The sequence below is a fragment of the Arvicanthis niloticus genome, chromosome 2, assembly GCF_011762505.2.
Source record: "Arvicanthis niloticus isolate mArvNil1 chromosome 2, mArvNil1.pat.X, whole genome shotgun sequence".
NCBI classification, from domain to species: domain Eukaryota; kingdom Metazoa; phylum Chordata; class Mammalia; order Rodentia; family Muridae; genus Arvicanthis; species Arvicanthis niloticus.
The window spans coordinates 144,529,068-144,817,425 of record NC_047659.1 but is presented as its reverse complement, the minus strand read 5'-3'; the positions used below and the strand labels follow the sequence as shown (position 1 = coordinate 144,817,425).

General features: G+C 44.7%; 4 protein-coding genes and 4 long non-coding RNA genes across 18 annotated transcripts; 2 read left to right on the top strand and 6 right to left on the bottom strand.

The window, feature by feature from the left end:
- Window positions 1-36,143: 36,143 nt before the first annotated feature.
- On the bottom strand, window positions 36,144-47,347 carry LOC143441537 (uncharacterized). The gene is made up of 4 exons (XR_013109081.1): window positions 46,107-47,347; window positions 44,250-44,330; window positions 37,275-38,471; window positions 36,144-36,362 (listed from the first exon to the last, which is right to left on the bottom strand). It is a non-coding gene; the product is annotated as an uncharacterized LOC143441537 (long non-coding RNA).
- Window positions 47,348-58,307: 10,960 nt separating this feature from the next.
- On the bottom strand, window positions 58,308-80,692 carry LOC143441536 (uncharacterized). Of its 4 annotated transcripts, none has more exons than XR_013109079.1 (5): window positions 80,418-80,691; window positions 79,495-79,622; window positions 78,250-78,350; window positions 77,090-77,236; window positions 58,308-59,599 (listed from the first exon to the last, which is right to left on the bottom strand). It is a non-coding gene; the product is annotated as an uncharacterized LOC143441536 (long non-coding RNA). The 4 variants fall into 4 exon arrangements; XR_013109078.1 differs by lacking the exon at window positions 58,308-59,599 and adding an exon at window positions 62,563-63,103 and having other exon boundaries at window positions 80,418-80,690; XR_013109080.1 differs by lacking the exon at window positions 58,308-59,599 and adding an exon at window positions 69,284-71,566 and having other exon boundaries at window positions 79,495-79,637; window positions 80,418-80,692.
- Window positions 80,693-111,456: 30,764 nt separating this feature from the next.
- On the bottom strand, window positions 111,457-120,987 carry LOC143441223 (uncharacterized). Its single transcript, XR_013108451.1, has 4 exons — window positions 120,654-120,987; window positions 119,036-119,322; window positions 112,650-112,684; window positions 111,457-112,544 (listed from the first exon to the last, which is right to left on the bottom strand). It is a non-coding gene; the product is annotated as an uncharacterized LOC143441223 (long non-coding RNA).
- A 6,931-nt stretch (window positions 120,988-127,918) lies between these two features.
- LOC143441535 (uncharacterized) lies at window positions 127,919-145,324 on the bottom strand. The gene is made up of 2 exons (XR_013109076.1): window positions 141,659-145,324; window positions 127,919-129,097 (listed from the first exon to the last, which is right to left on the bottom strand). It is a non-coding gene; the product is annotated as an uncharacterized LOC143441535 (long non-coding RNA).
- A 726-nt stretch (window positions 145,325-146,050) lies between these two features.
- On the bottom strand, window positions 146,051-198,272 carry Cdh26 (cadherin 26). 5 transcript variants are annotated; one of them, XR_013109073.1, is made up of 17 exons: window positions 197,995-198,272; window positions 187,135-187,239; window positions 185,330-185,557; window positions 178,427-178,574; window positions 176,493-176,659; window positions 175,429-175,557; window positions 172,854-173,039; window positions 169,815-170,083; window positions 167,481-167,623; window positions 165,067-165,312; window positions 163,667-163,882; window positions 163,021-163,151; window positions 160,768-160,845; window positions 160,109-160,220; window positions 154,979-155,032; window positions 151,316-151,390; window positions 146,607-146,671 (listed from the first exon to the last, which is right to left on the bottom strand). XR_013109073.1 is itself a non-coding variant. In XM_076930351.1 (16 exons), the coding sequence occupies exons 1-16, from the start codon at window positions 198,040-198,042 to the stop codon at window positions 146,468-146,470; spliced, it is 2,427 nt and encodes an 808-aa protein (XP_076786466.1). In that variant the 5' UTR covers window positions 198,043-198,271; the 3' UTR covers window positions 146,051-146,467. The 5 variants fall into 5 exon arrangements, 2 of the variants coding, with proteins under 2 accessions (XP_076786466.1, XP_076786467.1); XM_076930351.1 differs by lacking the exon at window positions 160,109-160,220 and having other exon boundaries at window positions 146,051-146,671; window positions 197,995-198,271; XM_076930352.1 differs by lacking the exon at window positions 160,109-160,220 and having other exon boundaries at window positions 146,051-146,671; window positions 185,396-185,557; window positions 197,995-198,269.
- Window positions 198,273-204,602: 6,330 nt separating this feature from the next.
- Fam217b (family with sequence similarity 217 member B) lies at window positions 204,603-214,313 on the bottom strand. 4 transcript variants are annotated; one of them, XM_034495952.2, is made up of 5 exons: window positions 214,168-214,231; window positions 212,215-212,326; window positions 211,337-211,422; window positions 207,401-208,564; window positions 204,603-206,000 (listed from the first exon to the last, which is right to left on the bottom strand). In XM_034495952.2, the coding sequence occupies exons 3-4, from the start codon at window positions 211,360-211,362 to the stop codon at window positions 207,409-207,411; spliced, it is 1,182 nt and encodes a 393-aa protein (XP_034351843.1). In that variant the 5' UTR covers window positions 211,363-211,422; window positions 212,215-212,326; window positions 214,168-214,231; the 3' UTR covers window positions 204,603-206,000; window positions 207,401-207,408. The 4 variants fall into 4 exon arrangements, with proteins under 4 accessions (XP_034351843.1, XP_034351841.1, XP_034351842.1 ...); XM_034495950.2 differs by having other exon boundaries at window positions 204,603-208,564; window positions 214,150-214,313; XM_034495951.2 differs by having other exon boundaries at window positions 204,603-208,564.
- Window positions 214,314-214,357: 44 nt separating this feature from the next.
- On the top strand, window positions 214,358-217,554 carry Ppp1r3d (protein phosphatase 1 regulatory subunit 3D). Its single transcript, XM_034495949.2, has one exon. It carries the CDS (start codon window positions 214,668-214,670, stop codon window positions 215,505-215,507), a length of 840 nt encoding a protein of 279 aa, XP_034351840.1. The 5' UTR covers window positions 214,358-214,667; the 3' UTR covers window positions 215,508-217,554.
- Window positions 217,555-224,097: 6,543 nt separating this feature from the next.
- On the top strand, window positions 224,098-281,332 carry Sycp2 (synaptonemal complex protein 2). Its single transcript, XM_034495361.2, has 43 exons — window positions 224,098-224,228; window positions 225,062-225,205; window positions 226,027-226,155; window positions 226,862-226,966; window positions 227,233-227,257; window positions 231,548-231,633; window positions 232,150-232,235; window positions 232,467-232,501; window positions 233,193-233,335; window positions 233,421-233,473; window positions 234,943-234,988; window positions 235,543-235,638; window positions 238,420-238,480; window positions 246,246-246,394; window positions 247,471-247,545; window positions 247,939-248,085; window positions 248,971-249,070; window positions 249,776-249,924; window positions 251,430-251,499; window positions 251,790-251,847; window positions 254,432-254,562; window positions 254,707-255,122; window positions 255,950-256,077; window positions 256,829-256,865; window positions 259,107-259,171; window positions 259,263-259,320; window positions 260,527-260,582; window positions 261,013-261,070; window positions 263,636-263,798; window positions 264,270-264,307; window positions 264,747-264,923; window positions 266,341-266,530; window positions 267,843-268,048; window positions 273,563-273,748; window positions 274,512-274,602; window positions 275,267-275,422; window positions 276,144-276,253; window positions 277,697-277,791; window positions 277,893-277,992; window positions 278,400-278,458; window positions 278,582-278,663; window positions 278,768-278,824; window positions 279,855-281,332. The coding sequence occupies exons 1-43, from the start codon at window positions 224,154-224,156 to the stop codon at window positions 279,960-279,962; spliced, it is 4,599 nt and encodes a 1,532-aa protein (XP_034351252.2). The 5' UTR covers window positions 224,098-224,153; the 3' UTR covers window positions 279,963-281,332.
- Window positions 281,333-288,358: the final 7,026 nt, after the last annotated feature.

Sequence of the window (288,358 nt, the reverse complement as noted above, 5' to 3'; positions counted from 1 at the left end):
ACAGCACTTCCACTCCTGTGTGGAGACAGATGTGCACAGCATTAAATATCTGAGAAAGCAGAGTGCGGTAAATACTACAGCAATGCACAGTGTGAGGGCGGGGCAGACGTTGCCTCCTGGTGCAGGATCCAAGAAGTATGTATCATCTCCTTCAGTCCTATGGATCTCCAAGCTCCCAGAGATATACCTCATCTGTGCCAAATAGAATACACACATGCTCAACTGGCCCCAGCAGAGAAAATCTGGCTGGCATCTATTGGCCAGGAAAATGAAGACCAGTAACCAATGGGAACTTGCTAAGGTCACTTGCCAAGGTCACTCCACATGGGGTATCCCTTTGAGCCCAGAGACTTCCCATGAGGAGCAGCTCTGCCTGTACACAGGCCTCCAGCAGGTGTCTGCAAAGTGGTAATATTGACACCTGCCTGGCAGAGAAATCAGGTCCGGATCAACTGGGCTAATGCACTGGAAACCTGGGTTGAAACAGCAGGCTCAGGGGGTATGCCAGCTAAGATGGCTGTCATCTCCCCTATGCTGCCCCTAAGCCAACCAGTGCTTGAATGCCTAGATCTAAGTGTCTCTGGCCCACTGTGGCTTCACCCAGCCCTCAAGCCAAGTCATGCCTTCCCACTCCCCAGCATCATGTGGCTTCAATATCCTGTCACACTGGAACCCTGAGGCAATGAGGAGACTGCACCAACCACCAAGTGCTTTCTCAAGAAAGCCCAGCACCTACCCAATCCTCCAAGCTCTGTGTGAATGAAAACCTCAGAGACTCCTGACAGGGGCTTTCTGTTCCTAGCTAAACCCTATTATATATGAACCTTAAAATGTATTGTTATTCTTTAGTAATAATAATGTGTACATCTCTGTGTATGTAAGTGTCTGCAGAGACCAGAAGAGGTATAAATCCCCTGGGGCTGGAGTTACAAGCAGCTGTATACCAGCTGCCACCCACGGTGCAGGCCCGAGACTGAAGTCCTGGCAGAAGAGCCCACTCAACCAGTGAGATGTCTCTCCAGCTCCAAGTTTTGTATTTTAATTTCTTTCCCTGTACTCTTTTATGAAAATTGAGCCAGATGAAAGAATCCATTTGTACGGTTAGAGGAATGCTACATTGGAATGTGCAGTCCTGTGCTGATTTTAAAGGGAGATAGCGGGGAGGGACAGTAACAAAATGAACATTCATTTGGATTGGCTGTGTGCCAGGCCCTGAGAACACGAAGTTTCTAAAGGCGTTTCTACTTTCAAGGATCCCTATAAACCACGGGGACAGAGGGGACTCGGGAGATGACAGTGACTTAAAGAGTGAGCAGAAAGGCGAGCGCTGTGTAGCCGAGTCAACTCGAGCCTCCAGGAGGTGAATTCTGCAGGACAGAATTTTGGAAGAGTCCAAGTGGGGGCAACACTTCACAACGTGAAAGTAATTTCCAAAACTTGGACTCCCAGATAGCACAGCTTGTGCCACTCGCGGCAGGCAGCCAGAGATAGATACAATTCACAGGCCTTTATTCGCTCACTCACTATACTTGTGTTCCTGGAAGGCATTAATAATCAATCCTTGCCTTCAGAGTCAGGGAGCTTAAACATGCGAACCTATTTGTTATGTCTGTACCCCTGGCAGGCATTACTAATCAAACTCAACCCCATGTGTCAAAGATTTCGACCTAACCCTGGGCTCTTCCAAGTGGGGCTCCAAGCATCTGCCATCCCACAGCCAGAATAGCTAAGAAGAATATCAGTTCGACTGTGGACACAGGGCAAGGGGCCTATCACAGCTGCTCTCCAGACAGAGGAGAGGTTGAGCAGCAAGCTAATCGGCAGCGTTGTCCCACCCTCAGCGTCTTGTTGCTCACCTTGGGAGCTCTGTTATCCCAATGCTCCTTGCTCTCTGCTCTGCCGGCCTCGTGCTGCCTCAGGACTCTGGCTGTAATTAAACCTGGATGGGCCCTGTGGTCCTTGGTCGTGACCTCCTGACTCAGATCTCCACTTTGCTTTTGGCCTCTGACTGTCTGGAACAGTGCCCAGGACTCCTTCCATGGCTTCTGCCCAGGGTCCTCCAGCAGGGCAAGCATTTAAAGCAACACCAGATCCCTGTGTCAGCTCTGCTGGACACACAGGAGATCCAGCCTTTGTTAACACCATTGGTGCTGAAGGAGCCTGTTTCAGGCCTCCCATCTCCTGTGGCTGCCCTGTTCAACACCTGTCAGCCACATCTGCTCTGCGAACACAGCCCCGCACCCTCTAAAATCCACCCAACTTTCTTGTGGCTTCCTTTGGGGACGCATGAAGACATCTATGTGTTTTTACGCTTCTCGGAGTTCACTCTGCTTCTCTGTGTGAACGCTGCTCAGCAGCCCCACTCCAGTGGAACTGAGACTCACACTAGAAAACTGTTAAGTTTCACTAATGTGGACAACCGGTGCTCTACCGCAGCGCCCAACAGCAGCCTTTAGGGCCTGGAGCTGGGAAGGTGAGCCAGGCCAGCGGGAAAGGTTGCTATCACGTGTTCAGAGAATTGAAAGCTGAGTAGCTCAGAGCATGCGCCACAGCTGAGTTCTGTTCTCAATTATTCACGATCTTGACTGGGACTCAAGGTCACTACCTCTCTGCATCGTTCATTCTGAGAGGACCACGTGATGCTGTCCACTTCCAAAAGGCTGCCACGAGTACAAAGCTCTACAGAGACAGGCCAACTGCAACAGGCAGGGTTTGCAGTATACATACATCCCTGACAGATGGAGCCCGGCTCAGCCAGGCTGGGCTATGGATCTTGAGCATAGCTGAAAGTTCCTTCCCAAAGAAGAGAGAAAGCCCCAGGCTGGGACAGCGTGACTTGCTTCCCCCCACCCCCCACTTGGACCCAAATCCCAGCCCCAGACAAATCTGAATCACTTCCATGGACACAATCCAGAAGGCCTGATGGTCAGCGGTGCCCATTCCTTCCTGCCCACAGTGTCTACCTTGGAAAGAGCTACCACCAACAGCGCTGGGCTCTGCAAATCTGTGAGACTCAGTTCTCTGGTGAAGGGATGGGGCATTTGCATGTGTTTTTGTTTAGAAGAGGAAGAAAATGAAGAACTTGCTAACTGAAGCCTAACAGGCTGGTCTCCCTTGAACCACTCTGGCTGGATGGACACCCTCGGAAGTTCTCAAAGCCTGATTTTCAAAGGACTTATTTCTGAAGATTTCAAAAAAGATGGTCAAATATAATCTTTTCTTTTTTCTTTCTGAAGAACGGCGCATCTCAAAGTTATCTGAGTTTTACAGCCAGGAAGTTGTGAAGAATAGATCCTGGCCTGCTAAGGCCCAAACAACAAAAGCAGGCAGCCCACCTGTGCGCAATGTAATCTTTTTGTTTTGTAATTACAGAGCCATCCCTGGGCCTGAGTAACGGAGAGCAAGGCAACAGCGCCATCTGTAGGAGGAGCGCGGCAGCCCAGACAAGACGCTGCCATCAGTGGATCCGGTGTGCACGCCTTCCAAGCACTTGCACTTAGAACACACATCCTACCATGCACACACACAAATGCACAAACACTGACACACACGCTCACAAAAGGACACCGCACCCACCACATACACATATCACAAATATACACATTTACATGTCAACATACACACCTGCAAACACATCCACACATCCACATGTATGCACAACACATACACAGCACACACATATACGCAAACACACTTCGCACGTATACATATGCATGCACACAGACTCACTACACACGCCATCACACATGCAACTACACACATGCACAATGATACTGTACACACACATATATATGCAAACACTGCACACCACATGTGCACACACACACCACATGCACACACCACACACCAAGCACATACCATACCACCTTTATACATACAAAACCACCACACACACATCAAGTACACACCTCCCACACGCCCCATACACCATACATAAGCACACACATACATGCCACACGTGTACACACACACACCACGTAGGGAAGAGCTGAGTGCAGAGTTCTGTTATCTGAAGAATAAGTAAGTGACCATGATTACATTGGAGGGCATTTGCTACATCTGTGAGGTTTCTAATTTTCCGTTCTCTTTTATCTATAATTATTCCTGTGTTAGGGCCTCCCCCTGTATAAATATTACTCATATGCAAATAGAAAAGACTAAGGGACACGCACCGCTGTAACCATTTAGTAGGGAAACATGTAAGCCGTCTTTGTGCTTATTAACGGAGACTGGTTAAATCGTTAGGGGCCTCTGAAGCAGGGAGGCTTGTGCAAACCTCACAGAAAGGAGGGTGCCAGGCAGGGGAGCAAGCAGGGGATTACCACTTAGAAGCTGAGGTTGCAAATGCAGCCTGGACAGTCTGCCGAGGATTACACAGCTTTTGTATGATGCGTGCTCATATAAACCGCAACACTTAATCCTGAGCTCGTGGCATATTTGATAGAATATTTAATATTTGATATTTTATATCACATTTGATAGAATGTGTTGCAATCTGTGACATTCCAGTGACTGACTCAACATGGGGGATAGAGAAATCCCTTTCTGGGAGGAGAAAATCAAGCCATCCTCCCAGGTCTCTGCAAGACAGACTTTCTAATCCTTAAGTGTCAAAAAAGTCTTTCATTTTTTTTCTGCTGATGAATCGGTGTTATTGTGGCTGAGTGCAAGATTTGTTATGCAAACAGCTTCCCTGGAACTGTGAAGCCATGTCTCCACTGTCTCCCAGCATCTACTGCTGTCAAGGAGAAGCCAAACACTGCCGGAATTCTGCCTCAAAGCCAGAAATCTCATTTTTCTTTCTGGAAGTTTTGGATAATCTGACCGTCTTTCTGTTCTTCTGGAATTTCCAACCTATGTGTCTAGGGTGGGTCGTTCCTCCTCTCAGAACCATGACTTAGTCTTAATTTCCTTTGTTCTCTGCATCCCTTCTCTCCTTCCGGGATTATTTAAGGAGTCGCTGTCCACATGGCTTTGATCTCCTTGTGTCTACATATCCCTGAAGGGTTCTGAAGTGTCCTGAAAGCTTTAGCGATGTCTTCTCTGCCCTCTGCCCACAGGTCAGCTTGAGATGTTGACACTCCCATTTCTAACTCCCTGGCTTCTGTGCCTGCCTGGTTTGGGGTGTGCCTAGCTCCCTTTGCTCTTTTTAGTCTGTTCACTGGGTTAGCCCTGCTCCGAGAGCGTCTGGCTCCTTCCATCTGTTGCACTTGGCATCGCACATGCCTGCTGTTGAGTCTCCTCAAGTGTCTGCTGCCCTGCCTCTCTCAGCTCTCAGCTCTCAGCCCTGAGCCCACTGCTTTTCTGCCAGGGAATGGGATCCATTCACCCTGGATGGATCGATCTTGTTTTCTGGGTGTGGAGACTACCCTCCCCCACCCCACTCTCCTAAGGTCACAACATTCCTGTCTTGTCACCCCAAAGCTTGCAGTAACTGCTTTGGCCTCAGGCAAAGCCATTGCAGTATGACACATGGAAAAATAAGACAGAGCTACTGAATATAATTTCAGCTCCTTCAGCTCAGTTCCCCAGAAGCCCTGCCCCTACCTCCTGTCCTGTCCTCTTGGGTGTCTGTCTTACTTTGGTCATTCTTTGCTCCCTGTATCCCTCAGTCAGCTGCAAGGCAAAACTGCTTCCCTTCTGGCTTCAAGGCTGTCTGGTCTCCTGTAGGGGACATGACTGGCTAGGATTTCAAGTTATATTTTTTAAATATAATGTGCAAGGGATTTGACATGTAGAAGGAAGGAATCCTACTCCTGTGACCATTTATCTTCCCCGATTTAAATACTCCAGGAAACAGGTGAGTTACTGTTGGCCTGTGCCATTGCAGGGTGTGGGTAACAGTCTCCCTGCCTCCCCAGGGGAGAATGAAGGTCACAGAAAACATGCTCTATGGTGTTACCCAACTCAATTGCACCTGCTTATTTCTGGTGACTCTGAATAAGCAAAAGTGTTAAATATTTGGTCTTGTAGCAGATTTGGCAACGATTCATTTGTTAAAACCTTTGTGTTCATTCTCTTTTCAGGGTTAGATACTTTCAGCAAGAACATCTGGTTGCTGTGTTTACAAAATCTTACAGAATACAAGTATTTAGAGCCCTTGTCTCTTCTGCTGACATAACCCAGATATCTTTCCTGTTACAGCAATGAACCACCCGCTAGTTATCACCCAAGTGTTTGGCTTGGAGAGCCCTTTGCACTTCTTACTTCTTTCTCCTTCTCATTCTCTCTATGGAGAGTGGACACTGGCTTCATCTTACAGGATGATGTCCTGGGTGTGACTGTGGTAAGAGCATCCTGACCCAGGCTTCCAGGAGAAGCATCTTTCAGTCTGATGAGATACAGGAAGGCTGGTGCTACTTGCTCTTTATCCGGTCATTATGCATAATCACCTTGGCAGGTTGACAAGTCCTGGGAAGCCTAGGTGACTGCTCTCCCAAGCCCTCCTGGTACAGACACTAAGAGGGTATTCCCATGAAGAAGCTGTGTGCTGCTGTCTCAGCCAAGAGAAAACAAAGAGTAGGAAGCTTGCCATATAGACTGGTCCAGCTTCCCTATTCCCACTAACCACTTCTGTTCACCAACTAGACCCACCACTCCTAGCCTTAAACTCCACAATACCTTTTTCCTATTATCCTTAAACTGAAATCCAAAGCCCTCAGAGTGTGCTGGGTTGCATGGCCTGCCTGCCTCCTCCCATCCCTCCCCATCTCTTCATCATATGGGCCTGCAGCTGCCCCAACCTTAGGCTACACTTGAGCATTCCCCAAAGATGCTCGCCCAGCAAAAGCTCTGCAGTCCTCTCTCCAGCTTCACAAGACAAGCCCTTCATGCTCCGTAGATGTCTTCTCTCCCACCCCCAGCTACCTCTGTCATGGCAGGAGCCCCGAGGTGGCTCCGTTTGCTCTCTTTCCAAGTCTTCTTTGCTCTATGACATCCCAAACATTTCCCTTTTTTCTGTCTCTACATTAGAACGAGGTCCACAAATGTGGAGGTTTTTTTTTTTTTTTTTTTTTTTTTTTTTTTTTTTTTTTACAAAGAACAGCGTCTCCCAAGCACACATGTGACTTCAGCTTCAAGATAATGGAATCTTCCTCTCTGGCAAACTAAATGTCAGAATGAATCATTTGACATTAAATATGGTAAAACATGCCTCAAAGAGTTCAATATAAAAAAAATCATACGATACAGTAATTTCACTGTTGTAGAAAATATTTAATCTCAATCTGGGGTTCCTATCCTGCCTTTGATTATTCAGTTCCCAGATAAAAGACACAGGATCTTTATATTTATAAGAAGCCCTAATCAGCCCTAGAGCTGGGCAGCTATCTACCCCATATGCTATTAAAATCCATTTCCTATTGATAACCCCTACTTACTATTTTTCATCTAGGCTGCTCTTAACTCCAATTGGCCAGCCCTCAAGGCCATGCTTTCTTGACTCCTAACCCATGGGATCTTTCTCTTCTCTCCACCTTCTCTCTCCCCTCTTGGTTCTCTTCTGACCTCCAAGCCTGGGAATCCAAGACCCTGCCCATCTCTCTTCTGCCCAGCTACAGACTGTAGACATCTTTATTCACCAATCAGGGATAACTTGTGAGACAAGGTTACATAGCATCACTTGGGTACAGCAGACTCTCTTATCCCTAGGAGCACCCAGGCCAAGGGGGCCAGGACTTATCATTACAGTACATCTCAGAAGATCAAACCTCAACATCTCGTTCTTCATTGTACAATCAAAGATTTGAAGCAATGGCCCCTAGAGGTGCTGGTGCTTGTAGCTGGACTGCTCAGAGTGGCCAGAGGCAAAACAACCCATGTGTTTGTCCATATGTAAAGGGTAGATGCATGAGATGAAACAGAACTCAGATAAACACTGCAGCATGGACAGGTCAACGAGGTATGTCAGAAATGAAACTGCTGACATGGCATGCACAATTGATGGTTGCTCTTAGATGTGGGGCTTGCAAGAGCAAATTCAGAGAGAGTAAATAGCATGGGAGCTGTCAGAGGCTGGGGAAGCAGGAAGGAGAGATGTTGTTGAATGATGGAAGACTTCTTTGAGCTTGATGGATTCATAGATTATAGATAAATAGATGGATACATTATAGATAGATAATAAATAAAGATAGATGATGAATAGATAGATTATAGATAAGATGATAATTAGTAATAGGTAGGCATGTAGGTAGATGATATGTACATGGTAGCTAGGTAGATGACACAGACAAATAGATATAGATGATGAAGATAGATAGATAGACAATGATAGGTAGATAGAAGGTTGATAGATACACAGATCAATAGATTGATTGATAGATGATAATGATAGGTATGTAGATGATAAGAAAATAGATAATAGATGATAGATGATAGAAGATGATAGATAGATAATAGTAGGTAGGTAGATATAAGGTGGATAGATACATACATGGATCAATAGATTGGTAGATGATAGATAATGATAGGTAAGGTATTTAGATGATAAGATATAGATGGTAGATGGATAGATAAATAAATAGATAGATAGATAGATAGATAGATAGATAGATAGATAGATGCATGCTAGAGGGATAACTAGATAGACAGACAGACAGACAGACAGACAGACAGACAGATAGATGAGAGACATGTTACAGCACCCACTCTACTTGTCTTGATTTTAAGAAATTGCATTAACTTACGCTGAGTTTTATTAGATGAATCAGCACCAGTAAGAATTTTTTTTCCATCTGTTTAGCTTAATGTTGTAGCAAAACTCCCAACTTAGCATTCTTTATTGGTTTTATTAAAATGAGCTCTGATAATTATGTATGCAAGCCAGCACTAGGCAAGGCAGAGGAGACACTTCCACCACTGAGTTCTTATTTATCCTGATGTCATCTCTGAACAGTACTCTGTGTTTTTACCCATATATTATTTCTGTTCCCTCAAGATTCCAAAAAAAAAAAAAAAAAAAAAAAAAAAAAAAAAAAAAAATCTCTTCTACAAATGTTTGTCAAAATTGGTAGCACTTTAACAAATAGCTCTCAAATACAGTACCTGCTAACATGTCATTAAATATTCTCTTTTGAATATAATTTAGACCTTTCAGTTACATTGGGAAATTCACTAATATATTTCCATAAATTACAATAAATAATATCCTGTTAAGCTAATGTGTGATGTAATTGGACTTTAGCTCTCTTTTCCTCCCTGGGTGTCCCTAGTTCTTCAAACCAGCTACACTCATTAGGGAACATGGCTGGTTCCACTGGGGACATTTCAGAGTACTCCAAACCGGTGTGATGTGGAGTCCCTGTGGGCAGAGATGAGGGGGGAGGTGCAGGCTTGAAAGCAGAGCGACTGCTACTCTGGGCCAGGTCACCTTTACTAAAAGTCCTCAAAGCAATTATAACAGCCTTGGGTGCTCAATAAAATCCACTTCAGTGCAAACCCTGAATCTGCACCGCCTGTCAAGCCAGCTAACGATGGGAGAAGGTTCTAGATGGTACAAGGACAAGAACTTGCTTCATTGTAAAGCGGCCTTTGAAATTCATTATGGCAGAAACATTGACTTTGCCCAAGGATAATAAGCGTGTGAACACAAAATGCCCTTTTAAGATAATATATTTAAAATTAAAAAGAAAAAAAATGTTTCTATTGAAGGAGACAGGCTTGCCCTGTGCCATGGGATTGGAACAACTTAGGATAGAACAAGAATGCTTACACGGGGTGACACTAACCTAGCAAGTGGCTCTGGTTGTCCAGCAGCACCCAGGTGCTCAGAGAGCAGAGAAATGAGTGAATCCTGGTGGTGTCTGGAGCCTCACAGAGCCTGGGTCAGTCATGGTCTTGGGCTGTGGGCTGTGAAGTCTTTACCTGAAAGTATAGAGCACCCTAAAGACAGAGAGGACACGTCCACATCTTTGACTCATCCTCTTGTCAGGAGCAGAAGAGTTTCAGAAAAAAGAAGAAATGTCACCCATGCAGCCTTAACATGGCAAAGCCACTGGGCTGGAGCAAAGGCTGCAGCTCACTACAGCTGGCTGCAGCCATTTGCACTTTGCTCTTCAAATAAACTGGCAGCCAGATATGCTCAGTGGCAGCCAGATGTGCTCAGTGGCAGCCAGATGTGCTCAGTGGCAGCCAGATGTGCTCAGTGGCAGCCAGATGTGCTCACTTAGCTCCCTGCCACCAATCACCCTCTCTCCCCTAGAGCCCCAAGCTCTCTCTTACCAACTCTGAAGAGCTCTCCTTAACTAACACCTGGTTGCCACATGCCCGCCTTCTCCAAGTCTCCCCGGTCCCACAATCTTTCTCTGAACCTCCAGGTTCTTCTTGGGTTGCCAACATACCCATGATGCTCTAGACCTGGGGAGAACCATATTCCACAAACAATGGAGACTGAGAGGTTCTAAACCTACGGCTCAGGAACTTTCCAGAACACAGAAGTTCCAAGCTCACTAGGAGATCAGGTGACACCTTTTATCTGCTTCTCTTGGGTCTCTGAGGAGCCACATACACTACACATTCCTGAGCTATGAGCTTGCGTTATATTGGTGTTCGCTGTATTTTGCTTTTCTGAGCACAGAGCTGTCTAGGGATGGAGCTGGCATCTGGAGGCAGAGCTAGCATCTGATGATGGAGCCATCTAGGGTGGAGCTATCTTGAGGTAGAGCTATAGGAGGAAGAAACAGTCTTAGGCTGCTGTCTGGAGATGGAACTTTGCGGGTGAGGTTTTCCGGGAATATCCTTAGGATGGAGATCTCTGGAGATAGTAATATCTAAGAAAGGTGATTTCAGGGGATGAGAATTGCTGAGGGAGGAGCGCTGTCTAGGAGTGAAGCTCTCTAAAGACAGCGCTTTCTACCCAGAACAGCATCTGAGTGTTGGCTGCCAGCATACACACACATCTTCCTTGCCAGGGCCATTCTGTGCTCAAGGAGGGAGCTCTCTCCAGTATGGAAGACCTTACTATGCCAGCAGAGATCTACACAGGACAGGTTGGGACTGGCTGGGGCAGGCTGGGAGAGGCTGGGGCAGGTTGGGGCAGACTTGGGCAGACTAGGGTCGTCTGGGACAAGCTGGGACAGGCTGGAGTAGGGTAGGGTAGGCTGACACAGGCTGGGACAGGGTGGGGGCAGGCTGTAGCAGGATGGGACAGGCTGGGACAGGCTGGGGCAGGCTGGAGTGGGCTGGGGTACCCTGGGGCAGGTTGGAGCAGGCTAGGATAGCCTGGAGCAGCCCGGGACAGCCTGGGGTTTTCAGTGTTAGATAACTACAGGTCTTGTTGGAACTTTATCTGATTCTGCTGAGATTCTGTAGCTTCTCTCTGTAAGGACCTCAAGTGTCACATCACTTGATTCTCAAACTAGTGATGTGGAGAACGGCCAGCACCTCTGTCTGTTTCCAGGAGTCTGCTATCTTGACATGTAAGCTGCTGTCTTAAATCATCCTTTCATTCGATGTATTTAATCTAGTTCTACTGAGCATCGACCTCAGGGAAACTCCAGCTGGGTAGGAATCCAATTACTTGGCCACCTCTGGAACTTCCTAGACCACCTTTTTCCCCTTATGGAATGGACATCTCTCTTCCCTGCCAGGCTACTTCTAGAAGTGCACACCCATCTCATTTGCATTCTCCACTCTCAGACTGCAGGGTTTGGTCAGAGCTAACCTACACATTACTCTAGAATGGGTTCCATGTCTTGTCTACAAGATGAGAACCAATTCATTAAAGTACACAGGGTAACCGCGTAACAGAAGCCTCCAGGTTGTTGGTAGGCAGGACTGTCTCTCTGGGAAGAAGCTTCACTGATACAGTGCAGGCAGTGTTGCTGGTGGCTGTCCCCGGCCACTGCTTGGTAAGGACCCTTGAAGCACGCCGCTAATACAGTAATCGAGAAGCCAGACAGAGACATGACTTCATACTACCAGAGCCCAGGGACCTGTTAGAAGTCCATTTGATTTCTTATCTCTTTTTAAATGCAATTTAAGCCAGATTTCATTTTAACACAGAGTCTCGGTAAGTGTGATGGCTGGTGGGGTTGTTGGAACCTGGGCAGGATGGGGCTGGGTGGCCTTGTCTGAACTGGGTTACATCACCTGCTTGAAGACAATACTCTCACTGGCTCCTTGTTTCTCAAAGGGACACCTGACACAGTGTGGTGTGTCTCTCAACAAAGTGGCAGCCTCAAGGGAGGCAGACTGCAAGATTCAGGTCTTTTCTTTTGATGGGATTCCCACATGGTAACTTAAACATACAGGAAATGAACATTTTCAAAGACGAGATTCCATGGATCAAACAGCACACGGTCCAATCAAAACAGTGTTTGCAAAACACTGGATCTTCTGAATTGATATTTTCTTTCTCTAGGAATCCTGAATTGCTGGCATATACAACTGTGAAGGGCTCCAGAAGGCACCCCTCCTGAGACCACGGGACCGTCTCTCCCTTAGAAAAGCAAGCAGGACTGATCCCCTCACCTGAATGGAAGCAGGGAGATCTGTTTGTACAATGTGTGCCCTCGAAGTCTTTCCCTCATGGCTCTAAGCTCATTGCCCCATCCTCTCTCCCATCAAGCCTATGGATATGCCAGGGTGTGGCAGGCAGGGCTTGCCCACCCATCTACTCTGGGGACTTCACATTAAGAACACTTAAAATGTTGTGTCCTGGTGAGGAAAAGCATTCTGTTTGGGGTGATTTCAAAGGTTTGCCCAAAGTCTAAGCAGCTATTCCTGACAAAATATCTAGGTCAAGGTCTCCAGCAGATCTAAATATGTGCACCACCATTACAGCCCTATGGCACTCACGAGTCTCACCTCTCCACTCAGGATGTCAGGGAACAGGCACCCCCAGCAGCTCCTCTACACAAATACTCTGTCCTTAGGACAAAAGACACCATTTGCAAACTTCTCATTTGAAGTCCTTCCTTTTGAAAATTCTTTGAATGTGTTTCATCTCCTTTCGCCTTTTCTTTTTGACCAGCTGGTACCTCCTCAAACTTTTGGAGACATCCCAGTTTGTAGTCTCAATTCTTGGGGAATTTCTAGGGCAGTTTCTGCATAAAGAGGTTTCCTCTTTTTTTTTTTTTTTTTTTTTTTTTTTTTTAAGGCAATTAAAATCTATTCATTCCCATTGGCTTTGTGGCAGATTTTTATGTTTCCTGAAAACAAAACAAAACAGTGGTGTGAACATTTTAAATAATGGGAGGAAAACGGATGGTTCCAGATCTTGTTTTTACTGTTATTTTGCCGTATTTTAAAGGCAGCCAAGTTTAAAGTAGGATGGATGTCTTACAGTTTTACTGCTGTGAACAGACACCATGACCAAGGCAACTCTTATAAAAGACAACATTGAACTGGGGCTGGCTTACAGGTTCTGAGGTTCAATCCATTATCATCAAGGTGGGAGCATGGCAGCATCCAGGCAGGCAAGATGCTGAAGGAGCTGAGAGTTCTACATCTTCATCTGAAGGCTGCTAGCAGAAGACTGGCTTCCAGGCAGCTAGGGTGAGAGTTTTAAAACCCACACCCACAGTGACACACCTACTCCAACAAGGCCACACCTACTCTAACAAGGCCACACCCACCCCAACAAGGCCACACCTACTCCAACAGGGCCACACCTTCTAATAGTGCTACTCCCTGGGCGGAACACATGCAAACCAATACAGTGGGTGGTGACTTTTAGTCTTAGCTGAAATGGAAGAGTCACAAGCTTAAATGTCAGGCAACTCAGCAAGATGCTGCCCCTAAATAAAATAAATTTAAAAAACAAACAAACAGCCGGGCGGTGGTGGCGCACGCCTTTAATCCCAGCACTTGGGAGGCAGAGACAGGCGGATTTCTGAGTTCGAAGCCAGCCTGGTCTACAAAGTGAGTTCCAGGACAGCCAGGACTACACAGAGAAACCCTGTCTTGGAAAAAAAACCCCAACAAACAAACAAACAAACAAAAACCCCCTGAACCAGTGGGCTGGTACCCAGGAGGACGTGGCTAGAGGAAGCTCCCTGGGCAAAACCATTCAGCTTTCTGTCTGCTACTGCAGCTTAATCACTAGGATGAATCCTGCCCACCATGCTCTCCCCACCAAGATCCTATGGCTAAAATAACCCTTCCTCCTCGATTTACTTCATATCAGACATTTGGCCCCACAGAGAAAATAAAAGTAACTGGTATTCTAGTGTAATGACCTTTCTTAAGAGTGGAAACCGAGGGACCTTCCTTGTTCAGAGATGTCTGACTGCACACCTGCCAGTGGATGCTGTGACTCAATTTCACGATCAGCATGAGTGCGTGTCCCCTATAAAGAGAGCCTGTTGTGCTGCTCTGGTCTGTAAGGTCTCCGTCCAAACTGCCCAACTTCCATAAGGTCATCAAATGTCAGCCTGAGTCCTAGAAACCCTTCAGCCCAAGGTGGTCACCAGTTTTACAGGTGGCATGTCCTCTCTCAGTGAAGGACCACCCAAGGTAAGTGTTCTAGGGTGGCAGGGAAAATGCAAGCACCTGGATTTCAATTTAGGTGACTCTGCTCTGTGGTTCTGTGTTTGGAACTTGGACTGTGATGTCTGACAGCCGTGAGTTCATGTCTCTGCTCTAGCACTTCCGAGCTGTGGATTAACATGAGTGGCAGACCTCCCTATGACGTCTCCAAGTCCTTGTCCTGGGTAATCCTTCCCACGGGACTGAGTGGGAATTGTACCAGGTTGCCCATGAGGAAGGCTTCAGGGATAGCCTGGCACAGAATAGGAGCTGGGTAACTGGTAGTATGCCTGTCACTGTATTGGTGACTGGAAGTCTTGCCCCTGTGCGGCTGAGCCCTACTGTTGTTGTGGGCAGCAGAAGCCAAATAATCTTCGAAGAATCATGGTGTTGGGTTTAGAGTGGGATGAACTCCCACTGAGGGAAGGATGCTGAGATCCCAAGTTATCTCCTGCAGACAGACTTCAGATAATCTCACGCAGCCCACAGAGCCAGGCAGGTCTGGAAGACTCAGGGGATTGTGGACTTAATGTCATGAGACATTGTCATCGGGCTGAGAGGCTGAGCCTGGTATGACAGGATTTGCCACTCTGGCCAGGATATGATAGTTAAAGCTCCCTCCACCCTTTGGATAAATTCCAGCATTTACCAGTTGGATCCTAGAACCAAGCTTCCCTGACAGGACAAACTCTGATTGACAGGCAGCGCATCAGAGGTAAGTTGTTAGGCCCAGTCAGGCCCTGTTCTAATTCCTCTGAGCACCTCACGTGCTCTCCGCTGGTCTCTCTCCATGAAAAAAAATCATCACTATCAGTTTGACCGGATGAGAAGTCAACTAGAAGACACATTCTAGGTGTACCCCAGAGGCTGTCTGCAGTAAGTTTTAACTGGGTCGGGAAGGAAGACCCACCCTAAATGTGGGTGGCTCCATTCTATGTGCTGGGGTCTCCGATCTGAATTTAAAGGAGACAGTGAGCTGAGCACCAGCGTCTCTGTGTCTCTCTCTCTCTCTCTTTCTATCTCTCTGTCTCTCTCCCCTCTTCCTTCTCCCCCTCTCCTGTCTCTCTTCACAAAACCGAGTCTTCCAGACCTGCCTGGCTCTGCCTACTCTGTGAGATTATCTCAAGTCTGCAGGACAGAGTTCCTGGTATCTCAGTATTTCTTGCTCAGTGGGAGTCCATCCTGTTCTCTCTGCTTCCGGACCACTAGTTCAAAGTGACCAGCAGCCTCAGGTTCCTGCTATGAACTTTCTTTAATTTGCTTTTGTCACAATGAAACAACTGTAACACTTTCCTTCAGGTGAGGTGGCAAAGGCGCAGGGTGAGTAGGAGCAACTGGATTCGGCTCCATGCTTCTTCCATAAATGCTTAAAACAGGCTATCAAAGCTCTGCGCATTCAGTGGCTGCACAATTAGACATCACCGTGAGAACTGTACCACACTCCAGCATCCCTTCCTGGATGTCCAGTGTGCTGGGCCCCATACTCCGAGCACAGTCACAGAGCATGTCCTGGATCTTGAGAATAAGCCCGCATGGGCAATTCCTCAGGAATAAATACATAGAATTTCTGCAGAGGAGAGAGCTGCAATGCCTGCAAATGTGTGCATTCCCAGTGCCACATTATGTAAAACAAGCCAACCTCAAGAACTCTTCCCTGCATGCTTCCATTTAGCAAGCAAGAGTCTATATGACGAATGCCCCTCAGACCAGGGTAAACGGAGCTTTTATGTTAATTGTGCTAGACATGGAGGAATCTGAAGAAAGCAGACTGGACATGGGGTGTCCTGAGAACAAAACACAGACCATTCAGCAAAGCCTGTTTGTAAGGAGTCCATCTGTCTGTAAGACAACCCTCCAACTCTGCTACCACGCTGATAGCTCTCACAGGCTGACAGATCCTTGAGGCTGGGGGGAGATATGAAACTGACACTTCTGGGGGCTGTAGTTTGTTATAAGGAAGAGATGGGAGGACAATTAAGATCAGGGGTCCCTTGTTTCTAGTGATCGTCCTCAACTCAGGAAATCTCATCATGCTAAGGTGCCTGCCTGCTGGAAGATGTTATGTTCTCAGGTCCACATGACATATATGAGCACACACATGCTGCGCACACACATACACACACACATGCACTTACACATATACATGCACATGTGTGCACACACGCACATGCACACGCACACATGTACATGCGCATGTCACACCAAACAGACAACACAAAATAGGGTACACATAGGCTATGATTTTTGTAGTAGGAAGTCAGGTGACCAAGATAACAGGGTGCATCTTGCTAGGGATACTAAGGACTGGCTTTCAAAATAAAATTACAAAAAAAAAAAAAAAAAAAAAAAAAACCTCTAAATGAAATCAGTTTTCCAGGACTAAAGAGGGAACCAGAAGGCAGTGAGCAACAGCCTGAGGAACGGATTGTCTAAGTGAAGCAGGCACTGAGCGTGGCTCTGGCCTGGAGGCCGTGAACACTGCAAACAGCCTTGGGGAGGGGAGAGCTGAGCAGAAAGGGAAGCAGAGGAGAGGAACAGGACTACAGCACCTGAGGGGAGATGAAGGGGGCGAAGGAGGTCATATTCAAGGACACCAAGACTACAGGGACTGTGGCAGGGAGACCCAGAGAGAAGGTAGTGGAGACAAGGAGTTCACAGTCTGCTCTAGGTTGATATCTTTGTTATCTTTGATATCTGCCAGTTTGTAAGTCAGGAATAGGCTGCGGTTGAGATGGCAAGCAGACACTCCAAGATGTCAGAGGAACTGTCCAGTCCTGTTGCTAGAGCCTTCAACCACCAACCACCAGGATGCATCTTGACCTACAGACCTCCTGTTCTGGTCAGACTGGAATGTATTGCTTGTATATATATAGCCTTCCCCTCTGACATCAGAATGTAGGACCCACTGGCCCGTTCAAAAAATATTTTTGCACATACGCATGCGTGCCATAATAAAAATGTCTCTGAAAAGAGATGGAGTTCTTCTATATTTAGTCATAAATTATGCAAATGTACTGCAAGTTCTCTGCTTCTCTTTATTAGATTTTTCCCACTCTCTTTTTTTCCCTGGAGTCTCTTTGTGTTGAAAGGGGTATGTGGGACTTGGAAGCGTTTCCCCTACCTAAGCTAAGCTGTAGGCAATCTGGGAGCAGCTGAACGCAGTCATGCCTGGAACATCAGACTTATGGATCTGGTTGCTAGAGGCAACTTCATCTCCATCGTTTTCAGAAATGATAGAAGGGCTTCTGGAAACCAGGCACCCATCTGAGGTTTAGCAGGGACTGTGAAAGGCCAGATGGCTCCAGGGAGTGCAGGTCCACACAAGGCTCATCTGTGTGGTGGCCTAAGCATCTGGTCCCTCAAAGGTGAGGAACACTGTGGGAAAGCGGCGTGTTAAACATGAGGGACGAGCTTCACTTCTGAGAGAATAGCTGTGGTGGATGAGAAGGCATAAACTCTCAGACTATCAGAAAGATAACATCCGGCAGCCAAGTAGGTACCAAATGAACGATGAGACATAAAAGTCCCTGATGTCCTTGAACACTGGGACTCCAACATGCTTGAGACTAAACTTGCCATGACAGTCACTGCCCCAGTCATGTTTGCTTGGGTCAGTCAACAGGTAAGTCTGACATTACCCCTACTTCTGTGAGTGTGGATCCAAGTCCCCTTCTATCAAAAGAACTGCAAAAGGAGGCTGTGCACATCCAGGCTGGGTCCGAAGGGAGCTCTGAGGGGGCAAGGACACTGTGTGTCTCACAAACAGGGCCGATGCCCAACCATTTAGATCCAGAAAAGCAGCCCCTCCATCAGACACAGACTAGTGTTTCCAAGCCCCGAGCATGGGATGCTCTCCCACTACCCAGTCACCTCCCTGACCTCCTCCAACAGACTTGTCTCCAAATACCCACCCAGGCTGCTCCAATGCCAACTGGACTCACTCAGGCCTAGACTGCTGTGCACGGATTCAGACACTTTCAACAGAATGAACAATGATTCCTTCTAAATGGCCCCTTGTAACACCACACACACACAGACACACACACACACACCCCACAGAGCATACACATACAAAACACACACAATACACACATATGCCACACACATACATATAGCACACAGTACACATACACAACACACATACAACATACATACATACATATAACACACATAATGTACACACACAACACATACATACAACACATAGCAAACCACATAACACATAACAGACAGCACACGCATATACAATGCTCACGTAACACAAACACATGCACACAACACACACGTGCGCGCACACACACGCCCATCTTGTTACAGAAAAAGGCCTCTGCATGCAGTCTCACCTCAGCAGCCAAGCCGGGGGCCCATGTGTTCCCACGCCCAGCTTATAATGGAAAGGCAGGCTTACCCAGGAAGACAAAATAGAACCAATTTCCACTCCCCCTTAATGAGATAAAATCAATAGATAAAACAGAGGAAGGGTAACCCACCCGGGCTGTTAATTAGAAAGTGTGAAGTAGACGATCTGCCCTAATTCCCTTGTAGTTGAAAACTCAAAATGTATATTCATTAAAATGAGGTTCTTAGCATGTGTCCCCCCCGCTGTGGGATGTCAGGGGTTTTATCTAGACGTCCTGATGTTTGGCTGTAATCATTCTAACCACAGGCTTTGCATATCTCTCTTAAAGCAGGCCTTCATGCTCCGCGGTTCAAATCATACCCAGTCTCCCTTAATTCCAGTGACAGCCACCCCCCTTGCTACAGATATGCACCACTAATCAAAGACCTCAGTGAGGAGCGAGAGATGAGGGAAACCTCAGAAGTGGCAGGGTCAGGGGCTGGCTATGGAGATTCAGTTCCAAACCGATGTAAGAGGGTCTTGTTAGCGGAGGCTGTGGGCTCAGATCCAGTTCCGAGGCTTACTCAGGAACAAAAGGCTAACATCATATGGAAGTGTCCCCTGTAAGTGACCACTAGAAATTATCCCCTGCCAAACTGCCCATGTATTTATCTTCTGCATCTGCCTGGAGGTTACACTATCATCTAGGGGACAGTTCCGGAGGCTGGGAACCTCTGAAGCACAACTGGTTTCAAAGGAAGCACAAAGTCCCAGAGAATAGAGCGGGTTGTGAGACCCAGTCCTGGGAAACAGGGTCTCTGAGGTGGCACTGGAAAGGCTTCTGCAGGTGGGGAAACAGACAGGGACGACTGAGGATGAAGATGTGATGCTCACATCAAAATCATCTGGACAAGGACATCTTGGCAGAGTGGGTGTGGCCACCTTTCATAAAGTTAATGATTTTCTAATTTCCTTTGAATATGCCACACCCATACTTTTACTTATTCTGTGTCTGGTGGGGGTGGGGTGCGGGTGCCACAGCACATGCGTAGAGATCAGAGGACTTCTGGCAGTCAAGTTTCTCCCTCCATGAAGTGGGTTCTGGGTATCAAATTCAAGTCACTGGGTGTCTTAGTTAGAGTTTTAATGTTGTGAACAGATACCACGACCAAGTCAAGTCTTATAATAGACAACATTTAACTGGAGCTGGCTTATAGGTTCAGAGGTTCAGTCCATTATCATCAAGGTGGGAATGTGGCAGCATCCAGGCAGGCATGGTACAGGAGGAGCTGAGAGTTCTACATCTTCATCTGAAGGCTGCTAGCAGAATACTGGCCCCCAGGCAAATAGGACAAAGGTATTAAAGCCCACGCCCGTAGAGACACGCCTACTCCAACAAGGCCACACCTACTCCAACAAGGCCACACCTACTCCAACAAGGCCACACCTACTCCAACAAGGCCACACCTACTCCAACAAGGCCACACCTCCCAACAGTGCCACTCCCTGGGCCAAGCATAGACAAACCATCACACTGAGCTTTGTGGAAAGGGCTTTTACTCACTGAGCCATCTTGCCAGCTCACAGTGACTTCATAATGAACAATTAAAATGGTATAAATGTCCATCAAGAGGAACAAGAATGGGCAGATGGTGCAGTGTGCATCGCACTGGACAGTACAGAGTAGCAGGAGGAGAGGTGAGGAAACGACTGAATGAACTTCAGGAACAGCAGCTGGATAGAAAGCTAGACACGAGAAAATGCAGGAGCCGGAGACACAATGTGGGGTGTCAGCAGGGCACCCAGGTCCTGGTAGAGAGAAGTTTGTGATTACCAGAAAACAGGTGGTAGAGTAGATGCTGAGATGTCCTGGCCCTGTCTCGGGGTCCGTGAAGCCCGCTGGGCTGAGTGCACTAGATTTATGCACATTCTGTCAGTTGGGCCCCCGTAAAGATCAGTTTGGGAACTGAACTTCCTTTAATCTTCTTTCCCCTTGTCCTCTCCCTCCCGGTCCTATGCAAGGGAAGCAGAATGTGAGTACCTTGCTAGGAAACCTGCTTAGGAATTACAAGAATCTTACAACACTGCTGGCCACAGCAGGGTGGGGCCCGTGGGTTTCACTCACATGAGAACCTACCTTGGTCCAATTCAGGGACAAGTGGCCTGAGGTAGCCAGGGCCAGGGAGGGTAATACTGCACTTAGTGGCACTGGCTGTGTTCTAGGGGGTATGGTTAGAATAGTAAATTTTATGTTAAATATATTTAAAATGATAAAATGGGAGAGAATGCTTGGTTTAACCATTTTCATGCTCAAATTAGTTCAATCTTGTGAAGAAATGTTAAACACGGGACAGTGAACCTCCCTCATAACCTGCACTTCATTATTCCAAAGTCCAGTTTCTATCTAGGATGTGTTTCCCTCTTGTTTCTAGACCATATTAGTTGTTTCTGTCACTGAATGACAAAATCAGTTGTGTGGTGTAAATCAATTCACTTAGGAGGCCTTTCTTTGGGCCCAGGTGGCTTTGAGTTACCCGTGCTTTAGTCACCTGCTGCCTTGAAGTTCAAGATGCCACCATGGTTTAATTTACTTACTTTTCTTTAAAATACATCCACAGATCACTGTGAGTTTGTGCTGATCTTCGAATTAATTCCCACACAGTTGTATGCACAGTTTAATGTGTGTGTGTGTGTGTGTGTGTGTGTGTGTGTGTGTGGTGTGTGTGTGTGTGTGTGTGTGTGTGTGTGTGTGTGTGTGTACAGGTCACCCTGAATCCGTGATGACCTTGGGATGAATTCCCACACAGCTGTATGCATGGTTTAATCTCCTTACATGTGTGTCACTGCTGAAGAAGCTGAAGTTTTGCAGTGTGTGCTTAAAAAAATCAGGCACTCTAACACACGGGGAGTTATAGAAGCCAGTGTCCTGGCCTTACACACTCGCAACTTTCAGCCTTGTGCCAGGTAGCACCAGGAGTCACGTGTGGGATCCGTGTGGCATAGAATGTCCACAGGCAGGTCATGCATGGCACCGAGGTGACACTAAGGATCTTGAAGTGTGCAGGAGCCTATGCAGTGGCCCCTTCCCAGCAGCCCAGTCTTGAGCAGTGTGTCCTGTCAGCTCATGCTCTTCAGTCGGATTTTCAAGTCTCAGAGCCACCACTGGAGCCCCACAGTGTGACACCCCAGTTCTTCTCCTGCATCGACATGTCTCTCCGTTATCCCAGAGCTAAGAGGTCAATGTTGGCGGAGCTGCTCAGAAGCTGCTTAGCGGCTGCCCTTCTGGCTAAGTGGCACCTACTTGTTAAATAGTTAGTCTGCTAAATCAGGAAGTGCAGAGGAAGTGTTGCAGGAAGATATAAGGAAGGGCCCACCCCCATGGAGGAGTTTGGGTGCCCACATTAAACCTGCACCCAGATCCAGTCTACACTGACAACCCAAGGTACTGAAGGACTCAGCTCATCCCAGTGGGTGTGAGGGGGGTCAATGTTGGCAAGTGTTTTAAACAATGAGCTTCTGTTTACTTCTCTTCAACTGTCCTGTGGGGAGTGGCTGATTCCAGGATGCAGGAAGAGAAATGTCTAAATATCAGGAAACCCCAGAAACAGTCACTGCCTCTGACAGTGCAGATGTGTTCATAAAGGCAGTGTCTGCTCCAGTAGGGGAAAGGAGGGAGGGAGAGAGAACAAGGGGAGGAAAGATACAGACAGACAGACAGACAGACAGACAGATAGACAGACCAGAAAGGAAAGAGAGAGAAGATGGGAGGAGAGGAGATCTCTGGTCACTTTCAGAAAATATTGGAAAGTAACATTGTGAAACCAGTAAGTAACGGGAAAGGTGAAGCTTGGAGTTGACTTTCTGTACAAATGAAGCCTGACTGACAGACAAGAGTGGGAGGAAAACAGACAGCCCCCAACCAAGGTTGGCCCCTAGGAGTTTGCCCATGCTCCCTCTAGTGAATATAAGGTGTTGCCTGTGCCTTCGGCCACCCTACTTGACCTTGGGCACTGGAGAAGAGGTGGCCAGGAATCAAAGGCACAGACTCCAGGGAACATATGAGAAACATCACAGCAAACCCCTTTAATACCCCCTGCCTATGCCCCATTGGTCCCAAGAAAGCATCTCCTGATTGGCTGGCATTGTCTGCATCAGCAATCCCTGGTCTTTCAGGCAGTCCCCAATTAGGTCCTCCTGCAGAAGATGCCCTTGAGGCTGCTTAACCCCCAGCATTTATGCAGAGGGTCCTCCCCATGCTGTGCCTCCTAGAGTATGGGAACACAAACTGGACTTGACAGCTGTGTTGTTCTTGTCCTAATTTCCTTTTTGAAGGAAAGAGCACAGGGTGGGAGGGTGAACCTGGGAGAAACGGGGGGTTGAGCACTCCAGAGTGCAGAGTAAGAAATGCCCAAATAATTAATAAAAAGATTGTGTTGCGGGAAAATAATAAATAAGAGAGAAAGGAAAACTTACACAAGCCATGGAAACTAGGGAAACAGTTGCTATGTTCTGTTTTCTCTTTGGAAGTTTTGTTATACTGCCGTGATCATCTTTAAAGAGGGGAATTTCAGTGCAGGTAAGGTAGCATACTTCCTCTTTAAACCCAGGGACTCAGCGGATCTCTGTGAGTCACGGGACAATCTGGTCTATGGCAACATCCAGGAAAGTCAGAGATACAAACAAACAAACAAATGAGCAAATAAATAAATACTTGGAAAGATAAAAATGTTTTGTAGAGAAACATGTAAAAGAATACTTGGGGGGAGGCAGGCAGAGGCTCTGATCACAGGAAGAGTGGGAAGTGTTGAAGCTGGGTGGTGGCTGTAGAGGACCAGCCATTTTAAAAGTGTGCCAAGGTTACTGAATGGTGGTTACTATATTGTGCTTGAAATATTACATCACCCACCCAATAAAACAGCATGTCTACATATTTACACGCTGATATTCTATGAGATGCTTAAGGTACGTACAGGAGCTTTCTTGTGCCTCTACACCCAGGAAGTACAGTTTTGTAGCATCTCTCTGGCATGATTCCCAGCACCAATTTGGTAGCATTTAGAAACAGGACTGAGGAATCACAGGTCAGGATCAAGGCTATTCACCCAGTCCTCCACTGTCTCATGTAGTGGTGAGCTCAAACCAATATCTACAAATATGCATCTCTTTGTATTTCCCAGTGCAATTGAAGTGAAGTGTTATGCAAATATTCAGTTTGTAAATTGTATTACTAAAATTAATTTGCCTCTTCGTTTCAGTAGGGCTGTGAGAAAAATTGAAAGTCTCATCTGGCTTCTCTTACCTTCCCGCTGTTCTGTGCCTTTCCAGGTGTACAACCAGATCGGCAAGCATTGGAGGTGATACATGTAATGTATTAGTTAAACGGGGCCACTTTGCAAGTGGCCTTTAAAGATCACACCAAACCAAAGGGAATCTGAGGGAAGGCTTTGGCTTTGGCTACTCTGAAGGCTGCTCACTTACACCGTTCGTTTAAAGAGTTCCCTGCTCCTGCTCCTGCTCCTGCTCCTGCTCCTGCTCCTGCTCCTGCTCCTGCTCCTGCTCCTGCTCCTGCTCCTGCTCCTGCTCCTGCTCCTGCTCCTGCTCCTGCTCCTGCTCCTGCTCCTGCTCCTGCTCCTGCTCCTGCTCCTGCTCCTGCTCCTGCTCCTGCTCCTGCTCCTGCTCCTGCTCCTGCTCCTGCTCCTGCTCCTGCTCCTGCTCCTGCTCCTGCTCCTGCTCCTGCTCCTGCTCCTGCTCCTGCTCCTGCTCCTGCTCCTGCTCCTGCTCCTGCTCCTGCTCCTGCTCCTGCTCCTGCTCCTGCTCCTGCTCCTGCTCCTGCTCCTGCTCCTGCTCCTGCTCCTGCTCCTGCTCCTGCTCCTGCTCCTGCTCCTGCTCCTGCTCCTGCTCCTGCTCCTGCTCCTGCTCCTGCTCCTGCTCCTGCTCCTGCTCCTGCTCCTGCTCCTGCTCCTGCTCCTGCTCCTGCTCCTGCTCCTGCTCCTGCTCCTGCTCCTGCTCCTGCTCCTGCTCCTGCTCCTGCTCCTGCTCCTGCTCCTGCTCCTGCTCCTGCTCCTGCTCCTGCTCCTGCTCCTGCTCCTGCTCCTGCTCCTGCTCCTGCTCCTGCTCCTGCTCCTGCTCCTGCTCCTGCTCCTGCTCCTGCTCCTGCTCCTGCTCCTGCTCCTGCTCCTGCTCCTGCTCCTGCTCCTGCTCCTGCTCCTGCTCCTGCTCCTGCTCCTGCTCCTGCTCCTGCTCCTGCTCCTGCTCCTGCTCCTGCTCCTGCTCCTGCTCCTGCTCCTGCTCCTGCTCCTGCTCCTGCTCCTGCATCCCGATCTGACACTCTGCAATTGGAGAATGAAGAAATCTTGAGTTTGAAGTTCTAGGAGAAATCAGAAAGAGGACCCCAGGAATATGGAGGGATCAGAGCTTCTCCCCAGTGAAGGAACCTGTGGCTGAGGTACTTCAGAGAACAGCTGGCTCCAGCTCCTCCTCCAAGAGACTCATCTCTAATTTGAAACAAACCAACAGCACACATGGTGTGTGGAGAGGACCATTGTATGGCTGATAAAGGAGCCACCCCTCCCCCTTCACCCATAAGGGGCAAAAGAGCCACAGACAAAACCTTACTCACTGAGATGCAAGGACTCCAGGATGAACCCCATCTCCTCCCCACTCAGCCCACAGAGGAAAGGCAAGTAGTAGGCACCTTGTGTTTTCCTTCCTCATATGTGACAGGGTCATAGTTGATCTGCGTGTGTCTGAGGACACAGGCTCAGCCAGCATCAGGAAAATGAGGACATCAGACATCAAGCCATAATGGCAATGCACGACTCTGGGAGTCAGCCTTTGTCCAGGACAGTAGCTGCTCCTTCAGAAAAGCTTGACCCTGACATGGATCTCGCTCTAGGGAGAGTCTCCCCATTGGGGCAGAGAAAGGCAAATGGCAATGTCCAAGAGAAGCCACGAGTGAAGTGCCACGCACTGTCATCTAAAGTCAGAATGCAGTATCTCACGGCTTGTTCATGAGTAACTGGGATCTCTACACACGTCATGCATGGCCCACTGTGGACCATGGGCTTTACCTCTGCATTACAAAATCACCAAGGCTGCTGGAAACCCGCAATTCCACCGCGAAGGACAACTCCCAAGGGCAGCACCTTCCTCTCACTGGCAAAACAGCTTTGGAAACAGGCCTGGTTTCTTACTAGGTTCCTCAGCCCTTTGTCTCTACGGTAGCCCGAGTGGTTTCCCATAGGGGCCCCATAAGAAGTGCTTTCTGAGGTTGGGAATGCGGCATAATTCTGAAAGTGCTCACCAACGCGCATAAAGCCCTAGGTTGGATTCCTGGCACCATACAAACCATGTGCGGTAGTGAACATTTGTGTTCCCACACTTGGGAGGTGAAGGCAGAAGAATCGAAGGTTCAGCGCCAGCCCATTCCACTTAATAGTGGCGAAGATGACGATGATGATAATAACGACAACAACAATAATAATACCCTAGCCTGACCCTTCAATTCATTCAAAAATCATTCCTGCCAGACAAGTTGCAGCTGCTCACACCTGAAGCATTCTCCTGGTGACCGGCATTACATCTCAGTGGTACCCACAGCTCCAGATGGTTTCCCACGGGGTCTTCAGGACACTGTGAAGTAGCTGCTTCCTGTTTTCTTCACCTTCATCTGAGGAAGGGGGCTTGGAGGAGGCAGGTGACCTCTTGCAGAGAGGAGGAGGTGGGACTACATCCACACCCCCTGATTCAAGACAGTCTGCTTATAACCCATACTTGTTCTGAGCTGTACCAACACGGATTAATTCCAGGGGTTCCCATTTAAAGTGCTCCTCATTCCCCTAGCCCATGTGAAGTGCTTCCCAGCAGGAGATGCTAAAGTCAGCTGTCCTCCGAACTGGAAAAAAAAAGTCCACCTTCTCACTGGAGAAATCACCGGTGGAAGGGAGGAATCAAACCTCCACTTATTTGTTTTCTATATGCGCGGGTAACTGCGTGGGTGGGTGGGCGAGTGGGTGCGTGTGCGCATGCGCGTGCGTGTTGTGGGTGTTGGTTGCGCATGCGAGGGCAACATTTAACTTCAGGTGTCGTCTCCTTTAGAGACAAGTCGCTCTCCAGCCTGCAGCTCACTGATTGAGCTACTGGAGCTGGAGAGGGAGCCCCGGGGACCCTCTTCTCCTCACCTCCCTATGCTGGGATCACAAGCCTGCACACACGGCATTTTCATGGGTTCTGGGAACAGATCACAAGGTGAGAACTACTGATCAGCTCTCTCCAGGCTGGTTTTCTGAATCTGACCTTTAAGAAGTTTTTCTGGCATCATGCTTTTGTGTCGTATTTGTTTATGTCCTCAGAGCTTGGAGGCGAGAGCAAAGATGGTTTTTTTTCATTGTTTTATTTATGGTCTGTTTCCTTTGAACTCTGGCCTCCTTGTGAGCAATTCTCCATTTGCATCTGTGTATACACTGTAAATACACAAATTCCCCCAGCAAATGGGAATGAGAACAAACAAGCTGGCCACTTGCCTGCAGTGAACCTCACTGGTCTCCATATGCCTGGCCAGCAAGGAGAACAGGCATAGTGATGATACCATCCAACACAGGCGCTATTTAAACCCTCACAGTATTTGATGTTTAATAAGATGAATGACTTTAGTTGTGTTGTTTTATCTCCAGAGCTGAGAGTCAAATCCAAAGCCTTTTGCATATACCCTTGCTTGGAATCAATACTTCTGGGTGAGAGTTTAAGGGCTGGGCTCCTAGCTCAGTGGGTAGAGCATTCTGCCTCAGTGTGGACAGCCTTCACCCTTTCGTCCCCTCACCTCCACCCCGACCCCTGCCTCCCTGCATGGGTCAGACCAGCAGGAGCCTGAGCCACACAAGTGCTTGCTCAATGCACTGAAGGTCACAACTAAACTCCCACATGTTGCTACTATGTTGGGTATTACTAGCTGCAGAACAGGCTCACCCAGGGTCAAACTTGGCTCTGTGCCCCGCATGGGAAGTTTGGGCTGGACCCTGTTAGGGTCAGGCTACTCTTTCTCGGTCTCTCCTGGGCTCAGGCTTTGGCAGTCTGCAGCGGGTGGTGGCGTGAGTCATGTGTCTAGGGTTAGCTGGGCTGTGAGCAGAGGCATGAAGTCAGCTGGGCTGTGTCCATCACCCAGCATGCCTCCCTCACACTCATTGTTCTGATGAGGGATTATGGTTCCTACCCTAGTTATCTGGGTGCTCCATAACAGACTCAGAACAGGGAGACATCCGAATCAGGAAGTTAGTTTCTGTCAGTATGGACTTTCAGGAGCCTGACACCAGCCATGCTGTCTCCTTACAACAACCTGTGTATACACATCTGCCTTCTCACTGTTTCCCATGTGGCCCCTCCTCTGTGAGCACGCAGGCATAAACCCCACGACCTGTTGCTTGGTTGGTCCAGGTTCAGCACACAGCCTAGTGCTCACCAGCCAGCGTTGGCACCAACTGGATCAGACCGTTGTGCAGAGCAGCAAGAGCCTAGGCCTGTGTCTCAGGAGATGCCAATGGCTATCCTCTCAGCTCCAGCTCTGCAAAGTAGAACGAGTCTACTTACTCTGCAGTCCCATGTGTGGCTTAGAGTAAGATAAGGTTTGACACTGGAGAACATCGCAGACTGTGCACATTGTGAAGCCAACGTAAAAAAAAAAAAAAAAAAAAAAAAAAATGAGAAAGCAGCAGCTTTGAGGATTGACCGCAAGTAGCTAGAATTACATTGTATCAACAGTCCATCCACTTAGCGAGTCAGTAAGAGGCTAGCAGAGACCGAAGGAGCTACATCTATAGTGCAAGCATCTGCCTGTGGCGGTCTTTCCAGTTCCCTGCAGTCAGGGTGCTGTGTGTGTCTGAGACACTTCAGGAAGGCACAGAAGGTGCAACAAGACCCTGGGGTGGAGTCACTTCAGCTACAGGGAGACAACACCACAAATTATACCGACTTAAAACTAAACAGTGACTGAACTGCAGAGTTTGCTTGTAGGGGCCTTGGGAGACTTTTCATCTGGCTCTTCAGGTGTGACAGAGGCAGGGACCCAGCCTTCTCTCCCCTGTGTCCTTGACTCCCTGAGTATTTGCCTCATGGTCTCGGGCATTCAGTGCCTGCTATCCACAGTCCCTGACATTTGGTCTGCTCATTGGCACATAGGAAACTCGTGCATTTATTCAACATTTGCAGGCTGGGTGCTGCTCCATCAGGAAATGCTTGTTTGATCTGCAGAGCCCATGTAAAAATGAGCTGCCATGGCTTACACGTGTGGTCTTGGGCCAGAGAAAGTGAAGGATCCCTGGATCTCACGGGACAGTCTGCCTAGTGGAACTGGCATGCTTCAGATCAATAAAGTTCTGTCTCAAAAATCAAGATGAACAACTCCTGAAGGATTCTTCCCACAGTTGCCTCCTGGCTTCTACATGCACACAAACATGCAAACACACACCCCCCAATATTTTTTTAAAGCACAAGCTCTATCTTCCTGTGTCACTGTGGGGTCTCTTCTTGAACAGAGACCCACTGTCACCCTGTCCTCACCATGACAACCTCAATAGAAATGAGACAATGTTGGAACTATGCCATCAAAGCTCCAGAGGCAAAGCCTTAATAATATCACTTGTCTTTATAACGGATCCGTCCTTGAATATTCTGCCACGTCAATAGAAAACAGACAAACACACCCACCCCGGTTCATTCTCCTGAGAATCTGTCTCCCAGCTTCTGTTACTGATGGATGGCTCCTGGTCAGAGTGACATCCAGGTTCTGGTTTTTTTTCTGTTTTATAAATTTTTATTATTTTTATTCACTTTATATCCCAATCACAGCCTTCCTCTCTCCTCTCTTCCCAGCCCCACCTTTACAAATCCCTCCTTCTGTCCCCTCCCCTTCTCCTCAGAGAAGGGGAACCCCCTTGGGTACTACCAGACTTGGGAAACTAGCCTCAGCAGGTCTAGGGACATCCTCTCCCACTAGCAGTCCAAGTAAGGGAAAGGGGATTCGTTGGCAGGAAACAGAGACAGCGCCCCATCCCCACTCCACTTGCCAGGGCACCTACTTGAAGACCAAGCTGCATATTTGCTCCAAATGTATCAGGGTCTAAGTTCAGCTCCCACATGCTCCCCAGCTGGTGACCCAGGCTCTGTGTATCCCCATGGTCCCAGGCTAGTTGACTCTGCAGGTCTTTTTGTGGATAATACCCAGGTTTAACCAAGAGACCCTCCCTCTGGCCTAGTGATGACTGCCAGCGTGCCAAAGAGCTAGAACTGAACTGGTGCAGCCTGTTCATCTCTCCAGAAAGAATGCTACCTGGTAAGATATGGTGGCTCATGGTCAGAAGCTGCTGGGCACAGTCCACACAAAGAGAGCTGGCACAGAGGACAGAACAGCAGAGGCTGAGGGGCAGATTTCTGAAGACACCACTTGTGCCCACCAGCCTATTCAGAATGTGAGCTCCATAGATTTCTCTGCTTTCCCAGGAGAGGAGATGGGGAATCTCTGCAGTGGTTAGACTCAGTTGCTAGCTGCCAGAAATGCATAGGCTGATGACAAACTCTTGTGTGCCTGTGGGAGTGTTTCCAGAAATGATTGGTCAGGTGATTGATGTGGGGTGGGGAAATGGCTTGCCTGGAATATTGATTGGCAGGTCCCTTTTCATTAAGCTAGTCGCCCGAAGAACAATAAGTCCAGAGGAAAGTTTCTATGTGTTCTTCCTAGCCCTTTCAATCCAAGTGATTGTGTCTATGGTGTTTTCCACCTGCTGACACCAGATTCTACCTGCTGACACCAGACTCCACCTGCTGACATCAAACAACAGCTGCTGACCTGAGACAGCAAGTACAAGCACAGACAATAAAATAGATGATTGGAATCTCACACTGAAATTACCATTCCTAACATGCCTGAGCTTGGACCAAAACTCCCTCTACCCTAGGCTAACCTTGAACTGAGACATCTACCTGCCTTTGTAAGTATAAACGAAAAGACTTGGCTGTATGGGACCTTGCCCTGAGATCACCACTCTCTAAAGCGCTTTGTCCCCTTCCTTAGTATCTTTCTGACAAGCTGGTTCACAGTGCAGCTGCCTCTGTTCCTTTAGGTCTGTGAAGCCCCTCATATAATTCATATTGCATCCTTATAGTTTGCATAGTTGAGAAATTACATATTTTGAACTCATGTCTTCAGTGTTCTTTCCCACAGCCTTAAGGGCTGTCCTGAAGTTCATAACATTTTATCATTTTGCTGAGACACAGACACCCTTGTCTCCTGGGCTCATGCTGTCTCTGACTATCATGCAGTCATTAACCTTGGTAGAGAGAACATTCCTTCAAGGAGGAGCATGAAAATATCTACACTGCTATACAAACAAGCCTTAAGCCCACAGCAACCATCAACACTCATGGAGGCCCACACCCTGCTGACTCTGTTCTAGGGGTGAGAACCATGTCATTCCATCCCCTACAAGGCCAAGCTGGACTTGGCACACCCGCTGACATTGGACTCCACCTGCTGACATCAGATAACAGCTGCTGAATCAGACCTCAGTTTCTTCAGTTTGCAAGTAGGATTCAAATACCAATGGTTTTCCAAGAATATTCTAGCCCTTCAGCACCATACTGGGACTGCTGAGGCTCCAGCCTTGTGGACTGAGCACTTACCAGGCTCTCAGCTTCTCTTACATGAGCTGGCCACCATTGGATGACTCAGCCACTTACCCACAGTAAGCCAGTCCAAGAACCCCCTTCATATCTGCTCCTATAGAGAATCCTGACTAAAGCCTCTATCTAAAGAAAAAAATTAACCCAAATTTGGAGCTTGACTTGGTAACTGGTAACCAGACTTTACAAAACCAAGGTCTGTGGAGGTGTCCAGAGAACATCTTTTTAAGGAAACATGAATTAAACACTTATGCTAACTCAAGTCAGGGTGGATTCAGGGCAATTCTTTTTAACAAACTAAGTTCGTGCTGATACTTTACAGCTCTCAGATACTGAGGACATTTCTTCACTGCACAGTGGCTCAGAACTACCCAGCCCTGAGCTCCACATAGACCTGACTCATACATTCCCATGCGCTTGGGGGGTTGTGTCAGACTAGTCCGAATTAGACTGAGTGTTCTGTTCATGTTTCCATGGTGGCTCATAAGCACCGAGACCTGTGTAGTTACTAGCTGACCAGGGAGGATAGATGCTTTCTCCTCTGCTTTCATGGAGCTGATTCAAATTCTCAAGTTACCAGCAATTCTGAGGCTCCCCACCCGCACTGCCTTTCTGCTGGGTGAGAGGAAATGTGGATCTCCCCCCTGTTCCACTTTCCTTAGGTCTCATAACCCTTCCATTATGCCTCCGTGTAGCCCACGCAACATATCCAGTCGCTGCTGTGGCCCCTGTTGAGTGTAGGTGGCTCTGGATCAATTTCATACCACTCAAAGTTATTTGATTACTCAAGAATGATGGAGTTGGTGGTGGGAGAAGAGAAACAAGCTATTCAGGCTGCTGGACATAGCCTAAGGGATTACCAATGAGAATGTTCTGCAGAGTGTTTTAGCAAAGCTCAGTAAGAGAACAGAAGGCATCTGAAATCTCGGATGGAAGAAGGCGCTCCAAGACACAGACACCAGCAACAGCCAGAAGAGCCCAGGGTTTCTGAGCTTCCTGGTGAGCTCTCTTCTGGAAATAATTATCACTTATCTTCAAAACATGAGTTTCTTTTCTTTTTTCTTTTTCTTTTCATGCCCACGTATTATTAAGGCTATGACCATTTATCTCCAGTGAATTTAAGAAACTGGTTTAAGGTTACACCTTGCAATTGTCAAGCCCAGTAGTTCTCAACCTTCCTAATGCTGTGAACCTTTAACACCGTTCCTCATGTCTCGGTGACTTCAAACCATAAAATTACTTTTGTTGCTTCTTCATAACTGTAATTTTGCTACTGTCATGAATCATAATGTAAATATTTTGGAGGCAGAAGTTTTCCAAGGGGGTCAAGACCCAGAGGTTGAGAACCACTGTGATAAACTGTCTTTTTATCTTAAAAATAAGATGTTTATTTTTACTGTTTTCAAATTGTGTGTGTGCACATGAGTATATTGATGCCTTAAGAGTCTGGATAGCGATATTAGTTCTGTGGACTAGAGTTACAGGCAGTTATGAGCCACTCAACACAGGTGCTGGAAGCAGATATTGAATCTGCTGTAAGATTTTACGCATCCTCTATAAGGTCTCAGCACATCCTCTCACTGGATGAACCATCTCTCTTGGCCCCATCTCTTCAGGCTCTTCCTGTGATGTTGCAGATTTAGGGGAGGCAGCGGTGCTACAGTGAGAGCCTGTCTTAGGGTTTTACTGCTGTGAACAGACACCATGACCAAGACAAGTCTTCTAAGGACAACATTTCACTGGGGCTGGCTTACAGGTTCAGAGGTTCAGTCCATTATCATCAAGGTGGGAGCGTGGCAGCATCCAGGCAGGTATGGTACAAGAGGAGCTGAGAGTTCTACATCTTCATCTGAAGCCTGCTAGCAAAATTCTGGCTTTCAGGCAGCTAGGATGAGGGTCTTAAAGCCCACACCCACAGTGACACACCTACTCCAACAAGGCCACACCTTCTAATAGTGCCACTCCCTGGGCTGAACATATAAACCATAACAGTGCCTCATGAAAGGATGTTAGGCTACTAGACACATGCCCTTGAAGGAGGTACTCAGACTGTCTACCTCTCTTTCTTTCTCTCTTTTTCCCTCCCTCTCTTCTTCTCTTTCCCTCCTCCTCTCTCCTACTCCCTCCCTCCTCGTCTCTCCTGTCTGTCTCCTGTTCTCTCCCTCTCTCCCCACTCCCTCCTCGTCTCTCCTCTCTCCCTCTCTGCTTTGATAACTGTGACCACAGGACCAAGGCAGGGCCCACATGAATGGGGACAGGACCTTCCAGGACACTCTTTGGTTTTACGTGGTTGTAGTGCTAAAGCTCAAACTCAAGGCCTCGGGCAAGCTGAGCTCCACCCTAACCTATATTCTGATCATTCTCTTTAATTTTATTTTCGGAACAAGGAATTTAACCAGAGAATTGCCCTTGCTAGACCTCAGAGAGTCTCTGAGAGTCAGGGCTGAGACCAACCTTTGCTCTTCTCAAGGTGATTGTGTCAGCGCCTCCATCGCAGTCACTGAAAGCTGACTAATGCATCATCTCCTCCCCCCTCTTCTTAATGACCCAGACATTTGCCAATGACAGCACAGGTTTCCTGGTTCTAAGATGTTCTGGTCACACCCCCAGCATCCCATAACACACTTCTCCATGTTCTGTCTTCAGGTTCAGTATTTTAGTAAGAACCCTGTGTGAATGATACTGGGCACTTTCATCCAGAGACAGAATGACTCCCTGCTCCTTCCAGTGATGCTTTTGATGCTAGAACAGGTGGACTCTGGTCTTCACATGCTCCCACCTTGCAAAGCTGAATTCCAGCGTAAAAAGAAGCCATCTGAGAAAAACAGCCACAGGAAGTGCAGGTGTGAGGCAAAGGCAGAAAGCCTATCCATGTCACATGCTGGTTCTGGAAGTGACTTCCCAGAAAGCAGGAGATCCTCTAGTGTTCTGCCTTTGGTGGTGCATCTCACTGCTGGCTTTCTCCTGTGGTAGCCACCTGTGTGGCTCTGCCTTGGCTTTAACATGGCTGCTGCCTTTCTACCCACTGCCTTCAGTTGCTGTTCTGTTTTCCTGGAGGATATGAACACATTCAACCTGTCTTCACATACTTGTTCTTGCTGGTGCCCCAAACCATGTGCCAAACAAACCTTTGTAAGGAAAGTGTTCAGTCTTGAGGCATTTTGTTACACTGACAACAAATAAGCTAACAATACCTGGGTATAGTGGTGCATATTTATAATCCCAGTGCTCAGGAGGCTGGAAGTTCAAGGCCAGCCTCAGCTATATAGTGAGTGCATGGCCAGGTGGGGAAACATGAGGTCATGAATGAAGGAAGGAAGAAAGGAAGGAAGGGAGGGAGGGAGGGAAAAAGGGAGGGAGGAAGGGAGGGAGGGAAAGAAGGAAGAAGGGAGGGAGAAAAGGAAGGATGGAAGGTAGGGAAGAAAGGAAGGAAGGAGAGAGAGAAGGAGGGAGGGAAAAAGGCAGGGGAGGGGGAGAGATTGAAGGAAGGAGGGAGAGGGGGAGAGGATAGAAGAGTCCACTAGCCCGAGTTTGCCTCATCCCATACACTGAAGTATTCCTAAATTGGCTTTGGCTCCTCCAGTGTTCTGCAATCCAGTTAAATCTCTCCCACAGCCCTTCCATGGCTGAATATTTGTTTGGCTTTCACAATTGTAGACAGCAGTGTAGTGTATAGCCTTAGGGTCAGGTATGTTTATACATTCCCAAATTTGCTATTTTAAGGAGAGCCCTCATAAATGTATTGGATGAACCAAAATAATAATTATTATAATAATCACTCAGATTTTCAACCCCTGCAGCTGAACTGTTCCCCTGTAGTGTTTGAGGTCTCCACATCCCTAACACCCACCTTCCAATTCTCTTTTAGTTTTGGAGGTTACTCTGGCCCAGGACAACTGACCTGACACTTACTGCTTTAATGGGTCACTCTAGGGGCCCCTCATCACTCACGCTCTCATTCAACAAAGCTGTGACTCAGCATCCACCATGTGTCACTCACTGCACCGTAACCTGCAGATACAACTCTGGTCATCAGAGGTACAGAGCTCCTGTTCTGGTGCAGAGGAGAATGGAGATCTTGGAGGAAGTAAGCTACAAGGGGGAAATCACCAAAGGTTCCTCAATGGGAAAGAAAGCTAGACTGGGCTGGAGAAGAATGACCCAGGGGAGGAAGCTCTAACCAGCCGGTGAGGCAAAGGGAGAAGACAGCATGTGCAAAGATCCTGAGGTTGGAGTCGCATATTTTCTTAGTACACAAATAGTGGTGTAGTGATGGAAGACCCAGAGCCATGGAGTCTCATCTCCTGCATGCCTGAACCATGCAGAGCCAGTCACGTGACCCACCTGCACCACTATAAAGGGTGACCATGTCAGAGTACAAACTCATCGCCTCTTGTCTTGAACGCCTTCCCCTGAGCAGGCTTCCATTACCCTTGCCCACAGGAACAAGACGTGTCTCTCCATCAAGCCCTAACATCCTCCCCTAAGAGTCACATGATCCTGGTGATTTACAGCTGCTATCCCCCCAGAGCGGGGTAGAAGAGGGATCTTCATAATTACACAGGCTTGCTGTTATTTAAATATTTACCAACATTAAACACCAAAGGGCTGCACAAATGATCCGGGGACTCATATTGTTCTGAGCTAATATTCTTTGTACAATATTATGCAAATTGCATAAACTTTATTTTGTTGTTGTTGCTGCGAGCGGCATATCCCAAGGCAGCCATTCACTAAGTTGAAGCAGATAAAGTTTTAATAATAAATAGTGATGATGAATAAGTCACAAAGTTTGCGCAATGCTAATCCACTCGCTCACCCGAGGGTGGTTCATTAGATAAACAAGGAACATTTCCTGCTTTGCTTTTGTTCAAGTGGCATCGTTTTCCTAGAAAAAAAAAATGTTTGCGCAATAAATTATTTCAACCCATTAGATGCTAACGAACAAATCATACTCACTAGCAATCTGTCGCGAATTGCTGAGAATTGAGATTTAAACACTGAAATCATACATTAATTTTACTTTCCAACAACAAAGCTGGTTAAGAGAAATTAAACTTGGCTGAAATGGGAACAAAACAGTATGTCTGGTGCTGAATATTTTAAGCTTGGAAAGGAGGCTGCAAATTGTTTCATTAATATTCAGACCACTTGGGCATTTGTGACAGCAAGAGAAGCAAATACAAACTCCATGTCCAGGGAATACCCATTAGCAGTAAGGTGTCTGTATGGCTCTTTGCCCACATGAGGCTGGGTTGGCTCTGGCTGGGTCAGGTCCCTGCACCCGGTCCCTCTCTGGCCCAAGCTGAGCAGCCTCTTGGCCTCCCAGGGCAAAAGGGATTCCCTGCTGAAAGGTGTCTGCTCATCATAGCCTTCTTCTATTTAAACAGGATGCTGGGAAATTCATCCATCAAACTGACAACATCCGGAAACACCCTAAGTGTGCATCTGAAGGCAGAGAACCTGGCCAAGACTGTCACCCAGGCAGCAAAGTCGCCAGAGCTACAGAGGAGGAAGAGGCAGTCCTGATGAACTCTGATTGATTTCCAAAATACTTCCCTAACAACATGAATAGATAGGTAGATAGATAGATAGATAGATAGATAGATAGATAGATAGATAGATAAATTCTATAGTCACAGGTCATACAAGGCGACGAGCGTTTACAGAGGATCCATTTAGGGCTCCAGCACCCAGGTCTGCTGGGAGGGTACTGCGCCCCTGGCTGACAACAGAACCCTTGCTTAGCTGATCATCCCCTGCACATCCAGCTCTCCCCTTGTCTGTGCAGCACACCCACCTGGGCCCTGTGGCTGTACTTGGTCCTTTGCATTAATAGACGGGGTCTGTTGGAGAAAACTCTCCAATGTGCTCAGTTGTCTTTCTACTGGCAGGTGTTTGGGTCCTTCAACTTTGGAGTAATCACCCATAGCTACTAAATATCGATGTTTTCTGGTGAACTGAATGATGCAACAAGTAACATAAATAGGGTTACACAGTGGCACACACACATAGAGTCACACAGTCCACGCTCCACAAGCAGAAACACACACACCATCACATCATGCATTCATTCGGTGTAGATGGAGAGACCACTTCAAAACTATATAGACTGTAGAGTATATAGACAGCCACCTTTGGGAAGAATGCATTGTCTTACTCTACACTGTTTGGCTTCTGTGCGTGTGCTATTCTAAATTTTCCAAGTATATACATCAAGATTTTAATATAAAATTTTACTCATGCAAGAAGGGTAAGGAGCATGAGTTGGCAAGTCATTTGGCTCTGCTTGGGCCTGCGGTCATTATTACAACATTAAATTTTATTCCCCTTCATCTGTGCCGTCCAGCTTGCCCAGTGCTTTGCCAAAGTGCATCTCAGTTATTTCTGACAAGCAAAGAGTGGGAAGCAGCCTTCCGCAGCCTTTCCAGGGTACAGATACGTGTCATGGTCGCCTTGCGACTTCCTGGCTGACTTGGGAAATGGCCAGTTAATAATTCAATAACCTCTTTTTGCTAACGAGATTTGTGGGGAACAGAGGGTTTGCCCAGCCCCTCAGCCCTGGACTGTTTCTAGTCACAATGACCACCACAGAGCCTGACAAAGCCGGTACTCCAATGATGAGAGGAAAGGAGGAGATAGAGACACAAGGCTCCGAGGGTTAATCCTGCAACAACCACCTCCTGAGATCTTTGCAACAAAGTGACCCCGCCCCCAACACCCGTGCTCAGGGTCTGTGAGAGGCCAGACAGGAAGTAGCTCTGATGCCACCAATCACAGTGCAGCCTCTCTACTCCCTCCCACTTTAGCCTCAAGGAGCTGTAGACAGGAAAGCTTGATCAGGCTCCACAGTGAAGTTTGAATTTCTGAAGACTTCCATATGTCACTCTTCTCCCTTTATTCTTTTTCTACAATCGTGTTGGGCATTCTTATTCTTCATCCAGGGGCTGAGCAGATGCAAACGGTAGCTGGATCTGGACGGTGGGTTGCACGCCAGCTTTCAATTGAAATAAGTACAAAAATAGGTTAAGTATGCAGCCACTAACCAGAAATGTCCCCATTCAAAGTTAAATACTTTCAGTTACAAAATGAACAACCCAAACCAGTTTAATCAGGACAAAGATTTATGAATGCCAAACGCAGAGCCACAAGGGTTTAAGGATCAGATGTGGAGATTAGGCATCTGGGTAACAGCAGGGCTCTTCCTGTCCAACCATTCACAGCCTCCTATGGCTACTCCTCCTGCTCTCCTATCTTTTCAAGGTTATATGCCTTCCACTATTCCTAAGTCTAGACACTCCCCTAGCTCCCCAGAAGCTGTGTCTTCTGACCCCTCCACCTGCCAGGCCTCCCAGGTCAGACAAGGTCCTCCTCGCTTCCTCCCTTTGGCTCTCACTCAATAGCAGCCAGCCTGTTGCTTAACATTCACGTGAAAATGCTCCCCTCAGCATCTGTTCTCTGCCGACACTGAAGCCTGTGTTGTTCTGCTGCTGGGCTTTTTCTATACAGACCTGCAGCTGGCCTCATTGAATTTGAAATCCAGAGCGACAAGATCTGCTCCCTAAAGAGGAGTGCACTATCAGAGGCCCACATGGCAAGCAGCTAGTATCCAAGGGCCCCTACATTGTGTGGTCACAATGGGAAAGGACTCAGTTCTCCACGCCCATGGGTGTCCACAGCCTCCACCATTCCCTGAAGCAGCACAAGCCGTTACTGTTCAGGCTGCAGGTGAGCTTCTGCAAGCATGTGAACAGCTGGTGTGATCATCACAATAACGGTAACAACGGAGATAATGGACATCTGTTATCACAAGGGTGTAGAAAGCTGTGAGAGGCTGTGACTGTGGATATGCAGTGTGGCCAGGAATGGCACATGCCCGAGGCAGAGGTGGAAACAAAGAAACCCAAGTGATCTGATCCCTCTGTCTGATGAATTTCCCCAAAGCTCAGACTTCTCTCTATTAAATTGTAAATTTAAATTATGTGTGTGTTTGTATGTACACATGTGGAGGCCGGAAGTCAGGGCAGGCTTCTCCTTCATTCACTTTACTTATTCATCATTTGTTTATTTTGTGTGTGGGTAGGTATGGGTGGGTGAGCAACTGCGTGCATGTGTATGAGTGTGTCTGGTATGTGTATGTGAGTGTGTGTATGAATAGATTGTGAGAGTGTGTGTATATGTGGGGGGGAGGTAGGTGAGTATGTGTATGTTTGTGGGGGTGTATAAATAGATGTGTGATTGTGTATGTGTGTGAGTGTATTGAGAGTGTATATGAATAGATTGTGAGAGTGTGTGTACATGTGTGAACATGTGGGGTGAGATAGGTGTATGAATGCTTTATGTGTGGGGGGCATGGGGGTGTGAATAGATGTGTGAGAATATGTGTGTGTGTGTGTGTGTGTGTGTGAGTATATATATGAATAAACTGTGAGGCTGTGTGTATATGTGTGAGTGTGGGGAAGGTAGATGTGAGTGAGTATGTGTATATGTGTGGGAATATGAGGGGTATGAATAGATGTGTGAGATTGTGTGTATGCGTGTGACTGTGTGTGAGTGTCTCTGGTATGTGTGTGTGAGTGTGTATATATGTGTGCAAATAGATTGTGAGAGTGTGTATGTGTGTGTGAATAGATGTGTATATGTGTAGGGGCAAGTGTGTTTGTAGTATGTGTGTGAATAGATGTATGAATGTGTGTGTATGTGTGTGAATGTATAGGGGGTAATTGTGTGTGTGTGTATAAGTGGGTGTGGGTGGGTGAGTGAGGGTGTGGAAGGTGTGAGAGCGGGTGTGAGTGGGTGGGTGAGTGATTGGGTGGGTGAGTGGATAGGTTTGTACCACAATACACTTAAGGAGTCAGAGGAAAACTCCCAAGAGTTGGTCCTTTTCTTCCACTGTGTGGGCACTGAGGACGCAAACAGTCATCAGGCAGCAAACACTTGTCTGCTGAGCCATCGAGCCACTTTATACTGTATTTTTTGAGACAAGGTGTCATGGGGAATGTGGATCTCACTGATTTCTTTACACTGACCAGCTGAAGAGGCCTCCGGGATCCTCTTGCTTCTGCCTACTCAGTAGGTGCTGGCCTCTTCACATTACATAATCAGTACTTCAGGAGGAAACTGTCTCTCTGTCCATCAGGCCCTCTTCTAGAGCAGAAGGACTGGCCCAGCCCCAACACATGCATCCTGAGCGATGCAGAGCAAGCAGCCTAGCCAGGGGCTGATATACTTAATCAATATCTGCAATTCTTTTACTTATCACACCTATAATGATATTAAAAATTATGAGACACACGGAGGAGGAAAAGATACCATTATGAAAGTAATGTTTCAGAGCAAATCCACAGAAAGCTAGATACTAAGCAATCGTGCAGCGGCTCTAACACAGCTTTGGTGGGTGTGTTAAGAATGAATAGGTAGAAACAATTCTAGAAAGCTGAAGCCTTTAAGTAATAACTGGATATGCAATAAACAAATAACATTGCATGAAAATTTAGTGTTTTATTCAGAAGGTTTGAGAATTATCTGTGCACTGAGAATGGTCTTTGTGTTCAGAAGGGCCCCATGAACTTGAAGAAGGGCTGTCAGAAATCCTTCTACTGAAACAGGGAGAGGTGAAACGTGAGCAGCACAGCTGGACACACCTAAGGGCCACGGGTGAGTAACAGACTTCTAACGTCAGTGTAACTGGATTCCCAGAAGGAGAGGAGTGTAAGGAATGGTCTGAAACAGTTGCAAAAGACTAAGTAGCTAATGAGAAGCATTGAATTACAAAGGGAGAAATCTCAACAAAGCCAGCAGAGACAAAATTACAACCAGGGACATTAACTCAACTCTTACCACTGAAATCATGCGTGTGTGTGTGTGTGTGTGTGTGTGTGTGTGTGTGTGTGTGTGTGTGTGTGTAGAGAGAGAGAGAGAGAGAGAGAGAGAGAGAGAAGGACCAACACAAAATCCCCAGATGTCAAGTGCTGCTCAGTGGGAGCCATGGAAGCTCCAACCGAGGGACAGTTTTACAAGCTCAGCCTGGGTCTCTACAGAGCTGAAACCATCAAGCTTTGTTAGACTGGAAGCTGAAAGAATTTAAGTTAAACTGCTTCCACCAAGATGCTAAGCAGCACTCCTCAGGTTTGTGAGGGTGGCAGGTCCTGAGCGTGTGCTCGAAGAACAAATAAAAAATTCTGTCATGTTGATCACACACACACACACACACACACACACACACACACACACGCGCGCGCGCGTAAGAAATGTGACACAGGAGGCACAAAAAATTGTAGGTAAATGACTAGAATTATAGGGGCTTAGAACATCTACATGTTCACTGAGAGGTAAAATTACCATTTGTGGCTGTCTCTGTCATTTAAGAATAAATATTGCAGTGGTGAAGTGGCCCCTTAAATAAAGATTAAAATAGATAGCTTAAAATGAGGTCATAAAATAGAATACTACAAAAATATTCCCTTAAACCAAAAGTAGATGGAGAATGCAGAAGAGAGAAATGAGGGGTAAATGAGGGGAAATGGTGGCTTAAATGAACTATGTTGGCAGCGACAGTGTGAAAAATGAAGGGATCGAACATCCCACATAAAAGCAGAGGCCGTCAGACTTCAGTGGGAAAACCTCAAGGCTCAGCTGTGTAATTTTCTAGAAACATTGCTTACATATGGACACTGAGATAGAAATTTAATGTATAGAAACAGACGTGACAGGCAAACATGGACATAAAATTCCAATGATAAGCAAGCACGGTTACAGACAGGTGGGAGTGGTGGAGTCCATGAAGGACATCGCAAGACATCTCTAGGAACCCAGTCCTGAGGAGAGTATAATCTGCAATACCGTGTGAAAGTAAAATTGAGAAAACAAACAAATATTGATATGAGACGAGAGTTCAGTTGTTAACACATCCAAATGAATGCCAGAACAACCAAAACATAAATCTACATGGAGATAAACATTTGTTCAGTGCTCTCTGTCAACATTCGGCGACACAGAGCAGCAGCTATGATAGGCCATAAATGCAAGCCTCTATCCATTCCAGGAACTGAAATATTCAGGGTGTGTGCTTGGATCAAAACGGTAAGAGCTGAGGAAACAGGATCCCTGCTGAAATGTCCTAAAGTAGCTAGAAATTAAGCAGAATATCTCCAAATGAATGCACACATCAAAGAATAAATCATAGGGGACAGAAAAAAAAAACTAAATCAGCGGAATATAATAAAAAGGACAAAATATCCAAGTTGCAGGACGCTGCAGAAGCAGCAGGGATAATTGTCCCTGTGTACAGCTGTTCACTTAATACGCTTTTAGAGGAGACTTTAAAGCCAAGGGCTACACTTCTGACTTAATTAGTCAGGAAGAGAACAATGTTAACTAATATATAAAATAAAGGGGAGAGATTTTAAGCATGTGATAGTCAAAAAGGAAATAACAAAATCAGGAGAAATTAGAGGAGAAATTATGAGTGTTTAGAAAGATTAATACAGACTGCTGAAATCCTGGCAATGCCAGAGAGAAATAAAATCCCAAGATGAACCCAAGGGAGAATTTAAAGATTTATTTATTTATTTATTTATTTATTTATTTATTTATGTGTGTGTGTGTGTGTCTATGTGAGTGTGTGTGTGTGTGAGTGTGTGCCTATGAAGGACAGAAGAGGATATTAGATACTCTGGACCTGGCATTACAAACAATTGTAACTCACCCCATATGGGTGCTGGAAACTGACCCTGGGTTCTTTGCAAAGACAGCATCTCTGACCACTGAGCCATCTCTCCAGCTTGAGAAGTCCGTTTCAACAGAGATCTTAGACACACTGAATTGTAAAAGATACAATTCAACTTCTCAGACAAATGGGAAGCTTTCTTTGACAACCAAGTGGCAAAGTATCCTGGCTAATTCCTGCTGTCAACCTGACACAGCCTAGAATCCATGCAGGAGTCTTGTTAGCTCTGATCAAACTGACCTGTGGCTGCCCGTGAAGAACTGTTTTGGGTGACCAGTATAGGTAGCCCCATCTGTAGAAAAGTGGGCCCAGCCTTTATTTTAAAAGGCAGCAAAGATCAGATGCCAGAGAGCGAGCCACTAAGCCATGTTCCCTCATGGTTTCTGCTCCAGGTTCCTGCATTCAGGCTCCTGACTTGACTTCCTGCCCCAACTTGCCTACATAGTGGAATGCGACCTGAAAGACTAAATCGACCCTTTCCTCCCCAAGTTGCTTTTGGTCACAACTTTAACACAATAAAAGAAAGCAAAGCAGGACACCTGGGAAATAGCCGGCCTGCATGCCCAGTGTCTGCTGGACTCAAACCCAGAGATAGTGTTCCTATAGTCACACACATGACAAAAGGCTGCAGCATGCACAGTGTTCAGTGTTCAAAGAGAGACATGGTTATGTTTATATTCTCTGACATGGAAAGGGGAGAAGGAACACGTGCCACTTGTTTGTGGAAGCCAGAATAAGGCCAGTGCTAAAACATGACAAATCAAACTAAACCATAGGTAGGCCAGAATCTGCCATAGCGTAACTGCAGACATATGTTTTTTAAAAAGTCAAGTATATCTGGGGATGGGCGAGCAAGAAACATGTTGAGTTACTGTCTCTCATTACCACAAGGCCATGGGTTCAAGCCCCAGCACCACATAAGTTATAGGAAGTGGCTTCAGTAATCAGCACTCAGTAATCAGACTCAGGGGGATCAGAAGTTCAAGGTAATCCCTCTGCCTCAGAAAAAGTCAAATATGAGAATATGTAAAGTACATTATGACTTACCAGAAATCCTGGTGGTTTCAGCATTCAAAATCAGGGTAACTTACCACCTTAACAAAATCATACACATAGCATATGATCATCCTAAGAATGCAAAATACGACAAAAACAAAGCCATAAATAATTTATAAAGACTTTTGGCAAAACGATTGTTCTACAAAAGAAACCTCGAAGTCTGCTGAAAGGCACTCATGAAAAACCCATCTCACACCTTACTCAAGGAAGTGTTTTCCTACCAGGAACATGGCTTTGTTTTCTTCAGTTCCACTTCACACTGTAGCAAAGGTCTGCACTATCACAAAACAATTAAGTCATAAAATTAAGGAGAGACAAATTGTACCTGTCTCAGCTGACAGGAACTATGATCCTGAAAATTAGAAACAGCCCATGGAATCTACTGGAGTAAATCGAGGTTACAAAATATAAACTGATACTTAAAAGCCACCTTCTGTGCCCATGTATAAGCAGTAGAAATAGGAAAATGAAATTTAAAGACAGTACGTTTCTAATTGCATTGATCATCAAATGCCTAGAAAATCGTAGTAAAAGATCTGGGAGCTTCTCTACTGGGAACTACACCTGGAACCCAAATTAATAATACACAGATTAGTTCCAGATGTCAAGTAATGTTCACGGGCTGACTAATCAATGGTGTCAAGATGTTTGCCTCTCTTGGGCTGAGACGTCCAATCGTTGGGTTAATAAAGTTCAGAGGAAGTGAAGAGCCAGTGTACTAGGGCTCCCTCTGTGGTGCAAACCTTCCTACCACAGAAGCCCTCTGTGTATGGCCTGGACCTCAGGGAAAGGTAGACCTCAGTGGAAGTAAAAACAAAGCAAGTGGGCCTCAGCCAGTGAAGCCACCTCCAAGATGAGATCTGTGCTCCCCCAGACTCCTCCTCTGCAGTGAGCTCATAAGCATAGACCCCCTGACCTGCACCTTGAGCTCTGGTCTGTCTCACTGGAGACCACTGGAATGCAACCACTGCACAACCTCCTCATCATGACTCTCTTTTACCAACGCCTTGTCACTCTCTGTTAATTGGGCATCCATAGTCCCAGTCTCCACTCCGGAGGGCGCAGTGGGAGCAGCAAGATCTGTCTGTCTGTCTGTCTGTCTGTCTGTCTGTCTGATTGTCTGTCAGTCTGTCCTTTTTCTCCTTCTCTCCTCTCCTCTCCTCTCCTCTCCTCTCCTCTCCTCTCCTCTCCTCTCCTCTCCTCTCCTTTCTCTCTCCCCTCCCCACCACTCTCCCAGACTGTTCTAGCACAGTAGACAGTGGTGTGAGCAGCTGAACTGAGCCCCATGGGCAAACGCTTCCTGGAGGAGGGCTACCCGGAGCCAGTCAAGCCCTTAAATCCATGCTTTCATGACCAGGTTCTGATAAATGTTAATATGACAGAATCAAACATATGGGTTAATTCCACTTAATTTAATTAACCAGACTTAATTTAACTCCGCATTCAGATGCACCAAAGGGTAGAATTTCATGCCCATCTATTCTGTGTGAAGAATTCTGGGGATTTCTTTGATCGTCCGCTAATTCAGCTGCTGTAGCAATTAGCTGCCGCTCGCCTGCCCCAGCTTTCAGGCACAACCTGATGTTGATTTTAATTAATTCATCTAAGACCAAGGCCAAGTGAAATATCCATTAAGCCCCACTCCGATCTTGCTCCTTTCCTGTGAACTTGCTGCTAGCTGTTCTGGCCATCCCTCTCCCAGTCGGCACTGCTCCCCGAGAGCTCCCTGAGACTCCCTCCTTTCTCTCACTCTTCCGGCATGCATGACCTTTCACAATTGCCTTTATCAATTAGCCCAGCAATAAAGTGTCCTGCAGTCCCATTGGGGACCCCTCCAGCTCATACCTGGGACCTCAGGTTTGGCTCAACTGAGCTGCACTCCCTTCACCAGAGCACCCGGGTCTGGAGCTTTTTGGTCTCTTGTCATGATCTTCTGGACTGGTTCCTGCTCTTCCTGTGCAGGTCTGCTGCTGTCCAGCACCTGCCTGCTTCTCTTTTTGGTCTTTGTGGGGATTCAGATGTGAGAAGCACTTGCTGGACTCTATCTTTCTTTCTGTTCCACTCACAGACGGAGGACTTCAGGGGATGCTCCTGAATGAAGGGAATACTAATCTTCCTGGTGGAATTATCCAGCCAGTTCTACCTTCTAATTCAAGTCCCGGTTTTAAAAGGGAACCACCGTTTAATAGATTGATGTTGTCTCTCAGGCCTTGCCAACACACTGGACAGGTTTATACTTTATCTCCCCATCTGTGATGGTTTGCATATGCTTGGTCCAGGGAGTGGCACTATTTTGAGGTGTGGCCTTGTTGGAGTAGGTGTGTCACTGTGGGTGTGAGCTTAATACCCTAGTCCTAGCTTCTTAGAACCCCGTGTTCTGCTAGCAGCCTTCAGATGAGGATGTAGAACTCTCAGCTCCTCCTGCACCATGTCTGCCTGGATGCTGCCATGCTCCTGCCTTGATGATAATGGACTGAACCTCTGAACCTGTAAGCCAGCCCCAATTAAATGTTGTCCTAATAAGAGTTGCCTTGGTCATGGTGTCTGCTCACAGCAGTAGAACCGTAATGAAGACACCATTGGTGGAATAAAGCACTCTCTGGCCCTTTCCAGGGCCAATAGTGAGAGGCAAGAAATAGGCAGTACAGAGGATTTTTAGAGGTGGGTAGTGTCAGTGTCCCAGTTTGGTTTCTATTGCTGTGATAAAAGACCATGACCAACACCCACTGGAAGAGAAAGGGGTTTATTTAGTATGTATGTCACAGACTTTCATCGAGGGAAGTCAAGGCAGTTACTGAAGGCAGGAACCTGGGGCAGGAGCTGATGCAGAGGCCCTGGATGAACACTGCTTACTGGCTTTACTCAGCTACCTTCTTATAGAACCCAGGACTGCCTGCCCTGGGCTGGCACCACCCCCACTGGCTGGGCCCCTCCCACACCAATCATCCATCAAGAATAACACTCCATAGACTTACCCACAGGCCAATCCAGTGGAGGCATTTTCTCAGTAGAGGAACTCTTGTTCTAGGTAACCTTGGCTTGTGTCAAGTTAATTAAGAAAACGAACAAACAAACAAACTACCCAGCATGGGCAGAGCCTGGAAAGACAACTAGATAAAGGGATCAAGGTTGCTTCATCCTTTAGTGAGAAAGGGAGGGAGGGAGGGAGGGAGGGAGGGAGAGAGAGAGAGAGAGAGAGAGAGAGAGAGAGAGAGAGAGAGAGAGAGAGGTGGACACAGATGTGGCCTCTCCCGTACCTCCTCCAGGTTTGGAAAACTGCAAGTCCATGCCGGGTCACTTTGATATCAACAGCTGGCGTGATCAGAATCTCTATAGAGCTCTCCTGCCAGCCCCTTGTGCTTCACCACTGTCTCTCCAGAAAGGCCAGTTAAGGAAACAATAGCATTAGACTAGTCACAGAATTCGGGCTGCGGGTAGACATGCAGCTGCTGTAGCCTTAACATCAGTGTGGCAACCATGAGAGTGGCCGCTGTCCCATCAGTTTAGCGAGTGTTTTCTGCTGATAGACAACATGTGGCTCTCGATCTGCATCTGGGCTTTGTTTCCATCCATACTGAGCGGGGCAAACTAATCCAGATGGCCACGACCCTCACACAGGACGCCTTTAGTAAAGAGCGTCTTCCCTGTGGAAACAAAAAGCCACTATCTCAGACAGGGCCAGAGGTCCCTTTGAGCCTGGCACTGGGCATGGATTCCACAAACCCTTCAGCACTTTCAACAGTCAAGCCCACAGTGAAGACAGAGCTGAGGTCACTGGCCTGGGCCTCACTGGCCCCACAGAGCTGACAATGAAGGTTGCCTCGCAGTCTGATGCCCCAGGTGTCCAACTGTAGGATAAACACACCCTGCTCCACCTGTAGTTGGGGCTGGACCTTCCCTCCCTATCACAGTGCCTCAGTCTCGCCCTGGGGTCCAGCTGCTCTGGTCTAACAATGCTATTGCTCATGCCCCTGCCTCATCCGCTCCACTTCCTCTGCTCTTTGTTTCCTTCCCACTTCGCAGCCTTGTCTTTGTCTCAGTTTGTCTTTTTGCCTATCGTTTATGGATCAGATCCTCAAAGTGCCCTCCCCACACAGGAAACCGAGGGTTAGGCTTCCCTCTGCTCCAGCTTCTGCTCTGAGACAAGTCAACTCTCCCAAGAGCCCTGCGGCTGCCTTCCTCTGCACTTTCTCAGAAGATCCAGGAAGGTCACATGCGGGGCTTTTGGTGTTGTACAAGTTCTTACAGACCCAGGAAGCTTTGATATTAAAACCATCTATACCGCTCAACATCTTCCAAGTGCTTTTTCTTATGTACTTGTGCTTGGGTGTTTGTGTGTGTGTGTCTGCATGAGTGTTCCTGTGTGTGTGTTCTTTGTATGTGTGTGTATCTACATGTGTGTTCCTCTGTGTGTCTGCATGTGTGTTCCTCTGTGTGTTCTTGTGTGTGTGTGTGTGTCTGCATGTGTTCCTCTGTGTGTTCTTGTGTGTGTATATATCTGCATATGTGTTTCTTTGTGTGTTCTTGTGTGTGTGTCTGCATGTGTGTTCCTCTGTGTGTTCTTGTGTGTGTATATATCTTCATGTGTGTTTCTTTGTGTGTTCTTGTGTGTGTATATATCTGCATGTGTGTTTCTTTGTGTGTTCTTGTGTGTGTGTCTGCATGTGTGTTCCTCTGTGTGTTCTTGTATGTGTGTCTATATGTGCATTCCTGTGTGTGTGTCTGCATGTGTGTTCCTGTGTGTGTGTCTGCATATGTGTTCCTCTGTGTGTTCCTGTGTGTGTGTGTTTGCATGTGTATTCCTGTGTGTGTGTGTTTGTGTGTGTGTGTCTGCATGTATATTCCTGTGTGTGTGTGTTTGTGTGTGTGTGTCTGCATGTATATTCCTGTGTGTGTATGTCTATATGTGAGTTCCTGGGTGTGCATGCATCTGCATGTACATTCCTGTATGTGTCCTGTGTGTGTGTCTATATGTGTGTTTCTGTGTGTGTGTCTACATGTGTGTTTCTGTGTGTGTGTCTGCATGTGTGTTTCTGTGTGTATTTGTGCACGTGTCTGTATATGGAAGCCAGACATTGATATCTAGTATCTTCTTCACTTGCTCTCTACCTCACATATAAGGCGGAGCCTTTCTCTTGAATTTAGAGTTTGCCAGTTTGGCTAGTCTTGTAAGCCAGCTTGCTCCAGGTATGCTGTCTCCATATCCTAAGTGCTAGGATTACAGGCAGGATACCATGACACTCAAGTGTTTCCATGGGTGCTGGGGATCTCATATGGGTGCTAGTCCCCCTGCTTGAACCACACGGCCTGAGCTATCGCTCCAGTGCCCTTAAAGTACTGTTGGTCAATAGTTATTGCTCAGCTACCTTGCCCTGTGATGCTGCTGGGGACAGGGAAAGGAGCACCAGAGAGGAAAGAGATATTTTTCTGTCGGTGCTGAGAGTCACAGATTCATAGGAGGACTTAGGGGCCATGATGAAGTACATGAGAAGCAAATAGACACCAGGCAGGCAAGGGGCTGGACAGGGACAGCCAGGACGACCTGCAGTGTGGTCTTGGTGGCTGTGACCATCTGTGGTTAACCATCTTTGAAGCCACAGTGATGTCGTTCTGTCTGTAATTATCGGAACATTTGTCCACCCGCATGTGCGGCAGCAGAGGGTCTGTGCCTTCCATGGCTCTGACATGGATCACTTAGAGTGTTCCTTTGACATCCTTCTTGTATGAGGATGATGGAAAGAAATACTCTGAAGAAGAAATTAGTTCATCAAGGCTTAGGGAGAGAAGAGTCTCTTGACGCCATGATTGTGCCGCCCACCTCAGAAATAGTCACAAAAATCTTCTTTCAAATTCCACTGGGCAGATCCTTTACATGGGCAGCCTGTTCCACTCCCTCTTTGGAGTATTGTCTTTGATAAATAAAAGCCAGTTCAAACTGTCTCCAAGGTGTTCAGCTCTTGACAAATGACACTCAAAGTTGCTTCTGCTCTTGACTGAATTCACTCCTTCAAGAAGACTAGAGTTGGAAGACATCCCCCCCCCCATAACAAAACCCTAGGGTGCTAACCAACTCACTCTGATATAACAAAATGCTTAAACCACCAACATTTAACTTCTCACACCTCTGTCTGCCCAGGTAACTTTACATATGGAAGCAGAGTGGTTGGGCTTGGAGAAGGCCCTTCTTCAGATTTGCAGATCGCTCCACCTTCCCAGTGTGTCTTCATGAGTCTTTCTTCTCTGTGAGCTTCTAGAAAGAGAGATTTCTGGGTCACAGTCCATCACTGAGTGGAGCTGGGGCACGAACTAAAGCAGGGGTGTGAGGCAGAAACCACGAAGGAAGGTTGCCTCTGGGTTTCATGGACTCATGCTTGGCTAGCTTTCTTGAACAACTAAGGACCACCTATCTAGGGATGTTGCTGCCCATCATGAGCTGGACCCTCCCCTGCAAATGAATAATTAAGACAGTCTCCCACAGACACAGCACAAGCCATTTTGATCTAGGGAATCCTCCAGCCAAGAATCTTCTGTCAGGTGTCTAAGGTTGACACTAGGGCACCTCCTCAAAGCCCTGTGTCCTAATCCAGTCCCACAGGGGTTAGGATAACGCTTCAGCAGATGAACTGCAGCATAGTGAGCCTGGGCAATTTCCTTGTGAGCTGAGGTCTAGAGCGGGAGGGGCTGTTACTAGAACTTAGAGGGAAATGTAGAACAAGAAAGGGTAATTGCAGGGCCTTGAGAGACAACATAGTTCATAAAGTGTTTGTCACGTGGGTATAACTTTAATTTTTTTCCAATCCTATTTTTAATAATAATGCTTCTTAAACACTTTAACCTCCCTTTTAATCCACCACCCATCAGAGGTAATGGAAAAGAAAGGAAACAGGGGAAGTGGGCCTGTTTTGAAAGGTTCTTTGGATCAACTCTTGTCTGTGTTGTCTAGAAATCAGAGTTCAGTTCACAGGTCAGCAGGCAGTGGCAGCTCAATCCACTCGCAAACACTTCATGGATACACCAGCAGTCCCAGTCCAGTTCAGTAGTGTGGGATAGCAGCAGTGGTGACAAGACCTAGCAGAGACAGCCAGGCCTCAGCCTAGGCTCGAGTCAGCAGGAAGGACCAACAGGAACACCAGGAGAAGTTCTCAGCTGTGCCTCTCTCAGAGAGCAAAGCTCAGCAAAGATGAGGGACCCACAAGCGTTGCAGAGCTAGCTGTACCAGCAAGTCAAGCTTTGTCTCCATCACTCTGTGGAGTCCTATTTATGCCCTCCAAACATCAGTGTCCTCCATGTGCCTTGCCTCAGCACGTGCATCCAATCAGCCCAAGTCTGTGGAAGTGGCAACGAGCTGCAGCACAGCACACCACTAGAAGTTTTTTGATGCATTTCTCTCTATGGCATCCCGACAAATGCAGCTCAACAACGCAATGTAAGGCGGACCAATACATGTGTGCTGTCAGCAAAGAATCTTTCTTCACATGTCTTTTCGAATACTTGCTTTAGCAGAACATCCTCTCTCCTGTGTCTGCTTCAGCGAAACATTCCTTCAGGAGTCGGCCTTAGCCTTTCACACCTGTGTCCACTTTAACCAAACGTTCCTTCACTTTGCTGGTGCCCCAGCAAAACACCATCCAACTGACTTTCCAAAGAACCCTTAAGTTCTCACTTTACGTGGGCATGAAGACTCGATTGATCCCTGGAACCCATGTAAATAACCTGTGTAGTGGCCTCTGCTTGGGATCTGAGGTTGGGGAGGCAGAGACATGAGGATCCCCCAGCTTGCAAACAAGCCAGCTCAGTCTAATAGGAAAGGGCTAGACCAATGAGAGACCCTGGATCAGGAAAACAAGGTGGATAGCTCAGGAAGAATGAGGAACAGGCACAGATACACAGGTGCACACACACACACACACACACACACACAGGTTAGCATTCTGTCTAAACTCCACCCCCCACAGTTACCTAGCAACAGCCAGGTATGCTCCTTCCCACAGTTACCTGACCCAGTATAAAAGGGGCTGCTTGCCCCCTTCTCTCTCTCTTGTTCTCTTGATCTCCTGCTCTCTTGCCTTCTTGGTCCCTCTCTATCCCCTCACCCCTTCCCTCCCCGCTCTCTCCAAGTGTTCATGGCCAGCCTCTACTCCTCTACTCTATCCTTCTCTCTGCCTTTCTCTGCCTCTACTACACTCTTAACTCCCCTCCCAATGCCCTGAATAAACTCTATTCTATACTATATCGTCTCGTTGTGTGGCTGGTCCCTCAAGGGGAAGGGATGCCTCGCAATGGGCCCACAGAGACATTCCCTTCCCCCATACCTCACCACACCCCCATAGAACATATTCTATATCTCTTTATCTTTTTATAAACATATCAGAGAGAGAGAGAGAGAGAGAGAGAGAGAGAGAGAGAGAGAGAGAGAGAGAGAAGCCAGTGCAGAGACAAACGAATCATGGAAAGCGCCACCCAAGGTTCTAGTTTAGACCTGTTGCATCTGAGACTCCCACGATGTTACAACGAGCAGATCAGCTCAGCGGTGCAACAAAAACCTTGAGAATGCAGTAATAATTCAAATCACTTGTTCTCTGCCAAAGTGCAGTCATTGGAGGCTTCAGAGATAAATTTCTGTGGCTTGCTCTGGCTGCCCCGTCTGGATCACTGCCTTGACGGCTTGGCTGGTGTAAGACAAGTTATGGTGGGGGATGAGGAATGGGCTGGCAAGCCGGAGCCAGGGAGCTTCCGGTGTTCCTGGGAGAACGACACAGGGGTGGCCAGCGGAAGATGCTTCCCAGGCTTGTCAGAGGGAGCTGGTGTATGGTTTCTATAGACAACGCCATTAGTCAAAACAAATTCTTCCAGCCTGAGAAGCTTGAAGCCCTGCAGGAACACAGCTCTCCTGGAGTGTCCCTGGTGGCCCATCATGCACTGCCAACTGCCACTGTTACCATCAGAGTTTCATTAAGTTCAAATATCTGAAATGGACTTCTATTTCTCTTCTGAAGCTCCTGGGTCCCTAACAGCCTGTGTTCCACGGCCTCAGACTTTCCTTTGCCTGAGGCCCTTGGAACTCATCAACTGAGCCTTCTTCCCGCCCTGCACATGACTGGGGAGAATGAAGCTCAGGGACCAGAGAAGGCTCTAGAAGGCTTGCTCCTCTTTCCCTGTGTCTCTTCTCTGTGCTGCAAGGCAGCACCAGGGATGTTATGCTGTCTCCCATATAAACAGAGCCCTTCTGATTTAATTGCTTTATTCCTCTCAACCAAACAAAACATGTATAAGTCTTAACGGGCTGAGAGAGGCCTCCGGGCACAGTTTTTAACAACCTGCCTGTGATTTGGAGCTTGCAAGCATTACAGAGGACACACAATCTGAAAAGACTGTTATAGATCCTGGGGGCAGGACTGCCTGGGGGGAAGAGCTGTGGGGGGAAAATCTTTAGGAATGTCTTGAAAAATGTATCTTAATCCCGATATATTGCAAAGACGCATCAATTTTTTTTAATGTATTTGTGTCGAAGTGTTTTAATAGAGCGTGTTGTCTGAGACCTTACTTGTACAGCTCTCAGAAGACAAAGCCTAAGGGCTAGAAGGAGATCATTTGCAGAATATGAAAATGTCAGGGGTTCCGTCAAGTAATGGATCCAATAAATAACTCAGCAGGAAGTGACTCTTCTGGCCTCCTGTGATCTTTGCCCCTTAGTGTTATTTCCCAGAAAGCTTTATTGTGAATTAATTCTGTCTCCTTTGCCAGCCCTGGCAAAGCACTGAGGTGCACATAGTAACTTCTGGAAGGAAATTGCCTCTCCTGTACAGTTGGAAAATACTTCAAATGAGGCCCAAAGCTATCCTCTGAAAGAGTGGCTAGGTGACGTGCTGGCAAACACGCAAAAGTGGGCTTTGCTCTTGACTTGTAAAGAGAGTTCAAATCCAATCTGTCAAGTGTAAGCGGCTTGGAGGTCTCCCACCAAAGCTCCAACAAGAAGGAAATGCTAAAACCCGACAGCCTTTCCTCAACCTATGGAAGATCTGGGCTCACTGCCCTTCTTTGTCTCTGTCCTTGTGCCACATGCAGGGGATTAACCACGCTGGGCACTGAGTCACCACAATGACACTAAAAGTGTGCAGTTTTCTACCCATAAAAACACAATAGTAGAGTCCGGTCGTTTAGAGACCCGTCTGTCCTCATCCTACAGTAATTTTGAAATGACCCACGTGTTCAGTCTCTGGTTTTTTTGGCCCTTTTCTCTCCCTGCTCGGATGGGGATAGCCATTGTCCATGGAGCTGTTGCAGCCTAAACTGCAACCACAAGCCAAGTCACCATTTACTCGAGTCTACTGCCATGGTGTCTTCTCTCCACAGGGTGGGTCAATGTCGTGGATTCCTGAGAGACAGTTGAATCTGGATTGTCACAGCCCAGCATTACTGATCTGTACCAAAGCACAGCAGCCAACATGCCATATACCCAAGACAAAGGAAAAAAAAAAAAACCCTTGAAAAAGATGGTAGGGGGAGGGGAACCCTACACACACTGACAGAGGAGCTAGGATGAGTCCCACATGGTGTTCTCATCAAAACCAAAAGTGGAGCATTGACAGGAAGTCCCTGTAGGTTAGCTGTGCCCCTCACACTGCCATAAAATGCCTGGATGAAGCTGCTTGAGATTCACTGTGCTTCACACTGGAGAGCTTCTGGTCTTTAGTTGACACTGGAGTTCTGAAGAAGTTGGTTCTTATGTCAGTGGAGGAAAGCTGCAGCAGGATAGATGGATTTGCTATCGAGAACAGAAGGCAAGCAGGCAAAGAGCAGTTTCCTTCTCCTGCCTCCCTGCCTCCCTGCCTCCCTGCCTCCCTGCCTCCCTGCCTCCCTGCCTCCCTGCCTCCCTGCCTCCCTGCCTCCCTGCCTCCCTGCCTCCCTGCCTCCCTGCCTCCCTGCCTCCCTGCCTCCCTGCCTTCCTTCCTCTTGGCTGCTGCCAGAGGTGCGGCTACATCAAGGGTGAATCTTCTTGCTTCAGATAATCCAATCAAGGAAATATCTCTCAGGCCTTCCCAGCAGTTTGCATTCTAGTTGGCTACAGATGCTCTCAGGTTGGCAACCAAGATTATAAACCGTCACTATGGTTTAAGCTTCCAATTTGACATAATCTAGAGTCTCCAGGAAAGAGAGTTTTAATGAGGAATTGTCCAGCTCAGGCTGTCTGTGGAGGACTGTATTGATGATCACTGATGTGGGAAGCACAGTTTCATGACTGGGTCCTGAACTGTGTAAGAGAACAGACTCGAGCAAGCAGACAGTACGGTAGCATTCCTTTCTCGCTCTTGACCAACCATGGCTGTGATCAGACTCAGTGTTACAGTTTCTGCCTTGACTTTCCACAGACATGGTCTGTAACCTCAGATCAAATCTTAAGCAGAATAAGCCTCTTCATCCCTATGGTTGCTCTTGGCCCAGATGTGTTTTTATCACAACACAAATATGAACTTAGGAAGGCAAAATGAGGCTTTTCTTTTCTATTTAGCTGATCTTTATAAGAGACCTGTTTGAGGTCTTCGCAGTGACCATGTGTGGGTGGCAGAGCTACACAGGGAGACACTAAGTGACATGGTAGTAATTCCCCACCAAGTGGGGCCAGATAACAGGCTTTCTCTCTGAGAGGCCTCGGTACCACCCAACAAAGTGGCAGGCATAAGTTGACAGTGGACTCATGGGCCTCAGGTTTCATTCACAGTGGGGACAAGGACCCCTAAGGAGTCAGAGTGATGTCTCTGAGAATGGGAAGACCTGAAGGGCAATATGGAAGTCTGAGGTCAGCCCCACAGACAGAGAGGTAGAGTCAGACACAGCACCTATCTTGCCCAAGCTGGCCAACCAGAACCTGTGTTGTAAGAGTTTGTCTCAGAAACAAAGGCTGCCAACTACATCTTGGGCGCCGGCTTGGTCAGAAAGCACATGTGCCAGTTCCCAGCAGCATACCAGACACAGGCAAGTGCCCAATACCTGGAAGCTATTGTCATTTTGACTCCCTGCAGTGGTTCTCAGTCTGTGATCCTAACAGTATCAGAAACACCTAGGAATGTGTCAAAACACACATCCCTGCCTTCACCAGAGCCACAGTGGCCTAGCAACCCACATCTCAGCAGCTCTTCTAGGCCCTGGGATTGTAAGGTGTGCTTGAGCAGTGCATGAGACACCCATTCTAATGGGACTGTGACTAGCCTGCCTCCTTATTCCCTATCACTATCTGGCATCCCTATCTGACCCCCTTTTTACCTTCATCCTTGGGGGAGCTCTGTGTCTGGCACCATCTAGGTTCTAAAACCGTACCTGCTAATGAATGATGACTCTGGCATTAAGAATGTTTTACCAGCACCCTGAAGGACCCAAGAGCTTCCCATTTCTTCCTACTGCTTAGAAAGACAGATGACATTAAAATACAAAGATTCCTGTTTTAGCAGCCATGTAGTGTCTCCCTTCTCTGAGTCCAGTGGTGTGCCAAGGGACAAATCCCATGACTGACTCCTCCCACAAGGCTTGGTAATCTGAAGCCACAGGATTGGCCACCCGGCTGTCCAGTTGTTGGGCTCGCTTCCTACTTGAACACTTGAAAAATGAGAGAGAGAGATGTGAGGTTTCCCACAGCTTTGTTCTTGGTTCCTCTGCTGGCTTTGAAACTGTTGAGGTCTCACTGTGGAGTTGCTTTAGATTAGGCCTCAAGTTTGCTAAGCCTCTGAAGCATACACAGCTTGCACCATACCAGGTAAGAGAGTGGGAGGGGCCGGCTACTGTCACCTGCTGAGCTTGCACTGGGGACAGGAAGAGGGCAGGCAGACTCCTTCGTGGAGTTTAAAGGATGAGAAGTCTGTTTTCCAATGGCAGAAAGAAGCAGAGTCACACCTGGCATTCCCCGGGGAGGACAGCTGTCGGGCATCTCCTGAGACATGATGTTCCTGCTGTTGGTGGAGATTGGGGGCACTTCACCTGATGGATGGAAGTGAAGCCAGGCAGCCGGTCCCCTTTGCCTATTAAAGTAGCATTAAAATGTGTTTAATGGAAATACCTAGTGCAGGCGGCACCCTAATGAAACTGTCGTCCTCAGATACTTCTGGAAGCATCTGGCAAGCTAGCAAGTGGGGATAACGTGCAATTGGAAGGCATCCGTCAACACACGAGACATTGTAAACATGTGTGCTGCTGGGCCCAGCAGTCAGAGCTACGGAAAGCTGTCCTCCACAGCGACACTTTCAGCAGAACCGGGTGCATTCTGGGTTGGGTTTGTTGCCAATGGAATCGATAAAGATGTCAGAGAGTGACTATGGAAATGGACTTGACTGCTCAGGGGTTAGAAGCCTTTATTGTGATTTTCCTGGCAAACACCAGCCACCTGAACACAAAAGAGTCTTAAGCTATGTTGGTTAAATAGCAGCACCTGGAATCTTACTCAGTACAACGGCAGCAAGAGTAACAAGGGAGACGCCAGAGGGGGATATGCTGGGAGGATGTGTGACAGTGTCATAAGACAGCGAGGCTCTCTGCATTTCATGTTCTGTGCCGAGTGGGAATGGTTGAGAGAAGATGACAGCAAGCGGGCTGTGCTGAGGGCGGACGACATGGTCGCAGGATCTCCTTCTCCCCTCGGTCTCTTTTAACAAGAAACTGAGCAGGGACCAGAGACAAGATGCCTCAGGTTTGATTGGCCAGAGACCAGGAAGCCGCTGAACCATGTGTAGAGTTAGGAGGTTGACACCATACTCCCCTGCCCTAGCCCTTAACGCCGAAGCTGCCTGGCAAGTTATAGTTCTTAAGAGTAGAGGGTGTCTGAATACAAGATCGGAGTCTGTGTTGGCGGAGAGCATTGCATAAAAGGTTCCTTAGAGGCAAGCGACGGCTGAGACATTTGGAATATGGGGCAGGCACCGGCAGAGAGGCTCAGTACAACCTGGGTAAACCAGCTTTAATGCTCAGAGAGCCCTGCCCCAGCCTGTGGGGAGGAACGCCCGTTTCTATGTCAAACAGAAAAGCTCTTTTTGTAGTCTGTATACAAGGTTCTTGCTTTGTCCTGCAGTTTTGGTCACATAAGCTAAGAGGTATTTGGAAATCTTTGCTTCATTTAATAACTAATCACAATATTATTTCTTGTGTACTTAACAGCTATCTTGTTATTTATTTTCATTAGTTTTAATAAGTATAATAATAAAGAATTACAGGTTTGTGTTAGATGAGGTTTTTTTTTCCTTTGTTAACTATCATCCTGTGATTAAAATCGACCAATCCCTTATCTGTCATTAGGGAAAGATCGTAAAATACAAGTTCCCATTGCTCTGTGAGCCTCTGAGCTCTGCCACTCCACAATGCCTGCGACTCTCAGACTCTCTTCACCCCAGGGAGGACGAAGTTGAACAAAACATACTTTTAAGAGTGCATGCTGCCACCTGGTGGTGGTGTATCCAAATTTAATTCCTAGAGCTCTGAAGGCAAAAGCAATTGTTAGAAAATTGGGGATAGTCCATTCATATTCTTTATTTAGTTCCCATTGTTCCTGACGGAGGGCACTCATGTTCTCCCTATATCTGCTTGCCTCTCTACTCCGGGCTTCCGGGTCCTGTTGCCCCATGGGGTAGAGGGCTCCTGCGGGCTCCTGCGGGCTCCTGCGGGCTCCTGCGGGCTCCTGCGGGCTCCTGCGGGCTCCTGCGGGCTCCTGTGGATCTTGGCCTCTCTTCCCAGCTAACCCACAGCACAGACCAACAAACCCTGGCCTCACCTGGCTTACAACGCAGCACCTCCCATCCACTCCCCCCATCCCTGTCACACAGTCCCATACCCACCCACGGCAAGCTGGTCTGCTAAGCTCAGTACCGGGAGGGATAGCATCAAAGAGGGAGACAGCTGTTTGCTCATGGAAAAGAGCAGTTTTCAATTATTTAAGATGAAGCAACAAGGGTAGTGTCTCAGCCCCTGACAGGCTGAGTAATTTGTAGACTCTCAGGCAACACCGGATCGCTGAAGCTACTACCATCCTCTGATTGGTAACACGACGTCATCTTAATTTGTTTGTGTAATTACATTTTTTTAAGGGCTACTATCAAATGTTAATGTTGTGTCAGGCAGAGGACATAAAAACGATTCGGATACACCAGACATGGTGTCACTGTGGGGGTGGGCGTGACTGTGGGACATTGTTGGAATGAGAACATCACACATATATGGCTTTCCTGAGGCCAGCTTGCTTCAGGTGGCTGGTATTGGGCTCAGATATCACATTCACTGTCGTTCCTGATTCACTGTCGTTCATCAGTATGCTCCAGATGATAGGATGGGTGTGTGCACGGAAGCCACACTAGGCCAATTTCCTGCCAAGTAGAAAGATCATCATCATCACTCCTGGAAGGACTCCCATTCCCTGGGAGGACTCCCATTCCCTGGGAGGATTCTCTATACCCTGGGAGGACTCTTTGTTTCCTGGAAGACTCTTTGTCCCTAGGAGGACTCTCTTTCCCTGGGAGGACTGTCTTTTCCTGAGAGGACTTTCTGTCCCTAGGAGGAGTTCTCTATCCCGTGGGAGGAGCTCTCTTGCTTCTAAGAGCACCAGGATTGTCCTGTGCCACAATCCTTCCTCTAGGCTAGCCACCATGGCCATTAACACCCCTCTAAATGCTCTGGCTTCTGGGCCAGTGGACTCCTGGAGTAGCTAAGTCTGACTCTCCAGGCTGGGAACCAGGTGTCAGATGTGTCAGCACAAGGCCCAAAGCAGTCACTCGGGCAGGGTTGTGTCCTGATCTAAGATCTCCTGATCCGGCAGAGAACCAGAATTCTCTGTCACACCTAGATATAAATGGATTCCCAGGAAGATGCTTGCTCCAAGAGGCTTCTATTGAATTGGTGCTTGAGGAAGGGGATACCCAAGAGGACTCTTATTTCATATTTAACATGCAGAGCAGATCCCCACCACACAGTCTCTTCCGTGAGGACCATGCTTTCCCATGTACTTGGGAGCCCGCTCTTCTCTAAGCCCTTTCCCTCAGAGAGACCTGTGCTCTGGGTAGGAAAGGCTAACCACCCATCACACATCCATCCGTTGAGAACTGCTGACTGATGCTCTCTGGGCAAAGCACATGGGTCAGGGAGTTCACACGTGCAGAAAAGCCAGTTCTTGATTCTTTACTGGTGGGGACATTACTCAGAATTTTCCAGAGAGACAGAATGTGGGGGGGGGGGTGCAGACAATATTACAGAGAAAGAAGGGAAGGGGTATTGTGAGAGGAAGAGGTAAACTTTGGGGAGGGTAAGCAGGGAAGGAGGAGTGGGGTGGGTATGGGAAGAGAGAAAGAGGGAGGGAGAGGGAGAGAGAAAGGCTGAGCTGTGCTGAAAAGCTGTGAAGGCAGAGAGATATGGAAGGAGGGAGAGAGAGATGCAGAGGAAGAGAGAATGAGCATAGGGGAGAGGTTGAGATGGGGAAGAAAGGAAGAGGGAAGCAGAGAAGGAAGAGAGGACAGAGGAGAAATGCTCTTGTGGTCTCGGAGGCTGAGTCCCACTGTCTGCAGCTGCAGCTGGAGACCAGGAAGGTTCCCACCAGGGTGAGGCCTGAGACCTACAGCAGCTGCTTTTTAGTAGGTGCTATTCTGAGCACCAAAGGTTAAGAGTTGATGTCCCAGCTCATGCAGGAGGGAAAGGGAATGGAGGCAGGCATGTGTCTCTCCCTTCACTTTGCATGGACAGAGCCACTCACCTGGAGATCAATCTCCTTTACTGAGTTCAAGGTAGTCTCAGGAGAAGCAGGGCCCTAGCCACACCCAGGACCCTCAAGAGGAACCTAACAAAACATCCTCACAGAGGGCCTAATGGTGAAGGAGCCTAGAGCTCAGGTTCACCTTTCCTGGCTGAGCTTCTGGATTAAGGAAGTGTGCAGCTGTAAGCCCAGTTTTCTGTTAAGGTCTTAGCAGGGGCAAGGGGCATTGGGTGAGTTCTCCATGACTGGGCCATTTCTAATTCAGATGATCCCATAGAAGGCTGACTCCTCGTGAACAAAGCCAGGCCCAAATCCGGTGGAAGGACAGAGCACAGTGGGCTATGCAGCTGGTGTCTGGTGGCTTTGATCTGGTGACTGAAGCAAAGACTCCTTCACCAATAGGGCTGGGAGCAGGGAGCATGGCCTTGGGGAGCTGTGTAAGTGAAACCCCTGCCAGAAGGAGCTGGAGAGGGCGGGAGTGGGGACTTGCTGGAGATAAGCAGCCTTCAAAGGAGGCCAGGGTTGCTGTGATCTCCTTACCAAACTGGAGCTCCCACAGTTAAATCCACATGGCCCATAAGGCAAAGGCACAGATATTGCATATTAAATATTAAGCAGGATTTCCTCTTGGGCAATCAGTTGTGGCTATTATCCTGCTGTGTCTTCTACCAGCTCACAGAAACCCTGACGCAAGCAAGAAGCATGAGACAGTTCCTCAAGTTCAGGTCAAGGACACAGACCAACTCACCAATGGCCAAAGCCAGCCACACCCACTCACTGCGCCCCCTGCAGCCTGCAACCTCCTGCTTGCTGTGTCGGTGGAACCAGGCCCAGAGAACACATTGAGCTTGGAGGCTAGAAATTGTCCCCTACCTCTACTCCAGGGGGACCCCCATGTCACCTCTGACAGAGCAAGAGCTAGCTTCTCACTATGACAAGCATCATGTTGTCTGGTGTTCAAACCCCATATGATCCCTGGTTCTGGCTCTTTGTTTTCTGCTTTTCTGCTTGTAGTTCCAGAAATGAGCGCTTACCTCTCAGGTCCCAGCTCTAACCAACATGTTTGCCATTTGTTGCCATGAGGCCCCACCATTAGGAACTCTAATCTTCTAAAGCCACGGACCCCAAACCCTTCCATAAGTTTCCTTGGCCATGGTCTTTTAACATAGCAATAGAAAAATAACCAACACCATAGACTGTAGTGTGTGTGTTTCCTGCCTGCCAAGGGCTCACATCAACATCTGGCTCTTGACCTAACTCAACAGGGCAATTCCCTCCTTCTGGCCTAACTCAATGCCTGTCTTCTGGCATGGACCCCAACCATCTCTTTAATGGGCATGACCTTCCCATATTCCCTGAGCTTCTGCCAGGAGCAGCCACAGGGTCAGCTGAATGCAAGGTGATCTCATCGTGCACTTGGAACTGGGTTTTCTATCTTCATAGTATCTCAGTGAATACCGCTACTTCCATTCGGGTTTCTCCGTGCCATAAACTTACAAAACTGAGAAATTTAGATGATAACGAAGTAAGATTTTCTCATAACAATAACTCGAGAGACTTTATTATCTTTATGTTCATAAGTAATCATTATGGAAAATAATTACAAAATACCCAAAGGGGTATATCTCTTAATGCATAATAAGCCGGCATACTCATATTTAAGCCAGTTAGAGTTTCTCTCCATCCTGCTGTAGGAATGCACACACAGCCTTGACATTTTACAAAGAAATACAACTCATTCAAGCACCAGAGCACAAGCACACGGTATGAGAACAGCCTCCCTCTAACAGAGCAGCCATCGCATTGTTAATGGACATATCTGTTAGAGTAGCCTTGGCATTGTTAATGGCCATATCTGTCTCAATTGTTTCCCCAACATGTTTAGCCAGTTTTCCATTTCAAATGCTTTGCTCTCTCCCCATTTTCCGCTAGTGCATGCAGTCCTCGTTAGCAAAACACACATGCATCTTTCCGTGCTTGTCCAATTATTTTCTTAGGATAAATTCCTAGAGGATGAATTGCTGGGCTAAGGGATTTTCCATCGTGGTTATTTTCAGATCCTTTTTTGATTCACGCTGTCAGGTTATTTCCCGTCTGAGTTCCATTTCTGTTGCTGTGATAAAACATCCTGACCAAAAGCAACACAGGGAGGAAAGGATTTGTTTGGCTTACAATTCCAGGTTTCAGTCCATAATTGCAGGGAGGCACTGAAGCGAGAACTAGACATCTGGCCAAACCACAGTTACAGTCAAAAGCAGGGAGAGATGACTGCACTGATGCTGCCTGCTTCCTCCCCTGCTAGCTTTCTCGTACTCTTACACAGTTCAGGGGTCAGCCTAGGGAATGGTGCTGCCCACAGTGGGCTAGGTCAGTTAATAACCAAGACAATACCTCACAGAGATGTCCTTGGGCCAGTCTGATCTAAACAGTCCCTCAAATGAAATTTTCTGAAGTGAGTCTAGATTACAAGTTAACAGATCAAAACCGACCATCAAGCTGGAGGTGCAAGCTGGCAGAGTAGCATATACGTTTAATCCCAGGAACTGGGAGACAGAGATAGGTAGGTGGATCTCTGTTAATTTAAGGGCATCCTGGTTTACACATCAAGTTCTAGGCCATCCAGAGTTACATAATAAGACTTTGATTAGATAGATAGATAGATAGATAGATAGATAGATAGATAGATAGATAGAGATAATAGACAGATGGATAAATGGACAGATGATAGATAAATGATAGATGATAAATAATAAATGGGTGGTCAATGGATAGATGGATAAATAGATAAATGATAGATGATAGATAAGAGATGGATGATAGATAGATAGATAGATAGATAGATAGATAGATAGATAGCATATCCCAGGAACACTCCATGACTGTGTGTCCTCCACTCATGTTATTGTTACATAAATCTTTTCATCATAAAAATATTAAGAAAGAAGTATCAGCAATAAGGTTTACATTAAGGAGGCGAGATATAAAATGTTTGAATAACAACATCGGTCCTTATATATACAAATTATTTCCCTTTTATCTTATGTAAATACTTTCTCTTACTCTATTAAAACTTAAGATTTTCAGTGGACAAGATCAAGGGTCCTGTAAAGGAGAGACTAAGGAGGCAGGCATGAGCACCCAAGACTACACTAATCAGACACAAATTACCAAAAACATACTCCTCCCTTAATCAGACATTTCTATTGAGAGACACCCTGGAGGTGGCTGCTCTCACCACAGGACTCAGCACCCCTTTAAAAGTGTTTCTAAATGTGGGACTGATTATAGAAATCACATAGAATAATCCCAGGTACCCTATCCTCATCTCTTCAGCAGTCTCAGCAAAATGGAGCCAATGACATGTCCAGAAAACTGACCTGGACCTATCTGCCTCTGTTCAGGGCTCACAGACCCAGACCGCTGTGGTCATTACTGTGTGATGTCCCAGTTCAACTCTCAGTGATTCAGTCACATGTGTACACTCATGTGTCTGCCAGCACAGTCACCATAGACAACAAGTCCCTAACAACTACGCCTCCCTCACACTGACCTTAGCACCTGCAGAGGAAGCTTACTGTTGGTCACTGCCTCCCATGTGCAAACCTGGATTGCCATGGCGCTGAGAAACAATCCAGTTTTCTGATGTTTATTGAGATTAAAAGGGACAAACATAAGTGACCTTGAATGAAATTCATGGGAATTATGAATGAAAAAGACAAATTCCTACAGCCCATTCACCTCCATATTCTGTTTTCATCAGCTTTTCAACTGTTAAAACTACAGGAGTCAATGGGGGTGACCTTAGCTGAGACTCACAATATTGGGGATATGGAACCTGAAGAGGCCACTTCCTATAACCAGTCAGGAACCCCAATTGAGCAATAGGAATACCAACCCATCCACAAAACTGTCCACCCAAAATTTATTCTGTCTACAAGAAATGCAAGGACAGGGGATGGACCATAGACTGATGGAATGGCCAACCAATAACTGGCCCAGTTTGAGACCCACCCCCTGGGCAAGCACTAATCCTTGATACTACTAATGACACTCTGTTATGCTTGCAGACAGGAATCTAGCATATCTGTCCTCTGAGAGGCTCCACCCAGCAGCTGACTCAGACAGATGCAGATACCCACAGTCAAACAGTGGATGGAGCTTGGGGACTCTTATGGAAGAGCTGGAATAATTGAGGGCCCCAGAGGGGATAGGGACTCCACAGAAAGACCAACAGAGTCAACTAACCTGGACCCTTGGAGGTTTCAGAGACTGAAGCACCAACCAAAAAGCATACATGGACTGTACCTAGGGCCCCTACACAGATGTAGCAGATGTGCAGCTTGGTCTTTTTATGGGTCCTGAACAACTGGAGCGAGGACTATCCCAAAAGCTGTTGCCTGTATGTGGAATCCGTTCCCCAACAGAACTGCTTTGTCTGGCCTCGGTAGGAGAGAATGCATCTAGCCCTGACAAGAATGTGCCAGGGTGGGCAGATACTATGGGGGTGTGAGTGGGGGGACTCCACTCTCTCAGAGAAGAAAGAAAAAAGGATGCAGGGAGGGACTGTGTGAGGGGGGATAAGGAAGACATGAAGCAATTGGGATGTAAAGTGAATAAATAAATAAAAATTACAGGAACAAAGAACACTGGGACAGATGGGTCAGTGGTTAAGGTCGTATACTGCTCTTGCAGAAGACCAAACGGCCTGTAACTCCAGATCCAGGAGGCCCAGCATCCTCTTCTGGCTTCCTTGGGCACCTGCATTCATGTGGCACACACACACACACACACATGTGCACATGCACACACATGCACACAAATGTACACGTGCACACACAAGGCTATGTAAATTTGTTACTTTGATTACTAGGTACTATTCCACATTAGGGTGTGTCACACAGTTTACTCAAGCACCCACCCACCAAAGGACACGTGCATTGTTCCCAGCTTGGCGTTATCATGAACCAAGCTGTGATAAACACTTGTGTACAGGATTCAGTGTGAATATAAGTTATCACTACTCTGAGAGACGTGCCCGAGAGCACAGTTGCTGCATCGCCTGCCACTTGCATATTCAGGTTCATGCGGAGCTGACAAACTCTTTAGAGTGTCTGCGATATTCGGTGCCCACAAGCAACTCTGAGTGTCCCAACACCCCACATCCTCAGCAGCCCTCACTGCTGATCCAGCTGAGGTCCCTTCCCTCAGCTAAAGTGACATGTATCAGAGGATGCTCCCGGCTTCACACACTTGTGCATTGCAACAGACAATGTCACATTTCTCGATAATTCTTTATTTTCCTTCTGTGTCTTCTGTGAAACACTCTGGTTTCATCTATTTTCCAGTTGGGTTGTTTGTTTACTTTCTCATTGGGTTTTGAGAATTTTTTAAATTTTCCAAGCACTAATCCTTGGCTGGCCTTCTGTCCTCTTCTTAGGGGCGTTTGCTGGGCGGGCATCACCGCACTTTGAGGTTAGGTCTAAGATTTTTGCAGAGAGCCGTAGGAAGTAATGGTTTGGGGGAATCTTTACTTTTTCAATTAAAAATTTAGTTAGTATGAGCCAATATGAAGTATTTAATATATATCATTGTATCTTGTTCACCTCCCACAGCCAGCCCCATCCTTCCTGCTTCATCTGCTTTGACCTTTTCTTCTATCAGATAGTGCTGTTCTATTTCCATCACGCACACACACACACGCGCACACACATGCATGTACACACATTATGTTTATGTGTGTGTTACATGTTTGTGTGTGTGTAATTAAATCTAGATTCTGCCTGAGAGAAAACATGTGATACTTTATCTTTTTATCTGTCCTATGATCTATTTTTTTTAACGGCTTTAAATTAATGGCCTAGTCCTATGACCTATGTTAAGCTATTTTTTTTTTTAAATAGGCCTAATTCATTTTCTTTCTCTCATATAGAAACCCAACTTGGAAGCTGTACCATAAACCCAGAGTCTCTTCAAGTGCCCCGTTATGGGCCATCCTAAAATGGTCAATGAAATCCCAATGAGGAGGTTGAACCTAACCTCTTCCTGTAAGTCAGTGCTCACACAGCTGTGGACCTCAGCAGTTATGTTGAAATGTCTTTGGAAAAGTTGCCTGCGTCACTGGGCTGCCTCTTGCTGGGGTGAGGTAGCCATTAGAACCAGCCAGCAGCAGCAGCCTCTTGGACATAGGATCCAAGGCAATATCTAATGCTAGGGGATGGGTGATGCCACCAGCACAATGGCCAGTCACCCAGCAAGTGTGGTGGAGACAAGATGGCAGCAGGAGCTTGAAACAGCTGCTCACATCGTACACGCCAGGAAGCAGACAAGGAAGCACGCTGATGCTCAGCTCACATTCCTGTCCACACAGGTCAGGACCCAGCCAGTGGGAAAGCACTGCCCACGCTCAGGTCATCTCTCCTCTCGTCAGTTACGCCATTCTGGAGACATCCTCGTAGACACAACCTGGAGTGTGCATCCATAGAATTATTAGTCTTATCAAGTTCACAATCAAGGAAGTCAGGGATCTATCTCCTGGTCGGACACAGAGATGAGACTCACATCTGGGACATGTCTTCATGCCCAGGCCACCTCGCTGTGGTGAGGCGCATTCACTGTCCTTGGTGATTCTTCTGAGTCTCTGCATCCCTGGCCTCAGAGGATTCCAAAGCCGCTGGCCACTAGTGACCTGACATGACCTCATGAGCACTAGGGCCAAATCACCCATTTTCCTGGAAACAAGCTGAGCTGGGATGTTTTTCATATAAGGATAGAAGCTAACATCAAGACTTTTTTTTTTTTTTGACTGTGAAATTGTTCTTACACTTTTCAATTGTTTTAACAGGAACCAGCCTAGCTCACGATAGATCAGCCCCTAGGCTATATACCCCCGGCCCTGATTGTGGTTATTTTTATTTTTATTTTATTTTATTTTATTTTATGACAGGATTTCACTAGGTTGTTCAATCCAAACTTGAATTAACTCCAAATCCCAAGCTGGCCTTGAACTTAACAATCCTCCTGCCTCAGCCTCCAGTGTAGCTAGAATTGCAAGCATGTTCCTCCAGAAATGTACGTCATTTCTTTTTAAATAGCCTTTACCTTTTAAAGCACTTTTTCTATCTGTGTCAAAATGCAACTGGGTAGAACTGGGAGTTCTCTGCTTCCTCCAATGACCATCAGGTCTCTCCGCCTTCACTGCCCTGGTGTCAGGTGAGAGCAACTCTGGCTGGACTCAGTCCTGGGCCAGTGTGAGAACGCACCTGGCCATGCTGAGGTCTGTGGCTGTGAGATGTGGCTCAGACTCTAACCAGCTGTGAGAGGAGCTGCTATTTCTTCCTCTTCAGTGCAGGCAGCTCCCGAGGAACTTCCTCTGTGTTACGCCCACGCCCGGTTCACAGGTTGATGAGCCCCACTCGGCGGCTTCAGTTCTATGGAGTAAAGACTCTGGATTTCCAGGAGAATAATGCCAGAAATCTGGACTGTGGCCAGCACCCTGACACTTCACACTCCTCCAAAGGAAAGGGCAGGCCTCCTGTGCTGGCCAGGGCCACAAGCATCTGCAGGAAGCTCGGCTAGCTGTCTGTGCTGAGAACTGAACTCCCGTCAGTCCTCATATTTTGAAGCAAGCATGCATAACTGCTGAGCCCTTTTTACAGTTTTCTTGCCCCCCCACCCCCAGTTGCCATGACAGAATCAGAGGTCTGGTCTCGGTGGCACAGACTTGTAATCCCACTTACTACTGAGGTGAAGGCAAGAGAAGGCTAAGTTCAGGACACCTTGGGCATCAGTGTGAGCTCAATGCCAAGCTGGAGAGCTTAATGCAACCTGATTTGAAATTAAAGTAAGCAGGTGTGTGTGTGTGTGTGTGTGTGTGTGTGTGTGTGTGTGTGTTACAGTAGTGATGGCTGCACAGCATGTGCAAGGCCCTGGGTTCAGTCTCCTAAAATACCCAAATCAACTACGGACAGCATGCTGTTGCTAGGGTGTATGCTTGTGTAACTAGAGGCAGCAGGCTGCTGGGTGTACACTTGCACACCTGAGGATTTCACAAGCCCGTCCCCTCTCACAGCCCTCCCATGCCTGCCAACAGTCTGTTGGTTTGGGAAGCCACAAAGCCAGCATCACTTGAGCCCCACTTCTTCTTCCCCCTTTTCCCAGTCCACATTCTCCCCCTTTTGATGGAGGTGGAACTAGGAAGCAGAAAAATACTAAAATTGCTGCCATGCCGTTCATGTTTTTAATTTGACAAGAAAACTTGTGCAATTACATGGAACATTTATCTTGTTTCTTCAAAAATTTGCCTTCCTCTATGAATAACAACAGCCTCTGAGAGGAGAGCCCCGCCCCCACCCTGCCTCTCTTCTGCCTGCCCTGCTCTGTCTGCAGCCAAAGGCCTCCTCTCTCTCACTTGAGGCCACTGTCCCCTGTGCTTCTGACTGACCTGACCAGCAGGTGCAAGTAAGTTCTAACAGAACACTGGTACCCAATTTCCTCCAGAGTTAGAGCCTAACAGGAAGCAGTGCCTCAGGACAATATCAACACACACTGATTCATAGAGGAAGGCAACTGCCCAACAAAAATTCAGACAATGTCCCCAGCCTGCAGACTTCTCCCTCACAGAGTCTCCCAGCCTGCAGACTTCTCCATCACAGAGTCTCCCAGCCTGCAGACTTCTCCCTCACAGAGTCTCCCAGCCTGCAGACTTCTCCCTCACAGAGTCTCCCAGCCTGCAGACTTCTCCCTCACAGAGTCTCCCAGCCTACAGACTTCTCCCTCACAGAGTCTCCCAGCCTACAGGCTTCTCCCTTACAGAGTCTCCCCAGCCTGCAGACTTCTCTCCTACAGAGTCTCCCCAGCCTGCAGGCTTCTCCTTTACAGAGTCTCCCAGCCTGCAGACTTCTCCCTTACAGAGTCTCCCCAGACTATATATTTCTCCCTCAGAGTCTCCCAGTCTGCAGGCTTCTCCCTCACAGAGTCTCCCCAGCCGGCAGACTTCTCTCCTTTTCTCCATCTCCCAGTGCACCATCTTCCCCACCCCACCCCCATTGCCTAAATGTCATCTGATCTTCAAGTGCTTCTGCAAACATCCACCTCCGCAGGTCGGTCCTCTCTATGTATTCACTCAGGCGGCTCCTTTACACAGAGCATTTTGTGACCCACATCTTGACTGAACTTGTCTGAACTCTGCAGCTTATTACCACAATGATGCCAATAATAATAACAATAGCAATTACACTCAGTCCCAGCTCAGGGCTGAGTATGATACAGATGAATCCCTTACATGTGATATAATTGGACACATCCCACCATGTGATGGAAGAAAGCAGAGGACCAGATGGTTGTATTGATTACTTTTCTCATTGTTAAGACCAAGTAAATACTCAAATAGGAGCAACTGAAGGGAGAAAGAACTCATATTGGCTTGCAGTTTAGGGACGTACAGTCCATAATAGTGGGTCAGGGGGAGTATGAAGATGCTAGTTCACATCCAGACACGTCAGAGATGAGGCAGGAAGCAGGATCAGGTTATAAGCCTCCAGGCCTGACCCCTGGAGATCCACTTTCTCTCCAACTAGGTCACAAAGGTTCCACTACTTCCCCAGACCACACCCTGACCCAGGGACCAAACACATGAGCTTGTTTGAAACATTTCACATTCAAACCACAGCAGTAAGAAGGCCTGTATGGTTGTCTTTGAGGAGCAGAAGCAGAACATCTACCTGTCACATCAGCGTGTGGACTGTGTGACATCAACTAGAGAATGTACATTATTGGGGGGTTTGGATGAGCAGTGTCCCCCCCCAAGCTGACATATGCCCATGCTCAGATCCCAGTTGGTGGTACCGTCTGAGAAGTTATAGGAGATGTGACCTTGCTGGAGAAAGTGTGTCACAGGGACGGGCTTTAGGAATTTAAAGGTTGGCACCACTTCCTCTTCACTCTCTGCTTCACACTTGCTTTTGAGGAGGTGAGTCCTCAGCTTCCTGCTCCTGCCTGCTGCTTACTGCCAAGCTTCCCTTCATCATGGGGTCTTATCTCTGTGGAACCCTATACCCGAGCAAGCTCGTCTTCCTCCAGATTCCTCTGGTCGCCATATTTCATCACAGCAACAGAAAGTAACTAACACAAAATACACACTGTGCGATAATATAAGGTACAGTCTTAATGAGAGCCATTCCATGCATCAACTTTCTGTAAAATTCAAAATAAATGAAATGCATTGTCCAAGTCAGCCAGGGAGATGAACGTTCTTGATTTTCTGGGAATTGCCTCCACTCTAGTAAAACGTGCAATTAAAGCCAAGCACTCTGTCGGATTCACATGGGTTGAGCAATGCCCAGAACCCATTTCTGTATTCACCTCTTCCCGACTTTGGAGATTCCAATTTAGACCTCCCTACACCATAAATATTAAACATGAGCTCCTGAGTTCCATTTGAAAGACTCCTCAAATTCTCGTCATTATTCTTCCAAATAACAAGCAATGAGCAGGAACACTCGGTGGACAGAGTTTCATTTGAGCTCACTGAGAGTGTGGCCCATCTGGCACCGGAGAAGTGTGTGACTGCCCATTTGCTCCTGTGGACGCTTGTCTAGGAAAGAATAAGAAAATGAAAACCTTCCCATGGTGTGAATTTTTCCTTCAGAGAAATGGATCTTATACTTTGTATACTGTGTACGCTCAAACAAAAATGAACAAACAGTAAGAGATGTAGGTGCCCACCAGCCTCAAAATCTCAGAGTCAAGTCAGTCTCAAGGGAGTCAGATGAGAAGAACGGTACTGGGAGTCTGCCACAACAACTGTGTGTGCGCTCTGTGTGTGTGTGTGTGTGTCTGTGCATATGCGTTATGCGTGTGCATGTGTGTGTATGTGTGTCATATGTACGTGAGAGTATGTGTATGTGTTTATGTGTATGTGAGTGTATGTGTGTACATGTGTGTGTTCATGTGTATGTGTGCATATGTATATGTGAGTGTATGTGTGCATGTATGTGTGTGTATATATGTATGTGAATGTATTGTATGTATGTGCGTATATGTGTATGTGAGTATATGTGTGTGTGCATGCATGTGACTGCATGTGTGTATGTGTATATATATGTGTGCATGTGTGCTTTTGTGTTTATATGTGTGTCTTTGTGTATATGTGTGTATATGTGTGAGTACATGTGTGAGTACATATGTATATCTTTACATATGTGTGCACATGTGTTTGCATGTGAGTATACATGTGTATATGTGTATGTGAGTGTGTGACTCCATTAGAGTGTGTGTGTGTGTGTGTGTGTGTGTGTGTGTGTGTGTGTAAGCCAGCTGACAATACTGGGTGTCTTCCTTAATCACTCCCCACCTTACTGTTTGAGGCAGGCTCTCTCACTGACCTGGGCTCACTGCTTGGCTGAGCAGACTGGCCAGTGAGCTCCAGGGATCTCCTGTCTCAGCTCTCCTAGGAATGCACCTCTGTGGTTCCTGGGGAATCCAAACTCATGTCCTCATACTTGCCCAGCAAGGCATTCTGCCAGCAGTGCCATCTCTAGAGCAAAGCTTAATTGTTGTTTAAACTGTTGCATGTGAAACTCAGAGCCATTTCTGGATTGTGTTACTACTCACAGGTTCGAAATGCAGAACATAACCCCTCAGACCTTAGCCACTTACCAGTGATTATAGCACACAGAAATGGCCCTCCTGCAAAGACAACTGGTCTTTGCACAGGGAGGTGACCTGAGGGGGCGCTGTCAGAGCATCTGGAATATACACACTGCCTCAGAAGTTACTGGTGAGCCTGGGAGTAGCGCTTTGCCATATCAATGGAGGAGACAGAAGAGACTCAGAGTGTCAGCCTCCAGCCCTGCCTTCAGTGCCTGTGGGTCAGCTGTAGACCTGGGACAACTTCAGCTCACATAGCCTTGTAAGAGGAGCTAAGGTGGGAGGAGTAAAGAGAGGAAGAGGAGGAGAAAAAAGAGGGAAAAAAGGAAGAGGAGAAGCTAAGGGAGAGACGGAGAACGAGAGAGGTGGACATGGAGGCGGATGTTCACGTGTCTCCACCAGTCAAAGGTAGTTGATATATCTAGGTTGGGTATTGGGTTACACTTCTGATTGTATGGGCATCTTGTTATTGATCATTACCAAATATATAAGCCTTTGGATAATCTAAGCATTAGAGTCTCATTTTACTGAGCCTGTGTGGATGGCGGGATGGTCTAGGCAATGCCCAGCCTTGCAGAGACAGTGTGGAAGACTGGCAGAGCCATCTCCCACATTGGTGTCTCAAGGGTGGCAGGGCTGGTGTTTCTGGCTGGCCGGTTCTAGCTCTGGCCACGTGGCTGAGCTAGGCAGGCCATAGCCTAGATAGGCAGCATGACCGGCGGCCATTTTCTTAAAATAATTACTACAACATAGCCTTGGTGCCTTTGAGTGTCAAGCATAGAGCAGTGGCCCCTCTTGGGCTAAGCTGCAGAGTATCTGTGCCCAGCACAGAGCTGATGCTGATACAGCACTGACAGATGGGCCTCAGTTTAGCCAGAAAACAGGGCATTGTGTAGACTATCTCAAGTAAATTTTCATAAGATCACTTCATTTCTAGAATTGCTTTTTTTATTGGGAAACTTACTACTCCCTATTAAATAGATAGATAGATAAATAAATAAATATTAAAAAGTGACATGGGGCTAGAGAGATGGCTTTCAGGTGAAGAGTACTTCTCTTTGAGAGGACCCAGGTTCAATTCCACATGGCAGATCCCAACTGTCTCTAATCTGACACCTTCACACAGACATAAATACAATACACATTAAATAAATAAATAAATAAATAAATAAATAAATAAATAAATAAATGAAAAAGAAATGTGATCCATTTCTACCTAGTAGGTGTTTGAATGTCTGTCATGCACCCAGCAGAAAGCTCCACAGGGCAAGACTGAAGATCAAGCAGGGTTGCCATTGGCTTTGCAGCTGGCACCCCAGATTCTAGTCCTAGCATCATGTTGCAGTGGTAGTGTTATCACGAACTAAATGGCCTCAATCTCTATCCTCTGAAGGAGCTGAGGAGCCTTCTTCAAGCAGCCAGGGCAAAGGAGAAGTTCCCAGGAGGACAGAGGAGGAAGAGTACAGAGCAGATGTCCCCGAGGACTTATTTTCTATCTGAAGCAAAGGTATAATGATGGTAACCATGTTAGGAAAGACCTCTGTTAGGGGACAGGTTCACAGGCCACCAGCTGCTTCACGAGGAACGGTAAGGCCGGGAGCCAGGAGATGTTCAGAGAGAAATTTATTAAAAATAGAGATCGTGGAGTGGAGGGTCAGAAGATGCTCAGGACCATGTGGATTCTAGAACAGGGCATGAAATGGGGCAGAGAATAAGAGCTGAGCTTGAAATGAGGTTGACCAGTTAGCCTCCTGTTGTGTGACAAGATGCAAGGATGTAAGGTTCATGGTAGATACTGATGCAAAGTTCCACACACACACACACTCACAGTTGAACATATAACACATGTATCATACACACAGTAAGGCTTGTATCCACATATACCCACAAAAATTTACATAATGTTATGTACACACACATTAAAGTACCTACTCATGCTCACACACTTGAGTAGATATGCAATCAAACATACATCACACACATATGCACACACATATACTTAAGCAGGCACAATGAAAGACACATTTATGTGGGTTCATATACACATTAACATGCTTAAATGTGCACACATATTCATGCACACACACAAGTGTGACTTCCCAGATGAACCTGCACAGACACAGAGGGGTGGTGCACATATTCACAGATGCAGGAGCAACACACACAGACACACACACACAGAGACACAGAGAGAGACAGAGACACACAGAGAAACAGAGACACAGAGAGAGAGAGAGAAACAGAGAGAGACAGAGAGAGAGCCTGTCCATTTGTTTTCTGAGACAACATGTTACCAGATGTTCATGCCCTGCATGTTAGAGGGGAGATAAGTAAAAATAGGAAACGCATCTGCTCTGAGATAAGCTTCACAGAGAGCCTGTCATCACAGGTCATCACAGACCCCACCATTTATTGCTGTCCTGCCTCCAGAGCCTCAACAGCTACTCCAGTATTGCAGGTGGCAAGGCCATACAAACACAGTCCTCTTCTTGAGGGACCCGTGCAGGCGTCACTGGAACATTGCTGGGGTTCCAAAGGGTCTATCTGGGCTGGTCACCAAGTTGGCTATGTCGGGGGCCAAGTTCTATTTTGGAAAGAAAGCTGCCCACCCTCCAGCTAGAGTCCCTCCTCCAGGGCAGCTCCAACAGTCTCTGTCTGCCAGCATTCAGAACACACCCACAAATTACCTATGCTCCTGGGGAGGGGGGTACTGCTTGACAGGGAATTTGGGAACCTTGCAGAAAGGTTGCAAGCAGTGGGACTCGTGGCTAATTACACCTCACAGTCAGTTAGCAATGCTGTCACATCTGCTGCGGGGAGCAGGGGTCTTCTCCTGTCTTTCTTGTGAAGAGAAGAAGGGAGCTAAACAAACAAACAAACAAACAAACCACTCATTGGCCACAGTCCAGAGCTGTGAGCTGGGGCAGTGTGCCCAAGGCCTCAGAGTAAAATACCTGTGAGAACAAAAGCTGAAGTTGCCGAGCTGGAGAATAAGACAGGAGGGCAGAGGCTTTCCTGGAAGATGAATTGGGCTCCCAGGCTTTGGGCAAGTCATGATAATCAATAAACTTCTTCATACTTGGAAGGTTCTCAGAGGTGGACCAGGACCTAAGCACACAGTATGGGAGGTGCCCACACACCGAGGGTATTTGACACAGCGGGATTTCTAACAGGTGGGAAATCCCATGTCTTCCATTATGCTTCCCACATATGACCCTGTCCAGCTCTGACCCCCTGAGTTTCAGTCACTACCCTGCACTCCCCAGTTATCTTAAGCTAGTATTGCTTCTCTCCATAACTCCTTGCCTGGGGTCTTCGGCTGCTGCACCAGGAGCTGCTGGGTGAGAACTGCCTGTGATTCTTTCAGCACAGAGCCAGCCAGATTCATGTCACCTGGTGCCTGGCACCAGCCCAGCAATAGCAACAGCGCTACAGACTCAGTGTACCCTACGTGGCTGCTGCCTTCAGCCGCAGGTGAGCAGATCCAAGAGAGCCCCTGAGAACTGTCTGCTATAACTTGCACACATCCAAAGAACACTGTAGGTATGCAAAACTGTGTGACTGCTGGGATCCAGGTTAGCCTCTGTCCGCCTATGGGCATTTGCCTTGGATGATGTTAGGTTAGGCTCAGACTGTATGCATCTCCCTTCCAGTTCGGTCACCTGTTCCAAGATTTTCTCTCAAAACCTGGCACAGATGTGTCCTTTCCCCCTGAACCAGGGAGGAGAAAGGTAGTTAGTTGCCTTTTTGATTTTTCCTTTTTTTTTTTTTTTTTTTTTTTTTTTTTTTTTTTTTTTTTTTTTTTCTCCAAGGATTTCAGCAGACAGGCTCCAGGAACGCTGTTCTAGAAATGACATTTGGATTGTAAGAAAGTATTTTAGAGATCTTATGAAAGGAAAGAGATGGGCTTACATTTTTCTACTGTGTGTGCCACAGGGGGAGTTTATAGAATATTCTCCCCCTAGAACAGCTCTCAAGGAAGGGGAGCTGTCCTGTGGCCCTCAACTTCGCACCACTAGGGATGAAAAGGAGAAGGAGGAAATGCCTGGGCGGAGCTAAGAGCTTTGCTAGTGCTTGGATTGTTGACCTTAGCCATGCCTAGACGCTGCTCCTGTAGACTGCAGTGTTCCTTCCACGAAGACAGGCTCATGAGGAACAGAGTGTGCTGAGAAGTGCAGGCTGCAGAAGATGCAGATTTCAAAGCATCATTTCATAGACCATAAATATTTACAACTCCTATTCATTGATTGAACAAAAAGTACAAAATTTCAAAAGGCCAGCTGTGTTAGCTTATGCACTATAATGTCTGGTTTAAGTCGGTGGAGTCTCTGCCCCAAAAGCTTGAGATGTTCCCGTCGGTCCCAGAAACAATGTTTTGTTGTTTGCTTGTTTGTTGTTTTTAAGACAGTGGCTTTGCAAGCTCATAGACTCATATCAGGGGAGCCAGAGACAGGGTGATCAAACCTACCTTATCAAAATTAGAGGCATATCCCTCTTCTTACACACATGTGCATCGCACACAAGTCTCCTCAGATCTGCAGCTCCTCTCTCCACAGAGCCTCTATGGCTTTCCTCATTTGCCGTGTGCCTGGTGAGTCCAGGACAGTGAGAGACCCTGTGTTAGATATAAGAGTGGATAGCTCTTGAGGAAACACACCTGAAATTGTCCTCAGGCCTACACACACACACACACACACACACACACACACACACACACACACACGTGCACACACGCACATACATGAATGCACACACACACAGACACACGCGTACACGGCTGGAAGGTGTATAGCTCAGCAGTACAGAGATTTTTCAACATGCATGAGACCCTGGGTTTGATCCTTAGCACCATAAATAAAAGAGTTAAGGTGAGGGAGGGAGAGAGAGAGAGAGAGGGAGGGAGGGAGGGAGGGAGGGGGAGAGAGAGAGAGAGAGAGAGAGAGAGAGAGAGAGAGAGAGAGAGAGAAATTCTCTTGAGGCCAACAGGCTATCTTCACCTAGATGAGAGCAGAGCTCAGGAAGGTGAGCCCTCAGGGTATGAGCCACCTGTTGCCACTGAACAGGACAATAGTTCAGAATTTTGGAACAGATCTGGCCTTCTCTAGGAGAGGCTTAAAATCTGAAGCTGTATGAATATAGACAAACACATCCCCAGGGGACCAGAACTCACTTGGCTCTGAAAGGATAGCATGTATGACATGCACAGAGCACCTCTAGAGAATGTATTTAAAAGCAGAAATGTTTCCCCTCTCCCAAAAACCTCATTTTTCCTCGCTGGAAGTGTCAAAGATAAAGCCATTTTCACAGGAGCACCCGATCAAGACAGAGAACAAATGAACAAGACTACTCATATTCCCAGGAGATGCCTTGTTTGAGTCTATTTCCATTTAAATGTCATTTTAAAGATCTTTATCAAAATTAGAGACATAGCCCCTCGTCTTACACATGTGCATTGTATACAAATCTCTTTGGAACAGCAGCCTCTGCTCTCTCCACAGAGCCGCCTACGGCTTTTCTCATTTGCCATCTGATCACAGCCTGGCTCCGTCCCTGTCACAGCTCTGCCCTGCTTGAAGAAACATCTAGAAAACTCCACACAGGAGCTCGTCTGCAGAGCCCCCGACCAACCTGCCTCCTTTGATCCATTCTTTGTCTCCTTGAAGAGTGTGTGGCTCTGCGGTTTGCCTCCAGCTCATCTGCAATGTTCACCTCGGGGCCCTTGGATGGATCTAGCAGGGATCAAAAGTAATTACTTTCTTAAATTCATTTCCAACTTTCAGTGTCTTCTTCACTACCGAATAAATATTTCACCAGTAAGAGAGAGGGGCTGTTTGTCTCTCTGCCCTTTGCAAATTTCTTTTCTTTTTTTAATTAGCTGATATACACGGACTGGCTGAGTACCTCCCTTCTTTCTTGTTTCCCCTTCTCTAGATTTCTTCATATCAGCTTACAGAGTGAAAGATACTTGAAACATATCTAAAGCATTTCCCACAGAATATTAAAGAAGCGGCGACATGAAGGATTGGGTGCTGGGTACCCCATGGCCACTCATCTATTCCGTTCCCATCTGAGATCCAAACATGGCGAGCCTGTCTGCCCACCGAAGGCGCTGTGAAGTAGTGTTTGTTCTTGGTGCTTCTGGGACCCTGGTTATTAGTTAAGTTGGAAACTTTTGAGATCTAAGGCCAAGTTTTTGGAGCGCATCATTAAAAATCCTCTCAGACTCCCTAAGCCTGTAGCACATGCCACTTGCCTGCCTGCCTGATGACAGGGACCCTTCGCAGTGGTAGCGACACGTCTGCAGAATCCTCACTTCAGATAAACAAGCCGGGGCACCTGACTTGGAACTGACAATAATTTTCTACCCAGCTGGCAGAGGATGGCGGTTTAAGAAAGGAAACCTGAAAGGGGGGTCAGTTGTGGGCCTGCAGGGCACAGGGAGCTGGGGACAGACGAGCCTGCTGTGCACACTTGCTGCTTAGGTGCCAGCTTTTCTTTCCTAACAGCCCAAAACCTGAGAGACACATCCTTGCTCCGCTGGGCGTCAGTACATTTTACCCCAAGTTCTCTGCTCCTCCACCCCACCCACAAGGGTCAGGTTTTGGCTCAAACAAACTAGAAAGAACAAACTGGGAGATGCCAGCTTGAGTCCAGTGGAGATGCTCAGCTCCTTGAAACTCCCCTCCTTCCACTCCCCAGCATTCCTGCTGGCTCCGTGGACTAGCTGCCCAGCAGATTTCAGACGAATGCCTTTTCTGCTTGAAGCAGACAACTTCACATAAGTGACAGGATTCTGGGCCCAGTAAGGTCTCCTGGGAGTAGAGAGAGACAGACAGACTACTACTGGCTAGCTAGCTGTCACCCATCACTCACCCACTTGGTTGTTCAGACAGGTCCATTGCCGAGGTTCCTCTGCAGCTTTTACCCTCAAAGAGATTTCAGGGCAGTCTGTTCCGCAGCCCTCGTGATGCCCATAGATGGTCTGAATGGGTCCTTATCTTCTGAAAGTTAAGAAACTGACAACCATTTTCTGTCAGGGGATTTTAACCAAGGGCTGCTCAACTACAAAGGCCTTTTCTTCTTGCTCTAAGAGCCTCCTCCACACTCCAGAGCAATCTTAACCTTTGAAGTGGGCTCAGAGCAGGGATTGGTGGTGCAAGGTTGGTAACCAGAGCAATGGGAGACCGAGGCAGAAGGATCGATCCTGAGTTCAAAGCCAGACCAGGATATACAGCATGACTCTGTCTCAAGTAGATAGATAGATAGATAGATAGATAGATAGATAGATAGATAGATAGATAGATAGATAGATGCATGCATGCATGCATACATACATACATACATACATACATACATAAGATCATTTAGGCCAGGGTTTGAATTAATGTCCCCCTTTAAATAATAAGTATTCTTTTCCCTCCACAAAAATCATATTTAGAATCTCAAATCACAAAACAGAATGGATGGGAGGGGACAGACCACAGCTGCAAAAGAACTTCCCCAAATTCCTCAGGCTAATTGCTCTGACACTGCAGAGCTCGGCCCTCGGAGCTTTTTCATTAATTCCAATTGTACTGTGTGCTCTGACCTCAGCCATCTTCTAATCGAGGGTCTGGCGGGGAGGTGGGGTGAGGTGGGATATGGCCCGGCAAGCTCTCCGAGACCACTCACTATATTTATCCTGGTGTCAACTAAGATATTCAGATACAAGCTCCTATCGGATCCATCTTCCTTAGCTGACAACTGTTTGTTCCCTTCATGCTAAGAAATTGCAGTGAAGGTTGGTTTAACCGTACCTTCTCCTAGGGTGCCTTTAGTCCTTCCTAGAAGAACACCCGGGGAAGAAGTCAGCTCAACTCCTTGGGCAGCTGGGAACTCAGAATCCCAAGGAGACTGAGATCGGGTCCGCAAGCTGTTCCAGGAAGGCTCTAAGGAGAAGTTTCCCGACCCAAGCCCTCAAGCGCAACCACAGTGCTTTTCCATTCCTGACATCCACACAGAGGGAGCACAAACATGGCCACACCCAGAGAGGCTGTGTTCTATGCACGTGCTAGTGTCAGAAGGAAGAGTCACGAAATATTCCACATTTCATCCACACTATGCCCGGAGGGACAATGAGAGCCCCCAGCTGTACACTCTGAGGTCGTAAATCTTCAGGATCCTGGAATGCCACTTCCCACAATGCACTGCGTTTCTCTTTGTCTCAGAGGACAGGCTTTCTGTTTAAAAGCAAAGCTTCTCGTTTGCATCTCTTTCAGTGGGAGGCTGAAGCAAGTCCTTGGGGCTCATTCTCCTCTTCCTAAAAATCTGGACTCAGATCCTGCATCTCTTATCTTCAAAACCCACACGGTGCTTTTCCTGAGCTGGCCTGCTGCCACGTGCCACCATCAGGCCAAGGTTGGAAGCTGGCAGGTCTCTCCTTTCTACTCCAGCCAGGGTTTGTGTATAGAACAGACCAGCCACTTTCAAAGACTCGGCAGGCCCACACTCCAGGATAAAAGCTAAGGACACGGGCCGCTGCTGTGTGCGTTCAGGCTTCTCGTCGTAAGACTGCAGGTCAACTGGATTCCAAAACACCGTGGACTTGACTGTTCTCTGCTGTGGGGCCACCTAACCATGGTTGTCATGGTAACAAAATCCACTTGATGACAGTAGCTTCCTCTCTGCAGGTGACAAACAGTGCATCTCCAGTCACCACCGGCTTGCCCCCCAAGGAAAATTCTGAGCTGAAGCTTAGTTAGTGCCCACATGACTGTCACATGACTGTCACAGGGGTCATCTGAGTTGGATGCATAATTTCCAAAGAAACAGAGGTCATTTCTATGTCTTTGGAGAGGTTGTTGGTCAGGGTCCTCATACCCGGCTCAAACACAAGCTGGCTGTCACCGTCTCCAAGCACCGCCAAGTTCTCAGCTTGGGAAAATGCTCTGAGTTCCTGAGTTCTAGAAGGGGAAACTGACACAAAATAAAATGGTCTTGGGGTGGTCTCCCCTTCTCTCCAGCCAGCCAGAAATAAAAGCTTTATGTGAGGCTGTGCCACGGACTCTTAAGGCGATAACATTTGGAGCCTTTTACTGGGACATAAACTGTAAGCTAAAATGTCACCAGATTTTATTAGACAATCTAAACTTAATTGCAAAGAAGTTGACGTACTCATAAAAGATGATGTAAGACCGCCATCTAAGCAGCGTCCAGGGACCAGCCAGGGGCACATAGCAGTGACTAAGTGACAGTTCGTCCTCTACGTCAGAAGCATTGAGGGATTTCTGCAGTACGGAGAGGGAAGAGTTATGTTAGCAGGAAGCAGCCTTATTACATAATAATAATAATGCAAGGAACTAAAGGTTAAAAGAGGTCACCATAAGCCATGTTCCACGGTCATTTGCTCTGGAATAAAATTTTCATAAAGAGATCTAAGTCTCTTTTTATGGCCTGGGAGAACATCACTGAGAAATTAATGACTGATCCGAATGATAAATCTGCCTTCACTGAGAAGGGCTAGTTTGCTGGAAATATGCTTGTGTGCTTCTATGGCTGGAAGCTTGTTCGTGTACCTCGTGGCTGCAATGAGAACAGACAAGGATACACCAAGGAGTGTTATTCCAGCCAGGCTACCTGCCCTATGGATACAACCAGAGGGTCTTTATTTCCTGTAGCCAGGACGCCTGCCTGCTGCCTGATTTCATTATATCTCTTTCAAGCAAAATATATTCTGTTTTGGTGTGCGCAAGGACTGCTCATTTTGTTGTTGTTGTTGTTGTTGTTTTAAGAGATTATTTATGATTAATATTGGGATGAGCCAATGCTGCTAGTTAGAATTTCATATTTTTACCACATGATTTCAGAAATGGACAAAATTGTGAAAAATGGACAAAATATTCACATTCCCCAAATTGGAGGAAAATCTTCTTAATTAGTAACTGGTCAGTTTTCAAAGTCATCGTATGTGTTTTCCCCAGACTCTATCACAGGGCTGGTGATGTGACTCGGTGGGATGATGCTCAGTGAGCATGCCCAGAGCACTGGGTTCCAGTTCCTACTACCACACAAAGCAGGCAAGGTGGTGTGCGTGCAAGCCCACGCCCAGCATAAGAGTGAGCAGTGGAGGCAGGAGGATCAGAAGCTCCAGGGCAGGCTTGATGTAGAGTGATTTTTAATCCAGACCTGGATGCATAAAAAACTAGAGGGCTGGAACAGGGGATAAGAAAGGGGGAGCAGGGAGAAAGGGAGGGAGGAAGGGAGGGAAGGAGGGAGGGAGGAAGGGAGAGAGAGAGAGAGAGGGTGGGAGGGAGAGAGAGAGAGAGAGAGAGAGAGAGAGAGAGAGAGAGAGAAGTTATCACAAATAACTATGCATTCTTCTGAGGTCCTGTGAAAAGGCTCAGTCTTCCTGCTTGGGTGTTTCCTGGCCATTCTCCTGGGTTCCTCAAATAGCAGATCATTACTCCCTGGTCACATGGTATTCTCTCTGTGTCAGACAGACTGACTCTTCAACACACAGGGTGATAGTGTGTACTATGAAAACATTAATAGGCATGTGTGCCTGCCGTGTATATGAAAAGACAAGCCACTGCCTCAGGGGCAGCCCTAGCCAAGCACAGCCTCTTCACTGACTCCTACAAAGGCTTTCTTTCCAAACGTGGCCACATTTAGAGGGAAACAAACTGACCTATTGGAGACATAGGAGATCAACATGCAGCATCACATGCCACTCCCAAGACACCAAGGGAGTCACCTACTCACCAGGCCTCCTCAGTCAGGTGTGTGAACTGCACCTCTGTAATGTCAAAGGAGGTCTCTCCTCAGTTTCTGCACTCAGGGTGACTGAGATTTGCAAGCACAGAGTCATCCTGGCCAAGCAACTCACTGCTCCTTGGGGCCAACCAACTCCCCCCAGGGGCCTGTATCTTGGGGCACATGGAAACTGTGCTTTAAGTCCAGGCACTTCTGGGTGTCACAGAGAGACCTGAGGTACCAAATCTCTCGATGGAAGGTGATACCACATGAGGACATGGTGGCCCAGGCCTGGCCAATGCTCTCTCTCTCTCTCTCTCTCTCTCTCTCTCTCTCTCTCTCTCTCTTTCTCTCTCCAATCACACTTTGAAGCCTCCACAACAACAATTTGACCTCAATGCTAGTAACCACCTTATCCTTCTAGAGAGCAGCCATGTGTCTCTCCTGACTCCCTTAGCCATGGAAAACAGTGATCTTGCTGGCCACCAAGCCTGGGTTTAGCCATCCCTGCATGTGGGCCTGCCTTCCTTCGCCCTGTTTTGCCTCCCCATGCTGTTTTTCCATCCCTGCATGTCACTGAAGATCAGGGATGGAAGGATTGTCCTTAGCCCTTTATTGCTATGAAGCCTCCTCATGCCATGCTGCCATGCACACAACACCAGGATATAGGTAGATCCAGGCTCCATCCTCTCTCCAGAGGCCCAGTCAAGAGTTCTTCAGCTTCACCATCAGAGAAGGCTCAGCTCCCAAGTCCCCAGCAATTTGTTCTGCAAGAAGTTCTTGCCTTGCTTGCAACTGTGAGGACCTAAGTTTGATCCAAAGAACTGAAGTAAGAGGCCAGGCCCTTGTAATCTCAACTCTAGGGGCAGATCCTCGGGTTTGCTGGCCAACTTCAACCTAGCTGAACTGGCAAGCTCCAGGCCACTGAGAGACCCTGTCTCAAAAAGACCAGGTAGACCCTAGAATACACACACACACACAGAGAGAGATAGAGAGAGAGAGAAAGAGAGAGAGAGAGAGAGAGAGAGAGAGAGAGAGAGAGAGAGAGAGAGAGACAGAGAGACAGGGAGAGAGAGACAGAGACAGAGAGAGACAGAGACAGAGAGAGACAGAGACAGAGACAGAGAGTGTGTGTTCCAGAAACAGATCTAGGAATACTCTCCTCCACCCAGGATTTGATGCAATAAATCGCTTTATAAAAAGTCTGTTTCCGGGCAGGTAGGGGTTCTCATCTCTGTGTCTTCATTGGCATAAATTAGTTGCTTCTGCGAACAGGGTTTATTTACTTAGCAAATAAATTGGGTTAGATCCCCAGTAAATCTCACCATTTGGCACGCATGATATTTATGCACTTAATAGCTTCATTAAGGCGGGTCTGGGAGTATATTACTGAACAGGCCTATAGATCACTTGGCAATAAATCTAGAGAACTCGCCTTAGCGTTCATCTAATTTGGCCATAGTTTTAATTAAGTGGTTCAACTAATGATTCCCATTTAGGTTTAATAAAATTCATTGTGTAAAAATAAGTTATCAAATCCCTATTTATGTGAGTTCTGCAGACTGATGTGGCCTCCCCCACAGCAGAACCCAGCATGAGTTAATGAGTGGCAATTTGGGTGTAGCTGTTTCCCTGTGATCAGAAAAATCCCTGGTCAGAGGCTTTTGAGAAGGTGGACTTTTCTCAGTGACTGCCTTAAAAAATTCTTCACTTTAAGGAGGCAAAAATATATTCAGAAATTCTCCATGCTTGCCCAGGAGCTGGGAGTACCAGTTGTTGCAAACAGGGGCTGGGCTGGTTTTAGAAACGGTTCCACATGGCAGAAGTGTCTCAAAGACACAGAATCTGTCTTGAACAGGTTGTCTGATCCTGGCTCACCCTCTTAATTTGTATGGCCATTACTATGACTACAACCAGAACTTAGATGAGGAGTTTTGTATTTTCCTCACGGTTTCTAGAAACTTCTTTCTCCACAGGTCCCACCCAAGCCAATCTCTCCTTGATCTTTGAATATGCAGCTTCCCGTGGGTCTGTGCTGTCCTGCCCACCTACCCAACCTCAGGATGTGGTTTTTCAGGCCTCAGCTTGCCTTCTCAAAGGAGAGCCACAGGCCAGCGTCCACTCCCCATTCTCTGGATTACCAAGTATAACTGAGGTCATGGTTATTCCCAAAATGGTCTACAGCTAATGAAGGCCTGGTTGAGGGATCAAACACCCAGTCCATGCACTGAGCTCAGAACTCGGAAGAGCCATGTCAGCTCCAGAGTACAAAGGAGATCCAGGGAAGTTTCTCCACATTTGGGCTTTTTAACCATCTATGGCATCCAGGTCCCCAGAGGTATAATCCTGCGAGCACTTATAAAGAACTACACTCCTTGCCAGTTACCCTAGAGTCCCCAGTGTCTCCCGGGACCCATACGAGAGGTCTATACTCTTAGAAGCATACACAAGGAGGACCACCACCACACTGTGCCACCAGCCCCCTCAGGACGCACCCATGTAGCGAACAATGTGTTTTATAGCACTGACTCTTCCACAGACAAAGGCTGGGTGGTTGAGAACATAAGTGACTGTGTGAATAACCAAGCTGTGGGATGGGGAGAAAAGAGAGCCAAGGGCCAATGACAGCTCAGTGGCTAAGTGTGTGGTGTACTGCTCTCCAAGAGGACCTGAGTTCCATTCCTAGCATGTAGGGCAGATGCTCACAACTGCCTGTAACTCCAGGGAATCCAATGTCATCTTCTGGTCTCTCTAGGTACCTGCACACATTCACACACATTCACACACAGGCACACGTGCACACTTATAGTTTTACAACAGAATACATCTTTAATTTAAAATATAGAGAGCCATGCCATTATACGAAAATAACCCAACTTTACAATTTTCTTCAGGTTTCTACCCATCTAACTGGATGCTTCTATATCTAAACAGAAAAACTCCACAAGGACACACAAGCAGGTAATGATCGGTCTATGAAGGGTCAGGGCTGAGAACTAGAGACAGGAAACAGCAGAGGGAAAGTCTTGACCAACAGACAACCCCTGGAAGGCTTCCATTCCCTTCACAAGAGCATGCATCCACATAGCAATAGCTAAATTCAGTATTACTCACTGTCTTTGAAACAAGGGACTTACATACAATTCCTGAAAGCCATGAACAAGGCTGTTCTGAAGGAGGGAAGGAAGAAGCATTTTAGAAATATCCAGACCCTGCAGGTCTGCCTTGGTCCTATCACTTGTAGTAGAAAGAAAATGGGTTATGGACAGATGTCAGGTCCCCTGTGCCAAGCTGTGTTTAGAGGCTTGCCCTAAACTTGGAATGTTCTCACTAGAACTGTCTGTGAAGCTGGTAGTTGCTCGATGACTAACCAAGCCAGGCCCATCAACCCAGTCTCCCCAGTTTTGTAGCTGAGTTCTGTCCTCTCTCTTTAATGCTGGCACAAACAAGGCAGTGTGTGTGCACAAACACTCCCATGTCTCATCTTGGTGTATGGCAAGGTGGCCATCGTGAATCAGAGAAAAGTTGGGTGAGCACACCCTTGGGACATCCTAGCCCAAATCTACATTTCACAAGACCAAGGGATGCAGACCCTGGCCCCAGTAACGGACACAAAGTGAGCAGACCATATGGTTGTGTCCATAGCAATGACTGGGAAGTGCTAAATTCCCTTGTGTTAGAAGCAGGGGGCGGAGGGTGAGGGGAACCCCTGAGAGCCCAGCCACCACTTCCTCCTGCTGTTTGATGTGGTCTTCTAGGATTCTAGCATACACAGGAAGTGGAAAGCTGCCGGAAGTGGGTGGTGGTGTGGGGGGGTGGGACTTCCGGGTAGCGTAGCTGCGTGTGAGATCCCTCTGCTCCTGTAAGCAACCTCAGTAACCTCACCGGGCCACCAGGCTAGACACGCATGGAGTCCTTTCTCTGCTCTCTCAGAGCCAGTTCTATCTGGAGTGAATACACACTTCTTGCAGCCCCAGGAAAAGCCACACAACACCATTTCCCGTAGCTCTCCGAGTTCCTGAGTCACAGCTGCATCGGGCTTTCAGTAAATGAGTGGGCAGATTTTATCTAAACTTGGCTGTCCTAGATTACATCAAGTGTCAGGCAACTATGTCCACCCCTCACTGAGCCCTGCCTCCAACTTCTAGGACTTAGAAGCCTCAGACATGGGTATGGATACTGTTGAGCCAGACCTGCACCCTGCATGCCTCGTGGCCTCCAGTCTGATTCTCCTCTTCTTGAAAACCTCATCTTCACCATCTTCAGCAGCCGCGGCTTATGAAGGGGGCTGGAGTATGGGCACCAAGAAGAAAGAGCAGGAAGGCTGGCCAACCTGCACTCTCGAGCTTCTCAACGAACCAACCTGCAGAAGTGTGGGAGAAGGAGGACACTGTGTATTCTCTGAGGAGTACCAGGGAAGGGTGAGGCTTAGTCGAGCCCAGCTGCAGATCTGTCTGCACCTGACTTTCCTGTCCAGGACAAGTGCTGTGTGTGCCTCTGTCTGCACACCCTAGGGCTGGACAGTGAGGAAAGGAGCTGAGTGTGTGTGTGTGTGTGTGTGTGTGTGTGTGTGTGTGTGTGTGTGTGTTTGTGTGCTCTGTCATGGCTTGAATATGCTTGGCCCAGGGAGTGGCACTATTTGGAGGAGTGGTCTTGTTGGAGTAGGTGTGTCACTGTGAGCGTGGGCTCTAAGACCCTCATCCTAGCTTCCTGGAACTCAATTCTGCTGGTAGCCTTTAGATGAAGATATAGAACTCTCAGTTCCTCCTACACCATGCCTGCCTGGATGCTGCCATACTCCCACCTTGATGATAATGGACTGAACCTCTGAACCTGTAAGCCAGCCCCAATTAAATGTTGTCCTTTACAAGACTTGCCATGGTTATGGTGTATGTTCACAGCAGTAGAACCCTAATTAAGACATATGTCTAAAGAGAAAAAACTTGGAGCTGTGGTGTTGAGGCATTAAAAAGTTCTGCTCTTGCCGAGACCTGGGTACAATTGCTAGTACACGATTCAAATAGCATAGACCCATCTGTCACTTCTATTGTAAGGGATTCAATGCCCTTAGCTGGTGTCCTTGGACACACACACACACACACACACACACACAATTAAAAATGAAATAAAAATTTAATAAGAGAACACTTTAGCGTCAGGGATCCGTTATCCTTGTTTCCTCCCCACACTGGAAGCTATCGCCACTGTACCCTCCCGTGCACCTCTCCATCAGCAGGCTCCCTGCATCATCTGGATCCCATGATTCCTTGCTGCTGCTGAGCATCATCACTGGATGTACTGTCCTACCTGGTTACTGCCCTCCCTGGTCTACATGCTGTGCCCTGCTGCTGTGTAGTGAGCTAGCCCAGCTCCCTTGAGACAGACCACACTATTTGTCTTTAGATATGGTCTCAGGGCTCCCCTTATTATCTGACTAAGTCCTCATTAGGAGCCACTGGAAGGTGAAGCTGCTCCCACCAGGGCTCCTGCTGTGCCTGCTCCTGAGCTGGGCCCTGGATACAAAGCTTCTCACCAGAACGAAGCCCAGTGCCCACTGAGTCTGAGGGATGCACAGAAAGAAATGAAGTGGATTGGCCAGGATCCACGTCTGGGCTCTGGTAGTAGGTATAGATGTTCTCAGTTCTGAGACTCACTCCTCTGCTCCTAGCGTGTGTAGAGACATACAGGTGTGCACACATGCCCCGCCTGCATGTTCTCCATCATAAACATGCTGATGACAGATTTGCCTAGCATACATGAGTCCCACATAACTGGAAAACTTTACCACAGCCGCCAGTGCCTCCAGTCAGCACTGGAGTGACCCCAGAAGGATTTAAACTTCCCTCTGAGAGGCCTGTTCTGGGTCACATAAAACACCTTTGTGACTGTTTTTAGTCTCGGTTGTCTTTGTCTTTGTCTTCATCTTCCTTCCCAAGCCATCAGCGCTCCACAAAGTCACGGATAATTCCCAGAGTTCGCTCTCAGAGAAATTTTATTTGGATTTACAAGAAGCCAATGGAAGTCCTTTGATCTTGACAAGGCACAAACCGCTTCATCCCACAGTTTAGAAAACAATGTCAGACTAATTATTTTCGACAACCTGTGAACAGTTGTAAACTTGTTCAGGAAGGAAAGCTGTGGTGCCGTCTCTTGCCAAGGGCATTTCTGAGAGCTGGGTTGCAGCACGGTGTCCCCTGGGAGAATTCAGAGCCCTCCGATCTTCCAAGGAGCTCCAGCTTCTGCTGAGATACAGAATTAACTGCAAGGTCCTCACAGCCCTTATGACTTAGATTTAACTAAGCAGGTGAAAACTCATGGTGGTGACATTGTTTCTGTGGATGGCTCCTTTGGACAGGTGCACACTCTTATGGCTTCGATTTAACTAAGCAGGTGAAAACTCATGGTGGTGACATTGTTTCTGTGAATGGCTTCTTTGGACAGGTGCACCTGATAGCTGGGGCCAGGTTTGCTTCCTCCCCATCTTCCAACCTTTTCTGTCCCTTCAGCCTGACTTGCCCATGACTGTGTAGCTAGCGACAAGGGCATAGTGGTTAAAATGAACCAGGTCTTTACTCAACTCCATCATTAGGGAAATTTACCTCAAATTCTAGCTGTTTATATAGCACCTGGACAAATTCCAGAGCCAGGAAGCCTCACAACCTGGAAACTGGAGACTCCAAACCTTAGATTTCAAAGGAGCCATGCAACACCTGGGCCACACAAAGATAGAGCCAGGGTTCCCCAGGGCCCAACTCACATTTTAATAACCTTCCAACTATTTGCCATTGTTAATTCAAGTGTATGCACAGAAAACAGGTAGGGATATTCTAAAGTCAACCAGCTCTTAATCCTTAGCTAAGCCCCGGTCAACGAACTATATCCTTTCTTTATTAAAAGAAAATCAGGAAAGGAAAATGGGCTTTGCATCTTTCGTGGAAAGCAAATTGGTGCCACGAGGCTCCCGGGGGACCCCGTGCCTTTACTCTGGCAGTCCAGCTGGATGAACTCAGCTCTCAAGATGCTGCTTCCCCAGTTTTCAATGCACCAGCTGAGCGTTCCATATTTCCACCAGAAATCTTTTTATGTGGCCTGCCTTTAAATCCAGCCTAGGAAAGCAGAGCAAGCTCCCTAGGCAGACAGCTATATCAGTAAGCTCTGGGTTTGATTGAGAGGTCCTGCTTCAGAGAATAAAGTTGAAGGCTGCAGTTACTCAGATAGGTGTGGCAACTGGGTAAGGAGGAGCCTATGGATCTGGTCTGTTTCTTTGGCTTACTTAATGATCTTAAGGCACCTCCCTTTCGAACTTCCTGGGGACTTCAAGAATGTTTCAACTCCAGGTAAAGTTGCAACACAATTGCCACCTGAGAGCATCAGCGGGGAGCCCAAGAATCCACAACTGCGAATGCAACTCAAACCTGCCTACTGTTTCCTCAAACACTTCTGACCTCGACTACAGATAAACTGAAGTCATGAGAAGTCAAAAGGACAAAAGAGCAGGTGACTTGGTGATCAAGGCCAGTCGAAGCCAGTTACTATGCTCTTCTAGCTCTGCCACACCTCAAAAAAGGCTAAGAGGGAGTCAGAAAAGGGGTCCAGGCAGACAGGGGTGGGCGTTGGAAGGAGAGACCAGAGAATGATCATGACTACAGAAGTTCCTCCATATGACGCTGGAGGCCACACATCACAGTACTTTTGGTCCAACCTCCAGAAATAGACCCTGACAGGGTTGTCTGCAAACTAGACTTCTAGCCATGGTGGTGACTTGACATAGGTCCATCCATGACAATAAACACACTGCTCTGGTGGAGACAGTGACACTGGGTGGGATGGGGAGGGCTGTGTGTGAGTGGGGCAAAGGTAACCAGAAAAATTCTGCAGTTTCCACCCCTGGGGCTGTTCTACAATTATTTTTAAAGTAGATGAAGCATGATGGACGGGGTCACTCATGCTGTTCCAGAGTGACACCAGGTGTCCAGAGTGTCTTAAAAGGTCCTCAGAGTTGGTGGGGGAGGGGTGATCAGAAAGGAGACTTCGCTTTCATTTGCATTTACCTGTGTACATGTGACCCATGCTAAAGAAACCGAAGCAGCCAACAACGGCTGGTGCCACAATACACTGTTGTAGGACATGGGCTTTGTGGCTGCTGGCCCTTAACAAATACTACAGCAGTCAGTCACAGCTCTTGAGCTGGGTAACAAGCATCATGGGATACACAGAGGTCTATTAGGGGTGTCACGGTCCACTCTTCCTCAGAACCTCTTCCAGGTAAGCAGATTGGGTGTCCACAACTTGGTTTTGATGGTGTCTCAGTGGTGACAGGCAATTTTCATCTCACGGTTTTAGCTGAGGTCAGCAGTCTGAGTGATCAGATGCGTCTGCCTGGTGTTCACTGACAGCTGCCCCTTGTTGTTGAGCCTCCGTCCTGGGGTGCTAAGAATAACAAAATTGCCAGACTTAACAAAGCAGAGGAACTCCAGAGCTCTCTGGAGCAGATTGTAGAGGACTATGGGCATCTTAGTGACTCAGAGATCCCTGCATGGGGTGCAGTGCAGGGATGCTCTCTGCCAAGTGGCTTCTGGCAGGTGACAGTGTAGGACACTTGATTGGTGGCTCTTGCTGGCTTCCTTTGTTATTTACCTCAGGTTGCTCTTGACAAGCCGCTTGGTGAACCTGAATCGGAGCTGCACATCTTCCTACAAATGGAATATTAAGCAGACGTTTTACAGCCAGGCTGCCAGGCTGTGGGGCAGCTGAGTGAGAAGAGTGCATGATGGAGGAATTCTTCCTCCAAGTTTCATCTGCTAAACTTATCCAACAGTGTATCGAAGGCAAGATGGGCTCAGAGCACTTTGATGGTTCCGTGTTCTGGCACTAGTGAATCTGTGGGTCTGTGACCTGTGTGCTGGCCTCTGTGTGCAAAAGGGTTTGTTGCAGGCTCAGGAGCCCACTGGAATAAGTCATTCTAGGGAGGTGTGATCAAAGACTATACCTTTGTTTCTCTGCTGCCACTCTAGATCTGGGACTCCCCCTCCCCAAGACAGAGTCAGTCAAGGGCATCTTGCCACCCGGGAACATCTCTGCAGCTGCCATTGAAACTTAGTTTCTACTTCAGCCGCCCTTGCCATTAGCTACAGTTTCTGTTGACACAGGACTTAGCCAGCATTTGGCTAAGTCCTTAGTGCAATTCTGTTGCCTTAGTACCATGCTAACTAGAGCGATGGCTGGCTCAGAGCCCTGAGGCTCACATGGAGCTGAGCCACAGGTTTAAGTCTAGGTGCCTGTTTCTCTGACTCCCCAGATGAGTCCCACAATCCCGAGCTCCGGAGATTTGTGTGTAGGTGATGCTGAGCTTAAGGGCTGGACTCACATGGGTTTCAGCAAAGAGAGAAACAGAGAGGGCTTCATGGGCTCGCACTGATGAAAGGTCCAGCTTGGGCTGGGACTAGGTATAGACCAGGACCCTGGGTTTTGATTGCCCTTCCCAGAGTCCTTTGGTTCCACAGTCCTTAGGTAGTATCCACCTCAGGAGAAGCCCAGCACCAGCTCTTGCGGGCTGACAAACTTGGTAAGTGGGAAGGCAGTGCCTGTATTTCCGATTTTTTTTTTCTTGGACTGTCTTGGGTGAGAAACCTAGCCTTGACCCAACCATGGAGTTAATAGAATTCTTAACCTGCCTCAGCCTGTTCATGTGCACACCAGTGGAAATATTTCTACAAGATAAAATGGAGGCTCATTTTCCAGAATGATAGAAATCAAATAGCAGTGGCCAGGCACTAAGGGTTTGGTCTGTCCAGGGAAACCCAACATCCTCTTCTTCCCAGAACATCACAGCCTATGGAATACTCCCTCCCTCCCTCCTGCCTTGGCCGGCTGTTTCCCTCTCCTGCTTTATCAGTGAGCCTAGACAGCAGGGGGTTAAGGCTTAGGCAATCCCCGACAGCACTGTTTCACTCCAGCTCGCAGTCCCTACCTTGCCCTAAAACCTGCTTTCAGCTCTGCTCTCTGCCTAATGGAAACCCCTGTGTTCCCATCATGCATTCTTTGACATCTCTCAGATGTACTGTCTGTCTGGGAGCCACATCCTGGCCACACACCATCTGTGCCACATCAAGTATCCTTATTTTTCTTCAACTTATTTCACTTCTCCGAGTTAGACTTAAAAATATAACTCACCACAAATAGCATTTTAAAAAAAATACCATGAAAATCAAAAGAAATTAGCAAATTCTTCCCAAATACTATGGCTTGCCCAAGACCCTGGGCTTCAGGTCTGTACTTCCGTTGAAGGGAACTCACTCAGACTAGACAGCTCTGGAAGAGCCATTGGCACCAGCAAAAGGCTCTGGATGTTCAAAGCCTGGGCAGGTCTAAGAGCAAGGCCCCACTCAGCCTCAGTGCAATGAATACTTAGAGTGATCCTCACTGGGGCCATGGGGAAGGCTCTGCTTCCTGGAGCGAGCAAGAATACCCCTAAGGGAGCCATTTCTCATTCAGCAGGAAAGCTGATGGGCCACCCTCTTGGAAACAGAAAGATCAATACCTGCCCCACTGTTTATGTAGCGCACAAATCTCGGAGTGCTTAATATGCGCCTTAATGAATCCCTCACCTCTGCCCAGGCAGACCCAGAATAGAAGCTCAATGAATTAGAACAGAAGGTGGCAGGTCCCCACTTGGGAGCTGCCGGGGACTTTAGTCTCCTGCAGTTCCATCAGCATTGGCTGCTGTTTAGGAAGGAGTGTGTGCTAAGGTGTGGAGGCTGCTAGCCTCCCCTGTCGCACAGAGGCACAGAGCTCCGGCTTGAAGCAGGGGGTAGCTCAGCCATGCAGCTGAGTCAAAAGGCAATGTGGAATGGAGTCTGCGACCAGGAGAGAGATCTATGGCAAAGGACAGGAGGGCCAGGCACTTGCAGCTCCGCCATGCTGAGTGACATCTAGGAACATCTAACCTGTGGCCCAAAAGTCACATGTGCCCAAGAAAGCTATGAATGGCCCCACACAAAATCGTAAACTTACTTAAAACATTAGATTTTTTTTTTGTAGCTTAATTGCATGATTGTCTTTAGTGATTTCTTTTAAAGTTTGTGTGTGTGTGTGTGTGTGTTGTACCTGAAGGTCAAAGGACAACTTCAGGAGTCTGTTTTCTCTTTCCACCAGGCAGGTTCTACGAATGGAAGTTGTGTGTGGTCAGTGCTGAGTCTCACCACGCCCCACTGGCCCAATTCTATTCTGTGAACTTTACCCACAACAACATCATCCACAGCATCAAATGGTTTTATTTGCAATCACACCCCACGACACCATTTGAGAGGATGATAGAACACGCGAGACACTGGCCATGTAAGACTACGTGTATACAACTGGAAAAGCCCCATGACCCAGTGACCCTGTAGCCATTGTACCCCTCCAATGTCTGTGGAGGTGCTAGGTTCGCCTACTGTGAAGCTGGTCATGTGACAGCCCTGTGAGTTACAGGAAATATAATACTGATACCAGTCATAAACCTGTTTTTTTTTATCTTATCATGCTGTATCTTATCATCACGTTAGAGGAATTTTTCTTGTACTTATATAAAAAGTTTACTGTAAAACAGCCAGCCATGTTATGTGGGTGGTTGCCTCATATAACTCGTGCTTATTGGGTTTCTTGATGGAATTACTTTTATTGAGCTTGATTCAGTATAATGGCTTTTTGTTCATGAGGCTTTAGGAACCACAGTGTTATATATATATATATATATATATATATATATATATATGTGTGTGTGTGTGTGTGTGTATCACATTATGCATATTACATGTTTAGTGTATACACATGCATTATACCATTAAAATATACATTCTAGAACACATAAAATGTAATATGGTAATTATTATTTGTCCTGGGTATTGACAATTGAACCAATGAGATTTAGGCCACCATGTTATGGGACTTTTCCCACAAGAATCTATACATTATGAATCTGTTTTCTCTCAATTGGATGAGAGCATCGTAGCAGACAGGCTGTGGTTACCCACTGGAGACCCTCATGAGACCTGGCCTGTTCATTTTCTTTTGTGGAGGGACGTGGAATGATCACGAGCCCCCTCTACTGGCCAAGGCTGAATAAGAAGTAGACAGTAGACTCAGGTGGGACCCCAGTAGCATAGAAACTGTTATGCCACCCAGGAGTCTCTTCAGTGTGGGGTGTTGCTGGTTCTCCGTACTACAGAACCCTTCCATAATATAGCTGATCCAGGGAAGCCTCCTGGGAGGTATGGCTGCCCTTGAGTCACCCACATGCCTGTAACTAACCCCAGTAAACTGAAGCTGGGCACGGAAGAAACCTTCCCTGATCTGTCAGTGCCCACTCTGCCTGGTATGGAGAGTCTTGCAGGAAAATGTCCCACAACAGCAGTGGGACAGTTCAAATGTCACTCACTATTCCCATGAGATAGAAATAAGACTCGGAGGCTGATGATCAGAGAGTCACCAGAGCTGTCACTCACAGAAACCAATGCCAATCTGGCATGGCTGTTGATTTTTATGACAAAGATTTGAAAATGTCCCTGAAAAGCTCGAGAGAGGAAAGTCTCTCCATAGTCCCAGAGAGTGAGCAGGGCCTAGATTTGTCATGTGCTTCCAACCATTTTTATTTGCTTGTTTGACTTACAAATTACATTTTATTTTTATAGATTATTGGTTAAAGACCAAGTTGACTCATTAGGCAGAACATATAGAGATAAAACAGAGAGAGAGAGAGAGAGAGAGAGAGAGAGAGAGAGAGAGAGAGAGAACCATAGTGCACATGTTGGTCATCCGTTATTGCTCGCCTAAGCCAATGTCACCAGAGAGCTGGTCTGACACTGATACTCACAGTCCTGGAAGCAAAGTGCTTCACTCACGGCAGGGCCTCTGCCTCTCCCCCCTTGGGACTGTTCTCCTCGCTGAGCTAGCAGAAGCAATAAAGGGTCTGATTTGTGCTCTGTCTTTGCTCTGGGGACCATAAACGCAGCTATAGTATATGATACTAAGGGCCAGACCGGTCCAGCCATCCAGGCAAGCTGCTACCCAAGGCTGTAATTTCACTTCATCCTTCAGCCATTAAAAGGCAATTGAAAGTGAATGGAGGAGAATGGGGGCTGTCTCAAAGTCTGCATCCCTTGAACAATGCTCACTGAAGGGCGACTCATAGGCCAAAGAGACAGAAGAGGACACCGGCAGAATGGCAAACTCTTAATAAAAGTAACAACAGTCAGAATAATAGAAACAATATCCATGCTGTTCACAGAGCATTTGAGGTTCCAGGCTCTGTTGATGGCTATCAGCCCATGGTTTTGTCGCTCCTATGAGACCAATGTGCAGTCTCAACTCATCAGCCAGGGAAGCAGGAAGTAAACCTGTCTCTGCTGGACTCCAAAGTTTGTCCTCAGAACTGCCACGCCCCTCTGTATTCAGACCCTAAGGCAAGTACCAGTGCTCACCTTACCAAGATAGCCCCTCCCACAGGCATGCCCCATCTCCAGTGCAATGACAGAGTTTACCAAGCTGATAATCGGCATTAACTTTTTAGGGTCTCAAGAACCACACCATGCACCTGGATCCCCTGCTTTTTCTCCATCTCATGCTGGATCTCTTACAGGAGAAAGCTTCTAAAGAGATGCACTTGTGTGCCACCCCTTCGGACTTTTTTTTTTTTTTACACTTTAAAATTAATATGCCTCATGCCTGTGCACATCCGTGAGTGTGTTTCTAGAGAGGTTTAACTGAGGAAGACCCACTCATGGTGCCAGACCCAGACTGCATATGAAGAGAAATGGGAGAAAGCAGGTGAAGCTCTGGTGTTCACCTCTCCTGCTTCCTGACGGCAGCCCCTGGACTCAGTGTGACCAGTTACCTCACACTGCCTCATGCTCCCACCATGTGGGCTGAATTCTCTCAAACCATGAGCCAAAATAAAGCCTTAAGGAAGTCCAATTGCTTAAGAGGACCTGAAGGTGAAGCTGACCTTCAAAGACAAAACACAAAGGCTGTGCTCCCTCTATGGAAGGAGTGGACTTAGAGACAAGAACTCTCCCAGGGGCCCAGAGGAAAACTTTGTATCCCATGAAGCCTAAGTCTTTTCTCTTCCAAAATGAGGTGTTGGAGTTCCCCATTTTCCTCAGTTGAAGCTTGAATAAAACTTTGTCTCTGTAACAGAGAAGCGAAGCAACCTGGAGCCAGGCCCCCTTCCCACAGTGAAAGTCTGGTTATCTGCCTCGAAGTTAGATGTTTGCATGCATTCTTGTTGTGGTCCTTACACCTGTAAGGTGGTGAGATGCAGCGGAGGAAGAAATGAGATTTCTTTCCCCCACCCACCTCTAGTGTGGTCTAACTAGAAATAAATGCATTTCACTTTACGAGTTACGTTTTCTAGTTTCCTCTAAAAGATAAGAAAATTAAGGCAATGAGATTCTGGGCCCCAGTGCCCAACAGTAACACCAGCCAAGATTCCAGAGCTTTAGCTCACACCCAGCAAAGGCAGCACAGAGAGGTCTACCCACAAAGTGATCCCCAAAAGGAGACCTCCTTGGCTTCCTAGGGACCCAGGAGCCGCCGGCTGCAGACACACTCCCCCGTCAGGGGAAACACATCCACGGCACTAGTTGTTGCTTTGCAATCTAGAGCAAAGCAGCCAGGTGAGAAGCAACGTTTTCTCTGTGAACTGAGGGTGAGATCAAGATCCTACACCTTGTGGGACGCCAAGAAGAGAGAAGGAAAAACATACAGAAGATGTTCCACACAGTGATTAGAAACCGGTGGTGACAGTACAGCAAACACTAGGAACACGTGTCCACGTTCCCACTCAGGAGGACATGTGATGGTGCTCTCATTAAGAAGGACACATTACTGTGCTCCCAGTAAGGAAAACACAGGTTCATGCAGTCACTAAGGAAGAAATGTGACCGTGCTCCCATTAAGGAAAGTGTAGGATCATGCTCCCACTAAGGAGGGCATGTGACCATGTTCTCTAAAGAGGACACGTGTCCACACTCTCACTAATAGTGAGAGACATGCTTTCACTATAGAGAACGTATGACCACACTCTCACTAAGGTGACACCCCACAGCCAGTGCCTCTCACCAGGTCCTGGGCACGTTGTCTTCTGTTCCTGCCTGGTTTTTGTTGTTAATTTTTTCCTGAGTTTGGCTATTGCTGAAGCTGGTGACCATTTCTGCAGGTTTTGCCTGTCCACAGATCCCAGGGCTGGAGTGCTAACCAGCCAGCAAGTTCCTTGGGAAGCTCACTCTGGCTTTCTGGTCCTTTGTGATCTGAGATATACAGAGAAGCACACACTGTCCAGACATGGCTTATGACAAAGCAAAGTAGAACATTCTCAAGTGGCTGGAGGTCGATGGTGGCCAGAGTGGCCTCTACTTCAACCTGCATTCTAGATGGACCTCCTAATCTTACTATTCATCGTCTCTAGAACAGTTTTCCTGAGGGGTGATTTCCTGTCCAGATGATTGACAGGTCCATTTGGACTGACTCTCTGGGAGGAGACAGTGCTCACTCCTTGTTCTTCCTTCACACGAGAAGCCAGGTAGTATCTTATGAGGTTTATATAGTTGCCTCTTGATGACCTTCTGTGAGCCTCAAAATGCCAAAGACATAACTAAGGCCCCATTTCTTATTAGATACCAGAGTCCTGAGGTTTGAAGCGCTCAGCTTTAAGAGCTGCTGGTAACAAGAAAGGGGTCCATCAGCAACAGTCTCCAAACCTATTAATATCTAACTAGGTACCTGGTGTACCTGGGTGTTTGATCCATAGGGACAATGAGGAGTTGCTACTCTCCTGGGTCAGGTGAGTCCTAAAGACAGGCTCATCTTCCGAACTTACAAACTCCGAGCTGATCCACTATCCCGCCGACCTGGTCCCCCCTTTGTACCCCCATCGCTTGTGCAGTACATGAGGAGGCGAGTGGCTAAGACCGTGCTCCTGGAGAATGATCCATGGATGGGGTGTGCCAGCTTCAACTGAGAAGAACTGGAGAGCCCACAGCACTATGGGAGCACGCACGCCTGGTGCAGAAGGCCTCCCTTTAGGTGAGGAGAAATAAAACATCCGGTTTCTGTCCTTTCTTCCTCTTCCTCCCACTGCCTCAGCCCTTTGGCCACAGCTAGTTGCAAGGCAGGCTGGGAAATGCAACTCTTAGAACAATGGTGCCAGCAGGAAGAGGGAAATGGTTCTGAGAGTGGGTCTACAAACACCAGGATGACAGAATAAGGTGTGGCTGGGTCCTGAGCCCCCGTGGAGCAGACACAACAGCAACCGCGCCCAGGCTTTCTTCTTCTCATGGAAACCAAGCATAGGTCAGAAGGTTCTAGAACACTTCCACAGCTCAGGCCAAAATTATCATTAAAGGAAAACTGAGCTACTAACCCTCTCCACAACCAGGACCAACGGGACTGGCACTGTTTCCCTAGAACTGAGGGGCTGCTGGGGAGGAAGAGGCTTAAACCCCATCCCAAAGCACACTGCCAGCCTTGTATCTACTCCTTCACAGTGGCTGTTCTTGTCCCTGTTTGGATTCTGCACCTCCCTCACTTGTCTCCTGAGGGGTGACAGAAGAACTGGTAGCAAAGAGGCATTCAAATTTGATCATATACCTTGTTGCTGACAGGGCCCAGCTTCTATAAAAAACCTTTGGCTGTCGGTACAGCCGTGTTGGCACCATGGGCTGTACCACTCATGGCCCATCTGCTACCATAGCCATGGTCCAGGACTCAGAGCCTCACACCAAGGAAGCCTGACAAGGTGGAGAAACTTCCAGTTGTGGTTGTAATGGTTTCTGTCTTGAGAAAGTGAAGTGACAGCCTTGGGCACACCACGGCCACGTCAGCAGGAATGTGTTTGTGAAGGGTTCTTAAACCCACGGGAGCCCTTCATATCTCTCGGACCATGTACTCAGGGCGGCAAAAAGCTTGGGAACCCATAGACCCAGCTGACTTTCTGAGATTCGGCAAGCTCCCTCCCGTCCACCGTGTTCCTCATCAGATGGCAGTTTAGGTTCCTGAAACCAAGGGCAGGAATTTGTTGCCTGAAAAGCTGTTGAGGTGGGGTGTAATATGTTGGCCCATGCCTTCTGAGAGCATTTCCTACTCGCCACCTGGCTACCTTGCAAGAACACCTAGAGAGCTAAAAATACTGAGGACACCTACTGGCCACAGCATCTGTCCCTTTAATGATCTGGACAGAATTTAAAAACAGGCAGACTGGCGACAGACACTGGTAAAAGAACTGAGAAAGAAAAAACTGTCTATCAAGGAACAGATTCATTCCTAAAATGTGGCATCTGTCCTGTTGCAATGTGACTCCTTAGGCATCGTGCCTTGGCGGGCGGTCAGTCCTGGCACCAAGCTGTTTCCTCCATGTCCTACCCCTAAGGCCAGGGCCTCTCTCTGGGTCCGGATGGCACAGATTGAAGGAGTATGGCTCAGAGAACAGACGGACAAAAGACAGAAATCGTCACATTCATTTCATCTGCAGACCCTGCCGGCAAGCCTCCTGTGTCTGTGTGTGCGGCCGTGGGTTCAGAGTTAGTTCTTACTTGACTCATCTCTGCCTGCGCCCATGGTCCATCATGGAAGTCCCTCTACCTGTACATCCTGTTCATTGCAGCAATACTCACAGGTACCGAGTCACCAAGTTACAGAATCAGCTGAACTGCTCAAGTACAGAACAGATAAAGCAAGTGCGTTAAACACACACAGTGGAGTATTATTCAGCCAGAGAGAGGAAAAAGAAAATCATGCCGTTTTCAGAAAACAGATGTGACTGGAAGGCGGCACAGTAAGCAAAAGAAGAGAGATGCAAAAAGACAAACATAGCATGTGTGCCCTCGTGTAAGAGGGCCAAGAGCTCCTGCTGTTCTGCTGAGAGTCGTGGCAGTGCAGAGGCAAGCACAAGCCTCCACCTAGCACCGCAGGAAGCCATGCTGGTCACCTGGGGGCCGGGACAGCCTCCATTGGCACCCACTGCCTAACCAGCACATCTGGATCCACTTTGGGCCATTCTAGATGAATGGTGTCCCAGGGATGCCCTCCAGTGGGTGACACGGGACTCTGACCTTAACATTTGTCCCCTCACTCTCCATCCTATGTCCATCCCAGCAGCATCTCCCCTGGGCTTTTCCCCTGCTGTCCCCTTCTTGTCCTCAGTGAGAGAATACCACCTCATCAGAAAGGTCTCCTTGGACCCCTAAAAGCCTCGGGGTTTGGTATCAGTGTTGCTAGGTGGCACCATTAAGAATTCTTTTTAGTCTTATAGGAAGAAGAGAGAGGATGTGGAGAGGAGAGGGCTTTGCCAACACGGGATGGCCACTCACTGGAAAAGCTGCTCTTTCAAGCCTGCTTCCCAACCCAGACCTGACTAGGTGAGGTCGGATGGCAGAAGCCTGATTCTCCCTGAGTTGTCCCCAGTGACCCTCCAGTGTGGTGCTAAGTTTACTGCACCAACCTCACCCTTATGTTTAACCAGACATGTTCCAACCCAGATCAGATTCCCAGGCTGCTCTCGGGTGGTCACAACTGGTCCCCACATGGGCCATCTGCTCTGCTGGAAAGACACAGAGGAGGGGGTGCAAATAGAGACAAACAGGATCTAACCCTGAGGCCAGGCCCTTGAAGCATAGAGAGATCAAAGCAAGGCAGCTTCTTCCACAACAGAAGTGTCCAGAAGACCCTCCAGTCACCCTACTGGCCCAGTCTCCCCTCCTGATTCATCTTGCTGTAGCCAAAGCATAAGTTAGCTGGGGACACACACCCCTCCCTCCATGGAGGCTGCTGTGTTCTCTATTGAGGTAAAAATGTGAGAGGGTGGAGGAGGGGCAAGGCCATTGAGTCGAGAGTAGGCTGTCTGTCATTCAGGACATCTAGATGCAGGTAAAGTGTGCAGAGATGGTGCATGCCGTGTTACATGTTGATAAACATACATTAGAGGCCAGAAGTATAAACATCCGCCTATCTTACAAGAGGTGAGTGAAAAATGTTAAAAATACAGATGTTACAGGTGATTCTTATTTTCATTACACAAAACATATTTTCTAAATTTTCCATAAACGCCACCTTTTTAGCATCAGAAGAATTATAAACACACAGTGGATTTGAAGGTGGGCTTTGGAACTCTATATAACTTCATTACCGGCAAAATTCTGTGCAATAACTATAAACCTATAAATAGAAGATAAAAGACTATAAAAGATAGCTAGTAAGAACCACCAGCCTCAGACAGATCTGCATGCTTCATCCTCCATTCCCTCCCTTAGATCACCAGGCACACTCCCTGTGCTGGCTCCACAGGGCACTACTGGCCATGTGTGCTTCTTCCTGAAACAAGTGACCCAAAAGCAATGTTTCCTTCCCAGCAATAGCAAGTTACAGGGACACTGACACCAGGGACAGATGTTACAGATGCTATGTCAAGGTATTATTCTACATATGGCACCAGGGAGATGCCACTGAGGAGAAGCGAGTACCCCGTGTCACTCTTCAAACCAGACCTTGAAGGCCAGAGGAAGATAGGCAGCAACCCCTACACCTCCCTGAGCTCCTTCAGTGATGTATTAGGAAGTGAGGGGACTTGACTAAGCTCTATCCTCCCCCGAGACCCCAAGGAAATAGAGACTCAGAACCACCATGTGGACATGAAAGGCAGCTTAGAGGGAAGAAGCAGCAGGTGCCAAGGGCCTGAGGCAAGACCCAGGGAGGATGCAATGAGGGGCCGTGGTGGGTGGGGGTGGGGGACTGAGAAATTAACACCTTGGAGTCAGGATTTTGGACTTCACTGTTTTAATGAGGGTCTGGAGAATAGGAGTCACGTGACTATAATCAGCCAAGAGATGACTGTCCTGGCTTGTGCCCACCCTGGGACTATCAGACTACTGAAGCAATGGATCTCAAAGAAATTAGAATTCTTCTAGGAGTCGCATCTGGGAGAAGGAAAAGGCTGAAGCCTGGTGCCAGCCAGAGAGGGACCTTGTCTCCTGGAAAGAGACTCCACACAGTTCTGACAGCTTGTCAGACCCATCTTACTGGAGATAGTAAAGCCCAGACAATGTCTGGTCAGTGATGGGTCAGTGATGGGGGGGACCTGAGACAGTGATGAGTCACTGATAGGTGGGACACACCTAGACCAGGATGCTTAATTGTGCATGCCTCTTATCCTTCAAACCTAAACATTCTGTGAAAACCTCAAAGATTGACTTGGGGGGGGGGGGGGGTCACCAGGCCTCAACTCTTCTTCCTAATGTGAACAGATTCAATAACACTCCTTTATCGGCTTCCACCATGACTGTGTTTAGTTGACCTATTAAAGGTAAGTCAGGCCTGGCATATTAGGAATCCCAGAACTCAGGTTCTGACCCTAACTACTCCAGCAACAAGCCAAGTTCCGACCCAACAGCTCATGACTTCCCAGATCCCTCTCCTTAGCACCTACTACCCACACAGAGACAAACACCCAAGTCCATGCTCCCAACTAGGCTTGCTCCAAACTCAGCAGATCACAAGCCAGGTGATGTCCCAGAGGAAACTGACACAGCAGTGCATCCAGCGGGCTCTGGGCCCCACGGACAAGCAGGGTCTAAGCCTCCCCTCCTTCAATTCCTAATGCAGCAAACACCAATATTTCACTTAAGAGCATTGGTCTTGGCATCCTAGGCTGTAAGGTGGAGAGGAAAACACTTGCTCGATATTTCTGACTTACATGATGTAATGACTTCCAGCCTGGCTTGACACCATGGCTGAGGGGTGGCCTCACCAGGGGAGAGCCATGTCCTAGAAGAAAAAGCAGCCTAGTGCTGACCACATATTCACAGTGATTCCAACTTTGGACGCACCAAGACTTACTAACTGCTTCCCAAGTATCTGCCAAGAAGCAACAAATCAGAGCCACTTGCTCGGCCTGACCTGCTAGCTAGGTTTTGTGCATCCTCATCCTGACAACAGAATTGCTGGTCCTTGTCACAGATATTTGTGACCAGTCTCTTTTATGGCTCAAAACAAACATTTTATTTTTTTTTATTTTATTTTATTTTATTTTATTTTATTTTATTTTATTTTTTAACCAGAGATAATGGGAAGTAGTTCGTTATTGCACACAGGCATCGGATCACATGGAGAAGCCTCCCTAATGTCCTCTCTGCCCGAAGCTATTAATTATTATTAGTTATTATTTATTGATGAGGTTCTCCTGGAAAGCTACTTCCTGATCCCTGGTTTCCTTTCTCCCCACCCCAACCTTACCACTGTCCTACAGGAAGGGAAGCAGACCTACTATGTGACTGTTACAGCTGTAGACAGAAACATGATCTTCCTGTGCCCTGTAAGTTGACAGCAGAGATGGAGAGATGACAGGCCCAACAATGTGAAGAGACAAAAGGGTGGTCCTGGGGGAGGCGTGTGCGGTAAAGGAGCAGGAGGATCTGGAAGGAGAGTAAGGTGCTATGCTGACTGGAAGCCTGATTGGCCATTCTCTGGGCTTTGCAAGAAGAAAAGTTTCTGTAAGAAGTCTCTAGTAACCATGTTCTAGTAGTGTGATATCCAAAGTGGGAAATGTATGGGGCTATCAGATATAGGAATTTTAAAATTCTTTTTTTTCAATGTCTGGAGAAACGGGTTAATGCTGACTTGTTTCTAGCACCCACGTTAGGCAGCTCTTAAAACCACCTGTAACTCTAAGGAACCCACCGCCCTCTTCTTGTCTCCACACACACCTGCACTCACGTGCATCAAACACACATACCACACTTCAAAAATTAAAATTATAAGATACTTTACATTGGTCTCTGTGTTTATTATTCAGAGTATGTGTGTTTGAATCAGTTTTCTCCTCCCACTGTGTGGGTCCCAAGAATTGAACTCGGCTCTTCAGGCTTGGTGGCAAGCTCCTTTTCCCACTGAGCCATTTTGATGGCTCCAGATAATGGATTTCAAACCTTGGGCACGGCTGGCACAATACACCAGCTGTGGAAGTCCTGAGAGCATTTTACTGGAATCAGCACCACAGGCAGCTGCTCTTCCTACCATGGCTCTTCCTACCATGCTGTGTGCTGGGCATGAGGGTTTCAGCTGCGAACGGGCATGGTTGCAGCCCCGGGAAGTCTTAGTTTCATTGACCCCATGGTCATTCACAATCTGCCTTTATGTTACAGAACACCCCTTCACTGTTAAAACCCAGACTCCAAGCCCTGTGAATTTGCTGAAGAACCCAGAGAGTCTCTCCCCAGTTCCTGATTGTAGCAGACAGATTGCATTAAAGTATCCATGACCCTGAAGTGCTGTCTGCCATTCCCCAATTTCCTACCTGTAAATGTGAATGGAGGACTCCTACCCAAAATCACACATGCTACCCGCCACACTCGGTCTCCCAAACTGCAGCTCCAGGCGGCTGCTGACAGCGACAGTGATACAGAAAAACCAACACTGCATAGTGCTGCAGTCCTCTACAGAGTCCTCTGTACACTTCCTTCATGGTAGGAGTGGTGGAATCTGACCATAGACTGTAGAGGAAAGGCTCTTGGGCTGGGGAATGCAGTCCCTTCCCACAGCCCCTGGATGTGCCTTGCCCGGACTAGCTTCTGTCAGACAAATCAGTTTCCATTCCCAACCAACCCCTCGTTAGAGAAGAGCACAGATGGGTCACCATGCACATGTCAGTTTTAATATTTACTTGTATGTGCACACGCACACACGCACGCATGCCATGGTGTTTGTTCCTGCGGAAGTCAGAGGATGACTTCTGTTCTCTCCTTCCACCATGTGGGTCCCAGAAAGCAAGCTGAGCTCATCTGGCTTGGTGGCAAGCACCTATCCCCACTGAGCCATCTCGCTGGCCTGATCCTTATTCTCCATTGTTTTCCAAGTGTGGAAAGTGGACCTTCAACTCAGAAGTTGAAGAGACCAAGCAGCCAGCCCACCTCAGTAAGAAAGAATCCAGCATCTGGCCCTGGGTTCCGAAGGCCAGCTTCCCCATTGCTGAGCAGCTGAGGCCCAGGGTGGTGTAGAGACTTTCCTGGGAATGGGTAGGTCTTCCCCTCTGTGAGCTCTAGGCGATGGACTCCAGTGCCATCTGCCCCTTCAGTGGTGGCTCCTGTGTGAAGCAGCCAAGTCCTGAGCACCGCCTCACCTCTGTGCTCTTCTCGGTGCTCTGCCGTATTAGTGAGGACCACAAACATGTCCTCTTAGGTCTTCTCAGCATCTCCTTCCACAGTAGCCTCGCACCTGTCCGTCAGGGCAGGACCTGCTTCTGCAAGTGAAAGGTGGGCAGTGCTACCACTACTGACACCAGGTAAAGAGAATCCAGGGCTACTCCCCAAGGGCAGCTACTCCCCAAGGGCAGCTACTTCCAAAAGCCGAGTTTACTTCATATCACCTAGGTCTTCGGGACTTTTCTTTGATAATAGAAGGAAATACAAGCGAATCTCAACATCCCCCGGCCTCGTGGTCCCGATACGTCGTTGTGAATGAGGCTGTGGGTGAGAATGGGATCTCTTTCCCCTGTACCCTGAGGAACCCCAGGCTGTCACTTTCTCCCCTATAAAGCAGCGAAGAACCTCAGTGGAAGTTAGGGTGAGCCTCTCGGTGGTGCGCAGGTGGGGATGAGGAAGGCGTGATGCCTGAGATAAAATGGGTGTCTCGTGGACCACGCTCCATTTACTTGCCCCTCCCACTCCGGATATCTTAGCTCGAATCCCAGAGCCCATGGGTCAGAGCTCAGTTCTGTTCTCCCCCTCCACCCATCGCTTGCTCCCACTGCCTTTGTATTCAATTCACTCTGAAGTGCCAATGTCTTTGTTTCTTTCTTCCTTTTTTTCCCCTCCAATCTAAAGGGAGACAATCAAACATCTTTAAGTCTGAGTGCCGCCTTAAAAGGTCACCCAGCGTGCACCCTTGACTTCAGATGGGACCACTTTTAACTGATCCAGACAAATAGGGGCTTTCTCTATGCATTTGCTTAAAAAGTCTATTCATTTCTCTTTTGTGGTTGAAGCTAATTTTATCACATCAGAAGAGATATTAGAAAGGCCCCAGAAATATGCAGTCAACTGTGCCAATTACACCTCTGGGCCGCTCAAAGGTGACTGTGTAATGAGAGCCTCCTTCAGAGGCAGCCGTCTAGGCCAAGTCCACCTGGTCCCTTGGGTCATTCTTGCTTGCTCTTGATTTTGCACCCTAGATGTGGATATTACCCCCCCACACACACAAACAGGTACCTGCAGGCACAGGGAATAAATTGGGACAGATTAGTTAAATTGATCTAAAAGTGATAATTCTGGGGAAAAGTCAGACCCTTGTCGTGCGCTGATCAAAAGCCTGTCTGTCACCTGTACAGCCTCCTGAATAGGTGAGGGCCACTGATGCAACCACAGTACCATCCAGTGCCATCAATGCCTCCAGGGAGAGGAGACAATAAAAAGAGGAAATTAGGTAGAAGCCCGCTGGCTAATAGGAAAGAAGCTTCTGCAGAGGCCACGCCCTTTCCTTAAGGGAGTCCAGGACTTCACAGGTTCTAACGGAGGGCCTTACATCCCAGGACATAATCATATGACAGAGAATGACCATCTATGAATGGTGATCCTTATCCCAGGTGACCAACCTCTGGGCCCTCTGACCCAGGTGAGCCATCTCAGGGGGTTCCGATCCAGGTGAGTCAACTCAGGGGGTTCTGACCCAGGTGACTTACCTCAGGGCCCTCTGACTCAGGTGACCTACCTGGGGGGGGGGGGGGGATCTGACCCAGATAACTCACCTCAGGCCCTTCTTCCATGACAATACACCTTTAAGAAAGTGCCCAGGCTCTGAATCAGACTCCCAAGCACTGAAGGAAAATGCAGGAAAGGACTCTTGTCCTGAATCTTCTGTAAGCATGGCCTTCAGAAGATCACAACCTTCACCTTGGTTTTTGAGTTAGGACTAGGCTAACCACTGCCACAGATACACACTAACTGGAAGATCCTGCTATCAATCTCCTCTCTCTAACAGGTCCTTTTCTTGGCAACTTGTTCCTCAGGTTGTCAACTGGCCTTAGCTAGACACAGAGTATCTTGCAGTACAGAGGCTACAACTTCAGAGGACAAGGCCAGACACATCACAAGGACTAAGAAGGCTCGACCGACCGAGGCTTTCTGGGACATTCCTAGCACACCCATCTTAGGTTGACATCTCAGCTACCTCACTGTTTGATCCCCCCTCCTCTGTTCCTCTTTTCATTTTGTCCAAGACAATGTTCTGATGCTTGAGTGGGCTGCGGAAATGTCGACACAGCTGCAGGCTCACAGGAGGCATCTGAGGCAAGTGCCCAGGTAGTGCTTACCCTGATGGTCTGGAAGCTGCAAGTTTGACATCTCTGGGTTCTACCTTTACTCCTGCTCCTGGCCTCACTCCTCAACTTCATCCTCAAGGCTTCCTTTCATTATGGCATTGACTGTGGGACCTTCCTTTTGCTGCGGACAGGTGGCCTGTCCACCATTCCATTTCCTAGACCTAGCGGGATGGTGCACACGCATGGTGCTCACTTGCACGTTCCTTTACTGGGTCCCTGAGTGGACCACGAGAATCAGATGCCTCTCTGGCTCATGGAAGGTGCTCTGTAAACACCAGCTGAATATGAAGCTTAGATGAGGGTATCAAGACAAAGACCCACGCCCATCTCTTGATTCTGAGAAATCAGTAGGACATGTTAACAAATGTCAGAATGAAAAGGCAGTGTAGCTTCCCCCACTCCAGAGGGAGGGGAGGCTGCACTTGACACCACAGAGCCATCAGCAACCTCCTCTCTCTCCCTGGCCAGGCCCAGGCATGACAGCAAATGTCTCCAAATGATCCTGGAATGCAACATTACCTGGTCCAGAATCACCACTGAAGAACTTAAAAACAACCAGTCAAACTTGGGTTCTGACAAGCATGCCAATTGTGCTGTTCAGATGGTAACTCCCCAGATGCCACCAGAACTGGGTCAAAGGGAAAGGCTTCGTATGAAAGTGCAGCACTTCAGCAAGAGGAGAAGGTGTGAGGACTGGTGTCAGGTCACAGGCTTTGAGAAGACAGAGGTGGAAGGTCAGCCAGTCAGGAGAAGCACAGGACTGGGGCAGACTCAAAGCTCTGCAGTTTCCACTGAATATGTAGAGAAGGCCTACCTTGGCCATCAGCAAGTCCAGACTCCCTGGAAATACACACATGTGCGCACACACATATATACAGATAGACACACATATACATGCACACACATACGTGCAACATGCACATACAGACAGGCACACACATACATATACACATATACAGACACACATGTATACACACATATGTGTGTATACACATATACACACACAGACATATACAAACACATCCACATGCATACACAGATATGTGCAACACACATATACAGACACACATTTGCATACCACATAAAGACAGGCATATATATACACACAGACATGTACACAGACAGACACACACATACATACACAGAGCCATAATTCTTCAGTGATTTTCCTGTCTCATCACCAGCTGCATTCCAAATGGTTTCATACAAAGATAGAGAATACACAACACCGAAAGGGGACAAGTGGCACCCAAGTGTCAACAATAGTGACCACATTGTCCAGTATTTGCTGACCACCTGCTGTGTGCCAGACTGTGCTGTCTGAGACAAGGAACCGAAGAACAGCAATTGGTAGTGTGTAGCTTCCACCTCCACTACTAAGAATAACAGGCATGGAAAAAAAAAAAAAAAAAACCAGGAAAAGACTCACAAAGATCCTCACTGAGCCGCTGATTGAGGACTCAGATAAAAGCACAGGCTGCAGAGGAATGATATGGCTATCATTCATATCAGTCATATCAGTAGATATGACTAATGACTGGCTGAAGAAAAGCCTGCACCCCACAAAGGGGCTTTAAAGATGCCATATCCTTCCTGTGTTTATAGGAGGACATTTGCCCACTGTCTTAGGTCTTTCACTCTTCCTTCCTTCCTCCTTTTATTTCCTTACATTTAATTTTATCCATCCGTCCATCCATCTCTGTGTGCACGGAGGGTGGAACCCAGAGCTTATGTGGAGGATAGAGGGTAACTTGCAGGAACCAGTGTTCTGTTCCCTTTCCACCACGTTCTGGGGATTGAATTTGGGCCCTTGATGTTGGCAGCAGGCACCTCCACTGCTGAGCCATCTTGCAGGCAGGTCTTATCATCTCCCCAATATTAAGTTGTTAGGAATTTTCCAGATGGATGGGGAGTTCTAGTTTGTCATCCTTTGTGGTAATGAACATGACATGACAGCCAAAAAGAATTTAGGGGAGAAAAGGTTATTTGATTTACAGGTTACAGTCTACCATCAAGAGAAGCTAAGGCAGGCGCTTGAAGCAGAAACAATGGAGGGTTATTGCTGACTGGCTGGCTCCCAGGCTCAGGGTCAACCTTTTATTATACAGCCCAGGATTGTCTGCCTGGGGATGGTGCGACCCACATTGGTCTGGGCCCTCCTATGTCAGTTGGCAAATGTTCCCTAGACAAGTGAACAGGCTAATCCAATCAAGGCAATCCCCTGTTAAGGCTCCCTCAGATAACTCTAGGCTGTGTCAGGTTGACAGCTGAAGCTAAGTAGGCCACACAGTGGGACGGTAGAGTACTGAGATGCAGAAATCACCTCATCCCTTCCCCCACTAAAGAACATTCTGGTCTTTTCTGGACTGTTAACCAATGAAATGAGTGTTATGGTAAAAGTTCTAGCCCAGACTTCCTTGAGCATTCAGAGAAGAGGGCCGGGGGAAGGGGGGACCTGAGCTGTCTCTTGTGATAAAGACCCATAAACTCTCCCCAGATAAAGAGTGCAGCAGGAGATCAAAAAAATCCCACCCGAGTCTGGCTTGGTGAACCACCAAGCTTATTTTTCTTTTTAACATTAAAAAAAAAACTTTATTGATTCTTGAGATGGCATCAATAAACCATTCAATTTTAATCTATAGTTCGTGGACTAATTCGCCATATGGAAATTACTAAATTCGTTGTGATATTAAGTTATGTGGTAAAACTGAAATGATTGATGACCATAGATATGTAGAGCAGAGTACCATGCACAAACAGCCCTTGCTGATCTCTTTGGAGCTTTTTATTTATTTTTATTTTTTTATTTATTCACTTTACATCATGCTCACTGCCCCCTTCCTGGTCACCTCATCCACAATCCTTCCCCCAGCTCTTCCATGAGTCCCCAAGCTCCATCCACTGTTTGACTGTGGGTGTCTTTATCTGTCTGAGTCAGCTGCTGGGTGGAGCCTCTCAGAGGACAGTTATGCTAGACTCCTGTCTGCAAGCATAACAGAGTGTCATTAGTAGTGTCAGGGATTGGTGCTTGCCCAGGGGGTGGGTCTCAAATTGGGCCAGTTATTGGTTGGCCATTCCCTCAGTCTATGGTCCATCCCCTGTCCCTGCATTTCTTGTAGACAGAATAAATTTTGGGTCGACAGTTTTGTGGGTGGGTTGGTATTCCTATTGCTCTGTGGACTGTGGTTCCTGCCTGGCTACAGGATGTGGGCTCTTCAGGTCCCATATCCCCAGTGCTGTGAGTAACTCCCATTGATTCTTGGGCGTTCTAGAGATGTCCTCCACCTCCCCACCCCCATCAGCTGGAGATTTCCATTCATTCTCAGGGCCATCTGGCCCTCCCGTCCCTCTCCATACTTGATCCTGACCCCCCCTTCCCCTCCCTATCCCCTCTCTCACCCAGTTCCCTCCCTCCCTCCGTTTCTATGACTATTGTATTCCCTGTACTAAGTGAGATCCCAGCATCCTCTTGAGAGCGTTTCAGTTCCGGTGAGGCTCCTGCATCCACCCTCTCCCCTCTTCAGAAGGAAGAAGTGTTCTCTTCTGAAACACTGAGTCTGGAGGCAGAAACACAGCAGGAACCAAACATTTGGTCCTAACCAGCTATTAGCATTTCATTTTCCAACATGGCTGAAATGCCTCGCGCTCCCTCCTGCAGCAGGTGGGTGGGGCTTCCGGAGATTTCCACCGCCTGAGAGCCAGGCATGCCAGAGTCTATTTTCTGGAGTCTTCAAGGCATGGATCAATCCTGTACCACTGATAGAAGCAACTTTACTAAGGCAAGAAAGACAAAAGGCTCTTGACTGTTCTTAGGATGTCAACGGCAAACCAGATGCCAGCGCCTGACAGGTCCCTGGAAAAGATAATTAGAGAAGAGGTTTATGCAAATGCCTGAGTACAGTGCTGGCAGCTAGAAGCCAATTCACACCGAGATGTATGATGAGGAGTCCAAACTCACATGCTTAAGAGCTCCAGCCTGGGATCTAAAAACACCTTCACAGCATCCATGGGAGAAAAGAAGGAGAGACATGCCATTAAGTCTTTTTTATAGGCCATAAAGACATTTAATAAAAATTTAATATCCACTTCTGATGCTTGCAAATGGGTGGTTACCTCCTTACAGGATTTAAAAAAAAAAAAAAAAAAAACACACATTTCCATCCAAAAATTACCTTCATAATTAATTGTAAAAATACTAGAGGCATCCCATTAGAAACAGTTTAAGAGCACTTCTTACCACCACTGTAAAATAAAATACAGAGGGAAGCAATTAGACAAGACTATAAAAGCTGCTGAGAATATGGGAAGAGATGGAACAATCATAATTTATAGATAATAAGGTTGTATTCCCAGAGAAAACCAAAATAACAGAAAAATATTAAAACAATAAATACACAGAAACATAATCAGTTTTAAGTAATACGCAACAATCAGTGGCTTTCTCAGACATAAAATATAAGAAGTTGGGAAATACATAGTTTTGAAAATCATTCGCAATAGATCAAGTCCTAAAACACTAAAACACCTGGCAATAAATTGAACAATAAAACTCAGGACGTGTATGAAGCCAAAGATTAGTCTGAATGAAATCTACAGGCTGGGGAGACGGCTCAGTGGGTAGAGTCCTTGCTGGGCAAGCATGAAGACCTGAGTTCAAATCCCAGCACATACACACACACACACACACACACACACACACACACACACACACACAAACACACAAACCAATATAATTTAAATTACTTTTAATTTAGGTGAGAAAGAAACCGCTGATCAGAGCCAAGACAATTCTTTGATCGGTAGTTGTGAAGAACTTGTCTTGCCCAACATTAAAAATGCATTAGTTGGTGACAGTCCAGTAAAGCAGTATGGTTTGATAAAATAATCAAAACATAGCCCAGAGGAAAAGAAATCACGCTGGCTGGGATTAGTCCCCAGACAGAGATTTTAGTGCACCATACAGTGGGCATTCCTAGTTAGTGAGCACTTAGAATGTCTGTCTAAAATATAAACTTGGATGCAAATCCATTTCTCACCACATAGTGAATATCTAAAGATTCACATGAAGAGAAAAAGCATAAAAACTAGTAAAAGAAAATATAGAATATCTACACTGTTACCCGGTGAGACTCATTGACTGTTTTGAGCACACGGGATTTAGAAGACACAACAGCTATGGACGCAGCAATATAAAATTCACCATTGAATGCCATTAAATGCTTTTCAGAGAGTCAAAAATCACAATTTCATACTTCTATTGCAGAGAACTAATGTCTTCAATATACAAAAAAAAAAAAAAAGCTTTTATAAATCAATGAGAAGATAATGTGTCAACGAAGTGAATGGTAACTGTTCTGAACAGCCATTTCACAAAAGACAGACCATGAAAGACAATGGCCATCTTCCCACAGAAGATCTATCAAATATCTCAAAACTGAGTATTTTCTTCCTGACCAATTGGCTAAAAATTAACAAGACAGAGTCAAGTGCTATAAATACAGAGGATGCTTTATTGGGAGTTTGGTCCTGGTGGCCCATCTTCAGCTAGGAACCAGGAGGAGGCAGCAGGCAGAACCCCTGCTGCTCTCCCCACTGGGGCTTGCCTTGAGGGACTTGTCTGGGCCAAGGTTTGCTCATTTTCCACAGATTGAGGGCTCAGTTTTGAAAGATGCTTTGCTTCTTAAGTAACAGGTGGGTCACTTAGGCAGTTGGCCAGCTTGTCCCAGGAACTGCTGAGCAACCCTGCACAAACACACTGTGCTTAGGATCTGGTCTGGGCTTGGTGACAAGGTGAAGGATGTGACCTTCTGTAGCTGCTGAAGGGAGAGAGCAGGGCTTAAGGGGAGTGCCTCTGCTCTGATAGGCAGCCGGGCTGTGTGAACCCGGTGTGGGGCCTGGGACAAATGATTCCCAAATGAGACACATCTACATGCAGAGATGAGTAGCAGGTCACAGGACCAGCAAGGCAGCAGAGGGGACACGGTGTGAAGACAGACACCAGGCCACACCTGAAGTCGCAAAGGAAGAGTCAGAGCCCAGAAAACACCCTAGGCAACTGTTAACATAACCAACCCAGTGACAGAGGCTTCCTCCGCAGTAAAGCCAGTGAGGAGCTAACGAGTTACTGCCCGTTGTGTGACCTCCCACAAGGTGACCTTTGAGTCAGCTCAGAGCAAAGGAAGCTGAAGGGCTTATTCAGGTTCCCTTGGCAACCATCGCAAAGATGTAAAATTATACATGGACACCTTTATCATTGTATGTCAGGGGTTTCAATTTAGACTCCCCAAAGCCAGCCTAGCCCACAGGTATATCTGGCTAACGCAGTCTCCCTGCGTTCTCCTGAAGAGGTCACATGGGCCTATCTCCTTTCTTGATGACTGTCGCCAGGATCTTCACCCTTGATCAAGAGTGTTTCTTCAACCAAGTTCAAAATTCATGCCTGGTAAATAAATGCCTGCTTGAAAAATATACAGTCTTAAAAAGCAGTACTCCAGGGAGCCTTCTCTGGAAAGACAATGGAGGGACAATGAGACCACTGGAGAAATGCAGGTCAGCATCTAGCTAAGGAACCGTGGACACAGGCCCTCGTAACTGAAATACCCAAGTGCACATTTCATGGCCACCTGGATAGGACCTGGAATCACCATGGAGATAACCTGCTGGGCACGGGGTTGAGGGTTCTATATCCTTCAATGATGTGGGAAGGTCCTTCTTTATTATGAGTGACACCATCTCAAAGGCTGGGGTCCTGAACTCAATAAAAAGGAGACAGTGCGCTGGGCATAAACCTTCCTCTCTCTCTGCATCCTGACTATGTGCACTATGGTCGGCTGCCTCATGTCCTGCCTTCATGCCTGCTCCAACCTGACAGACAGCAGCCTCAAACTGTAAGCCAAAATAAACCCTTCCTCCATTAACTTGCTTCCCTTGGGTTTTTTGTTACAGCAGCGAGACATGTGACTAAGTCATTTTCCAAGAGTTCCCAAGCTCTCCATGCCTAAGCATCACTAGGACGCTCTGTCTCAAGGGACAGCATTCAGAGAAGTTCCCACGAATGCTGAGAGTAGTGGGATGATCCCTAATTTCTCTTCATTCTTTGTGTTGCTTGACATGTTGTAAGCAGGCAAGCAGTGCCATCCTATAAACCTGTAGCCATTTTTTAAGTAAAAAGAACGAACACTGAAACCTTGTTAGGAGCTCAAACTCAAAAGCAACTTTGTTTTTCAAAACTGAGTTTAAATGAGTTGAAGAAGAAAGGCCAGCCTAAACTATGGATGATACAGTGAACAGGCATTTCCAGATGCAGACTCTGCTTTTGCCATGTCTGATTACCTCACAGAAGCTGTTGAGGAGAGGGAAAGGCTCGACTTGGCTCAGAGAAATCTGAGTCCAACATGGTATGGGAGGGCACAGCTGTGGGGAGGGCATGTCTGTGGGGAGGGCATGTCTGTGGAGAGGCATGTCTGTGGGGAGGGCATGTCTGTGGGGAGGGCATGTCTATGGGGAGAGCATGTCTGTGGGGAGGGCATGTCTGTGGGGAGGGCATGTCTGTGGAGAGGGCATGTCTGTGGGGAGATCATGTCTATGGAGAGGCATGTCTGTGGGGAGGGCATGTCTGTGGAGAGGGCATGTCTGTGGGGAGATCATGTCTGTGGAGAGGCATGTCTGTGGGGAGGGCATGTCTGTGGGGAGGGCATGTCTGTGGGGAGGGCATGTCTGTGGGGAGGGCATGTCTGTGGGGAGGGCATGTCTGTGAGGAGGGCATGTCTGTGGGGAGGGCATGTCTGTGGAGAGGCATGTCTGTGGAGAGAGCATGTCTGTGGGGAGGGCATGTCTGTGGAGAGGCATGTCTGTGGAGAGGCATGTCTATGGGGAGGGCATGTCTGTGGGGAGGGCATGTCTGTGGAGAGGCATGTCTGTGGAGAGGTTATGTCTGTGGGGAGAGTATGTCTGTGGAGAGGCATGTCTGTGGGGAGGGCATGTCTGTGGGGAGAGTATGTCTGTGGAGAGGCATGTCTGTGGGGAGGGCATGTCTATGGGGAGGGCATGTCTGTGGGGAGGGCATGTCTGTGGGGAGGGCATGTCTGTGGGGAGGGCATGTCTGTGGGGAGGGCATGTCTGTGGGAAGGGCATGTTTGTGGAGAGGCATGTCTGTGGAGAGGCATGTCTGTGGAGAGGCATGTCTGTGGGGAGCCATGTCTGTAAGGAGCCATGGCTGTGATGAGGAAACATCCATGAGAACAAGTAGAGAAGGTGCTCAGAGGGCAGTGACCAGCAATCAGACACCACAGGCAGATCCAGAAACTGGAGTAACCAACTCTGTTCCACATCTATCCATCTATCCGCTAAAGGCCATACTGTCTTTGAGTCCACACCAGAAGCAGGGTTGGGGGCGGTGCTGAGTACTCACACCATGGGGCCTGCAGTGCCACATGCTTCAGAAGACTCTGAGAAACCTCCTGCCCATCTTTGAATCCTGGTCCATGAAAAGACTCATCTCAGGCCTGGTTCAGCCTGTGAGCCCTCAGCAAACAGTCGCTAGCTTACTATTCATGTTGATGGGTCTGAGTATCATTGCAGCAGCCAACTATGTGAGGGGATCAACACTTCAACCTGTTCATACTGTCACCTCTTGCTCTCAAGGCCTCCAGGACCAAGGAGACCCTTGATGGGACAAGAAGTCCTCAGGCAAAGGTTTCTACAAACCTGTGGCAAGTCACTCTCCTACTGGGAATTTCTAAGGGCCCAACCTTCCTCTGAGTGCCTGTCACCTGCCCTCTGCTGACCCAAAAGGGCTGCAGCAGCAGCTCTAGCCCAGGACAACCCTTGTGGGGACAATTAGAGAAGCCAGTCCCTGCAGCCTCAGTCTGTTTGTTTATTGGATCACTGTGAAAGTAACATCTGGGTTCCTAAGACAACGCAGAGGAGCAAAGACTCTGTTTAGTGTGTTTTCAGAGCTACAGCTTTCCCCCCCCCTGCATGGTGCCTGAGTAATTAGCAGCTTGTGCTTGATGTCCCCCTCAGAGTTAGTTCCCAGGCTCTCCCAGCCTGAGGAGAAGCCACACAATTCCTTTATTGGTAAATCTCCCCAGATTCCAGGCTCCTTCCTGGGGGTTCTCTGCCCCTTACCCTATGGACACTGTAAATATCCTGCCTCTTCTCTCTTTGCCCGATTCTCTCTACCTGGGCTGCATGTTTGGTTTCATGAGAAAGTGCACCTCAAACATGATTCTGCCTCAGATCTGTTCTGTGTAAATACAGAAGCCTACCGAGCCAGGAGGCGCAAGCCTAGAATCACAGTAACTTGAGAGGCTGAGACAAGGCTTGCCAGTTCAAAGCTTGCCTCAGCTGCAGAGTACAGTTAAGGCTAGCTTAGGCAACCCAGTGCCAACCTGTCTCAAAATAAAAAAATGTGAGTGGGGATGTAGCTCAGGGGTGGAGTGCTCACTCAGCCTGCAGGAGCTACTAGGTTCGATCCCCAAAGCCACCAAGAGGAAAGGAAGGGGAGGGGAGGAAATGCGGAAGGGAGGGGAAATTGGGGAAGGGAAAAGGGTACGGAGGAGGGGAAAGGAGAGGGAGAAGGATAGAAGGGAATAGGAAGGAGAGGGGTGTGAGGAAGGGAAGGAAAGAACCAACCCAGGCCCCTGGCATTGGAGCATCTTTGGAAGGGTCCCAGCATCTCTTGTTTCTAGGGCCCCCAAACTGACCCTGCAGCATAGAAGACAACCCAGAGTGGGGATGCAGGCAGGCAAAGGTGCTACCTACCCCTCCCTCACATGCTGCTCAGGTTGCCATCTTGTCATGCCAGAAGCCAGGCGATTAGCTCAAGAGCTATAGCTGGGCCAAGGCCTTCATGAAAGCCCTCTTTCTTCAGACACTGACCTCGGCTTTGGGATCCCAGAACATCTGGCTATAAGCTCCACACTCCCCGTGTGAAGAGGAAACTTGTGGATGTGCCACGTGATACGAACTCACGTGATGTTTTGTTGAAGCTGACCAGTGAGAGGACACGTGATATTTGGAGAGAGTATAAAAGTAGGACCCAACAGACAGTGATTGGGGGGGGGGGGGGAGGGCATTCTAGATACAAAGTATACCAGGCATTTGAGAACCCTCCCTGCTGAACAGAGGTCCAAGTTTGCATCCGTAAATCAGAGTCAATACGGATACAACGGGAATTGAATTGGAGGAGGACTAGTGGTCAGTCTAGGAGAGAAATGTGAGTCCATAGAGAGCAGATCTACTCCAAACCCAGGGCTTGCACCAGAATAGAAAATGAGGTCTACACCAAACCCATAACACTGGAGCATCCCTTCATGTCTCTCTCACTGCTATGACCATTACCTGACAGGCAGCAGTATAAGCAAGGAAGGCATCCATTTGGCCAAGGGTTGGGGGAAGTCTGGACATCAGGGGTGTGAGGCAGCTGCTCACACATCCGCAGTCAGGAAGCAGAGAGATGAATGTTGGTGCTTAGCTCACTGGCTCCCTTTCTTTCCAGTCTGGGATCTCAGCTCAAAGGATGGCGCCATCCACGTTTAGAGCTGGTCTTCCCACTTTAGTTGGCCAATCTAGACAGTCCACCACAGACATGCTGAGAGACTCATCTCCAAAGCCACTCCCTCCTGATCCTGTGGGTTGATAGTAATGTTAACCATTACAGCAGCATAGCAGGATCGAGGCAGCCTGTCTTCCCAGCCACTGCAGGCCCTCCACACCTCTCCTCTCTTCTCAGGCTTCCAGTTGGCCATTGAAGGAGAAAAGATAAAATTCGGATTACACAAAGTAGGACCACAATCCAAGGAATTACAGGACTTCCAGACTCCTACTCTCAGCTCCTTGGGGAGCTATAGTTTTACAGATCAGCTCAGGAGAGTCAGCATCCCCATAGCCTGGAACCCGTAGTGCAGAGGACCAGCTTGTGCCCTCACAGGTGTGCACCCTCCCCCACTTGGAGCCTTACTGACACCCTGGCATTCATTTCACCTTAGTCCCTCCAGCTTGTGTCTGGGGGTCTGCACAGGGTGGCCCAAGAGGCAACATTCACCATTCAAAAGCAGCTCTGACCAGAAAACCAATGGGAGGAAGGGAATGTTCTGTGACTGATGGGATTTCAGGGGCACCCCTCCCCCAGCCCTCCCCCCCCACCCCCACCCCCATACTCTATCACCAGTTTAAAATGCATTGTCAACCCAAAATAGACATGGGACTATAGATAGATTGATAAGGTGATGGCCACAAAGTTGTGTTCAACCTTGTCTGCTCAGCAAGTCTCAACACATCTGTTCAGCAGTTCCAGATGTTTCTCTGAGAGCCCAGATCCTTCTCCCCAGTCCGTGGGCCCAGGAGATGAGGACAGCTGCCCCAGCCTGTGGCCTGCTCCCCACCCTGCCTTCAGGCACAAAGTTAAACAAATGAAATAAACCTATTTGAGCTCATTTGTGGTTTGTGGGTTTTCCTGGTTGGCCTGACCTTGCTGAGTACCTACAAAACACAATTTCTATTAGGGAAAATGATTTCAGAGTTTTAAACTTTTCCCTGCCCAGAGCGCCATGGTTTTAATTAACAGCCTCACGAGCTACTCTCCTGGCAGCCGCTCGGGGCAGGCCTAAGGAGGACCACCGACGAGGCAGCCAGCAGATTGTGTTTGCCTTGATTCTGCCAGATCGGAAGCTGTGGCTCAGCACAGAGAGCACACACACTGTGTTCCGGCCAGAAGCATCTAAGCATCCTCCCATCTTCTGGCAGAATGAGGGCTGAGGCTGGCAGGTTCTGCTCTGTGGAGTTGGACAGAAGATGAGTGGTACACTCCGCTTGCTCTGCTTCAGAAAGGCTGCAGAGAAACCCACACAGGCCAGCCAGCACGCTGGCAAGACGAATCACAGGCCTCCCGGGCGTGGCTCCAGTACCAACCCGGAGAAACCCATCAGCGTGACTCTAATTAATCACAAGTTGTACGTACCACTCAACAGGCAGAGTGCTGCATTCCAGCCCGTAGCTCCCAGACAGGGTCTTCTCCATCCAATCACTGGACACCCTGGACTGTATCCTGGGACCTTTCTATCCTGCTCTTTGTAGTGACTGGAGATGGCAGAGGTTTGTGGTTCTAGATTCTTCTGGATTCTCAGATCATATGAAAATTTAGGGCTGCTACCAAGACAAAGACACCTTTGTTACATAAACATTGCAATTCCCAGAAACTCTTCAGAGAGCAAATTCTCAGACACCAGAGAGCTGCCTCTTTTGCAAAGTGGTAGAACGTGGAGATGATGCTGTCCCAAGCTGTCTGAAGACCCACAGTCAGGCTCCTCCCACAGCCAGGCTCCTCCCAGCCCATCCTAAGGCCTACAGCCAGGCTCCTCCCACAGCCAGGCTCCTCCCACAACCAGGCTCCTCCCACAGCCAGGCTCCTCCCAGGCTATCTGAAGAACCACAGCCAGGCTTCTCCCACAGTCAGGCTTTTCCCAGGCTATCCAAGAACAGAGAGACTCCCATCACCAAAGCATACTGGGATGTTTGCAGGTGACACGCGGAGGAGTTTTGTGTAATGAAAACCTTTGAAATGCCCTCTGTCTGCATCAAGCAAATTCACAGGGGATGGGAGTGTCTTAATGCGCAGGACATAACTACACAGAATGGAATTTGGTGCGAATCATGTTTTTCCTGTACACAAATGAGACACAGGCTTTAAATAGGAGCAGGCTAGATCCAGTTTGGGAGTGGCTCGTGTATCTTTGCACCTCCCAGAAACAGTCCTGTATATCATGAATGTTTGAACAAGGAAGGAGGAGGGGACTGGGATGTCTGAATGAAGCAGTCACTTGGAGTCACTCATGGTGGCTAGACTGTGCTTCCTTGGCATAAATAGGGTCAGAGGCCCAGGAGCAGGTCATGTCAGAAAGGACCAGGATGACACTTGGGTCCCTAGGCAATCCAGGTTTGCAAGGCGTGCCACAGACACCAGGAAGCAGAGTGTCAGCACACACAGGTCACCACAGCGGCTCCCTTCTCACCTGCCCCTCACGTGCTCCCTCACGTGCTCCCTCAGGTGGTTCACAGGCAGATCTTAGCTTGGGGAGGGATTGCTAGCTCCTGTAGAGAATGAGTTTCCTGAAGAGTAATAAAGCCAGAGGGAGCTGGTAGAATCCCTGTGCATTCTTGGGACAAGGTGGATCTGCTCTATTGCCCAGGTCTTTACCCTAACTGTCACCTAATGAATGCCCTGTGTGCCTGCAGCAGGTCCTAACTGCCTCCCATCATCACACCCGACTGCTTAGGCCCTGCCTAGATAGAGCTCATACATTCAAGTCTTCAGTGAGACTTGCTTTGTACTGTATTTTATTCATTTTTCAGTACTGGGAACTGAATTTAGGGCCACCTGCTCGGTCACTGACCTATATCCCCAGCCCACTTTGTGACTTTGATTTGAAACTCACCATGCCTTTGCCCCAGCCTTCCTGGTAGCTGAAATCACGGCCTACACCCCCATGGCTAGCTGAGGTTCATCTTTTAGTCATTCCAACCCGGCTCTGCCTACTCTTCACATGTGAGATCATACATGCCTCTACACCAGCCCAAACCTCACTCCCTTCTCTTCTAAGGGACTGTAGAATGATAAAGGAGGCTACCCCTGTGCCTACCTGCAGTCACCAGCAGCCCACAGAGATACCAGCCTTCTGTCTGCTGGTGCACAATGTCTCATGCTGGGAAATTTAGAAATACCAGGGATACCCTACCCAGAGTGGCACTGATCAAGTAAGCATCAATTCCCTGTCCTCGGGCATTGATCCACTGATCCTGTGTGTGTGGATGCAGCCACTTTCAGTCCACTGCCCCTCAAGGAACTGAACTCTGGGTCTGCTGATTCTCATGTGTTCTGTCTTCCCCTACATTTCCAGGGCCACAACCTATATTAACCACTTGCCCTTGAATCCTCGTCCCAGTATCTACTGTGGGGCAACAATGAGAGGGTAAACACACATGTACTACACACGTAGCGATCAGCAAATACACGAGGATGGTAAACAGGAGATATGTGTGCGTGCATGTGTGTGAGTACACATGTCGCAGCAGTAAATGTGTGTGTGCATGTAAACGTGTGTACTAAAGCATGCATATCCACATGCACGTATGTATCTTTATGGATCTGTAGAGTCGTGTGCATGCACACTGCATGAGTGCCAAGTCTGTGCTATATAATTGTATATAGTATGGTGCAGAGGTACATGAGAACATGTGATAGGTCTGTGAGTATGCATACACACGCAGAGACGTGTACACACACATGTATGTAGCAAGCATAGCTGTAGACAAGATATACATGGTCATACACATGGTTTTGTTTTTAGTGCTGGAGATGGAACCCAGGGCCTTACAGATGTGAGGCAAGTAAGCACTGTAACACTGAGCAATAGCTCCAGCCTTGTATCTGTATGCATGAGTATACATATATGACATCAGCATGTACCTATGCACACATGTATGTATGTATACATAGATATATGTGTGTGTGTGTGTGTGTTGTGTGTATATGCATTCATTAGTGTACATGCAGATATATGTGTATACATATGTATATGCATATGCATGTGCATATATGTGTATATTCATGTGTACCTTGATGTGTATGCTTGGATACATGTCTATGTATATGCATGTGTATGTATTGTGTGGGTGGGTGTGAGTGTGTGTATGTGTGTGTAATGGCCTGAAAGAGCCACCCAAGCAGGAAACCAGTGTCTGTGGCAATTTCTTATTTGGATACCCAGTCCCTGTGCACTGGCCATGTCCAGCCTTCTGCTCTACCCTCCCCTGGCCTCACCCCACTTCATCCCTGCCCTGGATCCTTTTCCTCATGCCTCCTCCCCACTTCCACCCGAGACGAGGCCTCAGCTCGGAACTGCTGACAGCTGCCGTGAGCTTCAACAGCTGCTCTGAGTTCCAAGGCACGAAGCGGGGGCCACTAGAAGGCAGTGAAATCCCCACCCACTTAACAGCTTAATGAGGACTTGAACCTGAGCCCAGGAGGAATTGTCAGTGTGACTATTTGCTTGGATGTGGAGGACGTGTCTGGGCTTTCAAACCTGCCCCAGGGAGGAGCCAGAACAAGCTGGAGGCGGGAAGACAAAGATGCTGGCAACTCCGTCTGTCCCCAGCTTCCCTGGGAGACCCTGGAGTCAGGTGTGCAACTTCACAAGGGCCAGGCATGTGCAGGGAACAGTGGTGTCAGTGGAAGCTATGAAGTCCCCTGTGTATTCCCAGCCATCCTAGGGAATGCATTCTTCCTGCAAGAGGCCATCGAATGAGGAGGTCTTCAGAGCCAAACCTGCATGGACCGGACCGAGCCGTGTGAAAATGGTTCTGTCTGACTACTGTGCGACTCCCATTCTCTCTTGATAGGACTCCCCTACCTGACCTGCTTACAGGAAAGACGGGCACTCACACCCTCTTGCTCCTCCTAGGCCAGATTTTCTGGTCAGCTACCTATCCTCTACTCTAGCTCATCAATGTGAGGGGCTCCAGCTGTCTGGTGTGAGCCCAGGTTCTCCTCTGCCTGTGATGCTCTCCACAGCTCCTCCAGAAGCCAGGCCTCAGCCCTCCCTGTTCCCACAGACGCTCCCCCACAGTCTCTCCATATTTGTTTCCTTGCACCAGACACCTGTCCGTTCTACCTTGTCTTGCTTAACCACCTATTGGATGTTTTCTTTCTAACTGGTTGCAACATAAACCCCAGTGACCCTTATGCTGTGTCCTCATGGAAGAGAACAAGGTGCCTGGCAGCTAGCTGCTCACTGGACATTTGGATTCAGGAACACTACACTAGACAGGCACATGCTGGCCCCACCCCCATCCCTGGCCATGAGGCATAAACCAAACACATGCCCATATTCAGAGCCCAGAGAGGGAACTCCAGTCTTACACAGAGCAATCTGACAAATAATGCGGTATCAGTGCCGGCGGCAACATACCTGGTAGTGAGCCCTCCAGACCAGGGCCCTTTCCGAATGAAAGATATCTTATACGGGAAATCTTTGTACAATAGTTCTTATTTAATTTCTGTTGCTGTGATAAAGCTACTGACAAAAAAGCAAGGTGGGGTGGGGGTGTTAAAGAAATGGCTTAGTGTTTAAGAACACTGGCTGTTTTTCTGGGGTACTTGGGTTCAATTCCCAGCACCCACGTGAAGGCTTTTATCTGTAACATCTATAACTCAGGTCCCAGGGAATCAAGATCCCTCTCTGGCCTCGGGCCCCAGGCAAACTCACGATGCACAGCCATACGTGCAGGCAAAACAGCCATACAGATAAAATAAGTTCGTCTTTTTAAAGCAGCTTACGGGGGAATGTATTAATTTTAGCTCACAATTTCAGGTTACATCCACTTGTTGTGGGGAAGTCAAGGCAGAAGCATCTGGTCACATCAGATCCACAGGCACGATCAGAGAGAAATGTCTTCTTTACTCTTGGTCCTGGAGCCCCTGCCTGGAAAGGTGCAGCCTATACTGGGTGGGTCTTCCCACAGCAATTAATATAACCAAGACAATCCGGACAGACGTGTTCACAGCCTAGCCTGATCCAGACAATTCCTCTTTGGGACTGCCTTCCCTGGCGATTCTAAGATGTATCAAGTTGACAAAGCTAACCTCCACAAAGCTCCAGACAGAATTTCTCTAACCAGCTGGGCAGGGCCAGGCTCGGTTTCTGGCTTGCTTCTGCCATCTTCTGGTCACTAGTTGAATTGCATTGGAGAAGCTCACTACCACTCACTATCCTCTCTCTACAACAGGGTCCCCTCAATCAAGATGAAGTAGACCGGACTCTAAACTCTACTCATGGGCAGTAGAGATATTTATAACTTGGCTCAAAGTCTTAAGATTTTTCCCATACTTTATTAAGTGGGATTATACTCAATATTAAACCCATGACTCTGGATGATTTAAACACAGAAAGTTTGAATAAAATTTCCAAAAATCACACAGCTACAGAGTGATGCAGCTGACCTTTGAGCCTCTGCAATGGGGGGATTTGGGAGCACACTTTACCCATAACCTCACAACTGGCAAAGGGCCCTATTCACCCCGGCCTGCGACTCCACCAAACAAACAGGACGCTTCAGCAATCTCTGAGCACTGGAAACAACTCTGCCATCCAGAGCTTCCATCTTTCACATACAAGAGTTTGGGGCTTGAGTTCTTCTGGGGCCTCCCTAAGCTGTCAGAGGATAGTGTAGGGAGCACATAGGCCGGGGTGAAGATCTGACGCCTCTGGACCCTCTGACTGAGCTGTCTCTAAGCCTCAATTTCCCCTTCTCATACATACACCGAGGGAAAGCTTCCATTACTGTTTGATACAAACACTCATCACCATCTTACTCAAGGCTCTGAAGAAGTTCTGCAAGAGACAAACCCACTTCCCTTCCTCACCATATCCACCCCCATGACTGTGGGAGCCATCTTGGGCCTTACAGATCTGCCTTCAAATTCCAGGGCTATCACCAGCCAGGCTTTCCTGCAGATGTGACCTCTGACCCACCAAAAACAGGGTCCAGCGAGAACCTATGGTGTCCTGCCTGGAGCTCATGGCTCTGTGCTCCAGATCCCACAATCTGTGGTTCTGACTTTGAGGCATCCCGACACCTGTCTCCCAGGCCTGGGATCCTGCACCTCCCATCTGGATTCTGGAGTCAGCCTCACAGACCATAAGCAATTAGTCTGAGGCAGAGAAGACAGTTTTAAATAATTCTGCCATTATCCTCCATTTTCAGCACCAGCAGACACGAAAACTCCATTTCCCATTTTTTTAAAAAAAGGTATTAAATGGCTTCTGCATCACATTACAATGTCAACATCAGTCTGCTTGTTTGTAGAGCAGACTCATGCTTCCAGGGTCTGAAGAGACTTGACCCCACTGTGTCAATGTGGGGGAACCGAGGAGCCTCAGATGACTTGGTAGCACTGGGTGCTAAAGTCCACCTCCATTTCACAAGACAGGGGGTGCAGCGATGCTGCAGCTGACAGTCAGGCCGGATGTGAACGAAGACCACAGCTTCCTGCTGGGTCAGCCTGAAGGGGAGGAAACCAGCCGCCAGCCTCCCGGGCCACAGAGTGACCAGGAGGAAGTGAGCCATGGAGGGGTGGTTGACAGGGGACCTCATGGCAGAGCCAGATCAGCAGGCAGAAGGAGAGTGTAAGGTTCAAGGCAGGAAAGCCATTGAGAAGCCAGGACTTAGCAGGGTCCACGTATGGGAGCTGGAGACACTGGCCTCCAACCACAATCATTTCAACAGCCAAGGGAAACAGCTGGAAGGGGCTTAGTTGATCTGTCTGCTGCAAGCTCAAACTCCCGTGAGACCTCTGTGTGGCTGAGGCACACCCTTTAAGTACCATTCTCACCTTGTGAATGAGAAGTCCAGGACACAGAGAAGCTGAGTAACTTGCTCAAAGCTTCATAGCAAGGAAATAGCTCTGGGGAAAGAGTCCAGAGCAGGAGAAATGAGTCCCTGCTTTTAAGTGGCTGTGGACATAGACGTTGAAGGTAAGTCTGGGCTATACCTCGTGACCAGGACTGTGACCAATAGCAGCAGCTTTGAAGATGAGGAGTGGTCTTGTCCTGTTGGTCACAGAGCCTGTCAACAAGGGGGCAAACTCTGCAGGGCCAAACGAGTGCATACAGCTTTCACATACATTAGCCATGATGCCAGGGGTCCACCGGGTCCCTGCCCAGGTCCCTCAGCCACCTCAGCAGCTGCTGTAGCAGGATGAAGGGCCCCATGTGCAGGCAGAGCACTGACCCCACATTCTATGCCCAGTGTGTTGCACTGAACTGAGGGTCTCTTGCACACAGACAAGCACCTATTCCCAGCACCCACATGCTGGCTCAACACTACTTCTAACTCTAGTTCCAGGGATCTGACGGCCTCTTTAGGCTCTACAGGAACCAGGCACAGACATACATGAGTGCTTCACAGACATACACTCATTCAAAACACCTACACACATGAAAATTATTTTTTTTAAAAAAAGGTGAGATAGTGTCTCACTAAGTGGCCCAGCTTGGCTTTGAACTTGTAATCCTTCTCTCTCAATCACCCAAGTAGCTGGGCTGACAGGCTTGCATTACCATTGTAAGACCCCCCCACAAGGGGACCCTCTGTAAGACCCCCCCACAAGGGGACCCTCACCCAAGTCCGGACCTGCACGCCCCAAGGACACACAAGAGACCTTCTTGATGCAATTGCAGATGAGGTTTAATGACGAGGGCCCTCAGGCTGGAACATATCTCACACAGGAGATAGAGGTTCCGAGCGCCCTGGACCCAGGGAACTTGGGATATTTATCGGTAGGGGTTGGGGAGAGCGGGAAAATTTGGCTTGGTTACATATGATTGGATATTTCAAACATCAGCAACTTGCAGAACTGGCAGAACTTGCAGAAACTCGGACCTCCCAGAAAAGGGAGGGAGAGAAAAGTAAACACCAGATAGCCCATTACTCACTTGGGCTTGTTTGGACTTGTCTGGGCATGCCCTTGTATGCCTTTATTTTTTGTCACCCTGCCCCTGCAGGGGCTTAATATTTATATTATGACTATATTTAACAAATTGTTGGTGGTCTTTGCTGACCATGAATTTTTGTTATTGTTACAATGCTGCTTTCAAATTTTGTTCTCACACCATAATATGTTTGTTGTTGTTGTTGTTTAATGGAAACTTGTTTACAATGGTTCATTAGCAAAATACTTCTGAAGAGGAGAGTGGACACCAAACTGACTTCTCACTGTCGATCCCAGAGAGAAACCAGAGAAGCCACAGGGAACAGACTCCTAAGTCTTCCCGTGGCTTGCAGACCAGTGTGTGTTAAGTGTAGGGTGCTGTGGTACATACACTGTGATTTTGGCATGCCTGAGCAAGTCTGGGTCTCACATAACTTCCTCGAAGGTTCTGAGGATGGCACATATTCTCGGAGGACTTGTAAAGTGGAGAATTATAGAAGGTCATGAAGGGGAATCCAAGCTCTGAGCAACGGCACCATACACGTTTTACAGAACTTCTTCTCATCGTTTGTACAGACATTTTAGGCTTCGACAAAACTAGAAACCTATAAAAATATATTCTCATTTTCCCCTGATGTTTTTATTGTTAGCAGTTTAGTTTGGTTGTGAAATGCTCCCCATGGGCTTGTGTGTTTGAACACTTACTTGGTCCTCAGCTGTGGTGCTGGGGTTTGGTGAGGGGGAGGGACTGTAGAGCCTTCCAGATTGTAGCCGGTGCTTTCGTTGAGAAGAGATTGGGAGGTCTGCCTAATAAAGCCGCCTTTTTCCAGCTGAGCCTGGTGGTGCAGGCCTGTCATCCAAACTAAGAGGGAGGCTGAGGCAGGAGGATGGCACCATCAGGACAACTTAGTAGGATCCTGTTTCAAAATAGAAAGATCAAATGGAGCCTTCCGGAGGACTCAGGTTTGGCTCCCAGCACCCACATGATAGCTTACAACCATCTATAGCTCCGGTTCCAGGGAATCAGGCATTTCTTCTGGCAACCTAGTTCATGAGGTACACATGCAGGTAAAACACCCATAGATATACAATAAAAATAAAGGCAAAAATAATTGTTTAAAAATGGGATTGGAGACCACTGAGCAGCTTAGTGGCACCGTATTTACCTGGCATGTCCATAGTTCTTGTACCTCTAGTACCACATAAATAAATAAACATTTTTATTTAAAGAAAAAGTGATTTTTCAAGAATAAATGAGGGACTAACAGTATTTGCATTGCACTGACACAGACAGGTCCTTGCAGGTGCTGCATGGGTGGGGAAGAGACAGGAGAGGAGCTTGCAGTGCTCTGGAGACAGGGCAGGTCTCTGTGCTCTGTCAATCACAGATGCAGTCATTACTGTTATTAGACAGGCAGCAGGCCTTGTAAAAGTATATTGTATTGTCTTGCTCCAATTGTTGTCTCTGAGACTAACTGCCTATCTGCCAACCCAGGCCTAGTCCTGGAGGCTTCTAGCCTCAGTCCAATCTAATCTAGGCCTAGAATGTTTTCAGCCTCTGAGACTTGCTGCTGAATAAGATCACCCTTTCTAGTTCTTTCTGATCTCTGACTGGATGGTTCAACTCAGCTGTTCTGGCTCAAGCTCCTCTCCAAGCTGACTAATTCAATCTGCCTTCTCTCTCTGACTGAATTGCCCTGCTTGGCCTCATAATAACTTTGGTGATATGTTCTAATCTTCTGGCTTCTTCTCATTCTCTGGCTCATTCTATCTTCACCTATGTCATCTAGGTTGTCTTCTCTTCAAACTATCTCTGTATTAATGTCCTGGTAAAACTTCTTTCTTCTTCTTCTTCCTTCTTCCTTCTTCCTTCTTCCTTCTTCCTTCTCCTTCTCCTTCTCCTTCTCCTTCTCCTTCTCCTTCTCCTTCTCCTTCTCCTTCTTCTTCTTCTTCCTCTTCTTCCTCCTCCTCCTTCCTATTCCTCCTCCTCCTCCTTCTTCTTCCTCCTCTTCCTCCTCCTCCTCCTCCTCCTCCTCCTCCTTCTTCTTCTTCTTCTTCTTCCTCTCTCTCTCTCTCTCTCTCTCTCTCTCTCTCTCTCTCTCTCTCTCCCCCCTTAAGTAGCTTCCCTTTCCTCTCTCTTCTCTTGAGAGTTGGGCATATCCTATTCTGTCAAATCTTTCTCTGATTTATCACTTTGTCTGTCACTCAATTAGAGATCACTTTCAAACATGGCTCTTTCTGTCTACAAACTAACTTTACCTTCCTTGTTTGGGATTAAAGGTGTGTGCTAAGGGTGAGCCACATTATAACTAAAACCGGGTTTTTTGTTTGTTTGTTTTTCAGTATATAACACAATCTTGGGTTTCACAGTGTGATCAAATATCCTGCAACAATGCCGTGGGCAAACCCAGTGACTACCTGTGAGCATCCACTTACAAAGGCGACCAAGGTGGGTGTGGGGCTATTACTAGGATCCAGGTCACTGGCCTGGGAACTCCAGGATGAACACTTCTGATTGAGCCCATCAAAGCCTCAGTGTGGACCGGTTCCCAGAGGCAAGAAAGTACCCCATGTAGTTCAAACAGAGAGGATTGATTCATCCTGGCCAGACAATATCCACACACACCACAGACACAGCGCTGCTCCATAGACATCAGGAGACAAACAACATCTTATGCCTGTGATTGCCCAAGGGACAATGGTGGTGTCAGACCCAAAAGAGGGCCAGCAGTGAAAGCCATGCTCGCCCCATCTGTGGTATTGTGAGGCTGGCCCCAGTCAGATAAGACTCTGAGGCCCATAGCAAGGACAGACACAGGTAGAAACCAGAGGCAAGGCCAAGACACACTACTGCAAAGGCAAACCAGTATGGTTTTGTGATGGCATGTGTGCACGTAAAGGAAAGGAGTGGGCTCGGCCGACAGGAGGTGTCGGGTGGCCGCGGCTGACAGGAGGCGTTGGTGGACTCTGGCCGTGAGTTGTCAGATCCTCTGATCAAAACTGGGAGCATGTCTTTGTCCATCACTGTTCGTACAGAACTCTGCCTGCAAGTCTTGAAATGAGCTGCCAGCTATCTTGTGAGTCTTGTGAGATGAGGGCGGAATGTGAGCTGGGCTAGGTACAGCGAGAGACAGGATGCTGGGAGGAAGAGAAGGAAGCAAACGTGAGACGGAAAGGGAGAGAGGAAAGAAGGGAAAAGAAAAATAACGGGCTAGGATCTTATTAACGACAAAAACATAAACTAAATTTAAGAGAAGTAAAGGGATGTCAGTGTGTGAAATTGAGAGTTCAAAACAAGGCAAAACAGAGGTTGTGCTTGTAAGAATAAAAACTGGTAAGAGAGGCTCCTTTGGTGCATATGGCTTCGGCTCTCTAGGGTGGAGCTGTGTCTTCCTCGACAGCATGTGTACACAGGATAGGATACTTCTGATGCCCTCATGCTTCATGACTGATGGCAGATAGACCTCGCTACTCATGAACAGGTCCTGAGAGCCACTGGAGGGGAGGGCATGGCATCATGTCACTGTGCTGCTGAGAGCTTATGGGAGGATTATATACAGGGCATTCAGCACAGACTCCCAACGGGATCATTTTACCCCCAGGGAAACATTATAAGTGCCTTGGAGACATCTGTAGTTTGTCACACAGATGAGGGGAGGGTGCTACTAGCCAGGAAGGCTGCAATGTGTCCTCTGACACCTACACTAGTCCCTAAAATAGTTATCAAACTTCAAGTGCTAGTGCCTGATTACTGGGGAGCCCCATGCTCCTGTCAGCCTGGTGAGGGTGGTGGCTATTCTTGGTTGTCAATTCTGCTACATCTGGAATTAACTGAAGCAGCTGGATGTATGTGTGGGGAAATTTTCTTGTTTGGATCATTCAGGATGAGAAGACCCATCCTAAATCTGGATTATTTGAAATTGGAAGAGACACCTTAAATCCAGATCTTCGGAGGTGAAAAGATCGACTGTAAAACTGGACACACCTTCTGGACATGGACGAAGGAAGGAAGCCCTGGTTCTTTGCCTGCTTGGCCTCACTCTTGCTGGTTAGTTTATTCCTTCACTGGCAGCAGAGCCGACATCCCCAGGACTCCAATGTACAGTGAAGACCAGCTAAGATATTCAGCCTTGTGGACTGAACAGCTGAACTCTTGGCCTTCCCCATCAGGAGACAGCTATTGTTGGGCTAGCTGGAACATATGCTATCTGCTTCTCTAGAGAGCCTTGACATGCAGTGTCTAACACATACTCCTGTTAAGATAAACGTGACAAGGTACTAGAGAGATGGCTCAATGGTTAGGGACACTTGCTGCTCTTGTCAATAACTCAAGTTCAGTTCCCAGCACCTATGTTGGGCAACTCGAAAACAATCTATGTTTCCAGCTCCAGGAGGTATGACTCCCTCTTCTGGCCTGTGTTGGCACTGCACTCATGTGTACATACAGATTCATAGACAGGCACATACACATGCATACACATTTAAAAATCCTTAAAATGAACTTAATAAAGCACCTGATACCTTACCCCCAGCAACAACATAATCATCACCATTATTTTTAACATTCAGAAGATTGTGACAGTAGAGACACTTCCAGCTATAGAATCCTGAGGTCACTTTGTTTCTCCTTGGTGCACCGTCTGTAGTCCACCTGCAAGGTCTCTCTACTCGTGGTGATGCAGCCTCTCCCAGCTACTCTGACCCACAGGATCATGGCTCTTTGGCCTATGGTATCAAGTGTTAGGTTAGACTATTCTCTCTTAGCTGCCCTGTGGCTGACTCCCTGATCAGCCTTCACCTGCAGTCTAGCCCCTCGATCAGGCTGTCCTTCAGAATCCAAGCAAAGTAACCCACAGTGTGGGCATTTCATCTAGGCTCTGCCCCACTGTTACCTGGCAATATCCAGGTGTGCCTGGCTCACTATAAAAGGGGCTGCTTCCCTCCTCCTCTCTCTTGCTGTTTCTCCCTTACCCTCTTCCTCCTCTCTCCCCATTCCCTTCCCTCTCTCTCTCTCTTCTTGCTCATGGCCAGCTTCTACTCCTCCTCTTTCTCCCCCCCCACCTCTCTCTCAACTCCCCCCCCCCATGCCCTGAATAAACTCTATTCTATACTATACCATCCTTGTAGCTACTACCTCAGGGGGAAGGGATGCCTCAGCATGGATCTGCCGAGGCACCTCTTTCCCCTACACCTTACCACACAACACCAAACATATTCCTTCTTCCTTATCTTTTTATACAACACAACACAGAGACTTTTCTGGAACACCTCTTCCTCTCCAGAATGCTACTGAGGATACTAAGTGGGGGTGGGGTGGCTTGTGCTCTCCTGTGTCCCCTTCTCTTGCTGCCTCATGCCACATCTCTGCTGTTCACACACCGTTCTATCTTGGCCTTGGTGTGAATGTGGCTCTGTCCTCTGTCCTCAGCCCATCACCCAGTGAGGTTCCCACTGGTTTGGTGGGCACACAAGGTCACCATGGGGTAGGAAGGACACAGCGAGGGGAATCCATGGCACCATGAGTCAGGCTTGCAGCCACAGCCCTCAGCCTCAGGGCTGTCTCCTGCAGCGTAGCAACTCCATGGGCTAGGCTGGCCTGTCTTCTGGGAAGCTACTTGCTAAGCTGCTAATCCACTAGGTCCTTGACACAAATGTGTCACCTCCTTCTTGGCAGACACCCAAACACTGCTGAATTGTAAAACCACTTCCTGGCTGCTGTGTGGGGCCTTGTGGGTGTGGGGAGCCTCTTCAGAATTCAAGTTCTTAAATAGCTAACCTAGGTTTTCATGGTAAGTTCAAGCTTCCTCCCAAGTTTGCTTCTTTTCTCTTCCCTCATTCACATTTGACTCACACATCCGTCCCCTTAAGCTCATCCGTGTCTGCACAGGGAACCTAGTGTCTACGGTGCTCATGTGACTGTCCTCTTAACATAGTAAGTTACAACCGTCAGTGCAAGAAAGAGGCTGGAAGATATATTCACTTCTGGGGTTGGGTAAGCTAGTCTGCCCTACTCTAGAAGGGGGGAGGGGGTGTGGCTTCCCTACAGTGTAGAGCAGGCTTCCACCACACAAAACAGTCTGTGAGGCCCCAGACCCTGTGCTGCAGGATGAAGTCAGATGGGTATCAGTCTCATTCGACTTCTGCTAGTGTGGGATATGGTTTTCTGAGATACCATCACAGGTCTGGCTATGAAGTACATCTCCCAGATCCTGTTTCTAATGGTGCTGCCGGCTGCCCTTCCAACAACCCCCTCAGCCAGAAGTTGGGCTTCCTAGTGGCTCACAGAAAATTCTAGCTTCCCTTTGGTTCTGAAAACTCAGCCTGTTGGTTCTTCATACTTTCTCAGCCCCTATACACTGGACTCCTCCAGTGGAGGCTGCCCCAGTCTCTGAAGCCCCAGAGAGAGACTGGAAACCATCCCCAGAGCATCTTCTTCTTACTGTCTTCTGTAACCTAACCTGAGTCTCCCCATCTTCAGACTATCAGATCTTGCATCAAGAAGGGCCGGGAAGCACTGATGGCTGGTGTCCACTCCTGGTTCCAACGCGGGGCATAAAGTTTGTATTTCTGACAATCTTTCAGGCAACTCTGATGCAGCCATCCTCCTTCATCAGCATGACAGAAAGCTTTACTGGTTCCCCCTGAGCTCAGCACCCTCTGGTGAAGTTTCTGCTTCATCAGATGCAACAGGCCAATTTGGCTTATCCCCAAAGAAGCCATGGGGAAGTTTGTTGATCTGAGCTGTACTTCCACTAGGCACCAGGAGGGGGCGTGAGAGGTGCTCTGGCAACATAGACCAAGAGTGATCTTCAGTGGTACTCCCAGGCTGGGAGTCTGGCCTTCCATCCTGAGGGCACTGGAAAGGGATGCAGCCATGAAACTCACACTTGCCCTGGTCTGTGGCACAGCAGGTGTGAACTGCCCTGGTGCAAGGTGAGATGCCCTTGGACACGCTGGAATCATGCCTGCACTTTAAAATTAAGTGACCACCACCCATCTGAAGACAGTTTGCAATAAAATCATTTTTACAGCCATCAAGAGTTTGCCCTGATCCCACCCCAAGTCCCCCGCCCCAATGCTCCATTTGAAGTCCGTCCACCTGGAATTATTAGTTAAGAGCACCATAGCAAGGGAGAGATGGATGGTGTAAGCAGATCTCGCCATCAGTGTTCAAAACCCCGTGCTAGCCCCACGACACTCAGCACAAGTTCCTTAATCACGGCTGAGTGAAGGTTACTGAGCCTGAATTATTAGCTAACAACATCTCTGCCCTGTAATGATTTCTGAGTAAATGGAACGTGAACAAGGCTCCTGAATCTCTGAAGCTATAGTGTGTGTGTTATTCTGACTTTCTCTCCTACAGTGGAAACAAACAGAAAACAGGTTCTAGTTAGCCTTGACCCCAGATCTCTGGGCAGCTGAGGGTCTGAAGCTGGGCGATGGCTGAGTTGGTAAAATGCTTGCCCAGGATGACTTGTGTTCAACCACCAGCACCTACATAAAAGAGCAGGCATGGTGGGTATACGCCTGCAGTCTCAGCACTGGGGAGACATAAGCAAGAGGATTCCTGGGGCTCATTGGCTAGCCTAGCCTAGTCAGTGATGCCCCAGAACTTAGAGAGCCTGTGAGAGACCCTTTCTCACAGAATAAGGTGACAGCTCCTGAGGAATGATGCCCAACGTTGGCTTGTGAAATCTACATACATCCACATGTGATCAGGCTCATGTACCTGCACATCCATGTGCATTCCCAAAAGAATACAGTGTCCTAAGGCATAGTGGAGTCTCCAAATACTCTTGCTCTCAACTGACCTGTGTGAAAGGGCTCCCTCAAACCAAGCAGGTCTCTGTCTCAAAGCTGTCTCTGTGATGATCACCTTTAGGAGAGAAACATGCCTTTCAGTGGCTGTCACTGTATCATCTGTCACCAGGACACTGCCCCAAAACATCAGCAAGGTCAACACCTCTCACTACCCAGAACCTAGCTCTGCCACTCCCTCAGCTGGTTCACCTGAGGGTAAATGGCAGTAAGCCCTGGCTTAGTTACTCTGTATCACCATGATAAGACACCAAGACCAAGGCAACTTACAGAAAGAAGTGCTTATTTGGCTTAGTGAGATATATGGAATTTTTTTTCTTAAAAAAAACCAGCTATTATAAGAATATGTTTTCATTTTAATAGCAGGTGTGGGGTATGGGGGCTGCTGCACAGCAGGAGCTGCCTGTGATTTGCCTCGTGCTCTAGAGAGGGTGTGATTTTTGACAGCTGCAGGTAGTTTCTAGGATTGTGTGATGTTTAGAATCTGGGAATTTTTCAGAAGGAATATAAATGCTAGCGCCCCAATTGGGGTGGTGGTGGTGGTGGTTCCGGGAGGGGTGTTGGTTGTTGTTGATTATTGTTGATTGTTGTTGGTTGTTGTTGGTGGTTATCAGTTGCTGTTGGTCACGGGTTTATTAAGTAGTCCCGAACAAAGAAGAAACAAGAAGACATTAGATATCTGACAGTGAAGATCAAAGTTGCCCCAAGGAACTGGACACCCCTTGTCAGGGACCACTCTGCCAAATGTTGGAACCCACACTGCCCCAAGCTTTGGGGGCTAAATTGTCAGAGCCCACACTGCTGCTCCGGTCCGCAGGTCAGGGTTCAGTAAGAGGGAGAGTGAAGGCACACGAAGAATGGAGAGCAGACAGAGTGTGATTCAGTCCCATTTATTCTCAAGTCTCTTTTCTTCTCTCTTTCCAAGTTTCTTGTTCCTAGTCCAAGTCCCAAGTCTCAAGTTCCTAGTCCCTAGTTCCTAGTCCCTAGAGCCTCCAAGTTCCAAGTTTTCCAGGTCAGTCTTCTATCGGCCTCTCGCCTTTTATAAGTCTCACTTCTTAAGTCACACCTTTAAGTTATGCCTTTAAGTCTCACACACCCAAGGGAAAATCCTGGGTATATAAAACAAGATGTTATCAGAGTGTGCTCAGCTGTTGTAGGCTGTTGAAAACAAGTCTCTTGTCAGGGTATATGGCTCAAGATGGCTGCAAGGATGATAGCTGCCTTCTGTTGGCTCCCCATAGCCCCTAATCAGCAGGAAGTATTCTGATGATAAGGTCAACCTCTTTTCGACCCCTAACTTAATGTAGGGATCTCTTTCCTCTCTATCCTTTATTTTTCTATCTTATTTAGTGTTAGAAGGGTGGAAGAAAGAACCCACAAAGCAGCAAAAGACAGCTACGGTTTGAGGCTTATAGTTTCAGCGAATGAATTCATGACCACCATGGCGGGAGCACGGCGTTGGGAAGACAGGCATGATTCTGGAACAGTAGCTTGCTCACACCTATAACCACAAGCATGAAGCTGAGAGAGAGTGAGACTGGGGATGGCTCCAGTCTATTTAAACCTCAAAGCTCATCCCCAAGGACACACTTCCTCCAACAAGTCACACCTCTTAGTTCTTCCCAAACAACTTCACTAACAGGGGACCGAGTTTCCAAATATATGAGTCCATAGGGAGCCATTCTCATCTAAACCACCATAGCTCCAAGAGGGGAGAAATGGTTCCACTTTATCAGTCATCCCAAGAGGCCTGGTTTAGCCTCAAGGTCCCAGGAAGGCAAGATCAGGGGAAGCAACAGGGCTGTGGCTTCCACTGCCTGTGACCCAGCCCTGACCCTGTTTTCTGCACTGCCCATCCTTATGCCTGAAGCTTCCCCTGCTAGGAAGTCAGGCCTTCCAGACACACTGTCCTGTGGCAGGGCTCTTCTGTAGCATGTGTGACATAGTGGCAGATCATCTTGAACATAGGAAGACATGCTGACACACGTGCAAAAAAGCCAGCATGGTACTGCATGCTCATAATCCCAGCATCTGGGAGGTAGAAACAAGAGGGTCCATGGGGCTCAGTGGGCTGCAAGCCTGGTCTACTTGGAAGCTCCAAGCCCTGGAGAGGGCTTGTCTTAGAAAAATAAAAAGACTGGTCTTTGAGAAATGCTACCTGATGTTAACCTCTGGCCTACACACACACACACACACACACACACACACACACACACACACACACACTTTGGCTCTCCCTCATCAAACTGAAGCATCTCTCCAGCACCAGATTCCGACCAGTGAGCTATGTGTTCTGAAATCTCATTTTGTGGGGAACCAGATAGATGCCTTGTCAAGGCAGCAGCCAGGTGTCCAGAGCTTTAGGGAGACTCCTCACTGGCACTCCTGGAGTTCCCTGGATGTCACCTGTGATATAACAGTCATCCAGAAGAGCATGCCCTTGGCATGGTTTCAGAAGACGGAGGTAAGCTGCAAGTGCATCAGGGACCCCAGCCAGCTCCACCCCACCCCAGCCTGGAGGAATAGCTCACACTCAGGGGCCACTGGACAAGAGCCATGCTGCAGGCCCCAGAGAGTTAACCAAGGCAAGTGACAAAGAGCCAGGACCCAGATCCACTTTCTGCTGGTAGAACAGCTGTTTGAGTGGAAGCTGCTCATTGCATCTGATCAGAATGGGAAGTGTTGGCTCGTGCAAGTGTGCCCACCACCGGGCCGTGTGCAGAGCAGCTCTGTGCTCAGTGCCCAGAACTTACCAAGCAGCCACTGTGGCACTAAAGAGACATTGCATGCTCCAGTAACTTTCTGTCTTCGTAAAGGGCAGGCTGACTTTTGACTTAGTCCCAGGGCTCTCCAGGCTAGTGTATACCCTAAGTCTGAACCCTGAGTCCAGGACTTCTTTCTTCCTACCTTCAACATCCCCTCCTCCTCCTGCTCCTTCTGTACCAGATAACTCCCTTCTGTCTGCACCTGCTTCACAGAGGCAGGGACAGAGAGCAAGGGCTATGCCAGATTCCAGTGGAGATGGCTCAGGGGCTCAGAAGGTGTTTATTGAAGCCAGTCTGCTGTGCTTTTGTGGTTCTCTACTGTAAGCTTGCCCAAAACACCTTCCGATGAGATAGTGGAACAGAGAGAGGCCTGTGCTCCGTAGCTTCTGCCTGATGGTTCAGGTCAAGTGTCATCTGGACCCAAGTGCTGGCTGGGGAGGTCCTAGCAGAGACAGCCCTGTGGACACAGCTTGAGCTGGCCAAGCTTTGCAACAGTGGTTCAGGTGTCCTGTCCAACCAGGGCCCTGTTGTCACCGGTTCTGCAGACACTACTCTGGATAGCAGCTTCCAGTGTGAGATCTCCAGGCCCAGCTCAGGTATTTTTAGCCACTGTCAGCCAGGCCTCGGCTGTGAGGCTCAGCACAGATGTCAGGCAAGAACAGGGCCAGAACATTCCTGCACTCTGCTCCCTGCTCTGGGCCCTGCCTGTTCCCACGGCTAATTTAAAACTTTCTTGGCTACCCCTGTGACCCTTTGCCTCATGACCTTTCCCCCAGAGCACAGGCACAGGATCCTCCCTTGGAGTCCTGGGAGTAGCCTAGCCTTACAGCAGCTGATACTTCCAGCACTGATCTGCAGTGTGGTGGGGGCTGGGACACAGGCTGCCTCCGCTCAGACACTGCTGGTTTTATAGGCCTGCAGAGCCGGTCACACACAGCCTGAAAGGCAACAGTGCCCAGTGAAGACTCTTTGTCCTGGGAGCCCAGACTGCTACTGTCCTGGGCTCTTCTGTATTGTTGGCTTTGATTCCCTCTGGCTCCATAGATTCCTTTCCTAATCGGTGTATATATGGGTTATACCTTAAGGGATTCTGCTGCTGGATGCTCTCCACCCTCAGAGCAAGGCAAAGCCAGTGAGGTCTTGAAATCAGGAAAGCTGTGATTACTCAGAAAAGACCCTCAGGACACCGAGCCCTTCCTATAACATTCCCTGCTGCAGGAGAAGCCCCTCCCCAAGGAGGATTAGGAACAGGAAGGAAAAAGTCATAAGGAGTCATACTATTAATTATTTATCTAAATATGCTATAATACACTTAATTGTGTGAATAAATATACATATATAGCTTAAATGAAATTTTCGTATCTGAGCTGCCTAACACTAAAGCCTGTGGCAGAGGGAGAGGGGCTTTTCCCCAGCAGTGTGTAGCCAACTACAGCAGCCCACACTCCTGTAAGTAACCCCTTACCCATGTTCTTGTAAGTCACCCCGATAAATCACCCACTCGAAAGCTGTGCTCTGAGAGAATCCATTCTTATTGTCTGTTGTTTGTGCCTTGTCCGGGCTGGGCAGAGGTTTATTCATGTTTCCCCTCTCAGGTGAAGTTATCAAACATATAGTCACAAATGTCACACACCAGTTACCTTTAATGGTTACATGTTTGGGCTAAATTTCAAATACTGGGGCAAAGGAAATGGCTCAGTGCTCAAAGCATTTGCTTCCCAAGCATGAGCACCCGAGTTTGGGTCCCTGGCACCCACATAAAAGCCAGCACAGCATGGCTCATCTGCAATACCAGAACTGTCTAGGGTGGCAGGGATGGGCAGCCATGGGGACAGGCAGATCCCTGGGGCTGGATGGCTACCCAACGCAGCTGAAACTGCAGCACCCAGATGAGAAACCCTGTCTCAAAAGACAGTAAGATGAAGGGCAGCTGCAGAAGACACTCAGGACTAACCTCTGACCTCTCACACGTATGCACTCACCTGCACATCCCCGTACAACACATGGCATTCATACAACACACACTCACACACACACATGCACACACACACACACACACAAACACACAATACGATGTATTTATTACACGCTTGGATGTTTTGCCTGGACAGATGTATGTATGTATGTATGTATGTATGTATGTATGTGCAGTGTGTGTGTGTGTGTGTGTGTGTGTGTGTGAGAGAGAGAGAGAGAGAGAGAGAGAGAGAGAGAGAGAGAGAGAGAGAGAGAGAGAGAACTTCTTATTGTGAAACAACTCTGGCTGCCCTAAATCTTCCTAGGTAGACCAGGCTGGCCTCGAACTCAGAGCTCCACCTATCTCGGCCTCTCAAGTGCTGGATTAGAGGAGTGCACCACCACACCTGGCCACATATATATTTTTAATGAATCAATTTAAAGCCCCAGCTCCCAAAGCTGACACTGTAAGCTCTTACCCAGGCACGTTCCCTGTACTGTTGGTCTGTAGAACACAAGGAAATATGTGTGACAGTTACATTCATGGCAGCTCGTCATGATAGGAGTCTCAATCAACTCAGCAAACACAAGGGTAGAATCCATCTTTGGTGGTGAGGGGGCCACATGGCAAGTCTTTAGTGTGTAGGTGGTCCCACCCAGCCTCCCCCAAAATAAGACAATGACCAAGGGACCTCCTTATTTTTGACCATATCACAGGAACACAGGAGTGCAAAGTGGACAAAGTCCTAACCCACTGCTGTCAGAGAGGCAAACGCTTTCTGGGGTGTGAGGCCCTGTGAGCCCTGTCTGTTATAGCCACAGGTGGTGGCTGCCCTGGGTAGTCTGACTCAACAGCACTGACTTCTCTCCTCATAGCAATCAGACCTTCGAGGTTGTCCATTCTATTACAGTTTCTGGATTGTCCTACATGAGGCTTACCTGCTTGTCTTCTGATAAACTCACTGTTAGCTGTCATTAAAGCGGTTGGACAAAGACAGTCCTTGTCACCAACACCATCAGGACCAATAGAGGCCACAGCTCCTGAAGTCTTGATTGACAAATACCAGGGCAGATTTGGTTTTCCAAATGAGGATAAAAGCTGCAGGGAAACAAACAAACAACAACAACAACAAAACCAGAAAAAGAAAGCAAACGGAAGAGGCCTGGAGCCAGAGTATTGGGAACAGCATGATCCTGTCCACACTGTCTCTGCCCTTTGCCTGTCTCTACAGTCTTCTCCTTGCCAACCACACCTCTCAGCCGGAAGCACAAGCACACTACCTCAAACAACCACTCCTGGGCTGACAGCCTCATATACAAATCTTTATAAATAAAGAAACTTTCTAAACTCAGGCTTGAACAGTGGCCACCAAGGGACTGAGAGGGAGGGTGGTATGTGGGAAACAAGACAGTCAGCTGCTTGCTTCAGGCTCTGCTTGGGCCTTAGCCCATCCCAGTCTGTGAGGGTGAAGATGCGTTTGTGAGTGATGAAGTGACAAAGGATGGGTGTGTACAGGTGCTACCTACAAATACAAAGAGAACGAATGTTCACACAGTGTTCTTGTCCAGGTATTATCATGGAGGGCAATAGAGTAAGAGCCACAGGGTCTCTGCATTGTCTGATATGACTCTGTGTGAGTCCTCAAACCATGGCCACCCCTAGTTCTCCTGAAGGAGAATAGGGTTGTAGACAGGCCTGTCCCTACCCTGCATCCTGCCACTTACCCTGAGGCAGTCTGAGCGATGGCACAGCTGGGGAGGAGGCATCCTTAAGGTGACTCTCACTTGTGTCCTCAGCTGCTGGGATGGGGCACTGGTTTTATTTTCTGCTAAGTGTACTGAGTTGCAGACACTACTTTGATGACAGATGTCCTTTGAAAGGCACAGCAGTCCCTGTTTTCAGCCCTTTCAATCCCCAAATTGCCCAGCTCTTGGTGGATACAGATTGTAGAGCTCTCCATAGCAGCCCCATTAACACAGCTGTTGGTCTTTCATTCCTGCTTGTCTCCTGGCCAGCATTAGCCAAAGTCCCTGTCCCTCTCTTAGCATGGTGCTAAAAGCAGCCACTAATGTGCCCTATATCATGAATGTTTCCACACTGCTTCCTGTTGCACTCCTGTCCAGAACATAGGTGGCTTTTCAAAGGACAGCCAGCCGAGGACCAGTGTTATCCAGACTATGTTTCTGTAGAGCGAGGGTCACCAACTCTCTCTCTCTCTCAGCGTTTGAGTCCCTGCTACTTGGACACATCCATTAAGCCAACACCACAGGCTTAAGTTCTGCTACTCATGGCCCACTTCACTCTGTTCTGTATTTTGTGTCAGCTAAGACTCAACTTGGCCCCAAACGCTGGAATTTATAAAACACCAATAGCTTTAAAAAAGGAATATTTAATTCTTTTTGAAATTCAAAGTGGTGCGGGAATGAGGTGGTGAGGGTGTAGGGATGGGACCCTTGGGGACAAGGAATTTCTCCCATCCATCCTGTGGCCATTGGAATCTATGCATGGAACCGCTACCCCAACTTTAGTTACTCTCATTCCCTCAGGGAAGAGGAGACAGGATAGACAGCTTTTCTCCACCCTACAAAGTACTTTCTGGAAATGGCCTTCCTTTAATCAGAATGAAGTCACATGTCTGCCTCTGCCTCTGCCTCGAAGATGGGAAATGTTGCTTTGTGAATGGACAGCCCGCTGCCCCCCATTGGTAGGATGCTGGGTTCTTTTCCTGAGCAAGAAGAGGCAGCCTGTGATGGTGCATTTAGGGGTGTCTGGCCTTCTGCAGCCTCTAGATGAAGAGCCTGAGGCTTCGGAGCCAAGTCTCCAGAATTCTTACTACTTTTTCTTTATGGCAGAGGAGACCATGGACAGGCAGGTTTGTAGACAGTGGTATAGATAGCAGCTTTGATTTCACAAATCTTCCCCTACAGACACACACACTGATGCCCTGGCTCTTGGCCACTGGCTGGTCACTGCCTTTCTTCACAGGACATAAATGAGGTCTCCCTGGCCATTTGCTGAGGGTCTTTGCATGTGTGCATGTTTGCTCTCATAGTTACTTATTTGTGTTTCAGACCAGTCCTCACTCTGCAGCCCAGGGTGTCTTGAACCCCTGCTCCCAAAAGCCCTCCCTCCAAGGGCCGGGATCGCAGGGGCACTCCCCCACCATGACAGTAAAAGGAGAGTTTGCCAACTACAAGGTCTTCTGCGTGCATCCTAAGAGCCAGCAAAGCACACGCCTGAGTCAGGGAGTTCAGCAACCCAGGTTGTTATAGCATGCAAAAATACATAGATTAATTTAATTAAATGAAGCCCATAATGAATTTTTAACACCAGTGACTACAGCTGACTTTGGATTAGCAAGCCACGTGGAAGCGAAGGTTCTTAATAAAAGCACATTTCCCTGAAAATATTTACCACTGTTGTCTTATTCTACACTGTATTGCCACTAGCAAGAACCAGTTTCATCCTCGAGGTCATATAGGTCACCACTGGAGGTGATATTCAGGGAACCTCATGGTGCCGGCATCTCCAATTGAAACCATCGCAAGGGTGTGGGTAGATTTGATCATTTCAGAGCTTACTCTGTGGTTCTGGGGATTGAACCCAGGGCCACTCCATCATGGAGCCATATCTGCAGCCCTCATTTTGAACATGAACCTGAAGGAAGAACCAGCCAGATAACACCAAGGAATGTCTCCTGCAGACAACAGCAGGGGAAAGGGACAGAATCCAACTGGCATCTAAACAGGGGAGTTGGTGGCCTTTCATGTTACTCTTGTGACATTTCCATGAGGACAGCAGCAGGGCTGTTCTTTGCACTGGATGTCAGAACCCCAAGGTTCTGGGGAAAAAAAATGACCATAATTTGATGACATGGGGATGTGGTGGCAAATATCTAAGAAGGTTGGCAAGATCAGTATTAACATATGTCTTGTTAAATATCTACACAATGTAACGCTTTGCTCTCCTTGTTAATTGCTGAGTCTGCGTTCATGAATATCGCATGAGTGTTTTATTACTTTTGGAAACAATGTGCTGGAGAGTGTCTTACAATTTGCAAATGTGTATCACAAGACCCGAGGAAAGCCAGATGAGCTACCACTGGAGACTCACTCATGTAAAACCTCTCAGGAGCGTCTGGTAATGTGTTTGTCCTAGCATGGGGCATGCAGGCATCATAATGTGTTTGCTGTGAGCTGGGGTTTCCAAGAAGAATGCTTAAGGGAAGGTACCAAGCTTCAGTTCCTCAGAAGAGCCTGGGAGCCAGTGCTGTGGTCTGTTGTAGCTATGAACGTCTGCTCTCAGAGCCCGGAGCAGCTCAGAGCCACTAGCATGGCTGTATGTCAATAAAACTTTATTTACAAGAACAGACAATGGGCCTGATTCCTCCATGGTGGTCATTTTCTTTCTCTGGGCTTGTATCTACAAAGACCTGATGACCATTTACTAACCCTAGCCAACAACTAAGACTCAAAATATCTTTTGTTTAATTATTTTGTGTATGCACGCATGATGTATGTGCACATGTTTAAGTCACAGGACAAATTTTGTTGAGTCAGTACTTACTAACTGCTTAGATTTTTAAAAGGGCACATGTCCTTGTGTATACGATTTAGAAGAATGCTCCCACCCTGCCCCACCCACCCCACATCTAGTATACAATTTGTATGAATACCAGGTGGACAACAAAGATCCAGGAAAACATTATGGTCTTGTTTAAATAAAAATCTAATCAGAGCATATTTCTTCAAAGTTTTTAAAAATTCTTTTACTATACTGATAGGAGGAAGTTAAATCACAGTGTGTCTTAGATTTTCAAAGCACGTTCTGTTTATACGATTTTAAGCTTAATTATTTTTTTCTCAAAATAACATAGCTGGCTTAGCTAATCAAATCGTGGAAAGGGACTGTTATCTTTTTTTAAAAAATCACTGAAAGTACTTATTACAAATACTCTAGGAAGCACTCTCCAGTCTATTAGCCTTCTCCGCTTAAAATGAAGCAGAATGACAATTACAGAAATGTAAATAATCTTTTCAAAACGCATTTTCATTTCCTCCCAGAATCAACTACTGCTGGTCAAACAGCCAGGTGATCCATGGGTTGGATTTTCACTTACCAGAGCTGGGACAAGAACAGATGCAAAGAATGTGTCATTTGACTTAAGTTTTTCCAGACAATATGACAGGTCACATTTGTAAAGCACACAACCCAGCATTCCACATTGTTTTATCAAGACACCGGGTTTGGATCCATAGTTGATCCTCATCCTAGGACCCTGTCTTAGCTTCCTTCCTGCTGCTGTGATAAAACACACTGACAAAAGCAACTTAGAGGAGGAAGGGTTTATTCTGGCTCACAGTTCAGGGGTACAGTCCATCACGGCAGGAAGCAAGGTTGAAGGAATATAAATCAGCCAGTCACGTTCATCTGAGATCAGGAAGCAGAGAGTGGTGAACGCTGATGCTCAGCTTGCTTTCTCCACATACACAGTCCATGATCACAGCCAGGAAATGGCATCACCCACAGTCTAGGGAATGGTGCTACCCACAGTGGGCACCTCTTTCCATCTCTTTTCATGCAAACAAAATAACCCCCCACTGACACGCCATAGGCACATCTCCTAGGTGTTTTCCAGGTGATTGTAACACAAACCACTGCAGACTAGGAAGTGACTAAGAATAAAGAACAAAAGGAAAGGTCCATACATAGTGATCATTCTCCTAAATCATGCCCCTCATATACCTTTATGAAGGAACTCTTGATGTGAAACACATTGCTTCAGATGGAATAGATTTTGAGCCTGAGCAGCCCAGCAACTCGGGGGAGAGGTCCTGCTCCAAGAAGGTCAGAGAGCTGAGGGTCTCAGCTCCTTCACACTCTCCCTCCTCTCTGTAAACATGAGGCAGGTAGCCACTGTCACCTTCCAGAACATCAACACCCTGGAGCTTCTGTGGAGAAAGCCAGGGAAGGAGACATTCACAGTTACAGGCTCCCTGATGGCATCAGTGTCCTCTTGGCTAGAAAGTTTCTGAAGTGCATGTGAGAGGAAGGCTTTGGCCCTACATACTCAGCTGCAGTAGCTGAGCTGAAGCAGGAGGCATTGTCTGCTTCTTCACTATTCCAACGATGATGGTGACCAGCCAAGGTGCTGACAGACACCCCCATCAGGACTTCCCAAACGAGTGCACAAGCCATGTGTCACCCATTCCCTCACAAAGGTGATGGGTGATCAGGTTCAGTCCGGGACACTTGATATCATCACATCCAGAACCAAAGACTGTACCTCAGCTTGCCTGGGCTGTTGCACAGGGGCAGACACACAGACCTCATGCTAAACATCCCAGAGAGTGCCTCCTCTTGCCCGCCAAGCACCTTGTCCACCAGAATGCCTAAGCATCAGATCACAGAGGCTGACACATGACAATCCTGGGGACAAACCCAACCCAACACTTGTTGAAAATAAAGTTTTGTTACAATACAGCCAAGCTTTCAAGCCAATACAGCAGTGCTGTATAGCTTTAGCCATACACAGATGTTGGACTTGGCCTTCCAGCCCTAAAGTATTTCCTCTGGATCTTTACAGGAAGTTGGTTAACAGACAGACCACAACATATGATCCTAGAAGCTACTGGGATATATTTATCTCTACAGGTACCTACTTTTGTGAACATAAAACATAACAAAATTATGTTTTATGTTCATGATTTTATGGACACAATTGGTTGGCTCACAGGACCACCAAAAGTTAACCAAAGTATATGCTGAATAATAGTGACTGGGTAAGGCATTCTGGGAAGGCTGTGTGAGCCCTGCACGTGTGAAGCTCTAAGACAGCTCACACCATCACACATCTCTAGCTGTGTACAGAATCCTTGCATTGCTCCCGGGTCCCCGCCCACTATTTTTTCACATACATGATTCTGTCCCCTCTTCTCCAGTGTCTTAGCCACTACCACAGGCCCTTTCCTCTCTCCAGTTACTGAAATAGAGAATACAAGGAGTCAATTAATCCACTCCTGTTCCTAGTAGGCACCTGAGGGATCTCATTTCCTGCCTTCTGGATATACACAGTGGCTGAGAACTTATGGATGACAGGCATCAGGAATAGTCAGTCGCTTGGCCACGAGGCCTCTGGTGATCCTCCATCCTAGTCACACACCCATCCTTGGGTTCCTCCTGGGTGGTACAATTACGCATGGATCAGAGATGCTGGGCCCTGTATCCCATTTGAAAGCTTCCTTCTGATGCCTCCCAACTGTGATGTGAGCATGAAGAGGGGTGGGGCAGAGGATGTCTTCCTATCAAGTCACTCTGACAGGAAGCAGGCCACTTTGAGCCTTCCTCCTATTCTCTATGCATCTCAGCCTCTCTCCGATCCCCATGCTTTAGACCACACTCTGAATTTTCCAGTCTCTGGCCTAATTGGATCCCCTTAAGCTCCTCAACAGCACTTCTTGGCCTTTAAATCCCTAGCAATAGTCAAATCCCAGGTAGGGCAGCTCTCCCACCTGGCCAGACCTGTCTTCCTACCCTATCTCTAAAGCTGTGCGTACAGACCCATCCCTCACCTGTAGGGCTTTAGGCATGCTGAGTCACTGGCTCCCTCTTCTCCCGGCCTCTGCTGCTCTTCTCCATGAATGAGGGTCTCTGCTGCCAACTTCCTGTCTGCAAGCTCTAGCTCAGTGCTCATGGCCCAGATATCTCTCTGGCAGCATTTCCTGTTTTCTTTTGTTTTGTTTTTTGTCCTGAGTCACTTAAGTGTTTAATGGGTAGGTGGGCAGGTAGAAAGATGAAGAGATGGGCAGAGATATGGATAGATGGATGAATGGATGGATAGTAGAGAGAAGGTTAGTAAAGAAATGGAGGGAGGGAGAAAGAGAAGGAGGAAAAAAGAGAGGGAGGTAGAAAGAGAGGTAGGGAGAGAAGGAGGGAGAGACAGAGGGAGAGAGGGAGTGAGAGAGGGAAAAGGTAAGGATGAAGGGACAGACAGAGATATGAATATATGTATGCACAGAAGGATGAATGAATGGATGGATGGATGGATGGATGGATGGATGGATAGATGGATGATGGATGAATGATGGATGGGTGGGTGGATGATGGATGGGTAGATGGGTGGATGGATGGATGGATGGATAGATGGATAATGGATGAATGATGGATGGGTGGGTGGATGATGGATGGGTAGATGGGTAGGTGGATGGATAGATGGGTAGATGGATGAATGAAAGGCAAAGAGAGAGGGGTGGATAGATAAATAGCAAAGAGATGGTGGGGTGGAAGAGAAGCTTCAACCTGTTTCTAGGATGTCACATCTGTCAGTTATGCTGGCAATGTGAGCCTTTCTAACCTCCCTTAGCTAAGAGGGACTCCAGATACCTTGAATGGAGGTGAAACCAGTGGGAACTTGGACGGTGGAGGCTCAGAGCATGACAGGGGAGGTGGGGTAAGGCCTGGGAAGGGCAAGCTGGGAGCCCCAAGGACCCAATGCACACGTTGTCCTAGTGCCAATCATCAATGGCACTCTAGGCTAGCGGCCAGTTGCTCTCTGGTTCCCTCTGTGTCACAAGAGCCCTGGTCCCTCCACAGAGCAGAAACTCAACCTCCACTATGCATGGAGTCCGTGCCCACAGACAGGAGTGGATCCCACATACCGGCTGGGCCCGTTATCTGAGGGCTGTGGCCACCACCCTGCTGCCATCTAGTCTCTCTCCGTGGTAGAGAGGAAAGGGAGCTCTTTCAGCTGAGACCTAGCCCAGATGTTAGGAGTCCAGTCACGTCTGTTGGTCAAAGCTAAATAGATAATTCATGGCAGACCTGCCATGTGCAGAGCAAAACTGAATCAGCAGCAGGGGCTGCGCCTCAAGAATTCAACTTCAAACCCCCAAAGCTGGCGGCCAAGCAGCAGGGGTTCCACACCCTGACTCAGCAATTCCAGCGTCCCCTAAGATCAATAATTCATCACAAACCACCGACTAAGTTTGAAGGCTTGCGAGGGAGAGAACTGCTCTTCTCATCTGAGCTTTGAGTTCCCTTTTCTTTTCTCTTCACACCATGGAACTCGGGGCTTAAGTTGTACTGCACAAAGCTGCTTGTCTGGCTGGCATGGGAAAGGGGGAGGGGCTCCTCTATCGGAATGCAACCTTCTCCTGCCTAGATGCATCGGGACTTGTGGTCAGATCTGTTCCTCTTATCTCTCCCACAAAGGAGGAGACAGCGGCCTACGCTCAGACACAGTTCTGCCCTCATAGCTCTACAATCTGAGGGAGGAGCAGTGGCCCATGCCAAGCCCCAGCTTGTCCTCATAGCTTAACCCTGGCCCTTGGTTTTCAGGCCGACCTTTCACCTGGAGCTTTTGTAACAAATGCATACTTAATTTTCCATTGATTATTCATTCTCCTTGGACCTGAAGAGCTCTGAAGTGATGCCAGGGGTGGGGCTATTGGAGGGGCTCTTGACTGTGATTGGACCTTGAGGACTCTGCCTTCACCAATAGGAAATGAGGGAATGGGGGGGAGGGGAGAGGGGGGAAACAGGGCCTGATTGGAGGAAGTGCGTCACTGGGGCTGTATCATTGCAGGCTCTCTGTTGCCCCAGCTCCCCTTATTGCTCCTCACTCCATCCTGGCAGCCGTGAGCTGGGCACCTTTGCTGTGCCATGATGATTCCCCACCACCATGATGTTCAAGTGTTCAAACCACAGGTTCACAGCAGTGGGGGCAGCCAACACGGGCTGAAGCCTCCAAAACAGAGTCAAAATACACCCTTCCTCGCCTCCCCTCACGTTTTCTTGCTGGTGTGTGTGTGTGTGTGTGTTTCCCTGTCAGCTTCTTTGCCAGAGACAGAAATGTGGCACATTGTAAGGACACAGGGTTACCTCATAGAAGTTCCACGTGGCTGAATGAAAGAAACAGAGACAGAGAGAGAGGAAAGAGAGGAGAGAGACAGACAGAGACAGAGATATCATGGCTCCTAAAGGATCTCCCTCTCAGTGATGATCAGGGCCTGAGAAATGATCTTCCAGCTCAGATATGGACAGAAAATCTCCCCCCCAAGAGCCTGGTGGATCTGCTTTGCATCGTGTAACACCAGCCACCAGGTACTGTCCACACTGCAGGACCCAGATGTAGTAATGCAAGGGGAAAATACAGGGATGCAGTGCCTACCAGGGGATAGTGGAGAGATACAGAGGAATCAACACTGGGAGACCCTGGCAGAGGCCCTCTGTGACCGATATACAGTCAGACTCACTGCCTTGGGTCATGGTGCCCTGCTGTCCTGTCCCTTGTCCACTCTGGCACCAGAGATGGAGATGCCAGGACATCCTGGGGGTTCATAAGACAAGATCCCATAAGCTCGGCTCAGAGGCTCTGAAAAGCACCACAAGGCCCAGGGCGCCACAAGGATTCACGAGGCAGAGTCCTTAGATGAGAGGCTCTGATAAAGTCTGCAATAATAAATGTCTGTGGTGGAAGCCACCAGACTATAACACGGTGTCATGGCAGCCTTTGGTGACCTGTACCGAACAGTAATTTAGGAGAGAGCATCCCCAGTCAGACTCGGAGACAGTGTAAGGATGAGAAGAGCACCTACCTTGCTCCACATCTCCATCACCCTTCCTCCCATCAGCTGCAGGGGCCGTCTGGGCACCATGTGATCCAGATAGACCTGCAAAATGAACCAGCAGCCTCTAGCCTGAGGGTCACTCACCACACAGCTCCCTGTACCCGTGTTTCCAGTCCACAGAAATTCAACACTGAGGTAGAATCAGACCAAAGACAAAGGATCACACTTCCCTCTGTGCTGGGAGGGGGGAGGTCCAGCAAGGGCCATTGCTGGATCTCACTGAGGTAGAAACACTCTTTCGGGGAAGGAGGCTGGAGTCCATCCAGCAGCAGCAGCAGGGTCCTTTCCACAAACCTCATCCCTTGGGGGAATCTCCGTGTATGGTTGTGTTCCCCCAAATCCCTCCCTGTGATTCCTCTTGGCCTTGCTCACAGCCAGCACAGGTCTCTCTCTGAGGCGGGCGCACAGGAGTTCACTATCTGACCTCTAGGGGCTGTCCTAAGAGCAAGTGCACAACAGTAGGGAGCGGCTGAACATGAACCTGGTGGTTCCCCAGCTCGATCCCATGCCAAGTCCTGTATGGAGGCCAGCCAGTTGCTGGGGACATGGCTGTCAAGCAACTTTACTCTCAGTTCACACCGTGCATGTGGTAGGCTAGCACCTGAGAGTGACAGGAACATGAAGAGCCATGAATGACATGAAGGGATAAGAGAGTCTTGCACCCAGCTGGAGCCAGAAAGACCTCTCAGGACAAGAACCATAAGAAGGAAGTAGAAGGACCTCAGGGGGAGAGCGTAGGGGGAGGGGCCACAGGGCAGGGTGTGGGGGAGGGGCCACATGGTGGGGAATGGAAGGAGAGGCCACAAGGCAGGGATGGGAGAGGAGGGGCCCCAAGGTGGGACATAGGGGAGGGATCACAGGGGGGTGGGCGTAGGGTGGGGAGGGGCAACAGGGAGGGGATATAGAAGCCACAGAGCATGGTGTGAGGAAGAGGGTCCACACAGCAGGGTCAGGGGGGAGGGGCCATAGGACTTGGGGGGTGTTGGGGCATGGGGGGAGGGTAGAAAGCATTTTTCAGGTGGAAGAGCAGTAAAGGCCCCAAGCCAGGAGGAGGGTTGATGGGTTCTCATGTGGTTGGAGAAGGAGACCTCAAAAAGTGGCACAAAGAAGGGGGAGGAAAAAGGGAGGAGGATGTCTCAGGGGAGTGACAAACTGCTGGAGACCAGGAAATGTGAGTGGCATCCTGACCTCTGCCTATAAAGCACTCACAGCACCTTGAGGCTAAGCTGACTTACGGTCATCTTGAGTTTAGAAATGTCTAGGGTCCCAAACAACATAAAGACGATAAGGTCTAGGCCGGTTTTATATCTTCTGGACGACAGATCTATGCCTTTTGTCTACATACACAGATGTATGCACAATAGCTGAACATATGTGTCTCAATACACACATACATGTGAGGATACGTGGCTACGCTCACAACACTGAGATAGATTCAACAACAGAGACAAAGCGTGGACTGACACCCACAGTCCTGGGTACACGGCCTGCCTCCTCTCAGGATCAGGAGCACTTGATTAAATATGGCTCCATTGCTGATGGCCCTCAGCTTAGCGCCATGTGCTTCTCTAAGGAGAATCCTTCAGACTCAAGCTCTGGAGATGGAGGGAGGTTAAAGTTCAGAGGTTAAAGGACTTGCAAAGTAAGCAAGCAGATGGCTGTTCAAATCTCCAAAACCCATGTGAATTCTGGGTGGGCACTGCAGTGTGCCTGTACTTTCAGCCTCAAAAGGCAGAGATGGGGTAGGGGGTGGGATCCCCAGATCAAGCTGACTAGTGAGATTAGCCATGCCAGTGAGCTCTAGGTTGATTGGAAGGCCCAGCCTTAAAAGAGTAGGTCAGGTGATTGAAGATGATTGTGAACATCAACAGCTGTCCACAGGTGTGCACACCAGAGCATGTGTACACACACACATATATGCATACGCATGCACATGTGCATGTGCATGCATATACACAGACATACAAACGCTGTGTGCATGCACACGCAGGCACATACACACAGACACTCACAGGTACATACACACACACACAAGGAGAGGAACACAGGTTTTGTATACAACACAGAACCTCAGGGTCTAACATATTTTCTCATCCTGGTTGGAAGACCGCCTGGCTTCTTCCCAATGACACAAGTTGGTTTTGACTTGAGATAACTTAGCATCCTAACACCACACTACAGGAGGAGGCTTCTCCATCACCAGGAAAGTGGCGGCTCCTAACTTGGCACCTCTATGGTCTCAATCCCTGGCCCTGGATCATGTGATCTTGTGATCCTCTAAGGTGTTTACAGATTATGTCAACTGTATCCTCTAACCTTACTTTTGCAAAATAACCACAGGTGGTCTTCATCACTTTGAACCCCATGCCAATTGGCTTTTATGAAACTTGAATTAAGTTTTTTGTCCTGTGTCTAATGAATCAATGAGAATTTTCATAGGATGACCAGAGATGCTCAGATATTGATGATATTTGGGATAATGCCAGGGACATACCAAACATTTCTTGATCCTTCAAAGAGCAATTCCCAACAAGGGGAGAACTAGGTTTTAGGAAGTGTTTGTCTGCAACTTCACCACAATACCCAACTGGTATCTGGTTTTATCAGAATCATTATTTAAACCCGTCACTTTGGTTAATAAGTATAAGTTATATCAATATAACATCAAATAAGGGCTTTAAATTTTCCATTCATCTGCCTTATTTAGAATGGATGGTTGGTAGGATTTCATTGGAAAAGAAGGATTCTGCTACCAAAGATGCTCAGAGAAGGGATGTATCCATCAGAAGGTCTCTCCCATCTGCCCTATCTCCAGCAGCTTGACATCTCAAAACGCCTGCCAGTGTAAAGACAAACACAAATGCGTCTGCCAAGATCAAGTACTCAGCAACTCAGCGGCCAAGAGGAATCTGCAAGGACCAATGCCCATGTGACTGTGTGTGCTTAACTGCTTGCTCTCTCTCTCTCTCTCTCTCTCTCTCTCTCTCTCTCTCTGTGTGTGTGTGTGTGTGTGTCTATATGTGTGTGGACATTTATGTCTCTGCTGAATGCATGTATGTGTAAAGGCTTGAAATTGACATCAGCTGTTCTGGCCACTCTACATTTATCTTATTTTTAAGATGTATTAGTTGTGTGCCTGTGTTCACATATGTGTGTATGACTGCGGCTGTTGTCCTGTCTGTGCCACGGAGTGTGTGCAGAGGTCAGAGGACAACTTGAAGGAGTTGGTTCTTTGCTACAGTCTACCATGGAATTCTGGATGGAGCTGGGGTGGTGGTAATTCTTTTGCCTGCTGAGCCATCTTGCTGGCCCTTAACCTTCACTTTGTGAGACATGGTCCCTTGGAAAACCTTAAACTTACCAGTTTGGCTAGGATGACTGATCAATGAATGAGCTTAAAGGACATATATCTCTGCAATCCCGACACAGAACCTCATGCTTGCTGGGCACCTTGCAGACTGAGCTATCACCCTGGTCCTGTCTCAACCATTTCTAGTTCACCTTCCATATTCAATAGATGGTGTGCTGGGTATTGACTGTATTTTGAATTTACTGTTTCTCCCCTTCCGAACCACTTATTTTAGTGGCTTTGAACAGGCAGTGCCTATGGTACCATGCATGTCTACTTACCGGGGTAGAGGAGAAGTTTTTCACTCTTCTTGGTTCAAAGAACATGCCACAACCCTTAAATTAAAGAAAAAAGAAGAAGAAATTTTGTTGATTTTATATAAATCAGAGGCAGAGGTAAATGCATGGCTAGGAATCCTTGAGATGATTCTGCTCTTTGTTGCTGAAAAAGAGAATATTGAAGAGAGCAGTGTAGATACTCATAGCAGAGCTCACATATGGGGACACTCACAGCAGAGAGTCCACACACGGGGACACTCACAGCAGAGAGCTCACACACGGGGACACTCACAGCAGAGAGCTCACACACGGGGACACTCACAGCAGAGAGCTCACACACGGGGACACTCACAGCAGAGAGCTCACACACGGGGACACTCACAGCAGAGAGCTCACACACGGGGACACTCACAGCAGAGAGTCCACACACGGGGACACTCACAGCAGAGAGTCCACCCACGGGGACACTCACAGCAGAGAGCTCATGCATGGAGACACTCACAACAGAGAGTTCACACATGGGGACACTCACAGCAGAGAGCCCACACACGGGGACACTCACAGCAGAGAGTCCACACACGGGGACACTCAGAGCAGAGAGCCCACACACGGGGACACTCACAGCAGAGAGCCCACACACGGGGACACTCACAGCAGAGAGTCCACACACGGGGACACTCACAGCAGAGAGTCCACACACGGGGACACTCACAGCAGAGAGCCCACACACGGGGACACTCACAACAGAGGGTCCACACACGGGGACACTCACAGCAGAGAGTCCACACACGGGGACACTCACAGCAGAGAGCCCACACACGGGGACACTCACAACAGAGAGTCCACACACGGGGACACTCACAGCAGAGAGCTCACACATGGGGACACTCACAGCAGAGAGTCCACACACAGGGACACTCACAGCAGAGAGTCCACACACGGGGACACTCACAGCAGAGAGTCCACACACGGGGACACTCACAGCAGAGTCCACACATGGGGACACTCACAGCAGAGAGCACACACATGGGGACACTCACAGACAGCAGAGAGTCCACACACAGGGACACTCACAGCAGAGAGCTCACATATGGGGACACTCACAGCAGAGAACCTGCACACGGGGACACTCACAGCAGAGAGTCCACACACGGGGACACTCACAGCAGAGAGTCCACCCACGGGGACACTCACAGCAGAGAGCTCATGCATGGAGACACTCACAACAGAGAGTTCACACATGGGGACACTCACAGCAGAGAGTCCATACACAGGGACACTCACAGCAGAGAGTCCACACACGGGGACAGTCACAGCAGAGAGTCCACACACGGGGACACTCACAGCAGAGAGCCCACACACAGGGACACTCACAGCAGAGAGCTCACACACGGGGACACTCACAGCAGAGAGCTCACACACGGGGACACTCACAGCAGAGAGCTCATACATGGGGACACTCACAGACAGCAGAGAGTCCACACACAGGGACACTCACAGCAGAGAGCTCACACATGGGGACACTCACAGCAGAGAGCTCACACATGGGGACACTCACAGCAGAGAGCTCACACATGGGGACACTCACAACAGAGAGTCCACACACGGGGACACTCACAGCAGAGAGTCCACACACGGGGACACTCACAGCAGAGAGTCCACCCACGGGGACACTCACAGCAGAGAGCTCATGCATGGAGACACTCACAACAGAGAGTTCACACATGGGGACACTCACAGCAGATAATCTGTACACATGGGGACACTCACAGCAGAGAGTCCATACACAGGGACACTCACAGCAGAGAGTCCACACACGGGGACAGTCACAGCAGAGAGTCCACACACGGGGACACTCACAGCAGAGAGCCCACACACGGGGACACTCACAACAGAGAGTCCACACACGGGGACACTCACAGCAGAGAGCTCACACATGGGGACACTCACAGCAGAGAGTCCACACACAGGGACACTCACAGCAGAGAGCTCACACACGGGGACACTCACAGCAGAGAGCTCACACACGGGGACACTCACAGCAGAGAGCTCATACATGGGGACACTCACAGACAGCAGAGAGTCCACACACAGGGACACTCACAGCAGAGAGCTCACACATGGGGACACTCACAGCAGAGAGTCCACACACGGGGACACTCACAGCAGAGTCCACACATGGGGACACTCACAGCAGAGAGTCCACACACGGGGACACTCACAGCAGAGAGTCCACACACGGGGACACTCACAGCAGAGAGTCCACACACAGGGACACTCACAGCAGAGAGCTCACACATGGGGACACTCACAGCAGAGGGCCTGCACAAAGGGTGACACCTTATGTGGAATGTAGGATTGATTGCTAGAATGCTTTTAGTCTTAGAGACTGAGCTCTGGTGCCCTCAGATGGACACAAGAAAATGCTTCTGTCTGTGGAAGGGCTGAGATGTGTTATGTGTAGTAAGAGCTATCAAAGGAGTTGCATGTATATGGGGTGGGGGTTATCACCGTAAGTGGGACCCTCCTGCCTCTGCCTTCCCAGCACTGGGATTACAAGAGGCCAACACGCTTATTTGTTTTATGTGGGTTCTGAAGCTTGACCTCAGGTCCTCGTGTACAGCAAACAGTTGACCAACTGAGGTCCCCCAGCCCTCACACAACAGCCACCAACACAAGTTAGAACAGTAAGAAAGATGTCGGAATACACAGCTTTCAGAAGCTTCTCCCCCTCTTAGATTCTTATTGTGTAGGTGTTTGTTATAAATGCATTATGGGGTCTTCTTGAAGGGCCGTCTCCCTCAAAGGGACTATCTACCTGTCACTGATGAGGTGACTGCAGCTAGGAGCAACCTTCTGTAACTCCCCAGCGTCTCCAGAGCAGAGGGCACTTGGTCTGTCCATGGCAGGATCACATCAAGGCCCTGGGAGAAACACTGGTTTCTTCTGGGTGATTATTTCCACTTGGCAGGGAGCCAGGCAACCCCTGTGGTTCTGCAGGCCTCTCCTGCTCAGACCCTCAGAAGCAAGTACTGCTGGGAAGGGAGAGGAATGGGGAAAGATCTTCCTCCACAGGCTTCTGAGATGTCTGCTGGCATGAGACATGGAGTCCAGAGCTCCTGTGACTGACTCAGGTCCCTAGTGTGAGACGCTGGCAAGTGGAATGGTTCAGATTTAAGAGACCTGATAGCAGGCCATGTTTGTATAATATCTCTGTGGTGTTTTGAGTGAACATGGCCCCCACTGGCTCACAGGGAGTGGCACTATTAGGAAGTGTGGCCTTGTTGGGGCAGGAAATGTGTCACAGGCCTTTGAAGTCTCACATGCTCAAGCCAGGCTCAGTGTGTCTCTCCTCCTCCTGCCTGTTGATGATATAGAACACTCAGCTACTTGTCCAGCACCATGTCTGCCTGCATGCCAGCATGCTTCCTGTCAGGTTGACAATAGACTAAACCTCTGATCTGTAAGCCAGCTCCAGTGAAATGTTTTCCCTTATAAAACGGTCATGGTTATAGTTCCTCTTCACAGCAATAAAATCCGAGTTAAAACAACCTCTTTATTTTAATTTAGACTTGCCAATCAGTAATAAAGCAAGTTTTCAAAGAAGATCAAGCTGGTGGCCTGGACAAATACCTCAGTTTGCAAAACGCCTGCTGCACAAGCCTGAGGACCTGAGTTCAGTCCCTGCAGCCACAGTAAGTTAAAAGCTGGGAGTAGTGGCATCTGTCTACACTCCCAGCCCCCAGGTGGTGGAGACCAGAGGATCCTGAGGCTTGCTCTCCAGCCAATTGAGCCTAATCAGTAAGGCCCAAGTCCCAGGGAGACCCCAGGACTCAAAAATAACAAACAAATAATAGCAACCATATGTAAGAGATGGCGCCTAAAGAACTCCTGAGTCTGACCTCTGGTCTCTAAGCACATGATACAAATGTACATATGTGCACCCTCAAGCACACAGGCATGTATCACACACAAACACACACACACTCACACGCACAGAGACACATACATACACAAGCCCACAAATACATGCACAAATAGGCACACACATACACATATGCACACACATACACACACATGCACACACATACACACACATGCACACACATACACACACATGTACACACATACACACACATGTACACACATACACACACATGTACACACATACACACACATGTACACACATACACACACAGACATAGACACATACATACACATGTACACACATACACACACATGCACACACATGCACACACATGCACACACATGCACATACACACATACACACAGACATAGACACATACATACACAAGCACACACATGCACAAATAGGCACACACATACACACACACACATGCACACACATACACACACATGCACACACATATACACATGCACACACATGTACACACATACACACACATGTACACACATACACACACATGCACACACATGCACATACACACATACACACACAGACATAGACACATACATACACAAGCACACACATGCACAAATAGGCACACACATACACACACACACATGCACACACATATACACATGCACACACATGTACACACATACACACACATGTACACACACACACATGCACACACATACACACACATGCACACACATATACACATGCACACATACACACACATGTACACACATACACACACGTGCACAACACATGCACATACACACATACACACACACACCAGAAAGGAAATGCATCTAGCAGATAAAGCTGAACAATGGCTTGGAGATGTTGCCTTCTTTGCAGCAGAGTCTAAAGCACTGAACTAGCAATAGATCTTAAGTCGCTCCTTAGCTCTGAGAAAGTGTGAACAGAAGAACTCTAAATGCTACCATGAATGTGCTTATTTCATGCAGGACCCCAGGAAGAAAACCCAGATTGGCCAAAATGCCTCGGTTTTCTCCCCTGTAGAGTGAGGACACCCCTGGAGGGTGTTTGACTGAAAACGTCTTCCAGAGATTCCGTGTTTGGGATGCTTGGCTCCCTGCCAGTGCTGCTGTCTGACTGAAGAGGGTGTGGCTCCTTTAGGAAGGAGCTGGTCAGGAGGAAGTGTGTCATTGAGGGTGGGCTTTAAGAGATTACACTCTCACCCCACTTCCATTTCCTCCTCTGCTTCCTGTGTGCCATCAGGATGTTCTCTCTCGGCTCCTGCCTCTGCTGCTCGCTGCCATGTTTCTCTGTGACAGACTCGCCTTCTGGAACCTGAAGCCAGAGTGAGCCCTTCCTCTGTCAGTTGCTTTTGCTCATGGTGTTTTATCACAGAAAAGCAACTAATAGGCACGATTCCCTCCCCTGTTCTAGTGTGAACTCAATGAGACTGGGCGTGCCCAGCACAAATGAGTCACACCTCAGTAATGCCCTGGGCTCCAGAAACTTCCAAACTAGAGAAGGAAAAAGAAAGCAATGCCAGCCAATACATCGTGGTTGTATTATGAACACAAGGCAGACCTCCCCAGCTAGCATGCCTGGTGCCTGATGAACAGAGTAAGCAGAGACCTTGGCCATGCCGTTTATTTGAAAGCTTAGGCTCAATTTTTGGCTTCCAAAATGGGGTCAGCTACTGCTTAGAGAAAGGAATGCTGGTGGGCAAGTTTGTAAATAGCCCTAAACTACACTGAACTGCACAGGGAGAAAAATCTTCCCTCTCCAGGTCCTTGTCCAGAAGCCTCATCACATGTGGGGCTGGGAAGCTACCAGGGTGTTTCTCCTGAATAATTAAAACCAGACGGAGGCTACAGAGATGTGTTACCTCCACCCCAGGCTTGGCACTGGCCACATCTCTGTTGAAGGACAGAGTGGGCATCTGGTCTTCCCCAGATGGCTGCATCTGTAAAAACCAGAGAAAGAAATATGATGGCGGTCAGAGTCATAAAAATCAGCAAGCAACCTGGGGGCTTTGAGAGTTTATGTTCCCACTTCCACATCCCCCTGTGCTTCCTCTGTGCCATCAACCTAACCTATCACAGCAATGTCATCAGGGAGGAGACATTTGCCCCGCACCCCAGATGGTGCATTTGCAAGAGGAGATGTTTTACCATAGATTGTTATTTGCAGTAGCTGGTGGGGAGGCTGAACTTCCTACGGTGCAGAGTTCTATGTTAATCCTATCAGGAGACCCCAGATCTCAAAAGTCACCCTCTCTTAAGGTATCTGCAATGACCCTCAGATTTCTTCCTATCCTCACTCAGCAGAAATCATCCCCAAGGGATTCCAGCATTGATGGGTGCCTCCGTGGGGCCCACTAGCCTCCTCAAAGGCAGGGCAGACATCCACATGGTTCCAGGGATCATCCTAGCAGCTGAATGTGACAAGGTGGGTAGATGGCATCTTAGATGGAGTCGTCCTCAAAGAACAGAATATCCCTGGTGTAGCGACTGTCTTGGCTGGCATGGTCACATGAGATGGCCAGACAATAGGCATGAACATGTTGGAATGAGGTCAGCTGCCAGCACAGGCTGCATGCTTGTCAGTTTGTGATATGACTTTGATTTAATTAACTGCAAAATCCATTAGACTACAGGGGAGTGGAAACACTGACATCGTTTTATACACAAAAGCCCAGGGCCAGTAAGATAACCTAAGTGATGCTCACCAACGTGGAATAGAAACTCAGGTTGACTGGCTCTCGACTCTCGTGGAATCGACAGGGAGGGAGGCAGGCATGGCAGGTGGAGGTGGGTCACTGGGGTGGGCTCTTGAGGGTCACAGTATGACTCCGGGTCTGGCCTGAGCTCTTGTACAGTAATGGAAGGCATTCTAGATGCTCTTTCCCCCTGGCCCCACTCCTCCTAGTCCCCAATCCCTTCCTTACTTCGATGGCTTATATCTCCTGAACCATGAGTCAAGGAAAAGAAACAAACAAACAACAGCTTGTCTTTGATATCCACAAAGAGAAAGTATATGCCTAGTGGCCAGAAAAGGCAGAATTTCATTTTGACATTTTTGCTGTTTCTTAGATCAGCCATCTTAGATCAGCCACTTCTAGTTTCAGGGGAAGACAGGCGGGGTGTTCAAAACACAATCCTGGCCCATCTGACCCATCCCAAAGTAGCTACAAGGACGAGCCAAGGCTCTCCACTCTTGCAGCAGCAGGTGGGAAGATCCAGCCATCGCTGGTCCTGAATTCATGCAGGTTGAGCTGTGTCCGGTGGTTTCTTAGGCATTGTCCTCTGATCTGTTATCTAGGGAGCTGACTCCATCGCTCCAGGCCACAGAAGAGAATGTGAGCTTGGGTAACGCATGGCTGGCTCAGCTACATGAAGCTGGGAAGATGTGAGTCAGAAACTGTCTTGTTCCTGCAAAGCCAGGGAGATCGATTCTCACCCTCTGTGTTGCAGGAGGATGGGGCGGAGGTTCAGTCTCAGGATGACTGACCGTGACAGAAAAGCCAACTCAGACCCCTTACTAGGGAGCAACGCAATGCCACCCAGAGAACCTCAACCTGACAGAATCATTTTCTCCTAAGCTTGGTTTCTCAAGCTAGCACTGGAGACACTAGGCCAGATAATTCTGTGTTGGGTGATATTTGACTATAGCCCTGAACTCAGCCCACTAGAAACCCACAGCATCTCCTAATTTCAGCGATCAAATGTGCCTCTGGGCATTGCTAAGTGTCCCCCCAGGGGCGAAACTGAGTGTGGTTGAGAAACACTGATAGAAAACACAAATGCATCTGCCTGTGCTTTGCAGTTTTGGAAGACTGCTTTCCTGTGCATCACTCAAACGTGAATTAAGAGTAACGAAATGAGAGTCTAGAGAGATGGCTCTGCGGTTACCAGTTCTCAGCACTCTCAAGGCAGCTCATGATCTTTACAATTCACAAGTCCAGTTGCAGGGAATCTGATACCCTCTCTGGCCTCTAAAGGTATTGCACATGCCTGGCGGACAGACATACATACAAGCACTCACACATACACCTAAAGCGAGTAACTCTAGGAAGGCTCAGCTCTACGGATCCGTGCCATCACACCGCTGTCATGCCACGTTGCTCAGCAGTTGCTACCTGGGCTGGAAGGGCTTTGCTTTCCTCATTATACACAGTCAGTGTCTGGTGGCCACTGTCACTTGGGATGAAGCGTCTAAGCCTCTTGGGTCCAAACACGCAGGGGCACCGCAGCAGGCAAAGGAAAGCAACTATGATAGAACAGAAAGAACTGTGCAAGCTCAGCTCCTCAGGAGGCTTCAAGGGCCAAGCTCTGTTCACGGCCACTCAACTGCTACCTGACAGGGTCTGGTTCCATCTAAACCATCTCAGGACTTCGTGGCTTAATAGTATGTGGGGGGCTCAGACAGATGCCAACACTTTTATTGAATTCACTGCTTGGTATTTACTGGCCAAGAATATGCTATTGTTTCTTGGGTTATCCAGTGCCCTTATTAACCTTAGCCATGCCCAGGCACCTAGACACCTGTGTGCCTCTGTAACCATGGTTACTGCAAACATATGCTCACCTTTGGACGGTGTTCCTCTGTGGATTCTATTGTTTACATACCTGTCTGCGCATGGAAACTGAATTTCGGTTAATTAGAGTGTCTGGCAACCTCTGACCTGAACAAGTCTGGAGTTCATCTTTTTCTCCCACTCAGGCAGAGCATGTCTTGTTGTCCAACGGCCAGCGAAAGGGGCTGAGCTCCCAGGAAGCACTTACCTGACAGAGCCATAAGTGCTGCACAGACTGGGGACAGGGCCCACCACAGGAGCCCTGTGTCTGAATGCTTCTCACATTCAGATCCACCGGGGCAGGAGCAAATCTTCACGTGGACTGTCTGCTTCTGGGCAAGGCCCTGTCTGTCTCCTATGAAGAGTGGCACCAAGTAATCCCCGGGCGGGAGGCTTCTTAGCATTATAAGTTCAGCAGAGAGGCCTGCAAAAGCAGAAAGACATGAGTAGGCTCACTGGCCTCTGTGCATCTCCTTGCTACTGTCCAGGGCTGCAGCTCTCAAAGTGGAACAAGACAGAAACTCAGAAAGCAAGGAGCAGGTAGGAAAGGAAAGAGGCCCCTTGTCCAAGGATCTGGGTAGCCTTTCCTCTTGGACACCTATTGATACATTCAGAATTGCCTTCGGTGAGGACAGCGTGTATTTTCCTAACCACACCTCAAATGAGGATGCCAGATAAACTGTGCTAACCTGGGCCAAAATGATCCACAGCCCTGAGCTTTTAGCATCCCTTATTCCTGAATATAAGCAACACTCCTCATGAGCCTATGTTACAATTTTATCGACAGAAGAAATGTCCATAATCTTTAAACCTTACTGTAAATTATACTATCTAAACAATCTTAGAAAAGTTCCAGGATCTGACCTACACTATCACAGGGTGCTACCCATATCTGCCTATACACACAGGATCTTTTCAGTACCCACATGACCCAACTCAGACAGACCCACAGGATCCTACCTAGAGCCATGGTATTCTGCCCATACACACAGGATCCTGCTTCTTCCCAGAGGACCCAACCTACACCTACAGGATTCTGCCTACACCCACAGGACCCAACCTATACCTACAGGATTCTGCCTACACCCACAGGATCCTACCTTTGACTCATCCATGCTCCTGTAAGACCCCTCATCTTGTCAAGGTGGGCAGGATAAAGCCCTCCTTTTGGCCTGTCAGTCTCTCTAGCTTGGATAAATAGACATTTCTTTACATCTTCCCCACAAAAAGTCACGTGGTGACATGCTCTAGGACTCAAAGGACTCTATTCACATTGTTAATCTATGGCTGCTGCTCACTACAAGGACAAGGACCCAGAAGAAAATTAGGAGAGAGAACAGACAGACACCTGAGTGTGCAGTCATCTTCCTCCATGGTGTCAAGAAAGCCGGGAGTGACAGCAGGCATGTAATACTCCATCAAGGCCAGCCCAGCCCAGCCCTTGTGCCCAGAGTCCTTTCTGGAACTTGGTAAGTAAGCCGGGCTGGCCTCCCACAAAACAGTCTAATCTTTAGGTTCTCCAAGTGTCACCTGAGACTGTATGACCCACTGCCCGTACCCTAAATCCCACCTTGTTCCAGTCCAAGTTAGCCCCAAACCCGTACAAACCTTCCCCCTGCTTTGTCCTCAGCATCCAAATCTCTTTCACATCTCCCTGGGCAGTGTCCAAATCAAAAGTAAAGGGGCCAGCATAGGGGTCCAGGTCTGCATCCTCAGCTTCTAACAGCAGGGGTCTGCTCTCAGACGACTCACAAACCTCCAAGTGTCGGGAATGGGGCTGGAGAGTTGGGGCATTGTCGTTGACATCAGACAGGAAAAGCATCAGAGTCCCTGTGCCAGTCAGAGGGGGGAGGCCTTGGAGAGGACAGAACCCAGGCAATAGAGAAGGTTAGGATATTAAAGAGAGAAGGCCAACATGAACTTACAGAACAGCAGCATCAGTAGCTCCCCAAGTATGCCTGTGGCAGTCCACAGCCTCTCTCTGAGGTGTGGCTCTGCTTGGTAGACATCTCTAGTGCAAGCACACACGCACGCGTGAGCGCACACAGGCACACACACACACACACACACACACACACGCACACACATGGGAGTATTGGGCAGCACAAATTGTTCCTGATGGGTTTTAAAAGACAAGGTGGGATGTAGGATCACATGTTCTGTCGGTCAGTCATGGTACCTGCTGCAGCGGGCTGGGAAGGAAGTGAGCACCTGTAAAGGGGGAGCATGGGGAATCTCCAGGGAAGATGAGGTCTGCTCTGGCCTGCTGGGGGCATTGCCATGATGACAATGACGACAGACTACACCATTTTATAAAGTGCACTGGGAAAAGCTGGGAAAAGAAGAGGGCTGGGTTGTTAAAACCACACGTGAATCTACTAGGTGGCTGGCTGGTCAGGCATTAACAGCTTGCAGGTCATGGAGGACGAATCGTTTCTCATGATCAGCAGCTGGTAAAAACAGGGACAGAAACGCAGGACTCTGGCCCCAGGTGGAGACATGGCAATCAGTGAGACTGTCTGTTGATCACAGCCATCCACTAAAGGTTTTCTGGTGAAGAGCAAAGACCTGACCAAGACTGGGAAGGGAAATGCCCCTGGGAGAAGGTCCTGGTTTAGAGACTGTAGAAGAATATAAGGTGTTGGGCCCCATTTTGGCCCTGGTTTGGGCCTTGAGGACAAACGAGCCTGGCTCGAGTTTGAGTCCTGTCTTAGTCACTTCTGTCCCGGAGTGACTCAACAGGACCTGTTTGGCCCCGCCTCTGCTCAGCTGTTGCTGATGTGGAGCTTTGCCGTTGGCCCTGTCAGTCACCCCATACCCTCTGTCACCCTTCCCTGCTCCCTGTCATCTCACCCCACCAAAACTCCTCCTCCCTATGCTCCAAGTTTATATAAACAAGAGGTTATTACATTAAAGTTGAGTTCCTGCTTCGACAAGACTCCCAGCCCGGTGTGGTGTTTTTCTTTGGGCCAATGACACTCACCATCCTGCTCAGCTCTGGAGTGACCTGGCACTGCCAGGACCACTCTCTCCTCTCACCTGGACCTGTTGGCTTTAAGGAGCCGACAATGAGGCCTGACTAACAATGAAAGTGGTGGTCTCTGGCCACTGGCCATGCTCCTCACCCTGTAACTTGCTTTCCTCCTCAGTGGATGGCCACTGTCCACTCTCATTCCTTCAGGTGCTCACTTTCCTCTATAATAAACTCACTTGTCTCTGCACTCCAGGATATCATCTCTGAATTCTTCTAATGGACTGGAGAGCCGAAGGGAGGGCAGAATAGGATCATGGCGACAAATTTATGATCATTTAGAAATTACCATTGGTAATTAAAAATAGGTCATGGGAATCGTGAAACGATCCACGACAGAATCATGGACCCTTGAGTGCCAGTTGGCCGGCTTACCTTCCTGAACATCAGCTAGCATCACCCTTCGCTAACATTCTACCAGATAATTATGCAAATAGTCTGGGCAGGTCCACGGTGCTTGGGCTTTCATCCACAGACTTCTTTAAGTACGATTCTTAATGTTACTTGAAAATGTTCACACATGCAGCTTTATATTTGGATGCATTTAACTTCAGCCTTGTGGGAATATTGAGAAATGTGCTAAGACATGTTTTTAAAATCACTCGTCCTGGTTTATGACAAATGTGTTCCACTCAGTCACATTTGCTGGCGCTTACGAGCCATCCCAGGTACAGGAAACTGCTAAATATTTATCACACATCGTTGGGCTTGACAAAGAGCTACTGCATTATCTTACGGGCAGATGAGACGGGTAGGCGTGATTGCAGACTCTTCCCTGGCTTAATTGTCTCTGCTGAGTGAACACTGCCCCTCTTTCAGCAGTATCTGTCCCTGGTTTGCCATTACCAGAGTTATTATCAAAAATAATCTCTAGCAAAGAGGCAAAGTGAAACCATGTTTATTTTATACTTTCCTCAGTGATGCTAAAAATGGCCTCCCTCGGGAGGCTGGGGCCAGCACTGTTCATTCCCAGCCTCGCCTCAGCACTCACCATTGTCAACTGCATGGACGACGATTGTATAGAAGCTGTCATTCACATGAGGGGACTCCCGGTCTATTTGCCTCTTGGTGGTGACCACTCCTGATTTCTCATCCACAGTCACCCAATTTGCTGGATCATGAACCAGTTTGTATCTTGTAGAAAGAACACACACACATAAAAAAAAACAAAAAAAAAACAAAAAACAAAAAAAAAAAAAAACAAAAAAAACCAAAAAAAAACCTAGAACGTTTTACCACAAAACCAATCATAGGCATGGTGGTGCATGCTTGTCACCCCAGCACTAGGGATATTCAGTCAAGTGACCATGAGTTCAAGACCATCTTCAGCTACAAAGAGGATTCAAGACCTTGCCTCAAAAAAATATTTTTAATAACAAATCAAAATATATTATAGAACTTCTGTGGTGGTTTGAATAAGAATGGCTCCTGTAGGCTTGGTCACCATGCAGTAGCACTATTTGAAAGGATTAGGAGGTGTGGCTTTACTGGAGGAAGTCTGTCACTGGGAGTAAGTTTGAGGTTTCACAAGCCCAAGCCAGGCCAGATGCTTTGCTTTTCTTGCTGCCTGTGGAACTGGATAAAGAACTTTTGGCTACTTGTCCAGCTCTATGTCTGTCTGTATGTTTTCTGCTATTATGATAACAGACAAACCTCAGAAACTGCAAGCAAGCCCCGACTGAATGTTTTCCTTTTCGAGAGTTGCCGTGATAATGGCTTCTCTCCACAGTAATACAAACCCTAACTAAGATAACTACAATTCCCATCGCGAGTAATTTGGGAATTCAAAGACAATTGAACTCCAAATGTGCATCCAAGTACTCTAAGCTTGAAGGCTCAGGGATGACAGCGAGGATTTCAACAAGTCCAGGGTCACTAAAGTAAGTATCCTTCTCCTAGGAGGTGTGCCTTGGGAAATACCTGGTGCAGGAGCAGAATCAGTCTTAAGGTATCAGTAGGTGGTGGCTTCCTGTTCAGTACAGCGTACCACAGACACACAGGTCTTGACTCCTCTTGCAGTGTCTGCCTTGAAGCAGATCTCAGAGGATTTTCCTTACCTGAGGATCATCTCCCTACTCCTCATCTTGTGAACATGAAACCATTTTAAGCAGTACACAGAAGACTCTAGGATTTCTGAGAGTGGCTGCCATCAGATGGTATCCATTGGAAGCATGTCTGGTTGCTAACCACTATGGCTCTGGAGGGACCACATTATGGAATTTGTGTACTCAGCCAGCAGCAGCAGAGCTCAGGCAAAGAAAGGGCAGCATCTCTGTGGGTTTTGTCTTCTTCATCTGGGAAAATGCTTCCAACAGGGTTCACCACGATCCCTCTTGATAGGCAATGGGCCATAGCTCTTGTCTTATGCACAACTTTGTCAATTAGGGAAGATCCCAGTAGTTCCTGTGGTTTTATAATATTTACAAGCCAAGGGTAGAAACTCAAGAGTTCAGACATAGATAATCTTAGCCCAAAAATGCCCTCAAGGCAAATTTGGTCATCAAAAGATAACTAACTACAACCAATGTATAATATACAATACAAAGTAAAACTCTGCTCTCTGGACACATCTACCCTGTCATAGGAGACACTCAAACCAACACCCTGGCTGACACCATGCTATAGTATTTCATCGTTGGAGTGGTCAAGACATAAACCACAAGTAGAGTGGTAGTTGTCAGGAGCCTGGGGAAAGGGACCAAGGAAGTGGACTGGAAAGGGGAATTAGGGAAGGAGTTGGGAAAGGGGATCTGGGAAAGAGAAAAGATGTCCTGGGGACTTGGAAAAGGAACTGGGAAGAGACTTGGGGAGCTGGTGTTTGCTGGGCACAGAACTTCCTTCTGGGTAAACAAAAGATGTTCTGGGTGGTGTGTGAATTCCTTCACTGCCACAGACAGAACTCTTAAAGTCAAAAATGCTTGACTATTAAATATTTCATTTAAAATATTAAGTATTAGTAAAATTATTTACCTAGAAGCCATAACATCTATAAAGAGAGACACAGAACCATAACAAATCATATATATGATAAATCATATATATATTAATAGGTTATGAGTGGTCAAAGGGAATAAGCAGGGGGCTCCAGGAGGGAGCTGCTGGTGAGGGTAGGACTGATTTGGGCTAAGAAGTGGTAATGGAAGTCAGGCTAACCCAGCCAGGGACTGCAGAATGAGTCAGCCAATGGACATTCACCAGGTAGCTTCTTACCCTTTTACTTTTGGGACTGAACCAGTCTTAGCAACATTCTGTAGCAGCCAGGTGGCCAACAGTCCCCTCCCTGCCTCCTCAGAGCCAGCCATACTTCCTGCTCCTCTGTGCCCACCTTATCTGGTTGTCAGCCCTGTCTGGGTCTGTAGCATTGAAATATCCCAGCTGGATGGCGGGCCAGGCCCCGTCCTCCTCACTGACGACGAAGCTCCTAGGGTGTAAGGCTGGTGGGTCATTGGTGTCCAGCACCTGCACGCTCACCGTGGCGCTGGCCATCGCCTTCCTCAACGGCTGCAGCTGGCCCTCCTTACAAGCGAAGAGCTGCTCCTGATTCTCCACAACAATGATGAGGCTGTGGGTTACTTGAGTTTCATAATCCAAAGGCTGCCAAGGTAAGAGAGGGCTTGATTAGTGCCCACTGCTCCCTGGCTGGAGGAAACTCCACGGAGTCATCATCGGGAATCCAACAGAGGATGGAATTGATCAAAGGCCAGTCTTCAGATTCCTTTCAAATCACTTATGGGGCTCACTCTTTCCCCCTCCTCTCCTGGCTGCACAGAGCCTCCATCCATCAGACAGTGATGAAAAATGCAACAAACCCCAGAACTCATGAAACATTTAAAGTGTTAACCACACCACAGGAAAAAAAAAATCAGAGGAACTTGGAGAAATATGGATACTAATGATCATAGTTACTCGGGGTACAAAGTGGCCAGGGACATGGAAGGGCTGAGAGTCAGGAGGTTTGAAGAACTGTGGGGAGTGGAGGGGATTATCCTAACACCCAGTTTCCCAAGGATGGCAGGGAAGGGGTTTGGAGTCAGGAGGGGCCAAAGCTCCGTTCTCTGGTGATTTTTCTGTCTTTAACTCTTGGCTATTCTGTGGCCAAAAGCTACTTACTTTTGGTAATTTTTCTCCTCCTTTAACTCTTTGCTATTCTAAGGCCAAAAGCCATTGGCTTCTGGTAATTTGATTCCAGATGATAGCATCAGGGAAAGCTGAAAAAAAAAAAGGCTTAGTTTCTCTCTGGCTCAAGGGCCCTTTGGCCAGGTGAGAGGCTTGGAGCTTTTTAACTCTTTGTGAGCCAAAGAGAAAAGAAGGAAGGAAGGAAGGAAGGAAGGAAGGGAGGGAGGGAGGGAGGGAGGGAGGGAGGGAGGAAGGAAGGAAGGAAGGAAGGAAGGAAGGAAGAGTTCACACACACACACACACATTCACACACTCACACAGGCACACACACACACACACACACACACACACACACACACACTTTGGCCAGGCCCGATCACCTGTCTCAACAATTCCACAAATGTTCATGCATACTTACATACATACACATTTATCTATACATGTATGTATGTACATACATATAGACATACAAACATACATGTACATATATACATTTGGTGGAGGGGGCTAAGCCCCAAATGCCTCATTGTATTTCTTATCTTTGGCAGTTTACTCCTTCTTAGACAAAAGTTCTTCATAAAATTACCTCACAGATAAAACGTTACACAAAAGGGGAGTTACAGAAGGATGTGTATATTAAGTTCAAAGCAGTTCTGTAAGCTCAGTATAAGTTCAAAGCAACAGTTTCACATGGCCTTGCTTTATCATAGTGCACATCTGTGGCTTCATCCTTGGGCCTGACATAGAATGAATGTTTCCCCTCGATTATATATCTGTTGCAAGCCTGCTTTCTTATCCTAGTGCAATTAGCCTGTGACACATGATGGTTTTCAGAGCTCAGTTTGTAACTTTATTCCATGGGGGTTGGGGGGAGGTTGAAATTACTTGTATCAATTTAAGAGTTCTGTAAAATCATTAGAGAAATCATGAAATCATGAAGTCATCTATATAGCTTTACTACATGAGAGTACATCTTCATATTGATCTGCAGGAAATTTGGCCAATAAGGTGGGCTGATGCCAAAGAATCCTTAGACTATGTAATAGTGACAGGAAAGGTACATAAGCATCGAGAAGCAATCCTGGGATGAAGTCTTTGGTGACCTTGCATCTCACAGCTCACCCACAGCTCACCCATTGAAGGCCACACAAAAATGATAGACCATCTCCAAAAAAGACACTTGCATGTCTTGGCCTTTTCTAGATGGCTTCTGACAAGGAACTCAGTGGCAGGCAACTGAGCAGAAGGCTGTCAGGGACCTTGCTATGCACAGTGTGGACCGTTGCTCCTTGGTATTTCCTGAAGCTTGTTCGACCAACAGGCAGAATCTCTCGACTCTACCCAGATGTATTGACTCCAGCTAGTTCTTCCAATTGACTTAGCTGTACCATGAGAAAGGTCTCCTTGAAAGTCATAAACACTAAGAGCATTGGAGTCTGCCTGCCCTGTCAGAATCCACCCTCTCAGCTATGAGACTTTATATAAAAGCATCCGTCTAATCTTTAATTTCCTCACCTATAAAATTATGGTAAGAATATTTTCCTCCAAGGCCAGCTACTCCATCGCATAGAGTAGATGGATCCTTGAGCTAATCACACGTGACAACCTGCACAAATGCCCCAACGTTTACACTTCAGATATTTAAAATGTTTTAAACCCAGGAGATTAAAAGAAGAACTTTCAGTTGGAGAAGCATGTTTAAAGGAAATGGGGATGTGGCTCACCCAGTCCTGCCCTTCCTATCATACACAAAGCACTTGATCCCCAACGTCACACAAAGCAAGCATGGTTGTGTACACCCACAATCCCAGCACTCCAGGGTTAAAGACAAGATCAGAGATGTAAGGGAGTCCTCTACTACATAGTGAGCTCAAGGCCAGTCTGCAATACTTGAAACACTTTACCAAGAAAATAAATAAACTTTTGAGTTCGCTTTCATCACATCAGGGGAAAGAAAAATAACATCAAACTTCCAGGGCTCTTGTGAACATAGTAAATTTTCTCTCCAACAGCAACATCAAAGAATCCAATAAGATTCTAAAAAGTTGATTATTATCCTTTCTGCAGGAAGAGCCCTTGGCCCCTAGACAAAGGGCTCAGCGGCTTCTGCATTCTTCTAAGGGTTGCACAGGGCACAATATGTGCTCTGCACACAGTGAATGTTTAGCAGGTACCAGTCCCTCAGGCATTATGGCTTGTCCTCCAGACAGGGACCACAACACCCACCACCACCTGGTATTGACTTTACCTTGATAATACTTAATAACCCTTGGTTAGTCTCAGGGTCAGTCACGATGTCAAAATGCCCCTCCTCGTTGCCATCCCGTATGTTGAATTGTGTTCTCCACGCTGGTGTAAATGGAGAATCTCCATCTCGAACAGGGAGATACAACACGTCCTGTTCCACTTGACCTTCAGAAATCTGAATCTCATACTGGAAGAAATAATCATCATTTCCATGTCATGGGCACAGAGACACACCATGGAGATGGAGAGCAGGAAGTGAGAGGAAGAGAGCAGGAAGTGAGAGGAGGAGAGCAGGAAGTGAGAGGAGGAGAGCAGGAAGTGAGAGGAGTGCAGGAAGTGAGAGGAGGAGAGCAGGAAGTGAGAGGAGGAGTGCAGGAAGTGAGAGGAGCTCAGGAAGTGAGAGGAGAGCAGGAAGTGAGAGGAAGAGAGCAGGAAGTGAGAGGAGTGCAGGAAGTGAGAGGAGTGCAGGAAGTGAGAGGAGGAGAGCAGGAAGTGAGAGGAGGAGAGCAGGAAATGAGAGGAGGAGAGCAGGAAGTGAGAGGAGTGCAGGAAGTGAGAGGAGGACAGCAGGAAGTGAGAGGAGAGCAGGAAGTGAGAGGAGGAGAGCAGGAAGTGAGAGGAGGAGTGCAGGAAGTGAGAGGAGCTCAGGAAGTGAGAGGAGAGCAGGAAGTGAGAGGAAGAGAGCAGGAAGTGAGAGGAGTGCAGGAAGTGAGAGGAGGAGAGCAGGAAGTGAGAGGAGGAGAGCAGGAAGTGAGAGGAAGAGAGCAGGAAGTGAGAGGAGTGCAGGAAGTGAGAGGAGGAGAGCAGGAAGTGAGAGGAGGAGAGCAGGAAGTGAGAGGAGTGCGGGAAGTGAGAGGAGGAGAGCAGGAAGTGAGAGGAGGAGTGCAGGAAGTGAGAGGAGCTCAGGAAGTGAGAGGAGGAGAGGAGGAAGTGAGAGGAGGAGTACAGGAAGTGAGAGGAGGAGAGGAGGAAGTGAGAGGAGAGCAGAAAGCAAGAGGAGAGCAGGAAGTGAGAGGAGGAGAGCAGGAAGTGAGAGGAGGAGAGCAGGAAGTGAGAGGAAGAGAGCAGGAAGTGAGAGGAAGAGAGCAGGAAGTGAGAGGAGGAGAGGAGGAAGTGAGAGGAGGAGAGCAGAAAGCAAGAGGAGTGCAGGAAATGAGAGGAGGAGAGCAGGAAGTGAGAGGAGGAGAGCAGGAAGTGAGAGGAGGAGAGCAGGAAGTGAGAGAAGAGGAGGAAGTGAGAGGAGGAGAGGAGGAAGTGAGAGGAGGAGAGGAGGAAGTGAGAGGAGGAGAGCAGGAAGTGAGAGGAGGAGAGGAGGAAGTGAGAGGAGGGAGAGGCTCCTCAGGAAGACACCCTTGGCCTTTGGGCATTCGAATTCCTCCAGTTATAGTAGAAAATACCATTGCCTCAGCAGCACGATCCTACGTACAAATGGCATTTCTTGGGACTCCATGTCTATAGCTGGACGATTTTAAAGATGCTCAGTGCATTTTTGTGCTGAGAGTTTTCAAGACGCAACACATATCTCAGCCTGTGAGCCTTAAGTGTCCCAGCTCTTCCCCAACTGAGGAGAGATTTGTTTGGATCAAGGTGACCACCTTTCCAGCACACGTGGTTCCTCGAAATGGCTCGCTTTTCAGTAGTTTTTGGTGATAGGTCTCAGCAAGCACAGCAGGACGGCAATGTATTTTTTTTCCAGGTTTACTTCTGAGCACACAGATTTGTCCTAAGCCAGGGGAAGATTCTGATACGTGGTTTAACTGTAAGATTATTTTGCCATTCGTATAAACTTTTGGATGAGGTGCTTTCATCTGAAAACATTCCACGTTGGTTTATGTAATTAAAAAAATTAAATGACACATTTTAAAATTAATTGCTTGAATCATTAATACAGCAGTTACTATGTGCTGGCAAAAAAATTAATAATATCTCCTAGGAGCTGACAATGGATGCATGAGGTGGGGGGATTAGGCAGAAACTAGAACAAATGAATTCATTAAATATAACACGATGAGGAAGATGAAAGACCCAAAGGCTTGGAGTGCCCAGAAAAGGTACAGGGTGTTTACTGGGTCATCAAGGGAAACCACCTCTCAGAATCAATTTTTGTGTGCACACACATACACTTGCATGAGCCCCCCAAAAACAACTTAAGAGTCAGTTCTCTCCTTCTATCTGTATTCCAGGGGTATCAGGATGTCAGCAAGTTCTTTTGCCCACTGAGTCATCCTGAAGGCACCAACCTTGCTTTATTTAGACAGGTGTCCCACTGAGACCTATGGCTCATTGATTGGGCAAAGATGGCTGCCAACGGACCTCACCCATCCTCCTGCCTGTCCTCAGTGGATATCGCCATGTCCAAAGTTTTATATGGGTGTCAGTCTTAGGTCCTCACACTTGGGCAGCGAGTATGTTACAGATTGGACTCTCTGTCTAGCCCCAGGTAGACCCCTCGGTTCCAGTGTAGCCCACTCTGGACAATTGTATGTATCTCGCTCATGACCCAGTAAAAGTACCTAAGCCTAGGACTTGGGGGCCCTTTATGAGAGGCCTCGGAACTCAGGCAGCCTATGACTTACATGGTCTTCCATAAATGTGGGCATGTGGTTGTTGCCATCTTCTACACTGACATGAATGGTGGCTGTGGATGACAGGGACGGCTCTCCACAATCACTTGCTCTGATGATCAGTGTGAACCTAGGAGCCGTCTACTAGGGAGGAAAACGAATGCTAAGCCTCACAAACACAGGAAAGGCGAACATTAATAAGGACATTTCCTTTATCAATTTGCATAGCAAGGGTTAAACACAGGAAATTCCCAACTGGGTGTGGGTGCACCAGAGTTCAACCCTGGGTGTTAGCATTTTGTTTAAGCTCCACCCTACAGTTACCTGGCAACAGCCAGGTAGGCCTGACCACTATAAAAGGGGCTGCTTGCCCCTCCTCACTCTCTTACTCTCTTGTTCCTCTCTTGCTCTCTCTTGCCTTTCTGCCCGCTTTTTCCCCATTCCCCTTCCCCCTCTCTCCATCTGCTGATGGCTGGTCTCTCTCTCTCTCTCTCTCTCTCTCTCTCTCTCTCTCTCTCTCTCTTCTCTCTCTCTCTCTATCTCTCTCTCTCTCTATCTCTCTCTCTCTCTCTGCCTGTCTCTTCCTCTACTACCCTCTTAACTCTCCTCCCCATGCCCTGAATAAACTCTATTCTATACCATTGTGTGTGGCTGGTCTCTCAAGGGGAAGGGATGCCTCAGCATGGGCCCACAGAGTCACTCCCTTCCCCCATACCTCATCCACCAAACATATCCCCTCTCTCTTTGTCTTTTTATAAACACATCACTGGGTGTTGTTCTTCAGGCATTGTCTGCCTTCATTTTTAACACAGTCTCTCTCTCTCTCTCTCTCTCTCTCTCTCTCTCTCTCTGCCTGGAGCTCACCAGTTTGGGGGGGGGGCTCTAGATATGTGGATTTTCTGCATGTGTAGCTCTGGGACAACAGGGACAACAGGAACTCTGCTGGAGCACTCAGCTGTTGTTTGCATGGTTCTCCTAGGCTGGAGCAGGGGGCTGCCAGCTAGTGCAGCAAGTACTCTGTCAGCAGAGTTAGCTCACCACCCCTGGTGCTTTTAAAATGATAAAATCTACATAACCTCATAATGTAAGCATCCGGATAGTCGAACTTCCCCGCTGACTAGATCAATCCGAAAGCCGCTTTCTCTGAGCAATGGCGTTTGAGAGACAAGGAAATAAAGGACTTGAGAATTCGGGGTGTTTTCCTGATCCAAATCGACCGTTAACAACTGAAGAATAGGTTGACCTAGAAAGAAGTTTTTAAGAATGTTATTGGTGGCTGAAGGCGGTTTGTCAAAATAGAAAGAGGGAAAAGTCTTTGCCAAATGCCATCAGGGGCACACGCCATGAATGAGATATTTAAATGAGAATTCATCATAGAGACATGCAATACAAGATACAGGTGGATATTTAACCAAGGCTAAACTTCAAAGAGCTTTCCAGTCACAATTGCCATGGCAGAAGAGTGAGGGACAAAACTGACAGGTGAAGAAGTTTTTAAATGTATATAGAAAAAATACATAGACAAAATGGAAAAGTAAATAATAAGCCCAACAATATATTTGAAATTCCTGTGGCAAGCATGCATTCTTCATGTAGAAGAAGTGGGCTGTGACCAAGAAAGAAATGACAAACATATTAACTGAAAATGGACACAACAAATAAATGAGCAATTAAAAAAAGGGGGGGGTGGCTGAGAAGTGTATGGAGGCATTAACCATGATAGGAAAGATGCACAGACAGCCTTTGGCACATGCTCATTGCTGCTGAATACGTGACCCTCTCCAGTTCTGGCCAGTTTGCAGCATCTACCTCTCTTCCCCAGAGGTCAGGCCTCATGAAGGACTCCTGATGCAGCACAACTTACCTTGAGTATGTTTCTCAAACACACTTTACAAAAAAAATACTTTTTAAAAGGCATCAACAAACCAGTCTGCAGTAGGAGATCAAGGAAATACCTCAGAGCTTGTCCACAAAAAAAAAAAAAAAAAAAAAAAAAAAAAAAAAAAAATCTAGTGTGCAAGATGTGCAGGGAAGTGTTGTGGGTGAAATATTTATCATTACTACATGTCTATGTGATGGGGGCATGCACATGCATGCTGCAGAGCAAGGGGGAGGTCAAAGAACAGCTTTCTGGAGATTATTTTCTCCTTCCTCCTTTATTCCAGTGCTGGGACTCGAACTTGGGGCCTTGGGCTTTAGCAATGCATTGTCATTGAAGTTATTTTACTGACCCCAAAAGTTCTTTAACAACAAGGAAATACACACGTACATGAAAAAAAAAAAAAAAAAAAAAACCCAACCTGGTAATACAAATGTTTAAAGTATTAATACATGTGTATTTTCTGCTATCACGAAAAGTTCATATATGAACATGTATTTACATTCATCTATAAAACCTGATAATGAGGGAGCACACACAAAACAAATTTTATGTAACCATGCATTTAAACAAGCACAAAGAAAAAATACTAAAACTTTAAAAGCTTCTGAAAATGCTCTCTGTCTCCACATTTTAGTTCTTGAAGTGTTCCAAAGACTGCTCTACAGTGCTAAACACTGCTTGTGTTATAAACGTAGGTCCTCCTTCTAGAAACATTAGTTTGGGATGTAGAGACTTAGTTTCTGAAGCCCAGATGCTAGACATCACTTTCCTGCCATTCTACACATGGGACCCCTACAAAGCTTCCTGTGAGCCTCCCACAGCTTCACCTCTGTCCCTCTAGGTGTGGCTCTGTTGCTAGGCTCTCTGTTGCTAGGCTGCATTTACACACCAGCTCTTGAGATGCTGCAGCACCCACATCCTTCCAAGGCCAACACAAAATGAACCCGGCAGAGCAAAGACTTCTGTGGCTCTGGGCCTGCAACCTTTGAAACATGAGCCGTGAAAAGTCTTCCCAGGTGACCAGGATAAAAGTCCTCATCAATATCAAAGCAGGAAGGTAAAAAAATAAATAAATAAAAGACACCCAGGGCAAAGAGTACACACACAGCACCACACATCCCGACACACCTGCAGCTTGGCTCTCTTTCACACTGATGTTAAATTCCTTCTCAGGAAATTGGGGTGCATGATCATTCACATCTCTGATCCTAATGTTGAAAATCAGAGATTCATCCACAACTTTCCCCGTGGATCGGTCTACGGCATCAAAGTAAACCTGGGAAACAGAGAACAGTGAACAGTGTGATTGTGTCTACCTGAAGACCCTGGCCAGAGAGCTACTGATACAAAGATTGTGGTGCAGTCCCAGGGTAGGGATTGCATCAGCACCAGGAACCTTGTTGCCCCAGGGACTGAGGAGCACAGGCTCCTGAAGACCAGATGCAAGCATGTTTGGGGAAAACCCTCATTTGTTTTCAAGGTCAAACTCGGTTTCTCCATTTGAATGGGGGTGCTGGGGAGCTGTTTCTACAGCTTATCAGTGTTTTTTAAAGGAAGACACAGTGAATAGTAGCCATGTATGGGTTTGGGGATAAGGAATGCCCAGAGGAACCAACACAGACATTGACACATTAGGTTAATAGAGGGCAACTGTCCTCACAAGCCTCTCCAGCAGGTCTAAGATCCCTCCCTTCCCAGAAGCATCAAACTAGTAAGTTAAGCTTGTGTGTTGAGAATACCTGGGAAAGCTGAGCAAATTAACTCGGATAGAAAGAAGTAAATAACAAAGATCAGAGAAGATTATCAAGTAAACGGACAATGCCAAACAGCTGTCACAGAACTAGACACTAGTCCTTTAGATGATTGATTAAATTAACAAGGCTCTAGGAAACTTGTTGAGGGGGATGGGGCACAGAGAAAGGACAAGAATAAAAGGAAGTGTCAAGATCACAAATGTAAGAAGAGACATTACTGCAAATCTTACGTTTGTAAGAAAGACAGAAACCCTTTCTCCCCTAAGTTGCTTCTTGTCAGAGTGCTTTGTGACTGCATCAAAAATGAAACCAGCACACACACACAGGCACACGCACACCCACACACACACACGTGCATGCATTAGCACACATATGCACATACACACATATGCACATTCATGCACATGCGCAAACACATGTGCTAACACACACATGTACGTACATACACACATATGCATACACACACACATGCCCATAATTTTCTTTTACAAAGAAAACAGCCTAAAAGGGCTATAAACTGTAGGAGTACAGCTCCCTTATAGCCTGTCAGTGGCAAACGTGTGCAGATAACAGAAGCTTTGTGGTTCTCAGTAAGGGACTGGGGAGTGAGTAGAGCCTAGGGGACTTGGAACAGGGAAGCTACTCTACAGGGGCTGTGATGAAGGCACCTTATCAACCCACGTGATGCAAAACACCAAGAGTACATCTGGACAGGAAATAGGCAAGCAATTGGCTCTGGTTGGTAAGACTGTAAAACCCTAGCTCATTAGTTACAACAGAGATGACATCACACCAGGGCAAGATGCTGACAGCAGGGAACTCTGGGAACTCCCTCCACTTGCTGTTCTGTTCTTTCACAAATCTAAAAACGCTGTGAAAAGCACATCCCACTGATTGCAATATTAAAATAAGGCAATGATGACTGTATAACTCATAATGTGCCATTAATTATAAAATAAAAAAATAGAATGTATATGTAATATTCTAGCTATCGGTCTGCCTGCATGTGAGAGAAATGTGTGCATATTTTTAAATGACTGTAACCTGCCTCGCTGCTGTATCTCCCTTGCTCTATAATGCAAGGTTTGATCTGCTACAAGCTGAGAGGCTATAGGGACAGAGCCTGCTGGGAGCCTGAAGGAATTCAGTTGCAGCAAAAGGAACACAGCGCCCATGAGCTGCAGTACGGAGGTGCCCTCAAGCACAGGACCACTCCACAACCTGACCTTGGTTGCAGGCACAGGATCCTACTAAGGGTGTCAAGAAAAATGAGTTCCTTAAAGAAGCAGGGGCGGAGGGGTACCAGGCAGACAGATGGACCCTTCACACCCTCGCAGAAGCCATAGGAAGCAGCCTGTGCTCTCTGTACCAGAGAGAGCGTGATTGGCTATTCAACCCCCGGAGGAGGTAGAAGAACCCAGCTCCGGCCAGGTAGCAGAGCCTGAAACGGGTGTCTAGCCTTCCTCTTCTCATTGTGCTCTTCGCGAACTAGCCTGGGCAGCCTCGGTTCCCTCCTGTAAGGCTGACGGATGCTGCAGGGCTCCTACTCCTGAGCTACTCCGCCTCAGGGATTCTGGCATACATTTTTAAAGTTTTCACAAGCAAATTGGCTCTCTCCCACTCTGCTGCTCCCTCGTCCTCCATAATTCATGGTTGTGCTGGCAGTTCTCTGCTCCTTAATCACCCTGACTTCTAGCTCTCAGACTGGGCCAACTGTAATCCTCCCACTTAAACAAGAACCATGTGTTTGTTTTGTGTTTATTATTTTATATTCCATTTATTATCCTAAAAGCTACATCTGAGACCTTTAGTTCTGACAGATGCCCGAAGAGCCTGCGCACTGTTTATTCATTGGCAAGATGCAAAGAAATTCCAGGCGACTCAGTCACAATGCAGAAAGGAAATACCACCGGTGCTTTCTGTACTTGGAATGGTTTTCAGCCTTTTGTTAGAGCCTGGAGATTTACACCCTTGGATAAACAAACCGTGCAGCGCTTGCATGACGGACCGCCATATGGCCGTTTGTAATTACACGCAGAAGATCTATAGCTTCGCACCCAGACTAGCAGAGGAAGCGTCTTAAATGCCCCAGGCACAACAGGAAATCAGTTACATGCATGACTTAGAAGTGGGTCAGGCTGGTGGAGCATGGACAGTTGATACATAATTATTTGAAAGAGTGTAAAAGGATGGGTTGGAATGGATACTTGTGTCCTGTGAAACTGAGAAGGTTTAAAATAAATAGAAGAGATTCCTACACAGGGAAAAGACATTCTTCTCTACGTGAATCCATCAAGAATCACACCGCAGTTTTCAGCAGGTTTTTACAAATTTAAGTTTATAGCATTAACAAGCAATCCCACACTCTCCATCTCCCAAACTCAAATTCTACGTGCTTTGTCTAATTTTAGAGACCACCCTGCCCCATGACTGGCTGGTTTTGTGTGTCAACTTGACACCAGCTGGAGTTATTACAGAGAAAGGAGCCTCCCTTGAGGAAATGCCTCCATGAGATCCAGCTGTAAGGCATTTCCTCAATTAGTGATCAAGGGTGGGAGGGCCCTTTGTGGGTGATGTCATCCCTGGGCTGACAGTCCTGAGTCTATAAGAAAGCAAGCTGAGCAAGCCAGGGGAAGCAAGCCAGTCAGCCGCATCCCTCCATGGCTTCTGCATCAGCTCCTGCCTCCAGGTTCCTGTCCTGTGTGAGTTCCAGTCCTGACTTTCTTTGGTGATCGACAGCAGTGTGGAAGTATAAGCTGAATAAACCCTTTCCTCTCCAACTTGCTTCTTAGACATGATGTTTTGTGCAGGAATAGAAACCCTGACTGAGACACACACCCCACCCCAGGTTACACCAGGGAACGTCATGCATCTGGAGTTCCTCGTTGCAGCCTCGGTGTATTTCCTTGGTTTGGAATGGTGTCCTGTCTTTCTAGTATCTCAAAACCAATAATCAGTATTTAAGACGAGAAGTGGCTGGTTAGAGTAAAACATGCTGGCTGACATGGCATATGCCACTTTCCACACTTTCCACGTCTGGGGACCTCCACCTGAGGGTGATAGTCTCAAAATTACATTGGAATTTGTGCTCATGTTCTGGAAGCTGGAACTGAAACCCATTATGGCAGGAGCCTGAGATGGAGCCTGTTCAGGCTTCTCTTCATGGGGGTTGCTGGTCACTAGTAAGCCCAAGAATCCCTGGCCGGTGTCACTCAAGTCTCTGCCTCCATCTCCTCAGTTTAACCCCAAGTATTCACTCTCTTCTGTGTCTAAATATCCTCCTCCTCCTCCTCCTCTTCTTCCTCTTCCTCTTTTTTCTTCCTCTTAGGACATTGGCCAATCTGGCCCAGTATGACCTCATCTTAACTCGATTGCACTGCAAGGACTCAATGGTCCAATAAAGATACATTCACAGCTACCATGACTGAGACTAGTGCTCATCCTTGTGGTAGGTCTGATTAGGTAGGTAGGCCTCCTGGAAAACTCAATTTTACCAGCCTGGTCCCCTCACGTACACATCCAATGTACTTACCTGAGACACTACCACATGAAAGGCCCCGCTCTTGACCTTAAGGGGATGGTCACAAGGAAGGCCAGGGTCCTGCACCTCTTAGAATCCACAGTCTGATGGCAAGATGGACTTTAAAACCAAACACAAATGCACACATTCCAGAAAACATTAAAGTGAAAGTGAATCAGAGTCACAGAACAGAGGATGATGGGGTGGAGGTGGCAGCACGTAAGCTCCACCCTGTGTTTACTTCATGAAACTTTACAGTCAGATGAGAGGACAAGGTGGCTTGATTTTTCATAACATTTGCATATTTACATGAATCTATATAAGGGACCATTGTGGTGGATGGGGAGATTACCTAGTTAAGTGTCTATCGTGCAAAACGAGTTGGCATCCCTAGGACCCATGAAAAAGCCAGTCACAGTGTCATGCATCTGTATCCTAAACATGGGGATGTAGAGACAACAGGCCCTCCTAGCCAGCCTAAAAAAATAGATGAGCCTTGGTTCAGCGAGAGAACGTGTCTCAAAAAGTAAGGTAAAAAGCAACAGAGGAAGACACCCAATCTCCACATGCGCAGAAATACACATGAAAGTCTTCCTGCCCCACCCCGTGTGTGTGTGTGTGTGTGTGTGTGTGTGTGTCCTTATGAAGCAATCAAGTTATGATAAGGTCATACTGGACCAGGATTGGCCAATGTCCTAATAAGAATGATATTCTGACACAGAAGAGGGCAAACACTTAGGGTTAAACACACACACACATACACAGTGTTTTAGTTAGGGTTTCATTGCTGCAAACAGACCCCATGACCAGGGCAACTCTTATAAGGGACATTTAAGTAGGGCTGGGTTACCGGTTCAGAGGTTTACAGGTTCAGTCTATTGTCGTCAAGATGGAAGCATGGCTGCATCCAGGCAGGCACAGTGCAGGAGGAACTGAAAGTTCCACATCTTGTTCAGAAGGCACACAGAAGACTGTCTTCCAGGTGGCTAGGAGGAGGCTCTCATTGCCCACCCCCACAGTGACACACTTCTTCCAATGAGGCCACACCTACTCCAACAAGGCCATACTTCCTAATAGTGCCACTCCCTGGGCCAACCATATTCAAACCACCACACAAAGTAAATGTAAAAAGACATGTTATTTTGATGTCATGGTATAACAGGCCCCCAGACTTAGCACATAATGAAAGTACCACTGGGCCTTGGGACCCAGCATGCAGAACGAGCAAAGACCTGACTCATCAAAGACCATTGCCCTTGGAAAGTCCCTGAATGTACTAATCTTGCTTTTAGGCTTCTGTAGCTCAGCATCTGGCTAACTATTCTTGACAACTGTGGAGTTTCAACCCAGGATATCACTTGTGCTTAAAAACCCACTCCAAGAAAGTGTCAGGACTACACTAGGGTCCCAAGCCCCAGTATAGTTTCCGGCCGGCTAATAAAGACTTCCTCTTGACTTAAACCTGTGTCCAAGTGGTCTGCTCTGGAGATTACCTCACATCCCCCCCCCCCCCCCCCGAGGGTGTGATGCATGTCCCTAACATACTACACCTTTTTGTTCTAAATGGTACCTGGGAACTATCTGTGACTTGAACAGTGCATCTGTCTCAACCCCAAGTTTCAGAAAAGGCTCCTAGGGACCAGACATCTTGTCAAGCCTGTGACTTTCATGCCAGCTCCGATCATGTCATTCAAAGCATTTAGAGCAAACAAGCCAGGCCAACCACGCTGAGGCTAAACATTTGGTTCAATCTTGTTAAGCCTCCTGCTGCTGCTGCTGTGCACTGGCCCATTCCTGTCAGCACAGCAGCAGAACGGTGCCCCAGCATCACTTCAGGGCTCGTTAGAGTACTGACTGCCTGGCCTTATTCAAATGAACAAAGCAATCTGCACAATGAGAGCATGTGTGCACCTGTGTGCAGAGGCCAGAGACCTATGTCAGGTGTCTGCCCCAGTGTCTCAGTGAAAGAGTGTCTCTCAATCAATTGGAGCTCAGCAATCTCCAGACTGGCTGGCCAGCAAGGATCCTCCTGTCTCTGTGTCCCTACCTCTGATGAGACAGTTACACATAATTTTCAGCTTTTGACCTGAGTTCTGGGAATCATACTTGGGGCCTCATGCTTAGACAGCAAGCACTCTGTCTATCAAGTCACCACCCCAGCCCCAAATCTGCATTTCACCATGATCCTCCGGTGCTATTTACTAAGAACTGAAAAGCTCCTTCAGCATCCCTCTTGCACTTTCCCTTTTCTTACTAGCTCTGTAAATCCCAGCCAAGCCCTGCTCCACAAGTCCGCAAGAACAAAGGATGACAACCTATGTCTCTGGGGGAGTTGGGAACATGATATACCACACTGTGATTTGAAGCCTTTTTCTTTGTAATTTTCTTTCCTGGTTTGAAACCTGAATTTCAACTGCATGGAAGTCCCCAGAGTGATAAAATCCCTGAGTCCACATGGGCCTGGATAACTGGTCAGTAAACCTTCCCTCAGCAGCTGCCACCCGGGGTCTATGTGTAGCTGCTTTCCATACTCCAAATGTCACCTGCCAGAAACCAAAACATAGCATTTTACAGATGATCCCTTAATCCCATTGGGACAGTGGTCAGAAAGCTGTTGATAGCCCCTTACACCCACTGTAGTGAAGTCTAAAGATGACTCCAGAATTAGCTATGTTCCACATGGACCTCCACAACTTGACACACTGAGAAATGTACTAACTTCCTGGATCTTAACAGAGTTAGCCAACAAATGCTTACCAAGTCCAATACCGTACAGGAGCTTTGCACTGAACACAAGCTTAAACTATACCCCATTTTAGATACCATAAAAGACGGTGTCACTTCTCGATCGACAGGGCGGTGAACATATATTTTTCCACTCTGGTGATCTTCTATAGAGAATAAACCAATCTCTGGAAATTCATCCACACCGGGTCCTCTGATTAAATACATCAGCGATACATTCTTTGACATATTATTGAAGAGCTGGAAGGAGGAAAACAGGAAAAAAAATTAAAGAAATCTGAGAATAAACCACAGTGATCTTCAAAAAGCAAGGCTAAGAACTAAGAGATTTTCAGGAATAGACACAAACTATCACACTTCTAAGGGGCTGCTAAGGAAGCAAAGCATGGTATGGGAACAAAGCATGCTATGGGAACAAAGATCCTGAGTCAGGGGACTGTAGGGCTGGCTCAGTGGTTAAGAGTGCTCGGTGTTCTTTTAGAGAACAAGAGTTTCATCCAGTACCCACACAATTGCCTGTAACTCTAGCTTTGGAGATCTGATGCCTTTGGCCTCTGTGGACAACTGCACTCATGTCCACAAACCTATACAAGGGCATACACATTAACACAGCACTACAAGCAATAAAAATAAAGTCTGAGACTGGATCAAGTGGTTAAGAGTGATCACTTTTCTGCTCTCGCAAAAGCCTAGAGTGTGGGTGCCAGTGCCTGTTTCAGGACCTATAACTCCAATTCCAGTGAGATCCTACTCCTCTGGCTTCCACAGACACCTGCACTGATATGTACACCCAATTAAAAAACAAGAATAAAACTTTTTAAACAATAAAATAAAGATATGGGTTGCCACATGGACTGGAATAGAGACACTGGAGATAGCACAGATGTTTGTGTGATCAGAAAGAAGCACACACTGGCCTGCCCATTCCAGGGCCTTGGATATTGGATATTCTGCTGTCCTAAGGAAGATTGACAATGTGCCCTGTCAGGAAAGTCTGGCAGCCATGCCCTTAAATGAGAAAGGCAAGTCACAGGACGGTGTGTGCATCTTTACATTCCTAAACTGCATGGAAGTACCTGGAAGAACACATACCAGTGTGTTCATGTGGGCTTCCTCTTGAGAGAATGAGGAAGAACACGGCCACACATGTAACATTTTAAGAAGAGAAGCACTGTCCTCACCCTTCTTATTCTTTCTTAAACAAATGATTACATCAACATCATCATTTGTGAGTGTGATTTAGTGTGTGTGTGTTTGTGTTTGTGTGTGTGTGTGTGTGTGTGTGTACATGCCAGTGGAGGTTGGAGAACAACTATCAGGAGTTAGTTTTCTCTTTCTTCTACATGGTCTTTGGGATCACATTCAGGTTGCCAGGCTTAGTGCCAACATACCTGTGGCAAAGCAAGCATTTTAATGATCTTTCCCTATAGTTAAGAATGATTTTTAAAAACAACAACAAAAAAAGTGAATGCTTGCATGGGTCAGTGAAACAGAACTGCAGGTTAGGAGTTAATTTCCTCACAGCTACAAGGAGAAGCCACAGTGCAAAGGTGCATCCTCAGGCAGAAGCATAGACTGTAGAAATCAGGCATCCAGAGTCCCATCCATGTCCCCCCCCACACACACACACACCACTCTGTTGGACCCTAAGTCAGGCAGGTACATAGCAAGGACTCTGTCAAATCCCTTTTAAAAACAAGTGGTATGATCCTGGCTTCTTTCCCTAAAGAGATAATCCACAAATGCCAGCAGAAATCCTTTCAAGGAGTCCTCTCCAGAAAAGACATTCTGTCCACCGAGGTCAAGTACGTCCTTACCTCCCCTACAAGTTTAGGAAAGGGCCCTGGGTCTTCCTCCTGCATTTCCAGGGTGGTGAGAACCCATCTTCTCTTGAATCGCTGTAAAGGTTGGTGGCTCTGTCCCTGCAGGGCACAGGATGACAGTGTCAGTAAGGATAGTGATGAGCTTAACATCCTGGATCTGTGTGTCCGAGCTTCATAGTTGGGCACTATGAGCTGACACAGCATGCATGTTCTGGTTTTTTGTTTTGTTTTTGTTTTGCACCCAGAGCTAGCATCTGAGTCTGTGCATTGCAAGTGTCTGTCCTCTTAACAGCTGCTGTCATTCCTAAGGGTGAGGCACAGGCTGTCCACTGATTTCACAAGGCTAGTGAGATGGTTTTAGAACTTTGCAAAAATGGCATTAAAGATTATTGTCTACCAGGTATAACTGTGTGACCTATAACAATAAGCAAATAGCCTAATGAAAAGAAAAGCAGTCCCTTCATTAGTGTCTTAGTCTTCCTGAAATCATTGACAAGAAAAAAATCTCCATTTGACTTTTAATGCTAATATCTACTAGTTTCCCTTTTAACAAACATGTACATACACAGACATGAGCCTCTGAATTGAAACACTCCATCCTGGAAGGAAACTCATTAAACTTAGGAAATAAACAACTCACAAGTCTCAGGAAATAATTGAAATTTACAGGACACACTGTAAAGAGATAATCTCTTAATAGCATCACCTGTCAATGTAAAAAGCTTATGGCCCATGAGCTGAGGCAGGAAATAGGGGGTGAGACATCCAGCAGGGCTAGAGAAAATTCTGGGAAATAATCAGAGATATGGAAGAATTGTTCCAGAATGGTGAGAAGACAGACATAAACCAGCCATGAAACTGAACTAATGTTAAAATAAAGGGGAAATTTCACCCTGAACTCTGAGGACAAAGATGTTTGAAACTGAGGAGAAGAACTATCCTTGTGGTAGACATATAATAGAATAAATGGGCTATATAAGTTATAAGCTAGTCAGGAAACAAGCCTAAACTTGTGACTTAGGCATTTATTCATAAATAATTAGTCTCAGTCTTTACTTCTGGGAATTAAGTGGTTGAAGGAAAAACTTAATTTTGCTAGCACAAGGCCCCTATCCCTGCCCATCTCAAGGTATATAAGCAGTAAGGAAGGCTAAACAACACACACACACACACACACACACACACACACAGACACAAACACACATACACACACATACATACATACACACACATATACACACATACACACATACACACACGTGGGAATTCAGTCCTAAAACAAACAAACAAACAAACAAACAAACCCCAGCCAGGATCATCTTAATAAGAACAATTCTAGATACCCAGCAGAGAGCCTCAACTAGATCAGTCCTGTTGGTCTTTCTTGACAGAAGGAAGATGGGGAGTCTTCAGATCCTCACCTGAGATTCCAGCCCCTCTTATCTGTTCCCCCAACATATAACCCTTTCCTAGATGAATACAGCCTTTTGGGGGAGCTATAGTATTTAGAGCACTGGTTCTCAACCTGTTGCAACCACTTTGGCAAACCTCTAACTCCAAAAAAATATTTACATTGTGATTAATAGCAGCAGCAAAATTACTGTTATGAAGTAACAACAAAGACAACTTTATGGTTCTGGGTCAATATAGCGCGAGGAAATGTATTAAAGGGTCACAGCATTAGGAAGGTTGAGGACCACTGATTCAGAGGGTAGAAGTTTAACTATGACTCCACCCATGCTGCTATGGAGAGGTTGCTATCCCTGCTTGGGTAGGAGAACTTCCCAGTGATACAGCCATTGGTGGATAATCTACATCCCTGACAGTAAGCCCAATAAGCTAACTGGCTCACAAGCCAGACTTGGGTAGAAAGGGGGTTTGTTTGTTTGTTTGTTTGTCCAGTCACTGACACCCTCAGACATTTGCCACATCTCTCCAAGAAAAGTTAATGGAACTCAGACAGACAGTCTTAGGTTTAGACTGTGGCCTCAGATATTTGCCAGGCAAGGGAATCTGTATAGAATGTAACCCAATGGTTTATTTCTCATTAAATTCATTACACAATGACCATCTACCTATATGTCCTATGATGGATTCTGCCCACATTAACTTTTGTCCTATTTATCTTTATCTGCAACAACACTAAGCTTTTTGGAATGACTTACTTATAAAGTGAATGGATAGAATAAAAACACTAAGCATTCTCAGGCAACATGAGAGGAAGGGTAATGTTCACAGTGGTGGGTATCACACTGCCCACCCTGAAACCTGAAGGGATCAGAACCAGGGCACTTAATTGCAATAAACAAGGATGTGTTGTCCAATCCTGCAGCCTTGCACTGTTGGCTGCTTTCTGATCCTCCCAGGTTACTCTAGTTAGACATGAAGGTATCCTTGGGGCTCACTGTCAGTACCTGGCGGGTGTTAAAGACCACATCTGCCTACAATTCTAAGTTCCTCAAAGCAACCATGAGCAAGGCACCGAAGAACCCAGCCTCACTACTTATGGGCAAAGAGCAGACTCTGGCCTCTTTCATTAGAATTGATTCTCAAACCCACCTGGGTGATTAAGACAACCATCAACTTCCTCTTGGAAGCTGTTAGCAACTCTGACCTTAAAGCAAAAGAATGACACTAATTAATTAGTATCATTAACTAATGCCCTTATTAGCATCCTATAGCAACTCCCGGAAGTAGCACAAATACCCAGAATGCATCTCTGCATTTAGATTTCTGTTTTATGGCTCTAGGGACGGAGCCCAGAGGCTCCTCCTGGGTGCTAGGTAAGTACTCCTCTGCTGAGCCATGTCCTAGCCCCTGTGTGTAGTGTCAGTAGCTATGATGTCCTGCTAACTGCATCTCAATTTATGACCAATGAGTCCCTAACCACAAGGAAATGAACAGAAAGACTCTGGTGCATCACTGCCAACAGAAGGGATGCTGAACCACCGAAGGAGACAGAGATAACCTCATCTACCCAGGGTCAGCACAAAGGTTGACATGCTTGCACAGGAGTTAACACCAAATGTCAGCTGATGATGGGGGCTTAACTGGGATTCTTTTCTGTCTCCGCTTCTGTTCCTTTATTTACAGTAATTGGTAAAATAATAGAACTTGGCATTTCACTGAGAATTTCCTATTGTGTGATCTATATTCCAACAGCCTCTCCCCCCTCCTAAAAAAATAAATCCATACACAAGACTGTGGAAACACAAGGACAGGTACTGTAATAGGGTCCAAAGCTACAGTAAGCCAGAGTGTGTGTATTTAAGAGGAAAAGACAGAGGCAGCAAAAGTGGGCACATTAGAAACATGATAAAGCAAATGGGGCAAAAAAATTAACAATTAATGAATTTTCATAAAGGGTATTTTGATAGGTCAGTGAGATGGCTCAGAGTGTAAAGGAGCTTGCAGTGCAGTCCATGGTGTTCATTGCAGCAACAGAAAGCTACACACACACACACACATACACACGCACATGCATGCACACATACGGGCGTGCACACACACGCACACGCACACACACATGCACATGTGCACATACAAACAATCACAAAACTCACAAGATGAACCAAGGGCTGAGGGTGTAGACCCAGGACACATGCGAAAGGTCCAGAGCAGGGGACACATCTGTGGAGCTGATGGCCAGTCCCACAGGGAACAGCAGTAATGCAGCTTTAGTAAGCTGTCACTCAGGCTGGGGTGAGGCTTACTGGTGATACAGATGCCCAAGAGTCACCCACGCTCCTGAGGGTAATCACTCCCTCATATTGTTCCTGTAAGGACTCCAGTAAATTCATAGGTACACTGAGCTGGCCTTGGTTGGATTCTGTTTCTGCCTCTTCAACTAAAGGAAAGCATCTCTGTGGGTATCCTGGGAAAGTTACCAGGATACCCATATCAATGGAAGCTCATTCAAGCATATTCACATACCATATCATCAGTAATGGCTGGGACACTGACACTGTAGAATTTGGGTATAGTCTCAAAAGAGAAAACCCAGAATTCAAAGTGTTCAGATCTTTTCAAGTGCAAACACATGGGAAGCCAGACTCTCTGCACATTCTTCAACTGAACAGCATTCACAACTGATTAAACACAAATGCAGAGAGGAGAACCCAGCTGTCTCCCACAAAGCCAGACACTCTAACGACTCGACAAAGCGCCAAACGGCACTGCTCCTCTCGTTATGCAGAATCTGAAAAGTATGGTTTTTTTGAGTAAATTTCTGTTATTCATATTTGTATGTGATGGGGTTATTGTTCTCTTTAGTGAATTAAACATGGTTAAGATTTGTCCACTTTTATTTCTAACATGTTATCAGTAAATACAACTCATACAGTCAGAGTCTGTAGAATATGAACTGAAATCATAAGTCCCATCCACCAGGTCACCACCAAGTGACCAAGTGTGACCATGGAGTCGCACATTCAGATTTTTTTTTTTTTTTTTTTTTTTTTGTCAGGGTTTCTCTGTGTAGTCCTGGCTGGCCTGGAACTCAGAGAGATCCACCTGCCTCTGCCTCCCAAGTGCTGGAACCATCACTGCCTGTCTGGGATCTGTCTTAACTCAGGATCACAGTGGGCTTTGAAGTTTCACAGGAAATGAAGACACATTCTACGTGTGTCCAGGTGCAGCCAGCCACCCTCACAGTGATCCTTGGTATGTTCAGGTTGTTTTGTTTCTGTCAAAACAAACAATGACATTTGTTGCCTGCAACAGACTATATTTCTATTTCTAACTATTTGCTTAAAGGGAAAGAGTTTTCTGTGTTCATGCAAGTATGTATTCATGTGTGTGCATTATGTATTCTGTGTTCATGTTTGTATTCATGTGTGTGTGCATTGATGTATGTATTCATGTGTGTGTATGCATGTATGTATTTATGAATATGTATGTGCAGCCATGGGATCCTCCTGTGTTTTTTCCCCAACCCTGGGAGGACAGGTGTGCTCTATGTGGAACTCAAGTCCTCAGGTATGTCCAGAAGTTGTCCTCCTGAAAGGACACCATTCACAGCAACTTCACCAGCAACTGCAGGATGCCTCTAGCCCCAAGCAAAGAAGTTTCAAAGTCTCTGAATTTCTAACCCTTAAATCAGTATATTCAGACATTGAGTTTTTATTGATTAATATTGGAAAATTTAAATATAGGTCCTCGGGGTTGCAGAAATGGCTCAGCAATCATAAGCACCGGGTGCTCTTCCAGAGGACCTGGTTTCCGTTCTCAGCAGCCACATGGTGGCTCGCAGTCATCTATAACTCTGGTTCCAGGGAATCCAACACCTACTGACCTTCATCAGCACAAGCACTGGTGGTACACAGGCATCTAGGCAGAGCACCCATACACATAAAATAAAAATAATTCTAAAAAAATTTTAAAGACGAAATTGCAATTCTTGAAAATGAATGCAGAGATTGATTTTGTTTCTGTCCCAGACTTTGGGGCATTGGTGAGGACTGTCTGTCTGGAGAAGTCTGTCTATCCCTCTCAAGTCTCTCAGTCTAAGGTGGAGTCTTTAAGTGACTACCTCGAACTCCAGCTCTGCAGATTCATTCTGTCCTAATAGCACAAACGTGCCCAGTCAACAGGCAGGTAAAGCCAATTGCATCCTCAAAAAGCATTAAGGCAGAAAGGTTTACACTTTGCCAGAGAGGTACCTGAAGCCCACATTGCAGCTCCTGTCTGCTCTTTCTTCTCCTGTGCAGCCTCAGAACGGCTCATCTGCATGATGCAAAAGGACTGGAAATTGTTCCCGCCGCCAAAATGACTCTGTAAGAGTGCTTATTACACCTCCATCCTGGACAATTGAGGCAGTTCCTCCCAAAAGGACACCATTCACAGCAATTTGCATAATGCTCTCTGCAGTGCTGCTAGGACTGTCCTCAGGCTGGCTTCCCCAGCTGTAGCCTACCTCAGGCTGTTTTAGTGGAGTGGCAGGCAGGCAAACTCTTTCCCCTCCACCCTGCCTGCCCTTTCACAGGTAAGACTGGACTTGGGCCATTGGTACCATCCAAGCTTACCTGGTGGGGAGCATGATATTTTTTGAGAACAAAAAAAAAATCCCAAAATAAATTAGATGGGGGAGGGAGGGAGGGAGGGGAAGAGAGAGAGAGAGAGAGAGAGAGAGAGAGAGAGAGAGAGAGAGAGAGAGAGAGAGAACGAACAAGCATTTTCAGAAGGAACATTTTCTATTTGGGGTCTTAATTTTTTATTTTCTCTCTCTCTCTCTCTCTCTCTCTCTCTCTCTCTCTCTCTCTCTCTCTCTCTCTCATATAGCCTAAGCTGGCTCAATCTTGCTGCATAGCCAATGATGGCCTCAAACCTCTAATCCTCCCCTACACAGTGCTAGGCATCAACTGTTGCGACCATCACGCCCAGTTTATACGACACTGGGGTTTGAACTCCTGACCTTGTGTGTGCTAAGTAAGCACTCTACCAACCAAGTTACAGCCTTAGTCCAAATATTTAAAATTTTAACATACACTTGCATTCAAGGAAGATTTGGGGCCCTAGAAATCAGCATTCTAAAGTCCCAGGAGACATTTCTGCACAGGTTCCTTGACCTTCCATCTGTACCTAGCTTCTGGGCTCTAAATGTGCAGTTGGAGGGCACCCTGGGGATGGGCTATTCAAGCCTGTGCTTTACAGTGTGGCAGCCACTGGTCATGAGGATCTCACTGAATACTTAGAAGATGAGCATGCACATGTGGAATTGAATCTTAAATTAGACTTAAGTGAAGTTTAAATGGCCTCTTTTAACTAGTGATGGCTGCCTTCTCTGCACGGAGAAGACAACACTGAGGAACCCTGACACATAGCTGTGTGTCAGGCTTGAGTTCCAACCCTGTCCCTTTCTTCAATAGCTGCAAGTGGTTTAACCTCCCCGAGTCTGAATCTCATCTGTGTGGTGATGCGTAATTGCACACAACCGTGTATACAGTTGTGTATACGGAATCCTCACAGTCGTAGGACCACAGTGGTTTTGAGGTATAGTATGGGGAGCATTTAAGAGTATTTAAGACAGATGGAATGAGGGGGACCCTGCAGGTGTCACAGCAGGCGTAGAAACTGCAGAGTTAACTCAGTTCAGACTGAATTCGTCAACCTGGATCAAGCCTTGGGAGTCTGATGCTAGGTAATTTATTGCCAACATACTTAAATGCAACATAATTTGGGGGAAAGTTTCCTTGTGTAATACAGTCCCCAAGGAAACATACTTACATCAAAGCTCAACTCAGGGTTCATGTCATTTCTTCCAAAATGATGGATTGTGGAGATGTGTTCCTTATACCAGCTTAAGGGTCCAGGGAAGGATCTGGGGTAGTCTCAGTCATACAGATAGTGTAGAGGCCACTTTGGGCTGTTAGTCATGTCTGGTCCTGGTTGGGGGAGCTTGGGGGAGCTGCTGGCTGTACAGATAATATAAGGATCATTTAGACTATTAGGTATCTCAGGTCCTGGTTGCATGATATACCTGGCCCAACAGATGACGCAGGTCCCCCAGGCTGTTAGTCAATTCCCAGATTGCTGGACGGAAAAACAGGTTTTACATCTTTTCCATCAAAAAGACAATCCTGTGTAGTTAACATTCCTGGTTTCCCTGGAGATCTGGGGGCACAAGGACCTTCCTGCTCTAAAAGAAAGGATATTGGATGTTTTCACCATGAAGAAATGCTAACAGGTTGGGGTGCTGGAAGTCCTCATTTGACCATTGTGCGATGCACACAGCCGTAAAATCATTATGTGGTACTGGGTAAGCACAACGTTGTGTTTTTAACCTAAGGGCTCTTTACTGTTTAATTTCTTAAAATGCTTAAGAGGCCAATGAGATGACTCAGCAGGCAAAGGTGCAGAGTCTGACGACCTGCACTTAGCAGTAGGACCCATGTGTTAAACTGGGAGAACCCATTTCTGAAAGCCGTCCTCGGACTCCACATGGATGCTTAGGCATGCAGAGGCCCGCTGGGGATGGTAGGGCACACCCAGACACACGACAGACAGACAGACAGACAGACAGACAGACACATGCACACACAGACACACACACAGTGTAAAAATGTGCTTCAAACAGGAAGGGCCAGCTATTGTCTTTTTCCTATGAATGTCTCCAGATAACCTTTATTTCCTCTTATATCACAGTCAACTTAGGTTCAACTCAACCAAAATGGACCCTTTTAGCTCATTTCCTCACAAAGCACCCCTTTTCCAGAATCCCCTAAGTCAACTAAACACTGCACCTGTTCATTCTCCACACCTCCCCCATGCTCAGCTCCACTTTTCATTCCCAGGCTCCTCTGGGGCCTTCCAGCCCCCTGTGCCCACCTCTAGGACTGATAGTCTCGATATTTCCAGGAGAGACACCGGGGCATCCTCTGGAGTGAGCACTTCTTTCCCGTCTCATCCCTCTGCTGGGAATTGAATGACATCCCTAAACATGTATGCAGAAGTCCTAACCTGCGAACATCATCTTGAAACTAAGATGCCTTTGATTTCATCAAGCCACAATGAAGACATCCTCGTGCACCCTGGCCCAGTGACAGGAAGGGGAAGCAGATACCCGGGAAGGAGACTGGCAACGACCTGGGCAGAGAATGGAGTGCTGTAGTTACAGGCCTTCTTACCAATGGGCAGAAAAGCCAGGAAGAGGCTCTGAAGGATTCTCCCAGAGGGACCGTGGTCCTGCTGCTGGTACAGTTGCAGATACCAGACCTCTATAATGGTGACCACACATTTCTCTTAGTTCAGTGTCAGCTTTTGGTACATGCTTTTCCAACCCACTCTCTGCCTTAAACCATTTGAATATATGATTCTCCATGTATGGTAGCCGAAAGCCCCACTAGGAAGCCACTGCTGTTAGGACAGAGTCTGGATGCTCTTTCTCAGGGAACCTGCCTAAGGTTCACATCAGATTTCCCTGTCATCCACCTCAGCAACACTCCACTCTCATATTCCTGGTGAAGCACCAATGACTTCAGCAAGTTGGGCATGACTGCTAGCAATGTATCATCATCATCATCATCATCATCATCACCACCACCACCACCACCATCATCACCATCATCACCATCATCATCCTTAGTACCAACCACAAAACACCAAACTTTCCTTCTAGCCCAGTTCCATTCTTTGAAAAATTCTCTTCTCCTCTGGCCTTTAGCTCCTGCCTATCCTAACCTGAGGAGTCTTGGGCTCTTGGAACTAGAAAGGACCAACCAGGAGGACGCCTCTCCACTGCGTGTCGCTGAATGCGGAACAAGGCCATTAGCCTACAGAACACACTTCTAACTAACTTTGTCATTTGGCTTCATGTCAGAGTTATGGAACTTTTGGTAATTGTTAGCCACTGGGGAGGGAAATTCTGGTTTCAATAAGAACACAGCCCTGGTAAATGGACTGCGCTCTAGTGGAAGGGCACATAGCCAAGATTTTTTGGACAGCACAAAGTCATCTTGATTTTTCTTAAGTACATGAATTGGGTGAGTAGAGAAGAGGGTTAGATCTGGGAAGAACTGGGGAATATGATCAAACATGGATGAAATTCTCAAAGAGTTTTGAAGAACTCAGAGCAAGGGTGTGGGGTTCAGAGAGAAACCAACACACAACACTTCCCCAGCAGAACATCGAAGGCTATCTCTGTGGAGATTGGGTGTGCATGGGGGAGGGGTATGCCTGTCAAAGACTTGCAAGCAGGATTTGGAGGAACCTTGAAGGCATGGAGGGTTGTGTTTCTTCTGGCCAGTTTGGAAAAAGACCTGTACCTGCTGAGGGCATGGTTCTTCACCAAGAAAAAGGCTCTGCATTGTCCTTGGGGGAAAAAAAAAAAAACTGGATTTCTCAAAACCCCTGCTTCTAAGTATCATAATTCACTGGAGTCTGCAAAGTCCCTTCAGCAAACACTGAGGTGCAGCGCTCAGGAGGACCCCGACCCCTCCCGGTCCTCACTTTCCCTTGGAGATGAATTAGCCACCTGGGCACTGTGCTAAAACAACAAGGGCGGTAATGTTGCCATTTCCTTAAGAGACGAGTTGGGGGTAGGTGCAGGCAGGTACGAGGAAGTATCCGGACAGGATTTGATTTGCAATATTCTCAAATCCAGGCTGACATGGGGTAATAAAACAGGGTTCTAGGAAACACTATAGATGAAATTAATGCCTTGATTAAAAGCTCAACTCTTGACATGGCAAAAGGCAATGGAGATAATTCTTGTAACGCCAAGCAACTGGTACCAGGCAAGGCATCCACTTTCAGAAAATGGGCCTCTGCGAGACTAAGCATGTCAAGACAGAACTCCCTGTTGTGTTTGTTGCTGTATTCTGTGTTCATCCAAGACTCTGGCAGAAGTCTAACCAGTGGCTCGTGAGTGTAGCCCCCTTTAGTCAGTGATTAGGAAAACCAAAAGGAAGGTCGAAGATACCACTAGCCCACTGGAGCCCCTGTTTTTCTCTTCCTGGTTACAATGGGGTTGTTTAGTCCTCAACTGGTTTGCTCCAGTTGTCTTTAACACAAGATTTCTTGAACTGAGATTCCCTCAGTCCCTTTCAAGTGGAGGCAGACACACTGTTGGGAAATGTTTAGAATAACAAAATCTAACTTGAAACTGTGTGTGATTTGTAAATTGGTATTAAGTTCCTCAGCCGCTCCTTACTCCCTCATAAAATGTGGCTCTCAACCCCACATTTGCCTAAATCCTGGAACCTCGTGTGCCTATATTACTGTAAAGACAGCCAGCCCACTGCCTCCTCCGAATGCCTGCTTCTCCCCAGGTCCAAGTTGTCCTGCCAAACCCCTTTAGTTTAGAAAATTAAAAACCCATGTATGCCTTGCGCAGTTCCCAGCACCCACTCAGCTCACCTGTGGAAACAGCAGCAGCAGTAACCAGGTACAGCCTATGGGGTCCATACTGGGGTGTCCTTGGAGCCTGGTGGCCTCACTAGGAGCCAGGCACCTCCTCTTGAGCCAGTGACATCACTTCTAGTCACTCTATTGAGTTCTTAAACACTGAAATTGACCTTGCCGAGTCCTCTGTTCTCTGCCCTGCATTAGTTTGTCAGAGAAGGTAGCCTGATGGATGAGGTATTACCTTGTCCGTGGCCACAGGGTTCTAGGGAAGTGGGTGCTCAGATACCAAACACCAATGTCATGTGTGTACACAGAAAACTGCCTGGGCATCCATCCAGCCTCAGGGATTATAGCCCAGCCAGAGGAAAGCAAGCCAGGGCCTATGGGAAGATCGGGTTTTGTTTCTCTGTTTCTTGGTTGGTTTTTAGTTTCTAAATAGAAGTCCAACAATCCCTTTATAGTGGGGCAATTAATGGTTCTTATAATCACTCAAAACTAGAAAAACAACCCAAGAAATTATATACGGAGCTACTAGACATGGGGGTGGGGTGGTGAGGAGAGACAGAGAGAGAGGAGAGAGAGAGAGGGAGAGAGGGAGAGTTCATGGTGGTGGCTCAATCAGTGTGCCCTCAATCCCTTTTCTGTTTTCTAACTGGACCTCTGCTGGGCTAGACATCCAGTGGGTGCTGAACATGGCAATAAGCAGAATAGGGGGAACGCTGTCTTGGGGTGCCCATGCTCTGTGGAATCCCATACAATTATACCCAGGGAAGATGTGTGAGGAAGAAAGAAAGGAAGGGAGCTGGGATGTGACTCCTCTGTAGAGCATTTACCCGGCAGACACAGGCAAGGCTCCGAGTTCCTTCTGCCCCTAGCACTGAAAAATACATTACAACTCTCCAGTGCACGTTACAAAATCTTTATTCCAAGCATACCTGGGCTCTGAGGTATAAAACCATTTCTAACCACACCTCTTATGAACACTGATGGAATTAGAGAGTGAGCAGAGAGATGAGGCCCACCTCCCACCCTCAACCCCACCCCAGCTAAAGTCTCTGGGGAAACCTGAGCCTTTTGCCTTAGATTCTGTGAAAGGGGTACATTGGATCTCTATGACATTGCCTGCCAAGGTTGCAAATTTTCAAGCAAAACCCAAACTTGGATTATGACCATTTTAATTAATATATGAATTATCTTCTTATCTTGCCTAAAGTGTAATAACCAGTTTTCAGCGGGGAAAATGGGTGGCTAAAGCTGAATGTATGTGCTCAGATGTAATCATTGTAACTCATCAGATCCTCCTGCACCGAAGGCGTCAACAGTGTGGCAGGCTGTTGCCCTCTGTATAGAGAGAGAATTGGGTAACAACAACGACTGAATTTAGTTTGTGTTTATTTCAGAGCTAGTGGATCATTCTGCAGTTGCTGCCTGAGGGGCCTCGGAGCAGAGCCACTGAATTCAGTGTTTGCAAGTATCCCAAGCCAGGTGTGGGCAAGTGCAGTGCAGAGCCCCATGTGAGAAGGAGGTGGGTATCACAATGCTCTGGAAAGGACAGCGAGGATGCTGGGAAATGGCTATAGTAGGGAATGGCTCTAGTTTTACTTGTTCTAGATTTAAAAAAAAAAAATGGCATTTTAATATATTATGAGAGACCAAGTTTTCAATGCCCTCAAAACACTTAAATAAAACTGGGACAAATGCCATTTGGGGATTAGTGGTTTCCTGTAGTCTGTGGTCATCTCAGGCTCCAGCCACACCTACTGCACCCTCACCCTAGGGAATATGCTGTCTAAACACCTGGGGTTCTGGTGACAACCAACCAGGGGTCCTCGGTGGCTTGGAAGCACAGTAATAGCTTACACAGCTCCCAGATGACAACTAACTGGAAGCTCCCAGGGAGGAAAAGGAGGTGAGAGGCACTGTTGGCCACCTCCACTCAACACGATCACCTCACATGCTCAGGGGAGCCCAATGTTCTTCAGACGTTCGACGTTTGTTTAATGACATCACACGGGTTCTCAGAAGGAATGGGTTTCTCCACAAACCCATTTCTGAGAGTGTCAGACACTCTCGGAGTTTTGTCTTCAGTGCAGTTGGACAAAGTGCTTGAACATGGTTATTTGCAGTCTTTTCAGGTAGAAACATGTTTTGTGAAAAGTTTCCACTTACTCAGGAGTTGGTAATAAGGACCCTGAGTTGAAAATAAAAAAGCATTCAATGCATCTTATCCTGAGAGCCTCAGCAATGGGGGCCAAATATCTTAGGACTTCAGAGCTGACCATGCCAGGCCCTCACCTCCATCTCAGCCTAGGCCAAGCTCCCCTACCTCTGCTGCCCATGGCAGGAATAAAGGAAAGGGCATTGGTTTCTGCTTCATAATCCCAGGGCTCCTCTCTGGGCCCTGGAGGACAGGCTTGGATGCTCTTTTCTCATGCAAGAGTCATATGGGTACTGTTGAAGGGTAGGGGTGACTACACTCTTGATTGCTTGGCTTGGCTTTCTGCTGAGATGGTGAACCAGCTTGAAGGATGAGAACTGCAGCTAAACTAGGGAGAAAGTTTAGCCTTTCTATGATGTCACCATGGTCATTGCCCATGTAGATGGAATAAACACCCCTAGAACGGACAAGGCTGGAGCTGAGCCTTCTTCCTGCCTCCAGTGGAGCTCTTGCTGGCTAGGGAGGTAGAGAACATGACATCAGATAGAGAGGGGTCTGCTATGGCATGTGGTGCTTTCTCTACCAGGATGAGGCAGCAGAAGGTCAGAAGAACCTGCTTCAGAGAATCATGGAACATCCTCCGTTTCCCATTCTCAGTCTCTGAGGGAAAAGAGCCTTGAAAATCCAGAAACCAGAGAGATGTCTTAGTGAAAACCCACATCTTTCTTCACACTGGAATGGAAGGAAGAACACCAGGCTGGGCACACGGGAGTCCAGCCTACCCAGAGAACAGAGATTTGACTTCCATCAACATTGTCATCGACCTCATAAACCGATCTTCAGCCAACCCACGTGACTAAAGGAAAATGTATGCACGAGGCATAACTGAGAGACTGGAAGAGATCAGGTTAGAAAAACAAAAATGGCTCCTGTGAGGAATCCACTGGATCAAGACTTCTAGGAATAGCCACTCATAGCCAGTCGGTCATTGAGTTCAATGCTCCGTTCTCATGGTCACAGGCAAAGCTTGACTTCTCAGGAATTTCAAGAGAGATTGGTGTGCTGTGGTGGGACATGAGTCCCTGTGAGTGCAGGTGTGTGTGCAGGCATACTTACATGTATATGTGGAGGTCAGAGGTCAACCTTGGTCATCATTTCTCATTGGACAGGTTTTCTCATTGCCCTTGAGCATGCTAATTACCTTATGCTGGCCAGCCAGCCAGTCCCAGGGATCCTTCCCAGCACTGGGATGGCTAATGCCACCACCATAAATGACTTAAAATTTTCAATTACATTTATATGTTTATAATGTGTGTGTTCATGTATGTGTACACATGTACATGTGAGAGTTGGTTCTATCCTTCCACCATCCAGTTCTCAGGGGTCGAACTCAGGTCACTGCACTTGACAGAAACCACCTTCACTGACTGAGCCATTGCCCCAGCCCATGCCTGGATTTTTATGTGTGTTCCTGAGAACAAACTCAAGTCCTTGAACTTGTATGATAAACATTATGTTGACTGATCTGTCTCCCCAGCCAAAAATAGATAAAACGGACAAACAGACAAACAGACAAACAGACAAACAGACAAACAGACAAACAAACGTTAAGGAGAGCTCTGCTTTCCACTAACAGTGGCATGGCTGTACACGCTGGCCACCAAGAGAAGGCTACAGGCTCCCAAGGCAGAGATATCCCAGGGAGATACAGTGAGGCTGGTGCCCAGAAGGAATCAGCGGTGGGAGGCTTCAGCCAGGAGGGGCCAGGGCAGATGAGCTATGAGCTGGTAGCTATGGGTGAGCACAAGAAGCCTGTGGGTGTGGGTACTTGCTATACAGCTTCCAACCTTACTTGGGTTTGAAAATACTCATTATACAATCCTGCAGCACTAAGGATGGGCCTCATCCCTGATGCTCACCCATACCTAGCTAGCTGGCCAGCCAGTGAGCTTCAGAGATATACCCACCTCTGCCTCCTGATCCTCTGCCAAGAGTTGGGTTTCCAAGTATGCCCACCATTCCTGGCTTTTCATGTAAGTATTGGGATCAAACCCAGGTCTGTGTGCTTTACCGATAAAGCCATCACCCATCACCCTGCCCTCTTTTTGACCTTTGTCTTTATGTTTCTACACTAACACTCACTTCTGGGAGACAGCGGCTCAGACTCTTCTGTCATTTGTCTGAGCAGGTTTTGGAGGTTTTGGGGGGCAGAGGTACAAGGCTAAAAAGAGGGAAGGGGCTTTAAAGCGGCTTCTCAATGATTTCCTGATATCAAGTTCTCAATGAAGATATATTTCTTCTTTTTTAAAAAAGTTTTGATACTTTAATGTGTATGAGTGTTTTGCTTGCATTCTTGCAAGTGTACCATATATATGCACACCGTTCCCAGGGAAGCTGGAAGGGCCAGATCCCCTGGAAATGGAGTTACAGACAATGACGGGCCACCATGTGAGTCCTGAGATCTGAACCCAGAGCCTCTGCTCTGAACCCAGCAGCAATTTAACCTGTGCACTAGAAAGGCAGGCTTCTCCAGCTCGAGGGTGTCAAGGCTCTATTAAAATGCAGAGGCCCCACTGCCTGTGGGGGTCCACAGCATGAGCTCACAAAACCCACTGTGACACTTAGGTTGCTGCTTTCGCTACAGAGGCATGAAGACCCAGTATAAGGGTCTGGGTGTACACATGCAACAAAAGACAGGTGACAGACAAATGCACAATAGCTTTGCCTTTTCCTTGACCACGAGCCTTCAGAAGACGCCATGACCAGGGGGCCGTGGGGGTGAGTGCTACTGTTTTGTGTAAGGAAACTTGCACAGTCATGTAGAGGTGATCACGTGACCAACCACCAGGGATACCTGGGATGGGCTCTGCCTTTGAAGAAGTCTTCTCAGCCAACTCTTGTACAGAAAGGCCATGGAAGAAGAGAAAAGTACTCCCGGCTTCCACCTGCTCCCTGGTTCTAGCTTTTATGGTTTACCTCAGGGAGAAGGGGTACAGAGATTAGGTCAGAAAGGTCTCACTTCTGAACCCCCTTGTTCAGGGAGTCACTTCCTGAGCCCCATGAGTTTAAAATACCCACACTTCACAATGGCATTCACAGCAATCCACTTAGACACTCCACATTTATTTAAAGTGTTATTGTTGCTGAGTAAGTATTATATTGACAAGTGTAGGTGTTGTTTACTGATGTTTTATGGAAGTGGGCTCTCTATCGAGATTTTATAAATGATGATGTCATTTCACGTCTGCTAGGCAGGGCCTGGTGATTAGGGAACACTCCAGGAATAGCAGAGAATCCCCCACTGTAGTTAACCACACCTAAGAATTTATCTAATCTCTGGTGGCAGAGGACAGGTGAGTGAAAGACCTGCTTTGTGTCAGAAGCCAAACATTCCTCTGCTCTCCCATTCCATTTTGATTTTACTACAAGGTTTGCTCCACCAGAAGACAATAACAGATTTCACCAGGGTCTCAAAAGGTTTGGTCACCACCTAGTGGATGACTGAGGAGCAACCACTAAAATAACTCCATTCTCGCACAATCTAAGCCTGGATTTTATACCTCCGATTTAGTGACTTTGGCTAATATCAGAGAACCATTTCTAGCCCAGCACCATGACCGCTGCAGTTTGGCATCCTCAGATCACATGCTTCACTGTCGGAAGTGACTTTAGGAAGACTCATCTGGAAGGTGGTCAGCCTTTGAGGGGAGTCCTGAGTAAGTTGAGGTGTGAGCTCATTGTGCCACAGTGTTGCCAAAATTTCCTGTGGAGGAGATGTGAATGATGTCTACCCTCCTCCCAAAGTCTCAATAATAAACAAGACAGGGTATGGTCAAAGGGCACTCTGGGAAACCAAAGTTTCTTAGGCTTCCTTACAGGATGGTGGTGGCTGCCACAATAGTGTCAGTGGTCTCAAAGAAGCCACATTGGAAAGACTTCACCCAGTGTGGACAAATCTCTCCTTCTCAGCCATATGCTCTAGCCCCTCCGCGCACCCACAAGCCAAGCATAATCGCATACATGTGGTTAGAAGTGGCTAGACACTCCAGTGAGGGTCCCATGATCCTTTTCATCCTCTTGTGAGGGGAAGTCAAGCGTCAACAACCCAGCTGTGGTGATCCTTTGCAAGAGGGCACAGCAGAATGCAGGGTGACGGTAGCAGTTTGCCTGGGAGGACAGTCCTACAGAGCAGACACAGTGGATCAGCACACAGCCTGCTCGTCTCCTGCCTACTCCTCAACCTCTCTGAGGAAGGCAATGATTCCTGTAGTTCACTGCCATGTGCCTCTGACAAATGAAACAGCATAGCGGTGCTTGTTCAGATAGCCAGACAGTATCAACATGAAGGTCAGGGGAACAGAATCCCATCCTCGGCAGTTCTCGGGAATAATCGGAAAATAAAGACCCACTGGAAAGACAACTGCATTAAAAGCAACACGAGAAATCACATCAAGCCAGAAAGTTCCAGATAATGTTTGTTTAATTTGTCTCAAGGAAGGAAAAGTCCAAGTTCACAAAAGTTTACGTGACTTGTTTTTCTACAGACAAAACCAAACACACAGCATCACAACAGCAAATGAACGTGCTGAATGTGTTCATAGGTCACTTCAATACAACCTTCTACATGGACACGAACAAACAGTAAATACTGTTGTTACCTTTCAATACGGTACTGCCAGGAGTTCAGATTTCTACCTAACTGTTCAAGGAAATGAATGGAAAGAAAGATAAAGATTGTGTAAGCCACCTAAGAAGCTATCCTTAGGCCTTTGTAGTACGTGATCTCAATAAGCCATAGGTTTAGAATGAGCTTTCCTTTTACGTAAAGACCATGACGTGTCTTCTCTCCCCAAGGGCTGTGACAGGCCACAAACTCTACGGCCTTCAAGTCAGTTACAAATCATCATCCCCTTTGGTCATTTAAGATTTGGGAAATGGACCAAGCCAAGCCATCAGTGAACATTTAGAGCCTTTTGTGATTTTTTTTTTTTCTCCACTCACTGATATTATTAAGTCTGAAATACTATTTTCCTTATATTCTTCCTGGTTTTGACTGGTTTCAATGGGAGGGCCATGTAACCACCCCTGAAGTGAAAAGCACTTCCCAGAAGGGCACCCCCCCGGCACTGTAGTTGGACACTCTGCTTTGGCCTTGAACTGACTGAGTTCACAGTACAGTGCCCAATGCTGTCTACTTGCCTACATGGGGTATGTTTTCAGGGATCATGGGAAAAAGCTGTCCTCAAATAACTACACTTAATGTGACTGTAACAAACTGTGCTGTTCAATAGCACCAAGATCCTATCCAATAACACTGTTGAACTCAGGCAATCAACCTGGACAAAGAGGTAAACAAAGTCACTGGTCTTCAGGCTTCTAGGGCTGTCTAAACACGGGACATGAATTCTAGTCCCTAGATCAGGAACTGACTTTAATTAAGCGTGCTGGGAGTGAATGCATGAGTCACTGTCTTTGCATTCCTCAGTTGTGACAGTTTCAGCTCAGACTCACATCCAGTAAGGGAAAAGGAACTTCACCCTTGCCTGTCAGGGTCGAAGAGACCCACATAGGTGTGTAACAGGAAAGAAACACTGTTAGTGCTCCTCTGGGGAGCATATAAGTATGTCTGTACATGATGTCATGCTTACATTTAATGGCCCTGAAGCTTCCAAAGGTTCTGCATAAAATTCTAGAGAAAGACTAAAGGAAGTGCCAGTTATGGTACAAATAGTCTGTGCTCCAAGGAGCAGCAAAGTGGACACAGGGCCTCCCTCAGGCGGGAAGCGGGTGCGGGTGGTACTGTTCTCCCAATTCAAGGTGCACACCACAGGCAAATGTGGACACTGCATCTGTGGGCTGCCTGCAACATAAACAGATTTCGGTCACATAAACAGGCATGGGGCCTCCATGTAATAACATGTTTTTTTCCCAGGAGGGACAGTACAAAAAGAACCTGAAAATAAAGTCTGAAAGAAAAAGGACTGAAAAAAAAAAAAAAAGTCCACGTGTTGTTCAGTGAGATAAAAACCATGCTTTACAGAGCACTGGACATTTAACCTTAGCAGCTGGTTTTAATGATAAACTCATCTCAGTCACAGACACCTGGAGCCACGTGAAAGCCACTGTTATTTCCAACTGCAACATGTAACCTTTGTCACGAAGGAAAAAAAAAAAAAATAGAATCACCAAGCCTAGAACAAAGGATGAAGTTACTGTAGTCCTTAATACACACCCACTGTCTGTGAGGCAGCAACCAAGGAAGGTCTGCAGAAGCACATTGAAGAAAGTGCCCCATGTGTCTGTGTGGGAGGCAGGAAACCACAACCAGATAAGAACACTCAGGATAGTATCCAGTAACTAACTCTCTCTGACACTCTGTCTCTTTGTCTCTGTCTCTCTCTCAATAGTCTGCTCCCTCCCCTAGCCCTAGGCATAATTAGAAAACTCTGCTCTAACAAACGGAAGTAGACCCTTAGTTTTGACCCAGAACAACAGGATATGGTCCCTAGTCAGCAATTTAACGACTTACATTTGAGTAACCCTACAAATTGTTCATGACTACCCAGAAGTCTAGCGTGCCAAGGCTGTGTACAGCAATGCTGGTTGGGCCCTTTGTCTTTCTCTCTGGAAAATCCACAAATGATGTTAACTTCAGTTAAGAGAACTCAGAAATGTGCTAGAGCACTACCCCTGGACTTAAAATGTCTTTTAAAATGCATCAGATAGGAGATCCAGATGACTGCCTCTGGCAAGGAACTGCTTCAGATAAATGACCCTTAAAATAGAGGTGCTCCCTAACTGGAGTGGAATTGAGGCAGGGGGGGATGGGATGGGACGACAGACAACAGACAGAAACTCTGCTTGAGGGTTTATGCAAAAGCAAAAGGCAGTGAGCCAGCAGGGCCTTTCTTCCACCACACACTAGGGTTTCTTTCTTAAAGCAGCACACACTGTTTCCCACACTACAGAGACAGGGACACTTGAACTGGTCTACACTGGCTGCCTGGCACTGCTGCTTCAATCCTTTGTGTCACAGACACATGAGTTAATTTTTACCTACACAGCCCTCGAAAGCTTAAGACTGTCTATACAAAGAACAGCTTACTAAGCCTTACTGAGACCTCAGAAAGTAACTGTTGAGGCGGGCTGTGGTAACGGAGAGCCAGCTTGAGTTAGTTACCACACATGGGTTCAAGCTCTCCACCACGTTGGGAAGAGCTCCTGTTTTTTAGACATCTGCAGGTCTTTACAATTCTTTACCTCAGGGGTCACTTTAACTTATACATGCTTTGCTTGGTTCCGTTCGTTTTGAGTTTTTTCTCACTGGAGGAAGGGGCATAACCACAGTTATTTGCACTCCCCTTTTTCTTCAGGTCCACATGAGCCTGTGTCCTGGAGGCCCTATAGGAATCCATCTGGTCCAGAAGCACTGCAGATTGCTTGGGAATTCGGATGTTGCCGTTGGCTTCCATTGCAGAGTTGCCCTCGGTGCAGGGTGGAGCACGGAGCTGAAGCTTGGGGCCCTTACTTGATTTCTTCTTCTTCTCCATCCTCAACTCAGGGGCTTGCTTCTGGGAACACAGCCTGGGCCGACTAGGCCCATCCACAGAGTTAGGCAAAGTCTCAAATGCATAGTAGGATGGGTGGGCTTCTTCATGGCGAAAACCTTTCCTTCGAGAAGGGCCTGACTTTGAAATCCCTTCTGGGGATGATAAGGGCTTAGACAGGACACTGGTGAGGAGCTTACCCCGTCCAGGGCTTTTCAGCACCCCAGAGGCACCAGGGGCCTTGACCTTGGCGGCTCGGGCCTTCTCACACTGCACAGTCTGGACTTGCAGCCACTCTAGTTGAAGAAGTCTGTCTATGTATTTCCCAAGGAATCCCGTGGCCCGAGGTAGGGCCTCACTCCGACACTCTGTGTTCAGAACAACAGCCATGTCCCTCAGGTCCCAGGAATTGAAGGGAGGCGGAAGAAAGTCAGGGTAAGAGTGTCCAGACTCTGCCTGGCTCGGCTCTGGGTGAAGACTGAAGGAAACCGGGTCTATCTCTTCGGCTCTGAGGTTGAGGTCTGGAGGCGTGAATGGAGAAGGGGGAATGGCCACTCTTTCTGAGTCTGACAGGTCACTGGCACTGTCCTCATCAGCGCCCCCCTTAATGATCTCCACTGAGTGGAAATCAAGAAACAGCTTGCTCCCAGAGGCAGCCTGATACCTGGAGCTAAGTGCAGCTCGCTCCTCCTGTCTTCCCTCAGCAGGAACAGCAGGAACGGTTTCCACAAGTTTATCTGCTGCTGGCTGGGAGATTCCAAGGAGGCTGCTCCTCAGCTGGGAAGACACATGGGGTCCTTGCCGTCTACTTGGCCTTTTCCCCGAAGAAGCCTTTGAATGCTCAACTTGATTCCAAGATAAGCCAGCATCTATACTGCTATACAAAAGTAAAACCACAGTGTAGTCATTGACGGCTAGAGAAAGAAAAGCCCTGCTAGCACCTGCATCATTAAGACTATGAGCCCTCCAGGGGCTTTATAGAAGCTGGCTAGCAACACTGTTTCCCCTCTGTATTCTAGTCAAGGCCAGTAGAGAATGACTGCCCCAAATGTGGATACATACATACCATTTAATGGCAACCATGAACATCTAAAGACTTAGCCATTTTTCAATGTGGTGTGCGTATATATACATATATACATATATATGTGTGTATATGTATATATATACATATACACAAACACATATATACATATACACATACACATATATACATATACACATACACGTATATACATATATACATATATACACATATACATATATACACATACATATATATGTACATATATACACATATATACATACATACATATATACATACATATATATATATATACACACACATATATATATGTAGAGCAGTTGTATATACCTTAAAAAAATCACTTTTAAAATGTGCCATAAGACTCTCAGTCTGTTCCAGTAGTGGTCAACAGTGTTTGAAAATACTCAGAAATGCAGCTGGGCTTGTAAGCACGTGCCTTTAATTCCAATACTCAGGAGGCAGGGACAGAAAGATCTCTGTGAATTCAAACCCAGCCAGGGATACCTTGTCTCAAATCAATCAATCAATCAATCAATCTTGGGAAATATTCAGACATAAACCCCCTGCAGCCCCGTTTTGTAGACAAAATTTAGGGGAAGTGTAGATACAATGTCAACTCAAAGATTTGCAGGCTGGACTGTGGGTCAGTGATGGTTCAGCATTTTTTTGCATGTGCAAAGTCTCAGGTTTAACCCCCGCTACCTAAAGATTCTGGCAGGTTTTTCACTGTTTTTTAAAAATGTGTGAGTATGCAAATATTTTAACGTGTAGGTATACATACACCTGTTTTACCATATAGGTATAATGCATATTTTAATGTGTGCGTATGTGCATGTCTTTGCATGTATGTAGGTTCAATGTGTGCACATGCGTGTGAAGCTCAAAGCTGATGTCATATATCATTCTTGATCAATCTTCCACCTAATCACTGAAGCAGGGTTTCTCAATCAAGCCCAGAGCTTATCCATATGGGTAGTCTTTCTTTGAAATTTACTTTTATTATTTTTAACTATGTGTATAGCATGTGGGTGCTTATATGCAAAAGACTAAAGGAGCCAGGCCAAAGGCATCAGATCCTTTTAGAGCTGGACTTAAGGAGAACTGTGATCCACCTAGTGTGGGTGCTGGGACCCAAACTTAGTTCTCCTGTGAGAACAGTATGCACTCCTAAGCACTGAACCGCGTCTCCAACTAGATATGGCTGTCTCGCCAGCCAGCTTGTTCTGGGGTTCTTGTTTCTACCTTCCAAGGCTGGAATCACATGTAGTTGATACAGCAACCTGTATTTACATGAGTTCCTGGGGAGTTCCGGTCCTCATCCTTGCCCAGCAAGTACTTACGGCACTAAGCCATCCCTAGCCCAGATTTATTTCATTATTTAATCACCAACTGGTGGAGACGCTGAGTCTACAACACTTCAGTATGTGAGGCTTTCACTGTTCATTACGACCTACACCAGGAGTCAAAAGTTTATTACTATCTTTTCAAACAGGAAACACTCAGTAAAAGCTGTGTTTAAAAAGGCTACAAGAGAGGACAAGACGTACTGTCAGGTAAAAGCCACCTGCCCCCACTAACCACTTAAGTTTGATGCCTTCGACCCCACATACTGGAAGGAGAGAATTCGCTCATTCAGGTTATATTTTAAGCACACGTGCACTCTGACATGCATGGACAAGCAGACAAAATAAATAAAACGTAAAAAAAGGGGGGGCAGAAGGACAGTCCTGTGTACCGTGATAATTCAGTACAAATGGGACAGCCAGCAGAGAGAAGTAAGAATATTGTGTTTACTCCTGATACACCATGAACTCCTAGAGTATCTTGCACTGAGGTAGAATCTCACTGGAGTTAAAGATACCTTCTTCTTGGTTTATTTTCCAACCACAAGTTCTTTAAGGGTGGTTTAAATACACACAAAATACACACTAAAGGTAATAGTACTTCCTTATGACAGGAGTCAGATGGGGAGACATGGGCAAGGGTACTTCCTTGGAAGCTGAGAGGCAGTAGGAAAAGGTACTTCTTGGAAGTATCTTCTTTGTGCAGGGATCCCAACAGCACGCAAGGATTATCTGAAGAAACATCACCCTTGTAAGGAGCATGGACTGTGTTAGTCCAGTGCAGCCAGGCTGTCACTGGGAATTCACAACTGTTAATATTTTTGTTTGCAGACTGGAGAGATGGCTTGGCAGTTTAGAGCACTGGCTGCTCTTGCAGAAGACTCTGGTTTGTCCCAGCACCCACTTCTAACTCCAGTTCTAGGGGATCCAATATCTTTTTCTGGCCTCGCAGGTACCAGGCATACAGGTGCACACAGGCAAAAGACTCATAAAATAATACACACAAAATAAAAAATAAACAAATCTCTAAGAGAAGTTGTTCACAGCCACCTGCCATGACACACAGCAGCCTTTCGCAGCATCCCTCCCCTCTGTACAAGAGAAAGTCAGCGGAGAGCGGGTGACTGACACCAGCTAATGGAGCTTGAAGATGCTGTTTTTCTCGTTCCTGCTATAATCAAGGCCCGAATGAAGCTCACTCGGGAGAGCCAAAGGATTTGCCTTTTGCGGGACAAGACAGGATGTGAAAACCTGTTACCTGCTTTTCTGATGACAGTCCCTCATCCTATTCCTTGTCTTGAAGACCTCACGGGGTTGCTCATCATCTGGGGTTTGATGGGTTGTCTAAAAAAAAAAAAAAAAAAAAAAAATACAGATTACTAAACAGAAAGCACTGTGTGAACTCACATTCAATTACTAAACAGAAAGCACTGTGTGAACTCACATTCAAGTGCCCCCCCCCCACACACACACACAAACACACCCCACAGTAGCAGAAGTATCTTCCTGGCATGACACGACTGTTACTGTCTTGAGTCAGATCAGCTGATCATCCACAGGAGACATTTGCAAGATCAGGCCTATTAGTTTCCCTAGTAGAAAGAAGTCACAGGACACCCTAGAAAGATAGGGCCTATCAACGTTCCCCAGTTGACAGAGCTGGACAGGAAAGTAGTCAGATCTCCACCAAAGGGCCCCTCCCCTCCCTCTGTCCTGCCTTGGCCGGCAGCCTGTCATGCCTACTTCCCCAACAGCATGTAGTCTTGGGAGCAGTAGAGTGAACAGGAGGCAGAAGGTATTGGGGTGGAGTCCAGGGACTCTACTTCTGTGCATTGTCCCTTGTACTGTAGAGAATGTGGCTGCTTTTGAGTCACCCATGTTCCTATAAGTGACCCCAATAAACTCACTGGTTCCCGGAGATGGACTTCAAAGACAATATATATAGGGGTACCCTATCTAGTGGTTTTAAAAATAAAACAAATCATTACTTAATTGTTATGTAAATAATGGAACAGAACACACACGCATCGTATACAATACACACATACGCGCACACACAGACTCGTGCACCTGAAACATACGGCAAGAAAGTACTGAGACAAATCTAAGCAGGAGTTTCTCTCAGAGTTACATCACCTTCTCCGCAGTACTCAGAATACTCTTGCTCAATCTGCTGCCAGATGATGACAGCTGGGGAGGTGGCTTCTTTATTCCCCTTATCTTCGGAAAGGCTGAAGGGCCACCGGAACTGGAAACAGCAGAACACTGACAGTAAGTACTGCCTGCAACCGCCCCGCCAGCCTGGCATCTGTATTTGGACCACACTGAAACCTTGAAGCTGTCTGCTGCTATGCAGGCTCAGCATTCTGCACTATGAAATTAGAAATGGGGGGGGGCAGGGTATTGTATGCTTACAGTTCAACTGTGTGCGTGGTAGGGGAGTGTGCATGTGAGTATGGATGTCCTCAGATCCCTGGGAGCTAGGGTTGTATCTGTGAGCACTGCTGGGCAGTTGTGAGCTGCCCAGCCATGGTGCTTGGAATGCTCCCTTAACAGTGGCCGGCCCTTAAGTAGAAGACCACTTAGTGAGTTCGGTGACCGGATTCCCCACCCATACACACGTACATCCACTCCCTGGGAATAACACCAATTAAATTTGCCTTTTACTCTAAAGCTCCCCGTGTCTATTCATTCACGCACTCATCCAGTAATTGCAAGACAGTCTAAAAAGTACAGACTGTGCATGAGGAGGCCTGATCCCACAGAGATAAAACTCTGGAGGAGGGGGAGGGGCATCCCTGAATTCTTCTATCTTCTCTGTCATACCAGACCACTAATCATCAGTGCTGGACTGGAGAGATGGATCAAGAGTCAAGAGCTACTGATCCTTCAGTGGACCCCAGTTTAGCTTCCAGCACTATGTGGGTGGCTCACTAGGGCCTGTAATTCCAGTTCCAGGCCGACACCCTCCCCCAGCCTCCCAGAGCATCTGCACTTATACACATACATGTAACTTAAAAATTTCAAAGATCATCAGTATACTAACACCTGTTATGTGTTATATGCTGTCTCAGTATGAAGTGCAGTCATAGTTCTTGTTATGAGGGGCCTGTTGAAAAAGCATGCCTGGAAACTGAACATTTTTCTCCCATAATTCCCCAGTCTCCATCAAATAGAAAAGAGATATGATCATGGGAGATTTTCTGAACCAATCCTAGGCTTTCCCACCGTAATTATGTAAGACTTTTAGGTTTGCATGTGCAGATAACAAAAATCATAACAGGGCGTTCATGGTCAGTTACCCCACAACCGACAGGCTTGATTCCTTTTAGATGGAGAAATCGTTCTTGGCCCTTCCTCTATCTTTACCGTGATCTTTCTGCAGCAAAGTGGGAAAGAAACCATGACAAAATGTCTCGACCCAGGCGCACTTTTTAGAATTTGTAGTGCCATCCTGAGCCCTCATCTACATGACAAACCTGACACATAGTCGCATGTGTGAAGTTCCTCAGAGAAATAAAAGCCTGCGGTGCAATCAGGATGCTGGAGTGGGGAAGGCAAACCGAGAGGGGGTGGAGCGCATGGCTGCAGCTTGCATAGCAGCAAAACTAAAGCTCTAGAGATCCTGGCTACAGAAAAACGCTCCTCAAGAGCCATAGGGCAGCTGTACAATCCATCATGGGTATTAGCCCCTTTCCCAGTCTTCCTCTCTGGCTGTAAGCCCAGCTAAGGGAAGCAGCATCCCTCCCCACCCCCTCCTCCCCAGGGAACTGGCTGCCTGGCCAATAGGGAGGCACAGCACGATGGGGAGGTGTGGGCATGATGCTTTCCTCAGCAGCAATCTTTCCTGGGTCTGGCCCAGGTTGCTGGAAAAGGTGGCCAGAGCTGGCTTGCTGGCCGCTCACCATAGTTCCAGGGACCAGCTTGCGCCAGGCCAACCTTGGCTGAGCTCTGTCCCGCCCCCACCCGGTACTCCTCCAGCCCAAAGCCCCCGCAGCAGGCACCCAGCACGTCCCAGGCTGCTGCAGACACCATCGCTGATGGATGGGTGCAGCGCGCGGGCACACGCACCGAGGAAACCCAGCAGACCTGCTCGGCGGCCTGAACGCACGTGACGAGGTTCCCGGGGCCGGCGGCTGCGCTGCGGCGGGAGGGTGGGGGCGGGGGTGGTCGCGGGCCGCGCGTTTCTGGCAGCGTGGGGTGTCGCGGGGCGGCGGGGCGAGCACGGGGCAGCCGGGCGCGCTGGCTGGACGCGCCCGCGGGCGGCGTCACGAGGGGCGGGGCGCGCCGGGGGCGCGCCGGGAAGTTGCGCTTGAAGAAGTTGCGGGCGGCTGAGCGTTTGGGCGGCGGGGTCGCTGGGCTTCCCGTAAGCGCTCGGAGGAAGGGGAGAAGCGGGCGCCACCGTGCAGTGCGCAACGCCCGGGGAAGCCGCCCTGGAGAGCGCCACCCGCCGCTCCAGACCGCCCGCCGCTGAGACCCTGGCCAGGCCGCGAGCACAGTCTCGGTGCTGGGTGCGGTGTCTCGGGGTCCCAGGGGCTGTCCAGCCCTAACGCCCAGTGGCTCGGCGGTGACGCCCGCCCTGCTGGGCCATGTCAAAAGGCCCTGGCTCTGCCGTCCTGCCCTCGACCCCGGAGTCCCGGAAACTAGCTCCCCGGAGACTCAGCTGCCTCTCGGACATGGATCGGCGACCCTGCAGACCCCCGGGCTGCGACCCTCGGCTGCGGCCCATCATCCAACGACGCTCGCGCTCGCTGCCCACCTCCCCAGAGCGCCGGGCCAAGGCTGCGGGGGCCCCCGGCGCCGCGTGCGGAGCCGGCTGCAACCGGCAGGTCCGGGTGCGCTTCGCTGACGCGCTGGGCCTGGAGCTGGCCCAGGTCAAGGTGTTTAACGCAGGCGACGACCCGTCCGTGCCGCTGCACGTGCTGTCGCGCCTAGCCATCAACTCGGACCTGTGCTGCAGCAGCCAGGATCTGGAGTTCACACTGCAGTGCCTGGTTCCCGACTTCCCGCCGCCCATCGAAGCCCCGGACTTCGGAGACCGCCTGGCGCGGCAGCTGGTGTGCCTGGAACGTGTCACCTGCTCCGACCTGGGCATCAGCGGCACCGTGCGCGTGCGCAACGTGGCCTTCGAGAAGCAGGTGACGGTGCGCTACACCTTCTCTGGCTGGCGCAGTGCACATGAGGCAGTGGCGCGCTGGAGAGGGCCTGCGGGTGCTGAAGGTACCGAGGACATCTTTGCCTTCGGCTTTCCAGTGCCTCCCTTCCTGCTGGAGCTCGGCTCCCAGGTACACTTCGCACTGCGCTATGGCGTGGCTGGTACCGAGTACTGGGACAACAATGATGGTCATGACTATAGCCTTACTTGTCGCAGTCATGCCCTGCACATGCCGCGAGGGGAGTGCGAGGAGAGCTGGATCCACTTCATCTGAGCTGCTGGCTTCCACCTCTGCAGACCTTCAGTCACTTCCCCACCAGTGCAGCTCTCGAAGCCGCTGTCTCCCATCCCAACCTTCCTTCCCAGTGGCCTGGCCTCATTTCTCACTGTGAAGCCCTGTGGTGGCAGTGAATTCTCTGGAGAGCCTGGCAGTCTGAAGACCAGGAGCCTGTGTAATGCATTGTGGGGAGGGTAAGGGAGGGTAGATGCACCGGATTGTGGTCCTCAATTCCAGGAGGCCCGTGTTTTGTAAGAAAGGCCTTTTGCATGTCTCCTCAATGTGTCCAAACACAAATAGCTGTTATTTATTATTGTGAAGTTGGCCTTTCCACCCGCGGTGGATGCTTTCTCAGGAATACTCTAGATTTAATCAGCTTAAAGCAGGCCTGTTGTTTGTTTGCAGCCACTGTAATAATTGTAAAAATACACAGTGTGGCCTGCATTATTGTCCCTCGAGGCATTTCTGCCCTGGGACGGTGAAAACCTGAGACCATGTTTGCTTGCCAAGGTCTGTAGCCTTCCAACAGTAGAAACTATTAATAGCGAAGGAACTAACATCTCATCTGTCATCACACAACCATTTCTGGGCTTCGAGGCTGCCCTGGTTAGGCGATGCCTCCCACATCAACAGCTGGGAAGAAGTGGACTGAAAAGCTTCCAACCGTGCAACTTAGCCCAGACAGTCTTTCTCTTCTCTCCTGTTCACGCGTTTGTCTTCTACTGGTCTGGTTCTGGGTCTGCTTGTTAGTTTGTTTAAGTTTGAAACTACTTGAGCCTTCAAAAAGATCTTGCCTTAAGTAATTTATGTTTTCAAGTGGCCACAGGGATCCAGGCAGGCGTGCCCTTTCCACGAAAGAGGTGACTTTTTAATTTCTAAGTATGGAAAGATGCCAGCGTTCATATTTTGGAAGTCAGCTTCCAAATGAACCTGGGAGGTTCTCAGAATTAGCCAGGACACTGGAGGAAAAATTAACTCACAGATTTTTATACACCTTGGGTTTTAAATTGAACTGTTATGTCAAATTTTACAGATACCTGCCACTTTATTCTTTGTGCCTTTGGTTAGGAAAGTTGCTGACATTTTTTATGGGCTTATTTCCCAGTTTTAAATTGTTACATACTTTAAGAAACAACAACCAAAACCTCCAATTTAGTCCAGACCACTCACTGGTCCCTGCTGTTTAACGCTGGGGAACATTTTTGGTGCTGAGCTTCGGTCTCTCCGACAGCTGGTGATAGAACTGAGGTGGCAAGACCTCCAAGATGTGACTTTTGCTTTAGAGACAGTGGATGTCCTGTGACAGACTTGGTGACACTCATGGTGAGTGCTGGGTGAATGTTGATATTCATTAAATCTGCATGGCATGACAGAGATGCATTTTACCCTGGAGCCCATTAGGTTTTGATACTTGAAACTTTTGCCTTTTAAAATTCTAAGAACAGTGTTAGGTTCCTCTGGTACCTTTCTGGACTGAGACAAGTTTTGATTTTTAAAATGCCACAATAAAACCGCCCAGCCTTTGGCTGTTAGGATTCTGCACTGTGTTGGCATTCAGGAATGAGAAGAACCCTGTGGCATTTCCCACCGCTTAATGAACTGTTCAATTAGGTCAGCGAACCCCAGGGGGTGGGGCTTGGGTGGGGGTCAGGGCAGCTCTGTCCTTGGCCCCTGTCCACAGTGCAAGAGAATGGTCCAGACTCTTCAAGTCAAGTCGGAACTTCGGGCGCACTGAGGTCAAGAGCCTGTTGGGAGTTTTCTGGTCCCTGGGAAAGGTACTCACTTGTTCACAGGTTCTGGTTACAGAAAGTCAATGATGTGTCATCAAAATTAAGAAAACCTGAAGGTGCCTTTTAAGACATACCAACAATTTGAAATTTAAAACTTAGAGATAATTCTGCTTGATAAAATAAATAAAAGCCGTAATGATAAGTCAGGGTGAACCTTCTGACCCTAACTGTGCACTTGCTGAGTTGTGTTTTACTGCCTGTCACTTAAGATTGTTTTACTCAAACCTAAATATTAAAGAACACATACAAAACCATCCGTTTGTCAAGCTGGTGTGTGCTGCGGCCTCATTCTGGAAGACAAAACTTAAAGCATCATGGTGTTGAGATCTTTCAGATGGAAATATCATCCTTCCCCAGACTTGGATAAGGACTGGGCCTTCTGGGGGGGGTGGGGGAGGGGAGGCTTGTGCATCAGCAGCAGAGTCGTATGTGTGTTGCTAAAATGTGTGTTCACTGGGAAGACGTAAACAAAGCCCACCCCTCCTACCTCAGGAAAAGGCCAAGGTACAACTATACCAGTTCTCTCTGGGAACCAGTGAGTTCATTGGGCTTATTGGGGGTAATGGGTAAGGGGCTATGGGAAGGAGCAGGGGGAACTTAATGCAGCCATAGTGGATGGTCTGCACCCAGCATCGATGACGACTCCCCCAAGGTTGTGCAGATGGAGTGCGGTCCCATAACCCTTCCCCACCTTTATCCTCCCCCCTCCCCCAGTGCTTCTCCATCTCCCCAGTGCTTCCAACCTTTAATACAGTTTCTCATGTTATGGTGACCCTTGACCATAAAACCATTTCATTGCTATTTCATACCTGGAACTTTGCTACTGTTATGAATTGCAATGTAAATATATCTGACATGCAGGATATTTGTATCCTCTGTGGGATTGTGACCCAGGGGTTGAGAACCACTGCTCTATCCCTTTACAGAGACTCACAGGCCATTGCAATTGGAGCAGAATCTCATACATGACTGGTTGGGTTGGGAGGCCAGCTGCACTCGGGAGGCTCCTATCACCCTTCCCAACCCCTCCTTCCAAGAGGAAAGGTCAACTATCAAGAAGCCCAACTATGATGGTTTCTGGCAAACAGACCAGCCAAACTCATGTACTCGGCCGCTGACTGGCTTGGAGGATAGTTCTGTACAACAGTGTGTGTTTATAAAAACTAAAATGTCTTAACTACACTAGAGGTCAGAGTTCAGAGGCAGTGATAGTTGTACTTTTTTTTTTTTTTTTTTTTTTTTACAGTCCTCTGTGACTCCTGTTGGATTCCAGCCTGCACTGTGACTTTCAGCAAAGTACAAACTCTTACACATTGTGGAGGAAGAAAACTGGCATTCAGTGTGCCCTGTCTTATTTGCTTGGCCATGAGTCAATATTCTCAGTGTGTTGGGAGTCAATCAGTCATGCTATCTGGTTGATAATAACCCAGGTTTTCCTAGTTGAGAACAGTGAGGCTCAGAAAAGTGAATTCCACCTGCTCTTCCCCAGCCAGCTCACCTCAAATTTAACATTCAATTGACTATCCAGCTCCATGCACTCTCTGCCAGGGGATATGGCCTATAGCCTGTTTCCAATAAGAACTTTTACAATGGACATGAAAAGGGTTGAGAGATACAGCTCTTAGCTTGACTAACATACACACAAGGCAAGAGATTTAATCCCTGGCACTGCAGAGAAAATTTGTGACTGCAAACCAGATTTTGATAATGACTGATAAGGTTTTCTTTCAAACTCTACAGTCTAGAGCCTTTAAATAACAACAAACAGGTCGGGTTAAAATTAAATGAGTTGTCTTTTCTGTTACTGCAATAAAACACCGTGACCAAAAGATACTCCAAGAAGAAAAGGTTTCTTTCCTCTTGTACTCCTGCATCACAGTTGGTCACTGAAGGAAGTCAGGGCAGGAATTCGAGGTAGAAATGGTAACAGAAGCCATAGAGGAGTACTGCCCACTGACTGACTCCTCCCTGCTCCAGCAGCTTGCTGAGGCTGCCTTCTCAGCCACCCCAAGGTCACCTGTCTGAGGAGGCACTGCCTGCAGTGAGCAAGGCCCTTCCACATCAATTATTAATTAAGGCAAAACCCTGCAGACGTGCCTTGGGGACAATCTTCTACAGGCTTTTCTCAATTAAGATTTCTTCTTCCCAGATAACATCTAGGTTCGTGTCAAATTGACACAAGATACTTTGTTCCTTCATGTTACTGTGTTACTGTTTAAAGACACAGGTTTTTTTGGTCTCTATAACAAGCAGCTAGTTGGGAAATCACTAGATTGCATCATGGAGGATGGTTAAGTCTATTAAAGAAAGCCTAGCTAGAATGTAGGTGATGCTGTAAGTCTCTTGTCATGAGGTTGACACACTCTGATCTTACAGGTTGTATTATATACTGTTAGTACTTAAGTGTATAAATCATTTAAAAATCATTGAAAACTAATTATCTGAAACACCCTCTAAAGGCCTCTCAACTGTTCATGCTGTTTTAATTTTTTTTTAAATTAGGATCTCCTCGGACCTGTGAGTCCATCTACTTAGGGAGAGGCAGGAGGATCTAAGTTCAAGTTGCCATCCTGTCGCAGGAAGTATAAAGAAAGCTGGAAGTATAAATCAATGGTAGATCACTTGTCTGGCATGCATGAGACCCTCAGTTCAGTGAGGAGTGGGTTCAAAATTCAATTTAGCAAGGCACAAAGTTGGAATGATGTTTGTAATTCTAGGTAAGCCAAAGTTACAAATGCTGCAGGTTTAATTCTGTGACTTAAACTGTTTTGGTACTCAGGTTTTTTGGTTTGGGGTGTGTGTGTGTGTGTGTGTGTGTGTGTGTGAGTGTGTGTGTGTATGTGTGTGTGTGTGTGTGTGTGTTTATTTTTCAAGAACATTCCAAAGCATATATAAATGAGAAACGGTTGGGAGCAACACAGCTGCCACCTTTATGAGAGCAGCTGTTACTATTGTTACGACCTGAAAAAAATGGACCTGTTGACTATTGACATTCCTTCATAGAACTGGGTGCGGTGGTCACTGGGCCCTCAGATGGTTCTCTCCCTCTCCAGATAGATGTAATTCTGCACTAACTGCACGTGGCTCCTGGGCTTCGGTGCTGCTAGAGTGTATAAGGGGTGGAAGGTTGCCTCGGCTAGTGTCTCTGCTGGTGCGACTGTGGGGACGTCGTCATTAATCATCCATGCTGGGCTTAGGTTATTCGGTGATACGAGTGCTTCGATGTCATTTGCATCCTGTAAGGAAGCCGGGCAACCTCTGTTATCTAAGCTAGACGTGGTGGAACCCTGCCTTTGGGCTGTCATTGGAGCTCTATGTGGGGTAAGTAGACATTAGATCTCATCCCCCAGGAACAGCTAGGGGAAACACCCTGAAACCTGGGTCTGATGAATACCAACCACAGCTGAGGGGTACCCTAGCAAAATCATCGGATACATATGTAGTTTTTTAAACAACTATTGCTTTTTAGATAAAGAATCAAGATGCTACTATAAAAATTACCATTTTAAACTTTGATTTGGCACCACCTGTATCAGTTTTCAACTCTCCTCACGCGAAGACACAGGCTTCCACCAGGTCACAGGATAACTGAAGGCTTGAATAAAGCAGTTATGGCCTGTCACGGCGATGCAAAGCAAGCAGCATCAGGCATGTTGGTGAAACTTGTCAAAAGGACTGGGCCACCATATTAGACATTTAGGGCACAGGGAAAATGGAGGAGCCATAGCACATGAGCCAGGGGCACGAGGACTGTCTAGTTGAGGGGTGGTGGAGTTCCGCAGTGACTGCAGGTTCCCTCTCCTAAAGGCCATGTTCCCTCCCCAGGCGGAACTGGCGCGGCACAGCGCCCCCTGCTGGCGGGCGGCTCTACAGCGCAGCACCAAGGCTCTGGGCGAGTCTCAGAATAGGAAAGCAGGTGGAGACCCCTACAGACCCCTTTCCGCCACTTCCGGCTGGCCTATTGAGGACAGGGCAGGGGTCATCCGGAAGTGGGACAGGCACGCCTTCCTTCCCAGGAGCCCTGGGTGCGCCGCTACAGCCTAAAGAGTCTGAGGGTAAGGGGCGTGGCCTGGATGGGAGGCGCCGATTGGCTGAGCGCTTCCCGCTTTCCGTTGGCACCCAGGAGGCTGAGGAGGCGCCGTAACACTCGACGGCCCTCGCCCGCGGAGACGGTCGCCAGGCCGGAGCGTGCTGCGCCGCAGGTGGGGCAGGTCGGCGGGAGGCCGTGGTGGGGACGCGTGGCGTGGCGGCCCGGGCGGCACTGACGGGGCCCATCCACGGCAACGGCACAGGGAGGGGTTTGTGAGGCGCGAGGCCCCGCTCGGCTGTGGTAAAGAGCGTGACCTCGTGGCTGGGCCGGGAGTGGAGGGAGGCCTTGGTGCTGAGGGAGTCCTAAGCATGCGCACTGGATGTGCTGGGGGCCAGGCGGGCACCGGGGGCTTGGGCTGGCAGCTCGGAGGCTTCCTCGGAACTCTTGGTCGGCCTCTAGGAGTCGTGGAGACTTCCAGGCTAAGGCTTTAACAGCCACGCGGGTCCCTCAGCCTGGATGAGGACCCGCCCCCTCCCCCAGCGTTGTCAGGCGACTGCGCGCGCATGTGCGATGCCTGCGCTCCTACGTGCACGCTCTGCGCTCACGTGCTTGCGTGTTGGCTTAACTCTTGGGTCTTCTGCAAAGTCACTCGTGTCTGCCTCCCTACTTCTGAGTTGCTCAACGGGCCATGCTTAAAGCCTGCTAACCCAGCCCCGTGTGGGGAAAGTTCCGTGCTTCCTTTCCTGGTTCATCTATGAGTGCCATAAAGATCTTTTTTAAATGTTTTCCTTAGGGTGGAAAAGCCTGACGGCCTTTGTTTAGCTTCCCCTTTGAATTGCAAATGGTTGGCTTATCTGACAGCCCCAAAAGAACTGGTTTTGGCTTTGCTGCAGTCATCATTCATGCAATGTGCTGAGTGTGTATGCAACCGGGTTATTTGGATTATTTTCCTTCTTTTTTTTAAAAATCAATTTATATAGATACTAAAATTTCCTTTTCCTTGGTTGGTTCCTTTGTACAAAAGAAGACTAGAAAATAGAAGCATCTGGTTAGCATAATATATCTTTTGGCCGTAATTACTCTGTGCAGTGTGTAGATGGTTCAGAGCACTCTGGGGAAATTGCATTACTTCCAATTGTTTTAGTTGTGAAACATTATGACAGGGCTGCACTGACAGCTGCTGGGCCGTAGGAAACAGAGTACATGACATCTCTACAATATATTTTAAGTGTTAACTGTTCTAAATCACATTTTCAAATTGGAAATGAAATAAAATGTTACAGTTTTCAATTTCATTGATATACTTTAACTGCATGGAAACGGTGATGTATAGGTAGTTTTATGACTATTGGCAAAATACCTACATGTATTCACTATGGATATTTGATAGTGGGCTGGTGATTTTTGGATAGATAATAAAGACCTACTTAATTTATAAATCAGTATATTTTATATGTTCTCATTTTCTAACAATCACTGTTAACCACTTTTTAACAGTCATTAGGATTGAAACAATACATATTTTCAAAGTATGTTAAATGAGTATATTTTCATAAAAACCTGTATTTTTAATATTTTCTGGCATATTGAATTTTCCTTAGAATTAACTATTGACCTATATAGTAATCTTAAAACTGACTAAGCAACTTGACATTTTTTAAATTGTTACTCTATTTTGTAGTAATGGGCTTACCCAATATTCTAATGGTTGCTTGCTAGCTAACTGCTATCAACAAAGATTTTCTATGAAGTAACTTAAGATAAAAGAGCCTCTATTAAAAGAAAGAAAAGTTTATGATCTGAGAGAAGGGAGACTGGGGATAAAATGGTTATGTGTCTGAGGCTAGCTCATAGAGCGGAAGCTCTCCTACCCCAAAGCTCTCCTTCTTTCTTTTGGTCAGTTTTATTTCCCATCCTACTTCTCCCCCTCTCACTATTGGTATAAAATAATCCATGTTCATAGATCCAATATGCGAATCCTTCCACCCTTTTATTTTTAGCACATACACAGATGTCCTTCACAGGGTGTAGCTCGTTCTTGTGTGTATTTTAATTTTTCACAAATACTCTCTAGAGGGATCATCTGTCTTATTTCACTTTTCTTGTTACCCTGTTTTGAACGGGGCCTTGTTCTGAGATAAAGACTGGTTGATTAAACTACAAGTTTAAATATTCAGTTGCCTTCTCTGCACATTGCTTCTGTTTACCTAATTTCTCCCTAACACACCAACAAAGGCATGGTTTTTTTCCTTAAAAAAAAAAAAAACCCTGCTGATAAAGACAGTGCTACAATAAATATTAAGTACTCTCTTTGTACTTTTAGGTTTCTGTAAAATGTATAGTTAGAAATGGAACTACATATTATAGAACATGGACAAAATTTTTGCCTATTGTCTCTACTTTTTTTTCAAAGTACAATTATTGATACCCATAATTTTCTATTTTTCATATTATCAGACTTTTTAGTTTTTGCCATCCTAGTAAGTGTTGGAGTTGGTTGTTTTAATTAGAACTTCTGTTATAGAGGTAACATCTTGTCCTTCTGTTAGCCACTTTATTTTCAAGTTTCTCATCTTCTGAATGACTTGTTTTTTTATCTTTTTCACTTTCATACTTTTATCCTTGATTACTCAGTTCTTTGAAATTATTTTAATGTATGTCTTAGGAGCAAAACTAAACATCTTTATGATAAAATATGTAATTTAAAATGTATGACAACGTAAAAAGGGTTAAGAAACTATTCAATTTGGTATAAGAACATAGAATACCATGTTTTAAGATTTTAAAATGTAGACACATTGAACACACAATAAGATACATAAAATGTTTTCTCTCATAGGTGTCTGTCTTCTCCTATTCTTAAATGAAGTCAAAATGCCAGTGAGACCAGCCCTCCAAGTATGTAGTTCCTAGACCACAAGCAAGCATTTTAATCACTAAAGTAACTTTTGTGTACTTATATATACATGTTGGTATATTTTTAGCAATGACAAACTAATGCTTTATGAAATACTCAAGAGTAACTTAAATTTGGTTTCCTTTATTAAAATATTTTAATGTATGTTAACATAAAATATCAAAAGTATTGATTTTTTACATGTGCTTTCAATATTGAAAATAGTCATTCACAGATTAAGATACCTGGAAATTAAGATCAAAGTTTTAAATTGTCTGGTCCTTACCTTTATATACATGCAGTTTACAATTAAGTCTGTTTAGTGATCAGATTGCAGTCTGAAAGCTTCATTATGTTGTTCTGTAATAGAGGGGATAGCAGGTTTGATTAAAGTCACACTAGGGTAATACTTAGGTTGAAATATAATTTTTAAAAGGGTAAACTTGCCTTTATGCGGTTTAATTTTTAAATATCATGAAGTTTGTACTCAGATATGCTAGGATTTTATCCTTGGATTAAATATAGTTTCTATAGTGTTGATTTTATTTTTCATTAGTTTATGATTTTGAGTTGATAAAGTTTGTGATTTTATTTGAATTGGTAAAGATATAAATTTGGAAGCTTTTAATAAAAAATATTTTCTATCTGAAATTATTAATAAAGAAAATCAGTTACTCTGGATAGTGATATGTTTTCTTTTTAAAATGTTTTAAAAATATAAGTATTTTATGAGCGGATTTGATTATTTTCATTTAAAAACTATTCTTTGGTAGCTCAATTGCATAAAGTGACTAATTTTGGTGGAATATCTTTGTTATCAAATATCTCTCTCCAGCAGTTAGAAAAGTGTATTGATGATGCTTTGAGAAAAAATGACTTCAAGCCTTTGATGACACTTTTACAAATTGATATTTGTGAAGATTTGAAGATTAAATGCAGCAAACAATTCCTCCGCAAGTTGGATGACTTAATATGCAGGGTAAATACTCATTTTTGTTTAATAGCTCCTAAAATTATTACATAGGATTTTACTTCTAGGAACAAGGGCTCCATTCCAAAAATATAAACATAGAAAGCCTTGGACAAGCTTGCTTCTGATGATTTAAATAAAACATTTTATCTACATGTGCTTATTATCTGAGGCATCTCAAAGCATTGAACTCTTGTTTCTAAAGTAAAATGTATAAAACCCGTGTTTCAAAGGCTACCATTATTAATCTGAGGGAGAAGATTACCTATAAACAATTTAATTTTAGAAACCCACCATTATTATATTTGCGATGATACACAGTGCTAAGTGATTCAAAAAATAAAGCAAACACAGAATATTACTGAAATTTATATTTAATAAGAGGTAACTACATACTGACTCCAGGTATTCAAGATTGTTGATGAGTCATTGGTTGAATAAGAATTTGTAATCTATTTGTGTTAGCTCATGCCTGTAAATCTAGCACATGGAATGCTCAGGCAGGGGGAATGCCACAAGTTGTAGGCCTGATCAGCCCTGTCTCCAAAACTTAAAGTCTTAACTAAGTCTTTAAAACGGAAGGAGAAAACTGCTTCCATAGACTTTCTAGATTTTTATGCAGATGACTATCTGCAATTTGCCATTAGCTGGATAGTTTGGGACAACTTGCTTTATTAAGCCATTCTTCTTATCCTTTCCATTATAAAGATGTTGAGAATGGCTCCCTTTTCAGATAGATGAGGATTATAAATTAATGCTGTTCCTGGAACAATGTTTATTCCATTCTACTTTTTATTTGCGGCAGTTCAAATATGCACATTTCATTTTAGGAACTTAATAAAAAGGATATCCAAGCTGTTTCAAACATCTTGATATCTATTGGAAGATGTTGCAAGAATATCTTTATATTGGGACAAGCTGGACTTCAAACCATGATAAAACAAGGATTAGTCCAAAAGATAAGTACTAATTTGTAGGCGGGAAAGCTGATTAAGGTACAGTTTCTATTAAGAAAAAAAAAGTCCAACTACTGAATGCAAACTTAGAAACTTTATGTAGAATTTTTGAGAGTAAAGTAAATATTTTTATGATGTGGGTATAAGGTAAAGGTTCAGAAGAAAACGCTACAAGTTCCTTGACAACTATGTGAACTTAGGATCACAAGATGCCAGTGGGTCTTTATTTGAATGATTTTCTGTTGACTAACTCATTTAGGTTGTTTAACTGTCTGACACCTATATTAAAATATAAGACACTGATTTTTATATGTTTAATTAGTTACATATAACTGATGGTTATATGGGATACATAGTAGGTACTCACATATGAATCAAATTGAAGTAAAATAATTCCAAAAATATCCAAATATTATAAATTGTCCTGATAATTTTAGCTGATTATAACAAGTGTATCTGTAGTAAGAATGTAAAAAGGGAAGTGTCAGGGTCTTTGAAATGGAATTATTATCTCCAAATCTATTTTAAACAGTGAGAAAATAGAATAAGTTAAAAATACAAGACTTAAAATATAAAATTGCTTTGATTATCAATACTGGGGTTTTCACTTTTAAAGTCATTTTGTTCTAGTTTTATTCACTAAACAAATACAAGTATATAAATTGTTAAAATGGAATTCAAATTAACTAATTTCTGTATTCATTTTTACATGGTTTCCTGGTTTGAAAACTCCAAGCACATTATTCTGAGTCAACAACAATCAAAAGATGAAGCTGTTATGAATATGATAGAAGACTTATTTGATCTTTTGATGGTAAAAATGACATTGACTTTTATAGAGCATGTTTTTTATTAGAAAACCATTTGTTTTGGTTTTAAGAATCATTAATAGACTAGCTAGTAACTTGATTGGATTAATTTTCCAGACTGTATAAATCACTTAAGCTGGCTATATTAAATAGTTTATTAATAAATGAAAGTTAAATAGTTATACTGTGAATTAAAATTTGTCATTTTAATAATAGCTTTTGTAATGATTTATAATAGTAAATTATAAATGAAATATTTATCTTTTTTTAGGTCGTATATGACATCAATGATGAAGGTAAAATATCTTATTTCCATCAAAACAACTTTCTAGGAACTTTTAGTATAAGTTTTTTAATATCCATAATCCTGTTCTAGGAACTCATGATTTAATTAAAGAATCAAAGTTTTTCTGTAAAGGACCAGACAGTAAAATTTTAAACTATGTAGGGTAAGAGGGAAAAATGCACATTAGTTTGGTGTATCAACAAATTTAAAAAATGATTTATGGATACAATTAAGAATGTATTTTTGTATTATGGGACTTGTTAATAAGGCAGAAAATGATATCTTTGAATTTTACTTAGGGATCAAAGTTTGTTTTAAAATTTAACATGTTAAATTTTTTAAACATGTGTATAATGAAATTTTATATCATGTAGAAAAGGCCAGTGTTTGGCCTTATCTTCAGGAAAAGCTATCAGTTAAGGAACATTTTAAATGTTCATTAATTGAATTCTGATGTTTTCTAAAACATTTGCTGTTTATGTCTGTTCTTCAGAATATCATTACCTAATAGTAATTACTAAAAATGATGTGGAAACTCTTTAACTACACAACAAAAATGACTTTTAATGTGGCAGTTTCCTGTTTACTAAAATCAATGCCCAAAAATATTACAGGAGCTCAAATCGGAACTTGGGAAAAAACATAATGTCCTCTGCATATTTGTGGAGGAATAGAGATCTTCATTTTTTTTCCTTCTTTGAGACAGGAGCTCACATAGCTCAGGCCACTCCTTACTATGAAACTGAGAGGCCTTGAATTTGTGATCCTCTTGCTGCCACCTGATGAGTACTGGAATTATAGGCATGTGTCCAAAATACCTGACAGATATTTTCATAAATTCAGTATGTCAGAAACATCGACAAAAATGTAATGTTGTTTTCAAAGTGTCAGATTTGTTAAATAACTATAAGTTCACAAAAGTACAATGACTTCAGTGGCAGTGGTTTGCCAGATAGTCAGTCCACTTACTGTGGTAACAGTAATGTGAAATGCAGTTCTTTTATTTCCATCTTAATTATTATTTACTATCATATCATATATAATACAATAAATATATCTTTTATTTGTACATATGTGTTTTACAGAATGAATAAGCAGAATTCAAGAGGTTTTAGAAATGGGCTGGTAGAAATGTATAGGGTCTGTGTTGATAAGATAACCCAAACCACCACCAGGAAATACACTGCTATTTTTAAAACTGACCATGGGAGAGTTGGGATTGAGAGCAAAGATATGGGCAATTGGAGAGACAAGACCAGGACAGGGTTTAGAGGAAAATCAGTGGGACTCAGACCCCGATTGGATGAGCAAGTAGCTTGGCAGACAGCAGTCAAACATGCCACCCCCAGCAGTGGGATGCTGAGCTAAAGTCCAAGGATAGCTGAGAGTTCTCTGTTGGTTGGTACTTGACTCATATGCCAGGTATCAGATAACCATTCAGTTGTGGGGCCATTGCTATAGCATTGCTAAATTTTTCTTATATTATGGAAGCTAGGTGAGGTAGTTTTATTCAGTTTCCTTGGTCTGGCTAGCTAATTTTCTTGTGTTTTCTTTCTCTGATAAAACTTAAGTATACCCCATGTGCCTATGGAGTCTTGCTTCACCTTGGAAAAAATGTAGAGTTAGCTCTTTTATAATTCTGAGGAATAAGTCCTGTATGGGTTACACTCTAGGGTATGGTGTTGGATAGATGGTGCTATTCATGTATCCACCTAAGCAGTCAACCATCCTGTTTCCTCAAAACGGAGTTAGAAACTGCTTATAAAATCAAGCCTGAAAAAACACTGTACAATGTGGAGTAACTTAGAGAGAAGGACATAGCCTGATTTCGACAGATTGGCTTCTCGTTTTAACTTTTGAGAGTATGGGTAATGTGTAAATCAGCATAGTGGTTGTGATCTTGTATGTTTGTCTTTCCATCATAATGTCACAGTTGGTTGAATAATAAGTTTATGGTACAGTAGACTCATTGGCACCAATCTAAAAAAAATTCTACTTTCCTGATAGCCTTGGCCAAAGTAAATACAGGCTTTTTTATTCCAGTTTTTGTTACTAATACTTATACTTATCACAAACATAAGCACACACACACAGGTATGTTTATACATGTATAGATTACACAGTAACTCAAAAGGGTATAGCTGTAGCAAAATAAGAGTTTCAGAAAGTCCTGAGAGATCAAGTCTGGGTGATTTATAGGAATGCAGAGTTTCTGTAGGAATGAGGTCATGAACGCAGGCTGGAGGGCTACTGGGGGTTTGCTGCTGCCATAGACTATAGGAACAAGGTATGGTGAAGTTTATAGAGACAAGAAGATACCCAGGTTCAGATGAAAGAATAGGTGGACAGGCAAGGTAACAGTTTAATTAGGTCATATCAATTTTGGGGACAGAGATAACAGGCCCCTAAAGCAACCAGGAAGGGATTCCTTGTCAGTCCCTTCACACACATACATACACACACACACACACACACACACACACACACACACACCAGGTGGTCAGATGACAGGTGGGTGGAGGTGTTCCCATCAGAATGTCAGGTGTCCTCTTCATTAAGTCCAGGTAAAGGAGCCTCACCCTCTACAGTCTGCTATGTCCACTAAGTTCTGAGGCCTGGTTTTCCAGATATGATTTTAATACATCCATATAATCTACAGTCCAAGTTTACTTGAATAAATTTTAGAGTATCACCCTTTCTGCTTTGGGGAATAAGTTATGTTTGTACCATATTGTTAGCACTGGGAAGATGGTGATGTTTAAGTGTTCACTAGATATAGAGTCTTCCTTCCTCAAAATGGAATCAAATGCTGCTAGCAAAACAATCTCTCAGGGCAGGATAGATATGTTGTACAACATGGTAGGGCACCACCTGATCTTAACAGTAGTGTTAATAAATGCCATTCAGTAACACCAATATCAAAACAATTGCATTGCCATTAGAGTTGTAAGCACTGTTCTGTCTTATAATTGGAAGTTTAATTAACTGTTTTCAACTCTAACAAAAGTTGATAACAAGGTTTAGGACAGTTCTTGTTGAGAATAATTTTTAGTTTGGCTTTGAGTATGAAAGATGATAAAGTTTGCCAGTGGTTGGCAAGTAGGATTCTCAGGTGCTATTTGTGATTTAAAATACATATAACTGATAGACTAAGATTATAATGAATGAAATTTGCCTTTGGTACTACCTCAGTAAATGGGATAGATACAGATGTTTTCTAGAGTACCTGCTAAGAGCTGGTTCTGCATTACAAAATAAGCAGAATTGGAAGCAGAATTGGATTTGTGTGTTGTAGTTGTCAGCTTTTGAGCTAATGGAACAAAATTCTCAGTGGCAAAAGGATGCAGAACGTATTAGCTTGTCACTTTTCATTTATAGACAGCACATACATATGCAGGTTACTTTATTTCTTCTCCCTAGAGAATTCATCATGATTGGTAACAGAGGCTGGTGAATCACTTACACACATAGCTGTTTACTGTTCTCAAAGTCAAAATGTGTTAAGCAAATTAATGATTCAAATAACAGTTAATATTACCTTTTCATTGATTGTGTGTTTGCAATTAACAATTTAAATTCCCAGAAAAGAAATCCTAAGAGTGCTAACATTATATATACTTAGCCCTCCTACTGTAAAGTAAATTAGAGCTTTTCATTTTAGTTGTTTTAGTTGAGTATGGTCACTTTGAAAAGCTTTAATTTTCTTTTGCAGTATTTCCATTGCTAAAACTTTTCAAATCTGTTATAAAGTGACAGTTTTCTCTGAATGTATTTAGTATTGATAACCCATTTTTAAAATAGGAGGCTTTATTTTTATACATTCTATCTTGATAGTGTTTTCTCCTCTATCAACTTCTCCCAGATCCACCCTATTTTTATCCTTTTCTTTTTTTCTCTTTCCCTCCCTTCTTCTCTCATTCAAGAAAAAAAATCAAAATAATAATACAAAACAAAAACTGCCCAGCAACAAAACAATACATGGGGTCCATTTTGTGTTGGGCACCTACTTCTGGGCTTGGAGCCTTCCCTGGAGTGCTGCATACCCAGTAACATTCCATTGGGAAAAACATGACTTCCTATCAGGTATCAACAGCAAATAACTAAAAGATGAGGTTTTAACTAAAAGTCAAAATCCCCAAGTCACTTACAGATTCATGAGAATAAGAAATGTTGATTCGTTATATGAAAGAATGTTTGAAGTATGACTAAAAGTTAATGAGGCCAGTTTATATAAATACCTCAGATAATAAATGATTGTTAAATTGATTTAAAATTAACATGTCAATAATAATTTATTCAGGTAAAAATCAAGTATTGGAAAGTTTCATACCTCACATCTGTGCCCTGGTTATTGATTCAAGAGTGAATTTTTGCATTCAGCAGGAGGTAACTCTCTTTTCAGACCTAAAATGAAAAAGTAAATGATAAAATGAAATAACTTAGACTAAGTTTCTTAAATTAATTTCATGGGTTATATTTCTGTTGTCTGAGTAATTCATTGCCTGACAGTATAATTTTTAAATAATCAATTAAAATCTATCACTGAATGGATTTATGTATGTATATCACTAATGTGAGAACCTATACTGCCAAGGTATTAGTTTCTAGTATGTAGATGCCAAGTAGCATGTAGTTTTATATGTGTACATACATATGCATAATCATAAGAACAAAAACTAGGTAATCTTTTATTTGTTCCCTTAAGTCTTAGAATAGTTATGTGTTTTTTCACAGTGGGTGAGAAAGCTTCAGTGAAGGAGTCATCCTGTGCTAAAGTGCATTTTAGACTAGATGTTCTTTCCTTCATCCAACTTACATTCCCTGCTTAGAACTTTTAAGTTCATATATCTATTTCTTTAAGTGCTTCTTCGAAAACAAAGTTACTTTTTTTTTCTCTTTCAGGCTTTAAAAAAAATGAATTTGATGCTTGACAGAATACCTCAAGATGCCAACAAAATACTCTCTAATCAAGAAATATTAACTCTCATGTAATAATTTTTAATAATTTGTTCTGATAAGTTGTTTAAGACTTTTAAGAAGTATGCTATTACAAATTTGAATTAAGTAATGGAATGTGACAAGCTTATAAATTTTGATATAGTATTTATATTTTCTCCAAAAGTCGGTTATACTAGCCAATTATATTTTTCCCAAAGCACAATGGGCTTTCTATCTAATTGATATTAGTTTAGTATATAATTTTTTATTTTAATTCACAGGAGTAATATGGGAGAAAGGATTTTAGATGTAGGAGGTAAGTATGTCTTTCCAAGATTTGAAATCACTTCAAAGTTATGAATGTTATGTATACCTTTGACAAAGTTATTAGATTCCATATGTTATATTATCAGAATACACCAAAGGAATTATAATCTGTTTATCTAAACTAAAAGAAGAATTTTTAATTAATAAAAATAAAAAGATGTCTTAGGACAAATAATTTGTCATGATAACAAGAATTAGATAAATGTAAGTGTGCCCACTAATGATAGTTTGGAATGGTAAATTAATGCTCAAATACATTGGAAATACTTATACTGAAATTTTTCTTAAATGACATATTAAAATTATGTCTAATTTTTTGTACTTGATAATTTTTAAGCAATATATTTACTACAAAGGACTTAATTTTTCTTTAGATTCATATGATTAAATTTTGATTTAGTGACTTATGTATAGAATAAAGTATGACTTTAACATGTACACTGATAATAACTGTAAACATAACAAAATGCTATATATTGTATAAATTGTTTTTCAATGTACAGTTATAAAGATGGTAAAGTCTTAAATTATTCATGGTTTTTTGACTTTTATAAAATGAACAATTGAATAAGAAAAATAATAAATGTTTCTTATTTCTCTTGTTCTTGTGCCTTACAAAATGGAGTTTTGTAAGCTTAGACTCTTGACCTCTAAACTGAGTAATTATTTTCTTTTTTAAGATTATGAACTACAGGTTGGAATTGTAGAAGCTTTGTGTAGAATGACCACAGAAAAACGGAGACAAGAACTGGCATATGAATGGTTTTCAATGGACTTTATTGCTAATGCATTTAAAGAAATTAAAGACTGTGAATTTGAAACAGTAAGTAGTATAAAAATAGCAAGTTTAGTAAAGATCTTTTTATAATTTTTATTTTTAAAATCCCTTTTTTCTTTTTGAAAACTAGGATTGCAGAATATTTCTCAACTTAGTAAATGGCATGCTTGGTGATAAAAGAAGGTAAGCTTGATGCAGCATGTAGCTATTTGTTGGCAAAGAAGTAGAGCTGAGCTCAATGATGAATGTTTATAAATATAATTTTTATAGCACTGTGAAATATGTAGATATTTGTTCAAGACAGTATTTATGTAACATGCAGTATAAATGAGTGTACTGCTAACCTGAAATACTCCTGATTTATGTAACATGCAGTATAAATGAGTATACTGCTAACCTGAAATACTCCTGTTGGCTTTGTTTGGCTTTGTACTTAGAAGGAAAAATGCATCTTATTTATTAGCTCATATTAATAACTGAGTGTCCTAATTTGGTTTACTTTGTTTTAGAATTGCATGTATATTATTATTTTGTCTTTAAGGAATGATAAAAATCTGGCCATACATCTATACAGTGGAGTGAAAATGTATAAGTAATATAAGTAGAATTTTTATTATTTAATATCAGAAGCAAGCATGTAATAATAGAAAATATAAATTTCACCATTAAAATTTTTGTGTATGGGTGCTTTTGCTTCCATGTATGTCTTTGCTTTATGTGCATGCAATCCTGAAACAACCAGAAAAGAGTGTTGTATAACTTGGAACTGGAGTTAAAAGGTTGTAAGAAGCCATGTGGGTGCTGGAAATTGAACTCGGATGTCCTAAAAAGAACAACAAATTCTCTTAGCTGCTAAGCCATCTCTTCATCCCAAAGCAACAGAGTATTGTAATGCCCGGTCCCTGGGAATGTTGTGAATTAATATGTTCATTTTATTTACTGAGGAAGTGAAAGATAGGGCTAGGCCTTAAATGCGATGAGTCTTATTGCCTGCGTTTGAATCATAGATTCCCATCTGTTCTATTCTGTAAGTTATTTAATATTAATATCTTCAGTTTCCTTAGCTGTGCGATAGGAATACTCTTTTTTTTTTATTACTTATATTTGTTAAAGAGACTGAGTAAAGTACTTTAAGTACTATCTTACCACAAAAATGTTCTAAAAATTTAGCCACTTGTACTATCAACAGTGACTCCTATCTACTTTGTACACACTCAAGTCCTGTGGGAACTTCCATTGTATTAACATGTAATTAGGAACAGTTGTTTATATTTGAAATGATATTTTTAATTGATACAATTCCTTTAGTCAAAGTGGTAAGTAAATAGTATCCTTAAAGTTATAATGCTTTTCTTTACCTAAACAGATTTCCAATAAATTTTTGTTTTAAATAGTAATGGGATAGCTTGGCTTGGTGTTTTTCATGTATTGCTTCAGTTACTTGCAAGATTACCACAAGACATCATATTTGAGGCCAGCTTAGACAAGAGTGAGACCCCTTCTCAAAAATTGAATTAAAGAGATTTTTTATGTAAAAATTGTATAAGAAACAATTTCCCCTTGATTCTAGATATTGTTTTGTAGATATAACTTGAACAAGTTACTTCCTGGAAAGCTGACTTATTTTTTTCCGAAATTGTTTTGTGTTTTAGGGTCTTTACATTTCCTTGCTTGTCAGCATTTCTTGGCAAATATGAGGTAAGTTTTAAATTCATACAAACTTCAATTATTGGATAATTTTTATATAAAAGTTAAATGGATTATGGACTATATAATGTTTTAAATGTTAAAGTAACTAGACTTAGATGATGGTACAGGTAACTACTCCTGTCCTTACAGTGACAGCAGGAAAAGATGGACTAGCTCATCTTAGCAGAGGGAGAAGAGCAAGGCTCTAGTTCTTTACCTTCCTCCTCTCCTTAAAGGCATTACTGATGATGATTGTTCATGAGTATATTCAGACTATTTTCAGTCTATGTTAATACTTAGAATGGTTTTGATTTCTTGATCTAATTTCTGTGTACAACACTTAAGTAGCATTTCCTTGTTCTAAATTATCTAAATGTTAGACATTTTGACTGTCTTCATCTATTTATACTTTCTCTTGAAAGCATTCAGGGAGTGTTCTTCTTTATAAGTGTTGTTGATTTCTAGAATTAAAAAAACTCAATAGTTTAGTGATGACTATAACCTGGTGATAATTTTCCATGTTTTATAAGCATCATATATACTAGTTTTATATTTTATGTTAGCTACAGATACCATCAGATGAAAAACTTGAGGAATTCTGGATCGATTTTAATCTTGGGAGCCACACTCTGTCATTCTACATTGCTGGAGATGATGATGTAAGCTCTTACCCCTTTGTGTCACTGTATACACATGTGTGAAGGGCAGTCATTAATTTACTTTCAGAAAACATGTTTGTATACTTCCTTTTAACCATTCTTTTGAAAGATTTTAACATTAGCCTTTATTTTAAGGTTGTATAAGCTATCATGCTAATTAAAATGAAACTTCTTTGATTTTTTTACCTTTATTTTATTAATTTATTTATTTTAAACTCCAGATTTAATTCCCCTCTGGGTCCACTCACTCACTGACTGTTCCACATCCCATACCTCCTCCCCAACCCCCTGTCTCCACGAGGGTGTACCCATCCCCACCCAACCCCCGACCCTACCAAACCTTTAAACTCCCTGAGGCCTCCAGTCTCTTGAGGGTTAGGTGCATCTTCTTTGACTAAACCCAGACCTGGCAGTCCTCTGCTGTATATGTGTTGGGGGCCTCATATTAGCTGGTGCATGCTGCCTGGTTGGTGATCCAGTGTTTGAGAGATCTCAGGAGTCCCAATTGAGACTGCTGGTCCTCCTACAGGGTCGCCCTCCTCGGCTTCTTCCAGCTTTTCCTTAATTTAACCACAGGGGTTGGCAGCTTCTGTCCATTGGTTGGGTACAAATATCTGCATCTGACTCTTTCAGCTGCTTGTTGGGTCTTATGGAGGACAATCATAATAGGTCCCTTTTTGTGCTCCACAGCCTCAGTAATAGTATCAGGCCTTGGGACCTCCCCTTGACCTAGATCCCACTTTGGGCCTGTCACTTGACCTTTTTTTTCTCAGGCTTCTCTCCATTTCTATCCCTGTAGTTCTTTCAGATAGGAACAATTCTGGGTCAGAGTTTTGACTGTGTGATGGCAAGTTGATGCCCTGTCTTTCTGCTGGAGGTGGGCTCTACAAGTTCCCTCTCCCCACTGTAGGGCATCTTATCTTTTGATTCCTGAGAGTCTTTCACCTCTCAGGTCTTTGGTACATTCTAGAGGGTCCCCCCAACCTCCTATCTCCCAAGGTTGCCTAACAAGTGCTACATTTTAATACTAATTTTAGCATAAACCTTTCATAAATGAATATTAACAAAACTTAAATTTTTTTTTGGTCACATGAATAAAATCAATAAACAGAGGAGACAGCATGAAGGCTGCTCAGTGGTATAGTGCTTAACCTGCACAAGGCCCTTGGACATTCAGACACTCCGTGAGAACTAACATTGACAGATGACAGCAAATGGTCTTACTCAGGCTTGAAACCTCCTGGGAAGATATGAGGGAATTGTAGAAGTGAATTTTAGTTCTATATGGTACCATAGTCTTCTGTATTCCAAGGTGGAATATTTCTTATTTTGTTACCTGAGGAAAGATATTAAAGTCATTACTTCATAGCTATTACTTCATATTTGGTATAGTGACATACATCTGGTTCCAATTGTGAAATCGCTACCAGATTCTGATAGAGTTGATCAGCACTTACTAATCTTGTTGTGGTTGCTGGTATTATAAAGAAATTCTTAACCTTTTAAATCTAATTTTTTTTTAGAATCCTACTACTTTCCCACATAACATTTTTATAAGTGGATGTTAGCCAATACTTCTAGAGTTTTCGCACACTTTTACACTAGAATACCTTCATAGGATGATTATTTTTAGAAACTATTAGAGTATAGTTATTAATGTCTCACTGGTTCAGTTTGGTGTACTAGATGATCTAGACCAGAATAAATCCACCTATAAATTATTTTCTAAATATTGATCAAGATGCTTGGAGATTCTTCTCAGAATTATACTTTGAATTCTCTTTTCTCTAAATCTCTATGGTAATAGGTTCTTCCTATACTTGTGCTTTCCCTGGAATTCATTCTCCACATAGTGGCAACTTAAACTCCCGTATTTTTCTCTTTAATGTAGCATATAAGACATTTTACAGCCTTGGTACCTGGATATCCCTCTGAGATATAGCATTCTCTGTGTTTGAGCTACCCACATTTCATATCTTATAGGTCCTCTCTAAGCCCCCCCCCCCAAGGGACCCCTCTTGCAAATCTTTGCAACCTAGTTTCTCTGATAGTTCAGCTGGCAACTTATCACAGCCTAGAATCATCTGGGTTTTAATGAATAATTATCTAGATTATGTTGGTCTGTGGGCATGTCTGGAGAGGTGGTAGATTGTCTTGGTTCTTAATTGATGTTAGAAGATACACCCACCAGGCACCATTCAGTGGGTGTCGAGGGGAGGGGGAAGTAAGCTGAGCACAGAGCAAACCAGGACCCATGTCTTGCTTCTCTTTCTTATCTTGACTATGAATATGATACTTCAGGTTTTTGCCTTAACTTCCCCACAGTTATGAACTGTAAGTCAAATAAACCTACCTCCCCTAGGTTGCTTTTTGACAGGATATTTTATCACAGCAACAGACATGTGAGTAGGACAGATCCTTCTAATTTATGTTTTGGTAAAAGTGCTATCTGCTTGTAAATGGGTTCTCTGGTATAAAGTAGCCTTGCCACCAAGTTATATATCACATTGTTTAATGTTTACTGAAAATAATCATTTTTCTATCTTATAAAAAATATCAGGGATGTGGTTTTTCTGATACTGGAATTAGGGCTCATTATTTTTAGAGTGAATAAATGGAATATTGGAGGAGGAGGAAGTTGCATGTTTAGTGATAGATAGTACATGAGATAGGAGAAAGACAAGGCACTGTAAAGCCACTTAGACTTTAACTGAAATTGGTATTGAAGTTTTAAATCAGGTATAAATATATACTCAAGGTCTTTTTCCTCCTAAATTTAAGGATCACCAATGGGAAGCTGTCACTGTGCCTGAAGAAAAAGTTCAGATGTACAACATTGAAGGTAGTAAACTTGAAGCTCATATTTTTGTAATTCTCTTTTTAGTTCCTGTCATAAAGAATGAAACCTATTGCCTCTTACTGAAAACAAAACATCTGTAGATACGTTCTACACCTCACTTTTCTATATATAAAAGCTGCAATATTTGCTCTGACCAGTCTAGTGTTGGTGTTTTCAAGGATTTTACATTTCTATCTCATTTATTTTATTACATTTGAAATCTCATGTTTCCATTCCTGTAACAGTAGTTACATAATGCTGCTGGGCAAAATTATGAAATCTAACAGACTAGTAAAAGGCCATATTAAGTAAAGGTATATGTTAATTACTTAAGAGGACATATAGTTCATCTTTTTTGTTTTCTTTTTCTTTGCTTTTTTTTTCCAATCTGCTTTTATACCATTTCAATTACATGCAAGTATTAAGGTCAGTTCTAGGTTGAGTATCTAGCAATACAATAGATGGAAATAGTCAAGGAACAAGCAAGACAATAAACACAAATAGTCAAAGAACAAGTAAGGCAATAAACAAAGTCCTGTGATCAACTCCCGAGATCACTATTTCTCTGGGATTATCAGGAAGACTAAAATATCTGAGCCAACTTTCCTGTCCCTAGCCCAAAGTCATTTTAATACTTGAAGCATACTTCTTTGTTCTAGCCTAAGATTTAGATTTCTGCCTGAAATTACTTCTTTGTTCTAGCCTAATGTTAGATTCCTGCCAGGCAGCCCATTTCCTTGTCCTTGGCCAATGTCATATTTCTGCCAAGAATTCCCAAAAGCTCTCCACGTCTCCCCCTTTTTTTATTTCATAAACAAGACTGAGCCTGTCTTAGGATGTTCTGACAAGAGTGCCTTCCTTACCCTTCATGGACTATGCATTATCAAAAGCAATGCATTTCTGTCTTAGGTTGGTAAGGCTCTGTGCAGAATCTTACCCATCCTTGGCTAGCCAGCCTGTTAAATTAAGAACTCTGTCTGGGGGTCCATTTTCAGTTTCACGCCATGTACTTTGGCTGCCAACATGTTGATGCTATTAAAGACAAGCTTTAACATGATGGGCAGGAATAAAAGTATTCCCAGGACAAAAAGGGCTAGCATAATTAAGCTATATATGCCATTCTTGAAGCTTGACCAAAATGGAAGTACTGACTTCAAGCCATGTATAATTTTATCAGCAGTATCTGCAGCATCAGAGCTCAGCAGAGCACCATTCTTTAAAGTCATAATCTCATTATACAAAGTTAAAATATCCAGAGAGGTGTTAGAATTATGCCAAATACCCTGCAAGTGTCTTTAAACTTTTTCCTAATTATAATGACTATCATTGTAAATTTTAGAAATAACACAAATCCATTGGTATTTGGCATGACACTTGAGATAGCTCCTTACTCTGAATCTTAAACTCTGAACCTCCTTCCAATAATTTTAATAGGATAAAAAGCGTAAATCCATTGTTCCAAATGCTTATCTAAATCCTCTTGTATACTCAACACATTTGTAACATTTGTTTTTGGCTAAAAGTAACAAAAGTAGCTGTCTTTACTTCTTGTGTCAAAGCAATTGCAGAAGCAGTGGTGTTAGCAATTAATGTAATTAAAGCTGTTATACCAGCAGTAATCAAGCCACTACCCTCTTGCTTCTACTTAAAGCCTGACTCCTTTCTTCCAGTACTTACAAGCTTTTTTCAGAATACCAACAAGCTGTAATATTCAGGGCAATAAAACAAAAGCTGGTTGATAGGCTCCCATAATAGACATGCCAGGTTTCAACACACTAATACAATTAGAAAGTGTACAATCAATACGACTTACATTAAATACTGTAGAAGAAACAAAAGTAATTTTAACTTGACAATTAAAAGAGCCTTAACACACACACTAACACTTGTTTGAAATCCAGATCCTCACCCAACTTTGTCTCTTGCTAGCATAACATCATAGAAAACTGCAGCTAACTTCCAAATATGTCTCTGAAAATATCCAGAACCAGCCTTCCAAGTGAAGACTGTTATTTCCATGATTGAGTCTGAATAACAGGTCACATTTAAGAAAAATACAAGAGTCATTATAACTTCCCTTTTTGATTCTCTGTTCCACAAGGTCTAAAAACTTGAAGCAAGGCAGCTTGTACCATCTGGGATATAGATAAGCAAAGGTGGGTCAGGAACATATGCCCAATACAGCTTCCAGTCACCATTGTCAGGGCACTCCGCAAGCTCACAGGTCAGCATCATTCTTTGTCTCAGCATCAGCTTGTCTCACCAACCACTCTGGCAGCCTACATGCTCCTTCAGCATCCTGCAGAAACACAAACATGCCCTCTTCCCCATATTAAATACCTGATCGGGATCATGCCATATACCAGTAAGTGGATCTTTCCTTTTCACCTAGGCATGTCTAGTTGTAGGGTGCCATACAGCAATCAGCAGAAAGTTCCTTGGCATCCAAATTTTTAAAAATTTAAAAAGAACATGATGTAAATAAATTTGTGGTATGCAAGGAAATACCTCTCTCTTTTTTAATTTTATGAAGATATTATTTTAAAGTTCCTTGGGCCAGTTCCACAATACCTTGTCCTTGAGGACTATAAGGAATCCCAGTAATATAGGTAATATTAAATTGTTGACCAAAAGTCTCAAGTGCTTGACTGTAATAGCCAATTCCTTTATATTTTAATCTGATTTGGAACAGCCAGCATAGAAAAACAATGTAGGCAATAACTAATTACATTTTTAGTTGCTTCTCCTGTTAAAGCAGTTGCAACTAGAAAGCCTGAGGGGGTGTCAGTAGTCACATGTACATATTTTAATTGTCCAAAATCAGAAATATGAGTAACAATCCATTCGATATAACTGATTAGGTATGAGTCCTTGAGGATTAACAGCATTATGTAGTACAGGTAGAAACTGAGTAGATTCAGGGCAAGTCTTTACAATTTGACATGCACATTCTTTAGAAATTCCAAATTGTTGTCTCAAGCTATTACTATTTTGATGATGTAAAGCATGAGTTTGGCTACTGTTCCTATGTAAGGCCTATAATCTGCCTGGTGTACAAGTTTGCTGTGGCATTGCCCTAAGGTGTCCAAGCAATCCAGTATGATTTCTTAAATGTCCTATAAAGTGAAGGAACAGTAATTTCTTTATGATCCTGGACGTGTTAGAGCTTCTGGGAATCCAGCCTCCTCTTGGTGTTGTGGGATTGGGTGCAGAGCTGATGCCCGAGGTCTGATTGGGGCACTGTGCAGACTGGAAAGCATTTCATCATATTTTTAATTTGTATTTGTGTTTTTTTTCCTACATGAGTTCTCTGGCTGTTTGTGTGCTCTCCTCTGTAGAACATCTCTGTAAACACTTTTCCAAAATCTTTTGCTGACATGTCTTTTCACTTTTGAAGTTGTTGTGTTCTAGAATACCAATCCTTGATAGATACATTTTATGAGCATATTCTTAGTTTGTGTCTTGCCTTATAATTTTGGAGGAGAGGTCAAAGAAAAGCCATTAAATTTGAAGTCTAGTTGATTAGATATTTTTGTTATGTTTTGTTTTTTTCCTTGTGTGGTTGTTGTTTTGTATGACCTAAGAAATCTGTCATTCTCAGTTTACAGAGGCATTCTGTTTTAGCTTTGGCTTTTGTGTTTTAATATGGTGAATGAAATTCAATTAATTTTTGTCTGGATTGACAGAAATTGTAGGAGATTATGTGAATTTATAGCTATTCTGTGATTATTTGCTGAAATGGCTTTAATTTCTGAGTTTCTTTGTAAGTCATATACTGTGACATTGAACATTACATTACTCCTCTGTGGTTCCTCTGTGAAGTCCCCTGGCTCTGTAAGACTGGTCTTACATCCTGCTGTTATGTATTCCTTAGATCTGCTTACATATTGTGTGCCAGCACGACAGTGGTCTCAGCATTTTGTGTTCATGTGTACTGTAGCTAACTTATTTTCTGACATTTGGGGGTTTTCAGAAACACAGCCTTTGGAATATCCATATACATTTTTAAAGGTCTTATCAGTCATTTCAGAAAACTTACTGGAATTGCCACTATAGATTAGTATAGGGATACTTAAAATAGAAATTTAATTCATAGAAATCCAATTATTCTTTATTTATGTCCTTCTCTAAACAATGTTTTATATTATGTCTTATAGATCTTTTGATTAATTTATTCTCAAATATTCCCTTTTGCCTTTCATGATGACAAACATCATCTTTAATTTCATTTTCAGATATTTTCTACTGGTATATAAAATAGTTTTTAAAATATACTTTCCATGCAACCTTACCAAGTTGACTGTTTAATTCTGGTCATTGTGTAGATTCCTGAGGTTGTTCCATCAGTCATGTTTTTAGATAATAATAGTTTTATTATTTTTTCTTCTCCTTTTCCTTTCCTGTTTCTTCTTTATAAAATTGAGAAAGCTTCCAGTACAACTATGAATAGAGGTGATTAAAAAGTAGATTTCTTGCAGACTTTCCAATGTGGCTTGGGGAAAAGTGTTACATTACTATACAAGTCTGTGTTAGCTAAGTGGCCTAGTGGACACCCTGCATCAGGCTGAGCAGGCTAATGATAATTCATATGCCTTTGCATATAAAACCATCATGGGTAATTCAAGTTAGTCAACATCTATCCCTCCAATCATCTCTATATTTGCTCCTTTAAAACCATTTCTTTTGCTACTTGGTTCCTAGATAGTCAATGTTGCTTTCTTCAAAATAGATAGATGTATATTTACCTAGAATTTACATAAATGGAGTCATATGCTATGTAATAATTTTCTGGTTATGTTGTTTCAATTTTATTTTAGCTACTTGATGTGACATGTATCAATAGTTTCTCTTTCTCTTTTTGGTTGGGTTAGTATTCCATCTAATGGCTATACCTTAATTAATCCATGCCCAGGGAACTGTTGGGCATTTTGAGTGTTCCAAATTTTAGCTGTTGCTGTAAATATTAATGTATAATCTGTATATCTATGATTAACGTCTCTCAGGCCAATTGCTAGACAGTGCAATGCTTGTCTCATACCAAAGGTATATGCTTATCTAGTCAACTTTAGTAACTTCCAAAGTGTTGGCTAAGATCTTACCAGTTTAGGTTTTTAAACTCAGTGTGTAAGATATTCAGTTTCTGTGCCAGCAAGATGGTTCAGTGGCTAAAGATACTTGCTACCAAATGAGTTTGATTACCCATGATGGAAAGAGAAAACCCACCCCTGGGAATTGTCCTTTGACCTCCACATATATGCTGTGCATTTATGCCTACATACCCACACATGCATTCACCTGCACACACAGGGACTAAAATCTAAGAGCTTTCTTAAGGAAATCATTTCAATTTTGTTGAGTCCTAACTTCTTTTGTCTTACTGCTCTAGCAATAAAAACTACTATTGCATTAATAAGAGAAATTATGAGAATAAACATTTTTTTCTTGTTTCTTATATCAGGAGAATAGCAAAAAATAATTCATATTTCTCATCATTAAGTATTTTATACTACCTTGGTTTGTTTCCTGTTACTATAACAAAATACCTGTGATTGAATTAATATGTAACAAGAAAAAGTTGATTTGGGTTTGTAGTAGTGGAGCCTGGGAGTTTTATGATCAAATTACTAGTGTACTTGTTTAATTCCTGGCAAAAGGGCCTTATGGTGGGAAACAGAGGGATCCTGTGGGAAGTAATTTTGAGAAACCTGAGCTCACCTTTATTATAACCTTCTCTATCAGCTTCATAAAAGTTGAGAAGACATTAATCTGTTTATGAGCCAGTTATATGCCACTAATTACTCGCTCTGGCAATGCTGAATAATTTTCAACTTGAGGTTTACTGACAGTGAACCACCATATATTCATACTATAGACCATTTTGGCAGTTTTCCATTTGTCTTAAATCATTTAATATATTTCACAGAATTACCTCTTAAAATTGTCTGTTTTTATTTATCTGAATTGCCTTTGGCTTTTTTTTTCTAAAGTTACTATTTCATTAGTACCAGTGACACACTGGTATTTATTTCCTATCAAGTCCTTTATGATTGACATTGTATATAGAAGTTCTGCATAATTCTCCACCAAAAAGATGCCTTCTATATATATAGAGAGAGAGGAACTTAGGACTCTGTGTGTGCTATGGTGGCCCATGTTGCCTTTTAATTTCTGTAAATTTATCCCAAAGGTGTGGTTATTTTAGTTTATTTGATTATGAACCTTTTGTGTTTCTGTCCTAATCTGAGGGGCTATGTCATCTACAGTTGTGCTTTGTAGAAAAAATTCTAGCTCAGCTCACTAGGCATTCAGTCCAAACTCTAGCTATATTGTAAGTGGGAAAATGACTGCATTTAAGACTGGCCTGTTTGAGGAAGCATTTTATATTTAAGCCAGCTAGGCAATTGGAAAACTAACTCTTTTAATAATTAAAATATTTAAATGATGCTTAATAATTGTACATAGTTAGGAGGTACAACATATTTTTGCATGTGCACATAGAAAGTCCTAGTCAGGGAAATCAGGTAAGAAAAGCTTAGTAGGACTCAGTAGCCTTTTCTGTCCATCTAACTGTACTGCTCAGAAAATAAAGTCCATAGTTCCTTTAAAGTCTACATTTACTATTTACTAACTCTGAATCAATTTTGAAAGAAAAGTTACATTTTTTCTCATTAATTTCTGTTCTTGTTAGATTCTGTTGTACATCTCTAATGTTTTTACTGTCACGATACTTAACTCCTCTAATTAAAATTCTCTCTCTCTCTCTCTCTCTCTCTCTCTCTCTCTAAATCTTTAAAATCACATAAGCTTTTATCTCTGAAATGTGAAAATTTAAGATTGGGCTCACATGAATTATTTAAATTCTTAGTTGTACCACTGTAATAAGAAACAGAGCAGCACTTGTATTAGTTACCTGTTCTTAGTACCACCAAAGGACATTACTGTGGCAAATCCCATATACGTAAAAGAAAGACATTTTCTATTTGGGCAAGCCTTATGAGTTTTAAAACTATATTCTTCATAAAAATATTTGTTCTTAGGGCAGATAAGAATTGCTTGCATCATTGTGGATATAAAGTTCCCTACTTTGTGTGTTTGTTTTCCTTTGGCTCAAACGTATACTCTATGGGACAGGTGAGGATGCTTTTCAAAGTCAATAACAGGAGCCCCAGCAGAGGCAGGCAGGAGCACTCCTGTATTAGAATTTACTCTGTACAGGCAGATTGATGAATTACTAGGTGGCTCTCTATGTATTCTTGTGGTGTTGAGTGTGGACCCTTGATACACTGGGACTGAAGTATGTCTTTATTGGATTAAAAATTCCTTGAAAGTTCCTTGAGAATAATGACTGAACTGCATCCTTCTTCCTCATAAAACCCTGGATTTTTTTAAAATAAAAATGTTATTAATAGTAAATATATTGATTTAACAGAGATCTTTGTATATATGTATATCTAGAAATAATGTAAGTATGAATTCAAGTTATTTTCTTTATCTTTAAGAAAGCAGCTTTTCAGGTGTGTTCATGGGATATTTTAAGAATGGTTAGGACCTGAAAACTAGAAATCTCTAGTTAGGGCATTATTGTGTAATGTAGATGAGAACACTGAAACTGAAATATAAGTTGACTGATTTGTTTTTATAATTAGTAATAGAGTTGAGTAAACTCAGTTTAAAAAATTTGAATTTTGATTCAATTTGATATTTATCATATGCAGACTAGTATCATGGAGATTAATATATTATCATTAATGTTGTTTTTTATATACAGTGAAAGAATCAAAGAAGTTACTGACTCTAACTTTGAAAAATATAGTAAAAATTAGTAAAAAAGAAGGAAAAGAGTTACTTTTGTATTTTGATGCATCATTAGAAATCACCAATGTGGCTAAAAAACTTTTTGGTGGAAATAAGTATAAGGTAAGCTTTTAAAACCTTGTTCAACAAATAGCATTAACATGGTTTTGCAAACTCAATTTGGGACTATAAGATTAATTGCTTTTTCCATTATCAAATTCTTAAAATGGCATAGTTTTTAGCTCTTTAAAATTAGACTGTGAAGGGAGCTGGCAAGATGGCCCACGCAGTGAGTACAGGCACTTTGCCACCAAAGAGTGACAAAGAGTTTACCCCCAGGATCCACCTTTGTTGGAAGGAGAGAACTGATCTCACAAGTCGTCCTCCGACCACTACATGTGCACTATGACACATGTGCATGAACACACAGCAAAACTGTACTGTGGAGTACATATTAGCTCATTAAGTCCTAGTGTTTGAGCTGCCCTTATACAATAAAATCTCAGGCAGCAGAATTGTCTTGACAGTAGCTGCTCAAATCATTTGATGAGTTACTGTCATGTATTTACTGAAATAAAACATTTTTAAAATACTAAACGTTTTGAGAATTATAGAAATGATAGAAGTAAACAGTTGGCCTATGGAGAAATTACATAAACTAGAGACTATTTGTTAAGGGGTATAGCTCAAAGCATGATTATGGAGATGAGATTTGAGAAAGCCTATGGAGAAAGGGAATTATGAAAATCTGTACAAACCAAGTTACTGTTTAACTGAGAATATAAAGTGATATTTATGGAACATTTTTGAGGCAATACTTTCTTAACAAGTTTGGGTAATGTAAAAGATTTATGTCAGACCAGGGCTGGTGGTATGCACCTTTAATACCAGGATTCAGAAGGCAGAGGCAAGTGGATATCTGAGTTTATGGCTGGTCCGAATATATATATATGGCAAGAGCCTGTCTCAAAATAATATTCAAAGATATATTTATAAGGAGCCCTTGTATAGAAATCAAAATGGAAAACTTAAGAATGGATAGTACTAAGTAATCAAAGTGCTCTTAACTTAGACCATTGATATATGTGTATCATATTATGTATGATTTGGGGATAATTGACAATTGTGGAAGAATAGGTAGGAAATAAATGCACCAAGTAGAAAGAAAATGACATCACTCTGAATTATTTGAATTTTAGGAATTTACCAGAAAACAAGGTATTTCAGTTGCCAAAACATCTATTCATATACTTTTTGATGCAAGTGGATCACAGGTATGTTTCTGACTTATTCAGTTTTTATTCAACACTAAATAACTGTGGTGGAAAAGCCAGTTTTAGAGGGTAACTATGTGAAAACAAATGATCTCAATACAAATGGTTCTGGAATAAAATATTTTAGTTAATGATAATTTCTTTATAGAAGTAAAAGATTATTAAAAACTACAATTTGAGTAATTTTAAAAATAAGAACTGTGAGTGGCAGAATTTGTTTGGAAACATGGCTGTTATATTAGGTTATTTGGTGAAACTTAGGAGATGGCTAATAAGGAAAGATAATGTAAATATAAGAGGAACAGAAGCTTTGCAAAACATAGTTATTTTTTGAGCAATCTATTTGATTTGTAGTTTTTTAAAGTAGAAATTTCTTCATTATGAATCTAACAGATTCTAGTACCAGAAAGTCAACCATCTCCAGACAAAGAAAACCTTATTCATCTAAAAGAGAAATCTAGCCTCCAAAAGAAACTTGTAAACCCTCTAGAACCAGAGAACAGCAGCAGCCAGGATAACAGGAAAAACAGCCAGGATGAGGTAAATGTGGTGTCTAGTGATTTACTCTATTAAGTGACCACTGATCAGTCACTGCTGAAGGAAACAGAGCTAAAGCATCTAGAGTGCATATAGTATTGCCTTGACCAATATAACATTTTTTGTTCCATATTTTACATATGTAAAGAGAAGCAAGGATTTTTAGCAAGTCATGTTTATTATTAAGCTGTATATTTGTAAATTTTAAATTGGAGATAGATAGAATAGCTACTTTTTTTCTATCGTTGTTTTGGTTCTAACATAAAGTGCAAGCTTAAAATGTCTTCTGGTTTTTAAGTTCTTTTCTTCTTCATACACTGAGGCACCTTATTTATGTGGGAGTCTCTAAAACTTGTGTGCCCTGTATTCCCTGGTTCTACTTACCAATTTCTGTTATTCTTAGGAATCACTCGGAAGTGGTGTGGGGTAATTCAAACCCTTTAGTAGAATCATTGGCACTGAATTCCTATAATTAGTTTATGAAGGAAAATATTAAATGGTACTTAACATGTTGAAAGCATTCAAAATAGTTTTAAATACCTGTACATGTAAACAACATCTTCATGAAATACTGAAAACTACAAGTCATTGGTTAGTTAAATATTTATAAAATATTTTCCGCTAGTATATAAAGGCACTATATTGTATATGCCCATGATGATCTATAAATATTTTAAAACAGTATGTTTGTCTATTTGTTCATTACCAGCCATGAAAATGACACCATTTAAGTTAGCCTAAAACACAGAAATATGAGGGATATTTTATTTATTTCAAAATACTTAACCTTTTGCATGTAGTAAAGGCAAAGGATTGTGAATAACATTGTAGGTTATTTAATGTTTAAGTAGAATGTGTATTTAATGTGACTGTTTCTCGTGGTGTAAGATCACTACACCTAGCAGAAAGAAAATGTCTGAAGCATCAATGATTGTTCCCGATACAGACAGATACACTGTGCGAAGTCCAATACTCTTAATCAACACATGTAAGTGTTATATTGTCTTTCAAGATTTTAGCAAGTATTTTAAGAGAGGAATTTTTAATTCATGGAAATTCTAGATATAAAATAGATAAAATTATGAATCACGGTATCTTCTAACTAAAAAAATGTATTGACTAAACAATTTTCAAAATATTAATATTCTGTATTAGTAATTTATCATGAATTAAGCAGAAGGCAACATAATATAGTGATTAGATGTAGTGTTGGAGTTTTTAAGTTTCTTGGATTTAGTTCTTTACTGCGAGATTTGTATTTAACACACAGTATTTATCCTCTGGGAAAATTTAGAATCAATTTATTTTTCAACCCATGGAACCAAAATACCTTATCAGTTTGTTTAAAGAATTACATAAAAATCATTTATTCAACAAATAATGATGTAAAATTGTGTCATAGTACCTGTTACACTCTAGTTCTAGGCTTTATTGGCAACTTAATAATGATCTTCCAAAAATCCTAGTTGCCCACTGGGTGACAGCCTTGTACATGGCAGATTTCTCAGATTAGTAGTTTCCAATTTGAATAATTATTTGAGTTTTTTCTCTTCTTGTTAATTGGCATAGTGTCCACTTACTCATTAAAGCCAGAAACCTAGAAACTGTCCTGAGAACTTCCATCTCTCACCTTCCTCACCTGAAAGTACCTCTGTAACAACAGGGAAAACAGCTGCTGTCTTTGTTCCTTTAGCAACACCACGAAGAAGTAGGGTGCCACTGCAAGCAATAAATTCTACTGAGAAAGCTGTTTCTAAAACATCAGAAAGTGGAATGGATTATGCTGTGTCACTCAGATCTAGACAATCTGATGGAAGAAATGGATGGAATAATAAAGCCAGTGTAAGGATACTTTATGTTAAAATAAAATTTAACAAGTTATTTTTGAAATCCATACTGAGCTGCTTTCTTTTCCAAATACAATCTCTACTTATTTAGAAAACAACATGTTTTTCTAAATACCAGTTATCCTTGAAAAGGTCCTTCTGGCACATGACCCATTGTGTTTATGTTAAAGCTCTAAAGTATTTATTTCACTGTTCCTGATACTTACATATTGCTAGGAGAAAGGGACTTTCTGTCACTCTTTATTATACAAACCTGTGTCTGCTGTGAGGAGACTAGTACAGAAGAAATGTGAGATCGCTGTGGGGTATGTCCCTAAGTATCTCAAGGTCTAGCATGTATTTGACAGATTCATAAGACTGCTCTACTTATAGCACAAGCATCCTCAGATAACACGCATAGGATGTAGTGAGAACCCACGGAAGAGGCAGAAGCCTACCCCCAAAGATAAAATCTAACTTAAATTAGTGTGTCCAGAAAGATAAATGTCTTAAGAGTTGAATATATTGCAAATGGTAGTCAGAGTAATGGTTACATTGTGTAGCTTGTTTAATAAAGTCACTATTTTTCTTATTTTGTGGCATAGTCCTGAGTATTGTACAATGACTAGTAGCGCAGAGAGGACAGCTAAGGAAAAATATCTAGAGCTATGCAATATAGTTTGCTGATAGTGATGGCAGATTACGTTTTTAATCTGTAGGATGACTGTGTGGATATAGAAAGAAAAATTCAGGAAAAATTACCTGGAAAATAGTCAAAAATTTTTAATAATTTAATATTCATAAGTTTCAGCTCATTTAACATTTTCAAAAGAGAATAGAGTTATTAAATCAACAGTAGCCGGACGGTGGTGGTGCACGCCTTTAATCCCAGCACTTGGGAGGCAGAGGCAGGCAGATTTCTTGAGTTCGAGGCCAGCCTGGGCTACACAGAGAAACCCTGTCTCAAAAAAACCAAATAATAATAATAATAATGATAATAATAATAATAATAGTAATAATAATAAAGCAACAGCAACAGGAGACATATTTGTAGAGATTCTAGAACTCACCATAACTTTAGATGTACTGGCTCTGAGATAAGAGTAGAAATTTTGTAGAATCATCTGCCTCCTTGTCTGCAGTGAAAGTTATTTTCTTGTGTTTTTTTGTTTTAGATTTATTTATTTTATGTATATGAGTACTCTATCTGCAGGCCAGAGGAGGGTATCAGATCACATTATAGATGATTGTGAGCCACAATGTTGTTGCTATAAATTGAACTCAAGACTTCTGGAAGAATAGCCAGTGACCTTAACAGGAGCCATCTTTCCAGCCCTATATTCTTGTATTTTAAGATAGACAATGGTCTTAAGAATATGTGCATACCATTTATAAAATATGTATACATTCTAATTTTCATACTAAGGCACACTTACATTTTCATACCTTAATGGTCTTTGAAAAGTTGAATTCATGAGATATCTTAATTTATGTTTACAAATATATTTCCTCTGTCAATAGCATAACAAAACTACTGCAGTCATAGAAAACAAAGAATATGAGAACAATAGATCCCCAGACCAAAGTTTCAGTAAGTACTTTTAGGGATTAATTTTAGTCATTGTGAGTACACCTGCCAAAATGTGTGTGTGTTTGTGCATATTTGTAACAACTGTGCTGCCATTATAGTAAAAAAATGTTGTTGGGATGACTCTCTTTTAGACTATATAAACCTTGCCACTGGGAAGTTTGTGTCTGAGAGGGAGGAGGGTGCAAGGTCAATGTTCTCATCCCCAAATGTCAGCTTGTATAGGATTTGCTCCCACTTTAGTCTTCCAACTGTGTTAAAAAGTGAAAATACAATGATTTTCTTTTGTTTAGATGAAACTGAGGATACACTCTCTGATGCATATGCCGTGGAAAACGTAAAAAAGCCTGCGTGAGTTGATAGTGTTCATCAAACCACTTAGAATTTGTTTATATTGTTTTGGATGAATAAAATTGTAGTTAAGAGATTTGAAAGAAAGGCCTTTATATATTATCAGAATGCATTGTCAGTTATAGCATCAATTGTTAGGTGATAGTTATGGTGGAACAATGAGGAATAGGCTTCTTTTCTTTCCATGTGAAGCAACCTTAAGAGGATTATTTTTCAAATCTTTTTTTTTTACAGTTCAGATTTTATCCCCCTCCTGGTCAACCCTCTAACTGTTCTACATCCCATACCTCCTACCCACCCATCTGTCTCCAAGAAGATATCCCTACCCCACCCCCACCCCACCAGACCTTCTCACACCCTAGGGCCCTAAGTCTCTTGAGGCTTAGGTACATCTTCTCTGACCAAGTCCAGATCTGGCAGATCTTGGCTGTATGTGTGTTGGGGACCTCATATCAGCTGGTGTATGCTGCCTGGTTGATGGCTCAGTGTCTGAGAGATCTGGTGTGTGTGTGTGGTGGTGGGGGGGGAGGCGGGTCCAGGTTAGTTAAGACTGCTGGTCTTCCTCTAGGGTTACTCTCCAACTCAGCTTCTTCCAGCTTTTCCCTAATTCAACTACAAGGGTCACCAGCTTCTGTCCATTGGTTGGTTGTAAATATCTGCATCTAACTCTTTCAGCTGCTTGTTGGGCCTTTTGGAGGGCAGTCATGATAGGCCCCTGTTTGTAAGCACACCATAGCATCAGCAATGGTGTCAGGCCTTGTGGACTCCCCCTGAACTGGATCCCATTTTGAGCCTATCACTAGACCTCCTTTCCCTCAGGCTCTTCTTCATTTTTGTCTCTGCAGTTCTTTCAGACAGGAACAATTCCAGGTCAGAGTTTTTGATTATGGGATGGCAACCACATCCCTTCTCTTTGATGCCCTGTCTTTCTACTGGTGGTGGACTCTACAAGTTCCCTCTCCCCACTGTAGGGCTTTTCATCTAAGGTCTCTCCCTTTGAATACTGAGAGTCTCTCACCTCCCAAGTCTCTGGTGCCTCCTGAGGTTACCTGTTTTGATTCTTTCTGCTGGCACCTAAGGGCTTCAGTCCTGTTCCCCCACCCCCAATACCTGATCATGTTCCCCTCCCTGTCGCCTTTCCAACCCAGGTCCCTCCCACTCCCTCCTGTAATTGCTTTCTTCTCCTTCCCAAGTGGGATTGAGGCATCCTAACTTGGGCTCTTCGGCTAGATAACCTTCTTGAGTTCTATGGATTGTGTCCTGGAAATTCTGTACTTTTTTTGACTAATATCCAAGTAGTAGTGAGTACATACACCATGCATGTCCTTTTGGGTCTAAGTTACCTCACTCAGGATATTTCCTAGTCCCATCCATGTGCCTGCAAAACTCGTGATATCTTCGATCTTAATAGCTGAGTAGTATTCTATTGTGTAAATGAACAACATTTTCTGTATCCATTCTCCCGTTGAGGGACATCTGGGTTGTTTCCAGCTTCTGAATATCACAAATTAGACTGCTATGAACATAGTGAAACAGGTGTCTTTGTGGTATGGTGGGGCATCTTTTGGGTATATTCCCAGGAGTGGTATAGCTGGGTCTTTAGGTAAATCTATTTCCAGTTTTCTGAGGGACCACCAGATTGATTTCCAGAGTGGCTTTACAAGTTTGCAATCCCACCAGCAATGGAGGAGTGTTCCTCTTTCTCAACATTCTTACCACATGTGCTGTCACCTGAAGTTTTGATCTTAGCCATTCTGATTGGTGTGAGGTGGAATTTCAGGGTCGTTTTGATTTGCATTCCCTGATCTTTGAACTTTGAACATTTCTTTAGGTGCTTCTTAGCCATTTCCTCTGTTTGTAAACTCTGTTTAGTTTTATACCCCATTTTTTGATTGGGTTGTTTGGTTTCTTGGTGGTTGACTTCTTGAGTTCTTTATATATTTTGGATATTAGCCCTTTATCAGAAGTGTAGTCAAGATTTTTTTCCCTATCTGTAGGTTGGCAATTTGTCTTATTGACTATGTCCTTTGCCTTACAGAAGTGTTCCAGTTTTATGAGGTTCCATTTATCAACTCGTGATCTTAGAGCCTCAGACATTGGAGTTCTATTTAGGAAATTTCCCCTGTGCCAATGAGTTCAAGGCTCTTTCACACTTTGTCTTCTATTAGATTCAGTGTATCTGGTTTTATGTTGAGGTCCTTGATCCACTTGGACTTGAGCTTTCTACAAGGAGATAAGAATGGGTCAATTTGCATTCTTCTACATGCAGACCACCAGTTAGATCCCACCATTTGTTGAAGATGCTTTATTTTTTTCCACTGTATGGTTTTGGCTAATTCACAATAAGATAGGATATGCAAAGATGTACTTAGGTATATAGCTGTGCAGTAACAGTAATGGTACTTTTCTAGTTTTTTTAAATCTGATTGCTTATATAATTTTTATATCCTATATGACAGATTTTTCACATTTAATTGCTTAGCATTTTCTCAACAAACATGCGAGTATTATATAAAATCATCATGTCTTAAAAACTCATGCACTAATGTTTGATAATATATTGAACAAATTAAATGTTTTCTAGATTACCTGATATTTTAGACAACTCAAAAAATAAAGCACATTCCAGATGGGCATGTTGGACACCTGTAACAACTATCAAACTCTGCAATAACCAGAGAACCCATGCTTTACCAGGAGACACTTTTACCCCAGGTGAAAACCGTCTTTCCAGTTAATACAGTAGTGTTTAGGGATGTAACACACTTATCCTAAGTACCTAACAAGTAATTTTGTTTATAGAAAATTTGGATGTTACCAGTATAGTCAATATAAAAGACTTTCTCATTCATCTACTAGATACTGGTGTCAACAAAAAATGCACTAAACAAAAATCAGTATCTGATGATGATTCTGAAGAAACACAACTGGTAAAATACAGTAAAGATGTAATCAAGTGTAACAAGTCAGATGAAGCAGAAGTTTGTGGAAGAAACATTCAAGAACAAAATCATCCTAAATATTCACAAAAGAAAAATATTGCAAATGCAAAGAATGATTGGTGTATTGAATCTGAAACTACTTATAAATCAGTACTCTTAAATAAGACAACTGAAGAATCACTCATCTATAAGAAGACGTGTGTATTGTCAAAAGATGTGAATACAACTATCTGTGATAAAAGCCCTTCTAGAAAAAGCATGAGGAATCATACAAAATCAAGAAAAGAACTGACATCTGAACTTACTTCATGTGAGCTAGAAGAAATACCAGTGGTGAGTAATGGGTTTATTGATTTCTTATCTGTTGGTCTGTTGTTGTACTTTTCTCCCTCAGGCTGTCTGAGGTGAGAGATGACAGGCATTGCGTTTTAATGCTGATACAGCCTTGCATACCAGGAATAAGTTGTACTTGTTTTTGTTGTGTAGTTCTTCTCATGTATTGGATTTGACTTGTTATCCGTGTTCATGAGAGCTAATTGGTATATTCGGGAGAATCTGATATAATTTCTCTATTAAATGAGGTCACTAATAAACCCTCCTAAATCTGGTACCTTTTGTTATGGAAAATTAACCATTGATTGAATCCATGAATGTAGGTTTTTTTCAAATGTCACATTTCTCTTTGCCTACATTTTTAAAAAACTGTATCACTCAAGGAACTAGCTCATCTGTTATCAGAGTAGTGGACATAGACTCTAAAATTCTCCTCAATTATTTTCCTACCATTGTGATTGAGAGTGATGGACTCTTCATTACTGGTTAGAAATTTTATTTATGATTCTTTTAGTTTTAGTTAACTTTGCTGGAAGGTTGCCCACTTTACTGATCTTTTCAAAGAACTGTCTTTTTCTCCTGAAGTACTTTCTTTTCATGTATAATATCTTTAAAAACTATGTACCAAAATACATACAGCACTAAGCACAGCTCTGTATGTGGGTAGAATGGTTTTGACTGCTGCATAAAGTTCAGACTTACTCATTTTAAACTTCTCATATATTTTGTAGGTCTCCATAGAAGCAGATTTCTTTAACTTTTTTTCCAGCCTTTATTTTCCCTTGAAATTTAACTGGTAGTTTTAAAGTAACTTCTAATTATTTCAGAGAGAAAATTCAAAAGGAAAAAGATTTACTGGTGCAGCAGAATCCTTGATAAACCAAATTAATAACAGGTATAACTCAAGTGATGGCATTTTATCAACAAGAAAGCTGAAGGAGCCTGGGGATCACAGGTATAGTCAGAAGTTGAGATAGGAGTATTTTTGACAGATACAACTAAATTTGTTTGCACAGAATGAGAAAAGGTTTTAGGGACATGTTTGAATAATGTAACTTTCTACTAGAAAATAATTACTAATTTTTATTACTAATAGTAGTAGCAAATTATAAGACAGCACTCTAGAGTGTGATTATACTCAAATGTATAAAGTATCAAAAGTATGAAACAATAAAGTGTGGCATTCAGAGAAATCTATAAGATATAAACAACTTAGAATTTTATTTATAGAAACCTAGTAAGAACTAAAGCTAAGTGTGCTAAAAATTTATTGCTTAATGAAATATGGGGTATCAGGGAGCTGAAATAATTTTATTAACTAGTATTTCTTGTTTGCAATATTTTTGAAATATTATTCTTTTTATAAACATTCATTTATAAGCTGTGAGATTATTTATTCATGTTTAAGTTTACTCTGGCCTTATGCAGTAAGAAAAAAAGTACTTTCCTGAATTAACTATATATTTTACAGTGTATAGCAGTTCCTCCTATGTTATTGATGTAACTTAGATTTTAACTATGATGGTTATAGTTTTTATATTGGAAAACTATCAGACTGGCAAGAGATTTTGTGTTGGTGCCCATTTTTTAGCATAGTCAATTTAGTAATCCAGCTATGTTTTAGTACTTATGATAATATTTATGAAAAATATTGTACTGGTAACTGAGTCATTCCTTAAATATTGTCACTATCTTTTTTTTTGTAGTGGGTTTTCAAAGAAACCTGACCTGCAGTTCAGTAAGGTAGGTGCTGCTTAACTTTACCAATTTCTACAGTCAGACTCAATATTTGATTGTAAACTCTAAAATAATAGTTAGAAAATGGAATTGGGGGTGGACCTAGAAAGATGGCTAAGAGCACTGGCTGCTCTTCCAAAGGGTCTGGGTTCAATTCCCAGCATCCATATGGCAGTTCACAACTGTCTGTAACCCCTGTTCCAGGGGATCCGACAGTCTCACAGAAATATATATGCAATCAAATCACCAATGTACATAAAATAAGAATAAATAATTTTTTAAAAAAGAAAAGAGAATTAGATTTAAGGTTATAGATTACTGCTAAATGGATTATAACAATTGACAAATTTAGTCACAAGTTATTTAAAAATAGTTCTTAACTTTATGTTTTCTAAAGAAATGTTCTGTTTAAACTGGACCACATGGTATACTCCTATAATCCCAGTTACTCAGAAAGCTAAGGCAGAAGGATTGCAAGTTTAGGGACTACCTAGATAGATAACTTTTAGTGAGACCCTGTCTCACCTGAGGATATTCCTCTGTGGTGTCTAGCTCTTGGCCTGCTATGTCTACAGCACTAGGTAAGCTACATACCATGAAAATAGCTTCAAATAGGGACCTGGCATTTTTCCTTTAGAGGGTCTATGATTTAGTCTGGTTTTATCTATCACAATATCTTAACTGGTTTTTGTTTTGTTTTTCTAGCTGATCCCATCTATCCTGACAAATCCTGGAATCTTGATTTTGTTAAAATATGTATCATTCATCTAGGCTTAAAAATACAGATTCTCTTTGACTTACCATTTATAGTTTTTTTTTTTTTAACATGTTCACTTAACTTGTTAAATTTCAAGGATCTGCCCTCCAGTTGTTAGTTTGCCATCACACTAGTCGTGTACAGTTTTCTTTGCTTTAAAGCATGTTTTGTGCCAGACCTCTTATGATATTCCAACACTACCTTCTTTACTTTCCAAAATTTCCAACTTTAACCATGTCCTGCTCTTGTTCAGAAACCTACTTTGTCTCTGCTGCTTACTGATTATTGAATTGAGTAGAGACATAGCACTTGCTAGGATTTTTTTGTTTGTTTTTAAACAGTATTTGCAAGACAGTAGTTTGGTTGGGAGATGTTTTTACTCAATTTATTCTTTTTGGGGAAATAACAATATTTTTTTCTTTTCTTTTTATTTAATTCTTTAATCTTTTCTTACATTTCAATCTTTATCCCCCTCTCAGTCTGCCTTCTGGCTGTTCCATATCCCAAACCTCCTACCCGCAACCCCATCTCCAAGAGGATGTCCCCATCCCAACCCCCACCCCACCAGACTTCCCCACTCCCTGGGGCCTCCAGCAATAGAGGAATGTTCCTCTTTCTCCACATCCTTGCCAACATGTGTTGTCACCTGAGGTTTTGATCTTAGCCATTCTGATTGGTGTGAGGTAGAGTCTCAGGGTCGTTTTGATTTGCATGTCCCTGATCACTAAGGACTTTGAACATTTCTTTAGGTGCTTCTCAGCCATTTGAGATTCTTCTGTTGTGAATTCTCTGTTTAGTTCTATACCCCATTTTTTTATACCCCATTTTTTGATTGGGTTGTTTGGTTTTTTTGGTGGTTAGCTTTTTGAGTTCTTTATATATTTTGGATATTAGCCCTCTATCAGATGTGGGGTTAGTCAAGAATTTTCCCTATCTGTAGGTTGGCGATTTGTCTTATTGACTATGTCCTTTGCCTTACAGAAGTGTTCCAGTTTCATGAGATCCTACTTATCAATTCGTGATCTTAGAGCCTTAGCCATTGGAGTTCTGTTTAGGAAATTTCCCCCTGGGCCAATGAGTTCAAGGCTCTTTCACACTTTGTCTTCTATTAGATTCAGTGTATCTGGTTTTATGTTGAGGTCCTTGATCCACTTAGACTTGAGCTTTGTGCAAGGTGACATGGCCAGTTAGACCAGCACCATTTATTGAAGATGCTTTCTTTTTTCCATTGTATATTTTTGGCTTCATTGTCAAAAATCAAGTGCCCATAAGTGTGTGGTTTTATTTCTGGATCTTCAATTCTATTCCATTGATCAACATGTCTGATTGATTTGTACTAAAGAAAATGTTACAGATACTAGATTTGTGTTACTTGAATGCACAACTATAAAATGTGTCACAATTCAGTTGCACATGTGACTTAACTGATACAGCTAGCATTCTCACGTTTAAATGTTTTTTGTGTAAGCCTCTTTCATGTTTTGCAAAAGGTTCAGCGAAAGAGTTACAGAAAACTGAAGACAACTGTTGTTAATGTTACTTCTGAATGTCCACTGTGAGTAAATCTTCATTAAGTGTTTGTTATTTGAAGAGACTGAATGTTTTCCTTAAGTAATGGTGCTAACATTTATCTTTGTTTTTCACAGGAATGATGTATATAATTTCAGCTTGAATGGTGCTGATGAGCCTGTTATAAAACTTGGAGTAAGCTAGAAATCCATTGATTTTGTGCTTAGTTCTTCTGTATTCACCTTGCAGCTGTATGCAGTTATGAGCATATGTATGAGATGTACCTTGAGATAGATAAACTTTACAGTGTTTAAAATATGAAATGTTATATTTGGGTAGCAAACATAAGTATATCTAGGTAGTTTTTTCTATTTTTTAAATATAGAAAAATGAGTTAACTAGGGCTTTCCAATACCTTAGACTTGCTCTTTAAAAAAAAAAGCTGATTCATTTGAATGCATTAATAAGAAACATAGGATCACCAGCAGTGTGTTGTGTCCCATTAAAAAAAGAAACCAAAATGTCTCCCTTGTTATTTAATGTTTTCTTCCTATTTCTTACATCTTCCTCTGTCTGTTTTATGAGTCTGAATCCTTGCCTGTCTGAAGGTTGTCTTGTGAATCTCTCCTTGTGTCTGTTTCACTGTGTCTATATGCCCCTAACAAAATGTTTTTTGGTCTGTGTTTATTGAACAACACAGAAAGCACCACATTGGAGAAGGAATGAGGGCACTTTTAGAAATCTGTAACAGAGTTTGACATTTTTTTATCAGGGGATAGCCACATATTGTGTCCAATGTTATGGTAAATGTTCATTTTATAAGAATGCCTTCAACCTGTTATTTTTGCTGTCTTTAGCAAAAATGATTTTTAATGATTATTAGAGTAATCATGAATTTATTCTGAGTCTGACATGGAAGAGTACATAATTTAAGATTACATATAGTCATTGTATCAGGTTGTAAAAGTTGATTACATGGGAAATCTGAGGCAAGTAAAGTTCTTTGTTACATTGTTTTCTTAAAGGGAGGTTGGAAAAAAAGAGGTTGAGTAAATTATAGGTGAGCAGTCTTAAGTCACCTCAACATGTATTATTTACTATAGGAATAGGAGTAAGGTCCAGCAAAAGTTCTAGTCTCTGAGAATGTGAGAAATGTTTGCCATAAAGCATTGTCACAAGAAAAGCGTTGGTCTTTACTGTGATAAATACACTCTAAGTTGTTTTGCTCTCAGTCTACTTTTACTGCATGTGTTTAGCTTTAAACAATAAATACTATGGAAAGCTGATTTTAATGAACAATTCTTTTAAATGAAGAAACTAGATTTTGATCATTTTTTCTTTGCATTTCTTTTATTTTTGACATAAATCTTTTTTCTTTGTTTCTGTTTTTTTTCTGTTTAGATCCAAGAATTTCAAGCTACTACTAGAGAAGCCAGTATAGATAATTCACTAAAATTGTAAGTTTTTTAAAAATTATAATTCAATAGATCACATTCTCTTTAGCTCTATTTACTTTCTTTTAAATAACAATCTCCTTTAATCCTGTCTGAGTTTTCGACATATGAAAGGAGGGCATTAAGATCCCACTGTCATGATTATTTAAGCTGTGACTGTGACATCAGCACTTATTTTTAAATTGGATATGTAAAAGATTAGTAATTTGAATATTATGACTTTGATCATAGAGTTGAAAAATTAGTCCTTTATTCAAACTCATTTTTTTAAAACTGAGGTCAGATAGGATTAATCTGGCCATAATTACCCAGCTAATGTTAAAACTAGTGAAAGAGTTAAATCTGAAATCTTAGTAATTTTTCAGTGTGCTCTGTTAAAAGAAAACAAAATATGATACATGTTTAAAGTTAATGTGTATTTTTGTTCCTCCAGGGTAGATGTAAGGAATCATGATGAACATGACCCTTCTCTCAAAACAAAAGATAAAAGAGTAAGTTATAATATATAATATGCCAATTAAAACAATATTTCCTGTGCTACAGTGGGAGCTCAGCTTAGTGATTAAGTATTCTTGATACTCTTCACAAGATCCGAGTTTGGTTCTTAGCACATGCATTCGGCAGATCACAAACCATCTGTAACTTTAGTTCCATGGGATCTGATACTCTCTTCTGGACTCTGCAGATAATTATATATATGTGGCTTAATACACACACACACACACACACACACACACACACAAAACCGTTAAAAGATTATTTCTTTTAAACATTGTAATACTTGAGATTACTGAACTAGAAATGTATTTTAATACATGCTGGTGCTTAAAAATAGCTTTCAGGGGCTGCAGGAGGATAGCTCAGAGGTTGAGCTATACTGGCTGCTCTTCCAGAGGACCCAAGTTCAGTTCTCAGCACCTACATGGAAGCCCTTAACCATTTGTCATTCCAATGCCAGTTCCATGTGTGTAGGCAAACAGTTCAGTCAGATGTGAGACTCTGTTACTGTGTTTTGGCTCATAGATTGGATATTTTATCTGAAGTAGGTAAGTACAACATTTATGTATGTGGAATAATTAAGAGATTTTTTGCTCTTCAAAGAACATGGCTAATTCAAGAGGTAACCATATGAAATTTTTAAAACTGAAATATGGGTAGCTCTGTCAAATTGTCTTGGGTTAAGGATCTTTATTGTATAACATTTCAGGGACTACAAAATAAAAAGTAAAACGAGGAACTAATACAAGTATTATAGAGAGTATTATTACCTGTATAGTACTGTTGGGATTAGGACTCGCCATGAGGCGAGACTAGACCTAAAAGTGATGTGCAGTGCCCTGCATCATCTGCTTCCCTTTCCTGACGCACTGTCAAAGACGTTGTCATTGTCTTTTGAGAAGTGAGCTGAAGTTTTCATGGATGTAAAATCATGATATTGATGACAACTCTTCAGGTAGCTTTGAATCTGGTATTGGATGCCTTCATGGAGGGAATTTTGAGAGGTTAACAAATGGAGGGGTGTACACATGAGCCAGTATGACACTGAATGGTGGCTGGCATCCAGTTTATCATAGTGAGTTTTTGTTCTGGAAAAAACTCCAGGGATCCATGGAAAACAAAACAAGAACAACACACCCAAGAAACAGGAGTAAAAGAAGCAAAAGGGCAGTATGAATCTGGGGCTAAGAGTTTCCTACATTTAAATTCAGAAGATGAAGAAGAAACAAACATTCATCTTTATTTGTAGATGCTTGAGAATATCTTCCAAGTCCTGAATTTAGAAAACAAAGGATGGTGGTCATTAAGAAAAGTAACGTTGAAAGTTTTGAGTCTAGATTCTCAGTAGCAGAAACCTCAAGTCATAGCCTGTTAACAATGAGCTAGTCTAAGTGTTAGTAAAGGCTTAGTCCCCAAACTTAATGCTCTACCTACAAAACCTATATAGTAGAAAAGCCAAACTAAAAAAGTTGGACTTCTTTTCCTTCTAAATCTGGATATGATATTGACAACTTCATGCTTTCAAAATTAACTACCAAGATTATTTAGCCCATCAACAATTACAGTGAAAGAATGTAGTTGTTCAAATTTCTCTTCACTTACTCACATCTAATCAAAGTAGTATGAATGCACTGGATAACAGTGGGCATGGAAACACTGAAAAGGAACAAAATAAAAGAGGAACCTGAAGATGGAAGCCATGCTGGCTCAGAAAGGTAACATATATGATTTGTATAACAGCAAGAAAGATATAAAGAGAAACAGATGAAATGAAGTTAACAAGAGAGCAGCAATGCCTTGATATTTTCCCAACAAATCATTCAGTCTTCACCCTCCTGACAGACCCTCATATTGTTTATAGTTCACTTGATGCAGAACACAAATTATTACAGATATGGTAGACATACAACGAGACCTGTTCTCACTTAATTAGGAATGAAATGAGGGAATTTCAAGTTAATGAACAGTTACGTTACCAAAGTGGTCTAAACTAGTTTGGGAAATGGTACCTTGAAAACCATGGTGGCATAGCCAATCCTATGACAATTTTAGAACTTTTCATATGATATGTTTCTCAGGCATTTTAGTGTGAGGATAAGCTGAAAAATGGTCCTTTATGATAAATGTACCCCATTGGAAGATGACTTGGGGCAAGACTTCAACATGAAGAAAACCAAGACTGCTATGTTGGGCTGTGCTGAGCATTCTCTTTGTATAAATGAATGTTGTGGAAATGAGGACTTGAGTTAACTGGCATTGACTGTTCACTGCAGCATTTGTCTAACTAACCATGGACAATATGAGAAATAAAATTCCATTTATTGATAAATCGTGGAATGCTTTTAAAAATTATACCTAAGAAGGTACCACAGTGGTAAAACTTTTGTCTAGCATATAAATGGCCCTGAGTTTGAACCCTCACTTGTCCTGAATGAACAAGCAGACAACAACAAAATTGGCAAAACTCAACCAGCATTTTTATTATTTGGAGTACGTAGGAACTTGCCTTACTATGTATGTCACATACTCAGACATGTTTTTCTATTTTCTTTCTATAGATGTTAAGTCATGAGAAGAAAATTCTCTTCAGTGACACTGAAACAGAATGTGGAGGTGATGACAGCAAGACCGACATTAGCTGGCTAAGAGAACCAAAATCAAAAAGACGAATGGATTATAGTAGAAATAAAAACACAAAAAAATATAAAAGTAGAAAATCAAGTAAGAAATTACTTTTTAGATTATGTTGCAAATAATTTTATTCAGTTCTATAAAATGCTCTGGGCCTTGTAAATTAAATTTACATTTACTTTAAGGAAATCAGCCTTTATTTCAAGATTAAAAATGTCCAGTCAAAGGAGGGTTGGCTTAGAAAGAAGTTGAATGAATCTAAAGATATATTTCCCATTGTGATGTAGTATAGTCTGGCTGCTACAAAGTGTAGGGAAAGGGCGTGCCCCCAAAATTGCCTGGCAGCTGTGAAGACCACATTCTCCAGCAGAAAAAAAAAATGAGATTAAGGGTCCCTGTGTCATGGTGGCTTGAAGTCACATGAAGCAGGGAAGCTTATTAAATATTTAAAAGTACTGAGGGTGAGGGGCTCATTATCTTATTATTTTAAATTTATACTTCCAAAAATGTTTTGAATTTTTTATTGGTTAAAAATTTTAATCTTATTTTTCTAAACTGCAGGATCATCCGTGGAAAAGGGACAACCAAGATCCACAATGGTAACCAAGAGATAATGTCCTTTCAGTGTCTATTATAACAATAACATGCCATGCCTTAAATTTCTTACCAGTTTCCATAGCTGATCCTTGATCCTGACTTTGCATTATTTTCTCCCACATTTTATTTGTAATCACTGTCTGCATTTTGAATCTATTTAATTCTGGTTCTAGATGTGTGTGCCTGAACACATGTGCAGGCTCACACACTTAAATTTGAAGAATATTTATCATTGTAGATGTTGCATGATAGGAATAAAACAGTGATAGATGATAGGAATGGCAACATAAAATACAACCACTTAAGTTTTCTAATCAAGAATTATTTCATTCCTACATATATTGTATATACAATTGTCAATGTGCTATTTTTATAGCAAATAGTTTATATTTCTGATATATCTGTTACTTGTTATAATATTCGGAAACTTTTCTCCTAAAGGTACTCAATAAAAACATTACGAAAACGGATTATGAAGTAATTGTAGATGGGAGACCCAGACTTCCACGAAGAGCAACAAAAACAAAAAAAAATTACAAAGATCTCTCAACTTCAGAATCAGAATCAGAGAGTGAAAAAGAATGTTCATATTTGTTTAAAGATAAACTGCCAAAAAGGGTAAATAAGTACAATTAAATTGATAATTTCTTGTTTAGTTTTCTTATACTAAATATTTTGTTTGTATTCATATAGTGCCTATAACATGCATGTTGTTAGTTTTAACCACTTTACAGATTTACCTTAAAATTTTATATGTAGCTGGTTAATTACTATATTTTAATCTTAAGCTCAAGTGAGAATCTGAGGCTCAAAATACAAAAATGCACATATTGAGGAAGTGGTAGAGAGAACTTGAGCCCATACAGTCTGATGCTAAAGATCAGATTTGACAACTAACACTATGTTGATCTTAACCCATTAAAGCATCATTTCCTCTTGTTTGTGTTCTTGTTATCACTTGCCTGAAACACTTTAAAGACATTATAACATAATTGTATAAACTGATTAACATGAGTGCTCCAAAGTATAGTTAAGTGGAAGGTTTTAATTATAGATATTAGGGGAAAGTATAGCCAGATGTATCTGGACAAATCCAAAGGGGGAGGGCAGAGTATTAGGCTGAACAAGGCCAGCAGACTGGACATGACCATGAGAGGAGGTAGAGGAAAGGGATGAAGACAAAGAATATGTGAGGAGGGCAAAGAAGACCAAGAGAGCACAAAAGAGGAGACTGAGAGAGAGAACATAGCCAAAATAACAGGATTATAAGGAAAAGCTGAGGGCAGGGAAGGTTCTGAGCTGGAGAAGTTTAGGGTAAGGAGTGGGATGAGAGGAACCAGAATGCCAGCATGCTAACAGGCATTATCGATAGCTATTTGTCTCTTTGCCCCAGTGATAGGGAATCTGTTTCCTTGGTATAGAGGAACTGGCTTCCTAAAGAATACTGACTTTTGTCTAACCATCAGAATTTGAAGAAGTGAAGTTTCCTTTGGATTTGACAATAATCGCCATATTTTCTGTTACTTCTTGCTTTAATGTTGTCATACCTACCACCAAATATGTCTTTTTAAGCCATTCATCTTATCCATTTTAAAAATGCCTTTTCAAGCTCTTCCCTAGTGTACACCCAGAACTATAACAAATTCTCTATTATTTTTTACTCCAAGCAAAGACCTGAGTTTCTCAAGTGCTTTTGGTCTGATCCACAGTCTTATTCATGTATGTCTCCTTGCACCATCCTGGCACACAGACTTCTTAATGTCTCAAGCACTATGAAATTTAGGAATTCTGTTTTCTCTAAACTGCATACCTAAACTTTCTCTAAACTTTGAACCCTTAACAGTATTCTGTTTGCAGACAATTATGGTCTGTGTAGTCAATATATTTTCCTAGTATTCTGGAACATATTTTTGCTAATATCTAAGTTCATGTTATGGTCTTATATAGTAATGAGTAAATCAATGTTGTAGTGTAACTTATGTGTCCAGTTGTTTAAGTGTATTTGAGTATAATTTGAAGTTAATGATGCATTTAGGAGGAGACTATCCATTCCAGAGCCCAAGCAAAGAAACTGCCCAAGAAAGTCTTCAATAAAGAAGCGCCGAAAGGACAGGCATCAGAAGAACAGAAAAACTCATCTAAGCTGAGAGATGGGAGAGAAGACAGTCTGTACCTGTCTTCTGCATCTCTGTCTGGGAGTTCATCATCTGTGGAAGTGATGAGATGTCAGTGTTTCTGCATTTCCCTTGCATTTTACTAGAGTACTTAACAGTTTCTTTTTGTGATTTTATGAAAATATTTAAAGACTGATTTTGTGATATTTGAGATAGGAGCTAAAAGGTTCATTTAAAACCAGTTGGTGCTAATAATTTGGTTTTTTGTTGTTGGTGGTGGTGTTTGGCTTTTTTTTTGCCAACTTGAGAACATAGTAGAATATCCAAGGTTGTCATCTTAGGATGTTAAAAATCAAATGATTCAATGTGGAAATACTTAGCATTCATAAACTAAAACTATGAAGATACAACAACATAATTCTAATATACTTTAAGCTAAAAATATTAACATAAGAACTCTGTGGGATCCTTTATACAATTCACTGACAAAAGTCTAAGGAATATTGTGATGATTCTGTGAGTTCACAGGTTATCTTCAGAAACAATAGAGATTTTGCTATTATTTTAAAATAATTGGTAATGAAAATTCATATTCTTAGAGATTTAACTTACGTCTTTCAGTTATAAAAAATTAAGTTTTTGTGAGGCTATTTTAAAGCAATCCCAAATATCAATAATTTCAGTTAAATTCAAGACTTAACATATATTTTTCCTCTAAAGTAGGTGCAAGATCCTTTCGTTTTTCCAAGACTCGGCATTGCTGTCACACTAGATAAGCTACGACAGATGCACACACCTTGACTGAGCTGAAAACTAAGAATTGATTTATATTAAAACTTACATCCTCTTTTTTTTTATTGCGATGCATGTATCATGTACACATGCATGTAGAATGTTCCCCAACTTTTTAAGAAAAATGGGTCTCACTGATACCTGGGCTCACCAAATAGAATGTCTAGCTGACTGGTGAGCTCAGAGATTTACCTCCTGAGCTCTAGAATTACAGGCATGTTTCATCATACCTGGCTTTTTATGTGGGTCCAGGGGATGAACTCAGTTCCTGATGGGCTTTACCACAAGAACTTTACTGACTGACCTGTCTCATTTTAGTAAGTGACTTAGACCAACTGACTTTGTAAAATTTCTTTTACTTTATAGAGGTTACTATGTTAAAATATTTAATATAACAAGTTGATCATTATATTTAATCTCATACTGTAAAATTTTTTTAAATTGTTTTTGTAAGTTCAGAATTTTCAATTGGGCACTTTTCAAAGTTTTAGTATTTCAAATATAGTTGATATCTTTTAAAAATATACTTAACCCTTAAGGATTTGATAAATTATTAAATCTGTCATGCCCATTCTAAAGTAAGCATGAACAATAATACTGTTTTGTATGTTTGTGTTTCTGGGAAATCTAGGTACAGAGAAAATAACAGAAAGGGATTTTACTCAGGATTATGACTACATCACAAAATCTCTTTCACCTTACCCAAAAGCTGTGTCACCTGAATTCTTAAATGGAAACAATAGAGTTGTAGGTCGGGAAAAATCACCCAGAATTAGTGAGACCAGTGCAGTATGTGTGAGAAAGAGTTGCTCACCTGCTTCAGGACGGTCCTTTTTGGTAAGAATATAATTTTCTTTTATCATATGCATCTGAAAGTGGTAAGTAACTTGCCTGTAGTTTACCAAATATGTATTGCATATTTATTATTCAGTGTTTATATATCCTTTAATAAGTTTTAGCTATTAAACTCATAAGCTGACAAAATTGAAAAGAATGTAATTGAAAACCATGTTGCTTGACTGTTTAGTTATATAAGGAGCTTTAAAACTCAATAGGTACTAGCCATTGTTTATAATAAAATGGTATTAATGACTGTTTAGGGCTTAAAGGTATCACTTAGAGCACTTGTCCAGCATGAATGAGGACCTAGAATACAGTACCATCACTGAAAAAAAAAGCACAGTAGCTACTTAACACACTTGTATCAGAGATCTTAAATTGCTGATATAATGCACCATCTGACCTACTGCTTTTAGCTGAGGGTTTTTTATTTCTAGATGATTTTAAGCCTCCCACCGCACCCCCACTTTTCCCAACCAGTAGTCTTATAGAGGATATTTTGCAAACAAAATCTTAGTTAAACTGTCAGTATGCCAAATAATTCAGAGTAGTACTGTGTTTTTAAAGCAAATGTGGGAGAAAGCCCTGTCTAACTTATCAGCCCTCCCCTTTGCAAGACTCAGTTTTCTACAGCTCCCAGCATGCCAGCTAGTATCCTTCTAGATTCTATCATTTTCTGCATCCTTTAAACCCTTCATATGGCACTCTGTAAATGTCTATGTGCATCTAGTTAACTTTATTTATTTATTTATTTATTTATTTATACACTTCAGATTTTATTCCCTGCCCCACTCCTTCTACCCTCCGACTGTTCCACATCTCATATCTCTTCCCACCCCACTGTCTCTGCGAGGATGTCCCCATACCCCATACCCCCTGACCTCTAAACTCCCTGGGGCCTCCAGTCTCTTGAGGGTTAGGTGCATCATCTCTGATTGAACCCAGACCCAGCAGTCCTCTGCTGTTATGTATTGAGGGCTTCATATTAGCTGGTGGATGCTGCCTTTTGGTGGTCCAGTGTTTAAGAGATCTCAGGGGTCCGGATTAATTGAGATTGATAGTCCTCCTACAGGGTCGCCCTCCTCAGCTTCTTTCAGCCTTTCCCTTAATTCAACCACAGGGGTCATCAGCTTCTGTCCATTGGTTGGGTACAAATATCTGCATCTGACACTTTCAGGTGCTTGTTGGGTCTTCCAGAGGACAGTCATGATAGGTCTCTTTTTGTGAGTGCTCCATCACCTCAGTAATAGTGTCAGACCTTAGGACCTCCCTTTGACCTGGAACCCACTTTGGGCCTGTTGCTGGACCTTCTTTTCCACAGGCTTCTCTCCATTTCCATACCTGTAGTTCTTTCAGACAGTAACAATTATGGGTCAGAGTTTTGACTGTGGGATGGCAACCCCCTCCCTCATTTGATTCCCTGTCTTCCTGCTGACAGTGGGCTCTGTAAGTTCCCTCTCCCTACTGTCTGGCATTTCAACTAAGGTCTCTCTCCCTTTGAGTCCTGAGAGTCTCTCACCTACCAGGTCTCTAGTGCATTCTGGAGGGTCCCCACAACCTCCTAACTCCCTAGGTTGCCTGTTTTCATTTTTTTTCTGCTGGCCCTCAGGGCTTCAGACTTTTTTCCTCACCCCAAACCAAATCAGGTTCCCCTCTCTCCCCCAACGCCTATCCACTTTCCATCCCAGGTCCCTCCCTTCTGCCCTATTTGTGATTGCTTTCTTCTCCCTTCCAAGAGGGACTGAGGTATCCTCACATGGGCCCTTTAACTTGTTGAACTTTTGAGTTCTGTGGACTGTATCTTAGGTATTCTGTATTTTTGTTGTTGTTGTTGCTAATATCCACTTATTAGTGAGTACATACCATTCATGTACTTTTGGGTCTGAGTTACCTCACTCAGGATGATATTTTCTAGTTTCATCCATTTGCCTGCAAAACTCAGGATGTCCTCATTCTGAATAGCTGAGTAGTATTCCAGGATTGTGTAAATGAACCACATTTTCTGTATCCATTCTTCTGTCATGGGACATCTGGGTTGTTTCCAGTTTCTGACTATCACAAATAAGGCCACTATGAACATAGTGCCCCTGTGGCATGGTGGGGCATCTTTTGGGTATATACTGAAGAATGATATTGCTGGGTCTTCAGGTAGATCTATGTCCAATTTTCTGAAGAACCTCCAGATTGATTTCCAGAGTGGTTGTACCAGTTTGCAATCCCACCAGCAATGGAGGAATGTTCCTCTTTCTCCACATCCTTGCCAACATGTGTTGTCACCTGAGGTTTTGATCTTGGCCATTCTGATTGGTGTGAGGTGGAATCTCAGGGTAGTTTTGATTTGCATGTCCCTGATCACTAAGAACTTTGAACATTTCTTTAGGTGCTTCTCAGCCATTTGAGATTCTTCTGTTGTGAACTCTGTTTAGTTCTATAACCCATTTTTTGATTGGGTTGTTTGGTTTCTTTTGGTGGTTAGCTTCTTGAGTTCTTTATATATTTTGGATATTAGCCCTCTATCGGATGTGGGGTTAGTCAAGAATTTTTTCCCTATCTGTAGGTTGGCAATTTGTCTTATTGACTGTGTCCTTTGCCTTACAGAAGTGTTCCAGTTTCATGAGGTCCCATTTATCAATTCATGATCTTAGAGCCTCAGCCATTGGAGTTCTGTTTAAGAAATTTCCCCTGTTCCAATGAGTTCAAGGCTCTTTCACACTTTGTCTTCTATTAGATTCAGTGTATCTGGTTTTATGTTGAGGTCCTTGAGCCACTTGGACTTGAGCTTTGTACAAGGTGACAAACATGGGTCTATTTTCATTTTTGTATGTACAGAGAGCCAGTTAGACCAGCACCATTTATTGAAGATGCTTTTTTTCCCATTGTATATTTTTGGCTTCTTTGCCAAAGATCAAGTGTCCGTAAGTGTGTGGTTTTATTTCTGGATCTTCAATTCTATTCCATTGATCAATGTATCTGTCTCTGTACCAATACCATGCAGTTTTCATCACTATTGCTCTGTAGTAGAGCGTATTGGAGAGATCCGGAATTCGAGGCCCATATGTAAACATAATAAAAGCAATTTACTACAAACCAACAGCCAATATCAAATTAAACTGAGACATGCTTGAAGCAATCTCACTAAAACTGGGGACAAGACCAGGATGCCCAGTCTCCCCATTTCTATTCAATATGGTACTCAAAGTGCTAGCCTGAACAATAAGACAACAAAAAGACACCAAGGGAATACAATTTGCCAAAGAAGAAATGAAGGTATCACTATTTGTAGATGATATGATAGTATCTATAAGCAACCCCAAAAATTCTACCAGAGTTTCTCCAGCTGATAAACAACTTTAACAAAGTGGCTAGATATAAAATTAACTCAAATCAGTAGCCTTCCTTTATATAAATGATAAACAGGCTGAGAAAGAAAGTAAGGAAACAACTCCCTTCACAATAGCCACAAATAATATAAAATATCTTGGGGTAACTCTGACCAAACAAGTGAAAAGACCTGAATGACAATAACTTCAAGTCTCTCAAGAAAGAAATTGAAAATCTCAGAAAATGAAGAGATCTCCCACGCTCATAGATTGGCAGAATATAGTAAAAATAGCAGTTCTACCAAAGGCAATCTACAGATTCAATGCAGTCCCCAGCAAAATCCCAACACAGTTCTTTAAAGACATGGAAAGAGCAATTCTCAAATTCATCTGGAAAGGCGAGGAATCCAGAATATCAAAAACAATCCTTAACAATAAAAGAATAGCTGAGGGAATCACCATCCCTGACCTCAAGCTTTACTGCAGAGCAATTCTAACCTTAATTGCCTTATATGATGCTTTCTATTCTTTTTATTTTTTAGAATTTATTTTATGCATGTGAGTACAATGTCTCTGTCTTCAGACACACTAGAAGAGGGCATCAGATCCCATTACAGATGGTTGTGAGCCACCATGTGGTTGCTGGGAATTGAACTCAGGACCTCTGGAAGAGCAGTCACTGAACCATCTTTCAAGTCCAAAGCTTTCTATTCTGATGCAAGTTTAGTTTGCTACATATTCACCTACTGGGAACTGAGACAGTGACAGCCCCTTTTCCATAGTTTCAGTTGCATTCTATCTGATGTTTCTGTCTGACTTTGAATTTTTCTGGTTCATTGCACTAATAAGTAATTTTGAGACATCCAATAAATTAATTGTCTGGTTTTGTTTTTATGGCGCTAGGAGTTGAATCCAGTATTTCTTACAAACTAGATAAGCATTGTTCACCAAGCTACATCTCTAATCTATTTATGTTTTCCAACTTTTAAATGGAATTGTTGGTTTATCTTAAAGTTTACTGGAAGTTTTTTGGCAGAAGGGGAGATTTGACAAGATTTGAAAAAGGGTCTCACTCTGTAGCACTAGCTGCCCTTAAACTTACTGATAAGTTAGAGATCTACCTGTCTCTGTTTCCCAAGTGCTGGGATTAAAGGTATGTAACAGTATACTTACTAGATACAGTGTTTACAGGAGTTCTTAATATGTGTTTGGACATTGCTCCTATATTGGCTACATGCCATTGTATCTTTCACTTGCTAGAATCCAGAACTCCAATCTGACAGATGATTTTAATAAATTTTCTTATCTTCAGAGTGTTTCAGACTCTAGTCGTTGTGCTTGATACATACACTCAAGAGGTGAAGGTAGGAAGATTGAAATATTAGGGCCAACCTGGGCTACATTAGGAAGACCTAATTCTTCCTTAATCTATTGCTCTTTAATGTGAAAGTGTTAATTTTGATTTAAACTTTTAGGTGTCATTCCTTCCAGAATTTCCTATGACTAATTAAAGTTTTCCTTTTATAATGTTTACATTAACTAACTCAAGGCTGAGTCTGTTAGTGCTAATACTACACTGCTTTAGTTTTACACTTGTTGGGTCTCTCTCTCTCTCTCTCTCTCTCTCTCTCTCTCTCTCTCTCTCTCTCACACACACACACACACATACACACACACACACACACACACACACACACACACCAGTTTATATATCTGGGGTTTTAAAGGCTTTTGCCTTTGTGCTTTATCATAACAAAAAGCCAAGAAGCAAGTGGTTTGTTCTTGTATAAAAAAAATTAATGAATTTTGTATTTTGAGTGATCTTGCTGAATTCTCTAATTCCCCAGATTGTAACAGTTTTTTGTAGAGACAAATTATATAAAGTATTACAATTTTGCATTATATGATCAACTCTTGGCTTCTGTGGATTTTTTTTCTTGTTAAAGTGACTTGGCCTCTGAAGGTTAGAAGTCATACTAGCAGGCATCTTTGCTAAGTGGCTTTGCTAGATACCTGTCATCGAACTAATTAATGTTATATTTAAGTAGGTCCTGAATTTTAGCATTGAGTTAATTCTCTAAAATTTTAAGTTGTTTCCTATTTCACTCAGCTTTTGTTTTGTTTTGGTTTGGTTTGGTTTTAAGCAGTTATCTAACTTCCTTGGGTTTCTGTATGTCTTATTCATTCATAGTCCAGACACACTCCAACCAAGAATAATTCTGTTGTGAATATGAAAAATACAAATTCAGTGATAAATAATCAAAGAACCCAATGTTGTAACAGCTATTCAGATGTAAGCAGTAAGAGTTCAGAGAAACTTTATATGGAACCTGAATCTTCAGATAGCTGTGAAAACCATATGCAAAGCAAGATAAAGGTAACATGCCAATTGAAATTGCTAGTCTTCAGTGAGAATCATAATTCCAAGGTTTTTTTCAGTTTCTATGAGTGGAGAATCTGATTTCTAACACGTAGAATGGTTTAGTCATGGGAAAAATTGAAACTTTTAAAATGAATACAGGAAGGTCTTAAAATAGTGAGGATATCTGGGCAAAATCCCTGAGTTTACATATTTATAAGACTTTCTGACTTAATGACTACATAGAAATCTGATTTGCTGAACTTCTTGTTAGCATGAAACTGCATTGGTCAATCAGTAAAGATAGGTTACTTGTATAGTATAGAAGATGGAAATAAACTTGGATGGGAACTAGGATCTGAGCCACCCTTAACTGGCTAAAAGAGCACACAGATTAACAAAGAATAGTAATCGAAGTAAAGTTACTGAGTATACAAAGTTGTATTCAAATAGTAAAATGCAAGTTTAAATGTGAAAAATGTCACTTTACAAGAAATTTTCTGTGTCTCCATATTTACTCAAAAAATAAAGACACTATTAACAAGAAGTTGAAAATCAGAAATGTCCAAAAATGTCAAATAAAAACTATTAGCATGAGATTTATGTTAATTTATCATAAATATTTTTCAGTCATCTTTAAATGAAAAGAAAGGCTTGGTAGAAGATGCTATGAAAAGAATTTGACAACATTTGAAATCTGTTGGCTTGGGAGTTTGATGAATAGTCAAAGATGAATCTTAAGTGTTTATAGTACTTTTCTAATTTCTAATATTTATTTTAGGAAAATCATGCAGCATCTCCATTATCATTGTCTAGTGAAAAACTAGAGAGAACATGGTTTGACATGCCCAGTGACAATACTCATGTATCAGGTTTGTAGACATAGTCTTACTTTTTAAAGATTTACTTTAGCCAGGTGGTGGTGGAACACACCTTATTCCCAGCATTCAGGAGGCAGAGGCAAGTGGATCTCTGAGTTCAAGGTCTACAGAGCAAGTTCCAGAACAGCCAGGGTTACACAGAGAAATCGTGTCTGGAAAGAGAGAGAGAGAGAGAGAGAGAGGGAGGGAGGGAGTGAGGGAGAGAGGGAGGGAGAGAGGGAGAGAGAGAGAGAGAGAGAGAGAGAGAGAGAGAGAGAGAGAGAGAGAGAGTTAGTTCCCTGTGTGTGTGGAGACACTCCATTTGCATGCAATGTCCATGGAGCCCAGAAGACGTGTCAGTTATTCTGGAACTGGAATTAAAGACAATTGTAAGCTACTGTGTAGGTGCTAGTGACTGAGCCTGGATCCTCTACAGGAGTAGCAAATATTCTCAACTACTAAGACATCTTTCCAGCCACAGCCTTGCTTTTAAAGTAATTACTAATTACTTAGAAATCACACCTAAATGAATTCTACATTTCAAGTCATTCAATTTTGTTGTAAAAAAAAAAGTTGTGTAAGTTAACATAGTTGTTTTAAAGCTTTAGATTAAAGCAATAAGATAGTAGATACATTGCATCAGAATTGTAGCATTATTATCTTTTAACTGTTTAAGGTCCCAGTCGACGTGGTAGCAAAAGGCAGATGTACCTAGAAGAAGATGAGCTAAGTGATTCCAATGAAGCCGAAGTAGAAGAGGCAGAAGAAAGGGAACATTTGCTTCCCAAAAAACTATGTCAAAGGGAAAATTCCAATCAGCACACCTATAAAAGTAAGCAGGTCAAAAGTTTGTCAAACTGCAGTTACTTCTAGGGTAGCTTCCTAGAGTTTGGATGGCTTCAATGAAACAGTTCTTTGTAATAACAGCTTTGGGTGAGTCTAAGGTGGTTATAGTCTTTTATCACAAATTTGACTTTCTGTAAAAGTTGTAGCCTGGGTCTTAAATATTCCGATTTCCTCCATCATTTTTTCAGGTTTTAAATTGTAACCTTACTGAAATATAAATTATTTGAAGTGTTAATTTGCCACTAAATACTCTTCAGGTACTTCTGCTTTTTGTTTTGTTTTTGTTTTTTGTTGTTGTTTTGATATTAGATTTCTTTGTGTAGCCCTGGCTGTCCTGGAATGAGCTCTGTAGAACAGGCTGGCCTTGAACTCAGAGGTCCACCTGCCTCTGCCTCCTGAGGACTGAGATTAAAGGTGTGTGCCACTATTGCCCAGCTACTTTTGCCTTATTAATGGATCAGATTTAAAAGTACCAAATGTTGCACCTTAGTTGTCATTTGTGCCTCAGTAGCCCTATCAAAAGGTTCTGTGACAAAGATTTCACTTTTAATTAAAAAATGGAAAAAAAAACTCTGCTTTAGGTTTAAACACACATAAAATATGAAGAATATTTTTGTTATCAGTCTAATGAGACAGGGCTAAACTTTGTAGTAATACATATCTTAATGTTAGCTCATTGTTTTTATTTTTAATGTCTGAAATTACAGCTTCATTATCGACACCAGATTTTTCTGTTCCTAAGGACTGGCAACAGGAGTTACAAGATGCTGGAATGTTTTATGATAACATCAGCTCTGACTATAAAAGGAAAACTGATGTGAGTTATGTTCTAAGTTACACACAACACTACAGGTTTCTGGTAGATAATAGATGGCTTGTCTGATCCTTAGCCAACAAAACTGGGACATACATGAATCAGAATTTGCATATGTGCTAAATGGGAATGATTGTCAGATGAAAGACATCTCTCTTACTTCTAAAATATGTCTTTCAAAAATTCTTTTCTGTTCAGTTTGTCTTTGCAATGTTTAGGAGTTTTACATTTTCTGTTTTTGTGTTTGAGGTATGCATACACACATTTTGCAGATTGGTGCATGTGCATATATATGTGCTTGTGGAGGCCAAAGGTCTACTATGTTAGGTGTCTTTAATTCTTCTTTCCCTTCCTGATTGATTGATTGATTGATTGATTGATTGAGAAATGATCTCTCAATGAAAGTACAATTTGTGTAGTCAGGTATATTGTACTGTCTGGCTACCTGGCTTTTTATGTGGGTGCTGGGTATCTGAACTAGGATCTTTATGCTAGCATGATGACAATTTTACAGATAGTTATGTCTTCATCCTCTTTAGACGTTTTAACTTAACCCCCCAGATTATCATTCATGGAGAGTAACACATCTATACTACCAGCTTATATTCCCAGCTTTCTTTCACTATATCTGTACTGTGCCTTAGTTTTTGAGGATCCAGTGAGATGATGTATACAAAGCACATCTTGAAATTATTATTTACCTTTGGTAATAATAGGTAGAAAATCACATTCTCTTATGTCTTTATTTGAACTAATAATTAGTTCATTATCTTCTTTGAACAATCATAAGTACAATTAGCATGTTATCAACCTTATCTCTTGATTACCTTTTCCTTTTGTACAAGAATAAGATCTGAATTTTTTAAAGATTTATTTATTTATTCTATATATGAGTACATTGTCACTCTCTCCAGACAAACCAGAAGAGGGCATCGAATCCCATTACAGATGATTATGAACCACCATGTGGTTGCTGGGAATTGAACTCAGGACCTCTGGAAGAGCAGTCAGTGCTCTTAACTGCTGAGCCATCTCTCCAGCCCCACGATTTGAAATTTGTTAATTTTCATTTTCTCAAGGTCCAGAGTATCTATAATTTTATAGACTCTCTTATGTGTCTCTGGTAGGTGAAAATCTTTTGTGAAAAATGGTAAATTCTATTAAGCTATACTCTTAAACAAACTATGATCAGTAGCAATTTTTATAACTACCATAAATTTAGAATTCTTTAAAACAGTAGAAAACTGAACTGTGTTCAAATCCTGGCCAACATAAGTAGCTACTGCTAAGTCTAATTTATTATAAAAAGTTGACTTTAAATGACTACATTTTTAACTTTATAAGTTTTTCTTAGTTGTTTATGTGTTATGAAAATACTTTTTTATAATACAGTCTTGGTTAGGTTGTTATTTTATAAAGAAATTTTAAGTTAAAAGTATTTTTCAGACCCAACATAAAATCATGGATGATTTTACTACAAAGGCTTTGAAATTGGCTCAACAACATCTGATGACAATGACCTATCAAGCTCGGGGATACAGGTCTGTAACCCAAAATCTGTCTGGTAAGCTTTTCATACTGTGCACTTTATGAGCTGTGAATCCTATGGTTTAAAAACTGTCAATTTGCTCCTTTTTAATAGGAATGAAAATATTGACAAATTCCAAATCACTCTCCTAGATGAGCTGGAAAAAGTTGAAAAAGACTCACAGACTTTACAAGACTTGGAGAAAGAGTTTGTGGTTTGTGTTTCTAAAGATTAAAAAAAAAATTTAATGTTTAAAGTTTAAGTATAGGTCTTTAAAATTGTACTCCACTGTCAGAGACTGTTGCACGTCTGTTGATTGATTAATTGATTTGATTGATTGTTATTCAAAGCATAGTTCTATCTTACATCAGTTGCAATTGAACTCTGAAATTGCCCACAGGTTTATAATGAACATCTTTGTTATGTGGGAAGTATCTGAGAGATTTTACATCTAATACTTGTAATGTGAAAAAGTGTATACTATATTCAGTGTTCTTAACCTATAACCAGTTTTTACTTAAATTTAGAATAGTAGAAATATATTAATTCTACTTTCAGATTTTAATTTTTAATTGTGTTAAAGTATAAGGATTTTTTTTTGTTTTGTACCTTAAAACTTAGGACTTTGAGAAAAAGTTACTTCAGAAGTTGAGGGCATATCACCAAAGTGAGCAAGAGAGGTTAGTATGCATTTCTTAATGGACAGACTCTGTATGTTTGTAGGTGAGACATAACATATGCTACACTATAGCAAAAGAATGTAGGCAGATATGTGAAAAGTTCACTCTCATTTTATTTATTAGGTTTCATGTTTTGAAAACGTCACTGGATAAAAGATTTCCTGTCTATAATTCTGTTTATGAAGAGACTGCTTTTACATCTGAGGTATAAATTTTTTATACTTATCTTGTAACCTTGCTGGTTAGTCTAACTTGTCTTTTTGTTGTGAAAATTTGATAAATTTCATGAGGGAAATATGTTGCTTGTAGATTTGTTCGATGAAAGCAAACATGAAAATGCTTCAGGACAAGCTACTTCAGGAGATGGTGAGTGAGCTTAGTGTGTGCTTCCATCTACTCTCCTGGCTTTTGTGCCCTTTACTGTCTGCTTTATAAAACAAGTTCTTAGTTTTGAGCCCAGGCTGGACTTAAACTTGTGATCCTCCTGCCTCAGCCTTCAGAATGCTCAGATTATAGGCATGGACCACCACACTTTTTACCTTTTTTTATATCATATTCTTCCAGAAGCTTTTCACACTTGTTTACTTCTTTGGTTTTCTTTTGTTCCTTTTTTGTTTTGTTTGTAATGGGAAAAACAAAGGGTTTTTGTTATTTTCTCTTGGGGGCTTTTGTGAAGGTTTGGAGAAGACAGGTTCAAGCTGACCTCATGACTTTTAGTTCTTTAAATTATGGGAACCTTGTAAGAATATATGAGGGATGGATGAAAAATTTCTTCAGAGAAAACAGATAATGGTTTGCAAATGTAAAAACTAGGTGGAGAAATAACTTATTTGTGCTGTTTATAAACACTGTGTACTTTAACTAAAGCCAAGCAAGCCAGACTACTTAGTGGAAGAACCTGGGTTAGCAATGACAAACATAGTTGGGTTTTTAGAAGTCAAGTAGACAACCAACTACATTCTAGGATGAAGTGCTCTCCAGAGAGACACATGCCACTGCTTTACACAGACAGGGTTAGGGGCTTCTCTAAGTTTTAAGTACATAACAATAATAACCTTTATGTACATTAAGTACTAAAATACTTGTGAGATTTTACTCACATGCAGTACTAAGTGGTGCAGAGGTTGTGAAGCTATAGTCAGACTAACATAGCTTAAGCAAATAAACTAAGTTTGTCCTCATTGAAAATTTTTTCTAGAATAATTTTCTTTACTCTTTCTTTGAAATTTTTTATGTTAAGCTTTGGAAGATTGCTTTTCTTTTCTCCAGTATCATGAATATTATAGCTAATGATGGAACAGTCCTCTAGATACCTACATGTAAAACCTAAGGGAGTGGGTGGGCTCAGCACTAATTATATCTTTATGCAAATGATTGTCTTTCCCCTTGGTCACAGCATGAAGAGGAACTTCTCTACATACGCAGAGGCCTAGAGTCATTATTCAAGGCTCATGAAGGAAATGATGTGTCAACTGGCTGCCGTCAACACATTTTATCTGATTAGTTTTTGTGTATAAATGAAAAAAATAATAAAGTAGCTTTGCAAATATACATCATCTAAGCACCTCTATGCTTGTGTGCAAGAACCTCCTGACTCAAATGTTAGAGATGAAAAATGTGACTCCAAATGCAGCTTGTGTGTCTTATGAAAAAATAGTTAAAGGAGGTGACTCTCTTTGGTTCATATTTTTACATTAACTATGTCTGTGAAAGTAATGTCTGTATTAAAGTGTTACCTAAAGTGTATTTTTAAATTAATACAGTTTTGGAATAAAATATACTGAAATTTGCATAATGTTTTGTAAATATACAAGTATTAAAATATTAGCCATTCTTTGAAAGAGGAAAAGGCTCTGCTTTAAAATCTTTACTTGCTAGTACCTTCATACTTTGAGATATATATAGTTACAGTGCACTAAAAATGTTAAAGTGACCTAAAGTTGTAGCTTTTTCATAAATATTTTATCACAGTGTAGAAGTCTTAACTCCAAAGCAGGTTGCTTGCCAATTCTTTCTAAGCTCCTGGTATTCACCTAATATTTTGTTAGATTATATTTTAAGTAAATGTATATTTTACTTGAATAAGTATAATTACTTTACAATTACTATTATCGTATTTTATGAACCATGAATTACAAGCCACCTTCAGTCAGATACTTGAAGGTAATGCCAATCTAAAGGTGGTAGAATATTTGAGCAATACCAGCGTTTACTATTACAGTGGTAAAGTAGTTTCTTATTCAAGCACAAATGCATTCTCAGTGTATTCAGTTGACATTAGCTAAGATTTTAAGATTTATGAAGAAAATGATGGGAGTTTCTAGTTTAAAAAAATATATTTACATTTTATTAACCCTTAGATGAATTGTATGTACAGCAAAGATTTGCTAAGATTAATTTTTGTAGCTCTTGTTTTATTTTTGAAACATGGTCTGTAGACCTGGCTAACTTCAAATTAGTTCTACCTACAAATGTTAAAGTCATGGGCCCCAACAACTGGCCTTCAAATGATGTATTTGTAAAATTATTAGTTTCAGTATTTTTCAAATGGTTATACATTCTAAACACATTAAGTAAAGGTTATCCTTGTGAATATTTTAAAATAATCCCTAGAAATAATTTAATTCTTTTTCATAAGCCAGAAATTTTGAGTGAGATCAATGGTTATACTGTTTTGAACCTTAATATATACTGTGATACCAAAAATGTATACTGAAAAGGAATTTGGAGAAATGGGCTGTCACATTAATGAAACACCACCTTTAACAGCAATAGTCTTTCTTATCTACCTAACTTTATGTGCATATTTTTGTAACTCAGGCAAGTTATTTTGGCTGTGATTTGAGTATAGAAACTCAAAATAGATTTGATAATTTACTTATGAGTTGTTATATCATTCATGTTTAATAGATATGACATATTCATTTATTTTTTAATTTAGACCAGGAATTAGAAACTTGCTATTCAAAAGTTCATGTGATAATATGCTTTAGGATTTGTAGGACAAGAAACAATTTAGAAATAGAGTGTGTATATTTACATAACTATTTCTAATGTAATCATTTAGAAATAGAAGAGCTGGCCAGAAAAACAGGTAAACTACCTGCAGATCCTTACCTCTTCCTCCACTCCTCCAAATCCAATCCCCCAGTTTCATCCCCAGCTCTGTAGCAGACCATCTACTGTGGCCTCCCCTTCCTTTCTGCCCCCTATCTCCAGCAGATCATGCAAATACTCCAACATTCCTTCCCCTATCCATCCCTTTATCTCAGTTCCTAATTCCAGCAGGCATCCCCTGAAACCTGCAGGCCAGTTGCATCAGTCAGAAAAGCAGATAAGGGTAACTGCAGAACTTGCTTCACCTTTCCCTCTTCTCCAAATCCAATCACCAAGTGACCCAGCCTGCAGGTCAGTCAACAGGGTCTGCAAGGGAGATAGTGGGGATGGAGGGCAAGAGACTCGAAGAATAGAGACAAGACAGGGTGTCTGATCAAGTCTCATTTATTTAAAGGAAATTATGGGTATGTAAGCACAAGCAGGGGAGTGCAGCTTAAGACACTTAACCATGAGTGCCTTGCAGCTGGGGACACTAAACAGTGAGTACAGGATATGTCTGAGAAAAACAAGATGTTTATCAGAGTGTGCTCAGCTGTTGTGGACTGTTTGCAAAAATATCATGCTAGAAAAACAAGTCTCTTGTCAGGGTGGAAAAGTATCAACCTGAAAATACATGGTCCAAGATTTCTGCAAAGATAGCTGCTTTCTGCTAGGAGTTGGCTCCCAACACCAAGTGTCACCCCTAGATCTTTAGAAGACTACCTGTCTTGGCCTCTCTTTGCTCTCTGTCATTCCCAAGATGCTAAGCAGATCCTGTTGTAACACCTTGCTTTCATTCCTCCCATGGGACCCCCATCTATCCCCATTCATAAGAATCCACTCCCAATACCTAGAAACATTCTATGCAAAAAAAAAACAAACAAACAAACAAACAAACAAACAAAAACCACTCCAGCGGCCACACCTGACAGGATCCCAGAATTCTCTACCAGGCAACACAGGGCTACCATATCCCCTTAAGAACCAGAGATGGCAACAGAATGAAAGAACAAAATAATCACCCAACAAGGACAAGACCACATGTCAGCAACTAGAATTACAATTTTCCCAAACCCAGATACTTAAGAACATAAAAATACCATAACAGCCAGGACAATGTCTTTACTAGAGCCCAGCAACCTTACTACAGCAAGCCTTGAGAAATGTAACATAGCTGAAGCATAGAAAAGCCCTTAAGGCAGCCTTGTGAATGTAGAGATCTTTAAAGAGTAAATGAATAAATCCATTAAGGAAATCTATGAAACCACAAGCAAGCAGTGGAAGAAAATGAATAAAGCAATTTAGGACCTGAAAGTGAGAATAAAGAAAACCCCAAACTGAAGGAAATCAGGAAATGAAAAATTTAGGAACTCAAATAGGAACCTCAGAGACAAGTCTTGCAACAGAATATGAGAGATGGAGGTGATAATATCAGGCATTGAAGACAAAGTAGAAGAAATCAATACCTTGGTCAAAGAAAATGTTAAATCTAAAAAATATCCAGCACAAAACAGCCAAGAAATCCGTGACACTATAAAGACCAAATCTACAATTTGATAGGGATAGAAAAAGAATTCCATGTCAAAAGTACAGAAAATACTTTCAACAAAATCATAGAAGATATTTTCCCTAACCTAAAGGAGGTCTCTGTCAAGAAGTATACAGAACACCAAATAGGTTGGGCCAGAAAAAAAAATTTCTCAGCACATGTGGTGGTTTGAATGAAAATGACCCCATACACTCATAGGAAGTGGCATTATTTAAATGAGTTAAGACATATGGCCCTCAAAAGAGGAAAAAATGTTCAATATCCTTATGATCAAGGAAATGCAAATAAAAAGACTTTGAGATTTTACCTTACTCTCATTAGAATGGCTAAGATCAATAACTGATAAGTCATGCTGCTGAGGATGTGGAGTACGGGATACTTATCCCTTGCTGCTAGGAATGCATTTGTATAGCCACTGTGGAAATCAGTGTGACAGTTCCTTGGGAAGACTGGAATTGATCTACCTCAAGATCCAGTTATATCCTTCTTGGGTGTATACCTAAAGGGCGTTTTATCCTACTGCAGTGATGTGGGACCATAATGGCCCAGGATTATGGAGGAAGGGTCGAGGAGAACTTCAATCCTGGATACCTCAGATGAGGATGGCAGAAATTGATTCCCTAACACCTCCCAACCTAGTGACATGAAATCATCTGCCCCACCATCAACCCTAGTACAAGTTTATAACCCTGACAGTTATCAGGCTTCACTCCTTGTTTGACCTTATAAGGTTCCCCCACACACATCCCTCCCACTACCACCCTCAGCCCTGCAGCCCCTGAAGCATCTTCCAACACCCCTGTGTCCTGGCCAATTGTACATGGCCACACAAACCTTGTCCCAGAGACCCTGACCACTTCCCCAGTGGCATAAGCACCTCTTCCTCTACCCCTCCCTACCGTTAAACTGAACCAGTTATCCAAAGCTGTTCTTGCATGTGCATTCTTTGTATGCACACTCACCTCTAACCAAGATCCTGTTTGCATGACCTGCTAAGCTTTTCTACCTCAAGTCCAACCCAGTGAGCAATGGGTCTGGCTACTCTGAGGGAGAAGTGGGCATGGGCTGGCACAGAGATTCTTATTCAACCATGTTTATTGCTGCTCTATCATAATAGCCAGAAATTGGAAACAACCTAGATGTCCCTTGACCTAAGAATGGATAAAAATATGTGGTACATTTACACAATGGAATATTGCTCAGTTTGCTGAAAAAACTGACATCATAAAATCAGAAGTAAATAGCTGGAACTAGAAAAAAATCATATTGAGTGAAGTAGCCCAAGAAAAGACAAATATGGTATGCATTTGCTTATATGTGGACATTTGCTGTTAAGTCAATAATAAGCTACAATCTACATAACCATAGAGGTTAGTAGTTGAGAAAGGGACTAGAGGGAAAGATTTTTATAGTTAAGAGAAATATAATAGATTTGCATAAACGGGGGGTGCTGGTACAGTTGGATCAAGTGGAGAAGGGAAGAAGAAAAGAGGGGTACAAGGGAAGGAATACAGGGAGAGACAGCTAAAATTAAGGGGCATTTGAGGGGTAGTATGGAAGCCTAATACAGTAGAAGCTTCCTAAAATATATACATATATGAAGGTAATCTAAATGAAATCTCCAAATAATAGGTGGGGAAAGCCCAAACTGGACATCTCTTGTTACCAAATGAAACTTCCAGTACCAAGAATTGTTGAGGACCGCTCTGCCCCACGCTTGGGGGCCAAAATGTCAGAGACCGCTCTATCAATATTGGAACCTGCACTGTCAAAAGCCTTGGGGGCTAAGTTGTTAGAGCCCGCACTGCCCCAAGCTGCTCTGGTCCGGGGGTCAGGGTTCAGCAAGAGAGATAGTGAGGAAGAATGGAGACCAGACAGAGTGTGATTCAATCCCATTTACTCTTCTGTTTCTCTTCTTCTCTCCAAGTCCCTAGTTCCTAGTATCGAGTCTCAGGTCCTGGGCGTCAGCACCAAGTCTCAAGTCCTAATCCTAGTTCTAAATTGCTAGTCTCTTTCCCAGTTCCAAGTTACCTAACTCAAGTCTCAACTCTCAAGTACTCTTCCAAGTACAAGTGTCTAATCCAAGTTGCCTGTCTGAGTCTCAAGTGCCTACTACTTTCTTCTGTCTGCCTCTCACCTTTTATGTCTCACTTCTAAGCCATGCCTTAAGTCTTATCTCTAAATCACACCTTTAAGTCTCACACACCCAAGGGAAAACCCTGGGTATCTAAAACAAGATGTTATCAGAGTGTGCTCAGCTGTTGTAGGCTATTGTAAACAAGTCTCTTGTCAGGGTATATGACTCAAGATGGCTGCAAGGATGATAGCCACCTTCTGTCAGCTCCCCACAAAGAATGGCTTGTATTTAGTAGAATTGTTGACCAAATAGGCCTATGGGAACCCCAAAACAACCTAGGTTGTTGCCAAGACTATAGGTTGTTTTTCTACAAACAGATGACAAGGTTTTATTGCTGAAGACTACACCTATACAACTCATTGAACAAGTGGAGCTGGTGCCTAACTAGAACGTTTACCCCTATGGGCTAGAGTTCTTGTTACTGGAAAGTACTCTGCACACTAGGGGAAACATAAACACCAACTGAACTACAAACCCTTCAATTTACACTGATGTCTTTGCCTGCAAGATATGCTAGGGCATTGATGACACAAAGCTTTTATGAGTAACCAGCCAATATCTGATTTGACTTAAAGCCTACTCTGTGAGATGAAACCCATACCCAACACTGTTTGGATGATCAAGATCCTAAGACTAGATAGCCAAGGACCTGGGATAAAACCAAATACTACTATTCTACTAAAGCAACATAGCAATACAATGATTCCTGTTGACATTCTGTTATACTCAGATCAGTGCTTGTTCAGCCATCATCAGCATTTTCTCCTGTAGCAAATGGAAACAAATACAGAGACCCACAGTCAGACCTTATGTAGAGAGTGAGAGACCTGGAACACTTAGCCCTAAAGTGGGATTTCTCTGTCAAATCCCTCCTCCTCTCAGGCCTCAGGGAATCCAGTGGAAGAGGAGGCAGAAAGCTTGTTAGAACCAGAGGAAATGGAGGACACCAGGGAAACAAGGCCTTCTAAACACAACAGGACCAATGTACATATTAACTCACAGAGACTGAGGCAACATGCACAGGGCCTGAGTGGGTCTGCACTAGGTATGGTTCTAAAACTGAAAGAAGTTAGAAACATGCTCTGATCCCTACAGAAGCTACACCCAATTGATAACCACTTGGAGATAAAATTTTAGTCTTTTCCAATGGAGCTTCACTGGAGAAACAAACTACTCTAAGGGCATGCCTCATCTCCAGCAGTAGGCAATCAACAGCAAACAAACTAAAAGGTATCTTTGGAGGCTCACTGTCTCATAGTGTCGGGGCTTTTTCTTTTTTTATATTTTCATTTTTAAATTTTCTTTGTTTTTAAGTTATCAAATAAAAGCTGTTCAGATTTGATCTATGGGCTAGTTTATAGACCTTCATATTTATAAAGGAGGGGTTTTTTAAATATCAGAACATGCAGTTTATTAGTTGTTTTTCACTTTTTATCTTTCAACTGGAAACGGCTGTGATCATCAGGCCAACAGTTGCGAACCTGAGGTAGAAGGATACTTTAAATCTAAGAGAAACAAGTCTGAGCAATGCAGTAAACCCCCATATCTCCAACGGACAAAATCATTTCCTTTAAGTTTCTTTCTCTTGCACAGAAATGGTAAGCCAGATCATGTTTTTTCCCAAGTGGCAGAAGCAAGTGGAATAAATTCTGCTAAAATTTTAAGTTACAAATTTCAGGCCTATTAACAATGGTCATTGTAGATAATGACTTACATTTCTTACCTGGATTACAATCTTCTACAGTGCTGGTGTAGTTCTACAAGTTCTCAAGCAGATGAAGCTGGAGGCAGGTGCCTGTACCCAAAGTATACATGGAAAGGATATGAAGTAGAAAAGTGTTAGTATAGTGAGGTAGAAACCTAAACACTGGACTGCATATTAATATACCAATATACACACTGTCAAATCCCAATACTGCACCAAGTTAGGCCACCTTGGCCTTTGAATTCACGTAAACTAAGGTTTTCCTATAGCTTTTAATTCCATGCCAAATTTTCTAAATAATCTTGCTAATTCTCAGTACTGGCATGAAATTCTAAATGCCAGAAGAGATTTCTTTAGCCGTTTTCTCACCATCTGTGTGAGCAGTCAACCTAGTCATTTACTGTATATGATGAATGTACACTTGTGTAATAGGAATAAAATCATTCTGAGGAAAATAACCCAAGAAATCAATGTCAACAAGTAAGTCTAACATGAAATGTAGAAATAAGAGTACAGTGGTATTTCCTTAGACCACATTTTGTGCACACGACTCATTCCCAGGTGGAAATGGAAGGGAGAGAGTAGTGAGTACTCAGCATGCACTAGAGTTGCACCAATGCAATGTATTTTATTTCTGTGTAAAGCACCATACTTCGTTTAGAAGGTATAATGTATAAGGAATATTGTGGCTATAATATCATTTAGGCATCTGTAGAAATAAAATAGATACTACTTTCATATTTATTTCCTTTTATAAGATACTTTAATTTTTAGTTTATACTTTTAAAGACTTTTAAAATGTTTTTATTGCTCTGAACATAAAACTGATGTTCTCACAGAACCATGACTGCTAACTTCCCATTGTTTAAGCTGTGCACTTCTGTATCACCATCAGTGCACCAAAAGGGAGTCAGGAATAACTTACAGGTATTGTCTGTTTGAGGACACTGGCATATGCTGTTTTATTTGCCTATTTTCAGTTGCTCTATTGAAAAATAACTGATTAAATGGGTACTGAAAAGATTCAGGACAAATTTGGGGTTTTGTTTGGTTTTATGCTGAGTCTTATGTAGCTAAGGTTGGCTTGAACCCACGATCTTCATGACTCCTCCAAGAAACTGGGTTTACACAACTACACCACCCTGATGCCCATATTTTAATGGACTTGAATTTGCTTCTGACTACAGCTAAAACCTGACTTGCTAGTATGTGCGATGGGAAGCTTAAACCTGTAGTTACCATAGATCTCCACAAGATGGACCTCTTGATTCTAAGAGGCTTTTGTTTTCCCAGTTCAAGGGAAAACAAATTACTTAAAAATTACTCAGGTAAGAAAACGTTTAGATTTCTTTAAATTTTTAAAATTTTCCTTAAAATTACAAAATTTTTAGTAAGATTTTTAATCTTTTAAAG

Bases quoted from the DNA above. Each gene is read 5' to 3' on its own strand.
- Cdh26 (XM_076930351.1), bottom strand. From the start codon at position 198,042: ATGGACCCCATAGGCTGTACCTGGTTACTGCTGCTGCTGTTTCCACAG. The intron at 187,240-197,994 runs GTGAGCTGAGTG...TGTGCCCTGCAG, and splicing joins TGCTGCTGCTGTTTCCACAG to GGACAGAGCCACCAACCTTT. The intron at 167,624-169,814 runs GTGGGCACAGAG...TCTTTCTACAAG, and splicing joins AGGGCTGACAACCAGATAAG to ATACAAACTGGTTCATGATC.
- Fam217b (XM_034495950.2), bottom strand. From the start codon at position 211,362: ATGAGGGACTGTCATCAGAAAAGCAG. The intron at 208,565-211,336 runs GTAACAGGTTTT...ACTTTTGTATAG, and splicing joins GACTGTCATCAGAAAAGCAG to CAGTATAGATGCTGGCTTAT.
- Ppp1r3d (XM_034495949.2), top strand. From the start codon at position 214,668: ATGTCAAAAGGCCCTGGCTCTGCCGTCCTGCCCTCGACCCCGGAGTCC.
- Sycp2 (XM_034495361.2), top strand. From the start codon at position 224,154: ATGTTTTCTCTCATAGGTGTCTGTCTTCTCCTATTCTTAAATGAAGTC. The intron at 256,866-259,106 runs GTAGGTGCTGCT...GTTTTGCAAAAG, and splicing joins CTGACCTGCAGTTCAGTAAG to GTTCAGCGAAAGAGTTACAG. The intron at 266,531-267,842 runs GTCAGTGTTTCT...TGGGAAATCTAG, and splicing joins ATCTGTGGAAGTGATGAGAT to GTACAGAGAAAATAACAGAA.